Source organism: Vulpes lagopus, chromosome 7 (genome assembly GCF_018345385.1).
Source record: "Vulpes lagopus strain Blue_001 chromosome 7, ASM1834538v1, whole genome shotgun sequence".
NCBI classification, from domain to species: domain Eukaryota; kingdom Metazoa; phylum Chordata; class Mammalia; order Carnivora; family Canidae; genus Vulpes; species Vulpes lagopus.
In genome coordinates, this window is record NC_054830.1 from 66,064,324 (window position 1) to 66,352,681 (window position 288,358).

The following is a 288,358-nucleotide window of genomic DNA, read 5'->3' on the forward strand; positions in this document are numbered from 1 at the left end:
CAAGTCCCACCTTGTGTCAACTCTGTCAATGAATCTTCCAGGTGATGGGAGCCATAGACTCCAGCTCTGCTTTCGACATTTTGTTTGCTTGTTTTTAATATTTTTAAATATTTTATTCATTTGAGAGAGAGAGAGGGTGCACACAAGCAGGGGGAGGGGCAGAGGCAGAGGGTGAAGCAGACTCCCCACTGAGCAGGGAGCCCGACGTGGGGGTTGATCCCAGGACCCCTGAGAACATGACCTGAGCCCAAGATGGGCACTCAACCATCTGAGCCTCCCAGGCTTCCCTGCTTTCAACAATTTGGATCATTTTAAGTCACTTGGACTCAAAGTCTCCTAGATTGTATACAGAAGCCCTATGAAAGGGCCCTATGAAAGAGAGGGGCCCGGGAAAGAGGAACTGTGACAGCAGCTGGTGAGTTGGTAAGCGAGCCTGTTAGGGCAGGTGCAGCGGGTGCGGGTGCGATTTAGAAAGCATGTGACCACCTCCCGTGACATGTGAGGGTCTGAGATTTCTGGCCTGTCAGCCCAACATTGTGGCTGATATTGGCAAATTGAGTTTAAGAAGCAGCTACCACGATGAGAAGGAATAATTTGATTTGAAAATTACCTATGAGTGCATGGGGTTGATTCCAAAAACCTGCCAGGAAAAATCAAAGCAGAAGAAGTCTTTTGAACTGGCTAATACATGCTTTCTTTTCCATTACCCACTCTGGCACAGATTCAAGGTTTCTTGCTCATATCCATTTAAAAAACGACTGTACGAGCAAGTCAGTACAATGCGAGGTGTCAACAGAGTCCTGGAGACAGTTCGGGAGACAGCCACCTGGGGATATATCATCTAGGAACCATCGAGCCCTTGAATGAACAGGAAATTAGACATGTCGGGAGATGAGTAATCTGAAGCTTTTCCGCACTGGCTTGCTCCAAGGATGCGCAGCTGAGCGAATATTACACCCACTGGCAGCGGAGGACTGACAGTGATTGGCTGCACTCCTTCTTTCCTCCCTTCCCCAAATACGTGGAATACTTACTAGGTACCAGGAGTTTGCCAATGCAGGCCGAGCTGGTTAATGTGGTACTTGCCCTGCCCTTGAGCAACTTCAAGTCTAGTAGGGGGGCACCTGGGTGGCTCAGTGGGTTAAGCGTCTGCCTTCGGTTCAGGTCATGATCTCAGGGTCCTGGGATCAAGCCCTGCATCGGGCTCCTTGCTCAGTGGGGACCCTGTTTCTTCCTCTCCAACTCTGCCTGCTTGTGCTCTCTCTCTCTCTCAAATAAATAAGAAAATCTTTAAAAAAATGTCTAGTGGGAAAGACACACAAGAAAGTGCTAAAAGTAACTTAGAGGGGGACTTGAGAAGTAGAAATGTAAACTTAATATTTGTATATTTCAGTGAATGTCAGTTAAACTACAATTTTTTAAAGTGGGGGGAAAAGGGAATCGCTGAAAAACAGTACTGAAAATTCAGCCAGGGAGCTATCAGAGCACCAACATAGAGATGATTTCTGGAAGATATGAAGCACATGCGATCAGATTAATAAAAATGTAAAAGAGCCAATGCACCTGCAACCCCATGAAAGCAGAAAGAGAGGATCTCCAAAAAAAGTGAACTTTCTAATTAGAACTCCAGAATAACTCCAAGTGCAGAGACAGCAGGGACAGGGAGAAGGAACTGGTGTGATGATGAGGTGGTAATTAATTCATGAACTGCAAACATCTGCACACATTTTCTGCTTTAGAAATGGCTAGCTTTGAATTTTTTCCCCCAAGTGAAAATTTGAAGTAAAGCTTATTGCTTCCCAAATAAGATGAGAGTCATGATACAAGAGGCTCCCAGAGAAAGCACTGGAGCCAGAGAAGGTAGCCACTGCCTGGTTTCTCCCTCCCACCCCCAAGACCATGGGAGCTAAGACCACTGTAACCGAACCTCACTCACTGCTAAGAAAGCAGAGCTTCTCAGGGGCCCAGAGGGCTCAGTTGGTCAAGTCTGTGACTCTTGGTCTTTGGGTTGTGAGTTCAAGCCCCACATTGGATGTGGAGCCTAGTTAAAAAAACAAAAAAGATTTATTCATTTATTTTAGAGAGCGAGCTTGAGTGGGGGGAGGAACTAAGGGAGAAGGAGAGGAAGAGAATCTCAAGCAGACTCCCTGCTGAGTGTAGCGCCCAAAATGGGGCTCCATCCAACGACCCTGTGATCATGACCTGAGTAGAAGAGTCAGATGTTGAACTGATTGAGCCACTCAGGTGCTCCCCATTTCCTCCCACCCTGTCCCAAAATAAAGCTCTTAAGAAGAAAAAAAGAGGGGCACCTGGGTGGGTCAGTGGTTGAGTGTCTGCCTTTGGCTCAGGGCATGATCCCAGGGTCCTGGAATCGAGTCCCACATTGCACTCCCCACAGGGATCCTGCTTCTCTCTCTGCCTGTGTCTCTGTCTCTCTCTGTGTGTCTCTTGTGAATAAATAAGTAAAATCTTTGAAAGAAAGGAAGAAAGAAAGCAGAGATTCTCACCTAGGCAATGGAAATATATCCAAACTTCTAGTTCTAAATAGATAAGACTTCCATGGAAAAAAATAATGAAACATTTTTTCCAAATGTTTCAAATTTGAAAGTCAAAAATCATGAAACAGGGGCACCTGGGTGGCTCAGTTGGTGGAGTGCCTGACTTCTGATCTCAGGGTTGTGAGTTCGAGTCCCACACTGAGTGTGGAGCCTATTTTTTAAAAAATTTGACAGACGGACTGAAGAGTAGCATAGGTTTGGATGAAGGTCGCATTAGTGAACAGGGTGAATCAGGGTAGTCTCAGGTGGAATTAGTGAATTAGGGTGGTCTCCCACATTCAGTGGATAAACCTGAAGAAGAGGAAGAGAAGAAGATAAATACTGGGTCACGGAGGCTACAGGCACACTTTTAGAAATTACCTACCATAAATTCCAGAAGAGATAGACATAGAAAGAATTGAGAGGATGAGATAATCAAAGAATCAAAAAAATAACGTCTCTGTCAAAGAAAGGCTCAAATCTCCAAATTGAAAGGGTCCAATGAGTGCTGGGCAAGAATAATGGAAAACTATATCCTCATGAAATTTCTGAATTCCAAGGGGAAAGAGAAAATCCCCAAAGCTTGTGGTGGTACTGGTGGTGCTGGGGGTGGTGGTGGGGAGGCCAGGGAGACACACCACCTGGAAGGAGGTGATAACCAAATTAGCCTGCGGCTCTCCTCTGCAGCACTATCGCGAGAGGACTAAATTTCCAGGGAAAAATCCCAGACCCCGTTAAACTATCTTTTAACTGTTTTTTAGAATTTAGAATTCTAGGGATCCCTGGGTGGCCCAGCGGTTGAGTGCCTGCCTTCAGCTCAGGGTGGGATCCCGGGGTATCAGGATCGAGTCCCGCATTGGGGTCCCTGCACAGAGCCTGCTTCTCCCTCGGCCTGTGTCTCTGCCTCTCTCTGTATGTCTCTCACGAATAAATACATAAAATCTTTAAAAAGAAAAGAATTCAGAATACTACACCACTTAGATCTATAATCAAATTATGAAAGAAAATCAGGACCTGTTTACTTAGACACACAAAGATTCAGCAAGTTTACCATCCAGGCAAACTTTGTGAAAGAAATGCTCAATGGGGGGAAAAAGAAAGAAATACTCAAAAAAAAAAAAAAAAAAAAAGAAATACTCAAAGAAAAAATACTGAAAGAAAAAAAAAAGAAAGAAATACACAAAGGGGGGAAAAGAAAGAAGTACTCAAAAAAAAAAAAAAAGAAAAAGAAAGAAAGACTCAAAGGGGAAAAAAAGAAATACTCAAAGAAAAAATACCGAAAGAAAAAAAAAAGAAAGAAATACTCAAAGAAAAAAAAAAGAAAGAAAGAAACACCCAAAGGAAGAAAACAAGAAATGCTCAAAGATATTTTCCAGAAGGAGTTTCGGGAGGGGATGGTGGAGGGAAAAGAGGAAGACACAGGCCCGGAAGACAGCAGTGAGCAAGGAAACCGGCACGACTAGCAGCACAATAATCGACTGGAGTGTTCCTGCTTGGACGCTGGGCCTGTTGGCCAGGGTCAGGGCCTCGGGTGTGCGTCAGCTGGTCTTTATCACACAGTGTGCTGTGGTGGGGCGGCTGGGTGTGCCCGTTGTCCTCGGGCCTGTGGGCTGTGGGCGCTGTGTCCGGAAAGGGGCCGGCAGCAGGCTTCCTTTCAGAGTCTGTGGAACAAACAGACCCCCCGGCTGAGACTTCCTCTAGGGAGGCAGTGACTGTGTGTGTGTGTGTGTGTGTGTGTGTGTGTGTGTGTGACAGCCCCAGTCTCACTGGGGATTGCCTCACCTCTTGAGGTCAAGGGGGGCTGGACGGGCGGCCCTGTGCCAGCTGAAGCTCGGTCCCTCAGGTGTCTGGAGTGTGTATCCGAATCCACAGCTGCCCCTCCAGGTCCTGCTGGGGGGTGTCCCGGGGGTGTGGGTCCCACCAGGGTGCTCAGGCCAGGGGGACCTGAGGAGGAAGGGCCTGGCTGCGCTTGGGGCCTCCCCTGCTCTCGCCCATGTGGGTCTGGCCTCCCATCGTGGCCACTGGCCCCAGCACAGCCACGTGCTGTATTTGCTGCCCACGGTCCAGGGCTCACCTGTGCGCCTCAGGTGTGAGGGGAGGCAGGGGGATCCCACTGTGCCTCACAGGGCCACGGGGGTTCTGGGAGTCTCTGGGTGTCCAAGAGTGGGGAGTCGACCTCTGCCTGACTTAGAGCGTCAGCAGCAAGGCGTTGCTCCACAGACACGTGTCCCTGTTCCCAGTCTTGACAAATAGGCCTGGGATGACGCCGCTGCCCGGTGTGGCTCCTCGCAGGCCGATGTCGTGGCAGCCCGGGAGGGCTGGCTGTGTGTGAACACGCCGTGGGGGCTATGAAGGGACTCGTTTTTATCTGTTTCAGACACAGTTTTTCGTTCCGCGTAATTGTAAGTGTTAAAATACAACCAAGTAAATTTGAAGATTTAATTGGCCTCTTTAAAAAAAAGAGTATTTATTTATTTGACGGAGAGGGAGAGAGAGAGAGAGCACAAGCAGGGGGAGTAGCAGAGGGAGAAGCATGTTCTCCACTGAGCGTGGAGCCTGACACAGGGCTCGATCCCAAGACCCTGAGATCATGACCTGAGGCAAAGGCAGCCACTTCACCGACTGAGCCACCCAGGTGCCCCTGCCTTGAACCCTTTATCCTTCTGATCAAATGTTACCCAGGCGCCCCTTTATTTATTCATTTTTTATAAATATATTTTTTATTGGTGTTCAATTTGCCAACATATAGAATAACACCCAGTGCTCATCCCGTCAAGTGCCCACCTCAGTGCCCATCACCCAGTCACCCCCACCCCCCGCCCTCCTCCCCTTCCACCACCCCTAGTTCGTTTCCCAGAGTTAGGAGTCTTTATGTTCTGTCTCCCTTTCTGATATTTCCCACTCATTTTTTCTCCTTTCCCCAGGCGCCCCTTTAATTGGCTTTGTTAAAAGGTTCATGAATTGGGCGGCATCCCATTTGGCAAGTTGAGAAGAACTCTGAAGAGTTGCACAAAATGGGAGGATTTTATGGGAAGGAGAATGGGGCAAGAGGGGTATTAGCAGAAGGACAGGATTGTTCCAGGTCAAGGTAGCTTTCCCTTAGGGGGAAGGGCAAAGGGTCTTATCATGCAGATTATCTCACCTTCCTTTGGGGGTAGAGAGGGCTCAGGCGACAGACTTTGGCTTTTCTGGGGAAATTCTTGACTGTCTGGTTACCACTACATTGCTAGGGGAGTTTGAAACTGCAGTTAGATTCGGTATTAAGCCCCCATTTGGGAATTTGGCCTGAGTGACACCATTTTGGGCATTTGGTTTTCTTTTTAACAAAGTCTCCAATGGGACACCTGGGTGGCTCAACAGTTGAGCATCTGCCTTCAGCTCAGGGCTTGATCCCGGGGTCCAGGATCGAGTCCCACGTCGGGCTCCCTGTGAGGAGCCTACATCTCCCTCTGCCTATGTCTCTGCCTCTCTCATGAATAAATAAAATCTTTGAAAAGAACACCCCCCAAACAAAAAACAACAAAAAACCCCACAAAGTCTCCAAGCACGGGGTGTTATACTCTATGTTGGCAAATTGAATTTAAATACAGTAAAATTAAAAAAATATATTATTTATACTAAGTTGCTACCATAAACCTGCTAAGAGTATAGATCTTAAAACCGTTCATCACAAGAAAAACATGAACATTAAGTAGACTTATTGCAGTGATCATTTTGCTGATATGCACAAATACATTATATATCTGAAACTATTACAATGTTACATGTCAATTATACCTCAATAAAATGAAAACTCAAAAAAAAAAAAAAACAAGAGTCAGATGCTTAACTAAGTATTATTCAGGTGCCCCATCATTAACCTAAAAAAAAAAAAAGATTTTTAAATGTAGAGTTCAGTGGCATTAAGTACATTCACATTGTTGTGCAACCATCACTACCATCCGTCCACAGAACTTTTTTCATCTTGTAAAGGCAAAACTCTTTACCCAATAAATACTAACTCCCAGTACCCCTGTACCATCAACCCTTTTACTTTCAGTATCTATGAATTTGACTATCCTAACTACCTCATATGAACAGAATCATACAATATTTGTCCTTTTAAAAGTGGCCTATTTCACTTAGCGTAATGCCATCAAGGTTCATCCACATTGAGGCATAAGTCAGAATTGTCTTCCTTTTTATGGCTGAACAATATTCCCTTGTATGGATATACCACATTTTGTTTCTCCATTTGTGCTGTCATGGATATTTGGCTTGTTTCAACCCTTTGGCTATTGTGAATGATGATGCTATGAACTTGTAAGTTGTCAAATGTACAAGTTGTCGTTGAACGTTTCAATTGGACGGCAACATATATGAAGATAGACTTCAGTATTTCTTAATGTTGATAAAAGAGACAGGAACAAATCAGCAATCCTAGAACTATCAGAAACTTCTCTGTGCTTCCAAAAGGTAGGATGATTTTGTTGTGGAAGGGGTCACTTTGAGAAGCTCTTTTCATCTTGTATACCTGTTTGAGGTCCCTTAAGAACACTTGATATATTGGTCAGTAATCTCAATATTTTAGTTGTGATTTAAGCATTTTGTCCAGTTATACAAAGACCCTCTGATGACTAAATTGCTATAAAAAACTTAAAAAAAAAAGACTTTATTTATTTTGAGAGAGAGAAAGAGAGTGAGTGCGTGCCCATGTGTGTGGGAGTGAGTGGGAGGGGCAGAGGGAGACAATCTCAAGCATACTCCATGCCCACTGTGGAGCCCAACATAGGGCTTGATCTCAGGACCCTGGGATCACGACCTGAGCCAAAATCAAGAATTAGGATCTTCAACTGACTAAGCCATCAGGAGCCCCTATAAAAAACTTTTTAAAAAATGAAGCTTAAAATGATATTTTTTAGAGGCACCTGACTGGCTCAATCAGTAGAGCATGTGACTCTTGATCTCAGGGTTGTAAGTTCAAGCCCCACACTGGGAATAGAGATTACTTAAAATTTTTAGAAAATAAATAATAAAATGATTTTAAAATTTTTATTTTAATTTTATTTATTTATTTATTTTGAGAGAACGAGCAGGCACAAGCAGGGGCGAGGGCAGAGGGAGGGAGAGAGAGAGAGAATATTAAGCAGGCTCCATGCCCGGCTCAGAGTCCTACACAGGGCTTGATCTCACAACCCAGAGATCATGACCTGAGCCAAAATCAAAAGTTGGATGCTTTAAATGCCAGAGCCATCCAGATGCCCCCTAAAATGATCTAAAATATGTGGAAACTGACAGGCTTTTTGGAGAGCCGGAAACTGTTATTTGGGAAGCCTGAGGCCTGAAGAAGGAGCTGATGGCAATGCACAATATGTACACAGATGAGCAAAATAAAATACTTTGAATTGGTAAGAAGTGTACCTTGCATTTTTTTCAGTAATTCCTATATAGTGGTTCTGAATTACATTTTAAAACATGATAAAATCTGCACATTATATTAATATGTACAAATAATAACGAAGTACACATATAATTTTTAAAAAATTTAAATTGCATGTTTTTTATATTTTTTGCTCAACTTCCTGTCTCTTTTGGTGGATGTTTTTGTGGAGGACATGTGGCAAATGTAACCTAATACATTCCTCAAAGCTATCTGGTTCATTGATGTCATCCTTTCTGGTTTGAAAGCACTGTTGCATATTTAATTGTGTGTGTGTGTGTGTGTATGTGTGTGTATCTTTGGCCACTTTACTGAAAGAGAATTTTCAGGAGTTACAATGTCATCTTGAAACCAAAAGTCAAAAGTTTTTGATGAAGCCATTGAAATCTAGATATGGACAAAAAGAGCTCTAATTCTCTTTAAGAAGATGTTGCTGTATTGGCCACGCTCTCTTAAAAGAGGAACATTTTTCTTAAGCTAAAGATTTTCTCAGCAATAATCCCACTGCTGCAAATATAACACTGGTTTAATACTCTGTTTTAATTCTAGTGACATACCGACCAGGAGATAATTTTTCATTCTGTGATTCCATGAGCTCACCATTGGTAAGAAGTATTTTTACAAAAAAAAAAAAACAACCAACCAAACAAAAAATAACCCTATTTGTTTGAAAGCAACAAAATGAGCCAATAAAAAGAACTGATGAGAGTCACATGATCTAATGTAGAATATGAGTACATGGATTGTAACATAAAATTTTGAAAATAGGGATCCCTGGGTGGCGCAGCGGTTCAGCGCCTGCCTTTGGCCTGGGGCGCGATCCTGGAGATCCGGGATCGAGTCCCACGTCGGGCTCCCGGTGCATGGAGCCTGCTTCTCTCTCTGCCTCTCTCTCTCTCTCTGTGTGTGTGACTATCATAAATAAATAAAAAAATAAAAAAATTGAAAATATTAAAAACATGATTCATGCAAAGACAAAAAGAAAACCTAAGATTTTATTCAACTAATAAATTCATGAGAGACTCAGCAAGATGTTGACTTCAAAGGATACTAGTAAGATGTCAAGGTTCAAAGGAGAATTTGAGGAATATACTGTACATATACATATATTTCTGTTAGGTGTGATAAAATACATTTGCTAAATGCAAAATCGGTTGCCATCATATAAGACAAGATCTTATTATTAGATTTATCTTATTTTCGCCTGACAAGAATCTCTTCTAGCTCTACTGGAAAAATTAATTTGCATTGCTATGGACAAGAATCTTTTGCATTATCAGTTTTCTGCAAGTGAATTTCTATCCATACCTATAAGAGTTATCAAATAGTCTCGTCAATACAAAGTCTATCAAAGTGCACAACTCTGTAGAATTAGATAATCCCCAGGAGGGTTACCAGACAACACCCAGCACCCCACTGAAAAGACCTGGTATACTTGCCCATTTCCAAGTTTTAGACTATTTCCCCCTGTATCACCAGTTTTAAAAAAATACGTGTATATAGACGCACACGTGTACACAAATATATTTAAATTTATTTATTTACTCTGCAGGGGACACGATGGTGAAGGAGAAGTATAGGTTGGTTTAAAAATAACCTACATGAATGTATTTTGGGCCCTACACGAATGTATTTTTGTTGAAACAATTACATGGTTTCAAAGTTCAGGAAGAGTTGAGCTTAACAAAACCTTCGTCTAAATTATAGAGGATAGACCACTGTAACCCCACTGCCCATCTACTCCCCCCCGCCAAGCAGCCTCTTATCTTTGCTGAACAAAAATTAATTAGCAAGAAAGCCCGCTGCAAAAGACGCCAGGCAGTTTATTTTTAACTACGTCTTTTTAAGGCTGCACAACAAGTTTGGCCCTTATATGGGTGTGTTCACGGGTGGTTAGATTTAGAGCAGGCTCATGGTGGAAAGAGAAAGCAAAGTGAGGATATGGGTGAAGTAGTGGGGAGCCCTGCTCCTGGCCAGACCTGCGGAGGTCAAAGCCTTGAAACTGGAACTTCTTTTCTTCCCCCCTCCCCTCCCCTCCCTTGCAGCCTCTCCCTACCCCAACTTGCAGACGGTCCCTTGGGTCTGCATCTCAGTGACTCCCATCACCATCATCACCCACCGAGCTGCCCAAACCAGAAATTGAGGTGACGCCTGTAATTTCTCCTTCCTTTCCCCCACACTCTACTGGTCATAAACCCCAGCGGCTTCCACCCAACGCCACTCTCCTGCCAAGGCCCCGCTCCCGGACGTGTCCTCTCTTGCCCGGGTTCCTGCAGCCGCCCCAGCCGCAGTCCCACGGGGCGGGCCTGGAGCCCTTCTGGATGAGGTCACGCTGCTTATAGCCCTGTTGCAGCTTCTGAGCACCCCCTGCCCTCGGTTTATGAGGTCGACCTTAGCTGCACAGCTAATGGCTCTCTCCGGCCATCGGTCCCCCCCAAGGAGGTCCTCCCCATTTCTAGAAAGCGCTGGGGCTCCCGGGCCTCTGCAGAAGCCCTTCCCGCGGCCTGGGTTCCCCTCCCACATCCTTTCCAGGCCCCGGGGCTTAGCTCACTTCCTCAAGCAGCTCCCGACGCCCCAGGCCCCGCGTCCTCGGTGCACGGGGGCCCCGGTCAGCTGCGCCGCCCCGCGCCACCTGTCACCCGCTCCCGGGCGCCCTTGGCTTCTTGCCCTCCCCCTGCGGCCCTGGAGCCCCTTGCCTCCTCCGGGACTCCCGCTCCTCCTGTCCCCCCCCCCGGGGCGCCCCCCCGCCCCCCCAGCCCCAGGCGGGCTCCGATCCCGCGTTCGGGTCTCGAGCCTGCAGCGCGCGGACGTCGGTCCCCAGGAGGGGCCGGGCCCCGTGGCTGTGCCCGCCGCGTCCCCGGGGCGCGCAGCAGGTGCACCGGCCCCCGCCTCCCCGGGACCCCGCGCGGCGCCGGAAGCGGCCGGGCCGGCCCCCTCCCCGCGGAGCCCGCCGCCTTATCTCGGCGCCCGGGGCGGCGGGAGGAGGCGGGCGCGGCAGGACGCGGCGGCATGGGCCGGGGCCCCCGGGGTGCAGGCCGCCCGCCCCGCCGCCTGCTGCCGCTCGTGCTGCTGCTCGGCCTGGCGCGGGGCGCCCACGGTGAGTGCGGGCGGGGGCGGGGGCGAGGCGGGGGGCGCAGCCCGAGCCCCGGGGCGTGCAAGGGCGTGCAAGGGCGTGCAAGGGCGTGCAAGGGCGTGCAAGGGCGGTCCCGCCGCACTGTCACGCTTCCGGCCCTGCTGTGGCTTTTGCACCACCCGTTCTTGACCCGAAGCAATTTTCCTCCTACTTTTTAACTTTTCTTCCACCGAAACGAAGAGCCAGATGCTAACGTGGTGAGCGAGAAGTGCCCGGAAGATCCCGGGAGTGAACATCCCCGAATCCAGTCATTGGTTCAGCTGCTGCCCGGGCAGGCCGCGAGGTCGCCGCGCTGGCCCTCGTCCAGCTCGGGGTCTGGAGGCGACAAATCATCCTTTTCCAGGGAACTGGAGCGCTGTGTCACGTGTGGTGGGACAAAGTCAAACACGTAGGGCAAGTGGCGTTTGCCCATCTACCCAAGTAACTGGAGTCGAAGGCAGAAGGCCCCAAGTGCTCTGAGAAGGCCGCGGGGTCAGAGGAGGGCAGGATTCATTCTAGGTCGGTGCCTGGTGGCACGTGGATGAGGGACTCAGTGTGGATGAGGGACTCTTGAACTGAGCCGGTAGGTTTGGTGATACTGGGGATGGGAAGATGAGGAAAAGGCATCCCAGCCCAGGGCAGAGGGCAGAGGCACCTCCCCCTAACTGTGCGCAAAGCCCGAATGCCACATGGAAGGGACAATGTGAGGAAGCACACGGAGGTATAAAAGCATGGGGCCTGTGGCACCTAGGAGACAGGTGGCAAATGGAGTTGGAAGGGCACATTGGATTAACCAGAAGGCAGAAGGCCTTGGTTGGCAGAGCAAGGTGTCCGGCTGGTGAGAAGCCCCTGGAAGTCACCACAGGCTTTTGTACAAGGAGTGATATACAGAGCGGGCATAGGAACCCCCCCAGCTTTCTTAGTAAAACCATTCATCCTGAAGAGGGAGGGAACTTCCATGTAGGAAGATATGGGGGGGGGTTTCCTAGCTCAGACTCCTGTTCCCCCAAATTATTTTCATCTTTGGACTTTTGCCATCACTTTTGCCATCACTGGTGGGTGTTTCTCTTGATGGCTCAACCTTCTGGGGTGGCCATTTTTGTGCATCAGATGCTCTGGTAGGCTTCCTGACTTCCTTCCCTGACTTGGTCTCCCACGGCAGTGTGTATAAAAACCGGTAGATGTGTGGGGCCTATTTCAGAATCTGGGGTAAAGCTCTCTAGCCTAGGAAACGGTCACCATGGTCCCACTGAACTACTGGGATTAGATGGTGAAACAAAGGTAGCATTCCTTCTTCATTTACAACCTTAAAGTATCTGGTTCTATTAAGGGCAGATTTCCTTCCAGGGGATGATGTGGGAAATGAGTGGAGGCTTAGAACCATTGAGGAAGTTGAAACAGCAGGCCTAGAAGTTCTGAGGACTGGCTCCACCAGAAAGATAGCAGGAGAAGGGGATTGGATGTAGACAGTAAGGTAGAAACGGAACTGCGGGACTTGACAACAGACATTATGGTGGACAGAAGAGAAAGGGGACAAAGAGATTTGGGGACTGGGTGACTTGAATATACGGTTCTGTAGGAGGAGGAATAAGATTTGGGAAGAAGGAGAAGTTATTTTGGATATCCAGAATTTGAGGTGATGTTAGGGCTTCTTGAAGAGGTGAACTCAATGAGGAGTTAAGACTGTGGACAAGAGGTGTGTGACAGTGGTGGAGACTTGGTGGTACCTTGAAGCCTTGAGGTTGATGAGAAGAAGACCAAGGCCAGATTGGGGGGGAAGGCTCATTTTAGATGGCAGGTGCAAATGGAAGAGAAAGAGCAGGGGCCACACGGGTGGGAGGAAGACTGGGCTGGTCCAGTTCCAAGGAAACCAGCGGACAGGGAGCTATGGGAGAGGAGACTGGGAAAAAAAGCTTTGAATTTGGTGGCTCTGGTCTTTGTAGGCCAGGGCTAGCAGAGAGTGAGGGTGAGAGCCAGGTGCAGGGGCCCTAGGGAGTGCAGAGGTGTTGGTTGGCTCTTAAAGGGACTCTAAAGAAGTTAGAAGGAAAGGGAAGATCGTATTGAGCTGGGCTGGCCAGGTCAGTGCAAGAATTTTTTTTTTTTTTTTTTTTGGGGGTGGGGTGGTAGCAGACACAAGCATACTGTAGCATGAAGGGCATTATTCGGGAGAAGGAGACTTTGAAAATGCAGAAATAAATGAGGTATTTAATGGAGCATGTCCAAAAGCGAAATTGGCCTGCAAGGGGGAAAGCTTAGTCTCTGCGAGGGGAGGGAGGAAGAATGGAGAAGGACTGCTCTTCCCTCCCCCACTGATGTCCACTTAGTGAGGGCTCTTCATTTCTCTTTTTTTTAAAGATTTTATCTATGTATTCATGAGAGATACAGAGAGAGAGGCGGAGACACAGGCAGAGGGAGAAGCAGGCTCCCTACAGGGGGCCCCACGCGGGACTGGATCCTAGGACCCCGGGATCACGCCCTGAGCCGAAGGCAGACGCTCAACCGCTGGGCCACCCAGGCGTCCAAGGGCTATTCATATTTCAAAACCAGCCCCGTCATCCTCCCTCTCCCTCCTCCCTCCTCCCGGGAAGCTGTCCAGTTAGTTCCCTTGCAGCCCCAGGGATCCGGGGCCCGGGATCTTGTAGGGGCCCCACGTACTTGTATGGCACACTCACCCCACACACTTCCATGCCATGTCGCAGTGCAGTTGTTTACTGGGCCAAGAGCTTCACGTGGGTGGGGGCCGGTGGCTTGTATGAGGAATTGGGCGTGAGAGTAAGTGAAGGCCACCGAGGTGGGAGCAGGCAAGGGCTGGTGATACAGAGCCGGCTCTGGCGGGACAGCCCGTCAGCATCACCGACATTTATCCGGCTCAAAGGCAGGCAGACGAGTGTAAGAGCTGATAGTGGGTCACAGGGGAAGGCTTCCGGGGTGCCCTGGGCCCAGGCTGTGGGCAGGGAGAGGCTGGAGGTGGCTTACCCACTGCAGCCGTTCTACGGGATTGGCTGGGGAGTGTACTGGGCCTTCTCGGGTTTATCCTGAGTGTGAAAGTGAGGGCCACAATTAGGGAAGCCAGCTGCTGTTGGCCCGAGCCGTTGGGGTCTTACCACTACAGAGCTCGTGGTTTGGCTTCCTGGGCTGGTGGCTGGTGACCCACGGATCCACGTGGGTCAGCTATTTTCATACACGGCCTGGCCATTGTCTGTTTGTCCCTTCAGTGTCTCGCTGGTAACGTGCACTGAATTTCGTTGACCTGTCATCAAAGATGTTGCAGGGAGGAGAGAGTGGAGTTGCTGAGTGCGAGGGAAGTGTGAGACACATAGTTGATAGAGCGGGAGGGTGTTGAGAGGTGGGTGGGGTGCCCAGCCCAGGGGAATGGAAGCCTAGGAATGGGTGAGGAGGGGTGGAACCAGTCATTCCTGTTTCTTCACCTTCTCTGGCTTGGCAGCGGAGTTGGGAGTGGCCGGGGACTTGTTGGCTCAGGACTGGCTGGGTTGGGAAGGCCAGAGGACAGACAGAGGCCTTGAGAATCTTGGGGGCAGTGATGGTGGAGAGGCCTGGGGAGATTGTTGTGGCTGTAGAAAGCGTAGGCACGTCACAGTCATGTGTTTCACACAGGCCCACTCTTCACTCTTGCATCCTGAGTCAGGGTGGGAAGGAGGAGAAATGGCGGGGGGCTGGGGGGGGTGGGGGGGCTGGGGGGGTGAGTTATTTTGGAGTGAGTGACAGTTGCTCAAAGTAAGGGAGGGGGATTCAAGCAGATGAAGAAGATCGTCCCTTTGCCTGTCTTCGGCCTCTGGGGACTTGGCCCTGGGCACCTCCTCAGCCTTCTGGTCAGATCCTAAAATGGGTTCCTCCGTCTCTGAGGCCCCGGGTACCACGTGTGGCCTCTTGGCCTTCACTCTGTGGGGGAGACAGTGGGAATTAATTGCATGGATTACCTAGAGAAGTCTTCCCCCTGCTTGAGAGAACGCGTGAGTGAGTGACCTGCCAGACGTGAACCGAGGGTGTGGCCTACGTGAAAGGCTGCTCAACTCCAAACTCAAAAGCTTTGAAATTGGGGCACTTAGTGAGGCTTGGTTCCAGGTCTGGAGGCCATGTGTGCGGGTCCCCACTGTCCGCTGGTCTTGATTCAGCAGCAGCGTGGACACAGGAGGACAAAAGAAAGCCGAGGGCCCTATATAACCATTTTGCACCAAGGTCTCGGGTTCTTTTTTTTTTTTAAGATTTATTTATTTATTCATTCAGAGAGAGCAAGAGAGAGGCAGAGACACAGGCAGAGGAAGAAGCAGGCTCCATGCAGGAAGCCCGATGTGGGACTCGATCCCGGGTCTCCAAGATCACACCCTGGGCTGCAGGCAGTGCTAAACCACTGCGCCACCAGGGCTACCCAAGGTCTCAGGTTCTTGATGGGGAATGTTGGTCTTGGGTTGCTGTGGGGAAGAGAAATACATGGTGGATCCCACTACCCTGCAGGGATCATCTTGCCTGAAAGAGTAGAATGCTCTCTGTCTTGAGGGTTTGGGGAGGGGGTATTTTAAAGCAGGGGCTATGGTTCAGTTTTGTTTTGTTTGTCAGGGATGAGGAGAGGAGAGAATTTGAGGTTTCTCAAGTTCCTTCCATTTCTGGAATTTGATGCGATCCCTTAAGAGCAATACAGTTTTCTGGAAGGTGGGAGACTTGGGGATGCCTTCTCTTCCTGAGTTCTAGGCCCCCTTTCCTTATTCCCTCAGGTCATTCGCTCCCTTCCCACAAATCTGCACACAGTTTTCCCGAGAGACAAGGCTCTCGTGAAGGAAGTGCAGGGCATTTGCTTGGTCCACTGAGACTAGCTGGGGATCAGATTAAAATCCAAACGCAAACGCTCCATTTGTGCATTCAAACCACCTTCTTCCGTTGGCCGGGCTCGGACCTCTTCATTGTAGCGTCGAAGTCCACGTGCTGTCACTGCCCTTAAATTGCCACTTGCACATTGAACCGCCAGCTGGTGCTGAGATCCAGGCCCACCTGTGCGTGGAGGCGAGGAGGGGGCCGAGGCCAGGGCCGAGAGGGTGAGGGCTGAGGATGCTGAGCTCCAAGGTCTGAGTCAGGTGTTACTCAGAAAGCTGGGAGGCCTGTGGGGAAGGCAGGGGGTGATTATGTAAATTAGGGTGTCCTGGATCCTGGACTCTCAGCCCCACCAACAGGTAGGCATGTGTCTACACAGAGGTACTGCTTTGGGTGTTTGCACTTACGCAGCTCTCCATCACCCTCCTCATTAGTGTAACTGGGGGGCGGCCGGCTACCAGTACCTTCATTTATTCCCTAACGGGGTTGTCGCGTGGTTGTTACAGTGGCATCTGAGATATTCTAATTGCTTTATGTATATTAACTCATTTGTTCTGAATTCCTCACAGCAGCCTATGAGGTGGGTTTTTATTATCCTCATATTCAGATTCATAGGAAGCCGAGGCCCAGAGCCCGATCTAGGACTACGCAGCCAGCAAGTGGCGGAGCTAGGATGTACCCCTCATCCCTCTCACCCCTGCTCATAACCGCTGTGCCAAGTGGCAGGTGCTGCCTCTCGCACGACCTCTTTCCAGCTGTAATAACAATATCTATGGAGAGAGGCACAAATATTCACATAAATCACCCTTTGCCGAGTGCTTTCGAGCTCGGGCAGCGTTTCTATTTCTCCTTGAATCCTCACAACACGATTCCACCTCCCAGATGAACATTGGAGGACTGGCTGTGTCACTTGCCTAGGATCCCTAACCCAGGGAGCAAGAGAGAAGTCTCCCAGCCTGGGTGGACCACCAAGACCTGTGTCGCCCTCTCACCGTTGGATGTGGTTTTAGCTGGCTTGGTCGATACAGTGCCGAAGGGAAGTGAATCTAGGTCATCCTCGCCGGGGGTGCAATGAATAGTTACAAAGCGTCCTTAGCCATTTTGTCCGTCTAGACTTCGGAATGCCCACTGTCCTGTTTCTCTGCCAGTTGTTCTGGGTGGTGGGGGCCCCTCACATCTGCAGCAGTGCTCTCCGTCACTACATGGCGGCCGCCTCTCTGCTCTTCTCAACAGTCTGCTGATGACAAAATTAAGTCATCCTTGATCCAGATGTGAAGCTGCACCCCCACCCATGGGTTGTACAGCAAAGGTGTGGGGGTCATTCCATCCGCCCAGAGAATTTCCATTACTTGGGTTCTTACCTCTGTCACCGTGGTCCAGCCACGCTATGCATCAGTCTAGACTTGGTGACAAACATCCTCACTGTTCCCTTGTCTTTCGCCAGGATTCTGACCCAAGCCCTTGAGGTTGAACTAGACTTGCCCTGCTACTAGAAGTGGGGTCCACCTGGGAGCTTCCTTAGAAATGCATTCTCAGGCCTCACCCCACACCTACCGAGTCAGAATCTCTGGGGATTCTGTTTTAACAAGCACTCCAGGTCGGGGGACCAGCTGCTCGGTTTGTGCCATAGTGAGGGCTTTAGTGGGTCGAAGGACATTTAGTATTAAAACTGGGATGAGGTGGTCCCCCTCTCCTAGAGGTGATTCTTTTTTTTTTTTTTTCTAGAGGTGATTTTTAACTGAGCTAGGGGCTCGTGAACAGTGGAAACAGGGGTGTAGTTAGAAGCGACCCTCCCCACCCTGTCTCTTTTTGGTATTAGGGTTGTGCTTCCTGCCACTTCCCTTAGGATAACTTGTGTCCCCCCCCCCCCAAGAAGCTACTTAGTCCCTCAAGCAATTAGAACTCAGAAGCTGCCATATAAGGCCCTGCAGACGAGAATAATTATGACTGAATAAGAAGCTTTAGTTGAGGAGCTTCTTCCTCTGAAAATGGCTTTCCTTCTGCAGGTGGGCTCAGAAGCCTTTGGTGGCCTGGGAAACGTGTTGGCTTTTTCACCAATGTGGGGAACAGACATTTATTGAGCCAGACGTGCCAAGTACTGTCCTTTTGGGGTTACACTTTGCTAAATAATTCTTAGTGGGTCATTAAAACAGGTACCCTAAGGATGATGTATCAGCTGATTAGGGGACAAGGACTTTGGAGGCCACTTAATGCCTGCTGCTCAAAATGTGGTTCCCCTGGGAGCTTGTTAGAAATGCAAAATGTGCCCCCCCCAACCATCAGAGCCTGTGGTTTAGCGCTATCCCCAGGTGATTTGAATGCCCTTTGCATTTTTTAAAAAAAAAAAATGTATTTATTTATCTTAGAATATATGTTGGGAGGGGCAGAGAGAGGGAGACCAGCAGATTCCTGAGACCCTGAGATCAGGGCCCTGAGATCATGACCTGAGCCACGCAGGTGCCCCTGAATGCCCTTTAAAATGTGAGAAGCTCAAGACCCTTGTTTTATAGATGAAAAAACTGGGATCCAGAGAGGTTCAGTGATTTGTTAAGGGTCCTCCAGTGATTGAGACTCAGCTAGATTTAGGATCTAGTTCTGATACTCAGCTCCAGGGCACGCTTTCCCCCTGTATCTGGCTGCCTTCCTACAAGGCCTTATTTTGTTTGGATCTGTTTATTGAATGAACTTGGACTTAATTTGATTTATTTAAAAAAAAACAACTTCTTCTGTCCTTCACTAATTCAGACTGGACTTCTGTTAATCTACCTGAGTGGGTGGCATGACTTTATTTCTTGTGTGTGTTTATTTTGCGTGTGCGTTTATTAGATTCACCCAACAGTTGAATGAAATAATCCTTTTTTCCCATCTGATGTAAGTTTCTGGAACTGTAGGTACATAAATGCTGCCCTCTTTATAAAAACAAATATTCCATGTAAGAAAAAAAATTAAACATTTTACCATTTTGTTGATTTCATTACTGAAATTTATTTTTTGTTATTGCACTGTGTGCACACACTAGGGAGAGTGTTCATCGTTATCTGGTCGATCGATACTGGATTTAGGGGCTTGACCCAGGATCCGTTATTTAAAAGGTACTTCCAGGATTTTGGGTGCATGTGATTATGAATAGACAATGTCCTATGGCACCATTTAAAAATGTTGTGTGTTAAATTTACTCCACCCTGATGGACGTTTAGGTACAGGGACCCATTCTCACTTGCTTGTTGCCCCCATGAGCAAGAGCCTCTCTAGTCTTTCCTCCAGGTTGTAAATTCTATCTTTTGCCAGGGCTAGCGACGAGAACTGGGTGTCCACCTACTTCTTATCCATATTTGTACCTAGTTCCTTGAACTCTGAGTCCTGTCCCTTATACCTGCCTTCTGCAGCACTCAGTGGCCCCAATTTCTGAGCCTTTGGGACGGCCTTTTAGTTCCTCCTCTCAGGCCATTCGCCTATGTCCATCTCTTCCATCTTCTGAAATATTGTTGACATCCTCATCTGCTCTCATCTTGTCTGCCAGAGTTTATACCTTTCTGCCTTTGATCCCATTTGGGGGAGGAGGAGCTTTGAGAGTTTGCTAAATCTGCAATGTTTAACTGGATCTTTTAAAGTACAAAAACATGAAAAACTCAAATTTGCTGGAGTAGATACATCTTTGTATCTAGTATTAAATACTTCAATTTTTTAAAAAAATTTATTTATTTAAGTAATCTCCACACCCAACATGGGGCTAAAACTCAACCCTGAGATCAAGAGTTGCACGCTCTACTGACTGAGCCAGCCAGGTTCCCTTAAACATTTCAGTTTTGCTATCCTCTTTGTCCCAAGAATTATTTAGGAGAATGTTCTGAAGTTTCCAAGTAGGTTTCTTTTGGGGTCTTGTGTTTTATTTTGTAGTCTTACTACATTATTACGAGGTAGTCCTATAGTATGGCTTCTACAATTTCTACTTTTTTTGCACTTTGTTGCATTTTTTTTAATGGCTTGGGATATATTAAAATTTGTGAATATTCCATGGTTAATTTTGTATTACTTAGTGATAAAGCAGTGGTTTGTCTTATTTCTGTGTCATATTTGTTTTAAAAGAAAAAGCAGGCGTGGTTAATGATCAGTACTGATCCTCTGAATTTACCGATCCGGTTACATCAGAACTTGGAAATCTCCTAAGTCGAAAATGCATTTAATAGTCCTAACCTATTAACCATTGTAGCTTAGCCTAGCCTACTAAATGTGCATAAGACACTTCTGTTCACCTACAGTTGGGCAAACATCATCTCACACCCAGCCTATTTTATTTTTTTATTTTTTTTGCAGCCTATTTTATAATGAAGTATTGACTATCTCATGTCATGTATCGAGCACTATACTAAAAGCCATAAACAGAATGGTCGTGTAGGTGCAGACCGGTAGAGTTTATCGGTTGTTTGCCCTTCTGATCGCATGGCTGGCCGGAGCTGCGGCTGGCTGCCATGAGAGAGGATCACACTGCATATCCCTAGCCTGGAGGAAAGAACAAAATTAAAAATTTGAAGTATGCTTTCTACTGAACGTGTATTGCCTTTGTACCCCTGTAAAGTTGAAAGATTGTAAGTTGAACCATTGTAAGTCAGGGGCGGTCTGTATTTGGAAATCTCCCTGCGTCAGTTGCCTAGAGCAACCCCGAGGGCTAAGTCTTTATTACCTGGGAGGTAGTGGGGCCTAGACTAAGATGGAATTCCGTGCTGACTCTCCTGACCAGGCCACTCCTGAAATTACAGACCCCAAAAGGACAACATGATATCTCACATGGCCTCAGGTAGAAATTCTTGTTTGACCTTGGGCCATGTATCAATCACCATCTAGTAGGTTTGTGTGTGTCAGCCTCATGCCTTTTTGCTGCCTGTCTATGTGATTAGGATCTGGTCACCTGGCTGGGGACCCAGCTGTTCCTCTCACTGACATCTTAAGCACATTAAGTTTTTTCCCCCAAGCAAACTGGATAGGGTAATAGACAGATGGGTTCTTCTCCCTTCCACTTGCTTTTGAATTGTAGCAAGTAGGATTGGAAGTTCCTTTATCCAGTCAGTCAGTAAAAGTCTATTGAATGTTTCTACTGCACTGTGATGACATATGGGCGGATGACATAATAATCCGTGTCCTGGAGGAGAAGCTCATTCATGCTCCACAGCTTGGAAGACAGAGCTGGAACAGTATATAATGACACATTAACGTGGTTGATGTGGGAATGTGCAGGTGTTAGTGGAGCACAGAGGTAGATACATTTAATTTTTCACAAGAATAGAGGAATGGGGAAGATACCAGGGATAATGTGATATTCAAGGTGAGTCTAAAAGTAGGAATGGAAAAAAAAAAAAGTAGGAATGGGTGCTAGCTGGACAGGAGAGGAGGGATAGGCATTCTGCTTGGAGGGAACATGGTAAGTATGGCATGAAGTAGGATGGGATAACATATGTGGGAAAGAGTCGTCAGCCTCCTGCATAGAGAATATTATGTGTGGTTTGGGTTTCTGAACAGTGAGGCTTGGAGGGATGAGCTTAGAGTCGAAATGGTCAGAGCTTTGACTGCCAGGTAGAGGCATTTGCCCTTTACTCTGTGGAAAATGAGCAGCCACTGTAGGTTTCGAAGGATGGGATCAGATCTACCTTTTATAATTCTGCTGTTCAAATTTTGGTTCTCCATTTTAAATGTCCACTACCCAAAATGTGACTTGTCCAGAGGAGGTGATTGAATTTTTCTTTTCCTGTAATACACGATGTATGCTTCTGCTATAGATGTCTGTGCCACTTGCCATGAGCATGCTACCTGCAAGCAGATGGAAGGCATGAAGATGTGTGTTTGCAAATATGGATTTGTGGGCAACGGGAGGACTCACTGTGTTGGTAAGTTCTGAATCCTGGGTGAATTGGAAAGGTGAGTCAGTAACAAGATGCCCTAAAGTTAAAGAGCTAATGACCTTGTGGGGAAGACGTTTTGTTTTGTTCACATGCTTTTGTTACAAGAGGGGTTGTCCATGCCTTTGTTTCAGGGTTTGAATATAGCCTTTCTTTAATGTTTCCAGGCAAGTATCTTTCGTGTTAGAGGGTCACTGAACTTGAATCTCTGGAAAACTCACTGACCTCACACAAATTTGGAATCTGTTTCAGAGTCTTGAGTCTAATTTAACAACTTGAGTGAATTTTGCCTTCTTAATTTCTCCTGGTGGTTTTGATGCAAGATGATTTGCATTAGTGCCTGGAGGAAAAAGAAAACACAATTGCCTGTTGGACTTTTTTGGCTAACTGGTGAAATACTGTTGCTTTGGATTCTAGGCCTATCACAGTCCATCCTCCATTTTTTTGGAGTTGTAGCCCTTTGGGATCTTGGGTGGCTTAAAGGAATACAAAGACTACCAGGAACTCTCCAAGGTTGTTTTTTGCTTCAAAGCCTCCCCCGTGCCCTGAGGGTCGCCCAGTATCCAGTTCAAGCCCAATTCAGAGAGAAGGAGAATCTCACAGCCCGGTTATAACAATGAATGCTAGGAGAAGCAGTTTTCTCCCAGCAGCCTTGTGATGTGCAGGGCACACTTGATAGTCTGCCTTGGGGTTGTGCACTGGCACACGGTACACAACCTTGTGGTATCTTTGGGCTCTTTTCTTCCTTTTTTTTTTTTTTTTTGGCTCTTTTCTTCCTAAAGAAAAAATAACAATTCTAAATTCCTGGGACCCCTGGGTGGCTCAGTGGTTGAGCATCTGCCTTCGGTTCAGGTTGTGACCCCAGAGTCCTGGGATCAAGTCTGGCATTGGGCTCCCCGAGGGGATCCTGCTTCTCCCTCTACTTGTGTCTCTGCCTCTCTCTCTCTCTGTGTTTCTTATGAATCAATAAATAAAATCTTAAAAAAAAACAAACCCAAATAATTCCAAGTTCCCAAAATCATATTTCAACTTCACAGAGTCAGGCTCTTAGTCACACACCACTGCCTGTTCCTGCGGGCCGGACTTCTTTCTTCAGGACTCTGCCCCTGAGACTTGTGGCTGCCCGGCAGCCTGAGGCCCCTGAGGAATTTCTGGCCCCCCTTGTCCCCCTCACCCCCCACGGCTTGCTAGCAGGGGCTTGGAAATGAAGTTGGACTGGAGCAGACAAGCCTTTTGTGCTCCCTCCCCGAGTGCAGCTCCCTTCCCACGGAAGCGCCCCCATAACTCTGGATTGCTCTTTGGCTTGCCAATAGAAACTTCTCTTCCTGGGAGGAAGGCCTCATTAACTTAAGTGGACCTTGCTCTCAGACACTAGACGCAGCACATCCTAGCACTTGGCCTGTGCCCTAACGTGGCATCCAGGCCAGGGACCTCAGAAGTTTAGGATTTTCCCCAAACCCACTGTCCCTTCTGGTAAAGTCTGCAGGGGAAACCTGTCTCAGAAACAATAGCAAAGGACAGGAATGGGCCTTTTTATGGGTGGCAGGACATGGCCACCAGTGCAGGACTCCTGGGCTGGGCTGGACACGTGGCCAGGCCCAGGCCTGAGTGTTGTTTCTCTGGTCCCCCATGCAGATCTCACCATAGATGGTGTTAGCAAATGGACTGTGCTCCACGTTCAGGTACATTTTCAAAAAATATATTACCTGTAAGGAAAATGGGAGAAAAAAAAAAAAAGGAACACTGGATTTTGGAAAGGGTACTTTTGAGTTGGCAGTGCAATTGTGAGAGGCCATTGACGTGCTCTGAGGGAACCAGTGCTGTCACAAAACACGAAATAACAATCAGGAAAAACTCTGGTTCATCAATTGATGGCACTGCTCCCCCCGCCTCGCCAAACCAAGTCAAACCAAACCAAACCAAGTCAAACCAAACCAAGTCAAACCAAACCAAACCAAACCAAACCAAACCAAACCAAACCAAACCAAACCAAGCCAAGCCAAGCCAAGCCAAGCCAAACCAAACCAAACCAAACCAAACCAACCCAACCCAACCCAACCCAACCGAACCCAACCCAACCCAACCCAACCCAACTAGCAGGATAGATTGGCCTTGAAAGAATGCATAAGAAATTGGCCACAGAAGTTCTTCTGATGGTAGCAGCCAGGGCACAGTCAGCAAAGTCTGGCCTGCAGGCCAGATTTGGCCGCTGCCTGTTTTTGTAAACAGAGTTTTATTAGAACACAACGTTGCTCATTTGTTTGCTTATTGTCTGTGGCTGCATGGGTGAGCAGTTGCAACCAGGCACCTGTGGCTGGCCCTTCACAGAAAAAGTTTTCGAACCCCTGGGCTACAGGACAGAGACAGGAGAGAGATTTACTTTCATCTGACATCGTGACAAGTGGCTGAATTAAAAATACCCAGCGCAGGCTTGTGTGGACTCATCCAGTGTCCTATACTTCAGCTCCTTCTCCCTGGGTGACTAATATTATTCACATGGGTCATTGACGATTAGCAGGAGCTGTTCCTGCCACAATATTAGCTCTGCTCCCGGATGAGGCTTAAGCACTAATTCCATTGTGTTTCCTGGTAACTCAGAAGTAACAAATTTTCCAGTTAATCACTGGATGCAAAAATCATCCTCCTCTGCCTTTTATGAAGGAAGCAAGAGAGTGGCTCACTGAGCTGGAAAAAATGGGATGCTGCTGGATTTGTTTCTCTGACAAGGGCTTCTTGAGTATGGAGACATTGAAAAAGGATCCCCTTCTCCCAGTCCTCAAATAAGATGAATGTTCAGATCAAGATGTTGGGTTTCTCTTGTGGTTTTGTTTTTACGATTTTATTTATTGAGAGACAGAGAGAGAACATGCTCCGATGGGGCAAGGGGTGGCAGAGGGAGAGGGAGGGAGAGAATCACAAGCAGACTCTGCTCTGAGATCACGACCCAAGTTGAAGTCAAGACCCACCTTCTTAACCGACTGAGCCCCCCGGCCCCCCCCCTCGGGGTTATAGATACACCTAGCCCATGACCACAAGGGGCCTGTGCCTTGTAGTCTGAGAAGCACCCCGAGCAGAGGCTGGCCAAATAGACCATGGGGATGTTGTCACAGAATGGCAACTCCTGAGTCTGAAGCACAGGAGAACAGTCTGGGTTGTTGAACATGGTATGGACTGATAGCTCTTTCCTTGCCTCGTCTCAATGTATCAACAGATAAAAATGAGTGCCAGTTTGGAGCCACTGTGGTCTGTGGAAACCACACCTCTTGCCACAACACACTCGGGGGCTTTTACTGCATTTGCCTCGAAGGATATCGAGCCACGAACAACAACAAAACATTCATTCCCAATGATGGCACCTTTTGCACAGGTACTCAAGGGGGGGTGGCGGGGCAGGGGCGGCTGCGGTGATGGCAGGACAGTGTCTGGCGTGTGGAGGAGGGAGAGGGCAGGGCCGGGACAGGGTGTGATCGAAGGGAGGGACTCTCCTTTGAGAAGGCCTAGAGGAAAATTTGCACGTGGACTGAGTGTTAGTTAGTAAGAGGAAATTATTGTCAGCTTTGCTCGCCGGCGTAACAGCATCGTGATATTGGGCGTAATATTCTTATTTCCAGAGATGCATGCTGGAGTATCTAGGGGTATTATGAAGTACCTAGTGTTACTGTGATCTAGAAGATATCTTAAATGACAAACTGAACAGTTGTTGAATCTTGGGGGGGGGTGCGGTCTATGATGCGAGGTCACTGTAATATTCTTTCTCTAGAATATTCTGTGCGTTTGAACGTTTTTCTACCAAACAAGGAGGGACTCTCAGAGATGATGTGCCAGCTGCAGGCTTCTGTAACCCCAGGTGGGGTTCTTGGGGTGGCTCTGGCACCCACCACTGTGCACACTGCCCACTAGGACCCAGGGTGTGGACATGGTGATGATGGCTCCCGAGACGTCTCTAACAGCGAGGTGCCCTGTTAGAGATGGGATTTCCTCTCAGAGGACTGAGCTGGTGCATTGTTTTGGATCTCAGTAGCTTTGAAGCTTTGGGCATGTGGTAGTTGAATACAGGGGGTGGGCGAAATCCTAATTTTCAGTGGGCCCTGCAACTATTGGCTGGACTCTATGTTACAGCATGTCATGACATTATAGCTCTTTGGTTTTCTAAGAAAAACCTATAAACAATAAAGTAGAGGAAAGGCAGGAAAAGACTCCTGGTTCTACGATGGTTTTGCATAGACTTAATGACTCTGCTTAAAAGCTTTGTGATATTTAAAGGTTTTCGGGGAAAGGAAGGGAGAGAACATGTTTTATCTCCTTACCCGCAAGGAGGCACAGATTCTGATGCTCTGATTCATTCTCCCTCTTGACCTGTACCGAGGTAAAAATCCTGCAGGGGGTACATTTGATTTATTTTTGGCATGAATGAACTGCATTCCCTCAGAGAGAACATGTTATGATATACTGTTGTTTTAGGCAGCAAATTGCTTGTCGTATGGTTGCGGAAGTGCGGTGCTGCAGAATTAAATTAGATGTGTTAAAAAAAATAACATACCAATTTTGTAAAAAACCCTTACAAGATGATGAGATGGTGTTCATTCAATACACATTTCTCCTGTACCTACTGTGTGCCAAGGCTGTGCCAGTGGGAGGTGATGGCAGACAGCTAATTTCAGTGTAAAATATAAAGCAAAGGCCACTTAGGGCACCTGGAATCCATAAGGGCTCTTATCTTGGAAGCTGGGAAGGGATCAGGGAACTTTCTGGAGGACATGATACCCGAAATTGTGTTTTCAGAGGCTATGAGAGTTTGCTGGGAAAAACTTCTATAACTGCATATATCACTCTAGTTCCCAAGGATGTGTTTGACTTTAAAAAAATAAGAAGGAGGAGGAGAAGTGAGAAATATTTTATGCAAGAGCCAAATAGATGTCAGCCTAGTAAGAACCAGTCTTCCTGGAACAAAATCCTAATCTTGGCTCTGCTTCTATTTCTTCTACTTCTTGTAATTATTTAGTGACTTTTTTTAATGAGATATAATTCACATACCATCAAATTCGCTCTTTGAAGGTATACAATTCAGTGGTTTATAGTATACACAAAGTTGTGGAATAATCACCACTATCTAATTTTAGAATATCTCCGTCACCTCAAAAGAAGCCCCAACATCTGTTGTCAATCATCCTCATGACCTTTCCTTTTGAGGTTTCCAGTTATCACTTTGTAAAAGCTGATGGACTTCTCTCAAGGATACTGAGTTTCTATCAGCATTACAGTTGCCACAGAAACATCAGTGGACTTTTTAGCTGGGGCAGAGGCTTTAGCAAGTTTTGGGGTATCAGCAGTTATCCAGTGTTTGTCTGGAATCACAGGATATGAGTCCTAGTTCCATGAATTCCAAGCACTCCTGCAACCGGGTGTGGATTGTACTTTGCAGAGTTCAAGCCAAATTCAGGAACTGGTTGCACGTAGGCCTCTTTGGATGTCACCAACGAGAGATGAGGAATGAGTTTTAGGGGCAGATGTCCCGGCCCCCAGGGCTGTCCCCAAACAAATTCTGGAGATCACGGAAACTTTGCAGATGAAGAAGCTCTGTGGCACTTGCAGTGTGAGGGTGGTTGGGGAGAAAGGGAACTGATGTGGGACTAGGCCTGGGGCTGTCATCTCCCTACCAGTGTGGCCCCAAGGAGCATGGCCCTACCGTGTCTGCTGAAAACTGCAAAATTAAAAAAAAAAAAAAGAAAGAAAGAAAAAGACAGAAAAAAATAGAAAAAAAAAAAAAAAGAAAGGAAACTGCAAAATGCCTTTGAATTCCCCAAGTCTTGGGAATCCATCTCGACTCAGATGTCAGCTACAACCTTCTTTTTCGTCAGCTCATTTCCTGCATCAGGGGCCTGATGCCATTTCTTCTAGGGAAATGTAACGGTATTTCAGCCTTGACTAGGATATGGGGAAATGGGAAGGGGAAAAAAAAAAGAGGACCTAGAGGCAGTGAATGCCTTGCCATTCATCAGTTTCTGGAACCTTCTACTGAGAGCCTGCTTCACATAGATCTGTCTGCGGTGAAGTAAACACCTTCATTCCTAGGTGTGAATCCCTACCCCTGCCAAGACCGGCCTGTTGGTTTCTCTCCCAGGTCAGGAACCTGTTTTCCATGTGAGCCTTGGCTCACAAGCTTCTCAGCTGCCCAGTTTTTTCAGGTCCTGGAGCAGCCTGCTGTGGACTCCGACACGATGTGTGGTCCCACTGAGGTTCTGCCGGCTCTGTGTGGGGTATTGCTCAATGGGCTTGCAGCTGTCCTGAGGTTTCTCCAGTGGTCTCTCCATATGGGATTCTGTTCCCCAAATCCCGATCCTTTGTTTTAGCTGGGTTTTATTCCAAAGTGTCATGTTTTACTACTTTGAAGGAAGGAGGGAACAGGGAAAGATAAACCTAAGGAAGAGTGCACTGGGGAGTCCTTATTCTCCGCCTCTCCAGAGCTCTGCTCATAACCAGTGGCTTCTTGATTACTTTCCCTGTGGGATTCCCCTAACACCTGCTTAGGTCTCTCATGGTGGTGGGTGATGGCTTCAGGCCCTCGCTACTGCTCCAGTTCTTAGGAAGGAAAGAGAGGCCAAAGACTCCGAATTAGAAGATATTTAAAGCAAAGCACCCTTCCCTTAAATACTAGAGGCCTTGACTAAGGCACTGTTGTTTTTCTTGGGGAGTGGAGGAGCATGCCGCCCACACTTCACTCTTGCCTCTCGCTTCCCAAGGCCCTGTTGAGTGTAGTAAAATATGGACACATGGTTCTTTTTTGCTCCACTAATTTAAAGTTTTGGGAGGGGTAATTGGGACAAGAGCTTTGAAGCATTTATAAAACAGGTTTTCCTAAGCAACCTATCAATATTGGCAAGATTGTGAAGGAAGTGGGTAGCCCTTTGTCTTCAGGCTCTTTGCTCATGACCAGTGCCTCTATGAGCATGACCTTGGAAATGGCTCTCCATGTATTCAGCTATTGCTTTAGCAAAGGTTCTATGTCAAGGGACACCTGGGTGGCTCAGTGGTTGAGCATCTGCCTTTGGCTTGGGTGGTGATCCTGGGGTCCTGGGATCAGGTCCTGCATCAGGCTCCCCTTGGGGAGTCTGCTTCTCTCTCTGCCTGTGTCTCTGCACCTCTCTATGTGTCTCTCATGAATAAATAAATAAAATCTAAAAAATTTTTTAAAAGGTTATGTGTCAAGAAGAATAGAGTTGTTACCCTAGGATAGAGCTCTGGGATAGAGTAAAAATAATTGGGTCATAAAATTCTGATTGTGATGATCTATGATTGTTCTTCCTAAAACAAGACAGAAGAATAAGTCAGTGTTTTTCCCCCTAAGAGTATAGCTTTGTTTCTTCCATTTATTAAAAAAATCACATACTCACATAGAGTGGTCAAGCAGTTATGCAAAAGCATAAAGGACAAAAAAATCATATTAATTCAGAGGTTGCAATGCTTAATATTTTGGGAAAGTTCTTTTTTTTTTTTTTTTTAAGAGGGTTGGGGGAGGGCAGAGAGAGAGAGAGATAGAGGGAGAGAGAGAATCCTAAGCAGGCTCTGTGCCCAGCCCGAGCCCCTTGTGGGATTTGATCTCACAACCCTGAGATCATGACCTGACCAGAAATCAGGAGGCAGACACTTAATTGACTGAGCCACCCAGGTGCCCAGTAAATCTCTTTTAAGATGCCTCTATGCATATGTACTGCAATCATATTTATATTTTTATTTATTTATATATAGTTAAAGATTTTATTTATTTATTTTATATAGGGGCAGGGAGTGAGTGGAGGGGCAGAGGAGGAGGGAAAGGAACAAGCAGACTCCATGCTGAGCTTGGAGCCTGATGTGGAGCTTGATCCCACGACCCAGAGATCACAACCTGAGTCAAGATCAAGAGTCAGACCCTCAACTGGCTGAGCCTCCCAGGTGCCCCTGCAATCATAATTTTAGATTAATAACATGTAAACATACATTGTCCCACTATATGATATTTTATTTCCGTAACACGTGATACTGTTTTCTCTACATGTAACTCCATGAAGAGAAGACGGAAGTTATTTTAGTCACAGCACATGATCTTTCCATTTCAGTAAGAATAAATATAGGGGGCACTTGCCTGACTCCGTTGGTAGAGCATGTGACTCTTGATCTTAGGGTTGTGAGTTCAAGCCCTATGCTGGGAGTAGAGGTTACTTAAAATTAAAATCTTAAAGGGGCTCCTGAATGGCTCAGTTGGTTAAACATCCAACTCTTGGTTTTGGCCCAGGTCATGATCTCATGAGTTGTGAGACTGAGCCCTGCGTTGGGTTCCACACTCAGTGGGGAGTCTGCATGAAGATTCTTTCCCTCTGTCCCTCTTAGATCCACTCACTCTAGCTCTCTCACACAAATAAATAAGGAAATCTTTAAAAAATCTTTAAGAAAATCTATATAGCTCAAGAGAAATGAAAATATATGTTCACAAAGACTTGCACACAAATGTTCGTAGGAACACCTGGGTGGCTCAGCAGTTGAGTGTTTGCCTTCAGCTCAGGGCGTGATCCCAGGATCTGGGATTGAGTCCCATATCGGGCTCCCTGTGAGGAGCCTGCTTCTCCCTCTGCCTATGTCTCTGCCTCTCTCTCTCTCTGTCTCTCATTAATAAATAAATAAATCTTTAAAAAATAAAACAAAACAAAAACAATGTTCATAATATCTAAACTGGAAAGACCCCAAATGTCCAATCAACAGGAGGATGGATAAACAAGTTTGGTGCATTCCTGGAGTGGAGTACTACTCACCAAGGAGAGGAACTCTCTATTGATACACGCACAACAAGGAGGAATCTCAAAGACATTATGTTGTATAGAAGATGGTCTTCACAAAAATGTGCACTATGAGAGTCCATTTATATGAAATACAGGCAAAAATAAGTTATAGTGATAGAAATTAGAAGGTGTTTTTTTGGGGCACCTGGTTGGGTCAGTTGGTGGAGTGTGTGATGCTTAGAGTTGTGAGTTCGAGCCCCATGTTGGGTATAGAGGTTTTACTTAAAAGTAAAATCTTTCTTCCTTTTTTTTTTTTTTTTTTAAATAAAGGTGATTGTTTAAGGGGAGGGGAGGATTGGCTGGGAAGAAACGTGAGGAAACTTGCTGGATGATCGAAATGTTTTATCTCTTGTTTTGGATGTTGGCCCCATGGTTGTATGAGATTTTCACAACTCACGAACTATATACACTTAAGATCAGTACATTTTTGGGGGATGCATGGGTGGCTCAGTTGGTTAAGTGTCTGATTTGTGATTTCATAATTTTTAAAAAGATTTTATTTATTTATTCATGACAGACAGACAGACACACACACACACACAGAGGCAGAGGCACAGGCAGAGGGAGAAGTAGGCTCCATGCAGGGAGCCTGATGTGAGACTCGATCCTGGGTCCCCAGGATCACGCCCTGTGCTGAAGGCGGTGCTAAACCACTGAGCCACCCAGGGATCCCTGACTCGTGATTTCAGCTTAGGTCCTGATCTCATGGGCTGTGACATTGAGCCCTGAGTTGGGCTCCACACTCTGCAGGGATCTGACTGATTCTCTCCCTCTGCCCCTCCTCCCCATTCTCTCTCTCTCAAATAAATCAATCTTAAAAAAAAAAAAAATCAGTACATTTATTTATTTATTTATTTTTTAGATCAGTACTTTTAAAATATAAATTATAACACGTGAAAGTTAATATAGAGATTGATATATAATACCCTACCATTAACTACATGGAATTTATTATGTGGCTGTACTATGTTACTTAACTGATTATTTTTTCCCCTACCATGGTTTTTCTCTCTCTTTTTTTTTTTTTTTTGTTTTGGGCGTGTGTTTTTTTCTATCATAAGAAATGCTATAATGAACATCCTTTTACCTACGTCCTTATAGATAATTATCTCTTTGTTATAAATTCTGGAAAATAATTTCTGTGTCAAAGGTCTACCTTTGCATTGTTACTTTGCAGTACAGAATGTCTTCCAACAAGTTCACACCAGTATTCTCTCTCACTAATCATTTCATGAAGGTCTTTATTTCTTCACATCCTTGCCAGCACTGGATATGAGCAATGAATGATGTGAGTTTACCAGTCTTGATTTTATTTTATTTTATTTTATTTTATTTTATTTTATTTTATTTATTTATTTATTTATTTTTTAAAGATTTGATTTATTTATTCATGAGAGACAGAGAGAGAGGCAGAGACACAGGCAGAGGGAGAAGCAGGCCCCACGCAGGGAGCCCGATGCAGGACTCAATGCCAGGTCTCCAGGATCACGCCCTGGGCTGAAGGCAGTGCTAAACCGCTGAGTCACCTGGTTGCCCCAGTCTTGATTTTAAATGGGTGTTTGTGTCCCTCTAAATGTGGCTTCTTAAGAAGTAGGCTTCTTGGCTGAACTTGCCATTTGAGGAAGGCAAGATGGCAGGAAAAAACCCAGTGACGTGACTTTCCAAGATGTGAGGAAATAAGTTTCGTCTCACCTGCATGGAGTTGGAAGGAACTGATTCTTAGTTGGGTATATGGAGAAGCGCAGACTGTGAGAGCTTTTGAATAAATGTGAAATTTCTTCAGTGCACTTTTCTCACCGAGTCCATTCTGATTCTTCAGATTTTCAAGGCTTCTCCAGGCAAGGGCTTGCACGTTCTCAGACTTGCCTCTCTGGCTCGCCTGCCAAAGCCAAACTCTTGCCTCTTTGACACTCCTGTTCTAGCTCAGGGTCCTCCAGATGGGTCTTCTGATTCTGCCCTAGAGCATCACATCCAGTGGGGCAAACCAGGTGGCCACTCCCCAGACCGAAGCCAGGAAAGCCCTGAGAGTATATGTGTGTGTGTGTGTGTGTGTGTGTGTGTGTGAGAGAGAGAGAGAGAGAGAGAGAGAGAGCATTGCTCATGGTCACACTGAGGGGCAAGTGCAGGCTCTGGGGGAGTGGCTTGTGCTCCAGGGAGAACTGAGTCCATAGAAAGGCAAGGCCCATTCGTGTATTAGCCAACATGTATTGAAGACCTAATTAGCTTCATTTTACAAAAGGGCTTTAGAAAGGTTAAGGAACCTTAATATATCTAGCAAGTAGCCGAATCACTTCTCAAACCTGGGTCTGTTTGACTTTCAAACTGAGGCTGTTAGATGAAAGGAGTAAATACAGAACACCGGGGCTCTGGGATCAGGTCATCGTGTCCTGCTCAGTTTTGCTACTTTCTGGTAAGGAATTGTTCTGGCTGCGGATAAAGTTAAATAGTCCTGTGTATACAATAGGACAAAAGAGAATTTCCCCCTTGATTAGTTAAATATGTTAATCCGGTTGCTCAGTTGCTCAGAGTGTTTCTCGTTCACAAGCAAACATGTTATGACCTTGGAGCCCCCATGGAATCCACCACTTGGAGAAGTTATTCTAATGAACTAAACATGTTTACCCAGCCAAGATTCTAGAATAGGTTAGAAGAGTGATGGCTTGTGAACATTGAGAGGTAGCAGCTCATTAAAAGTAAAAAAATCATGTCATGCTCATCTCAGGGATAGGTGATAGGTACTTCCAGACTTCATTAAGACAATTGACATCTTCGACAATGCCTGTGGCCAGGATGGAATTATTGGTTGGATGATGGTCCAGTCCGATTGTAATGGGAGCCACAGTGTGGCTAGTGGTTAAGGGTATGGTCCTGGAGCCAGGTATCTGGTTTCAAGCTCTGACTTTCCCACCCCTTGACCTGGGTGACTTCAGTGCAGCTACTAACCCACTCTCTGCTTCACTTACTTCCTTTGTAAAATGGGAATAATAATAGCATCTTCCTCATGGGGTTATTGTGAGGAATGAGTTGAAAATAATTAGTAATAAGTGGTGAAGTGTTAGAACAGTGGCTGGCATGCACAGGATGTCATACAGGAGTCATTGTGATTAGCTCTCATTATAACAATCATTGTTATTAGGTTGTTGAATGACTGGACACAAAGCAAACTGATTAATGACTTCAGTGACTCATACAGAGCTGATAAGTATCTAGAAACTCTAAGTCTTTTCCATACCATCACTACCTAACCACATTTTTGCCCTGTAGGATTGGCACTGCCAGTACCAGAAGTCTACCGAAAAATCCATTTATTCACTCACTGTCTTTTGAGGAGTCTGAGGCAGATGGGCAGGCTAGGAGATGAATCTAAAAATATATTTTAAGAATCCTCTGTTAAACAATACCCCAAACTCCATGATTCTATTAGCAACAATTGTTTAACTGAGTTTTTGTTGGTTTCATTTCATTTTGTTGTGTTGTTGTTGTTGTTTTTTTAATTATGTTTCCCCCTTTCTTGACATGATTTATCCTGATGTTTTTCACTGGCTTGAATACTTTAAAAAATCTTTTTCAGAAAAGAAATGTCAGGGGTTGCCTGGGTGGCTCAGTTGGTTGATCATTCGACTCTTGATCTCGGCTCAGGTCTTGATCTCACTGTTCTGAGTTCAGGCCTTGCATTGGACTCCGTGCTGGCTGTGCAGCCAACTTAAAAAAAAAAAAAAAAAAAGATTAAGAAAACAGGTTAAAAAAAGATTAAAAAAAAAGAAATGTCAATAATATAATTTCTGAGATCCTTCATGTTCTAAAGTGTCATTCCTTGACTTAAATATAGTACTATGTCTTGCTTCCTTTTCCTTAGAACTCTGTAAATATTATTCCATTCCTATTTGGTGTTTCAGACAAAAAGTCCTAGGTCAGGTTGGTTTTCTCTTCATTATAGATTATCATTTCTTCCTCTCCTGTTTTCAGAGATTTTTCTTTTAATCCATGAAATTCAGAATGATTCTCACTTTTCAACATTAATGTCTGTTGCCTCAAAAGGCTGTTTTTTTTCTTTTTAAGATTTTATTTATTGATTCATGAGAGACAGAGAGAGAGAGGCAGAGACACAGGCAGAGGGAGAAGCAGGCTCCATGCAGGGAGCCCGATGCAGGACTTGATCCCAGGACCCCAGGATCACGCCCTGGGCTGAAGGCAGGTGCTAAACCACTAAGTCACCCTGAGATCCCCTCAAAAGGCTGTTTGGATGTGAATACATAAGCAGAGGAAATTTTTCCTTTGATATTAGCTTTTTAAAAGATTTATTTATTTATTTAAGAGATAGAGAGAGAGAGCATGAGCGGGAGGGGCAGAGCTAGAGAGAATTTCAAGCAGACTGTGCTGAGCACAGAGCCTGACTCAGGGCTCAGTCCCATGACCCTGAGATCATGACCTGAGCCAAAACCAAGAGTTGGACACTTACCTGACTGAGCTACCTAGGTACCCCCTACAATTCCGCTAAAAGGAATTTTACATCTTTTGGATCTGTTCTTATATTGTTTATTGTCCTATAGCTTCTGTCTCATATAATTTCTTTTTCTATATGTTTTTGGAGAATTTTTTTAAAGATTTTATTTATTTACCCATGAGAGATACAGAGAGAGAGGCAGAGACAGGCAGAGGGAGAAGCAGGCTCCCCTCAGGGAGCCCAATGTGGGACCTGATCCCAGGACCCTGGGAACACACCCTGAGCTGAAGGCAGATGCTCAACCACTGAGCCACCCAGGTGCTCTGGAGAGTTTGCCAAGTTGGAATTTGCAAATTTAGTTTTCAGCAGTGACCAACCTCTATTGGGTTCAATGCCTCTATTGGGTTTTTATTTTTGACATTCATATTTTATTTTTAATTTCCAGAATCTCATTGTTTCTTCAGGAGTTCCCCTCTTTTTGTATTGATTACAATATCTTCTTTTTTAAAAAAAAATTATTTTTAAGTAATCTCTATACCCAATATGGGACTTGAACTCACAACCCTGAGATCAAGAGTCACACTGTCCTGACTGAGCCAGCCAGGCACCTTGATTACAGTATCCTCTTAAACTCATTTGGACTTCCGCATCTCTTCATATGTCCAGAGCGTTTTGGTCATCTATTATAATGGTACTCCCTGCCCCACCCCCTGCTCGGCTCCACTGAATGGCTTAAAACAGCACTTTATTATTACTCACAGTTCCATGGCTAGGTGCTTGTCTCACTCATGTGGAAACATTCAGCTGGCGGCTGGGCTGGGCTGGTAGGTAAAAGAAGGCCGCTTCTACATCCCAGGGCTTTGATGCTGACTCTTGGCCAGGACACCTTAGTTTTCCATGTGGTGTCTCAATTTGAGGATGTCCCCTGAATGGCTTCTCTCCCAAGCATGATAGTGTGGATTTCCTTACAGCATGGCCACTGTGTTCCAACAGGGGGATAGAGGAAGCTACCAGTCATCTCCACGGTTAAGTTCAGAGCAGGCACAGGGTTAACTTTCACATTTTATTGTCTTAAGCAAGTCTCCAGACCAACCCAAGGGGAGAAGAGATGGATTCCACTATTGACTCCCTAAGAAGTGGCCATTATCTATAGTGATGATCTCTCAGATTTTCCCCCAAATTTGCTGCAGTAAGATGTAGGTTGATCAGAATTGGTAGCTTGTAGGGCCTCTTTCAGGATTTAAATGAATTACTGGCTCCTAAACAATGATTAGTGAGTGATGAGGAGTCCATTGGGCCATGACCACAAACAAACAAACAAACAAACAAACAGGAGAATATAGTGAATTTTAATAAAGGCAGAAACAAATTTAAAAGAGTTCTGATATTATATTCTTCCTTTTTTTGTAAAATTGTGGTGTTGGTGTAGGTTTTAGAAAATAAAAGACAAAACAAAACACTCTTTCCTGGCAAAATAGAATATTGGCCACTTTATACTGGTCCTTCCAAAATAACTGGCCTTTAAAATCCCAGAGCCTGGTAACCACCAGGTTTTCTTCAGTCTTGCTCATCTCTTGCTCCCCTGCCTCCTAACCCCCCACCATGGTTCTTGCAAGTGTCCTGGGATAAGTCCCATTTCACTTAAGGTATTTTTTCCTTTAGGTGAAATTCGTGTGTGTGTAGCTCTGATGGAGTTCCTGAAATTTTAGTGTTGTTCTCTAAGCCATTCCTGGGGGAAAAAAATCTGCTAACTGGCAGAGTGAGTAATCCAGTCTCTGAATTACTGTGTGGTTTTTACCCCTGTACCTAGTGCTTTTGGTAATCTTTAATTTAGGGGAAAAGTCTGCCAAGTGGCATAGTCTTTTTCTTATTGAAGTTTATCATAAATTCTTATAATCTCGGTAAAAATAATGAGACCCTTCTGGAGTTTCCTCTTATACTACCTGCCTCACCATTCCGTGCCCAGGAGCTAGAAAGAATTTTTCACTCTGGTTTAAATTGTTTTATATTTGGAGTTCTACTTCAGCTATTTTTTTTTTTTTTTAAGAGAAGGACAAAGGAGGGGCAGAGGGAGAGGGAGAGAGACAGAGAAAATCTTAACCAGGCTCCATGCCCAGCATGGAGCCCGAGGAGGGGCTTGATCTCACAACTCTGGGATCATGACCTGAGCTAAAACCAAGAGCCTGATGCTTGACAGGCTAAGCCACTGAGGCACCCCATCCTTCAGATATTTTAATATGAGGTGGAGGCCATCCTTACTTTGTAGTGATTGAAATTTTTTCAGCATTGTTTTTTTGGGCTCGTTTTGTTGGGTGTCAGAGAGTTGGTGATGGTCATTGGTTTTTGTAAATTTCCAAAATATCCTGGTAAGAATTTATTGAAAACCTTTTAGTGCCGATGGTATAAAGGGTACATGAAAAGAACCTTTGAGGAATGAAATAAAATTCATGATGCCGTTGCAAACAAATGCATCCATTTTTGTAAGGGTAGATTGAGAATGTGAGAACTGGCTGTTCCAATGCTCCCCCCTGCCCCTGTGTTTCCCCTTTTTCTGTTTTTCTCTCCCTTCTTATATCTGGGTCTCAAGACATAGATGAGTGTGAGGTTTCCGGCCTGTGCAGGCGTGGAGGACGGTGTGTGAATACTCATGGAAGCTTCAAATGCTACTGTATGGATGGATACCTGCCAAAGAATGGGCCCGAGCCTTTCCACCCGACCAGAGACGCCACATCATGCACAGGTGGGTTTATGCCAGAGAAGGAGGCTTTTTGAAACTGGGATTCTGGTCTCAGAGGACTTTCTCCTGCTCTGAGCCTGGGTCCACAGCGTCTGTGTTGGGGATGTGAGCGGAGATTATCTATTCCTTTGCGTGTCTGTACAACTTGTGAAATCCAATAACAAAGGTAGAAGGGGTTGGCTATCTTACTTTTTTTTTTTTTTGAAAGCTACAATTAGTAACCTTCAGGATTGTTAGCAGTTAATAGATAGTCTCCTATTAAAACGTGATTTTAGGTAGTAAACATAGCCGATCTGGTAAGGACCAGCCTCAGAAAAGTGACTCTGGAAATGACAAAGCCATATATAGGAAGGTATTTTGCAGTTCAAATTTTCTACTTTACTGGGCTAGACTTCTTTTTAACTAGTGTGAATTAGTGAAGGTTGATTGCCAAATTCCATCAGCTTTGTGCTTGTATGGATGCTATTCCCTATGGAAGGCCAGAAGATTGAATAGGGACAGTAGTTGGAAACATGCCCAGAAGTCAAATGGAAATGAATCAGTCTATGTAAAATACCTCTCAGGTGTGTGTAGGGGGGTAGGGGAATGATGGGGTAGAGGTAGAGAGAGAGGATGAATTTTGAAAATTCATATTCAAGTAGTAATGAATTTGACGTTAATTTATTTTCAGAAATAGACTGCGGCACCCCTCCTGAGGTCCCAGATGGCTTGATCATAGGAAATTATACTTCTAGGCTTGGCAGCCAGGTTCGTTATGCTTGCAAAGAAGGATTTTTCAGTGGTCCAGAAGATACAGTTTCAAGCTGCACAGCCTCGGGCACATGGGAGTCCCCAAAATTAAATTGTCAAGGTGAGTTTTCAAAAGGTTCAGGTTCCCAGCTTCTATCATTTTGAGATTGTTTTCATATTTCTCTCTGATTTTCTCTTTCGGGTACTGAATGCATTAAGGAGACCCGATGAGTTCCTTGTCTCTAGTATTCTCTTGGTATTTTTAGGAATAGTTATCCTCTGCAAATAATAATAACATCTTTTATTTTCCTATATTTATAAAAATCATGTTTCTCTTGATTGACCCACTTGGTTAGTATTTTCAGAGCAAAAATTTAAATAGTAGTAATGATTTTGAGTCTTCTTATTTCTGACTTTCATGGCAGTGGTTTTAGTTTTTCATTGTTCATTTGTGGTCTTGGCTCATTTGATGTTATGGATATCTACTTATATTCTTATGTACACTGATCCAGTTCTATGTGCCAAGTGCTCTTAAGCACTTTATATATCGATGCATTCTCTTAGACACGTGTTAAAGTGGCCATCTATGTTACTGCTTTAAATAAGTCATATGGTAGGTTATATTATTTGCAGATAATGGTCTTACATACTAGTATCTGGAATGGATTCTGGGTCTTTGGATTTTTTTATTCTTTTCATCTGGATTATTTTTGCTAAATTTTCTTTAGAAATTTTACATTGATATTCAGAAGCGAGATTGGTTTATTTTTTTCTTTTTTTTAATTTTTAATTAATTTTTATTGGTGTTCAATTTACCAACATACAGAAAAACACCCAGTGCTCATCCCATCAAGTGTCCACCTCAGTGCCCGTCACCCATTAACAAGGCAGGTTTATTTTTTTCTATGCCATCTTTGTTGGGTTTGGTGTCAGTATTATTCTAAATTTTAAAAAAAGGATGTGAAAGAATTTCTTTCTTCATTTTCTGGACTATAAATAGACTTTTAAAAGCTTTGGGAGATTTCACTTGCAAATTATCTGCATGTGGCTTTTTTGGAGAGGTAGTCCTTGGGTTATCTTTAAAAATCCTGTACTAACTGGTCTAAGTTTCCTATCCTTTTTTGGTATCCATTTTGGTAATTTACATATTCCTAGAAAATCATCCATTTTACCTAGATTTTTAAACTGTTTTGTAGAGAGAAGCAAAAAACACTCATCTTTATAATTTTTTGTAATTATAGTTGTTTGTAAGTGAAAAATTAGAAACAATCCCAAATATCTATCAATAGGAGGCTGGTTAAATAAATCATGACATATAATGAAATGGAATATTATGCAGCCAATAAAAATTACATTGGAAAATTATATTTATTGATATAAATTAGTCCTAACAGTCTATTATTGAGTTATCAACTATATGAATAACATGACATTAATTTTAAAAAACTCGGGGATCTCTGGGTGGCGCAGTGGTTTAGCGCCTGCCTTTGGCCCAGGGCGCGATCCTGGAGACCCAGGATCGAATCCCACGTCGGGCTCCCGGTGCATGGAGCCTGTTTCTCCCTCTTCCTGTGTCTCTGCCTCTCTCTCTCTCTCTCTGTGACTATCATAAATAAAAAAAAATTTTTTTAAAAAACTCATGTATGTATATGTTTACAGAAGTTTAGAAGGTTATACAGCAAAATATAAACAGTGGTAACTCCCTTGGGGGGGATCCTGGATGATTTTCAATTTTGATATTCTTTCTGTAGTCAAAGAATTTTAAATGTATTAGACAAAGAAACAAAGCTGTTTCCATTTTGGAAAAAAGAAAACAGTTTTCATTGAATTTACTGGGTAGCCGGGAAATCTCAGTGATATGCTTGGCTAAGTTAATTCTTAACGCTGTTCTGATTTGCGATTCAGGCTCTAAACACATTTTAATAGTTAATTATCATCCTGGGGGGCTAGGAAATTCTAAAAGTACATTTTAGTTCTAACATTATCTTTCAATGGATCAATTAAATGCAGAACTTCAATTAAAATGTGCCATAATGCATATCAAAGAACTCCCTAAGGATTTATATAGGAAAACCCCAATAATAGAGTTTGTGGGACTTTGAGAACTAGTAGTCATCTGGATTATTGGACTGAGAATGGGGAAAGTTAATTTAGAGAAGAGTACTTGTTACATTCCCCAAAGAACTGTTATTTGGAAGATCTTCACTTCCTTTTTCCCTCGTCTAATAACTGCTCCGTCTGCCTGCTGACACCCTCCACCTCCTCCCCACATGGCCACTGGCTCCTCCAGGCTGTGTCTGCTCCTCTGAGCACACCCCTTCTTATTTATCCTTCATCATCCCTCGGGCTTCAGAATCTGGGCTGCATGCCAGCCGGCACTGTATTTTCAGCTCAGAGGTATAAAGCCACAGGAATTGGGACTTCCACTAAAAACACTGGCAAACTGTGAACTTGGATGTTGCTGAGGAGCAGATACTCAGGGAGGGAGCAGCTGTGTGTTACAGATGCACCTTTGGTGGCCGAATTACCAGACTTCCCCATCAGAGAAGGTACCGTTGGTGGATCCCATTGTTTGCCTTCTTCCCATTACTGTGACCCTGGAGGCTCAGTTGCCGTGGCCAGGACCCTGTGACATGTGCCCCCATCTGAGCAGGCCTCAGGGGTGAGAGCCAGAAGTGAGGAGGAAAGCTTCTAATGCCAGGACTTCTGTGGCTCCCTCTTCTGACTTAGGTAGGGGCAGATGAAAGCATCAGTCCCACCCTTCCATCAGCTCTCTGGAAAAGTCAGAATCAACCTCGAGTTTGTGTTTCCTATTATTCTATTATGATTTTTTTTAATTTTCAGAAAAGGTGCACAATGTATGTGGAAGCTTAAAGAAAATTTTAAAAAAAATTTATTTTAAATTTTTAAAATTCAGCCGAGCCAGAAGCAAAGTGAAGGAAACACTTCCAACTGTGTTGTCATCAACAATAAATCCAGAGTCCAGGGCCGATGCTAGATATCCTGTAGATCTTGTGACTAAGAACAACTGGGGTCTGGGAGAAGAGAAAGCACAGGTACATCACGAACTCCTACATATTATGTGAGAAGAATGGATAAGAATGGATAAGATGGGAAATAGGGTGGTTTCCAGGGAAGAGGCTACTTGGGTGCTCTTCCCTTTGCAAGGTTTGCTTGCTGTGTGAGAGAGCGGTGAGGAGTGCTTTGTAGGATAGGTAGGCCGGGTAGAGGGTTCTGGGGAGAAAATAAATCTGTCTTTCAGGATAAAATCCAAACTTCTAACCATGGCCTCTGAAGCCAATAGGCCTTTTGGCTTTTCTGTAGGTTACATCTGCTATCATTCTCTCCCAACCAACATGTCAGGCTTTTGTCAGCTTCAGGGCCTTTGCATATGCTTCTCCCATTACTTACATTACTTGCCAACCAGCTTAAAATTTTTTTTTTATATTGTGGCAAAATATATGTAATATAAAATTTATCATTTTCACCAAGTACACAATTCAATGGCATTAAGTACATTCACAGTGTTGCCCAGTCATCACGCTTATCTAAGTCCAGAATATTTTCATCACCCCAAACAGAAACTCTGGAGCCATTAAACAATAACTCCCCGCTCCTGTGTCCCCCAGCCGCCCACCCTCATTCTACTTTCTGTCACTGAAAATTTGTGTTCTAGGTGCCTCATATGTGTGGGCTTGTATGATATTTGTCTTTATATGTCTGGCTTATTTCACTTGGCGTATGTAATGTCTTCAGGGCTCACCCATGTTGTAGCAAGAGTGAGAACTCCATTCTTTTTTAAGGCTGAGTAATATTCCATCCTGTGTATGCACCACATTTTGCTTATTCACTCATTTGTTGATGGAGTCTCCCTGTTTTGGGCATTGCAAGCTCCTTCTCATATTTCAAGTTTCAGCTTGAAAGTGTCAGGAGTGACAGTGTTCTCTTTCTTAGTACCCAATATGTAAGTACTTGATTTATGATTCTTTGTGTGGTTTATATCACTCCTACTGGACTGTGAATCTAGAAGCCCCGCAAGCATGGCGTCCTCCTCAGCATGATCTCTCACTCCCTGGCACAGTGCCTAGCATACCTGAGAGCATACTGAAGGCCTGTGGAAGCACCCTGAATCCCCTCCAAAAGGCGGCACAGACCATGGCAGGCATTATGGAGTTAGCTCCTCATCTGCCATCCCAACTTATCATGTGGCCAAGCCCTGCTGAAACCCTGGCCCCTCTTTTGTTTCAGCCCTCGAGCTTCATGTCTTTTCCTGATTCCACATCTTCTTACTTTGTCTTCTGTATCTCCACATTTGCTTCTCACTTGGCATGACATCTCTGTGCTTTAATGAACCAGGAGTGAGGCCTTGGGGCTGACTCCTGGTTTTCCCTATATCTGTACATATGGCCCTCAAAAGGTGGGTAGCCCAGCACTGTGGGCTGATTGCAGAGGCAGAGTTTCTCCTTTGAGTTGGTTGATAAGAATGAGACATGGTTTCTAAAGTCTAATAGTAGAGCCTGATTCTCTAAAGAGGGTCAACCCTTTAAGGTGGTTTTCTATAAACATTGTCTCATCTGATCTTTAGAAATGCCTTGTGAGGTGATTTATTAGCTTATTTCTCATTTCAGATATATTGTATTTACAGCTAATGGTGGGTATCATATCCCATTAAGAACCAGAGATAGGAAATGAATTAGCTAGTGTCGCTAGTTTATGTATTAAGATGAGAACCCAAGGCACTTTCTAGAAGGCAAATTCCATGTTGAAGCGACCCTTGTGAGTGCTGGAAATGGGAGGTGATGAGGAAAAGCAGAAGGGCGTGGAAGTACACGGTGTGGTACCGTGTTGGAGTCAACTCATCTTTTGAGATTCTCGTGGTAGAGCTCAATCTCATCTCTGCAAAGTTGGCAGCGTTTGAAAAAGTTTTGATGTAAGTTGGAACACAAATTCAGGTGAGCGGGCGGCAGACAAATTTTGTTGTGTTGCTTTCTCTGAAGTTTTGTCAGGGGTGTGGGGAGGGGGTGTGTGGAGAAGATTCACATCTAGACCTGGCCACAAAGAGTGCTGTGATTGACTTGTGCTATCTGCCGTGGGTGAGAGAGGACGACACAGTGGCAGCACACCTGTCTTGCGTTTTTATCTTTTGTGTTCCAGGTAATTATTTGAAATAGATTTTTTTTTTGGTACCACACCACATACTGATCTTTTAAAACATTAAGGAGAACCATATTGACTTCCTGGGTGCGTGCAACAAATCTCTTGTGTTATCCTTTTTGCCAAGTAAGTGCCATTACCACATGTCACTTACAAATGGTTGGAGTCGGGTTGCCTGGGTGGCTCAGTGGTTGATCATCTGCCTTCAGCTCAGGGCATAATCCTGGGGTCCAGGATCGAGTCCCACATCAGGCTTCCTGTGAGGAGCCCACTTCTCCCTCTGCCTGTGTCTCTGCCTCTTTCTCTGTGTCTCTCATGAATAAATAAATAAAATCTTTAAATAAAAAAAAATGGTTGGAGTCATTTGAGTGTGCAGAATGAATGAGGTTGCTGGTTATGAGACTACCACAGGGTGGTGAAGTGGGAGCTTGAGAATCAGCAAGAAACGTATTCACCATCATAATAAGAGGGTCATAATCTAGTGGGTAGTGGCAGGTAGTATTTCTGACAAAAATGTAAGATCTTTGTGAAACTTCCTACCATAGGGGGAGAAGGTCTAAAATTCTCCAGCTTTCATGTTACCTAATTTATTAGTTTTCATTTTAAATATTCTGTTTACAAGTAGAGCATTAAGATGAAGAGTTTTAATGTTATTTTTTGAGAAAAGAAAGATCCATGTGCAGCTCAAAGCGTCTCAACAACCATTATCACTTCTACAAATGGAAGATCCTTATGAGAGATAGACTGATAAACTCTTTCTTCCCAGCACTCATTTTTTTCCCCCTAGCCTGTCAGCCCTGCAGTTTCTGAAGTCTTCGGATTCTAGCTGTTTTCGTACTAGACACCAGTTGTTGGCAATAAGTGTTGTTATGTGAAATGGAAAGTTTTTTCTTCTTCCAGGTGAGCTTCCTCTATGAATACGATCTGAAGGAAATGTATTGTTCATCGAGGCTAAAGTTCATAGAAGACTCTAGACTACAAATACATCAAAAAGTTATTATTTTTTTTTTCTGCTGCCTTAAGGGCGAGTGGACTTTTTGGTACTAATGAGCTCATTAGCTTAGTTACAGCAGTTAATAAGCTACCCTTGAGAATGTGCTTCATGGATAGTATAACCCTCCTATTTTCCTTTGATGATCATAATAACATTTTCTAAATGCAAGTTGCCACATACCGAGATGCTGGATTCCAGCCCCCCACATTGATGATATGTGGAATTTAGGACTCAAATGATCCTGGAATGAGGCTCTAACTACATGTGGCCAAATTTAGGAGCATGCCAGAAAGTGTGTGAAACTGTCTTACGGTTACATTTTTCAGCCCATTCCTTAGGCTATAATTCTTATGTGTATACATCACAAGGACTCATGTTCATAATCATATTAATAACACATGATTGCAGGGGATATTCTCAAAATATGGGATGTAGATATAGTGCACGAAGAGCTTACCATTAAGAGGGAAAAGGGACATTTTTACAAATGAAGCAAATACAGGTCTACGTGCTGAATTATCTGATCTAGAACACACATATAGTGGAGACTCTGGTGTTAATCCACTAGACTGTTTGGACCCTTACAACCTGCCACAGCCCACTGATCTCTAGGTGATATGTAAATCTGCTTTGACTCTAAGGTGCAAGAGTGACATTTCTGTTATTGTTGTGTAGATGAAAGCTGATTTTAATATGATTTTCTTTAGTTTTCATACTTGTTTCTGCTCCTCTGCCAAAGCTCCCCGGCTAGTAGTTTATTTCTCTGGGAAGACTTTTTTTTGAGTCAATATCAGCATGTGGAATAGGTCTATCATTCATTCTCCTGGCAGTTGGCAAAACATCTGCCTCAATTTATGGACACTATTGGTCTGTTTTTTTCTTTCTCAGCTTGGTATTTATTGGTCTCTAAAACAGTTTTAGATGGAGCTTATATTATTCTGTTATTTCTGAAATCAATCACATTATTGTGCTGATGTTTATAATGAGAAGCAGCCAATGAGGATGACATTGGCCACACAGCCAGTTGTTGATTTAGATGCCACAGATTGCCAATACCTTTCATCAAATAGATTTCCTTCTGGAATATTTTCTTGGGTAGAATATTAAAGCTAGTAGTGTGGATAAACATTTTTACCTTCAAGATATGAAATAGAGTTATAGTCTGAATGTGGTCCTTGAAACTGGCACAGCACATCCCCCCTCCCCTAAGGAGACTTGTTTTGAAGCTGATTATTTGAATAAAATCACAGATAGTAGGATAGTAAAGACAAATTCCCAGTCATGGGGGCACCTGGGTAGCTTAGTCGGTTAAGTGTCTGACTCTCAGTTTTCAGCTCAGGTCATGTTCCCAGGGTCCTGAGATCAAGCCCTCCATGGGGCTCTGTGCTCATCAGGGAGTCCGCCTGGGGATTCTCTCCATCTTCCCCTCCCCCCACTTGTGTGCTTTCTCTCTTTCTCTCAAATAAATAAATAAATCTTAAAAAAATTTCCAGCCATGGTCATAATTAATTGACTGTATTGCTGATACATATCCAAATGTTGTTCCCTCATAATATAATTAACTAGAGAAATGTGTGCCTAAATGAACACCCCTAATGCATATCTAATGCAGATTTGTGCTCCTTATTTTTTCCTTTCCTTTGAATATAAACTGTTTTTAAATGGACTATTTCCTTGTGATATTGAGAACTTTGGGCATTTTGTGTAGAACCATATTTTTATTACCACCTATTGCAGCGTCTGTTGATTGGTTTTGAAGTATTTCTTAAGAGTAGTCACCTGCTTTCTTGGGTACCATTTGGTCTGAGTAGAAGTGGCAGTGGCTGCGATCTCTCTTAAGCATGATGGGAATATCTGTGACAGGGCCATGTGCTATGGGGTTATGTTATGGGGTTATGGGGTTAAACAACAGTACTAAGGCAGCTTTAGGGTATCTCACAGATGTAGGGGTAAGTCTATTTCCAGCAGCTGTCTTGCTCTGGGAAAGCTGTTGGAAACAAGATTTGGCAGAGGAAGTTGTTGTAGAACCATTCCATACTGATTTGAATGCTCCTTTATGCAACTTTTTCTCCTGAGCTAACTTCTAAGCTCAGTCCTAATCAGGGTCTACACTGAACCCCTTTATTGTGAGGCTCCTCAGATTTAATGGACCTGGACTTTGGGGCCATACATCCCACGGCTTGAATACTAGCTCTATCTTTCACTAGTGGTGTGACTTTTGAATGAGACTTAAGCCCTTACGAGCTCTTAGGGGCTCTTAAGCTCCATATTCATATCTATAAACGACATGAGAAAAAACCATCTACCTTGCAAGGTTTTTTGTGAGGAATAAATAAGATAATATCTATCTAATAGGCTTATGTTTAGGAGAATTTTGATGAATGCTATTATGATTAAAATGACTGAAGTCTGAACAACATTCCCAGGATTTCCTGGTAGAAAACTGAGATTAGTTTTTTGTGAGTCTATTACTCTGCTTTCATTTACTTGGCGTTTGGTAGGTGTGTGTTACTGCTGTTGGGTTACAAATCTAAAGGTAATGTATACTTGTTATTTGTACTTACAATTTACTGATGCCTCTTTCCTTCCTCAGGGGCTGTTATTCATTTCAAAGTAACATTTACTGCATCTTGAACAATGATAAAGCAGTAGCAAGCTATCAATGAACAATTATTTATTGAGTATTTACTATGCAAAACATACTATTTAAGCAGGCATGGGGGGGTACAAGAGATGATTAAATAAAGATTCTGTCCTTTACAAACTGGCCATATATTTGGGGAGACATAATATATTCATAGAAAGACATTAAGCCCTCAAGCATGTGATGATAAATGGTAGCTATTCATATTAGTATTTAATTTAGGTTCTGAGTTGAGTGTGTGCATAAAAATCAAACTTGGAACCTTGTAGAAATGTGGATGCCAAGAACCCAACTCAGTGCCACTGATTCAGAAGAATTATCTCTGGGTGAGGGGAGAGGCTGTGAGCCACCAGCATGGGTGTTTTTCCAAAGGTCCCTAGGCAATTCAGATGTACAGCAGCTGTTTAGAACCATGTGTTTAATCCAAGCCATGCTAGAATCTTCTCTAAATATCTCTCCGCAAGAGACTATCCAACTTGAGTAGCTATAGCATGGGATCTCAGAGAGTCCTCGTTGCCTGCCACTGGGCATCGCCTTGAGTTGCTGAACCTTAGTCCCTAGAGACCAAGCTACTACTCTCTCATCAACTCCCAAATTAATATTTGTGGTAATTAATCTTAAAAAATCTTGTATTTTTATGTGCCTTCCATTATTCTTGGTCATGTCCAAGGATGGAAGCCAATTTAGATATCTTCTGTACTCTTATACCTTTAGAATCTCTGCTTCTCCCTTAATCTGATTACCTATCACTGGGTTCCCAAACCTCTCCAATGTATTATTTAGAATTCTAGTTTCAAGGTCCATAAACCTACATAAACCTATACCCTCAATCTCTTCACTGCTGTTCCCTCTATTTCCTGCTATAACTGAACCCTGGCTTTAACTAGAAGATATTTTAGATGTCAACAATGACTGGGCAGCCTTATGAAACATTAACCACCTGTTCGGTTGGTTGCTTATGTACACACAAATATTCTCATGTCTTGCAGTGTTTTGGGACGGTTGATATGTCTAAAGGTTTGATGCTGGGAAAAGCCTAATGAGGGCCAAGAAGCCTGGTGTCTAGTAAATGTGTATGAAAAGAAAACAAATCCCTGTGAGCAATATGGGACTTGCAAGGCGGGCAGGGTTGGAGGATTTATGAAATGAGCACCTGGTTCTGGTCCCATAACTGCTCATGATGTCAGTCTGCACTGATCAGAGACTCACTCTTCTTTTAAAATCTCGGAGGCGAGTGACTGGTCAGGTGGGTTGAGCTGTTGTATTGATGTTCTCATGAGAGTGTTCATGACAACAGATGAAAGCCTGCTCTGGGAGGCCTCCCTCAGGGAAAGAACTCTGGGTTCTTCAACAGACCAGGCGTTCACACTGGGATGGAGGCATGTGCAGTTCCATTAAACCCACCAGTTCTGTACTGGTAATTCATTTAAGAGAAGCTATCTTTTTCTAAGGCCAAGAGTGGTTGATGGGGATTTGGGAAAATGATACCATTTTATCTATCTTGAATTCTTTATCTCAATAAATGCACTTATATTTTATTTTTTAAAAAGATAGTTATTTACTTGAAAGGGAGGGAAAAAGAGTGTGAGTGAGCATGAGCAGGAGGGGCAGAAGGGGAGGGAGAGAGAATCTCAAGCAGACTCCTTGCTAAGCCCAGAGCTAGAAAATATTCCAATTATAAGATTATTTACATTATGAAGAATTCCTCTCACGACCCTAAGATCACAGCCTGAGCTGAAACCAAGAGTCAAACGCTTAACCCACTGTACCACCTGGGCACCTCGCACTTACATTTTAAAAGCCTGCATGTCAAAAGTGCCTAATTTTCTTGCCTTTCTACAGACTTGGGAGAAAACTAAAAATCAGAATGAATATCAAATGTTATATATATTTTTTTCTCTGCATTTGGGTCTAACTGGGACTCTTGGCTACATTTGGAATGATTATGGCCTCCTTATTTTAGATTTATTATGCTTTCTTGAATAAAATTGTGTCTATGAACTTCCCACTACTGCAGGAGGAATTAGCATGTCTGTTTCTTCCCTTTGTTTCTTTCCCTCATTGCTCAGAGTTTTTGAAATAATTTGGAATTTTATTTTCAAATTATGGATTTTTTTTTTTTACATTGTTCAACTTTTCGTTGTAGGATCCTGTACTACTAGATGTATCTTATCTGCACATCATGCTGATTTCATTGCTTTGCTAGTGTTTCTTCTAAAACCTGTCCTCCACTTTTCTGAGGATATTTATTCTGGTTCATTTATTGTTGTTGTTGGGCAGGAGTTTTTTTTTTTTCCAGAAACAATACACATATGAATTTTTAAAAATTGTAAAATATCTGAAAAAGACTTTTAGTCTTATGTGAAATAGAATTTGGGTAAGTCTAAAATAGTAGCATCATACTCCAGTTCTTTCAGATAGTTTCTGTAAATATTCTAGTGTGTTCTAGTTGTCAGAGTTGCAGAGAAGAAATTTCATGTCAATTTTGTAATTCTAGGCTTGTCTTCCTCTATGCAATTGATTATTTTCTTTTATAGAAACATAAAGTGAAGGTTGAGACTGTATGTACTTTCCCTATTAATTTGCCTTAAAAAGTTCAAAGATTGGGATCCCTGGGTGGCGCAGCGGTTTGGCGCCTGCCTTTGGCCCAGGGCGCGATCCTGGAGACCCGGGATCGAATCCCACGTCAGGCTCCCGGTGCATGGAGCCTGCTTCTCCCTCTGCCTGTATCTCTGCCTCTCTCTCTCTCTCTGTGACTATCCTAAATAAATAAAAATTAAAAAAAAATTATAAAAAAAAGTTCAAAGATTTTGTATATATTTCATTTAATAATCAGTTGGCAACAAAACTACAATTGCGTTATCATCTACTTTAGGAGTTTGTGATCTCATGATACATAGTAAAAGGTACCTGAAAATCTTAATATTTAGAAGAACCCTGGGATGGATTATTTCATTGACCAAGGAATTCTTCATAATGTAAATAATCTTATAATTAGAATATTTTCTATGTGTGCGTGTTTGTAAATTTCATTGACGTCAGGCATATATCTCTTTACTTCTGAGCAGTCTTCTATATCTGCAACTGGATTTTTTTATGGGGTTCATGTTTTCTCTTTTCCCTTATGACTGGACTCTATCATTACTAAGTGTTTATTTCTATAATATGAATTATAAGGAAAGAAATGGGGGGTCATAACTAGTGCTGTGCTACTTCCCATTGCAGAAATCAACTGTGGCCATCCTCCGGAAGTGCAGCATGCGGTCCTGGTGGGGAATCACAGCTCCAGCCTGGGCAGTGTGGCTCACTATGTCTGTCAAGAGGGCTTTGAGAGCCTGGGAGGAAAGATCACTTCTGTTTGCACAGAGAAAGGCACTTGGAGAGAAAGTACTTTGACATGCACAGGTATGGACTCCATTTGGTGGGGCTTTTGTTTCCTGGAAGTGACACCCAGCAGGAGTGGTGGGACCTCCAGCTGCCCTGTTGCTCCCTCTGTGTACTCTGCCTGGCTGTGCCATTTACCTGACTGGGCACCTGGCTTGAGGTTTGCCAGCTAAATCCTGAAGATTTTGAGGATGGATTGGGAAAATAAAGTGCACAGAAAATTTCACACATATATCTTTGCAACTCACCTGAAATCACAGTGATTTCTATCTCCTCTACTTGGCTGGCTGAGAAATTTTTCTCCATTAAACATTTTCTTAGGGGGGTTGGCATACTCAAAAGTCCTAACTTAGCACACGTTGGCAGCTTTTCAGAGAAAAGGTGGTGTAATGGATAAAGAGGTTTTAGTGTTTATTTTTATTTAAAAATTTTTAATTAAAATTTTTTATTTTTTATGTTATGTTAAATACACACAACAAAATTTACCACCTTAACCATTTTTAAGTATTAAGTATACTCACATTATTGTGCAACCAATCTCCAGACCCTTGTCATATTGCAAAAATGAAACCGTGCACTCATTAAACGTTACCTCCCCATTTCCTCCTCCCGGCAGCACCACCATTCTACTTTCTGTTTCTGTGGATTTGACTAATTTAGATACCTCCTATAAACAGAATTATGTAGTTTTTGTCCTTCTGTGAATGGCTTACTTCACTTAGCATCATATTCTGCAGGCTCATCCATGTTGTTGCAGATGATGGGATTTCCTTCTTTTTAAACACTGAATAATATTCCATTATATGTATTTACCACATTTTGTTGATCCATTCATCTACTGGTGGGCACTTGTGTTGCATCCGCCTTTTGGCGATTGTGAATAGTGCTGCTGTGAGCATGGGCATACAAATATCTCTGAGAGCCTGCTTTCAATTCTTTTGGGTATATACCCCATAACGGAATTACTGGTGAAAGGGGTTTGGAGACATCCGTTCAAATTCTAACAGTGTCATGTATGAGTGGTGTGTCACCGGGTAAGGCATTATTTGCTTAGTTTCTTCATTTATAAAAGGGGGAAAAATAAAGGCTGCTTTTCTTTTTTTTTTTTTTTTTTATTTATGATAGTCACACACACACAGAGAGAGAGAGGGAGGCAGAGACACAGGCAGAGGGAGAAGCAGGCTCCATGCACCGGGAGCCTGATGTGGGATTCGATCCCGGGTCTCCAGGATCGCGCCCTGGGCCAAAGGCAGGCGCCAAACCGCTGCGCCACCCAGGGATCCCAAGGCTGCTTTTCTTATTTCAAAGGGTTATTGAGAAAAAATCAAATGAGATCATCTGTGGAGAACATTTTGAAAAGGTTAAAGCCTACGTACATGTTAGGTCTTTTACTGAAATTATTGGCCTATCTTGAAGAAGGTCTTCTCATGACTCACAAGTACGCACTTCTACATGTTTTATTTCACACCACTGCCTCCAAGTAACAAGGTGGGAGAAGGCAGTGACTCCGTTTATGATGGTTGGGCAGAAGGAGTGATAGGCAGTTGTCTCCTAGTATTGAATGTGTTGAATTCTAGATGTTGACTTGCTTGGCGCTAATGACAAATCTCTAAAGAGGGAAATCTCGACGTATCTTTGGTCTGGGTCTCTGATTTGACCTGAGGCAGGATTGTGGTAAGCATGTTTTGGGTCAAAGTTTCCCATAGAAAAGTCTAGCCAGAGCAAGCAAAACATGAGGACTGCTGGTGATTATTTGTCCAGAGAGCAGTGGTTCGTAACCATTTTGGGGCTAGGAATTTGGTGAAATCTATCAAATTGACTTAATAGATACCTATTTAGCTTACACTATGTGTAGAGGTACTTTGCTAGACACTACCTTCCTGGAATTTATGGGGCAACAGGGTAAACGGGCTTTTCTCCAAAGAAACCTACATACACATATACATATAATGTCTTACAAACTCAGGATGTCTACGGACTTCCGAAATTCTTGGGTAAAGCATCCCTGGAATAGACGAAGAATTCAGCTCTGCTGCTAGAGCCATCTGTGCCATGCAGTTCCCACATTCTCTCATCTCTACTAAGATTGGAAGAGGATGTAGGCTAGAGACTGCAAACGTAGGGACAAAGAAGGGTAGACGTGGGTGAGAACCCAGAGATCTAGTCCAGCCTGTTCATAGAGAGGTCTCGTTGACTTAACCCTACTCGCACAGAGAAACAAGGGCAGACCTGTAACTACCACCAAGGACTCCAGAGTCCCAGTCTAATTAGGGAAATCGAGAAGAGCTAATGCCATGTTGGACCAGAGTGATGGTCATTCCACCCTATTAGTGTATCTCTAGTGGCACTTCTAAGAACTGTTTGGAGGAAGTGAGGCAGCCGTCTCATGCGATGCTGAATAAAACATTTGGGGCAATGTTCCTGGCCCTGAGATACTCAGGGAGCGCTTGGTTAAGGGAGCTGGGCAGAGAGCTTCTGGACCCTCAGCCATTTGCTTCATTGCTCAAGCTGTTCTGCTTCCACCATTCAGAGTTCAGTGGGGGTACAGGGATTAGCCACTACATGAAAAACCAGTGGATCTGCATGGGGCATAGTAAGCTATTAATTAGCTGATGCTTGTAGAGCACTTTGAAGAACAAACATGTTATGTAACTGCTAATTATAATTACCGTCCTCAGCCTGCCACCTTTCACAAAGTCTGTGGTTCCAGCTGCAGCTGTTTCCTTGGGTTTATACAAGCTTTGATTTAAGGAGAGAAAAGGCATTTTCCCTGAGAGCTGTGATCTTTCTGGGAGGAGGCCTCTATGCCCTCAATCAAGATTGGCAGCTAAATTCAATTTCCGCAGATAAAGGGAGTGATTTGCATGCTGATTAATTCACCGTGCAGTGCACACGATCTGGGTGGGTAGGTAGGAGAGGCTTCTGGAAATGTAGTGAGAGATGCTGATTACCATGGCTCTTGCCCAGCTGAACCCCCTTCTGCCTTCTTTTCCCTGTTTTTCACCCATTTCTGCACGCCTCTCCTATACCACCTCCCTTTGGGTATTTTGTGTTTACCTTCTTTGATGTCCACTTCTGGATTTTCCTCCCATTTTCTGCTTTTCTGCCTAACGTCTGAATGCCTTCTACCTCTGCTCTGTGTTTTCATTGTTTACCCCTCTTTTTATACTTGAATGTTTAGTTCCAAATTGGGTAGAATAATTTATCTTCACGTTACTTGGATTGTTTTTCGTTAAGAATATTTTTGGAGGCCCTGCTTCTTTGGATTAGCAGCATGGATCTGTATATGTTTTTAATGGAGTGTGAACTCTGGCAGGGTGGAGGGACTCCCTGCCCCCCTCCTTTTTTTTTTTTCCTTTAAGGCCAGTTTGGACTGGAACCTCCAGACAGCTGAGAATTAGGCAACCATTTTAGTGTCTGGAAAAACCCCAGGTGGAAGCTTGATGTTTAGTGGGTTGGTTTACCTCAAGATCAAAGAGGCTGATTCATTCTTGATAAGACTGTCCCTGGCTTTCATTCTGCTCAGGTCATTTGGCTTTTCATGTTTAGAATCTGAGTTAATAATTATAAGGTTGATGCTCACTCATGCCACACTCGTAGAAGGGTAACATCTCTGTTGAAACACAGACTGTTGACCAGCTGGGAGCGATTCTGAGCTCCCTACCCTGACTCAGGCCATGAGTCCAAATGCCTCTGGGCCTCCTGTTAGCCTCTGGCCCTCCTGTTTTGTTGTTCATCTTCCTTTTCAGCCTGGTAAGCTTTCACTTGCAGTGATAATGCAATTCAGATGGGAAACAAAGGTCAGCTGGAATAAATGGACACATTTATATAAATAGCCACATGGCTGGGATTTGTTTGAATATGTGTATAATGTTTGGACTGTCAAGCATTGTAGCTACCGTGGACTGTGTACCGACTTATATGCCTAGGGCTCTGCTGGGGATCTTAATGCTTGGTTTCCTTTGTCCTCTGAAAAACCCTGTGAAGTGAGTATTGTTATTTTTCATTTCATAGATGAGTAACCTGAGACTCATAGAAGTTAGGCAAACTTTCACAGAGCCCTTCAGTAACTAGCAAATGGCAGGGATGGGATTTGAACTTCGGTCTGGAAGCCCAGAAAGCCCACGATCTCTCTCCTACCAGTGTTTCCCAAGCTCAAATTATTTGTATACTCCCCTGATAATGTTTGCCATAACAAAAGTATTTAATAATAATGCAATGTTAAGTTATTAAATTAATAATACATTTATTTAATAAGTTCCTTTTAATTTTAAATTTTAAATTATAATATAAATTCGTTGACCAAAGATACTCTGTAGTGTATGTGATATTATGAGCTGGATGAATTGTGTATTTTTTCTAATATACACAAAAGTCAATACAATCCAACATATATACATTTATTCATGTGCCATAAAAAAATCATCCTAAGGTGGATAATGCATTTTAGAAAAGCACTCCTCTAAGCCATGCTACTTCTACCTATTGTATGTGACTCTAAAGACTTAAAAAAGAAAGGAAAAGAAATATAGCAGAACTCTTATAGCTAAGCATGCACTTATTCAAAGTAGTCACTTTGATTTCAGTTGATGCTGCCATTATCAGAATGTGTCCGTTTTGTAATCTCTGTTTGGGAACGGGCTTTGGAAATAGTTTGTGGGTCCTAGTAGAAGATCAGTCATTTAACTTTTGAAATCAGATACTATTTTTGACTAGAAATGATGTTGAGCTTGACCATCTGCTTGGGTCACCTGAATTTATTCTCTATGATCTTTTACTGTTTCCAAAAATAGAGAAAATGGATATAAAATTGGAAACCAACAGAGTCTGCTGGATCAGTTCCTGCCCACAGTGGGACTTCTGAAGCCTCTCTTTCTCTTCCCAGCCTATGGAAGGAGAGTCAGGCATCCAGCGCCTTCGCTCCACGGTAGCTCTCTCCCAAGGTCCCTGCTGACCACCTGTCAAATTCATGTTCTAGTTTCAATCTTCATTCCTCTTCACCTTTCCATGACATTTAGCACTATTGATCACATATCCGTACGTTCATTCATTCATCCACTCAATCAACCAAATAATAAGTATTAAAATAACTAAGGTACTTTATTAGGTGCTGGGGATAGAAAGACAAACCTAGTCTTTGCTATCATAGAGCTTGCATCCAGGAGAGATAAGCACTAAATAACCAATTACAAAATTCTTTAGTTATAAATATGATAAATACTGCAGAGAAATACTGGATGCTGGTTGAATACTAAAATATATACCTATTATATACGTACATTTATATACATGTGTGTACCACATAAAGAATCCAAAGCAAAGCAGAGGTACTTTATTACCCACTGAAGCTTTGGTTCCCCAAATCTTTTTTTTAAATTTTATTTATTTATTCATTCATGAGAGAGAGAGAGAGAGAGAGAGAGGTAGAGACACAGGCAGAGGAAGAATCAGGCTCCCCGTAGGAGCCCAATGTGAGAATCAATCCCGGGATCCTGGGATCATGCCCTGAGCCACCCAGGCCTCCCTTTGATTCCCCAAATCTAATGGAGAGTTCAGTTGGATGGGGTTGGTGCCTCCTTTTTTTTTTTTTTTTTAAATCCAGTGAGGCCTAAGTGTCCTATAACTGGACAAGGCACAGCCCTGCTCTACCTATCTCTGGCTGAAGTCAAACTTGTCATGACATTTTGGACACTTTGTCAGGGGATAAAGGACTGTGTGAGAGAAGAAAGAGGTGGAGGCTTTCCTTGATACCATGATGACCTGCTCTTGTCCTTCTTGGATCGGAGGTGAGAAGGTTGTGGGGAATTGGTGGGAAGGAAAAGAAAACTTTTGAGAAATCAGACACTCTTTCACATCTTTCCTTGACTTCCAGGCATCCCACTAGCCACTCTCCTCCCTCTCTGCTGCTGTGTGTCTGCTAGTTTCTCCTTGGGTTCCATGTTTCCCATGTCCTGCCATTGGGCTGCTCTCCGTGTCCTACCTGGATGTTTTACCAGCACCCACAGCTTCCGTGACCATCCTTGCTGACTTTCAAGATCGTTTTTTCATCTGGATAGTCTGTAGATAACTCCTATCAAGCATGTTCTAAACACAGTTTATTAGTCTTTTCTCACCAACTTGGGGCGCTTCCTTCTCTGTTTCTCAGGAGAACAATAAAAGACAATCCACTGGACTCTCAAACTCAAGAGGCTGGCAGTCAGCCTACACTCCCGGCTGTTCCTTATCACTCACCTCCTAGTGTTTCTCCTTCAGAGTTGTCTCCTGGCTTTAATACCTGGCCGAGGTTACCTCCTCACTTCTTTGCTGAACAACTGCCACAATGCCCCAGTTCTTGGTCTTGGAGCCTGGCAATTCTAGTTTTGAATCCTGACTTGACTGCTTACAACCCGCATGACCTTGGGCGGGTTACGTAACTTCTCTAGGCCTCTGGTCTAGAAAATGGACACAATAATATCAAGCTCATGGGCTTATTTTGTTTTATTATTTATTTATTTATTTTTATAAATTTATTTTTTATTGGTTCAATTTGCCAACATATAGCATAACCCCCAGTGCTCATCCCATCAAGTGCCCCCTTCAGTGCCCATCACCCAGTCACCCCCACCCCCCACCCGCCTCCCCTTCCACCACCTCTAGTTCGTTTCCCAGTTAGGAGTCTTTCATGTTCTGTCTCCCTTTCTGATATTTCCCACTCATTTTTTCTCCTTTCCCCTTTATTCCCTTTCACTATTTTTTATATTCCCATGGGCTTATTTTAAATTAAATTGATTTTTAATATGTTTCCCCCTAGTTTTTTTGAGAAATAATTGACATACATCAACTGCATAAGTTGAAGGCATACAGCGTGATGGTCTTACATGTATCATGAAATGATTATCATGGGGTTATTTTGAAGACTAAGGTAATGACACTTTTGGAGTCCTGGGTGGTTTAGTTGGTTAGGCATCTGCCTTCGGCTTAGGTCATGATCCCTGGGTCCTGGGATTGAGTCCTGCATCAGGCTCCCTGCACAGCCAGGAGCTGCTTCTTCCTCTCCCTTTGCCCCTTCCCCAGCTCGTGCTCTCTCTTGTGCATGCTCTCTCTCTCAAATAAATAACTAAATAAACAAATAAATAAATAAAATCTTCAAAAAAGATAAATGACTTAAAATACTATAGTATTTTATATAGTATCAGTTCCCTAGTAATAACTCAATAAATGTTCACTGTTGCTTCTTATGACTGCTCTTCAGGAGAGATCTGGTCTTTAAGGATCTGTCAGTGTCTGAGATACTGTAGTTGCTGAGTAAAGCGTATTCTGCTCTTATGAGCTCCAATTCTGCTCCACTGTCTACTTCACAAAACACCAGAGTTATCTTCCTACAGAAAGAAAAATTGCCATTATTGCCATTATTTTCCTTTTAGTTACCCATAGGAGTAAGTGTGCACTTAGTGTGGCAAAGGAGGTTGTTCCCAGTCTGATCCCGTCTTGCCTCCTCCTCAGCACTCTGAATATGCCACAGCCTCTTATGATTCCAGGCATTAGACCTGCTGCCTATTTGCTCAAGTGTCTTCCCCACCCTTCAGCCATGCATCCATCAAGGTCATGCCCTCCACAAAGCCGGCTTCCCCAGGCCCTCCAGTAAGAGTGGATGGCTTCTTTCTCTAGACCCCACGGTACTTGTGTATAACTTTGTTCTAAAATTTATTGAGTTGTAATATACCTGCTTATATGTTTGCTCCGTTAGACAACATGTTCCTGAAGGAAGGACTTATGTTCTGATCATTGTCACAGCCCAGTGCCTGGCATGGGAGGATGCTTGGCACTCGGTAATCATTCAGTGAATGGTGCATAGAGTCTTGGAGTCAGTTCCAGAGAGAACTCTCAGAAATGTCTTCAGTAACCGATACCATTAGAATTAGGGTATCTCTTTTAAAAGGGCAGCATTTATGTGGATGTTTAATATCTGATGGGTTTATAAAGAAGTCTTTCCAGCTGATTTGGAGACAACTGGAGGGAAAAGCAACTGCATTTTGTTAAACTGCTCCTTGGGATGAGATATCTGACATCTCAGTAATCAGATCTTGGTCCCATCTGTGCAAGAGAGCATGGCACAGGCAGGAGGCAGATGGCAATTTTGAGATGTCATTTGCTGTTGTCATAGTGAATGAACAAAAAGGAAGGACAAGAAGGGAATCTTTCATGTCTCCTTTCTAATCTCTGCCTGGGTGGCAAAAGGGTCCCCAGTGAGAAGGAAATTTGCTTTACTGGCAGTCAGAGACAAAATGAGGAGTGGGCTGTTTCCTTTTCCTTCTAGACCAGGGGGTAAGTTAATATCAAAGGGATGTGTGAGTGAGCAGAGGAGTCCAAAGCTCTAGGGCCTTTGAAGGGTGATAGGGAGGGAAGGGGCCAGAGTATTTGAGGCTCGTACAAGCTGTTGAAAGACTGGCACCAATGTCATGTTCATGCTTCCCAAGGGGGTGAACAGATAGGATCTTTACATCTGTTAGGGTACCTATGTCCACAACTCGAGGATTTCTTTGATTTCATTTTGTCTGTGCTCTGGGAGAAGTATTAGTGTAGAGACCCGGGAATGCTTTAGAGACCCGGGAATGCTTTAGACAGCCACAGGGGATCCTCTGATGTCTGTCCAGGAATTTTCCTGTTTTCCAGTCTGTCTGTATTTGTTCTTACTTACTGACAGCGTGACCTGGGCTTACCCAAGACCCAGTAATGCTGCTGATGGATGATTTAGTAAAGGTGTAAAATCTTGGTAAAGAGATCATCAGTAGACCAGGGTCTCAGGGTAGCATTGGTTCTGGGTACAGGGGAGGTGAGTCAATACCACAGGTGCCTGAGGTACAAGCTCTCTTTCCCATGTTGGAGGCTGAGAAGGGAGAGAGGTGGCTGAGTTGAAAGGAGGCATCTTCTGAGATGGAGAATTATCTTTCCCATCCTTCTTAATGGGAGTCTTACCTTGGGTTTCCTGGAAAGCAGAGCCTGAGGCACAAAGCTTATCTCTATTACACAACGGGGAATGACACCCCAGGAAGCAGGAGTGAGGGGTACGGTGAGTAAAGCAGGGGAGGAGAGAGAGCCAACACAACTCATTGGAATCTGTGACCTCAGAACCAAGGCCCTAAGACAGTTTCCCATATTGCCAATTTTTTTTTTTACATGGAATTCACACAGAATATTTGAAAGAAGCAGGACAACTTGAAGAAATTATGACTTTCTGATAAATCAGAACTAATAGCTTCAGGTAGAGGAGCCCCAGAATATCCAGGGACCTTGTGGAGAATTTATTTAGTTGACTCCAAGCTGCTTCTGAAGAATAGTCCTGTGTGGTGATGCATGTCATTTCCCTCTTGGGAATAGCAGTGACCTGGAAATAAGAGTGTTTTGTCAGCCAGGTGGGATGAAGCCAGAAACAGATCTTACCTGGGCAGCTGCAGGGAAAATTCAGGGCTCAGCTCCGGACTTCGTTCCATCCCACATGAGTGGAACGCCAGTGGCATCCAGTGGCCTGCCAGGCCAATCACAGGTTGGAGTTCTTAGCCATTCTCAAGTGGGTATGTGTCTTTTCCCTCCTAGTCAGGTCATGGGCCGGGCTCATTTTTGATGAAGCTAAATTGGGTGTTTGGCCTGGGGCAGCTTGAATTGCCCGATTTCTGAATCAGAGCATAGAGTGATTAGCAGAGGTATCAGCCACACAGATAAACTAAGTCATGCCCTCTACTCTGGTTCCATTTTGGAAAAATCCTATTTTCTAAAGGCTATTGATGCATTTTGTGAGTGGATTCTCTTTTTCTGTTTTAGAAATAATTCCAGAAATTAGTGATGTATCGGTGTTTAATAACACCTGTGTGAAGTGGCAAATATACCCAGGAAGCATCATCTTCAAGATTGTCTATGTGGTAAGTAAAGTGATCCACTCTTTCCTGCTAGAGCAGAAGTGGTATCCTACAGGAACAAGACTTGGAGACACTTCCTTTCATAAGGGCTTCTCCATCTAATTGTCTGATTGTTCTTTTAAAAAGTGATCAGATTTTCAAAGATATACCTGGTTCATTTTATTTTACATTCTATGTTTAATATGTGTGTCATTCAGCAGGGTTGTATGTGTGGGGGATATGCTTCTATTTGGCATCATCGTGATCGCTTGTTTCCCAGCACTTGTATTTCACTTGCCCAGAGGAGGCCTGGAAGCATCTGCTGACTTGGTGACGGGATGCAGCGAGTGGTCCTCAGGTTGTGACTGCCTCCATTGTTGGCTGTCATTTGTGTGCAGGCTAGCCCTCCCTAGAGGGACTCCTCATTTTATGTCACTTCCTAGGGTTTATTGTTTACTGGGCTGATAGGCCTTCATCATCAGACACCTGATTGCGGAGGCTTACCTTATTCATCTCTCCTGGGTGCACAGTGTGGTAGAAGAGGGAATAGTAGGAAAATGGGATTCAGCACCACAAAGTCTCTCTCAGCTGCTTTAACCAGAGTCATGGTGAGTTCTTTTTTCTTTTCCCCTCCTGAAGATCTACATAAAAGGACAACGGTTGCACCCCGTGGAATCAGTTCATGAGGAGACAGTCAATGTGACCTCAGACAGCAGGACCCCAGAAGTGTGCCTCGATCTGTACCAAGGCACCAACTACACCGTGAGCATTTCCACCGCCCCTCCCACACGCTCTGTGCCAGCCATCATTGGGTTCCAGACAGCTGGTAGGTGGAGGTGAAGTCTCATTGCCTCCTAGAAAATGCTAAGCACAGGATGTGGGGAAACGTACTTCAGAATCAGCTGGGCACGAGAGTTCATAGTTGCTTTCCGAGTTCTGTAGCCAGGAGGATGCAGTTACTCCAGAGGTCAGAGCCAGAGTAGGTCTAGTAGGAGATATTCCTGTCCTGTTGATGCCAGGCTGAATGAGTACCTGATGTACTATTTCTCAGCTGGGTCCTTGGTTGAAATGGGAGGTAATAAGGCATTTAAAAGAGAACATTAGGTGATGAGGCAGTCAGTTCTCAATTATCCAAGGCACTAGAGGGTAGCCATGCAACTTATTACTGGTAGGGAACACAACAGTCCCTTTTTACTCTTGGCTTTGAGAGAGGAGAAGCCAGGGAGGTGACCCAGTGGCTTTACATCTGGGTTGGAAACTGACCTCGGAACTCGTTGGGGGTTCGAATCAAGTTGACAGCGAGTGAGCAGATGGGGAGAGGCAGCCCTGGATGCAGAAAGGGAGATGTTGGGTGAAAAGAGAAGTGTACAGGAAGGAGTTTCAACAAGTAGTAATAAACCTCATTACACATAGGTATCTCATAGACTTTTATAATATTGTGAAAATTCTAATATTTTTTTCATAATTCTGGTTATGGGGTGTCAGGACTAATTAAATACCTTATAAGCAAATTTTGAGAAGCCATTTGTGTCATTTATTATTTTGGATGAATTGAGGTAGTTCTTACCTAGCTGCTTGATGTCCCACTTAAAATGTGTCCCAGCCTCCAGGTACTGCTGACACCAGGAGCTGGGAAGTGACATGGATTTGTCAGAAATAATTAAATAGTCTGCCAATCTTCACAATGGAAAGCCAACCACAAAATTATACAAATTAGGTCCCCGGGGTACTTGTATATAAATAAAACATTTCTAAGTAAATAATATGTAGGGAAAGATATTGTAGAATTAATATAACTAGAGGGTCTTGTTCAGAATTAACGATAAACTGCTATGGATTTGTCAGGAATATGTCATCTTCTTCCTCTTTTGCTTACAAGTTTTTAATTTTAATTCCAGTACAGTTAACATACAGTATTATATGAGTTTCAGGTGTACAATAGATCAACCATTCTCTACATTACTCAGTGCTTATCATAATAAGTGTACTCCTCAATCCCCATCAGCTATTTCAGCCGCCCCCCCCGGCACCTCCCCTCTGATAACCATCAGTTATTTCTCTAATTTAGAGACTGTTTCTTGGCTTGTATCCATTTCTCTCTTTTTTTCCCCTTTGCTCATGTTTTGTTTCTTAAATTTCACATATAAGTGAAATCATATGGCATTTCTCTTTCTCTGACTGACTTATTTCACTTAGCATTATACTCTCTAGCTCCATCCATGTCATGGCAAAGGGCAAGATTTCATTCTTTTTTATGACTAATATTCCAGTGTGTGTGTGTGTGTGTGTGTGCACATGCACACCACATCTTCTTTATCCATTCATCAATTGATGGACACTTAGACTGCTTCCATAGTTCAGCTATTGTAAATAATAGCTGCAATAAACATAGGGATGCATGTATCTCTTTGAATTAGTGTTCTTGTATTCTTTGGGTAAGAACTTAGTAGTATGATTACTAAATCATAGGAGAGTTCCATTTTTTATTTTTTGAGGAACCTCCATACTGTTTTCCACAGTGGTTGTACTAGTGTGTATTCCCAACAACAGTGCATGAGAGTCCCTTTTACTCCACATCCTCAGTAACACTTGTTGTTTCTTGTGTTGTTCATTTTAGTGTTCTGACAGGTGTGAGGTGATATGTCATTGTGGTTTTCATTTGCATTTCCTGATGATGAGTGATGTTGAACATCTTTCAGTGTGTTTTTTGCCCATCTGGATGTCTTCTCTGGAGCAATACCTGTTCATGTCCTTTGCTCTTTTTTAAAAAAATATTTTATTTATTTATTCATGAGAGACACAGAGAGAGAGGCAGAGACACAGGCAGAGGGAGAAGCAGGCTCCCTGCAGGGAGTCGGACGCGGGACTCGATCCTGAGACTCCAGGATCACACCCCGGGCTAAAGGCAGCGCTAAACCGCTGAGCCACCTGGGCTGCCCTCTTTTGCTCATTTTAAAATCGAGTTATTTGTTTTTTGAGTGTTGAGTTCTTTATATATTTTGTTACTAATGCTTTATTAGATATATTATTTGCAAGTATCTTCTCCTGTAGGTTACCTTTTAGTTTTGTTGATGGTTTCCTTCACTGTGCAAAAGCTTTTCATTTTGATGTAGTCCAACAGCATATTTTTTGCTTTTGTTTCCCTTGCCTTAAGAAACATGCCTAGAAAAATGTTTCTATCCAATGTCAGAGAAATTACTATCTTTGCTCTCTTCTAGGATTTTTATGGTTTCAGGCCTCACATTCAGGTCTTTAATCCATTTTGAGTTTATTTTTGTGTTTGATGAGAGAGAGTGGTCTAGTTTCATTCTTTTGCATGTTGCTGTCCAGTTTTCCCAACACTATTTGTTGCATAGACTATCTTTTCCTCATAGCATATTGTTTCCTGCTTTGTTGAAGATTAATTGACCGCATAATTGTGGGTTTATTTCTGGGTTTTCTCTTCTGTTCCATTGATCTTTGTGTCTGTTTTTGCACTAGTGCCATACTATTTTGATTGTTACAGCTTTGTAATAAAACTTGAAGTCTGGAATCATGATGCCTCCAGTTTTGTTTTATTTTTCAAGATTGCTTTGGCTATTTGAGGTCTTTTGTGGTGCCATACAAATTTTAGGATCATTTGCTGTAATCCTCTGAGAAATGCTGTTGGCATTTTGATAGGGGTTACACTTAATCTGTACATCGCTTTGGGTGGTATGGACTTTTAACAATATTCTTCCAATCCATGAGCATGGAATGTCTTTCCATTTCTTTGTGTTGTCTTCATTTTCTTACATGAGTATTTTATAGCTTTCAGGGTACAAGTCTTTCACCTCTTTGGTTAGATTTATTCCTAGGTATTTTATTGGTTTTGATACAGTTATAAATGGGATAGTTTTAATTTCTCTTTCTGCTGCTTCATTATTAGCATATAGAAATGCAATAGATTTTTGTATGTTGATTTTGTATCCTGTGACCTTACTGAATTCATTTATCAGTTTTAGTAGTGGTTTGGTGGAGTCTTCAGGATTTTCTATATATAGTGTCATGTCATCTGCAAATAGTAAAATCTGCCTATCTTCTTTACCAATTTGGATGCCTTTTATTTCTTTTTGTTGTCTGATTGCTGTGGCCAGGACTTCCAGTATCCTAATTTTTGTCATGAATGGATGTTGTATTTGTCATATGCTTTTTCTGTATTGATTGAAGTGATCATATGGTTCTTATCCTTTCTCTTATTGATGTGATGTATCACATTGATTGATTTGTGAATATTGAGCCATGCTTGCATCCTGGGAATAAATCCCAGTTAATTGTAGTGAATCTTTTTTTTATGTATTGTTGGATTCAGTTTGCAGTATTTCGTTGAAGATTTTTGCATCCATATTCATCAGAGATATTGGCCTAGAGTTTCTCTTTCTTTTGTGGCATCTTTATCTTGCTTTGGTATCAGGATGATACTGGCCTCATAGAATGAATTTGAAAGTTTTCCTTCCTCTTCTGTTTTTGGAGTAGTTTGAGAAGAATAGATATTAATTCTTTAAACGTTTGGTGGAATTTGCCTGTGAAGCCATCTGGTCCTGGACTTTTGTTTGTTGGGAGCTTTTTGATTACTGGTTCAATTTCTTGGGTGGTTATTGGTCTATTCACATTTCCTATTTCTTCCTATTTCAGTTTTCGTAGATTATATGTTTCTAGAAATTTACCGATTTTTTTCTAGGTTGTCTATTTGTTGGCATATATTTTCTTCCAACTGTTTGTATTTCTGTGATATTGGTTGCTATCCCTCTTCTTTCATTTTTGTTTGATTTTGTTTATTTGAGTTTCATTTTGATTTTTTTTTTAATTTGAGTCCTCTCTCTCTCTCTCTCTCTTTTTTTTCCTGAGTCTGGCTAGAGGTTTATCAATTTTGTTAATCTTTTCAAAGAACCAGTTCCTGGTTTCATTGATCTGTTCTATTGTTGTTTGGTTTCCATATCATTTATTTCTACTCTAATCTTTATTATTTCCTTCCTTTAGCTGGGTTTAGGTTTTGTTTCTTGTTCTTTTTCTATAGCTTCTATAGGTGTAAGGTTAGGTTTTTATGTGAGATTTATTTGCTTCTTGAGGTAGGCCTGTACTATCATAAACTTACCTCTTAGAATCATTTTTGCTGCATCCCAAAAGATTTTGGATTGTTGTGTTGGATTGTTGTGTTTTCATTCTCATGTAATTTTTAGTTTCTACTTTGATTTCTTGGTTGACCCACTCATTGTTTAGTAGTATGTTACTTAACCTCCACGTATTTGTGGTCTTTCCAGATTTTTTTCTTGTGATTCACTTCTAGTTTTATTCCATTGTGGTCAGAAAAGCAGCATAGTATGACTTTGATCTTTTTGAATTTGTTGAGATTTGTTTCATGGCCTAATATGTGGTCCATTCTGGAGACTATTCCATGTGCATTTGCAAAGCATATATATTCTGCTGTTTTAGGATGGAATGTTCTGAATATATCTGTTAAATCCTTCTGTTCCAGTGTGTCATTCAAAGCCACTGTTTCCTTGTTGATTTTCTGCATAGATGATCCGTCCATTGATGTAAGGGATGTTAAAATTCCCTACTATTGGGATCCCTGGGTGGTGCAGTGGTTTGCCTTTGGCCCAGGGCGCGATCCTGAAGACCCGGGATTGAATCCCACGTTGGGCTCCCGTGCATGGAAAGATTAACAAAAATCTGCTTCTCCCTCTGCCTATGTCTCTGCCTCTCTCTCTCTCTGTGTGACTATCATAAATAAAGATTTTTAAAAAAATTCCCTACTGTTATTGTAAAACTATTGATTAGTTCCTTTATGTTTGTTATTAGTTGCTTTCTGTATTGGGTGATCTCAAGTTGGGTACGTAAATATTTAAACTTTTTAAATTGTCTTGTTGGATTGTCCCTTTTATTATTCTATAGTGTCCTTCTTTGTCTCTTATTACAGTCTTTGTTTTAAAGTCTCTTTTGTCCCAGGGCACCTACACGGCTCAGTCAGTTGAGCATCTGACTCTTGATTCCAGCTCAGGTCATGGGACAGAGACCTGCATGGGGCTTCACACTCAGCAGGAGTCTACTTGGGATTCTCTGCCTGTCCCCCCACACCCTGTTCATGTGTTCTCTCACCCTCTCTCTCTCTCTAAAATAAATAAATCAATTTTTAAAAATAGTCTATTCTGTCCCACGTAAGTATTGCTACTTCAGCTTTCTTTTTACATCCATTTGCATGATAGATGTTTCTCCATCCCCCCACTTTCAGTCTGCAGGTGTCCATAGGTCTGAAATCTACTTGTAGGTAGCATATAGATGGGTCTTTTTTTTTTTTTAAGATTTTATTTATTTATTCATGAGAGAGAGAGAGAGAGATAGAGACACAAGGAGAGGGAGAGAAACAGGCTCCATGCAGGGAGCCCAATGTGGGACTCGATCCCGGGTCTCCAGGATCACACCCTGGGCGGAAGGCAGCACTAAACTGCTGGGCCACCAGGGCTGCCCATCGGTCTTGTTTTTTAATCCATTTTGACCCCCTGTCTTTTGATTGGGAGGTTTAGTCCATTTACATTCAGAGTAATTATTGAGGGGCACCTGGATGGCTCAATTGGTTAAGCACCTGCCTTTGGCTCAGGTCATGATCCCAGAGTCCTGGGATTGAGCCCTGTGTTAGGCTTCCTGCTCAGTGGGGAGCCTGCTTCTCCCTTTCCCTCTGCCTGCTGCTCCCCCTACTTGTGTTCTCTCTCTAATAAACAAATAAAATCTTTAAAAAAAAGTAATTATTGATGGGTATGTATTTATTGCCATCTTGTTACTTGTTTTATGGTTCTTTTTTAGTTTTTCTGGGAATACGTCTTTTTTTTTTTTTTTTAAAGATTTTATTTATTCATGAGAGACACAGAAAGAGAAGCAGAGACATAGACAAAGGGAGAAGCAGAGTCCCCACAGGTGAGCCTGATGCGGGCCTCCATCCCTGGACCTGGGATCACGCCCTGAGCCTAAGGCAGATGCTCAACCACTGAGCCACTCAGGCCTCCCGAAATATGTCTTTTTAAGACTTTAAACTCATATGCCATTATTTAGTCAGAATGACAGTTTGCTATTCAGTGTCAGCTGTTTTTACTAATATCCAGTTATCTCTGCAAGGTATTTTCCTCTGGGAAAAGGATTATCTTTAGGGTCAGACAGACCTGGTTTTGCATCTTAACTTTGCATTGAAGAGTTAAGTGACCATGGCTGAGTTTTTAAATGTCTCCAGAGCTTTCCTCTTTCTGAAATTTTAAGTGGAATTGGATTCAATTTAGAAGTTAATTTAGTGAGAACTGGGGTTTATATGGAACCGTCCCAATTGGGAGTAAAGCACTTTTCTACATTTACTCAGTATGTACGTAAGTTTTATCTTTTCTGTTTATATATGCACTGTGGTAAAAATTTACTATTCTCTTCTTCTAGAGTCTGCATGTTTGGTGATCTGATATCATTTAAGCTTTATACTAGTTCTCTTAAAATGAATTGGAAAATTTTCCGTAATTAATTTTACATTAATTAATTAATTAATTAATTTCCATATTTTTTATGCTCTGGAAAAGTTTGTATCGCTTTGGAATTATTGCCTTCCTTTTAAAGTTGGACACATTTGTTCATAAGATCATTAAGTTTCACCCCTTTTGGGAGATAGTTCTTTGATAACTTTGTTAACATCCTTTGTGATTTTCTTTTGATCTGTTTATGTTTCCTACAATTTCTTCAGTCAATTTTTATAATTATATTTTCCTAAAAAAGTGTCCTATTGGTTGGGATTTTAAATATTTCAGCTGAATGTCCTATGGAATATTTGCTTACAACTACCGTGGGGTTACAGGTTATATAACCCCAGGTTATTCTGATTCCTAATTTTGGTTTTATTTCTTTTAAAAATTGATTAGCTTAGCTTGAGTTTTCTGTTTTATTACTGTTTCTTTCCCCAAAGAATAAACTCTGGGGTTTTTAAGTGTTTTTCTTTTTCTATCTCATTAATTTGTCCCCTTAGTTTTATTACTTTTTTCCTCCTCCATTCCCTTAAATTGGTTATATTATTCTATTACTAAATTCTCGAGTTGATAATAAGTCTTTAATGCTTCTGGACTTGTCTATTGGCGGAATGCCTTAGGCATTGATACATATTCTCTTTATCCCTACTTTCAAGGCATGATATAACTGCTCTTATTTTCTCTCCGATGGAAGAACTACTTATGCGTGTGTTCATATATGTTCTCTTTCTGTTTAATTTCAAAGCATTACATAATTGCTATTTGATTTCCCCATTGAATTAATTACAAGTAAATTATACAAATGGCAGGTTTCCTTTTTTTGACATTTAACTTTGTGGTTAATTTCTAGATTTATTACATTTTAGCATATTTCTGGGGGCTTATTATTTGGGAAAGTTTTGTGATAATGTAGTACGTTTGCTTGTGAGTAGGGTAAGATCTAGTCTTCAGTCAATTTTCCTAATAAAGGTATTCAGGACTTCTGGTTTTTGTTGTTGTTATTGTTGCTTTTTAGTTACATGGATTGCCATTTTTCTCAATTTCTCTCAGAAATTCCAGTTGTTTGGGTTCACACATTTTGCGTTATGATGTTTATGTTCATGACTGATGTCTTAATGGTAGCTTCTCACTTTCATTGGTAACAAATGGCTCACTTTGTTCTGTTGAATGTTTTTTGCCTTATAGTTTGATAGCAATATTGGTTTTCTTGATTTCTTGGTACATCTATTTGGATAATATGCCTTTGCCTACTTTTGTTCTTTTTTAAATTAAAAAAAATTAATTTCAGTGTAGTTAACGTGCAGTGTTATATCAGTTTCAGGTGTACAAGATAGTGTACAGCACTTCCGTATATTACTCAGTGCTCATCACGATTAGTGTACCTAATCCCTTTCCCCTGTTCCCCCCACCTCCCCCAAACACTTTTTTTCTTCTTAAAAGCTACCTGAATAACAATGCTTTGGAGGTAGCATGTTGTGAACCCTTTTGAGAGAAGTTTTGTTTTTAAGTAAATAAGCAATTTACATTTAGTGTTCTTTGTAATATGACTTTCTTCTGTCATCTTATTTTTTTTCTTTTTCATGTTGTTTTGCTATATCATTGTTTTCTTTTTGCTACACAGATTTTTCTTTTTCAGTAATTCAGACAGTATAGATTTTGTTTTTATTCTATGTTACAGATTAAAAAGCAAACAAAACCCTATTTGAATGTATATTTCTCTGATTACCGGTGTTAAGACTGAAATAATGTTTATGTCTTCCTGAATAAGACAAGGAAGTTACCATTCTCCACTTCCTTTTTTTCCTTCCTCTCTTGCTTCCTTTATGTTATTGGTTTAATACAGCATTTTATTGCCAGCTTCTTACTTTAACTTATTTTTAACATGTATTGCATCTTTAAAGAATTCATTTTTATATTTATAGCAATACTTATAACACTTATTTTAAAAGGTATGCGTTTTAACAGTTTCAGTGCTTACTACCAGCCATTTCATACAGCCATTCTCTGTTTTTTTCTGTTTTTATTTCATTGCACAATGATTTCTATCTTCTCCTTACCAAGGAATGGGATACTTTCTGAGCCCATGATTATGTGAGAGTGTCTTTTTGCTGTCTTCACGAGTAAATGAGAGGTCGATTGAAGATAAAATTCTTTTTTTTTTAATTTAAAGATTTTATTTATTTATTCATGAGAGACACACAGAGAGAGAAGAGAGGGAGGGAGGCAGAGACACAGGCAGAGGGAGAAGCAGGCTCCAGGCAGGGAGCCCGACGTGGGACTGGATCCCGGGTCTCCAGGACAACACCGTGGGCCAAAGGCAAGCACTAAGCTGCTGAGCCACCTAGGGATCCTGAAGATAAAATTCTTGGTCCATAACTTCTGTTGGTAGAATTCTTGAGGCATTTCACATTGATTTGGGGAATTTAAAGTTTTGAAAGAGAAAGTTGAAGATATGTTTTTTTAGAAAAAAATCCTATTGTAGATAATCTAATTTTTAAGTCTTGATATCAGAAGCTTTTTTTATGTGTGAAATTCAAGACTAATTATTCATGCACATAGTAAGTGTTTATTGACCACCTACTGTGTGTTTGACATTATTTTAGGCATTGGGAATTCAGTAGTGAATGAGGCATAAATCCCTTCCCTCCTGACAACTGGCCAGGCATGATATAAATGTTATTGTTTTTCACTAAGTTTTCCTAGTACTCTGAGGGTTTTTGGACCTTCAAATTTTGGTCCATTTGATGTAGTTTGAAGTGGTGGTGGGGTTCAGAGCCGACAGTAGTTTTTTTTCTTTTTTTTTTTTAAGATTTTAAAAAATTTATTCATGAGAGACAGAGAGAGGCAGAGACACAGGCAGAGGGAGAAGCAGGCTCCATGCAGGGAGCCCAACGTGGGACTCGATCCCGGGTCTCCAGAATCACACCCTGGGCTGAAGGCAGGGGCTAAACCGTTGAGCCACCGGGGCTGCCCCATCGAAGGTTTTATTAAAGCATGAGAACAGGACCTGTGGGCACAAAGAGCTGCATTAGGATTGTGACAGGTGATTAATTATATACTTTCAAGTTGGGAGGGGGTAGGGATCGAACAGGCCTCCAAGGTATTTTGGAAACAAGGTTCCCAGGATCCTGAGGGGACTAATAATTGTTAGGAGAAGGTTATTTATTATTATCTGGTAAACTCTAAGTCATGAGACCCTTCAGATGTTTATCAGTGGGCCATATGCTTGGAGCATGATTGCTAACATGTGTCTTGGTGGGGTCGAGTTAGAAGAAGTTTCCAAAGGAATTTATATGTTAAAGTAGATACATAGGATGTGGGGAGGGGGAAGGGTCAGGCTAAAATTGTCTTTTGCCCTTAGCAAAGTGTCAGCATCCAGGCAGCTAGCCTCTCAGAGGAAGGTCACTCTGCCTGTTTCAAGGATTTGTCAGTGGCTCTAGGCAGTAAGGAAATTTATTTATGTATTTATTTATTTTCGTTTTTTTTTAAATTTTCTTATTGGAGTTTGATTTGCCAACATATAGTATAATACCCAATGCTCATCCCATCAAGTGTCCCACTCAGTGCCTGTCACACAGTCACCCTATCCCCCCACCCACCTCCCCTTCCACTACCCCCTGTTCGTTTCCCAGAGTTACAAGTCTCTCATGCTGTGTCACCCTCTCTGATTTTTCCCACTCATTTTCTCTCCTTTCCCCTATAATCCCTTTCACTATTTTTTATATTCCCCATATGAGTGAAACCATATAATGATTGTGGCAGTAAGGAAATTTAATTCTTTCTTTTGCCTTTGTTTCCCACATCACATTTACACATTAGAAATAGTTTCTTTCATGCAATCTCTGATTATTGCTTTTTTATTTCATTTGGTGTTTTGGCTCATCAAATACTCCTACGTAGAATTCCTTGTTTGTCGGCGCTGGTTTTCACTCTCTCCCTTTTTATATACCTGCCTTTTCCCTCTGCCTTCTGTGAGAGTGGAGCAGGTTTGTTCATACAGGCATTTATTCATATGTTCATCAACCTTTCTGACCTTCACTATTTCTAATACATGTTATATTTTGTTGTTGCACTTACATTTCCTTTTGTTTTCTTGTCTCATCTAGTTCCTTTTTTTTTTTTTTTTTAAGTAAGCTCTAGGCCCAGTGTGGGGCTTGAACTCATGACCCCAAGATCAAGAGTCACATGCTCAACGAATTAAGCCAGCCAGTCACCCCTCATCTAGTTCCCTTTTTATTTCTGCCCTTCTCAACTAGTTTCCTCTCTGCTCTTGCATTCTCTTATTAACTCATCCTTTATCTGTTTTAATCCATCTTTAAATTTTTTTACTGAAAGTACAAAACAGATGTTGCCTAATTTTACTATTACTTTGCTCAATATTTTTTTTTCAAAAGAAAATCATTCTTTGCCTCTTAAGCAGTCTTCTTGGTAGAATCATTTCATAGGCTCGCTCTTCCTTTTCTTTTCTTTCTTTCTTTCTTTCTTTCTTTCTTTCTTTTCTTTTTTGCTTTTAGGTTACTTATTGTTAGAAGTTAGAAGTTTTATTTAGGTCTGATATTTCTCTCATAATGAATAGATGACATTCTCTTTGATATTACTTTTTATTGGATGTTGGATGATATTAGTGTGCTTATCTCAGATCTCATCTTGAAGGATTTACTGTTTATTGGATAATCCAGCATCCTTCTGTCCTTTCTTTTCCTGTCTTTCCAGGGGCAGCTAGTGGTAGGAAAGCTTACTGCTGTGAGTTTTATTTCTGAACGCTTTTTTTTTAAAAGTAGGCTCCACACCCAGTGTGGAGCCCAACATGGGGCATGAACTCACAACCCTGAGATCAAGACCTGAGCCAGTATCAAGAGTCAGACACTTAACTGACTGAGCCGCCCAGGTGGCCCCTATTTCTGAGTACTTGGCTATCTTTTTATTTTTTAAGATTTATTTATTTATTTATGATAGAGGGGGGCCGGGCAGAGACACAGGCAGAGGGAGAAGCAGGCTCCATGCCTGGAGCCCGATGCGGGACTCGATCCAGGGACTCCAGGATCGTGCCCTGGGCCAAAGGCAGGCGCCAAACCGCTGAGCCACACAGGGATCCCTTGGCTATCTTTTTTAAAAAATGATTCATTTATTTAAAAGAGAGAGAAAGAACAAGAGAGAGTGGGGGGGAGGGGCAGTGGGGGAGAATCTTCAAGCAGACTCCTGCTGAGCACAGTGCCCATCTCAGAGCTGGATCTCACCATCCATGAGATCGTGATCTGAGTAGAAACCAAAAGTCTGATGCTTAACCAACTGAGCCACGCAGGCACCCCTGAGCACTTTACTATCTTGATTAATGGAACTGTTGCTCTTGGACAGCATTTTGTTGTCTGACTTCATTATGATGCTATGGTCTATAGGGGCAGGAGAGAACCAAGTCCCTCCTACTATCCCAGGCTCTCTGTCAGGTGGAACCTCTAGGTCCCTAAGCCTCCCCATAGAAGTCCCTCCATGTTACTGATCTCCAGTGTGCTAAGGAGGGACTAGGGACTATTATTACTAGTAGTAGTAGTAGTAGTAGTAGTAGTAGTAGTAGGAGTAGTAATTAGTGGTATATATACTTTTTGCCTATCAGCATTGCCTAGTGAATTAAAACAAAATACGGATGTGTATTTGTTCCTCAGCTGATATGCAGATAGGATTGAGAACTACCAGGCTAAATTGTTCCAGACGGCAAATTCATAACTTATTTGTCCTGTTCCCACCCTTACTTTTAGCCCCCACCTCTGTGGGCATCAGTCCTTCCCTTCCTTGAAGGGTTTGAGACCGTGCTCCTTTGCTTGAGGGCATGTTGTACCTAGTACCTCTCAGAGTCTTTCTGCTGTCTGGTCTTGTCCACCTGGTGCTGAGCAGAAACATCTTCATGTCTATGTCTTGTGTATGTCAAGCACAACCCTCCCTTCCAGCCTAGATGCAAATTTTGACCCATTTTTACTATACTCAGTCACTGCTATCAGGATTGGGGGTGGGACGTGGGAACCAGATGCTTTTGTTCACATTGCCATCTTCCCCTTAGTTCAGACTATCATGGCTGTGAGTGAGAAAATCGTACTGAGATGGGAGCTGTGTTCTGCTTTATGTCTGTTTGTGAACAGACGTGCTGTTTGTGATATTTCTTACATACATGTACTTTGTGTGCCTCAAAATCATATGCAGACACCTAGCAATTTTTGTCTCCGGTGTCCTTATGAAATCTTTAAAAGTTGTGAAGATAAAGGGGAGTACATGTGATAGGTCTTCAAGTTCTCTCTCATAACCATATTTTTACATTTTTCCAATTATAGCCAAGAATATTTTCTCCTGGCAAATTGCCTTATATTGCATGTGTGAGAGAGATTTAATATGCTGGGTAGTTTTGATTTTGAATAGAATAGTTAGTTGTCATTCTTACTTCTAGGATAGCAGAGACTCCCATGGGAGAAATGTAGTTTTCTAGGTAGTTATAAGAAGTTTCTCTCTGATAGACATTTAAACTTTTTCTCATTTGTGGAAAATGTACCAGCTTGTTGGGAAATTTGCTCTTCCTTGAAAATTAGCCATGGTATTCCTGGACACTCTGTGAGTTTTTTTTTTTTTTTTTCTCTGTGAGTTTTTTACTCATTAGTGACAAACCTCTTCTTTCTTTATGACTGCGTGAAGAAAATAGAACATTGAAGGAATAAATTTGACTGCAGGAGGTATGAAATGACTTTTTAAAAAAAACTCTAGTGGTTGAAATAAATCTACTCCTTGATTATTTTACTGCCTTTGTCCTTATCTGAATAGCTCTTGAAGTACTATCTGCTGTGAAGCAAACATCTTGCCTGGCCATCTCGTTTCTGTTCATCTTCTAGGTTGGAAACACCAACTCTGAGAGTTCTCACCCATGGTTTTTGACTTTTATTCACCTTTTCCTTATTTTCAGACTTTCTAGCTATTGACATGTTTACCTTCAGGACATTTAACCTATGGAGTCTCCAAGTACAAGAGATAGGATGAACTTTCTAAAAATCTTAAAGCTCTATTAGTTTATGGTGATTTTTAAATATGAATTATTTCATCTGATTCTCTCAATAACCCGTGAGGTAAGAAAAGCAAACCAGATTACTTGATTTCACAAAGAAGGACACTGAGGTTCGTAATGGTTAAGTGACTTGTTTAAGGTCATGCAATTAACAAGTCGTAAAGCCCAGACTTGAAGCCAAATGAGATGCTCTTGCATCTTAAACACCCGTTGGCTCTTGTAAGATGTCAGAGTTTCAATTGTACTTAGCCAAGATATGTTTTGCTAAGATATGCAACCTTTCTGTATGTTTTATCTTTTAGAAGATGATCTCCTAGAAGATTATGGAATTTTCAATATTTCAGTATTCAGTGAAGCTTGTTTGAAACTGAACAGGCACCCCCGGAAAGTTGGATCAGAACAAATGTATCAAGTAAGAAGATCTCTCATGTTATCTGTCAAAGTCTTGTGTCACTTAAAAATTTGAGTGCTCTCCAAGTGAGGATCCAAAGTATTTAAAAACACTAATGGAATGAACTTCTAGGCAGCTTGACTTTCATCTCTAGAGATGGATGTGTGGTGGATGGTCAGTGGGGGACTAAGTTGGAGGAAGGTATTCTAGAGAGTAACTTGCTATTAGTTTCCCTGTCTGATACTTCACATATGTGGATTATATTTTATTTAGTGCATTTTATAATGCACTATTGACTTATTTTGTCATCAACTTTACATTTGCTTCTAGATTTTTCAGAAACTCATTGCATGGCTACTTGTCCTCATTTAACAACTTCTTAAAAGTCACACATCTCAAGTAAAATTACTAGTAAATTCAGGCAGGAACTGAAATTCATCATTTTTTGTCACTTTTAGTGCCTAGCAAACATTTGGCAAAGTAGATTAAGCATTAAATTAAAGTTCATTCATTCATTAGCCATTTACCAAAAGAATATCGTGTATTAGGATGTGTAACTTTCAATTCCCACTAATATAAACACACAAGTAAATGACAATGTGGTATGAGTGCTTTAATGAAAGGTAAATAAATGGGGGATTGTGTATATGTCCAGGGAGGCTTTTTTGTTGTTTTTGTTTTTGTTTTAGCAAGAAGCAAGGACTTCTATATCATATAGAATCCTATATCATAGAGAATGAATAGGAATCAACCAGATAAAAGATGTGGGGTGATGGTAAAGAAGGGCCCTGTGGACAAGGAAAGGAGCATATTGAATATTAGGAAATGTGGTTCTCTGAGGGAAAAAGGAAGGATGGGAGAAGAGGAAGAGATGAGGCAAAAACCTAAGTAGTGACTAGATCGTGAAAAGCCCTGTAATTGTGAGTTTGCCTCTTATTTTGATATTTCTGTGGAGCCCCTGAAGGATTTTAAGCAGATGAGCAAAATATTCAAATTTTCATATTTAGAAGGAACACAGGAGCTAGAAACATGTTCCAGTACCCAAATAAAGTTAATATTAATATAAGATACAGATGATTATAAATAATGAGTATGGAAATAAATGGCCCTGGGACAGTTGGTTAGCTACTTGGTTAAGAAAATGATTCTTAGCATTTACACTAAAATGATTAAAGAGTTAAGCTGGAAAAAAAGTTTTAAATATGCTAAACAAAGATTTATTTGTTAAAAAAAAGATTTTTTTTTTTTAAATTTTTTTATTTATTTATGATAGTCACAGAGAGAGAGAGAGAGGCAGAGACACAGGCGGAGGGAGAAGCAGGCTCCATGCACCGGGAGCCTGATGTGGGATTCGATCCCGGGTCTCCAGGATCGCGCCCTGGGCCAAAGGCAGGCGCCAAACCACTGCGCCACCCAGGGATCCCAAAAAAAAGATTTTTAAAATATGTTAAATGATATTCATTTAAGTAAAAGATTAAAGAAAGATTTAAAAAGGATTTTAAAATTTTTTAAATATGTTAAACAAAGATTCATTTAAGTAACATGTAAAACACTTAACAAATTCATGGAAAACATTAACATTCAAGGCAGTTTGCAAAGGAGGAGATATATATGTATATATGTATATATATATATATATACATATATATATGGCCTAAACACATATGAACATGTTATACCTCACTGGTAAGAAAAAATTATATGACGAGATACCATGATTCTTCTATAAACATAGAGTACTGTTTTTTTAGAGAGTGCATGTGCGAGGTTGGGGGGAAGGGCAGAGGAGGAGAGAGAGAGAGAATCTTAGGCAGACTCTATGCATAGTATGGAGCCCAACGCAGGACTCGATCTCACCACCCTGAGATGGTGACCTGAGCCGAAATCAAGAGTCAGACACGTAACTGCCTGAGCCACCCAGGTGCCCCAAGCATAGAGTACTGTTACACAGGCTGCTGGCCACTTAAACTAGCAAGACTTTTGTGGAAGAGTTCTATCTTAGCCTCTATCAGTAAGTTTTTGGACATGGGCTGTCATTAACTAAGCAGGTGTATACAGAAAGGTTACCCTGTTCTCTGAAGCTTCGTTTATGGTAGGGGGAATTGGGAACAACTGAAACGTTCAACAGCAGACATCTGGCTAAATAAACAGTTAAACATAGATTGGAGAGAACCCCACACGGATGTGAAGTACGTTCTATATCACACTGAATAGTGTTTGCTACCGTTGGCCAATATTCCCATTGAAATGGTCTCTGTTTCTCCTATTATTTTGACCCCTCTCTGTCTCTGCTTCCTAGGGCTCCCTTCCTCTGCCTGTCCCTTAAATCTGATTACCCTCAGGTTGTGTGTTGCGCATTCTTTCGTCATTCTGTACCCTTCTCTGGGCCATCTTATCCAGTCTCTTTACTTCCTTCACTGTCTCCAAGCTGGTAAGTCCTAAATCTGTTTCTCCAGGCCTACCCTCTTCTATAAGCTCTCGGCCCCATACTCTCTGATTAACTTCTTGTGTTCTCTTTTGCACTGGGTCTTCACATATGTGACTCTCCTACCAGCAGCACCCTTCCTTCCCTTACCCTACTCTGTATATATATCTATTTGATAAAATGAATTAATGACAGAGAAAAAAACTTCACAATGTATTATTAAATAAAATGACTTTACTATAAAATCATGCATACAGGGTGATTTCCAGTTTGTAACCAGAAAGTTATTTTTTGTTTGTAGTCTAAATCACGTGGAGTTTAGCATGAGACTGAATTTGTAGAAATGCAGCCTGTGAGGTTTTAAAAACATTTTTATTATTTTTTAATTATTATTATTATTTTTAAAATATTTTATTTATTCATGAGAGATGGAGAGAGAGAGAGAGAGAGAGAGAGAGAGAGAGGCAGGCACAGACACAGGCAGAGGGAGAAGCAGGCTCCATTCCATGCTGTGAGCCCGATGCAGGACTCGATCCTGGGTCCCCAGGACCACACCCTGGGCTGAAGTGGCGCTAAACCGCTGAGCCACCTGGGCTGCCCCAAAATTTTTATTATTAATATTTTATTTATTTATTTATGAGAGACATACAGAGTGAGGCAGAAACACAAGCAGAGGGAAAAGCAGGCTCCCTGAAGTTGCCCAATGTGGGACTCGATCCTACGACCTTGTTTGGGATCACAACCTGAGCCAAAGGCAGATGCTCAACCATTGAGCCACCCAGGTGCCCCCAAAGAGATCTCCATTTTGCTTTAGATCTGCTAACCAACAGAAAATTTAATGCCCCATTTCTTTTAATCTCATGACAGTTTACAGTTCTGGGTCAAAGGTGGTATCTGAGTAATTTTTATCATGCCGCATCATTTAACTTCACAACGAGGGAACAAGCTCCAGTGGTGTGTTTAGACCTGTACCCGGCAACTGATTACACAGTGAATGTCACTCTCCTGGGATCTTCTGAGCACCACTCAGTGCAAATAATGATGGCAACCGCACCAGCAGGTGGGTGTATGTGTCTCTCTGTTTTGTCTCTCAGGACAAGTGAAGTACATGAATTGCACAATGTGGGGGAGCATAAAGAATGCTCATCCGGGAGTCAAGAGACTTGTGTTCTCATTCTAACGACTACCAACTTTTTTCTGGGCTTCAGGGTGCCTGAATCTAACTGCCTATCTCCTTCCCCACAAGAGTTCTGGTCATGGAGGGTATAGACCAAGGATGGAGTGTTTTATTCAGGGCTTCCTGATAGTGACGATTGAAAAATGCTCTAGCCCCAGCTTTAAGATAGCTGAGCCCCAAGGGTGGGCATTTTGGACAACTAGAACCAAGTTCCTGGAGATCAGTCAGTCATGTGAGCCACACTGTGCTGGCAGTGGTGAGAGAAAGAGGCCTTATGACTGGGCCACGTTTGAGCACATAACCCTGACATAGAGACCCAGGCACCTAATGAAGATCAGGCTTCCTAGAAAGGGCCTGAGGTCCTGTGAGCAAGCCAGATAGATGCCAAGCTGTGCCAACTCTACAGCTCTCTCTAGGAGAAAGGGACACAGGGTTTTGTCGTTGTTGTTCTTTAATCCATTGGATTTAACAGACAAATTTATGGGCAACTGGGTGGAGGGGTTGCCACCTTTAAAGAAAGGCAGTTGGATAGGTTGGGTCCTGCTCCTGTCTTCCTGATGCTTCTCTCCTATATTCACCATTGTTCTGGGAAAAGAAAAGCAGAATCATGTGATGGTTGCCCAACACTGTGAGCTTACGAAATGTCACTAAATTGTACACTCGAAAGTGGTTTATTTGATGTTGTGTGAACTTCACCTCCGTTTTTAAAAACAGCCAATGAATTAGCTATGTTCTTCTTGCTCCCGGGCCTCAGGTACCTTGTGACTGATCTTACATGACATAATACAAGTGAAATGTTTAGAATGGTTCCCAGCACATAATAATGATGACAATAATAGCTCTGTTTATCAAGTACTAATCAAGTGCCAGGCACGGTTTAAAGTGCCCTCCTTGGGTTAGTATCCGAAATACATAAAGAACCTATAAAACGCAACACCCAAACCCCAAACAATCCAATTAAAAATGACAGAAGAAAAAAAAATGACAGAAGACACAAACAGACATTTTTCCAAAGAAGACATACAGATGGCCAACAGACACATGGAAGGAGGCTCAACATCATTCATCATCAGGGAGATGCAAATCAGAACCACAATGAGATACCACCTCATACTGTCAGAATGGCTAAAACCAACAACACAAAAAACAAGTGTTGGAGAGGATGTAGAGAAAGGGGAACCTTCTTGCACTGTTGGTGGGAATACAAACTAGTGCAGCCAGTTTGGAAAACAGCCTGGAAGTCCTCACAAAGTTAAAAATGGAACTACCCTACAATCCAGAAATTGCACTACTAGGTATTTACCCCAAGAATACAGAAACCCTAATTCAAAGGGATTACATGGACCCTGATGTTTTTTAGCATTATTTACAATAGTCAAATTATGAAAGTAGCCCAAGTGTCCATCGATTTGAGGAATAGATAAGATATGGCATATATATATATGACGGGGTACCCCCAGCTGAAACTAATATTATACTGTATGTTAACTAACTGGAATTCAAATAAACTTTAAAAAAGAAAAAAAAATTGGAGTGAGCAAGAAACAAAACAAAAGGGATGCCTGGGTGGCTCAGTGGTTAGGTGTCTGCCTTCAGCTCAGGGCATGATCCTGGAGTCCTGGGATCGGGTCCTGCATCAGGCTCCCTGCGAGGAGCCTGCCCCTCCCTCTGCCTCACTGTGTCTCTGCCTTTCTTTCTGTGCCTCTCATGAATAAAATAAAATCTTTAAAACAAAACAAAAAACACGGCAAAAAACACAACAGTGTGTCCTCTTTGAATCAACTCAAACCTACCAAACCTTCTGAGGAAGGCGTTGTCATTATTACCATTTTATAGACAAAGATCATGAGGCACAGAGAAATTAAACAGTTTGCCTAGGATCACACACACCTAGTGATTTAAACACAGGCTGATTTGATCCCAGCTCCACGGCCCTCATTCTTAATGTACTTCTGCTGCTTCTCACTAGTTAGTTATTCAAAAGAAAGAAGCAAAATTATGTTCTCAGAATCCAGTGCATAATCTGTCCAGACCCACCTTGCTTTTGTCAACCTTGCACCCTGAGCAAAAAAGCCAAATGCCATGGATGCATAAATGCATGTTTATTTCTTTCCTACTCTGTGTCAAGCAGGGTTTGATAGCTGACATTGTGGCAGCAATAAAATAGTCCCAGCTGTCATGGAGTTGGAAGTTGTTGGGGGGGTCATGGTGGAGAGAGTTAAACAAGTAAGAAAATAAATCACATCTTAGGTGGGGAATAAAGCAAGGCAAAATGGGGTGACAATTGACGGTCAGGCAAGGGCTTTATTTTATATATATATTTATTACATATAAATATATATGTATTTTTATATTTATTTATTTTTATTAAAATTCATTTAATTAACATATAGTATATTATTAGTTTCAGAGGTGGAATTTAGTGATTCATCAGTTGCATATAACACCCAGTGCTTATCACATCACGTGCCCTCCTTAATGCCCATCACCCAGTTGCCCCATCCCACCACTCATCTTCCCTCCAGTAACCCTTAGTTTTCTATAGTTAAGAGTCTCTTACATTTTGTCTCCCTTCTGATTTCTTTGTTTTCATGTACTTTTATTTTTTTACTTTTTATTCTTTATTATTTAAAAAATATTTTATTGAAATCAATTTGCCAACATATAGTATAACACTCAGTGCTCATCTCACCATGTGCCCTCCTTAATGCCCATTACCCAGTTACTCCATCCCCCATCCACCTCCCCTTCCACAACCCTTTGTTTCCCAGAGTTAGGAATCTCTCATGGTTTGTCTTCCTCTCTAATTTTTTCCCACTCAGTTCCCCTCCTTTCCCTTATAGTTCCTTTCCCTATTTCACATATGGGTGAAACCATATGATTATCCTTCTCCGATTGACTTTTTTCACTCAGCATAATACCCTCCAGTTCCATCCACGTCAAAGCAAATGGTGGGTGTTTGTCCTTTCTGGTGGCTGAGTAATATTCCATTATATACACACCACATCTTTATCCATTCGTTTGTCAAAGGACATCATGGCTTCTTCCCACAGTTTGGCTATTGTGGACATTGCTGTCATGAATTGGAGCATAAGTGTCCTGTCATGTCACTACCTCTGTATCTTTGGGGGTAAATACCCAGTAGTGTAATTGCTGGGTCATAGGGTAGCTCTATTTTTAACCTCTTAAGGAACCTCCACACTGTTTTCCAGAGTGGCTGCACCAGCTTGCATTCCCACCAACAGTGCAAGAGGGTTCCCCTTTCTCCACATCCTCTCCAACATTTGTTGTTTCCTGTCTTGTTAATTTTCCCCATTCTCACTGGTGTGAGGTGGCATCTCTTTGTGGTTTTGATTTGTATTTCCCTGATGGCAAGTGATGCGGAGCATTTTTTCATGTGTCTGTTGACCATGTGTATGGTGTCTTTGGAGAAATGTCTGTTCACGTCTTCTGCCCATTTAATGACTGGATTGTTTGTTTCTTGGGTGTTGGGTTTGATAAGTTCTTTATAGATCTTGGATACTAGCCCTTTATCTGATATGTCATTTGCAAATATCTTCTCCCATTCTGTAGGTTGTCTTTTACTCTTGTCAACTGTTTCCTTTGTTGTGCAGAAGCTTTCTATCTTGATAAAGTCCCAGTAGTTCATTTTTGATTTTGCTTCCTTTGCCTTCATAGATGTGTCTTACAAGAAGTTGCTGTGATCAAGTTCAAAAAGGTTGTTGCCTGTGTTTTCCTCTAACATTTTGATGGCTTCTTGTCTCATATTTAGATCTTACAATCATTTTGAGTTTATCTTTGTGTCTGGTGTAAGAGAATGGTCCAGTTTCATTCTTCTGCATGTGGCTGTCTAATTTTCCCAACACCATTTATTGAAGACTTTTTTCCAGCGGATATTCTTTCCTGCTTTGTCAAAGATGACCATATAGAGTTGAGAATCCATTTCTGGGTTCTCCATTCTGTTCCATTGATCTATGCGTCTGTTTTTGTGCCAGTACCATATTGTCTTGATGATCACAAGTTTATAATACAGCTTGAAGTCAGGAATTATGATGCCACAGCTTTGTTTTTCTTTTTCAACATTCCTCTGGATATGTGGGGTCTTTTCTAGTTCCATACAAATCTTAGGATTATTTGTTCCAACTCTGTGAAGAAAGTCCATGGTATTTTGATAGGGATTGCATTGAATGTGTAAATTGATCTGGGTAGCTAGACATTTTCACAATATTTATTCTTCCAATCCATGAGCATGGAATGTTTTTCCATCTCTTTGTGTCTTCCTTGATTTCTTTCATAAGTGTCCTGTAGTTTTTAGAGTACAGATACTTTACCCCTTTGGTTAGATTTATTCCTAAGTATCTTATGGTTTTGGGTGCAATTGTAAATGGGGTTGATTCCTTGATTTCTCTTTCTTCAGCCTCATTGTTAGTGTATAGAAATACAGCTGATTCCTGTGCATTGATTTTTGGATCCTGCCACAATGCTGAATTCCTGTATGAGTTCTGGCAATTTTGGGGTGGAGTGTTTTGGGTTTTCCCTATACAGTATCATGTCATCTGCAAAGAGGGAGAGCTTGACTTCTTCTTTGTCAATTTGAATGCCTTTTATTTCTTTTTGTTATCTGATTAGTGAGGCTAGGGATTCTAGTACTATGTTGAACAAAAGTGGTGAGAGTGGGCATCCCTGTCATGCTTCTGATCTTAGGGGAAAAGCTCTCAGTTTTTCCCCAGTGAGGATGATATTCACTGTGGGCTTTTCATAGCTGGCTTTTATGGTACTGAGATAGGTTCCCTCTATCCTTACACTTTGAAGAGTTTTCATCAGGATTGGATGCTGTATTTTGTCTAATGCTTTCTCTGCATCTGTTGAGAGGATCATATGGTTCTTGTCTTTTCTTTTATTGATGTGATCCATCATGTCGATTGTTTTATGAATGTTGAACCACTCTTGCATCCCAGGGATAAATCCCATTTGGTCATGGTGAATAATCTTCTTAATGTATTATTGGATCTTATTGGCTAGTTATCTTGTTGAGAATTTTTGCATCCATGTTCATCAGGGATATCAGTAATTTTCCTTTTTGGTGGGGCCTTTGGTTTTGGGATCAAGGTAATGCTGGCCTCACAGAGTTTGGATGTATTCCTTCCATTTTTATCCTTTGAAACAGCTTTAGTAGAATAAGTATTATTTCTTCTCTAAATGTTTGGTAGAATTCCCCTGGGAAGCCATTTGGCCCTGGACTTTTGTTTGTTGGGAGGTTTTTGAGGACTGCTTCAATTTCCTTGCTGGTTATTGGCCTGTTCAGGTTTTCTATTTCTTTCTGTTTGGTTTTGGTATTTTGTAGGTTTCCAGGAATGCATCCATTTCTTCCAGATTGCCTAATTTGTTGGCATATGGTTGCTCATAATATGTTTTTATTTTTTATTTTTAATTTTTTTGAAGATTTTATTTATTCATGAGAGACACAGAGACAGAGACAGAGACAGAGACACAGAAGCAGGTTCCTCGCAGGGAGCCTGATGCAGAACTCTATCCCTGGATCTGGGATCACATCCTGAGCTGAAGCCAGACGCTCAACTGCTGAGTTACCCAGGCGTCCCTCATAATTTGTTTTTGAAATTGTTTGTATTTCCTTGGTATTGGTTGTAATCTCTCTTTTCTCATGATTTTATTAATTTGAGTCATTTTTCTTTTTAATAAGTCTGGATAGGGATTTATCTGTCTTATTAATTTTTTCAAAGAACCAGCTCCTGGTTTCGTTGATCTGTTCCACAGTTCTTCTGGTCTCTATTTCATTGAGTTGTGCTCTAATCTTTATTATTTCTCTTCTGCTGCTTGGCTTAGGCTTTATTTGCTGTTCTTTCTCCAATTCCTTTAGATGTAAGGTTAGCTTGTATATTTGAGATTTTTCCAATTTTTTGAGAGAGGCTTGTGTTGAGATGTAGTTCCCTCTTAGGGCTGCCTTTGCTGTATCCCAAAGATTTTGAACAGTGTGGTTTCATTTTCATTTATTTATTTTGTTATTTGCCATGAATCTTTTTAATTATTCTCTAATTTCCTGGTTGACCCATTCATCTTTTCATAGGATGCTCTTTAACCTCCAAGTGTTTGAGTTCCTTCCAAATTTCTTCTTGTGATTGAGTTCTAGTTTCAAAGCATTGTGGTCTGAAAATATGCGGGGGATAATCCTGTCTTTGGTATCAGTTGAGACCTGATTTGTGACCCAGTGTGTGGTCTATTCTGGAAGAAGTTCTGTGTGCACTTGAGAAGAATGTGTATTCAGTTGCATAAGGATAGAATGTTCTGTATATATCTGTGAAATCTATTTGGTCCAGTGTGTCATTCAAGGCCCTTGTTTCTTTGGTAATCTGCTTAGAAGATCTGCCCTTTGCTGAGAGTGCCATATTGAAGTCTCCTATTAATGTATACAATCTATGTATCTCTTTGATTATTTTTTTCTTTGATTATTAATTGATTGATATAATTGGCTGCTCCCACATAAACAAATATTCATAATTGAATACTTATTCAATTAAAATATTCATAAATATTCATAATTGTTAGATATTCTTGTTGGATAAACCCTTTAAGTATGATATAGTGTCCCTCTTCATCTCTTATTACAGTCTTTGGTTTAAAATCTAATTTGTCGGATATGAGGATTGCTACCCCAGCTTTCTTTTGAGGACCATTTGCATGGTAAATGGTTCCCCAACCCCTTATTTTCAGTCTGAAAGGGTCCTTAGGTCTAAAATGAGTCTGTTATAGACAGCATATCGGTGGGTCTTGCTTTTTTACCCAGTCTGATACCCTTTGTCTTTTGATTGGATCATTTAGCCCATTCACATTCAGAGTAACTATTGAAAGATAGGAATTTAGTGTCATACATAGTATTACCTATACAGTCTCCATTTCTGCAGATTGTTTCTTTGGACTCCCTCTTCACTTACAGGGTCCCCCTTAATGTGTTTTGCAGAACTGGTTTGGTGGTCACATAGTCTTTCAGTTTCTATCTATCCTGGAAGCTCTTTATCTCTCCTTCTATGCTGAATGACAGCCTTGCTGGATGAACTTTTCTTGGCTGCATGTTTTTCTTGTTTAGTACTCTGAATATATCATTCCATTCATTTCTGGCCTGCCAGGTCTCTGTGGATAGGTCTGCTGTTAATCTGATATTTCTCCCCATATAAGTTAGGAATCTCTTGTCTTGAGCTGCTTTTAGGATTTTCTCTTTATCTCTGAAATTTGCAAGCTTCACTATATTATTATTATTTTTTAAAAATATTTTATTTATTTATTTATGAGAGAGAGAGAGAGAGAGAGAGAGAGAGAGGCAGAGACACAAGCAGAGGGAGAAGCAGGCTCCATGCAGGGAGCCTGACATGGGACTTGACCCCGGGTCTCCAGGATCACACCATGGGCTAAAGGCGGCGCTAAACTGCTGAGCCACTGGGGCTGCCTGCAAGCTTCACTATTATATGTCAGGGTGTTGATTGTTTTTTGTTGATTTTGGGGGGCTATTGTCTCTATCTCATGGATATGAATGCCTGTTTCCTTCCCCAGAGTAGGGAAGTTCTCAGCTATGATTTGTTCAAATATATTTTCTGGTCCATTCTCTCTCCATACCCTCTGGAATCCCAATAAGACAAATATTATTCTTTCTCAAACTATCACTTAATTCCCAGAGTCTCTCCTCATGGGCTCTTGTTTTTCTCTTTTTCCTCAGCTACCTTCCTTTCCATCAACTTGTCTTCTATGTCACTCACTCTCTCTTCTGCTTCATTAACCCTTGCAGTTAGCATATCCAGTTTAGACTGCATCTCGGTTAAAATATTTTTAATTTTGGCCTGATTAGATCTCAATTCTGCAGTAAAAGAATCTCTAGAGTCTTTTATGCTTTTTTTCAAGAGCCACCAATAATTTTATAATCGTACCCCTGACTTGTATCTTTGACATCTTACTTAAATCTGTATCCATTAGATCTGTGGCAGAGCATTACTTCTGGTTCTTCTTCTTTTTTTTTTTTTTTTTTGGTAAATTCTGCCTTCTAGCCATTTTGCCCAGTGCAGAATGGCTTTGTGTGAGCAGAGTCAAAAATATCAACCACGACCTAAGTAAAATATACCCTAGACAATTCCGAAGAGGTCAGGGACCAGAAAATAAAAGAAAAAGAAAAAGACCACAAAAGTGAAAAACAAATTTTAAAAACAGTAAAAATTTTTAAAAGTGGTGGGGGATAGAGAATATAGTCTCACAGAGTAGACTAAGATGTTGATCCTCTTGGTTCACCTCTTGTATTTTGGTCTGTATGTTGGAAAGTGCTAAATTCCAAATTTATATAAACAAGGAAAACTTATATAGAGAAACAATAGCAACAACAACAACAACAAAAACCCACGAAGACAAAAGAGGCAGGCAGAATGGGAAGGAAGAGAGAATATAATCTCACAGAGTGGACCAACATGGTGCTCCACTTGGTTCTGAATGTATTTTGGTTCATATGTTAGAAGGTACTAAATTTCAAAATTACAAAAACAAAATAAAACAAAGAACAAAAAACCCTCCAAAACTTATATATCTACAAAAATTAAATTGAATACACCGAGAGGAAGCAAAAAATGAATATATTTATGACATGTAATTGTCATTTTAGTCTGTCCTCAAAAATAGTCCGTTTGTTCTTCTGTTTGATGGTTTTGAGTCACTTTCCCTGAATTAGTAAATATCCCTATTTTTTCTAGGTCCTTTAGAGTAGTTACATTTGGATGTATTTCCTTTTCCTTATATTTTTCTCACTGGACAAATAGGATTTCAAAATTTCTTCTCCTTGGTATGATTCCCCTCACTTCATTTCATTCTCTCCTAAACTTGTCCAATGTGCAGCTCCCAGAAAGCAAGAATCTGCATCATTTTTGGGGCAGTGATCTACAATATGTGAACTCTACCCACTAGGAAATGTGACCTAAGAAATGGTAGTCTCCTTCCAGTCAGATTATATATTTACTGTTCCTTCCTTGAGGATTAGTGAGTAGGCAGTAGAGAGAGGCCACAATTGTGTTTTCCTTTGTGGAAATGGGAAGACAGGTAAATAGCAACCTTTAACACACTTGAGCAAGGTTAATTAGCCTCTGCAGTGTTAGGGGGTTGAACAGGAAAGTTCTATTATAGTTCTAGGAGTCTATATTAGGAAAGCAATTTTAGGTTCCTTCAAACGCATTTATTTCAACATCGAAATTTCTTGACCAATATATTTACCATCATTATTTCATCTATCCAATTTTGTATTCTTATTGATAAATGCAACTTATTCATATAGTAAGAGTTTCACTATTTATGTGAAATATTTTGTCTTCATTAATAGTTTCTTTTAATTTTGTTTAGGGTATTTTTGACATATAAAAGTTTAAGATATTATGCAGTCAATACTATTGATCTTTTCCTTTGTGATTTTACATTACTATGAAATATAGGATTTTTTTTGTTTTTTAAAAACAAAAGAGTATTTATTTCAAAAAAAATTCTATAAATTTTTTTAAAAACAAAAGAGTATTTATTTATATCCCATCTTTTTTTTTTCTAGGAAAAACTTTAAGTGACCTGCATGGGTATAGAAAATAAAATAGGAAAAAAAAAAAAAAGAAAAGAAAATAGGTTAGATATGTGAGCTGAAGAAGAACAAAAACAAAGTCAGGGATGTTAAAAAAAAAAAAAGATGTAGAAGTAAGGTTAAGAATAATCCAATTCTTATTACTTACTTATTTTTTTTATCAGTGGCTCACAAATTTGGGTTTAGTTTTTGACCCGTCTAGGCATCATTACATTGTACTTATTTTTTTTTAAGATTTATTTATTTGAGAGAGAGCATGTGTGTGAGAGCATGGGGAGAGAGTCAGAGGGAGAGACTCTCAAGCCGACTCCCTGCTGAGCAGGGAGCTGGATGTGGGTCTCAATCCCAGGACCCTAGGATCATGACCTGAGCCAAAGGTGGATGCTTTAACTGACTGAGCCACTCAGATGCCCTATATTGTCTTTAATGTTACAACAAAGCAGTTCTTTCCAGGGGAAGTACAATTTTTTTTTCCCCACAGTGTGGTTAGATAGGAATTTTTTTATTCCAGGGGTGTTTCATAGAGAGTACAATGTATGAGCAGCATTTTACGAGAATTTTATGTGGCTGTTTCTTTTATTGCCCCTCAGTGTGACTTATTGCATTATAGGAAAGCACAATTCAGTGTACGGTAGACAAGGAAAGATGCTTTAAAAATACCTGTACTCTGCTGATTGGGCTTGATTCAGGGTTAGATTATTTGGAGGAATGACTGGAGTCCATGTTTCCTAAATACTGTTTCTCTCAACCCAGATATGTTAAGTGGTATATGTCACTGAGCTTGAGATTATCCTCTCTCACCAGTACCCAGGGAGCAGCTGTTCTGGGTTGAATACAAGGACTTGTGCCTTAATAGAAGGCTGCCCACCTCTGTTAGAAGGTTGAGCCTGTGGATCTAAACCAAGGAAATTGTTTGAATTTGCCCTGCACAGTTGAATGAGTGATTGAACCCCACCCCCGCCCTGAATTTCTCTCCATATAATATGATCACATACTTTTAGCAAGCAAATTTCATGACAGTTATAACCAGATACCAAATCTTCTTAAGAAAAATTTCAACAAAGCAACAGTAAAACTCTCAACTTTGAGCAGTGTTATATCTTCTTGTTCCTTCTAAGATCAACTGTTTGCCAGGTGTACATCAAGGACAACTAAAGGATAATAAAATGATACCACTGTTTATAGAAAAGTTATAAAAATAGTGACTTTGTTTTCAAAATAGTTGATTCTTAGCCATTTTTTCTGACACTGTTTCCCTTGCAAAGTCAACTGTCTACTTAGACTGCTCCTAATTAGAGTTTTAAAAATCCTGTCATTTATGAATATGAGATTTCTAATTTCTTTGTTAATCTTTAGCAGAGGATTATGTGCATTTACTTCTAAAATAGTGTTGGTACATTTTTTTTTTTTAATCAAAAGAAAAGGGAAACAGAGTAGTCGTCCTTCTGTTGCCTGGTAGAAAACTGACTGTTAAGGTGGTTTATGATGCAAGTTTTCTGGCAGCAGCATAATTTGAGATCTGTGTTGACCTTATAAAACTCCTCCTCCTAACTGATTCCTGTTTACAGAAATGAAGTCCAAAGAAAAGATAGTAAAGACAGTAAAAAAATTTAACATTGTGCCTGATAGTTTCCTACAAAATGATAAATATTATAACAGTATTCTGTGGTGGAAGAGTTACATCTGAAGTCTTTCTGCTTCTTTTATAAACCATCAGCCTGAGAAACTCATACTTGGGGTTGGTCAAGCCAAAAAAAAGACATTTATTTTTCATGGAATATCTGAGCATTTGCAATATGCTAAAAATGGGGGGTGGAGGAGCAGTAAATGGTTGTTTCTTTTTAAGATAACGTAATGATATTGTAGATCCAGGGAGGTAATATTGTGCTTGTGGGGTAAATAAATATGAATAAGTTATTTAGAATTGGACCTTAAATGGGTTTGGAGGCAGTAGATTCATCTTATTCTTTTCAGGACTACCCCATATTCTAGTCATGTGTACCCAAAGAGACAAAGGTCACCAACCTTTTTTCTATAAAGAGTCAGAGAGTAGCTATTTTAGGATCCCCTAACTCCTTAGTCAAAAATGTCCATTAACATGTGCAAAGGAAAACTAGCTACAGTATATTCTTTTTTATTTCATTCCCTTGTATCTTTAAAATTTTGATATTTCAAATTTCTCTCTCTCATATTCCACTTCTCCCCCATTCTCTCTCTCTCTTCCTGAAATACATCCCACTTGGCTATGGGGTATTTGTTTCTTCTATGGTTTTGGGTTCTGTTCACTAATATTTTCTTTCATATTTTGTATTAATATTCATAAATGATATTGGTTTATAGTTTTCTATTTTGTATCATCTTTATCAGGCTTAGGCATTAATATTTTCCTTGTTTTATAAAAATAATCTGAAAGGTTTCCTTCATCATTAAGTGCTTCATTATCTGAAAGGTTTCATTCATTATTATAATTCACATAGCATTTGGACTATCTGGTCTCCAGCAGTGAGGTAGAATTTCCTCACAAAACACCCTGGGCAGGCAGCTTTTCCGCAGGGTAGTTCCTTGGTAACTTTTTAACCACCCCCCTTTTTCTCCCCATGGACAATGGTCTGTTGAAACTTTTTATGTTTAATGGGGTCAATTTTAGCAAGCTTTTTCCTTGGAATTACACATTTTCTCTGTGTTTTCAAATTTATCTACAGAGTGGTCTGCAGAGTACATTTCTTTAGCTTTTTGAATTTTCCTCTATTTCAATGATTATTTCTCCCTTTATTTGTATTTTCTTCCTTTCTCCCAGATTAAGTTAGCCAGCAGTTCATCTGTTTTATTATTACTTTCAAAAAGTCAAGGTTTTGTTCTCTTAATTGGATCTACTGTTTCCTTCCCCCTTTGCATCGGGGCCACATCTGGTCTGTTGCCTGTTTCTATAATAAAGTTTTATTGGACACTAAAAGCTAAGCTGTTTATTTATATAATGTCTGTGACTGTTTTTGTGCTACAAAGATGGAGTCGAGTAGTTGTGACTGACCTGGCCCAGAAAATTTTTACTAAAATAGTTACTCTCTGACTCTTTATAGAAAAAGTTGGCAAAAAAAAAAAAAAAAAAAAAAAAAAAAAGAAAGAAAGAAAGAAAAGAAAAGAAAAGAAAAGAAAAGAAAAGAAAAGAAAAAGTTGGTGACTCTTCTTCAACTCTATCATTAATTTCTGCTTTCATATTTATTATATTCCTTTTTTTAAAAAAGATTTTATCTATTTATTAGAGAATGAGAACACAAGCAGGGGGAGGGGCAGAGAGAGAGGGGGAAGCAGACTCCCTGCTGAGCAGGGATCCCAAAGTGGGGCTAGACCCCAGGACCCTGAGATCATGATCTGAGCCAAAGACAAACACTTAACCAACTGAGCTACGCTGGTACTCCTCTTAAATTCCTTTTTATTTTTTTCTTTTACTTTATAAAGGTGGTTGCATTTTATCTTCATTGTGAATTATGGCTTTTTGTATTAAAAAGTGTTCTTTGTCATATTTAAAGCTTTCTGGCTTGACTTCTACTTATGTGAGGATTACAACCCCTGCTTTCTTATGGTTTCCATTTGTCTGCTGTCCATCACTTTATATTTAGTCTCTCTGAAGCACTTTATTTTAGGTGTCCCTCTAGCACACAGAACACAGTTAGATCTTGCATATGCTGAGTAGCATACATATATAAATTTTTAAAAGTCTCCATGGCCTTGATACTTGAAAGATAATCTTAGCTGGATATGCAAGTCTTGGTTCACATTTCTTGATTTGAGTTTTCTTAAAATTCCATTCTTTTGTTGCCTTGCTTTATTTTTTAGCTTTGGAGAATCTGATGCCACTTAATTCTTTTGCTTTTGGATCTTATTTATTTCTTTGAGTGGAGATGCTGAGATTTTTTTTTTCTTTATCTTTACAGTATAGTAGTTTTACTTGGCCAAGTCTTAGGTTTGACTGTGCTGGATGGGTTTTCTCAGGTATACAGTGGGCCCTTTCAGTATTTATATTCAGATATTTTTATTTTTGTTAAGTTACCCTGGATTATAGTTTTAAATATTAATTCTGTTTTAATGTTTTTCTTCCTTAGAGACTTTTATTATACATATGTTGGATCTTTGCTTTTATTCCATTTCAGCCATTTGACTTTTGCTCCTTTTTACTTCTTTTTAATATCATTTTTATTCTTTTGGGATGCTTTCCTGCATTTCTTCAATTTTCCTCATTAATTTTTTATTCTAACTTATTCTTTGGGTACTATGACATTTTGACTTTATTTCTGATATGAGTTTGTCTTTTCCTTTTGTTTGTTTCCTGAATTCAGTCCCTTTTGTTTCATTTCCTTTCACCTCTGCTTTGTGTCCATTTCTGTTATTAGGGTTTGAATTTCTGACTCAAGGTGTTTTCCTCATACCCCACAATGCTTTTTTTAAGGATATTTACTTCAGGTTATTATGTTACAGAGTTATCATTTGTTTTGTATTATTAAAAAATCCTTGTTTGGATGTTATTTAAAAAATGTGGAGTTTTTTCACAAAATGACATATTTTGATGATCAGCTTCTGGATGGCTTTCTTTCTTTTTAAAGATGTTTATTTTATTTATTTGAGAGAGAGAATGAATAGCGGGGAGAGGGAGAAGCAGACTCTCCACTGAACAGGGAGCCTGATACTGGGCTGTATCCTCAGGACCCTGGGATCATGCCCTGAGCTGAAGGCAGCCACTTAATTTACTGAATCACCCAGGTGCTCCTCTTTTTTTTTAGTGAACACTGCTTTTGTATATTCTGTAGAATTGGTAGTTTACAATGGTTAATAATATTTCTAGGTCAAGAGTGCCCTCTTCTGTCATTTGATGAAGTGCAATTCCTTTCAAGGATATTTTTGTTTTTTGGTGTGAGTGGGGATGAATGGTATATTCTTTTATTTGGGTGTTCTCTTTTGCCTTGTAGGATCTTGCATTCCCCCCCTTGCCTCTTTTTCCCACCACTACTTAGTCTCCACCGAACACCAGTTCTTTCCATTTAGTTATCTTCTTTCGCAGAAGCAATGCCTTTCTCATATGACTACCAGAAGCCTCCTGGACTTTCATCCTTTGCTGTAGTCTGAACTCTGATACACCAGGTCTTCTTTATAGCATTTTCACACTGAAGGTGGCATGTCTCTTTCTGGGAGTTAATTTGGCTCATGTGCAGACCTTTGTTTTCCTCTTCTCTTTCCCATGCTCTTCTCAAGACCTCTCACTCTTCTGCAGTAACTTGTGGGAGGTTGAGAAACAGCTTTGCTAGAATTTGGTATTTATTCTTCTATTAAAAGGAGATTTAAAATTTCATATCTTCTCTGTCTTCTGGATATGATGACAGCATTGGTGTACTTGTTCTACTTGTTGATCTGAAGAGTATTTTGGGAAATGTGTTCAGAGATTTGGATTTAACTGGCCACTATTATCCTTGAACAAATTGCAACACTCATTTAGAATAACTTTGCAAGTGCTAACTTTCCCACCCCCCTATCTTTGCACATGCAGTGTCTTCTACCTGGAATCCCCTCCCCATTTTTCTTTAGTTCCTTTTCTTTAGTTCATCCCTTCTTTTACAATCTCCCCAACAGAAAGTGTGTCTTCTTTCTGAATGCCTATACTCTGCTTCAGGAGGAAGTATAGGTAATAGCTTGGCACAGTTACTCTGGAGTCAGGCTATCTGATTCAAATCTCAGATCTCTTACTATCTGCATGCCTTTGGGCAAATTACTTAACCCTTATGTGCCTGAGTTGCTTTAACTGTTAAAATGGGAATAGAAATACCTGTATCATGGGTTTATTGTGAAACTAAGCAGGTTATGAGGAATCAGAACAATACCTGATGCACAATTAGCATCTATGAAATGCTGTTATTTAAATTTACTTTATGATGTTATATATGCCCTTGTATTTTTGTTTTATTGATATTAGGTGTAACTCCTCTTCTAGGTTAGATACATACTAAGGGCAGAAACCATGCCTCATACAGAGGCTGTATTTCATTGGCTTAATATGATATCAGTTGCTTAGCTTTCTCCTTACTGCTGATTGTTTACACTTAAGCAACCAGGAATGCTGGGCCTGCCACTGTCTGGGGCATAAGGAGTTCAAAGATGAAGGAGACTTAATCTCTCCCCTCAAGGAGCTCTTGGTTCAGTGGGGTGATAGGATCAATAATAATACAGTGCATAACGTGTAATTGAAGTATTTGAAGGTATTATGGGAACACCGAGGAAGTAATGATGGACTTTACTCCGAGGTGCTCCCTCACACGAGTGAAGCAGAAACCAAGTTTCACAGAAGCTGATGAACTAAGAGCCAGCTTTTCTCTTCTTTGAGATATTCTTGCAGGGCTGGTTTTTCACCTTCAGGATTCTAGATTTGATCGGCCTGCTGGGTGGGGAAAGGAAAGACAGAGAAGGCAGAGTGGCCACTAAAAATGAGCCAGGGAAGGAATATTTGTATGAGGGACAGGGCATGTACTTTCCGTAGCCAAGGGCCAGAGAGCAGGGTAGGAAGGGATTCAGGACTAGCTCTGCCGGGGATCCTTTTCTCCCCTGTGAACACATCAGGGGTTCAACCTGCCTGTGGTCCAAACCATAAGCCTCCTGAGTGGAGGGAAGGAGACCTAGGGTGAGAGTCGCTCTCTGACTGAGAACAAACTGAATTTAACCAGTGAGACAGTTTTATTTAATTGCTCTAGCATATTCTCAGCGGGGTTGGTGTCACCCCGGGAGGCAGGATCACTCACAAAGGGGCAAAAATTGGTTCTTGAGGGGCAAGAAAATACTACTCTTTTTCATATATGAACCTTAGATAAGGATACAGTACATAAGAAACATATAGCATATTGAGGGTATTAAGATTGTATAGAAGGTGAGAGATTGGGGGGAAATTTTTTAAAAGTCTCCTTGTGGGACTGTAATGATAAAAGGTTTGAGAAACACTGTTGGGCAGCCCTGGTGGCTCAGTGGTTTAGCGCCACCTTCAGCCCAGGGCATGATCCTGGAGACCGGGGATCAAGTCCCACGTTGGGCTCCCTGCATGGAGCCTGCTTCTCCCTCTGCCTGTGTCTCTGCCTCTCTCTCTCTCTCTCTGTCTCTAATAAATAAATAAAATCTTTAAAAAAAGAAACACTGTTGTACCTTTATAATAGGTACTGATACTTGCTTATGGCTTCTTCCAATATTTTTAATTCAGTTTTTTTAAATGCTATTCTCTTTCATCTTTTAGAAGAATTTTAGCAGTAATTGCTTTCTGTTCTGTGGTATGCCAAGCTGATTCCTACATCTGGGATGTTGACCTTGGGCCTCCTTCTGACCCCTCTTCCTCCATTCCTGGTGACTCACTCACAACCCTCAGTACTCTACTCCCAAACAATCTGCACAGAAGGCCTTCCCTGGCCATGCTTTCTTTCCTCCTGCCATGCCTTTCTCCAGTCTTTACTGGCACATATGATTATATTTTTTATTTATTTGTTTACTTCTTTCTTTTCTGCCATTTTCACTGGAATGAATTCCCTGAGATGCAGGGACGTTTCCCCCCACTGAATCCTTAGCACCTAAAGCATGCCTGTACATGGTAAGAACTTCCTAAATAGTCGTTGAATAAATGTGCAAACTTAACACATTCCAAGAAGGTTTACTCTTCAGTCTTTCCATTCAGGGATGTGGTATTTCTCTGTTGTTTTCCTTTCTGTCGTTCAGGAAGAAAAAAATCTTCTTAAGTCTTAGACATTTCTAGGTAGATTTATTTTCTAAGAGATCTATTTCTATTCTAGTCATTTGAAGTTTGTGGTTTCTTCTTTTGTGGATAGGGATCTTTTAATTATTTTATTTCATTTTTTTAAAGTTTGATTTTAATTCAGCATACCATATAATATTATTTCAGGTGTACAGTATAGTGATCCAACACTTCCATACAATAGCTGGTGCTCATCACGACAAGTGCTCTCCTTGATCCCCATCACTTATTTCACCCTTCCTCCACCCACCTCCCCTCTGATGACCATCAGTTTGTTCTATCTAGTTAAGAGTTTGTTTCTTCATTTGTCTCTTTCTCTCTTTTTTTTGTCCCCCTTGCTCGTTTGTTCTGTTCCTTAAATTCCACATATGAGTGAAATCATGGTATTTGTCTTTCTCTGACTGACTTATTTCACTTAGCATTATAATCTCTAGCTCTATCCATGTCTTTGCAAATGGCAAGATTTCATTCTTTGTATGGCTGAGTAATATTCCATTGTAAATATATGCCACATATTCTTTTTTTTTTTTTTTTTTGGCTTTTATTTATTTATTTGAGAGAGAGAGCGTGCACGCACACAAGCTGGGGAAGAGGCAGAGGAAGAGGGAGAAGCAGACTCTCTGCTGAACAAGGAGCTTGATGTGGGGCTCAATCCCAGGACCCTGGGATCATAACCTGAGCTGAAGGCAGACTCTTAAGTAACTGAGCCACTCAGGATCCTCATGCCATATCTTCTTTATCTAGTCATCAGTGGATGGACACTTGGGCTGCTTCCATAATTTGGCTATTGTAGATAATGCTGCTATAAACATACAGTGATCAACCATTCTCTGCATTACTCAGTGCTTATCATAAGAAGTGCACTCTTCAATCCCCATCAGCTATTTCAGCCTCCCTCCCCCACCCTGGCACCTCCCCTCTGATAACCATCAGTTTGTTCTGTATAGTTACGAGTCTGTTTCTTGGTTTGTATCCCTTTTTCTCTCTCCCCCCCCCCTTTGCTCATGTTTTGTTTCTTAAATTCCACATATGAGTGAAATCATATGGTATTTGTCTTTCTCTGACTGACCTATTTCACTTAGCATTATACTCTCTAGCTCCATCCAAGTCGTGACAAATGGCAAGATTTCATTCTTTTTTATGGCCGAGTAATATTCCAGTGTGTGTGTGTGTGTGTGTGTGTGTGTGTGTTTGTGTGTGTGTGCACATGCACACCACATCTTCTTTATCCATTCATCAGTTGATGGACACTTAGGCTGCTTCCATAGTTCGGCTATTATAAATAATGCAATAAACATAGGGATGCATGTATCCCTTTGAATTAGTGTTTTTGTATTCTTTGGGTAAATACCCAGTAGTATGATTACTGGATCATGAGTAGTCCATTTTTTACTTTTTGAGGAACCTCCATATTGTTTTCCATAGTAGCTGCACCAGTGTGCATTCCTTTTTCTTCACATCCTCACCGACACCTGTTATTTCTTGTGTTGTTGATTTTAGTCAATCTGACAGATGTGATGTGATATCTCATTGTAGTTTTGATTTGCATTTCCCTGATGATAAGTGATGATGCACATCTTTTTATGTGTCTGTTGGCCATCTGTATGTCTTCTTTGTAGAAATGTCTGTTTGTGTCTTCTGCCCATTTTTTATTTGGATTATTTGGTTTTGGGGTGTTAAGTTTTATAAGGTCTTTACATATTTTGGATACTAACCTTTTACTGGATATGTCATTTGCAAAGGTTGCCTTTTAGTTTTGTTGATTGTTTCCTTCTCTGTGAAGAGGCTTTTAATTTTGATGTTGTCTCAGTAGTTTATTTTTTGCTTTTGTTTCTCTTGTGTCTGGAAAGATATTTAGAAAAAAAAGTTGCTACAGCCAATGTCAAAAAGGTTGCTGCCTGTGTTCTCCTGTGGGATTTTGATGGTTTCATGTCTCATATTTAGGTCTTTTATCCATTTTGTAAGAGTATATTCATTTATTCATGAGAGATACAGAGAGAGGAAGAGACATAGGCAGAGGGAGAGGCAGACTCCCTGAGGGGAGCCCAATGTGGGACTCGATCCCAGAACCCTGGGATCATGCCCTGAACCAAAGGCAGATGCTCAACCACTGAGCATCTGGTGCCTGCCCCCTTTCATCATTTTGAATTTATATTTGTGTGTGGTGTAATAAAGTGGTCCAGTTTTTTTTCTTTTACATGTTGCTGTCCAGTTTTTCCAACACAGTTTATTGAAAAGACTGTCCTTTTCCCATTGTATATTCTTTCCACCTTTGTCAAAGATTAATTGACCACATAATTGCAGGTTTAATTCTGAGTTTTCTATTCTGTTACATTGATCTCTGTGTCCACTTTTGGCCAATACCATAGTGTTTTGATTACTACAGTTTTGTAATAAAACTTGAAGTCTGGAATTTTGATGTCTCCAGCTTTGCTTTTCTTTTTCAAGACTGCTTTGGCTATTCAGAGTCTTTTTTGTGGTTCCACACCAAATTTTAGAACTGTTTGTCCTAGTTCTGTGAAAACTGCTGTTGGTATTTTGATAGGGGTTACATTAAATCTGTAGTTTGCTTTGGGTGGTGTGGACATTTTAACAATATTTGTTCTTCCAATTCATGAGCATGGAATGTTTTTTCATTTCTTCGTGTCATCTTCCATTTTTTTCATCAGTGTTTTATAGTTTTCAGAGTATAAGTCTTTCACTACTTTGGCTAGATTTATTCCTAGGTATCTGGTTATTTTTGGTGCAATTATAAATAGGACTGGTTTCTTAATTTCTCTTTCTGCTGCTTCATTATTGGTGTATAAAAGTGAAACTGATTTCCGAATGTTGATTTTGAATCCTGCAACTTTACTGATTCATTTATCAGTTCTAGCAGTTTGTCTGTGAAGTCTTTAGGATTTTATATATATAGTATTATGCCATCTGCAGATAGCGAAAGTTTTATTTCTTTTCTACCAGTTTGGACACCTTAAAAATATTTCTTTTTGTTGTCTGATTGCTGTGGCTAGGACTTCCAGCATTTTGTTGAATAAAAGTGTTGAGAGTAGATTGTCCTTGTCCTGTTCCTAACCTCAGTAGATAGGCTCTCAATGTTTCCCTGTTAAGGGTAGTATTAGCTGTGAGTTTTTCATATAAGGCCTTTATTATGTTGAGGTATGTTCCCTCTAGACCATTGTTGAGGATTTTTATCATGAATGGATGTTGTATTTGTCATATGCTTTTCCTACATCTGTTGAAATGATCATATGATTCTTATCCTTTCTCTTTTTTTTTTTTAAAAGATATTCTTTCTTTTTTTTTATTTTTTATTTATTTATGATAGTCACAGAGAGAGAGAAAGAGAGGCAGAGACACAAGCAGAGGGAGAAGCAGGCTCCATGCACCGGGAGCCTGACGTGGGATTCGATCCCGGGTCTCCAGGATCGCGCCCTGGGCCAAAGGCAGGCACCAAACCGCTGCGCCACCCAGGGATCCCTCCTTTCTCTTTTTAATGTGATGTATCTCATTGATTGATTTGTGAATATTGAACCACGCTTGTACCCTGGGAATAAATCCCACTTAATCGTGATGAATTATTTTTTTAATGAACTGTTGGATTCAGTTTGCTAGTATTTGGTTGAGGATTTTTGCATCCATGTTCATCAGAGATATTGGCCTATATTTTTCTTTTTTTAGTAGTATCTTTATCCAGTTTTGGTATCAGGATAATGCTAGCCTCATAGAATGAATTTAGAACTTTTCCTTCCTTTTCTACTTTTTGGAAGAGTTAGAAAAGAATAGGCATTACTTTGTCTTTAAATGTTTGGTACAAGTAAAAAAATAAATAAATGTTTGGTAGAATTTGTCTATAAAGCCATCTGGTCCAGGACTTTTGTTTTTTGGGAACTTTTTGATTACTGATTCAATTTTTTGGGGTGGTTATTGGTCTGTTCAAATTTTCTTTTTATTCTTGCTTCAAGTTGTGGTAGTTTACATATTTCTAGGAATTTATAATTTCTTTTAAGTTGTCCAGTTTATTGGTGTATAGTTTTTCATGATATTCTCTTCCAACTATTTGTGTTTCTGTAGTGTTGGTTGATATTTCTCCTCTCTCATTTGTGATTTTATTTAAGTCATCTCTCTCTTTTTTATGTTGAGAAATCTGGCTAGAGGTTTATCAGTTTTGTTTTGTTTTCAGAGAATCAGCTCCTGGTTTCATTGATCTGTCCTATTTTTTTTAAAGATTTTATTTATTTATTCATGAGAGACAGAGAGAGAGGCAGAGACACAGGCAGAGGGAGAAGCAGGCTCCATGTAGGAAGCCTGACGTGGTACTCGATCCCGGGTCTCCAGGATCACACCCTGGGACGAAGGCAAGTGCTAAACCGCTGAACCACCCAGGGATCCCCTGTCCTATTGTTTTTATTTTCATTTCTATATCATTTATCTCCGCTCTCATCTTTATTGCTTTAATTTAAAAAGTATTTTTTAGAGAGATAGAGCAAGAGAGTGAGAGAGAGAGAGAAAGAGAGAGAGAGAGAGAGAGAGAGAGAAAGAGCAAGCATGAGCAGCAGGAGGGGCAGAGGAAGAGGAGGAGAGAGAATCTTAAGCAGGATCCACGCTGAGCATGGAGCCCAACAAGGGTTTCAGTCTCACACCTTAAGATCATGATCTGAGTCAAAAGCAAGAGTCAGACACTTCACCAACTGAGCCACCCAGGCGCCATGTGCGCTCATCTTTACTTCATTCCTTCTGCTGGTTTCAAGTTTCATTTTTCTTTTTCTAGCTCTTTTAGATGTAAGGTTACGTTGTTTATGTGAGGTTTTTCTTGCTTTTTGAAGTAGGTCTGTATTGCTATAAACTCTCAGAATTGCTTTGGCTGCATCCCAAAGGTTTTGGACCTTTGTGTTTTTATTTTCACTTGTTTCCATGTACTATTTAATTTTTCTTTTATTTCTTCGTTGGCCCATTTATTGTTTAGCAGCATGTTATTTAACCTCCATGCATTTATGGTCTTTCCAGATTTTTTCTTATGATTGGCTTCTAGTTTCATTGCATTGTGGTCAGAAAAGATGCATGGTATGACTTCAATGTTTTTAAATTTGTTGAGGCAGGTTATGTGGCCTAATATGTCATTTATTCTGGAGAATGTTACTGTGCACTTGCAAAGAATGTGTATTCTGTTGTTTTTAGGATGGAATGTTCTGAATATATCTGTCAAATACTTCTGTTCCATTGAGTCAATCAAAACCACTCTTTCCTTGTTGATTTTCTGGATAGAGGATCTGTCCATTGATGTAATGGGATGTTAAAGTTCTTTACTATTATTGTATTATTATTGACTAGTTCTTTTATGTCTGTTAGTAACTGTTTCATGTATTTGGGTGCTCTTATGTTGGGTTCATAAATATAATTTTTAATTGTCTTGTTGGATTGTCCCTTTTATTATTATATAGTGTCCTTCTTTGTCTCATATTATAATCTTTGTTTTAAAAGTCCATTTTGTCTGATATAAGTCTGTCTGATATAATCTTTGTTTTAAAAGTCCATTTTGTCTGATATACTCTGGCTTTCTTTTGACATCCATTTGCATGATGTTTCTCCATCCTTTTGCTTTCAATCTGCAGGTGTCTTTAGGTCTGAAATGAATATCTTGTAGGCAGCATATAGATGGGATTTTTTTTAAAATCATTCTGTCACCCTGTATCTTTTGATTGGATTGTGTAGTTCATTTACATTCAAAGAAATTATTGATAGATATGTATTTATTGCCATTTTATTATTTTTGTTGTTTCTGAAGTTTTTCTTTGATAACTTTCTTCTCTCTCTCTCTCTGCTGGTTTTCTTTAGTAATATATTTGGATTTCTTACTCTGTATTCTTTGCATGTTTATTATGGTTTTTTGATATATGGTTACCATTCAGTTTGTACATAATGTCTTCTGCATATAACAGTCTATATTAACTTGATGGTTGCTTAAGTTTGAGCCCAGTCTTCTTTCCTCCCGTGTTTTAGATATATGTTATTATATATCATATTCTTTATTTTGTGAGTTCCTTGACTGATTTTTTAATAGAAATATTCATTTTTACTGCTTTTATGTTTCCTACCTTTATACTATCACTTTTGGTCTCCTTTCCACTCGGAGAATCCCCTTTAATATTTCTTGCAGGGCTGGCTTAGTGTTCACAAACTCCTTTAGTTTTGTTTGTCTGGGAACCTCTTTATCTCTCTTTCTGTTTTGAATGATAGCCTTGCTGGGTAGAGTGTTTTTTGCTGCAGACTTTTCTCACTCAGAATTTTGAATATATCATGCCATTTTCTGCTGCCTTTTAAAATTTCTGTTGAAAAATCTCCTTCAGCCTTATGAGTTTTCCCTTCTAAGTTACTGTCTTCTTTTTTCTTGCTGCTTTACATTTTTTTTTCTTTTTCACTATATTTTGTCTTTTAATTACAATATGTCTTGGTGTGGGTCTGCCTTTGTTGGTGTCAGCTGGAGTTCTCTGTGCCTCCTGGATCTGGATATTTGTTTCCTTCCCCAGTTTAGGGAATTTTTCAGTTATTAGTTCTTTTCTTTTCTTTTTTCTTTCCTCTTCCCTTTTCTTTTTCTTAAAAGATTTTAACATTTATTTATGTGAGAGAAGTAGAGTAAGCAAGAGAGAGAGCATAAGGGACAGAAGGAGAAGCAGACTCCCTGCTGAGCAGGGAGCTCAATGCAGGACTCAGTCCCAGGACCCTGGGATCATGACCCGAGCCAAAGGCAGACACTTGACTGAGTGAGCCACCCAGGCACCCCCAGTTATTATTTCTTCAAATAAATTCTCTGTCCTCTTTTCTTTTTTCTTTTCTTGGAACTTCTATAACATAAATGTCATTATGTATGATGGAGTTACTGAGTTCCCTAAGTCTGTTCCCGTTTTGCATAATTCTTTTTTCTATCTTTTGTTCAGTTTGATTACTTCCCATTACTCTGTCTTCTAGGTCACTAATTCATCCCTTTGTTTCTTCCATTCTGCTCCTCATTTCAAGTGTGTCTCTCATTTTGTTTATTGAGCCCTTTATCTCTGCTATGTTATTCCTTATCTCCATCTTAGCATCTCACTCATGTCTTCCACTCTTCTCAGGTCCAGTGAGTATCCTTATGATCATTGCTTTAAATTCTCTATAAGGCATGTTACTTATATCTGTTTTGCTTAGATATCTGGCTGTGGCCTTGTCCTGTCCTTTGTTGGGGGTAAATTTCTCTATCTCCTCATTTTGTCTGCCTCTCTGTGTTTGTATCTTTGTTTTAAGAAAGTCAGCTGTGTCATCTATTCTTGAAAATAGTGACTTTATGAAGAAGTCTTGGAGTACCCTACAGTGCCATGTCCCCTGTTCACCAAGACCTGGCACTACAGGAGAGTATCCTATGTGTGTTGCTATGTGTGTAGATTGCTGTTGTGTCTGAGTCACTTTTCCTTTTAGTGCAGTTGTCTACACTGACTCTCTGCCTGTTGTGGGCTGTGTTTGTTCTCTGTAGTGTTAGAGGGACCCAGGCAGGGTAAGCATGCCTGCCAGGGAACTTGAAAGTGGGTGGTGGTGGTGGTAGCAAATTTGTTATGCATTGTTATCCTATACTGGATTTTCTGAAGTGCTGTGGTAGCTGGGGGCACGAGGCTGGGTGCAGCATGCATCAGTGGTTGGGTGGAGCATGTGAAGGCAGCTGTGCATGGTGCTCTGTAGTAGTTGGGCCATGCATGGCAGCTGGGTGCTGCACCTTTTTATTGTAATTTATTTGTTGTTTTAGTTTCCTATTGCTAGTATGACAAATTACTGCAAATTTAGTGACTTAAAAATAATGTGAATTCATTATATTTCTGGAGGTCAGAAATCTGAATCAGTTCTGTTGTGTTAAAAGTATGGTGGCAGCAGGCCTGTATTTATTCCGGAGGCTAGAGAAGGGAATCCATTGTCCTTTCCAATTTCTAGATCTTACCTACATTTCTTGGCTTGTGGGACCTATCCTCCATTTCTGAAGCTCCTTGACTTAATTGCCCCTTTTGTCCTTAAATCGCTCTCTAACTCTGATCTTTTTGTCTCTTATAAGGAGTATGATCTCTACATTAGGCTCATCTAGATAATTCTGGATAATCTCCCTGCCTTCATCACACTACAAAGTCCTTCTGCCATATAAGGTAACATGGTCACAGATGGATATGGACATTTTGGGGGGTCTGTTTTCAGTATACCGTACTTGTTCTTGCAGATACATCAACAAGTACTAATTTTTCTATGTTCTTGTATTTGGGTATACTTTGCCAAAGTCCTAGTATTTGTATTTGTTTTTCTGTTGTTTACAAACTATTTTTTTTTCCAGTAGATTCCATTAGATTTACTGACAGTGGCATCATTTGTTCCCTTTCTTCCTGGTACTTATAGTTCTTTTGTTCTTGTCTCTTTCCATGTTGTCTAGAATCTTCTAGTTAATGCTAAATAATAGCTATGAGACCATGCATCATTGTATTGTTCTCAACTTTATTAGAAATTGCCTCATTGTTTTACTACCCATGATTAGTTTGGCATAGTGTATTTAGTAATTGCTCATTCTGTTCTTGCATAGTTTGGGCATTGTGGTTTATCTAGTCATCTTGAATAAATTGGGCAATTCTCTACCTTTTCATATGGTCTGTAACTGTTTATTTTATTTATCTATCTGCTTATCTATCTATCTATTTATTTATTTTCCACCACCCCTCCCCTGGAACTATTTAAATAGTATTGAGGTTATTGGTTTTTGAAAATTTCATAAACATAAGGGTCTTTGGACCACTGCTACTTATCTCTAAAACCTTCTATATCCAATAGTGAGTTGCATTCTTCTGAATCACCTGTACTTTCTTATCTACTCTGTCTTACAGCATTTGAAGTTATAGCTTGTGACCTGTGGAACAGGTTTCCTCTGGCAAAGCTGCCCAATCCATAAAGAAAGGTCACGTCTACCAATGTGGCTTCATTCACAGGAACCTGTCAGGCCAGGGGCTTACACAATAAAGGCTTGGCTCCTATGAGACTTTCTTTTTTCATGTGCTTTGGGAGTTGTCTTTTTCACTTATTAATCATTGCCATGTTGCTATGAAACTCTTTTTTTTTTTTTGAAAGATTTTATTTATTTATTTACTTACTTATTGGAGAGAGAGAGAGAAGTTGAGTGGGAGGAGGAGCAGAAGGAGAGAATTTCTAGCAGCCTCTCTACTGAGTGTGGAGCCTGATGTGGGGCTTGATCTCACAACCCTGAAATCATAACCTGAGTGGAAATCAAGAGTCAGATGCTCAACTGACTGACCTACCCAGGCACCCCTCCTGTGAAACTCTGAGAAGCAAATCTTTTTCAGTTCTTCAAAGAGCACTTCTCAATTCTCTGCTGAGGTATTACTCCCAGCTCAGAATTTGAAACTGATACTTATTTGTATAAATGAGGCCCAAAGCCAAGCTGCAGTTTTAGGTTAATAAACTAGGGGAGTTTGCAGTGATTGAATTTAAGATGGATCCTCTGAGCATCTTTTAATTTAATCATGGTTGAGTTTACATAAATATAAAAGTGCTGCTACCACTAATTTCTAAATTAAAGTAATGCTGAAATCATCCTAATATATAACTTGATTAAAACATAATATTTTGGGGCAGCATCTGGGTGGCATAGTTGGTTAAGCATCCAACTCTTGGTTTTGGCTCAGGTCATGATCTCAGGGGCCTGGGATCTAGCCCCTTATTGGGCTCTGTGCTCAGTGTGGAGTCTGCCTAAAAGACTCTCTCTCCCTCTCCTTCTGCCCACCCTCCCCCCACACAAGTGCTCTCTCCCTCTTTCAAATAAATAAATTTTATTTAAGGTAGTATTTTTTCTTTTTTTTAATTGAAGTTCAATTTGCCAACATATAGTATAACACCCAGTGCTCATCCCATCAAGTGTCCTCCTCAGTGCCCACCACCCAGTTATCCCATCCCCCTGCCCACCTCCCTTTCCACTACCCTTTTCTTAAAAAATATTTTATTTTTAAAGTAATCCCTATACCCAACATGGGCCTCTGACTCACAATCCCCAAATCAAGAATTGCATGCTCTATAGATGGTAATATTTTCATGTAGAGTGTAAGTTGATTTCTCTTTCTTTCCCCCCTGCAGTAAAACAGATCATCAGTAACATTTCAATATTTAATGAAACCTGCTTGAGATGGAGAAGTACAAAGACAGCTGATATAGAGGAGATGTATTCAGTAAGTTACTAAGTTACTCTATGTATAGATGTTGTCTAGTGTGGGAGGTTTAAAAATACATCAGCAAACCTAAACATCTACTTACATAGCTGTTATTATCAATGGCAGATTGATAGCAAGAATTGCAAGACAAAGCAAGAGAATGGACACTCGTCCTACATATTTGAAGAAAGACCTTGGGGATGGCTGAGTAAGCTGTGAGAGTTTCTTTGTGCACATGGCCTATGCAGAGTTGATGCTCACACAGTAGCCATGGGAGGAACCCATGGCTTTTGCCTGTGTGTGTCTCCTCACACCAGTGTCTCTGACCAGGGTCTGGACATGTTGTCTAGAGAGTCAAGGAGAACTTTTGTAGCTATTGTGGTTGTAAGAAAGGAAAAGACCATGGGATGAGCTGGTATTAGAAAAAATTAAGTGGGCAGAAAAGTATGTCTATTGGCCCAGGTGCTGGGATGTTACAGGGAAGTGTCGGGAATGTCAGACGGGAGCAGCAGAGGAGAAAAGCCCTGCCGAGATTCTACCAGGCCAGCTCGGAGTGCCCTCATTCAGGTCCTGCTTTGGAGAAGCCTTAGTTCAGATTCTTTGTCTTCTCTCTAGGAAAATGTTCTGTGGCCTTGTGCTCTTGCAGCTTTGCCAAGAGACTTTGATATTGTTAATTGTACATGTGAGAACAAGAAGGAGAAAATTGTTTGTACTGGGGCCTCAGCCTTTTGGACATTTTGATTTAAAGACATTTTTATTATCCTGATAGATCGTAATGACAGTGTGGATGGTATTACAACTCTAATATTTGCTCACTGTTCTTTTTTCACTTTTCGAAGGAACTTGAGAGTTGAGAGCAAGTTTGCTCATGAGAAAGCTCCTTCCGAGCCAGCCATTCACCTAGTGAACTTTCCTGTGTTTCAGTTCCACATTCAAGGCCAGAGATGGTATCAGAAGGAATTTGCCCAGGAAATGACCTTTAATATCACTGCCAGCAGCCAGACTCCTGAGATGTGCTTGGACCTATGTCCGGGCACCAACTACAGTGTCAGCATCCAGGCTTTGTCTTCCGAACGTCCTGTGGTCCTGTTTCTGACAACCCAGATTTCAGGTAAATCTTGAATGGCAGCATTTGTATGAACAAAGTCACCAGAGAGCCATAGACGGGCCCGGATCAAGAGGAACAGGATTGCTTCCTATGGTTATAGAGTGGACTTTAAGAGCAAGAGAAGAAGGTCATGGAACTGGGGAAGGACCCTAAAGGTGCTGTAGTTATGACTGGCATGTTTTCCTTTCTAAAAAGATAGTTTTTTTGTTTTTGCCTTTTTTTTTTTAAAGATTTTATTTATGAGAGACACAGAGAGAGAGGCAGAGACATATGTAGAGAGAGAAACAGGCTTCCCGTGGCAAGCCCAATGTGGGACTCAGTCCCAGGACCCTGGGATCATGACCTGAGCCAAAGGCAGATGCTCAACCACTGAGCCGCCACCCAGGTGCCCCCACTAAAAAGATAGTTGAGACAAAATATTAACACGAATTAAATCTGGCTAGCGTGTACAGGAGCGCTGGTTACAGTCCTTTGGGATCTTTGAAATATTTCATACCTGAAAGGAATTTTTCCACATTACTGTTTGACAGTCTTGTGTCATTGGCATTTTGTCACAGGGGCCTCAAGAGTCGGTTATTCTCAGGGAAGAGTGATTGGCAGTCGTGCTTCGGTCCCCCAGTGAATTCACCCTCCACTCATTTTCTGTCTCTCCTCACATCTGGGATATTCCCCCCACCCTGACCCTCCCCCCACACTCTGAGCTAATACTCTGAGTATTAGCTTCTTGTTTCTCACTTCACGGAACAATTAGAAGTAATGGGGGGGGGGATTTGCCTCTCCCACGTCTCCCAAGGCTACCCACACACAGGGCTGCGTCTTCTGTCTTTGCTCCTGTCCCCACTTCTAAGGTGACCACCACCCTCAGGGGCATTGGATCCCATCCTTTCCTCCCTATTCATCGTGCCCCCCCCCAATGGAGAAAGGGTCCCAACACTGCATGAGCATGTTGTAGTCTCCTTTTTTAAAATGAAAACAAAGAAACCAGAAACTTCCTTTGATCCCACATTCCCTCCAGCTACTTCCATGGCATCCCTTTTACAGTAAAACTTCTTAAAAGAAGCGTCTGTTATGTAGGCTCCACATGCCAACTTCCTGCTTCCCCTTTCACTGGTTCCAATCCGGAGGCAGTTGTCCTGTCCACACTGCTCTCCTGAAAGTGTCTCAGTGTATCTGAGTTTTCCCCCCACATCATCTGACATCCCCTCCTTCGCCAGACACTTTTTCTCTTGGCTTTTGGGCCTCCTGCCTTGCTACTCCTTCTCAGGCCTCTTTGCTGGCTCCATCCACTTTTAGTAATGCCCTCTCTGCCTGCTTCTGTTCCTTTATCGTTATGTACCCCTTCCTCCTGTACCACTCTCGTGGCTGTAAACATTGCCTTTCTGCTGAGGATTCCCAACGATGGATCCTGGTCCCAGACTCTCCCCTGAGTTCCATGCTCATAGATGCGGTCATCTTTTAAACATCTCTTAATCATCTCTTGACCACTCAATAGTCAAGTCCAAGAGGATTTTGATTTCTCAACTCCTCTGTCACCTCCAAAGCCATTTCCCACCCAGGCTTCTCTGCCCTGGTTATTGGCATTCCTCTTCACTAGTTGCCCAGGCCAGAAAGAGTCTACCCCTCCCCACCGACTCCTAATCCATCAATAAGCCCCATTGGCTGCTTTCTAAAATGTATCCTGAACTCAGCTACTCCCCACCCTCACCTTCACCACAAAGCAGCCTTATCCAAGCCAGCCACCTCTGGCTTGGACTTCTACAGTAGCTTTCTTACTGGTCTTTCTGCTTTCACGAGTGCCTGTCGGTCTCCTGCTCCGCATCCCCACCTCTATATTACGATGAAGACCATAACTTTAAAAAGATCACTCAGGACTCAGAGTGATTTTTTATTTCATTATTTTTAAAAAAGATTTATTTATTTATTCATCAGAGACACAGAGAGAGAGAAGCAGAGACGCAGGCAGAGGAAGAAACAGGCTCCCTGCGGGGAGCCCAATGCAAGACTCGATCCCTGATCCCAGGATCAGGCCCTGAGCCGAAGGCAGACACTCAACCCCTGAGCCACCCAGGTGTCCCCTCAGAGTGATTTTTTAAAAATGCATTGGAGAACATGTCATCCCCAGCTGAAAACTGTCCAGTGAGTCTGCATTGGTCTTAGAATAGGATTCAGTTTCCTCACCCCCACCTTCCTCACTGACTTCATCTCTACTCTCCTCTTTTCTCGCTAAGCATCTGTCCTCTGTACCCTCCTTGCTGTTCCTCAGAGGGGTCAAACCTGTTTGCGCATCGATGCCTTTCCATCCACCCTTTACCTTTTCTGGGGAATATCATGCACATGGCTTCTTAATAATCATCCAGGTCTCTGCTCAGATGTCATTACCTTGGAGGAGCTCTCCCTGCCAGTCCTTTCAAATAACCTCCATCTCCCACCACCACTCTCTATCCACTTATCCTGCCTGGATTTCATCACAGAACTTGCTTTCAGAACTTGTTTTTTTTTTTTACTTTACTTGTTTATTTTCTTTCACCCCTGTGAAAATAGGAGGTTCTCAAAGGCAGAGATGTAAAGACAGTGCTGGCACGTAGCACAACAAACCCTGAATGGCCCCCGGGTGGTATTGGTATTGAGGGGATGCCTGGTTAGTTAAGGAAAGCTTTCAAACGAAAAAAATTCAACTTTCGGCTGGAAAGAGAAGTAATGTTCGATTGGGTGTTCCTCCCTCTGGTGCGACTTATTCAGATGAAAAGCTGTTTAGTTTCCTGCCCTTTGGTCCTTGCTGTATCTTGGATGGTCTGCATTGCTGATTCAAATTAGTATATCGTATTTCTTGAGTTGGGGAGGGGAATTTCTTCTTGAGACACAAATTTCTACCTTGTTTTGCAGGCTAAATGTAGCCTAGTAGCCCAAGAGCCGTGTGCTCGTGGCCACCAGGGGGCACTGTTGAGCCGTTTAAGTCCATTGAGACCCTTAGCTAAGGTCTTTGAGACCAACTCAACTCTACTTTAAAGATTTTGAAATTTTAAAAAAGTGTGAAAATTCAAGTTGAAAGATCAAGCGGGTCTTCCAAAAGGGTAAAAACCAACCAACTAATCAACAAAACCACCCAAGCCCTCTCTTTCATTAAGAGGGGAGAAAAAGAGAGCCTTGAGTGTTGATAGAAGGAGGTATTCATTTGAGGAATATAAAAAATAGTGAAAGGGATTAAAGGGCAAAGGAGAGAAAATGAGTGGGAAATATCAGAGAGGGTGACAGCACATGAGAGACTCCCAACTCTGGGAAACGAACAAGGGGTGGTGGAAAGGGAGGTGGGAGGGGGGTTGGGGGTGACTGGATGACTGGCACTGATGGGGGGGGCGCCTTGCAGGATGAGCACTGGGTGATCTGCTATATGTTGGCAAATCGAACTCCAATAAAAAAGAAAAAAAGAAGGAGGCATGCCTGATTGCCTAAGAAATGGCTTTGTTTCAGTAAAATCATGAACTTTTGAATTTTACCAGAAATGTGAGGCAAGGGATTTGGGTCTGGAAAACACAGCAGCTGATTTCCCAGAAGAAATGTGAATGGAATTTCCCTCCCGAATGTCTTAACATTAAACTAAAACTTACTGATGGGAACAGGATGAAGGCAAGTGCTTTAAATATGTCGCTGACCTCAGAGGAGGACGCAAGTTCGAGGCATGTTGAAGGACAGAGGCAAGTGTTGCAGTGAGATGGGGAGCCGAGCAGCTCAGAGGCGAGGGGGAGGCCAGATCCTTCTCCCAGAATTTCTACCCCAGGGCTGACAGGCTTCCTCAGGTAGGGCCCAGGGAGCTGACTTCTGACTCCTTCCAAAGAAGGCCACCACTTCTACGCCCTCGAGGGCAGAGGGAAGAGCAGACTTTCATCCTTGGTGTAGATCCAGGGTCAGAAGAGCTTTCACACGTGGGCTTACTGCCATTTCCTAGCCAAGGCAGGAAGCTGGTTGGCAAAATTGTCTTCCTACAGGGAGCAGGAGAGGACCAGGGAGGGGAAAGTGTGTGTGTGTGTGTGTTTGGGGGGTGCAGAGAGACAAAGCAAATGTGTGCAGAACTGTCAAGCTAAACCGCTTGTGCACACAACACAGTGATCATTCGTGGTTGGGTATTTACGATAGAGCCAAGAATGCCGGAGGGGAAGAGGGAAGAAAAAATATCAAGGAAACCAGTCCTTCCCCACGTTCACCTTCCACGCCGAGCCCTGGCTGCTGCCGCGGGGCACCTCCCCTTCTCTGCCCCCATTCTCCAGAAGGGAAGGAGAATGTACTTTTTCAGATGCTCAGGAGAGCGGTTGAAAACACACGTGTGTCCCGAGCCTCCTAGTGGAGATGGGCCCAGTCAGGTGCCTGCGATTCCCCCCAGAACCGGGAGCCACAGCCTCCCCCTGAGGACCCCCTTGCCGTTGGATGCCCCCCACCCCCCGGAAGGACCGTGCAGGCCCACATCTGTTGAGATCTTCTGCAGGAGGCTTCCCCTCCGGGGCTGGCGGCCCGCACACCATCCAAAGATCGTGCCCTCATGTGTCCTCCCAGCCCCCGTCTCCTTAGGCTGGTCGCAGGGAGTCCCTGACTCCCAGGGGCAGAAGCTGCGGTAGAGTTGGGACAGGGACTGACCTTCTCGTCCCAGCTGTTCCCTCTTCCTCGGGACTCTCTCAGAGTCTTTCAGGGTCACAGGTTTTTTGACACCTGCATAGGCCAGCAGGGAGGCACACACGCCCTTCCAAGCCTCCATGGGCCACCTGGTGCTCTGATCCTCAGCGATCTCCCAACGGCTTTCTAGCAGCAAATCGAACCCCAAACCCCCAAGTGAATGGCTCTCGGGGATTGGATGGATGGATGGATCCCAGCTCCCCTCCCCGAAAGCAGCCACATCTGGGCCTGGGCCCCAGGAGACGAGATGATGCACCACAGGAGAAAATGGGCTGGATACTGTTATTTGCTTGTATTAGGGTTGGTTTGCCAAAATATGAATGGGACCGTTTCTTTACATCATAAGCCTGAGAGCCAGAGTTTCTGTGTGTGTTGGGATTGGGAGGGGCATGACGTAATAACTTAACCCAGCAAATATTTATTGACTGGCTACGCACAAAGACCCGTGCTAAGTGCTGAAGAGGGGACTTAAAGATGAAAGGAACATTGCCCCTTCTCCTTGGGAAGGCCGAGTCCATAACTTTGGTGACAGGGGAGACGTGGCCAGCCTTGTGATAGCTGATGATGACCCCCCTTTATGGGGTCAGCTGCCATTTTTTTTCTACTGCTGTCAATTTCGACTGGCCATGCCTTCAGCGTGTGGCATGGTCCCTCTGGGGCGGTGCCAGGGATTAGAAAAGAAACATCACAGTGTCTTTACGTGTATTTTTGTGTGGGGGTTAATTCCTTGCATTTAACTCGAAGTTGATAGTAAAATTGGGACTTCTGTTAGTTTTAGTGCAGATACGATTTTCTACTTTGGGTTCTCTTTTGTTCATTTTGGTACGTTTTAGGGGATTTTAGCATGTTTTCATTTGTATTACCTCCTTTCTCTTATTGATTTTAATAGTTTGCCTACACTAATGATATTAATCTTTGGCTGTACCTATTATAATCCCCCCCCCAGGCTATTTACTGTTTAGTTTCCTTGCCGATATTCTTCTTACATTTAGACATTTTAAATTTTCATGTAATCAATTCTATTGATTGTTTTATAGTTTCTGCCTCTGGTCATGCTAAGAAAAGCCTTCCCCACCCTGAAATTAGATCAATTCTTATTCTTTCATATTTTCTAATGCTTCTTCTTCTTCTTCTTCTTCTTCTTCTTCTTCTTCTTCTTCTTTTAATGTTAGCTCTGTGCCCAATGTGGGGCTTGAACTCAGGTCCCCCAAATCAAGAGTCACACACTCTACTGACTGAGCTAGCCATGTGCCCCTCTAATGCTTCCTCATAATTTTGCTTTTCACCTTTAAATTTAGACCCATTTGGAATTCATCTTGATGTATGGTATAAATTTACATGGTAATTTTTTCCCCCCTACATGATAAGCCAGTTTCCCACCACATTTGGAACGACTGTCCATGTCATACACTATCTTCTCATTTGTTTGTTTGGGTCTCTTTCTAGGCTCTCTAGCTTTTTCCATTGCTTTGCCTGTCCTGTGCTCGCACCTTACCATTTCAATTATTGTAACTTTATACTATGTATTTTTTTAACTTCATACTCTATTAAAATATTTTGTAGGGCACGTTCTCCTTCAGTGCTTTTCTCCTTACTCTGCAGGGTTTTCACACTTGGCAGCCCCTATATATTCCTTTGTCATTTGCTTCTAGTAGAGGAATGGTAATGAGAGTCTCCCTTCTGCATCTTCCCCACTTCGAATATCCAGGGTGGAAGAGCTTCACTCTCCAGCTCAGACACAACCCATTTCTGGCCTTGGGTCTGATCTGGTTTAAGTCAGTAATGAGGCTAATGGAAAGGAGAGCGCATCCACCCAGGATACCATTTTGGGGAATGAGGAACACAACCTTGGAAAGAGATGGCTGGAAGTTAAAGTTATTTAACCTTGAAATGTGTTTAAGAACCAGCCTGCTGAAGTTCAGGCTTTTACATGAGAGAGAAAAAGGTGCCCTGTTTAAAATATAAGGTGGGGGGAGGTCCGAAAGCAGAAAGCAGTCTGGAAGTCACATGTTGATGGCATCGGCTGGATGGCAGTGGCACATTTAGGACGGCAGGCATGACACTAGCCACAGGCCGGGGTGGCCTTCCTGCCCGCCCCCCTCCATGGGCCTGCCTTCTGCATGCTGAGGGGAGCACTTTGTTCTGCTTATACCAAGGGCAGTGAGAAGCGGGGTGGTTTTAAAAGGTTAGCCAAGAGATTAGAGGAACTAGAATTATTCATCTCGGAGAAGAGCAAAGAAAGGAAAAATTTAAAAAGCACCCGAGGAGGGGTTATCACACACACAGTGAACAGTGAATCTCCCTCTGGGCTGAAAACAGGAAGCGTGTGATAAAAACCACTTACTTTACTGCCACAGCAAAACATCACAAGCGAGAAGGCATTTCAGTGTTAGCGCGGAGGGCTGGGGGCAGAAATTCTCCGACTAGAAGGGAGGGGCCTGTCCCCCTGGGGGACCTGGTAGGGGCTTTTCAAACTTCACTGCCCTGTCCCCCTCACCGCTGCAGGAACCCAGGGGCTTCCTCTTGGGAACCACACCTCTCGGGAACAGCCTAGACCTCCAGCACCTCTTGTAAGATGTGGACTGCAAGCAGGGCCATTCCGCCACCTCTGGGGGTCCCTGGCAACCCCACAGGCCTATGGAGGCCAGAATTTATGTGACCCGATCTGGCTGACTTTGGAAGAAATTCTAGACTTGGTACCATTTGAGAAAGCTACTGGGGGTTGTCTCTCTTCCATCCGGTATTAGATGCCTGGGCTTCCAGTGGTTGGCCCCGAGCCCTCCGCTCAGCTTGGGGACATTTGTGCGGTCCCCCTGGGCAGCGGTGCCTCTCCTGCTGGGGACTGACTCCATGTCACCGCCAGTTGGCTCCTGCGTGGACCCGTCTCCTGCTGCCTGCCGGATAATTCCACAAGCATGTCGAACATAATCAGGCCTAGAAGTGAGCTGCTTCTGAACTTCTCCCCCAAACCTTGATGACTGATGTCACGACTGAGCCACCAACACCAAAGCCCAGATTCTTCCCCCTTCCTTGTCTGCCACCACATCCTGTTCTCTCTCCCCCCACGTGTCTCTCCCATCTGGCGACCTCTGCTCCATTCTCAATGCCATCACTTGCTTCAGACCTCAGGTACCTAGACTTTGGGCAACCTGTCCTCTTGTTCTTAGTCGGTCCTCCAACCAGCTGTCTGAACTGTATTTCTACAATACACGTCAGCTGAGAATCCGTAAATGACTTAGTTCCAGGACGTCCGATCCGACCTGTACCCACACTTTCCAGTTTGGTGCGTGCCTCTCCCAGGCTGGGACTCCACCTTTCAGCCAGGTATGGCCGCAGTTCTGTCTCTGCTGGCCCTCCACCTCCTGGCCCTGCATACGTGTATCTCTGCATTCAATGGTCTCACCAGCCCCTGCCCTTGGTCAGGTGTTCTTCCTCTGCGCTCCCACGACGCCCTGTGTTTAACTTGATCATAGCTCTAAGCGCCACGTGTTTATAAAACCGTCTCCACTATGAGACTTTGAACTCCTGGAAAGCAGAAACTGTGCCTTCCGTGGCTGCTTCTCCCAGCCTGCCATGGTACATGGTGTATAAAGGTGGCTAATAAATGTTGTTGCTTGGTGATGTATGATTAACATATTCGATAGAGCTTTCTCATTGAAGAATAATTGACATACAAATTGTATTAGTTTTAGGTATATGACATGATAATTTGATATTTATATACATTATGAAATGGGCACACGATAAGTCCAGTTACCATCTGTCACCACGCAGAGTTGTTAAAATACTATTGACTGTATTCTCTATGCTGTGTGTTATATCCCCGTGTCTTATTTATTTTGTAACGAGATTTAGCTCTTAATCCCTTTCTCTTATTTTGCCTACCGCCCTTCCCTTTGACAAGCATCATATTCGATAGTGTTTTAAAAACTATCTAGGCAAATAAATAAATAAATAAATAAACTAGGCCATTAGGGGTGGCTCAGTCGGTTAAGTGTCTGACTTTTGATTTCAGCTCATGTCGTGAGATTGAGCCCTGCGTCAGGCTCTGTACTGGGCCTGGAGCCTGCTTAAGATTTTCTCTTTCCTTCTCCCTCTGTCCCTCCTCCCACCAACCGCCCCCAAAAAACTATCTAGGAAGGTATAGGTTTTTATTTATTATAATTTGGATTGGGAATTTCTACCCCAAGTCTATTTTCTTATTTTTCAAAAATTTAAAAAACATTTTTATTTGAGAGAGAGAGAGAGAGAGAGAGAGAAGGAAGGAAGAGCACAAGCAGGGGGAGGGGCAGAGGGAGAGGGAGAAGTAGGTTCTCCACTGAGCAGGGAGCCTGAAGTGTGGAGCTCCTTCCCAGGACTTATGGGATCATGTCCTGAGCCAAAGGCAGATGCTTAACCAACTAAGCCACCTAGGTGCCCCCCACAAGCTAAAGTACTGAGTGTTTCTTTTGGTCTCCTAGTCCTTAATTTTACTGTAGCAGATTTCAAGGCTACGGTTGGGTCGGGTGGGGGGGGGTTCATTCTTATTTATTTACTTATTTATTTAATTTAAATTCAATGAACATATAGTATATTATTAGTTTCAGAGGTAGAGCTCAGTGATTTATCAGTCTTATATAATACCCGAGGGGAGGGCATTCATATTATATTGTCTTTTTCTCTTCCTTTCTCCCTCTGTAGATCTCATTCACTTGATAGCAACATTGAAAAGATTATATGAGATGAGGCCCATGCAAGACACAGCTAGTGCATTTGGTTAGTGCCACCACCAACCAGAATGCCAGCCTGTGCATTCATACCATGAATGTAACTACCAGTTGCATTCATACAAAGTTGCACTAGAACACTTGGTGTCAACCAGTCACCTCCCAGTGGAGAGTCTATGTGGGAGATCTGGGTGCTGGGGAGAACAAAAGGAGGACAGAACAGTCTATGATGGGAAAAGATCTAGAAGTCTGATATGCTGGTCTTCCCCACCAAATAGGAACATGTCCAGCAAGTTAGCTGTAAGGCTTGCTCTGTGTACCCTCTGTCAGCATAGGGGCATCCCTTACTTTTCTTACAAAAAGTTTATTGTGGTCCAATATATAACGTAAAATGTACATTTTAACCATTTCCTGGCACCAAATTTATTGGCATGAAGTCCATTCACAATGTTGTAAACCATCATCACTGTCTATTTCTGGAAACTTTTCATCACACCAAACAGAAACTCTGTTGATCATTAAGCAACTAACTCCCCCTTGCCTACCCACCCCTCAGTCCTGAGAAACCTCTAACCTACTTCGGTTTCCATGAATTTGTCTATTCTAGATATTGCATATCAGAGGGGTCATACAATATTTGTCCTTTTAAGTCTGGCCTATTTCACTTAGCGTAATGTTTTCAAGATTCATCCATGTGGTAGCACAGTCAGAAAATGCTCATCGCGTCTTACACGAACACTTCCTCTTGATGGCCCCATGAGGACCACTTTCATTATGCTTCCATTGTTTCTAATCACACCCTTTTCCTCTTTTCAACCTGTTTTCAGAGCCTCCACTTCCGGAAGTAGACTTTGTCACGGTGCATGGAGGGCCTCTACCACAGCTGAGACTGAGGAAGGCCAAGGAGAAGAATGGACCTATCAGGTGGGTAGTGGCCCCTTTTCCGTGGATGTCCAGTGGTCCTCATGGAGAGTTTTGGGAACTTTGGTTTGATCGAGGAGGGGACTTCTCCCTAGATGCTGCGCCTTTTTTTTTTTTAAGATGTTATTTATTTATTCATGAGAGACACAGAAGGGGGAGAGAGAGAGAGAGAGAGAGAGAGGCAAAGGGAGAAGCAGGCTCCATGCAGGGAGCCCGACGTGGGACTTGATCCCGGGTCTCCAAGATCACGCCCTGGGCGAAGGCAGCGCTAAATCGCTGAGCCACCCGGGCTGCCCTCAGACTGGGCCTTTAATTCCAACCAGCATCCTTCCAAATGATAGAGAGACTTCTCAGGGGTAAAGACAAGCATTTAGGCAGCTTAGCTCAATAAATTAAATCTATTCCTTTGGTCACCAGACAAGTGTTGATTGCATGTGACTTGTCAAGTATCATCCTTTGCGCTAACATCTTCATGTACATCTCTCAGTGATGGTGGATTGGAAACATCATTTCATTTACCAAAGGCAGAATATCTTTTTCTTTCTTTAAAAGATGGTCTTTGGGCAGCTGTAGTGGCTTCCAAAAGGGCCATTTGGATAATTCTCTTAATTTGATCACATATTGAGCTATGGGCAAGATACTGTGTAGTTAATGACTGCTTCTGGGATTCCAGATAGTGTTAGGATGGAATTAATTCACCTGAGTTGAAGAACTACACTGTGTTCCCTTAAGCATTTTTATTTACAGGGTCATGCTTGGATTAGGAAAGCAGAATTACCCCCTTTTTTAGAAAGGAACATGGAAGTTTCCCTGGAGAGATAAGCAACTTGCTCACAGGAATAAAGCAAGGACACGACAATAACCTTGCCTTCCTTGTCCTGACCTTCATTGCCTTACGTCATTCTTGACCTGTCAGTCTAATGACCCTTCAGTACATTCAGGGTGAAAATAAATGTGAGATATTACAAAATTATAAAAAAGAAAGTCTGGCTATATTATCTGTGGGTCCCCACCCACCTGCCCTCCCCTTTAAAAAAATTTTTAAGTAGGCTCCATGCCTGCATAGAGCCCAACATGGGGCTTGAGCCTATGACTGTGAGATCAAGACCTGAGCTAAGATCAGGGTCAGACACTTAACCATCCGAGCCACCCAAGCATCCCTATGTGTCCCTTTATAATGAAACTTAGGCTTTTCCTGTCTTTCCATTAGTTTAAGTGCAGTAAGTCCTCAAAGGTCTTTCCAGGCATGGACATTGCCTACATTGTTCTGCTTCTCGATTCCTGACCAGTTACTGGAAGGTGCTGTAATTCTGTTGCTATGAGGAGAACAGAAGGTATGATATCACCGCCCGAGAGAATTTGCAAGAGCAAATGTGATATGTAGGCCACATCATTACGTAAGGCAAAAAGAAAAGCCAAATGACAATCTATCCTTGTGGCTAATGTGCCCTCTGGTGCCACCAAAACAGGAAGTGGAGATCTGTGAGTCATTCGAGGGAGGGTGGCGGTGAGAAAGAGGGGAGAAGTCTTTCCAGAACACTCATGTTCCAAACAGCCACAACTGCTTCCCTAACGTCATCAGGGTTAATTGCCAACAGGCACACGGGGCGGTTTCCTCTCCCTGACTACCTGGTTTGAGCTGAGGGAGCAGCTTTGCTGCCGTGTAAGACAGGCCTGAGTCTTTGTTGCGCATTGTTGGGGGTGAGGCAGTGGCTTGGGGCCCATGGTGGGATGGGGCCCTGGGACCAAAGCTCCCATCCTTAGCCTGGTGATCTCGGGTGAATGATGCAACCTGATCCCGGGCTGTCTTAATGCTAGTGTCTCCCATACTTGCCAACTTCTAGAAATCATCCAGAGTGCCTCATCAGTGGTACAAATTCTTCAACTCAGCTCCTGGAGATTTTGGTTCAGTAGGTCTGCGATGGGGGCTGGAAGTCTGTATAATTATCAAGCAACTCAGGTGATTATGATCACACTAACTGGGGGAGACTGCTTTATGCCCCAAGAATGGTGCCCCTAAATGTCCAGAACCAAAGCTGGGCCTTGATCTTGCACTGGAACACCACCGTCTACGTGGAAAGGCGAGATGGCTTTGAAGAGGAGCTTGTGGACAGCATTTACTCTCTTCCCTGCAGCCATGATTCACGGAGATGTCCTCACGTCGCCAGGAAAGCGTGTTGTCACAGGTGTTCCCTTGTAGGCAGTGGACGCTTAGTAAACGTCTCCTGGTGGCAGCGGCGGCAGCTCACCACCTGCAGGCTTTACCTTGTACCTTTTGTAGAAAGCTCTTTGCTCAAAAGTGAGCCCAGACTTTGTGGAAACCAGGGCCCTGGGGACACACAGGATGTTTGGGATGGAGACTTTCCAAGTCCGATACCTACTGTGGTGGGGGGCTCCCTTTTCTGCACCTAGTGACTCGTGGACTTTTAGGAAGCAGGAGATGGGGGCACCCTGAGTGGCTCAGTGGTTTAGTGCTGCCTTTGGCCTGGGGTGTGATCCTGGAGACCTGGGTTCAAGTCCCACATCAGACTTCTGGATGGAGCCTGCTTCTCCCTCTGCCTCTCTCTCTCTCTCTCTCTCTCTCTCTCTGCCTCTTGTGGATAAATAAATAAAATCTTAAAAAAAAAAAAAAAAAGAAGCAGGAGATGGGGCATTCGGAACCTGGAACAGGAAGTGTATATTTACTAGTAAAATAGATTATGTGGCCTCCTGGTTTGGAAATTACCCTAATCATATTTGATACTGATGCATGTTTTTCCCTCTTCACTGAAATGTCAACTCAAAAAACATTAGTGGGGAGGCCGTCACAGCCAGAGAACTGGGTAAGGATTTGCAAGGATACAAGAGTAAGTCACTTAAATCCCTGCTATCAAGCCTGATAGAGAAAGCAGATGTTCAGACACGTGCTGTTCCAGAGGCAGGAGGGAAAGGATGGAAGGGAGGGGTTGAAAAAAGAAGGCATGGGTCATCCTCTGCGGGGGGGGAGGGGGGGGATTGTTGTTTTTGTTTGTTTGTTTGTTTTTTGTTTTTTGCTCTTACAGCTCCTTTCACTGCCAGTCTTTGTATTTGGCAGGATAAACAATAACCCAGCACGTGCACAAAGGGCTACTTGATGGCTGGTGTGCTTCTCCGTCCACGTTTAGGCAAGAGTTTCACCTCATCCCCATGACATTTTACCCCCCTGGCTATTTTAGGATATCGTCAGACTGGATTAATGCATGGTGACTTGGCACTCCTTGCTTCTCATTTATTTCACATGAACTTTGATGTGTGAACTGGAGGGCGATCACATGAGTTCTGTTTCAGGTTACCATGTGATTGGAGCCTTTTTTTTTTTTTTCAGACTTAGGACATTAATGCTTCTCAGCAGCAGCCTCCATGTGACTGCTAAACCCTTTCCCCAGCTGGGCTTTATTCGCCCACGTGAAAACCAGTGATGAGTTCGGCTTTAGGCCATGGACACCCAGGGCAGCCATACGTGTAACAACTTCTCCCAGATAAAGAGGATTTGCTTGGCATCCGCAGCAGCTGGAAGTTGAGATCCCTCACGTCGTGTCATGGGGCATTAGCACCGTAGGTCCAAACTGGAGTTCCAGAAGCTGTTGGAGCTGTCAGACTGTAAATCCCCTGGGGGGGGGGCAGGACTTTTTCTTGTCCAGTGTTATATATCTCCAGTGTCCAGAAAAGTGTTTATCTTATAGCAGGTGCTCAGTAAATATGAATAATTGAATGAACGAATCTCCCAAGCAAGGGTCTGATAGACATTTTCTTTTCTTTTTTCTAGTTCATATCAAGTGTTGGTGCTTCCCCTGGCCCTCCAAAGTACATTTTTTTGTGATTCTGAAGGGGCCACCTCATTCTTTAGCAACACTTCTGATGCTGAGGGATATGTGGCTGCAGAACTACTGGCCAAAGATGTTCCAGATGATGCCATGGAGATACCTATTGGAGACAGGCTATACTATGGGAAGTACTATAACGCACCTTTGAGAAAAGGGAAAGATTACTGCATTATATTACGAATCACAAGTGAATGGAATAAGGTATTCTTCTTTAAGAAGTCGTGAATTCTCTATTTCCTTCTTCGTGTGAAATGTAAATGTTTGAACATGTGTTTCCCTGGTATTTGAGACGGACACTGCATGGGCTAACCACTAAAATGTGTCACACACCATTGCCTTTCTAAACATTGGGCAGGTGAGACCTTTAAGGAGGTTGATGGTCTGAACTTCCCATGGAACCTGCTTGGATCTGTGCTTGGACTGACCTAGCGTTGGTTCTTCCTCTTAAGCTTCACAAACGCCCTCATCCTATTGCCCTGCTGACGTGTGAGTTGGAGAGGAACGTCTAGATGTCGCTCCTGCCAGCATGCTGCCTCCCCTCACTCTCTCGGAAGCAGGAAGGGGAGGCAGATGAACGTCAGCACTGCCCTATTTTCGGCTTCTGTGTCTTGCTCGGCCACACCCACCTCTCCTGATCCTTAGAAGCCTACATTATCCCAGTGGTTCTTTCATGAGACATAGGACCATATATTCATTGCATAATGAATAGATATAGTGAGCCGGACAGGCAGAATGGCAAGAGCTGAATCAGTGAGTCAGGGGTGGAAGATCTGGAAGGACCGTTGTGATGGTTGCCCCAGGAGAACTCAGAGTATGAGATAAATTCGTATGGATTGGTAATGGAAACTAGAAACAGATTATATTACTTTTTTTTAACTTTTTATTTTATTTATTTATTCATGAGAGAGAGAGAGAACGAGAAAGAGAGAGAGACAGAGACAGGCAGAGACATAGGCAGAGGGAGAAGCAGGCCCCATGCAGGGAGCCCGACGTGGGACTCGATCCTGGCACTCCAGGATCAGGCCCTGGGCTGAAGGCAGTGCTAAACCACTGAGCCACCCGGGCTGCCCCCAGATTATATTACTAATAATAGAAACATCTTTTGACTGATGAATTTGAGCCATCTTTAGTGTAAATTTGCTTGCTTGTTTATTTATTTATTTATGTTTATTTTTTTTAGCGTGGGCTCCACACTGGGTGAGGAGCCCAGCACAGGGCTTGACCTCACAACCCTAAGATCAAGACCCGACTGAGCTGAGATTAAGAGTCAGATGCTTAGCTGACTGAGCCAGCCAGGCGCCTGCCTCACATATTTAAAACTGAGACGTACTCTATTAAATTCTGAGTAGGACACAAATCTAATGTACCTCTATCATGCTTGATATTAAACCAGCGATTACTTTTTTTCTCTTAAGATTTTATTTATTTGACAGAAAGAGAGCACAAACACGAGCAGGGGAGGGAGAGGGAGAAGCAGGCTCCCCACTGAGCAGGGAGCCTGACGTGGGGCTCAGTTCCAGAACCCGCGATCATGACCTGAGCTGAATGAAGGCAGATGCTCAACCGACTGAGCCACCCAGGTGCCCCAGCAGTGGTTACTTTTAAGAGTATGTACAAGTGGCAAAGAGATTCGGTAGCATTTTGTGACAATAATGTAGGAATTAAGAATTGGCAGGCTAAAGCCCAGACTATATTTCCCTGAACTTGTTTAAAAGGTGTTTATGATGTAGACAGGCCTCCTTGCTAGAAGATTGCCTGGAGAGCCTGCCTTGGCATTTCTCGCCACAGACATAGCACTAGCAGTACTATGTGACTGCAGTTTAGAGCCTGCTCACAGAGCTGCTGTCCCAGATTGAGACTTTGGCCTAAGAGGAACATTAGTACACATGGGCTGCCATGATACAATGCCGTAGGCTGGGTGGTCTCAATCACAGAAATGCATTTCTCACAGCTTTGGAAATCGGGAAGTCCAAGATTAAGGTCCCAGCTGACCTGGTTCCTTGGTAAGGGCCCTCCTCTTGGCTTTCAGACAGCTGCCTTCTTGCTGTGTCCTCACCTGGTAGAAAGCATGCAATCTAGCCCTGGGCCGTCATCTTCATCTTAGGGGAACACTAATCCCATCATGGAGTCCCCACCTTCATGACCTCATCTAAACCTAATTACCTTCCAAAGGCCCTAATCTCAAGTCCCACCATCTGTGGGGCTAGAGCTTCAAGATGTGAACTTTAGGTGACCCAGACATTCAAGCCATAACACAGGCAGTGAAGTGAGAGCTTAGGATAAGAATCCTAGTTTATAGTATAGGGAACTTTTCTGTAATGTCATTGATATCTCTTTTCTCATATAGCTTAGCAGAACACGTGCTTGGGCTTTGGGATGGTTAAGGAGACGAAGGGGTTTTGAAAACATTTATATTGGGACTTGCATTTTTGAATTGCAATTACTTCCCCTAAGGGGTTCCAAATCTGTTAGTGTTACAGTCCTATTCAGATGAGTAGTGATCTATTTATTTTTCTTTTTTAAACAGCTTCACGGAGAGATAATTCACATACCACATTAATCATCCATTTAAAGTATATCGTTTATAGCATAAGGAACATAGTGATATGGTAATAGTGATATTTATATTTTTAAAGATTTTATTTATTCATGAGAGACAGAGGCAGAGGGAGAAGCAGGCTCCCTGCGGAGCCCCATGTGGGATTCAGGACTCGATCCCAGGACCCCGGGATCACAACTGGAGCCAAAGACAGACGCTCAGCCACTGAGCCACCCAGGTGCCCCAGTAATAGTGATGTAATGGCACAGATGATAGTTACATTAGTGGCGAACATGGCATCTTATAAACTTGTCAAATTACTAAGCTGTACACCTGAAACAAATACAACATTATGTGTCAACTATACTCAAATAAGAAATTCTTAAAGGTAAAAATAGTTAAGATGGTGAAAAAAATAAAAAAAATAAATAAAGCATACAATTCAGTGATCTTTAGTGTATTCACAAGGTGGTACAAACCATTACCACCATTTAATTCCAGAACATTTAGTAGTGGTGTATGTTGAATATTTATTTTTTCATGGTGGGAAAATACATATAACAAAACTTACCATGTAAATATTTTTTAAGTGCACAGTTTATTAGTATTAAGTTCACTTAAGTTGTTATGCATCCAGTCTCCAGAACTCTTTTCATCTTGCCAAACTGAAAGACTGTCCCCATCAAACAGAAACTTTCTCCTTCCTGCCTTCCCCAAACCCTGGCAACTACTCTGCTACTTTCTGTTTCTATGAATTTGGCCACTCCTGGTAACTCATATGAGTAGAATCATACATTATTTGTCTTATTTCACTTAGCCACATGTCCTTAAAGTTCACTCATGGTGTAGCATTGTGTCAGAATTTCTTCCCTTTGGCATATTCCATTGTATGTACGCACCACATTTTGTTTAGCCATTTATCTGTGGATGGACACTTGGGTTGCTTTCATCTTTGGGCTATTCTGAATAAGACTGCTATGAACATGGGTGTATAAATATTTCTTTGAGTCCCTGCCCGCAGTTCTTTGGGGGCATTTACCAAGAGTTGGAATTGTTGGATCATATGTTCATTCTCTTTGTATTTTTTTGAAGAACTGTAACACTATTTTCCACAGTGGCGGCACCATATTACATTCTCACTGACAGTGCACAAAGGTTCCATTTTCTCCACATCCTCCCCAAGACCTGCTGTTTTCTGTGTTGGTAATGGCCCTCCCTAATGGATGTGAGATGGAATCTCATTGTGGTTTTGGCTTCCATTTCTCTAATGATTAGCGATGTTGAGCATCTTTTCATATGCTTTTGACAACTTGTGTGTCCTCTTTGGGGAAACGGTGATTCAAGTCCTTTGCCCACTTTTGAATTGAGTTATTTATTTCTTTGTTGTTGGGTATTAGGAGTTCTGTATATATTCTGGATATTAATGCTTTATGAGATTTGCAATGTGCAAATATTTTCATTCCATGAGTTGCCTTTTTTGCTCTGTCATTAAGTGTCCTTTGATGTACAAAAGTTAATTTTTTTAACATTCCATCTTTCTTTGTTTTTAACTCCAGTATAATTAATATACAATGTTATATTAGTTTCAAGTGTACAATAGAGGGATTTAACAATTCTATGTATTACTCAGTGCTCATTGTGATACATGTCCCTTTAATCTCCTTCATTTATTTCGCCCATCTCCCACCCAGCTCCCCTCTGGCAACCACCAATTTGTTCTCTATATTTAGGAATCTGGTTTTTTGTTTGTCTCTATTTATAATTTGTTTTGTTTCTTAAATTCCACATATGAGTGAAGTCATATGGTATTTGTCTTTCTCTGGCTGACTTACTTCACTTAGTGTTATACCCTCTAGTTCCATCCATGTTGTTGCAGTGGCACGATGTCATTCTTTTTAATGGCTGAGTGATATTCCATTTTTGTGTGTGTGTATCACATCTTCTCTATCTTCTCTATCCATTCATCTCTCCATGGACCCTTGATTCCGTATCTTGGCTATTGAAAATAATGCTGCAGTAAACATAGGGGTGCATGTATCTCTTCTTTGGGTAAGCACCCAGTAGTGGCATTATTGGATCCTGGTTAGTTCTATTTTTAATTTTTTGAGGGCCCTCCATACTGTTTCCACAGTGGCTGTACCAGTTTGCATCCCACTAACAGTGCACAAGGGTTCTTTTTTCTTCACATCCTCAAAAGTTCTTAATTTTGAGGAAGTCAAGTTTGTCCATTTTTTCTTTTGCTGTCTATGCCTTTGATGTCATATCCAAGAAATCATTGCTAAATCCAATCTGCTGAAGCTTACTCTCTATGTTTTCTTTTTTTCTGGGTCCTACATTTGGATGATCCATTCTGAGTTAATTTTTGTATGTGGTGTTAGGTCAGGGTCCCACTTCATTCTTTGGCATGTGAATATCTAGTTTTCCTGGCATCATTTATTGAAAAGATTTCCTTTACCCATTGAATGTTCTTGGCAACCCTTGTCAAAAATTATTTGACATATATGCAAGAGTTTAATCTCTGGGCTCTCTATTCCACTGTATTGGTCTATATATCTGTCTCTATGCCAGCACCACATTGTTTTGATTACTGTAGCTGTGCAGTAAAATTTGACACCAGGAAGTTTGTTTTCCAATTCTTCCAGTTTGTTTTTCCTTCTGTGTATCCGTTCCAGTAAATAGCATAACCATGCTCCCATTTGCTAAGACAGAAATCAAGGAATAATTCCTGTCTTCTTCCTCTTTATCTTTTTGTCTAGTACATCATCAAATTCTGTCAGTTCTTTCACATTAAAGCTGTATAAAATCATCCTTTCCTCTGCTCCCTTAACAATGTTTAGCCTTTGGCATCTCTTGCCTAAACACCAAATGTCTTTTTTTCCCTTTTTTAAAGATTTTATTTATTTGAGAGAGAGAGAGAGAGCGAGCGAGCACAGCAGCGGGGAAGGGCAGAAGCCGACTCCACGCAGAGCAGGGAGCTCAATGTGGAGCTCGATCCCAGGACCCTGGGGTCATGACCTGAGCCAAAGGCAGATGCTTAACCCACTCAGCCTCCTAGGCGCCCCTGAACATCAATTTTCTAATTCATCTTCTTATCTCTTTGCTCCAAACAACTGCCAGAATGAAGTTTATAAATTGTAAATCTGGCCATGACACTCTATTTTAATGAGCTCCCTTCTTCCCTTGGCCCCACCCATTTCTCTCCTTTAATACACTCAATTCCCTAGTACCTGCCTTACTACTTGAGGTCCCTTTCACTGGTTATTCTTGAATATGATTTTCCACTCGATGCCCTTGATACACTTAGCATCAATGCAAAGTTTAGTCACATTCAAGAACTTAGGGCCATTTCAAGCATTCACCAGCATTTTTCAGTACAAATATATATATATATATATATATATATATATATATATATATATATATATATTTAAATTTTTCAATAAAACCAGACTGCCCATTTTGTCACTTGAAAGAGAATCTCCTTTTGAAGTTGGAGGGATCTTTCTCCAACCCCTGCTATTTAGTTTCCTCTGGGGAACATTTTGCTGAGTAATCCCAGTATTCCTAACAGACAAATATGCATGTAATAACTGGAAGAGAAGAGAAGGTATCTCATTCCAGTGTGTTTGTGGGTCTTGGCCAGATAAGTATCATCTAGACCAGTGAGGTGTTATTACTTACCAAGAGTTCTCATAGTCTTGCCTGTCCCATGTATCACTGTCACTGTCCTATCACTGTCAAATGGATGGGACCTCAGAATCTTTTTCAGCAGTTGGTGCCAGTTGCTCATTGCTGGGAAGGAGAATGAAACTCATTGCCATTTCTGTTGTTTACCCATAGGGCATGCTTTTTGAGATCTATTGAGAAGCCACAGAACTGATCCCTAGGGTTCCATGCCAGTCCCTCAAATACTTAGTGATCATATGGCTAAATTATTAGATGTTCAAGCTAGATGAGGATATTTTAATCCAGATTAAGAAGAAAAAAAAACCCACTAAACTTTTTGGGCCAAAATGTATTCTTTAAATTGATGTTATGTGCTGCCTCATTAAATGTGTTGCTGCATTTCTCTTTATAGGTGAGAAGATGCTCCTGTGCAGTTTGGGCTCAAGTGAAAGGTAAAAACCATTTTCTGCCTAAGCCTCCGGTCCTCCTTTCTCCTCTCCAGTCTGCAGCATCAAGTTTATATTGATGAGATTTCTTTTACAATTGCCACAGGGGACAGAAACCCATCTCATACTAGTTTAAGCAAAAAGCCACAGCTGCAAAGGATGGGGTGGGGAGCTTATGGACCACGACCCAAAGGGGCATCACGAGGATTCCAGGAACTGACACTTGGGACTTGACTCCATGAGAGGGACAGTCTGTCTTTGTCTCTGCTCTCTGTTTCTGAGTTGGCTTCTTTTTCTTCTATAATAAGCCATGTGATGGAGAGGGCTGGGCACCAGCTGTGCAGTTTAGCAACTTCAGTGGGAACAGAAGGTTTTTCAGTTCCGGGAAAGAATCTTTTCTCCTAGATTAAGGGACTGGCTATGGGATGACTAGTGCCCCTCCTAGGGAACTATGCGCTATGAACAGCCGCCCTGGGATTTGGGGCTTACTCATATGGCTGGTTGGGGGTAGATCAGTGTCATTGATAGCCACACCAGGATTGTACCGAGAGGCGGACCTGATCCCCATCAGGAAAAGAGGCACAGAAAAACATGTTGGCAGATCAGTACAAAGAGCTGCAGCATTTTGGCCATTTAGCTGCTTTGCATGTGCACACACACACACGTACACTTTTTTAAAAAAAGATTTTATTTATTTATTTTAGGGAGAGGGAAGAGAGCAAGAGAGCGTGGGGGGCGGGGCAGAGGAAGAGAGAGTCCTAAGCAGACTCCACACTGAGCTGAGAGCCTGACGTGGGGCTCTATCCCCTGACCCCAAGATCACAACCCCAGCCGAAACCAAGAGTCAGATGCCAAACCGACTGCACCACCCAGGCGCCCCAGGTGTACTTTTAAGAAAAACATCCTCCATTATGGAAGAATAATACTCTATACAGCCAAAAGTGGAGCTCGAGTGGAAGACAGCTCGAGGGTGGGTCTGTTATTGCATCCAGCTCCAAGACCGGGCTCCCTGGGGACGGTCCATGCCTCTTGATCAAATCCAGGTGGACTTCTCATGGTCCCTTAGCAGTCTGTGACTGAATGCAGAATGTAAGTAGGCATCTTCAAAACACAGCATTTAACATGAAAGGGGAGCCTGGGTAAGCTCAGTAAGCACTTTCACTTAGAAAGGAAGAAAAGATAGAGTGCTGTGCCGTGGACAGGGGGCCCATGACAATGACCACATCCTGCTGGATGGGAAAAGCAAGCTTCCCTTGGCCTGGAAGCAGAGGGAGTCACATTGTCACTTAGTTGGGCCGCCTCAGTCTTTTCCTGGCTCTGCCTGATGGGAAAGTACCCTCGGCCGTTTCCTCCAGAGCTGTTTGTACATAAGATGCAGCAGGAAGGAGCTCTACCGAGGGCTGTATAGCTTCACATGCCTTCCTCGGGCGGGCAGCTGTCCAGGTGGGAGACTGGCCTCGGGCATTGAGCAATCGCAGCTCGGTGTTTGCCAGACGTGGGATTTCCCTGGCAGTACATCTCTTTAAACCAACAGGCAGCCAGCCAGTGGATTTGATTCCCAGGAATTCCATTAGTTTGTAGCTAATACCAGAAACCTTGTCAAGTTTATGACCTTTGAATCTGGACCTTTTCTTTGTGGTCTAGGAGTCCTAGCAACAGCCTGAGGAATTTTGCTCTTAGCTTGGAGTATCAGTTTAACCCCTTACATCCTGCCCCTTACCTCAGAGCAGCGTGAAACAATAGGCTGCGGTGGTGAGGAAGTGCCCATATAACCCTGCTTCCAGAAGGATTCCAGCTAGGGGCACTTTGCAATGGGGGATCTGGTACCTTGTCAGTAGAAGGTGCTTAACAGGAAATGATTGGGAGGGACCTGGAGAATTAGGCTTCCTTCATTTGTCTGCTTATCTTCTAATGTTATTTCCCATCTTTTTTTATCTCTATTCACACCTACTTCAACGAGAGCAAGAGGACATGGCCTTTCTCCTGGGCAAAGCACATTACCTGACCATCTGCTATCTTGGATTGTGTTTGCCAGGCAGCAAGGGTCTCCCCCACACCCCTCCACTTTCTTGAGATATAATTTATGCAGCATTGAGTTTAAGGTGTACAATGTGATGATTGGATCTCTATTGCAAAATGATTACCAAAATAGGGTTACCAGCCCCATCGCCCACATAATTACCATGTGTATATATTTGTGTATGTGTGAACATTTAATATTTACTCTCCTAGCAACTTTCAAGCATATAATACAGTATTAATTATAGTTACCATGTTGTACATTATTAGGTGCCCGGTACTTACTCATTTTATAGCTGGAAGTTTGTGCCCTTTGGCCAACACCTCCCCATTTCTCCCTACCCCCCAACCCCAGACTCTGGCAACTACCAGTCTTCTATTTCAATGAGTTTAGCCTTTGTAGATTCCACATATAAATGGGATCATATAGTATTTGTCTCTGACTTATTTTACTTAGCATAATTAGTGAGTCTCCCTTCACAGGGATGGGTGCTGTTGCACTAATGCGTGTAGATAGGCTAAGCTTCCTGTCCTAGAATTTCAGTGAAGGCCACAAGAAACAACCACATGCTCCAACAAATGGAAGTTTTTCAGCCAGTCCATTCCCTGAGGCTCTGGGGGTGCGAATGCAGTTCACTCAAAGAAAATAGGTGCTTTATCAAAAGAATGGAGATGTGCAATCATCCTGGACAAGCACAGAAGCTCCCAGAATCCACAGCCTTCAGCAGTTGTTTGATATGGTTAGCAGACACTCAAACTGGGTGGCAGAAATGGCCAAGGAGCTGGCTACAGTCATTCTACTGTGATTAAGCTCATGGGAAGGATTTTGCTTTGGAAATATCTAAGTGGTTTGGTAGTACCTTTTTTTCCCCCCTCAACTTAAGAACCAGTGTTGAGAGTTCAAACCTTGAAAATAAAACTATTAGAAGGCTCTAGTGATGATAGAAGAACCCACTGTTATATTGAAATGCTGAAGGCAATTCTGAATCTGTGTATAAACTTGACCTGTGTAAAGTACCTCTGATAGTCTCCTTTTGCAAAAATGTGGACGACTGCCATCTCAGAAAGTAATTTGGAGAGACCTAGGATCCAGATTAGTCCTGAACTTGTTCTAGTTCACTGTGCCAATCAATAGCCCCATTCTGACCTTTGCCCAGTGACAAAGTATGCTATTTACCTTATGCAGATCACCCCTAAAAGAGTTTTGTGATGATTACCAGGGAACCAGCAGTTGGTTTGAGGGGGAAATGCAGAGGCCTGGGCTTCCTTGCTTGAGCCTTGCTACTCATCAGCTGAGTGTCTTTGAAATTATATTTAACTTGGCTGCTTCTCAATTTCCTCTTACCGAGATCTCTCAGATCTCTCCCAGCCACAAAGTAGTGACTCTTTGATTTCTTGAGTCACAAAACAAGTCATTTGATATATGTGAGATGTTCACAAACGGTATTCATAGAACATTCTTGAGTGATAGGAGTAACCCCTGAGTCATTAGTGACCACTCCCCTTTGCCTTTCAGCCCACATTTTATTCGTAGGGCATGCCCATCTCATGTCTGGGTTCACCACACCCTCTATTCCCCCAGCGTAGGCCTTTATATCTGCAGCATAGACAACTGGCAAAGCCTCTTTTTTTCCTCGCCCACCATGGTGTTCAGGGGTTCCTTCTTCACTGCAGCCTACATGCCTGACTCATATTTCTAAACTGCGGTGCCAATTTGACTATTTCCCCTTCCAGAGTTCTCTATTATGTTTTAGACTGATTTCCAAGACATCAGTTTGACAGTGGCATACCCTTCTAGTGACCTCTCTCCTTCTCCGTTTGAAGTGATGTACTAGCTCTTTTCTGGCTATGGCCCTTGCCTACTTTCCTTAATGTCTTTACTCATACGATTACTTGCTTATTTCCACCTGGATTGCCCTATAACCTTCCTGTAATCTCTGTTTATTAGCTTACTACAATCCCATCTGTTCGTCAAGATTACAATCAAATGCTATGTCCTTCCTGAAGCTTTATTTCCTCAATGGGGTAGGACCTACCTCTCTCCCCCCCCATCTCCCTCTCTCCCCATCCCCCTTGCTCCCTCCCCACTCCCTCCACATAGGCTTTCTGCCACACTTTTTTTTTTTTAAAGATTTCATTTATTCATGAGACACACACACAGGCAGAGACACAGGCAGAGACACAGGCAGAGGGAGAAGCAGGCTCCATGCAGGGAGCCCAATGTGGGACTCCATCCTGAGACTCCAGGATCACGCCCTGGGCTGAAGGCAGGCACTAAACTGCCACCCAAGGATTCCCCGCCCCCCCTTTTAAAGATATCTGCCACACTTTAGAGCAACCGGTGCATTTGTCTTTTCTTACTAGATTTAATACCCCTGGGGAAGAGCATTTGAAGAACTGGAGCAGTGCCTGGTACACATTGGTGCCTCATCAGAATTTAGTGAATTGGGTTAGATCATTACGGTCAACCAGCAGTAGAGCCTGATGAAAAGCATAGCACAGTAGGCACAAAACTTAAGCCAGAGAAGATTTACATCAATATATAAGCCTAGTGTGTACATATGTGTTTGTATATGCTGTGCACATGTATGTATACACACACACAAACACACACAAGCATACCTTCCACCTTCCTCACTGCGGTTGGCAGAGTTATTCTACAGCCTCACAGATTCCTGGTGTACACGCACCATCTCTCAGTTACTCAATCAAAGGCTATTCTGAGTGTTGCTGAGAAGGATTTGAAGATGTAATTAAGGTCCCGAATAGGGAGATTATCCAGATGCACCTGACCTTCACATGAACCCTTTAAATCTGGATCTTGAAGTCAGAAATGGGAGATTGGAGATTCAAAGGGAGAGATGGATCTGACATCAATCAGGGTTTCTCCTGCTGCCTTTGGAGATGGAAGGAACCACATGGCAGCAATGTGGGTGGCCAGTGGCTGACAGCCAGTAAGCATATGGGAACCTTAGTCCTACAACTGCTATGAACTTGGAAGCAGATTCTTCCCCAGAGGCTCCAGAGGGAAATACAGCCCACCTGACACATTGATTTCAGCCTTAGAAGACACTGAGCAGAGGACCCAGTCACAATGCACCTCAACTTCTGGTTCCCAGAACCGCGAGCTATGAATGGGGGCTGGCTGCTAAGTTTATGGTGATTTGTTAAGCTGCAATAGAAAACGAGTTCAAAAATGTTGCCGATTCATCAGGTGATACTTATCTCTAAATTAATCTACTTTGATCTCCTTTGTCCTCTGCATGGGATTCAAGTAAGGAGACCCTAAAATAGCAGAGAGGAGTTTAACACACTAAGTAGAAGTCACAGTGGTAATTTTGTGTACCTTTTGGAGAGTGGACTTGTTGCTTTCAGGAAGTGGCCCTGCTCGTGTAAATTCATGAAAAAATGTCCACAGCCACAGGAAGTCCTCAAGCTGTGACAGAGCTTGAGAGTAGGCATAGAGTCTTTCTAACTTGTTCTTCAGCACCTGTGATATTTGCATTAGTGGAAGAGTTAAAAGATACGCCCAGAGAAGCCCTGTCACGCCTCCTGAGCACTCTACCTCCTCAGGGAGCCACCCTGAAGAGAATGACAGTATTTTAACCTAATGGTTTTACTCTCTCCAAGAATGAGTCACTGCAAATCTGTGCTATAACACATGATTCACTCCAGTTTCTGAAAAAAATATTCTACAAGTAATTCGGAGGAAAAGGAAGCATGATTTTATAGCATAAAACCGTGAAAGGGAGGGAAACCAGAAGACGGCAAAGCTCTAAAAAATGTAATTCGAATTAGCCAGCTGTAAATTTTCTCAGCGAGGAATTAATTGGGAAAGTCCCTACAGAAATCTTGTGCGGCTACACTGTGAGTGCTCTGGGTGGATGGACCCAGATTCTCACAGAGTACATACACAAGGTAGACCAAGAGACATGTACCAGCAAGAACCATGCCTGGAGCCAAACCCCAAGTCATGTTTTGCAGAATAATTAAAAAAAAAAAAAAAAAGATGATTTTCCAATATTTACATCCAGAGTAAGGAATAGCTGGGTGGGCCTGTTGCTTAGGGTAAATGATGTTCTGCTGGTGGGTGGTCAAGAGAAAGTCCAGTCTATCAACTCCTACTTTGCCTCTGTCCTGTTTGTGAGGGGACATTTAAAAGCAAGAGAAGAGCTCACTGCTTCACATAAATTAAAGCCTTTTGACCCAGATGTAGCACATTCTAGCAGCTTCATACAATTTGCAAATGAGATGGTGAGCCACAGCAGCTGATCTTTAAGATATCTTGAAGAGCAAACCTAAGTAGACCAGAGAGGAGCAAAGAACATGGAACTTTGGGTGAGGAAGATAAGAGTTTGCAAAGCGTAGTTGAGGATAACTTGAGGTCAAGGCCAGGCAAGATCTTTTAAGAGGTGGCTCTGTGGTAGAAGCAGCAGCAGATCCCAGCTGTGAGCATCATGGTTTCTGCATTAATAAATATGCTTAAGGCAGTTCTTACCTGTTTGAGATAAATATTTTAGATAAGTATTCACTTACCCTTTGATCTAATTCTTTTAGGTTTCAATTTAATCTGTCTGGATTTTATTTTGGCATATACAGTTTAAGCTCTAATGGTCAACATCACTTTATTCTAAATGGTCAGTTTTCTCAACATGAATTATGAAAAATATATCATTTCTCCTAATGGCTTGAAGCAGTAGCAAAGCAACAATAATGAACCATACATAGCCAGCACTTGCCAGCTGCCTGCTGTGTCCTGGGCACAGTCCTGACACAACTTACCTCATTTATTTCTCACAATAACCCTATAAAGTGGGGACTATTATTATCATTCCCGTGTTGCTAAATCAGTCCTCAATGAGGAAACTGAGGCACAGAATGGCTGAATCACTTGTCCAGAGTTCACAGTCAGGGTGTTCAAATACAGACTTGGACCACCTGACTTCAATATTTAAGCTTGGAAGTTATTTGATATACATGGGTTTGTTCCTATGCTATTTTGTTCCCATGTATTCATCCCTATGCTGATTCTACACTGTTTTAATATGCGGTAATTTAAGTCACTCCTCTAATTTTTTTCTCTGCTAATTTCTAGTTTACCCACAGCTGCTCCTTCCATCTTGTAGTGTGGCTTCTTTCTTCTGGTTACTAAAGGTAGCCAAACAATACAAGCCATGTTTTTTCTAGAAAGTCTCTTGACAACACTTTCTGAGGTAATGGGTTTTGCAGAGGTTTTTAGCAAGAACTGTGTTCCATGGCTGCTTTTGCTGGTGCCAGCTACCCTGTTGGAGAATAGAACCAAACTGCTCCTACCCCCGTCGTGGAGATGGAGCAGTGCCAATCAATACAACTTTCTGCAACGATGGAAAGATTTTAAAGCTGTGTTGTCCAGAATGGTAGCAACAAGCCACATGTGGCTACTGGGCATTTGAAATGTGGACTTGAAATCGAGCACTTGAACTGGTATGATTGAGAAACTGAATTTTTAATTTAATTGGAACTGATTTATTTTTAATTTTTTTAAAAAAGATTTTATTTATTTATTCATGAGAGACACACAGAGACACAGGCAGAGGGAGAAGCAGGCTCCTCACAGGGAGCCCGATGTGGGACTTGATGCCAGGACCCCAGGATCACACCCTGAGCTGAAGACAGACACGCAACCACTGAGCCACCCAGGCGCCCTAACTGGAACTGATTTAGATTTAACAGCCACACTGTGGCTAGTGGCTACTGTGTTAGTGCAGATTGGGTGATGAAAGACTTAGGTAGCAGCAGGCTCCCCTGCCAGCCCCCTTCTCAGATGTGCCTCGGCAGCCAGGGATGAGAGTCAACTGTGTTTCAAGGCTCTCAAGCCCAGGGGCTACTATTTTTTCTCTCAAGCCCCTCCTCCTTACCTAACAGATCTTTGCTCATTTACTGTTTCAGCTCTTCCCAGGCAGTACTGGATGGCCCAGAGGGCAGACTAACGTGTGCCTGGGGCATCAGTAAAAGGAGGGCACCGAAAAATGAAATGATTTGATATTCCGACAGTGACTATCACAACAAATCATCTGGCAAAATTTGGACTTTGTTGCACTTCCTTACCATTCTTCCATGGCTTGGCGGTATTTTGTTTTTGTTTTTAATTCTATATGTGCAGCATCAGCCCCCACGGTCTTTGCAGGGTCTGATGGCACCACTGCACACAGACTTTTGTTCTTTTAAAGAGGAGCTTGAACAGCTACGGTCCGAGCTCCATCATCATTGGCCTATGCAGGAAAGGGCAGGGCCTGCCCCCCTAACTTCTGATGACCTGCTCTGCTGGAGACAGAACTGGGCTCAGATCTGCCCTGGGAAAGCATGGTGTTGTGGTTAAAAGCAAAGATGCTGGAACCAGACAACATGGGTTTGGATCCTGACTCTCTTGGTTCTCAGCTTGTGACCTTGGATAAGTTGCTGAACCACTCCATGCCTCGGTCCCTCATATGTAAAATGGGAATAATAGCAGCACTCAGTGTATTGTTATTACGCTGGGCACTATGATTGTAATACCTGGTTCTATTCTTATAGTACTCACTAGGTGGCTAGGAGAAGTCACGAGAACAGAGTTTGGCATATTGTAAGTGCTAAATAAGTTGATTGCAAATTAAAACGAGACCTTTGGTAGAGAACATGATGCTCTGATTCAGTCACTTGGCTATTTTTTGGTTTATAGCAACTCAAGTGTGGGTGTTTTTTGGTTTATAACAAAGGATCTCCCTGGGGTTGGCCTATGATACACCCCAAATTAGAACACGTGTATTTTAGAGAGCTTCTCCATCAGTTTTCTTACTTCATCCTCATGGCAACCTGCCAAGCGGAGTAGGGAGGTCCCCTCCTTGTTGGTGTGTCGGGAAAATGACATATCCTATCCGTCAGAGAGGATCTGTTTGCTGTGTTTGACCACTGGCGCTCCCTAATCATTTTCAGAGCAAAAATCCAAATGTTGTCAGGAGTTCTTCCTCAATGCAAAAGAAAGCTTCCCATAAACACTTTGAGGAGCAGTTAACTGGGAGAGGACCAGTACAAGCAGCACAGTCTGCTGTACTTACATGCACAACAAGATGAGCTATTTTATCCCTTGTAACTTGAGTGTGGCCTGGTTTTCCATTTCCTTTTCAGAAATACCTGGGACTGTGCTTTCCTTACGCCCTGCACCCTCAGGGCCGACTCGGAGGACACAGAGGCACTCTGGGCATTCTTGGGATGGTTTGTGAAATGGGGCCAAGCCTTGGGTTAAAATGGAGTGAGCACAGGTGCACGTGTGCTGTGATTGGTGCCGTGGGCTCAGTGTGTGGTTTTGTCCCGCAGACTCGTCATTCTTGCTGCAGCAGATGGTGGGCGTCGGGCTGGGATCCATGGCTGTTGTGATTATTCTCGCATTCCTCTCCTTCTCAGCCGTGTGGTATGTGAGACTGACATTTTTGAGAAATGAGTGGAACGGTGGAAGGAAGGGGTTAGAGTCCTGAAGAACAGCTGGGATTGAGGAGGGTCAAGGGGGAGGTGAGGGGAGGTGGTCCTGGGCCCAGCCCTCAGCAGGTGAAAGGCCTGGGCAGTTCTACACCTCAGGGCGGGGGGGCGGGGGGTGCAGAAAACAAGCAGGATCAGTAATAGGTGCTCTGATGGCCCATGCTGTTTCCCATGAAGGTACGTGAGCTGCACGTACAGAGGCACCAAGGCAAAACCAAAGTGTGTCAATGATCTCTTTTCCTCCCCCACGTCTAGATCACAGACGGGCGCTACATGAGCAGGATGCGCTGCTGCTGGGGCAGATGTTATGACAGCTTCTCAGGTGCCCGCCTACACAGAGGCCCCACGTGGCTTCCATCCAGGTGTGCGTGGGTCTGCAACTTTTTCCATTCCTAGCCTGGCTCCAGTTCTGGATTCAAGATGCTGACTATCCCTGTGGAACCACCCCTCTCAAGAGGAGGAAACTCTGGAATCGCTGACATCTTCTCTGCCTGCTACACAAGCAGTTCTGTGTCTGTGAACTTGGGACCCTTGAGACACAACATAACATTGACCCCAGGCTACGGATCATATGGGCGGGAGCTTTGTCTTCCTCTGAGTGGGTCCTGATTGTCTGCTCTTGTGGACTTTTGAGTGCAAGAGAGTCTCTGCAACTTCCTTTACAGCATCTCTGAGCTAATTTGGAATCCATCCTTTTACGATGAGCAATGAGATGGACTTAAGTTTGAGCTAGAATTTGCCTTTATAAAGGAGGTCATTGAAAAAGGATAGAGATCATTGACGTAGGCACCTTGCCCAACGTTTTAGAAGCAACCCCTTTCCTACAATTAATTGACATCCTAACAGACAGTATGCTAAGCTGGCCACTCCGGTAAGTTCCCTGCAATGCCTGTTAGGCAGCATGGCTTTGATACGGATCCTTTGGTCTGACAGGTATTCAAAAGCCGTAAGTTTTCATTCCAATAAAAATATTCTGTTAATTTAGGTGGTTTCTCTCTTCCACACCACCGTTTATAGCAGTCTTGGCTAACTTTTTTTTATAACCCTCTCTTAAAAACGCCCCGTGTCTTCCCTTTAGATGGGATGTTCATGTTACGGTGGATTGAAACACCGTCAAGCCCAAGGCCAGAGTCTGTGTGTTCACAGGGAAGGGGGAAGAATGTGAGTGACCTGATCTCCCCCTTTACCTACAACCGCAGTAACAATGACTGTTACTTTTTCAGGAACCATGACATGTTAGATGTAAGGAGCCCTGGGGCCACTGTCAACTTGCTCAATTTACAGATGGAGTGAATTAGATTTGATTTTTAAAGCCTCAGTCAGTGTTCTTTACCTTTCTTCCCTAACTGATGGCATAACTCCAAGGCCCAGTAAAAAACGAATGGAGCAGAGGCATGTGGCTTTCCTAAGTGACAATGGTATTCTCCTCCCTTCCCTCTTTTTCTAGGCCTGGAGAATGAAAAGCACGGGGGAGGAGAATGGGGCACAGTTATATTTTACAGCCTTGGGGCCCAGTATATGTGAACGTGGCTCTGGAATTATGTAGGGTTGCGGTCCCAAGGGAAAGGGGTGATGTTCCTGACGGGTTGGGCTGGTGTGTCCTCTCTCCCCTAAATTCCTGGGTGTCACATCCGAGTGATCTGGGCAGATATGGAAAGAAGAGGAATTATGGAAACTGGTGGGAACTATGAGGCTGCCTTGCCCTGGGAGACCAGGCTCAAAGTCTATCCCCTCAACTGGGAAGAGTGAGAGAGAGGGAAGTGATGTCCTGCCACTTGGGTGTCAGTGACAGCTGCCGGCCCTGGTCCTGTCAGCACTAAGCAGTATTAGGAATAATTGTCCTTTGTCCTCTGAAGTACTACCTTGGACTACAACCTAGGATCAGCATTTAGAACCTTTCGGGCTCTCATCTGAGGTGGCTGACAGAGAAGAGCTGTCGAAAGACTAATACAAATAGTTTTCCACTTCTAATTTTTACGTGCAACTATTCAAACTGTTTCACAGACTTTGAATGACATTTGGCATCATTACAAATTACCGTGGTTAGTGTAGGGTAAGGGTCCCTGATGAGCAAGGATTTCCCCGAAAGCCTCCTCTATGCAAAGAGAGAATCTGAACTCCCATTATTATTCTTATTTTCCTGGTTCTGTAAACACAAGATGTTTCTGCAGCCCCCTTAATTTCCAGCTCCAGACCGAGCTGCCAAAGAAGTGACTGTGGTCCACAGGGGAGCCCGGCAAAAATTGTCACTCAAAGGAAGAAATCCCACTTGCTTAGTATCAGAAGTTTCTGGTTAAAACAACTGACTAAATATTAAGTAAAATATTACGTAAAATGTACTTCTGGGTACAGTGCAGAAGTGTAAAACAGTTTATGAAAGAAGAATAAAATAACCAAAAAACACCCATGGACTTTTTCCCTGCCTCTAAATGTTCCAGACAATAGGCCAGAGTTGCTCGGAGTATTAACGGAAGCAGGCGCTGAGCATTGGCGGAAAGGATGTACCATCTGCCTGCGGCTCTCATCATTTTCTGATAAGCATGAGGGCAGCTAGAAGTTCTCTAAGTTCCCCTAGTAGCTTTGCCACCATACTGTTCTTTGTGTCCCAAGCAGACTCTGGTTAAGGTGGGGAGGGCATCTCAGGAGGCCGGTAGTGGGCCTTCCGGGGGGACGCAGGGTCTGGCTGTCCAAGGACCGGTCAGGTCGACTCAGAGTTGGGTCTGAGTGTCACTAAAGAAATCTGGGTCCAGGCTGGGGATGGAGGAAGGATCTTTCTCTTATTAACTGTCTTGGAGACAGTGTGTAGAGGTGAGCACTGCGACCCAGTTGTGAGTCCCCTTCTAGATAAGGAATCAAAATTGGGCTTGCCCAGCTATGGAGCAGACTGTTCTGTGGCTGGAGTGTGTGTGTGTGTGTGTGTGTGTGTGTGTGTGTGCCCACGCGCACTCCTGTAGTTTTGATTTATCTCCACTGGAGTTTTTGTTTATATACATTCTTCCATTCCATCCTCAAAATACTTGTGTATGGTAGGGAAGGTCAGGGGTTACCATTTTTTTCCGCTTTAGAATGGAGAAATGGGTTCAGACAGCTGTGTGACCTGAACTGTGGGGCTGAGCCTTCTCGCTGCAGTCTAGTCCATTCCTGGAATTGGACAGGCCTTGAGCTAACCTTTGGACAACAGCTCTTTTGGTTTTGGGGAGAGTCAGGTCTTTGCATTTCCAAATATATATATATATATATATATATATATATATATATATATATATATATATATATTTTATATATATTTTAACCAAATATATATATATTATATATATTTTAACCTTAACTACTAACTATAACTTAGCTACTATAGCACAGGCCTTTTTATATCTATCTTTTCACTATAAGGTATCTCCCCACTCACCCCACCCCCATCACTTTTAGAAGGAGACACAAACCACCAAACAGACAGAGGTTAATTAGGGGAAATAGGTAGTAGTCGGTCTCTGACTCAAGACCTGAAATTGTAGCCGGGCACTTAACCAAGACCAGAGCAAAAGTGACTATCCTGCAGTTCCACATTAGCTTGGGATCAAGTTAATGTTTAAATTGATTTTAAAGGAAGTAAAAAAGAATCCTCAGAGCCCCCTTTTTATTGCTGACCTCACATTCGGATTTTCTTTTTTTCTTTTTAAATATTTATTTATTTATCCATGAGAGATACAGAGAGAGAGGCAGAGACACAGGCAGAGGGAGGGAGAAGCAGGCTCCATGCAGGGAGCCTGATGCAGGACTCGATCCCGGATCCCAGGATCATGCCCTGAGCCAAAGGCAGACGCTCAACTGCTGAGCCACCCAGATGTCCCACATTCGGATTTTCTAAGCCTTCTATTTTTCCATTCTTTTCATCTAGGAGAAAACCAGTATTAGTAGCAGTAGTCAATCAAATAGTGTTCTAGGGGCCTTTTGCCTACCACGACCATTGTCGCTGAACTGAAGTGCAGGATTTGGGAAAGGAGAGGGGGTGTGGCTTTTTCTGTACCCAGGTTCGTGGGCGGGTGATTCATTGAAGCAAGTCAATTAAAAAAACAGTGTGCTCATTGTCGGAGAGAGAGGAAGAGAATGAATGAATCATTTTGGTGATGCGTTTGCATGCACCTGTATCCATACCCATACTTTTTGGGCACCACTCAGGGTTACCAAAAGGGGGTCAAACTACACATGTCATTTTGTAAATGATTGTTTCTTTCCTTCCTGGGCACATTTTTTTTTTTTTTTATGTCAGTAGTGACTAAATTACAAGTTTGTGCCATAGATTTTTTTTAACCAGTACTCTTCTGGGCATTGCACATTTAGAATATTTCCAGATGTTTGCTATCCTTATGTAATGTGTGTAATTGTATGTAATTGTCATTTAGACTAAATTCCTAGGAGTGAAATTGAAAATGATATACATTTTGTGTTTACTACCTATCGTCAGAGGAACCTCAACAGGAGGTTTACACCAGTTTACACTCTCCCCAGCGGAAAGCCTCAGCACTGCTGGGCACTGTTGCCGTGTTTCATCTTGACTAATCTGATGGGTGAAAAATGAGGATTCAGTGTTTTATCTGCATATCTCTATTTTTGCACGTGGATTGACCATTTGTAATTCTGTCTTGGCAAACTGCCTTTTTTCTCAGTACTTGGCTTGTCTTTTACAAATATGAAAAGCTCTTTGTTTCATAGTAATTTTTTTTTCCTAGCTGTGGTATATTTTGTAAACAAATTTTCCAGTTTATCATTTCCCTTTTGACCTTGTTTGTGTTCATACATTGCCACAGAAAAACTTTATATAGTCAAATTTATCCATCTTTTCCGTATATATTTTGCCTTTGGTGCCATGCTTAGAGGGACCTTCCAATCTCAAGGTAACATAATTCAGCAATTTAAAAAAACATTCGAATCTTTAATCCATCTGAAATTTATTTTAGTATAAGGTGTGGGGTTCAGGGAATTTTTTTTTTGTAAGTTGCTAAATCGGTTAGCCAGTTTTCCTATTAATATTCATTGACTTACCCCCCCTGTGATTTGAATTATATACTGAATCATATACCAAAGTCTATTTCTGAACATTCTCCTTTGTTCTACTGATCTATTTCTGTGCCAATACCACCTGCTTTAACTTTAAAATAGGGTTTTTCCTAACAAGTAAAAGTAAGTTACCACTCTTTCTGTTAATTTTGATTATTCTCAGCTTTTATTATATACTTATTCATGGATACTTATTTATTGTACATAAGCTAAAGAATTATTTGATCAGTCTCCCCCTCAGATCTTAATATTTTGGGGTGAGGGTGGAGGATCTGTTAAACAAAGAGTGCTCCCATCCCGCAATACAGTATGCATCTCCATTTCATTTTTTTGTGTATGTCCCTCTCAGAATATTCTAGTTTTCAACTTACAAGGTAGCATATGCTTATTTTTATTATGTCTAGGTATTTTTTTAGATTTTATTTATTTATTCACGAGAGACACAGAGAGAGGCAGAGACATAGGCAGAGGGAGAAGCAGGCTCCCCGTGGGAGCCGTGGGGTCACGACCTGAGCTGAAGGGGGATGCTCAACCACTGAGCCACCCAGGAACCCCATGTCTAGGTATTTTATATTTTATTCTCCTGGACTCTTGAGTCACGACCCCAGCTCCTACCCCTGAAAGTGCCTCCCACTGCTGGCATTACTGGAGTCCTCTTGCCCTGGATATCTGTCCTTTTTTGGGAAAAGTCACATCAAGGTGGTTCCTCCAACATAATTACTTTCCAAGGTCTCTACTGGACTTGTGGAAACTCACAGATCCTTGCCATGCCAAATGGAGGACTGCCTGGCCTCACAGCTAGCTCCAGCCACAGACTCTCTTTCTTACTCATTTGACCCTCTCCTCCCGCCAGTGAAAACGTAGCTTGCTTCCAGCATGGCTCCCACTCTTGTCCTGCTGTCTGGCCCAACAGCCTCAGCTTCTGGACTCTTGAGTTTCTTCTCCTTGGAATCAACTGCCAGGCCAGTCTTCCCAAAGCTTTAGTACGCAAGTCAGATTCTCTGAGTGTGGGGTTCCCTTGAAGCTTCTCTTTCCACGCTTGCCCCTAGGAAAGCCCCCTCACTCCCTGCCACTGTGGTGGGGGATAGAAAATGCTCAGCGCACCAATGGCTTTCTCCAAAGAATTTCTTTCTTTTGACCTTTCCCACTTTATATCCTGGATATGGGGCTAAGGGCCACAAGACTATTGGAAAAACCTCATTTTTAGAAGATGGAAGTCCTTGCAACCTACTATTTTCAGGTGTTTGGAACTTTGGTCAAAACAGAACGGTTTGGGGTCAAGGGATATGAAAATGTAGCTCATAGAGAAAGAAATGCAAATGGCTCTTCCACATTGAAAAAAAGATGCTCAACCTCACTTTTAAGAAAAATGCAAATTAGTAAGGTATCATTTCTCACCTGTCAATTTGAGGGAAATCCAGAGGTTTAACAACACACTCTCTTATGAGGCTGGGGGGAAGTGGGCACCCAAGCCTGCTAGTGAGGGCACAGAATAGTACAATCTCTGTGGAAAGGAAGAGAACCTGACGATACTTACATTGCCTTTGCCTGGGTGCCCTTGGGCTACAACCCCAGCTGTCCTGTTCCCGTGGGTTCACCTGCATGTGTTCAAAATGACCCAGGTACAGGGTTATCCACCGTGGCATAGTTTTATAGTCACAAAAGCTGAGAAACGACCCAAATGCCCCTCAGGAGGAAACTAAATGAACTATGATAACTTCTATGTAACCGCGGAATACCATGCAGCCATGAAAAAGGAATGAGGAAGTGCTCTGGGCACCGATGTGGAGAGATCCTAAGATGTGTTGTTTTGGGTAGATGATATTCTATATTTTGTGTAAGAAAGAGGGGGAATGAAAATACATATTCAATTTTACGTGAAGAAACACTGGAATAATAATGAATTAATGCAAATGGTTACAAATAGAGCAAGGGAGAATGGGGTGGGGGTGGACATGGTGAAGGTGAGTCTTTCGGATGTTCAGCTTCTCATTTTTTTATTTTAAACCTGTGAGTGTATTCAAAGGCATAAAAATAAAGTTTCATAAGAAAAAGTGTTCTCTTTAATATCCTGTTACACGTGTCAAGGCAAAACCTGATGGGTACGGCCTGGCTTCCTTCTCAGCCTAATCCAAGACACTTAGAGTTTGGGTAGGATTAATTTAGCTCCTTATTCCAAAATTGGTAGAGCATCCAGTGCTGTCTTTTACAATTTCTGCAAATTCTGTGAGGGAGGAACAGCACATGGGTTATATTCCTGGGACCCTAGGGCCTAGAAACTAGAATCCTAGTTTCTGCTTCCTCTGAACTGGTTCGGTGGATGGATCATCTCACTCTCCTGTATGGGGTCCCTGTTCCACCCCCACTCACCCACCTGTAGAACTTGGCTCCTTTCCATGATTCCCACTCAAAGTCTCGGTAAGGAATTTGGGCGTTTAGATAATGTGAATAGAGAGTGTATCACTTTCCAGTTGATGTTATAACCAACCTCCACAAACTTGGTGGCTTACAGCCACACACATTTATTATTTTACAGTTCTGGGAGTCACAAGTCTGTCATGAGTCTCTCTGGGCTAACGTCAACATATTGGCAGAACTGTGATGCTTCTGGAAGCTCTTGAGAGAATACATTTCTTTGCCTTTTCCAGCTCCTAGAAGCTGCCTACATTCCTTAGATGTGGCCTCTCTGTCATCTTAAAAGCCGGTGGCATCTTCCCATCACGTTCTGACTCTGTCTACCCATCCATTCTTTCACATATAAAGATCCTTGTGATTATATTGGGCCTGCCTGGAAAATCCAGGACTATCTCCTGACCTCAAGATTTTTTTTTTAATTTTTACTTATTTTATTTGACAGAGAAAGAGAGAAACAGCTAGTACAAGTAGGGGAAGCCACAGAAGGAGAGGGAGCCTGATGCAGGGTTTGATCCCAGGACCCCGGGATCATGACCTGAGCCAAAGGCAGATGATGTTTAATCGACTGAGCCACCCAGGCACCCCTCCCTACCTCAAGATTCTTAATTGCATCTATAATGTTTCTTTTGCTGTGGAAGGTACCATAGTCACAGCTTCTGGTATGTGGACATCTTTGGAAACCCTTATTCTTTCCACAACAGAGAGTATTATATTTCAGATATGCAGACAATTACAAGTGGATATTAGTTATCCCTGTTCTTCAGAGTTCTCTTCCTTTCCCATCTTCACTCTTTATTGAACTTCCTAAATTCCTGAAATACAGAACAATTTACCTGTGTCTTTTTTTTTTTTTTTTTTGGCTCATCTATGCTGTAAGCATAGAAAAGGTGGATACCTTTACCCAAATAGTTTACCAAAGTGTTGTTGTTGCCAAAGTATTATTTAATTTTTTAAAGATTGATTTATTTATTTTAGAGAGAATGTTGAGGGGGAGGGGCAAAGAGAGAGGGAGAGAACCTCAATCAGACTCCTACTGACCACGGAGCCCAATGTGGGGCTTGAGCTCACGATCCTCAGATCATGACTGGAGGCAAAACCAAGAGTTGGGCTTAACCAACTGAGTCACCCAGGTGCCCCACCAGAGTATTATTTTTTTAAAAAATATTTTTTCCTACTTCATTCTGTTGCAAGCTGTTAACTAAATTTGATATTTTTGGCCTCCTGGAAATTTCACAAAGCTTCTTATTACTGAGTGTATTTTTCCTTGTTACACAGTAGGGATGCAGTGATTTTTTCTTACAAGTTTTTTTTGTGACTCTTTGATCGCGTGATTGTGGGAGACAACTAGGAACTAGATGGTGAACTATTTGTGAGAGAAGTATAACAAAGACCACATACGCCTTTAGCCATGTATGAGTTTTCTATTTTCTCTGTAACAAATGACCACAAACGTAGTGGCTTAAAACAGTCCACATTTATTCCCTCCTTGTTTCTTTCTTTTTTTAAAAAAGATTTTATTTATTTATTCATGAGAAACAGAGACAGAGACACAGGCAGAGGGAGAAGCAGGCTCCATGCAGGGAGCCCGACGTGGGACTCGATCCCGGGTCTCCAGGATCACGCCCTGAGCCAAAGGTGGCTCTAAACCACTGAGCCACCCGGGCTGCCCTCCCGCCCCCCGGTTTCTATGGGTCAGGATCTGGGGTTAGTTTAGTTGGATTCTCTGCTCAGGGTATCCCAAGTCCACAGTGGAGCTATTGGCTAGGGTGCATTTTCATCTGGAGTTTCGACTAAGGAGGATTTCTCTTCTGTGCTTATTTAGATTGTTGGCAGTGTTCATTTCCTTGGGGTTGTATGGCAGGGGGTCCCAACACTTTGCTGGCTGGTGGCTCAGGTCCTGGATGCCAGCTACAGTTCCTCCAGGCCAACTGCATTTGTCTACCTTGTGGGCTTCCTGGACACACTGCCTAATTCGTCAAGCCAGCAAGGAGCATCTATGACTGCAGGGAGGGCACAGTCTCTCTTTTAAAGGGCTTTCATCTAAGGGAGGCCAACCCAGGACAACTGAAAATCAACTGAAAATCAACTAATTGGGAACCTTAATTACATCTGCAAAATCCTTTCACCTTTGCTGTGTTCTACCGTTTAGAAAGAAGTCCCATGGGGTGGAGGAGGTGGGGGTAGAGGAGGGGAAGATTGTAGAGGCTGTGAACACTAGGGGGCAGGGATTACCTGCCATCTTGGAATTCTGCGAACCGCTAGTTGCTAACAAAAAAGATCAATTATGAACTTTAAACTTCACCACAGTATTTCCTGGGACCTTCTGATGAGGCTATTTGGCTTTATGGCAAAACCTTGGGGCACAATTCTGTTTTCTCTAGGTGGAGGTGCCAAGGCTGCCAGTAGTAGAAAGGACCAATGGCCCAGGGGAAGAAAGCAGCTGGGTCTATACGGCTGCTCTCACCTGTGCCTGAATGCACTCACTTGAGTGAAGCACAGAGCTCTGGCAGAGGGAAAGGGCACCATTTCTCTGGGCCCATGGGCAGGTGTCGCATCTCCTAGCCTTTGGGTTAGCAGGATTCAGGGTTTGTGAGCTTGGCCTGAAAAAGTCTATTTCTGCCAAACTTGAGAGAGGTAGTGTGTGGCCCGAGCGTTAGGCCTCTCCTATAGTCCCTGGAAGTGGCCATCCTGAGTCTTGGTGGGCAGGCAAGGTAAGGCAACACTGACCAGACCCAAGCCTTCCAGAGGGTGGTGAGAGCTCTAGGGAGCAGAGCTGGAGGGCACAAGGGTGATCCCCAGCGCCCAGCCCTTCCCCTGGCCAAGGACTTGGCAGTAGGAGTGTGCGGCCCAGAGTGGCTGGGGCCGAGGGGAAAGCAGTGACAGCTATTAGCCACCAGCCGTGACTCCCTGTGTTCAAAGTGCCTCCCAGGGAAGAGTGGACCCAAGAACCTGAAAGAGTCCCAGGTTCTAGGAGCCAAGGGAACTTAGCATCCTTGCAGGGCGGGGGAGGGGAATAACTGTGGCTTGGGGTCTTGCAGAGATGAGCACCGGGGCATCCAGGGCCCTCCATGGGCAGGGGCTCTGGCGTGTGGGTGGCGGTCAGGGATGCCGGGAGGCTCGCCACCGGGCGCCTTCTGGTTTAGGAGGGCAGCGTCGGGCCAGGGTGGTTGTTACACAGCCTGGGAAGGGGCAGTGGCCGGGCGGTTGCGAGCCCCGAACCATGAAAACTGCGTGTCGCGGGGGGGGGGGGGGCACCCCTCCAGCGTGGCCCAGGGCCGAGGCCGGGCTCTGTCCGTGTGGCCGCCTGGGACCTGCCTTCATCCACGTCCTCGCTGGATTGCTCTTGGAAGGTTAATATGTCGCCATCTGGGCTGCCTAGGCGTCTGAGTTTGGTGCATCTGCAGCAGTTTGCTGGCACCTGGAGGTGCAGCGGTGGAGCGTTTGCCTTTAGCTCAGGGCGTGACCCCGGGGTCCTGGGATCGAGTCCTGCATCAGGTTCCCCACGGGGAGCCTGCTTCTCCCTCTGCCTGTGTCTCTGTGTCTCTTAGGAATAAATAAATAAAATCTTTAAAAAAGAGAAAAGAAGAAAGAAAGAAAGAAAGAAAGAAAGAAAGAAAGAAAGAAAGAAAGAAAGAAGAAAGAAAGAAAAAGAAAAGGAAAGAAAGAAAAAGAAAGAGAAAGAGAAAGAAAGAAGAAAGAAAGAAAGAAAGAAAGAAAGAAAGAAAGAAAGAAAGAAAGAAAGAAAGAAAGAAAGAAAGAAACCATTTGCTGGATCACATGGGGACTGCAGGACCTCGGCGGAGGTAAAGGACCTGCCAACGTTGATGTCCTGAGACTGCGTGTCCGCCTCTGGCGGTAACAGCCACTTGCCTCCATCCCCCCGCATTTCTGCAGCCCCATTTCTGGGGCTCCCTCACCCTCCGCCTGCAGGCTGCTGCTGCTCACCCCTGCAGCTCCCGGGGGCACTCCTTGAGGCGCCTGGGGTGGGCCGCGGAGCTGGAGCCCACAGTGGAGAGACGGGTGGGTGGGACGGTCCCCATGAGAGCCGAGCCCAGAAAGGACAAGGCCTATCACAGAGAGAGAGGACTGAGCCCCACTTTTGGAGGGCAGGAAGCAGTCTGCCTTCCTGAAGGCCGCCCACAGCTGAACAGCCTCGGGGCTTGGCCTGGAGTGCGGCCGTATGCAGCAGTCTGTGTGCAGCGGTCTGTATGTACCGGTCTGTATGTACCGGTCTGTATGCAGCGGTCTGTATGCAGCGGCCTGTATGCAGCAGGTCTGTATGCACCGTACCGCTGGCTTGGCTCTCTAAGGTTGACCAGATCCCCCATCGTGGGGCGCCAGCTGGCCCCTCGTTCCCCGTGCAGCTGGCATCAGCTTGGTCACCCCGGCCATCGCCCTTAATCCCTGGGACTTGACTGGTTTCCCAAGAACACAGGGCTCATAGTACCTCTTGTCTCCACTGCGAGTGAGCCTGCATTTTAGGAACCTCTGATAACGTTTCCAAACGGACTTTTTTGTTTGTTTTTTCCTGTAGGGCTTCTGCTTTGCATAATCACTTGCTTGGTCAAGCACCATGCTGCATGGGAATAAACCCGAAGTAAAGAAAGTTGTTTGAAACGAACAGCAGGGACAAGAACTCGTCTTGAGCAGAAGCTTAGCGAGTGAGATGAGAGCCTGAGACTTGAGTCAGAAGGAGAGGGTGACCAGCTCTGCCCCTTCCAAGCGTTTCACCAGAGAAGCTCCAAAATTCCCTGATCTCGGTGAATTCCCAGCTAATCCTGAGGAGGCTCCTTGCCCGACATTCTAAGGGAGTGGTGATAGGTCCCTGGAGTCATTTATATCTATTTTTATAAGACTTACAGGGAATGCTTATTGTGAAAAGAAACTTTTTAAACTTTTTTAAAAACCATTACACAAAGGGATGGGGTTTGGTGCACAGTGAAAGAAATCATAGCTTAAGTTAGTCTAAGCCTGTATTTTGGGAATGCTCCAAATAGTAAGGCCACATACTCTAAGACCAAAGTGTGGAGATTATGATAAATTTTTTTTTTTTTATTCCCAGGAATAAACTTGCTGAGTCACCATAGGTTTTTGGTTGGTTGGTTGGTTGGTTGGTTGGTTTTTAGCTTCCTGAATGTCATTGTCCAGTTGGCTTGGAGTGCTCTGGGTCCACCCTCAAGCCCACCTTTACAGCCCGTGTGGCATTTGGAGGCATGCATACTGGCGATCTCCTCCCTGCTAAGTATAAAGCTGTGGTGGCTGTTTCAAATTACTGGGGAGTGATGGGTTATTAGGGAAGGGGGGGAAATAAATGTCTAACCATGTGGGCAAAACTTGTGTGCATTAAACATGGCTAACAAACGACTTAAGAGGCCTACTATGTGAAGGTCTTAATCATCAGTAAGAAAACCTGCAAGCTCCTCCTACAAGGGGAAAAATGATCAGATGGTTCATAAGCCTGCTGATGTTTTTCTCTGGAGGTCATACATGTATTTTAGTTTTTCTCGCACTTCCAAAAACAGAGCCACCAATGAAGAACCTGAGAACACTGGAATAGGAAGCCAGGTGAACATCAGACGGCTGACCGAGCTTTTCACTATCTAAAGGTGAGGTGTGGTTTCTATCCTGGCTCACACAGTGTGTATCTTCAATTTGTATATTCCCTGATATTATTATTATTTTTTAAAGATTTTATTTATTTATTCATGAGAGACACAGAGACACAGGCAGAGGGAGAAGCATGCTCCCTGCAGGGAACCCAATGAGGGACTCAGTCCCAGGACCCCGGCATCACGACCTGAGCTGAAGGCAGACACTCAATCACTGAGTCACCGAGGTGCCCCTAATACTACTATTATTTTCTTACCTGCTACTAGTCTTCTCTAATTGATGGCTTCCAATTGATCATATAACTCAACTTTCTTAAACCCGAAAGAGGACTTGATGGGTGTCCCTCATATGGAGTGTGCCTGGGAAGCTTCCCCATACAGATGCAAAGGCATGAGACTGGGAGTGCAAAATTCAGTCCCATCTGTTGTTAATTGATTATTCATTCTGTGCAAAATGGATGTTAGCCCAACTGAAAGTGATGTGGTTTCTTCCCCCCTTTCATTTTGACCCTGAACCTTCCTTGTGGTTAAGAAATCGGTCCAATCTTCGTTTCACAACACCCAGCAGATACCTGACTGAGTGCCACCCGATGGAAACCCTCCACTACACAGTGGTTCAGAGTGACAAGCAGAACGGCAGGGAGCAAAGCAGGAGGCCAGCAAGTCTATACTCAGGTGGATTTGGGGCTGGACCTTGAAGGACTCGGAGGGTTTTGTCAGGGGGAACCTCCAGTAATGGGGGCACGTGAATAAATAAATGGGGGCATGACATTTCAGCAAGAGAGATGTTACACATCACAGTGGAGGAGCCAGAGGGGAAGGTCCAATGTAAGGGAGACCTTAGGAAAGAAAAAATGAAGGAAGTGGTGGTGCGCTGGATTGGCTGGTGCTGGAGGATGCAGGGAGGTACGTGTAGGAAGGGGAAGAGCTGCTTATCAAGCCTTTCAAAATAACATTTAGAAAGCAGAGAATATCAGCTAGATAAATTATCTAGCTAAGTCTCTAACGTGGCTCTTCCCCCACAAAACAAACCAGATATTCATGGTTTTCCCCCAAAACAAATCAGATTATTTACTTGTGATGCTACTAGTGTTTAAAGAAGGCCTTAGAAATCCCCTTCGGGAATTAATTGCCTTCAGAATGTGTTACTGACCTACAGCAGAGCATCAACTAGTCTTGCTACCTTACGGGTTTCTCTGTCTCTGTGTGCCTCTATCTATGATGGAAACGTTCCGTATGCATATGATACAGATTGTTAGAACTTAACCAGCTGCACATTCTTTTATAAATTGGAGAGTGTGGCAAGTGGCTTTTGCCTATTTCCAAAAACCGAATGCAATGCACAAAGGATTTCACTTGTGGGCTCAGAAGACCAGAAGAATGTGCTGCAGGCTCTGATGGCAATCCCCGAGGAGAGACTGGCAATATGTTGGAGCAGCCACCGCCCTGGAGTCCGTGCTGGCTTCCACAGTGTCTGCTGACCCACGGACCGTGTTCTGTGGGATTTTTGTTGCTGTGAGTAGACAAGTCATTATGTGCCAGTTTATGGTCCATGGTGGCCTCTAATGCAGTCACTCACAATTAGAACCTCTTGCTAAATCACCCCTGAAGACTGACACAACTGGGGAAGGTGAGGGGTTTCCTAGTACCATCAAAACCGAAGACAGACAACCTACTGGTGGAATCAGCTCATTGCACACTCGGGCTTTGTTTCACAAAAACGGTGCAAAGGGAAGAAAGTCCTTCCCATGACTTGAACCAGGAAATGGGCAGCGATGCTTCTCTGTGCAGTGATTCCACTTCGGAGGGGAGGCTGAACGTGTCTCCTCCACAAGCACATTCATAGGCAGTATTCTGGATTCAGAAAGAACAAAAAGCTTAGAAAGAGCTGAACAGTACACTAAGCAGGAACACACTACAGGGGCACAGGTGTGATTCCTCAATGAACTGCCCAAGGTGTGCGTGCGTGTGTGTTACATATGTGTGTTGCATGTGTGCATGGTGTGTATGTTGCATGTGTGCATATGTGGTGTGTGTGCATATGTGGTGTGTGTGTGTATGTGTGTGATGGGCGTTTGGGAGGTGTGTGATAGGAGTGAGTGGTAAGAACTGCCATTGGTTGTATTTCCTCCCTTCTTCAGAGGTCAGTAGAGACAGGAGAAAAAATTTTATCAGCTGCAGAACCTATACTTTGTTTGCTTTGTTCATTCATTTTGTTTCTTAAACCCCACATCGTATTTGTTTTTCTCTTATTTCACTTAGTGCAATACTCACTAGTTCCAGGTATATCGTTGCAGATGGCAAGATTTCATTCTTCTTTTTATGGCAGTAATATTTCACTGTGTGTCTACACCACATCTTCTTTATCCAGTCATCTGGGAACGGACACTTGAGCAGCTTCCATAGCTTGACTAGTGTAAATAATCCTGCCATAAACATAGGGGTCTGTGTGTGTTTTTGAGTCACCACATTCGTTTTCTTTCTTTTGAAGAAACTATTGGTTCTTTGTTTTATTTGGAAGGAGGAGTGATTTATTCTTAACTGCCCAGCTCTTTATATTAGGGTAGCAGCAGGTTGTCTGTCATTCATATTACACACATTTCCCCACATTTGTTCTTTGTCTTTCAGCTTTATTTTTAGGCTATTGTTTGTTTTTGCCATTGGAAACTTTTCGTTGTCACAGTCAAGTTTATCAATCTTGTGATTGCTGGTTTTTAGGATGTATTTAGAAATATCTTCCACCCAAGATTACAGAAATACTTGTGCAGTCTTTGTTCTAGGTTTTATATATACAATTTTAGTTTTTACTTTACAATGTTTGTTGTATTTGGAATTTACTTTGAGTAATGAATGAAACAAGAACCCACATTTTACTTAAAACACTTCATACCAAACCTGTATTTGTCTCTCCTACTATTCATCATAGTTATAATAGCACAATTATTGATGTGATTATCTTTTGCCAATCATGGTTTTGAAATATCACCATTTTATTATGCAGTTGGGATACTTTTTAAAATGCTCTCTCCCACAAGTAGCATGCTGGGATTTTGACCAGAAATAAGATGATTTTCTAGATTATTTTGGAAGAATTTGTATTTTTACAACCATACTGAATATTATTCCAGGGTATGCCTTTTCACTTAGTCACCTATTATTTTATATTTCTTGGTCATTTTCTGCTTCTTCATATAATTCAAGTTTATTTGTGTAGTTTTATGTTTTTATATTTTTATAAATGATTGATTTGGGATTATATTTTAATACACTATAAGATTTGTGATTTTTGAATATCAAGATATCATGAAAACTTTTTGGACTCTCTTTTGCTTTTATTTTTCAATAATTTTCTGCTGAATCTTTGTATTATCTGCAAATAATGATAATTCTGTCTTCTTCATTCTAATATTTAAAACTCTTATTTTATTCTCTTGTCTAATTGCAATATCTATCACATAAAAGTAATGTCATAGACATTATCACCAAGGATGATATCGGCTCTTGGTTTAAGATATGTCTTGATATTAAGGAAATCATTCACTGAATCCCATTTCACAAAGAGCAATGATCAGGGGTGGATACTAAATGTTATGTTAATATCTACCTTAGGATCATATATTTTTTCCCCCTTTGGTCAATATTGGTGTAGATTTCCTAATATTTAGCTATTTTTGCATTATTGGAATACACACTCATACTCATGGTACATTGCTATTTAAGTCTACTCCTAGATTTTATTTACTAGTACTTTATTTAGAACTTTTTAGTTTTTTAATTTTTAGAAAGACTTATTCATCTATTTTAGAGAGGGGGGGGGAGCACAAGCAGGAAGGGCAGAAGGAGGAGAGAGAATCCAAACCAGACTCTGCACTGAGCATAGAGCCCAATGTGGGTCTTGATCCCACAACCCCAAGATCACAATCTGAGCACTCAACCGACTGCATTACCCAGGTGCCCCTAGAATACTTTAAAAATCAGTTCTGATATCTCTAGTTTTCTCTTGTGCATTATCTGTTTAGAACAGGAGTATATTGGTATTTGTTAACTGACAAGAATTTCTTCTTTCTCTAACCTAGAACATTTTAGATCACATAGGAATCTCTTTCCGTCTAGCTTCCAGTTATGTCATACAGGATTATTCAGGGTTCTCTGTGATTGTGAAGTAGGCTTCGCCTCCAGACATTGCCCCAATGTGATAGGAAACAATGAAGAAATGGAGTGTTTGACAGGGCAGTCTCTCTTGCAACACCACATACCTTAGCAATCAGTGGTGGGCCAATGTGCTTGTGGGGGAGTGTTTTCTTATGCTTCCAGAAGTTTGTCCATGCCTCCAGAACTCACACTGGTGGGAACCTATGGAATTTCCTTCACTTGTGACCTCAGTACTGCCCTGAGGTCATGAGCTAGAGACTGGTGGTAGATCATGGAATTCTTGATTACTTCCAGATGGCATTCTATCTGGCTGCGTTCCTCAGAGTGAGTTGATGTGCCAATGGGAGATGGTTAGATTTCCAAGGGAATCTAGAAAACTTAAAAATAAGCCGATAGTTTGTACTATGTTTACTCAGTGTATTTTTAGTTTCTCACTTGGAGAGGGCACTGGGGTAGCTAAGAGACAGGAGGACTACTTCAGAAGGGAGAGTGGTCCCAGCTGAGGGACCAGAATCAAGAATTCAGATTCAGAATAGTGCATCTCTAAATGAAACCATGTGTCCCTTATTAAGGCCAGAACATTTCAGCTATTTCTATGTGATCTTTACATTTCAGATAATGACAGACAGGGACACTTCTCAGTCTTTTAGTTTTTAAATAGAATATGACTAGAATGATCAAGACCTATCAAATGCTTACCCCGTGCTGGGCATGGAGCTAAGCTCTTTGTAAACAGCTTATGCTGTAGGTGTCCAACTGTCTCATCATCATCATCATGATCCCTATTTTAAAGATGACAAAACTGAGACTTAATGTGGTTAAAGTCATTATCCAAGGTCACCTAGGATCCAGAGCTGGGGTTCTCACCAGGGCTCTGTACTCTCAACTTGAGCTTGGAAATTTTTTTGAATATAAAGTTACATAAGTGCAGACATTTGTCTCATGCTGAGAGGAATTTCTGGATGATAAACTCAACTTCCTGTTCCCCAGTTAAGAGACCACAAACAGACGACCCCTGGGAATAAAAATCAAACACTAGCAAATACTTCTTTTTGCTTCTCAGATGTCAGGGTGACACTCTAGTGTGTTCTACTTTCTAAATTTCAATACAATTCCTTTTGTTTCCCAGTTAATATATTTTTAGTTTTGCTCTGATCTTAGGGTGGGTGTGAATATGTGTTTGTTCTAGGTGCTTGTATGTCAGAACAATTTATAGTACAGGTAATTTTTAAATTCCTCTGGGCCATCGGTTTAAACAGCATGCCAGCCGGCTGGAGAGTTGACAAAGAAATGAGTTTACCTCCTAGAAAACTCAGTGAACGACTCTTTTCTTGCTCTTAGGAATTAAATTCTCACATTCAACTTCATCTCAGGAGTAGCTTCTCTTTCATTTCCTGTGATATTTTAACCTTCCCCACCCCCGCACACTGACCAAAGCACCCCAATATGCAAATACTGTTGTGCCTTTCTGAGTCTTGCCTATGTTAGAAATACCCTGGAAAGCACCCCAATTCAGGGTATCACCAGCATTCTCCTTGAAGGACAGCCTGAGTAAAGCGGTGTGCCCTGTCACACGAGGGAGTGTTCGTTGTCTGTCTCTACTATTTTTTCACACTGGACCCTGCCAAGTCTCACATGTACTGGTTTCAGAAAACAGCATTGCCTTGTCGGCCGATTCAGAAACTTCAGATCAGTGGGTCACAATCTTTGCTATACATTGAAATCATCTGGGAAGCTTTAAAAAATACTTATGCTCAGGAGCTCCTGGGGGGCTCAATTAGTTAAGCATCTGCCTTTAGCTCAGGTCATGATCCCAGGAGACCCTGGGGTCCTGGGATAGAGCCCCATGTTGGGCTCCCTGCTCAGCAGGGAGCCTGCTTCTCCTTCTCCCTCTGTACCCTCCCACCACTCCTGCATGCTCCCTCTCTCTCAGATAAATAAATAAATCTTTAAAATAAAATACTCATGCTCAGGTCTCACATGATGGATTTAATTGGCCTAGGGTGCCACTTGGGCATTGACTTTATTTTAAAGCTCCTCAGCTAATTCTACTGCGCAGCTGTGTTTGGAGAATTTTGCCCTCGGGTGTAGGAGCACAGCTTTAGCTATTTCCTTGTTTGGAGCAGAAGAAAAACCAGGTAAAAACCACTGCTGCTACTTTAGTTATGAGGAAGCAGAGTCCCTGTGATGCCTCAGAATCCAGTGCCTTCCATTGGCCTCCTCCCCTAGCATCTGTCTCAGAATTGTATTTTACAGAGGAAAAAATGAACTTCATCTGTTTTCACCAATAGGGAGGATATAGCTGATATTTATTATCTATTTATCTATCTATTTATTATTGAAGTGTAGTTGACATGAAATATTACATTAGTTTCAGGGTGCAGCATAGTGATTTGACATTTATATGCATTACTAAATACCACACTAAGTGTAGCTACCACCTGTCACCATACAAAATTACTACAATATTGTTGGATTGTATTCCCCATGCTGTACTTTTCACCCCCATTACTTCTTTTTTTTTCCCCATTACTTCTTGTAACAGGAAGTTTGTCCCGCTTAATCTCCTCCATCTGTTTTTTTTCACCTGTTTTTAAATATAACACTTAATGTTGGATTGAGAGTCCAGGAAGCCTTCGTGGCAATACATATTATACAGAGCCTGAAACTAATTCACACTGTTTTATGATAATCAAGGTATCAAGGTATTTTAGTTCTTGGGGAAGAAGTTTATGGATGATTATAACTCTTTGGTAGATGTGTATCCCCTTCAGTGGCACTTTCATTCTGGTCACAAACGTGCAAATCTTCCCTGGGCTTTAAAACATTTCCCTTTTCCTTGCTTCTTTTTCAATCCACCATACCACTTTCTCGCATCCTCTCACTGCTGAATTCTTCAAGAGCACAACCTATACTTTCCACTCTTTTCCAAACATCAGTAAACCTAGCATGGAACTGCACTCAGAAAGGTGATCAAGGTTTGGGGACTCAAATCCAAATCCAGTAGCTTCTCATTCTTCATTTTGCTTGATTTATAGTGTCTTAACACATCTTAGCTTTAATTTTTATTTTTTTAAAATTTATTTTGAGAGAGAGAGAGATAACTTGAGCAGGAGGAGGGGCAGGAGGAGAGAGAGAGAATCTCAAGCAGATTGTGCTGAGCTCGGAGCTGGACAGAGCTTGACCCTGTGATCATGACCTCAGCCAAAATCAAGAGTCAGAAGCTCAACTGACTGAGCCATCCAGGTGCCCCTACTTAACACTTTTTAAAATTCTAAGAAGCAATGGTGATGAAAATACTGAACTTGACACAAAAATCTATACATGGATCAGAGAAACGTACTTGAGTCCAGAAATAAACTTGAGAGCGTGTGGATAGTAAATATAGGACAAAGCTGGACATCAAATTAAGCAAAAAGAGAATCCATCTATTTCGTTAGTGGTCTGGCTGTGCATCATGAGGAAAGAGGGTGGACATATTCCTCATGTATCACATATAAAAAGTGTATCTTGGATTAGTTTTACATGTGATAAAAAGCAAATTTAGGAGAATATAGCGTAAACCAGAAGAAGGGAGCATTCTTAAGCAAATCAGAATACTCAGAATTTATAAAGGAAAACATAGATATGGTTGGCTACATTAAAATTTTTTTTTATGAGGTCAAAGTCAAAAGACTCATGGCAGATTGGGAAAAATACTAGTAATACACGTGATAGAGATTTAATGTCCCCATATATAAAGAGCGCCTACAGATTGATAGAAAAGAACCAAGTCAAATTTTAGATGGGAAAGGACACAACGAGGCAATTCATAGAAGAGGCAATGAAATATCCAATAAATGTGGAAGATAGAGTAACACAAATTAATGCAATTAGGAGATAACCATTATTCACTGAGATTGGCTTTTCTTACTGAAAATGAGGAATTCAGAAAACACCCGATTCCTCCTGTTCTCGACAGAGCACTCGAAGTGCTGCAATTCTGGGTGCATCTGGTATGTAGGGGTGTCCTCATGTTTATACAATGCAGGTGTTTCTTATTAACCAGGAGCTGAAAGGAGTCAGGAAATTAGGCTATTTAGCCTCAGGCTCTCTCATTCCAGGAAGGACCTTCTCTCCTGCTTTTAGTGTGTGTGGGGGGGGGTTCTCTCTACTGGCAGTTGGGCTGGTAGATCAAGGGCTCTGCCAAGGGAGGTGGGTCAAGTAAGGTTTAGAGGCTTGAGCTCTGGGGTCTCTCTACCCACTTGCTGGCTGGCTGGCCTTGGATGATTAACTTATATTTAATTCCCTCATCCGAAAGATAAAAGGTAGGGGGATGGCAACAGCAGAGCTCCAAAGGGTGGTTTTGAGGATTAAATCATACAATCCCTACTTCTGGCATATACTAAATGCTCATGAAATGCCAGATACTGTATTAATTTTTCATCATCATCATCATCATCCATGAAAGAGGACTGATGAACTTTCAGGATCATTTCTGCCAGCACTCAACAAAGTAGCATAACAATGGTTGCTCTCTCCTTCTTGAGAACTTTCTGCTCATGATTTTCCTACAGACCAAACACATGCTGGCTCATAAGGGGGTAATCACAGATCTATTAATAAAGAGTAGATTTGCTGTCACAGAGGACGAACTGAGACTTTCTTCAGCTGACTCATTCCTCTTATATAACATAAGGGGCAAGTCCTTACCACCTCCACAAAGAAGGTCTTCCACACAGAGTCCTCCTTTCCTTAAAGAACGCTCTGTTCTTCCTCCTTCCCTCTATAGTCTCTGTGAGGTCCCCACAGTTCCTAGTCCCCATTCAGTTTTCTTGGAAAATTCAACCTCGTTTCAGGAGAGATAGAAGTCATAGCCCTGAGGATCTTCAAAGTGCCCCTGTGGCATCACCTAGATGCTAGGGCGGGCATCCTCTGCTCATGCTTTGCCGGCTTCTAAGGGAGGAGGGGGTCTGGCCTATCAGGGCAGTGGATGGTGATCTCCCATCTTCTTGGATTAACTTCCCTCCAACAAGAGCCACGGCTCATTCGGAGTCGCAGTTCTCTAAGCAGCAAAGGTACTTCATTCATCTAGCCCAAGGGTTAGCAAACTTTTTAATTAAAAAAATCATGATCTGTTTCTGGGCTAATTCTTTCTCTCTCCCTTGAGTATATCCCTGATGATATTCCTGTAGCTTTATAATATATATCAGTAGAGAATAGAGCTAGTTTCCTCTTCAGTGCTTTTGTTTTTCCAAATTGTGCAGCTATTTATGGGAGAATTTCAGCTTAACCCTTCCTATACTTATCTAGATCCTTCTTCTCTGCATGAGACTCTAGAGAGGCAAAGCACTCAGGTTCCCAACCTGCTTTGTTGCTCCGGGTGGACAGAGCAAACAGTTCTAGTTAATCAGGCTGAAATGAGGTCTCCTATGGGACTCTCTGGGAAATCTTTTACTTTGCTGATAAAGGGTACAACTGGGACCATTGCCTCTCCTTTCCCTTTCTTCTTCTCTTGAGAGTAGATGTGTGGCAGCCATTTTGACTGTAAGCATCATTTTGTCAAGAAGTACAGTTAAGCAAGGCCTTTGTACAGCTCTGTGGAAGGAGAGGGCTATTTCTTTTTAAAAGATTTTTTATCTTTAAGTAATCTCTACACCCACTGTAGGGCTTGGACTCACAACCCCGAGATCAAGAGTCACATGCTCTATCAAATGAGCCAGCCAGGCACCCCTGAGATATTTTAGATTTTTTTTCTCTAGAGGTGTGGGGGAGGATTAGGCAAAATGTGGCCAAACTCCAAAGAGTGAGTTTCATTAACTCATCCACTTTACAAGGCTTGGTTGAGTCTTTCTTGCGTGGTGTTTGTGGGTACAAAAAATGATGTATTTAGGGTGACTGGCTGGCTTGGTCAGAAGAACATGTGACTGTTGATCTCACAGTCATGAGTTCGAGCCCTACATTGGGTATAGAGATTACTCACATAAATAACTTTTAAAAAGTGATCTTATTGTCTAAGGTTGATGGGTGCAGTGCACAGAAAGGAGCCAGAAATCAACCCGTATGATGGTCTCTATTTTCCACTTGAGCGAATAAATCTGGGCAATAGACACTTGCCTCCCATGGACTCTATAAGAGCAATTTCCCAGCACAATTGTGTCCACCCAATCTCTACCTTCCCAGGATGACTTTTCCTATCTCAAATTGCCTTGTGTAGAGAACATTCTCTTCCAGTAAGCCTGGACAACCTACTGGGGAGCAGGTGGCACAGGAACCATGCTTGAAGCCAGTGCTAAACGGGGGCCCGAGATAGGCCAAGGGTACAACGATGACATGAATAGCAGGCACTGTTGAGTGTATGCTTTGAATTCAGGAGGGATGAGGCCTTTTGAGGCTGGATTGGAGACAAGTTCACAACTAAAGTGGCATCTGTTCTCCCATTCTAGGAGTTACGGCTCACGGTCCACAGACTTAAGCAATTCACCCAAAGCAGAAGCAAAACAGGCTTTTTTGGGGAAAGTGGAAAGTGGCTGGTAGGTGTTCTTCATACCACAGATATGCTGGGAGTCCTCCTGGAGTGGCAGCTGGTAGGGAACAGTGGTTTGTCAAAGTGATTAGCAAAGTTGCTTACAAGCCAAGACTGTGAGTCATCCTCATTGGAGCCTGGTGTCCCAGAAAAGACTGAATCATGTACTTCCCTTCCTTGTCACCAGAACTCTGACCTCCCTTTGGAGGTTTTCTGAGGACATCCGACACCAGGACCCATTGAGGTGTGAAGGGACAGTCTGAACTCGTAAGTTTGGAATGTTGAAGCCTGAACTTGCTCTGGGGTAGAAAGTTCTGGTACTGGACAAGATAATCTATTGAAGGAAGTGGTTGTCTTTGTTTTCCTTGTATATTACTCAGCATTCCAGCAGGTGGCCAAGTCTTCAAGCTCCCTTGCCCCAGGGCCTAGAGAAGAAGGGCAGGCCATCTCCCTTCCTGACTTTCTCCCCTTTCTCCTGGGGGATTTGAGTATATATGATTTGAGGGAAAGGAACTGAGAGTGGGTTTGAGGGGTAAAGTTTCTAGGAGTGAAAGAGCAAAGATTTTTCCCCAAGAGAAGGAACAGATGTCTGCAGTTTTTGTAAGTACAGGTTCCCCCGCTATCCAAAAGTAGGGCGTTCCCATGAAAACTTTCCAAAGCTGAAATGGGGTAAAGGGAAGAAGTATTACCGTGAATTTATAGGAAAACACTTTTGAGCATTCCTGGACCCCCAAAATAATCACTCTTAGGCTTTTCTGATACCTGAGGCCCCTCTTGCTAATGGATGCACAGAGTAAATGGAGACCAAGAACAGTTGCTCCCAGCCGCAGCCCAGAGCTCTGCCCACCCCCCCCATGCTGAGATCCTGCACGTTCCTCCCGGGGAAGGAGCTTGGCCAGGCCGCTCACTGCTCAGAGTGTGCGCTGCCTCTATACAGGCTCCCCTGCAACACAAACACTGAACACTATTTTTGCTTTTTGCCTTTTTGCGCGAAATTTGAAGGTCCTGCTTTAGATAAAAAGGTACTAAGGGAGGTCTTTCATAAAAGCAAAATGGCCTAATATGACCTTTCAAAAAGCAGGGGATACCTGTCACGGTGCTCTGGGGTCCATCCTCCACAGAACCTCAGGAAGATGACAGGCCGCCCAGAGGTACCAACTCCATGGTAAGTACAGGAAAGTCCTCCTGGATTCTGGGGACCAGGGCTCTCAGCCCTGGCAAAGAGCCACCCAACTTCAAGGACCTACGTAAGGTCGGCCTATGGGGATCTTGCTGGACATCATGTTGATAAGGGGCTTGGCCCAGGCATCTAAATCTGGCCCACCATCTGTTTTTGTGTGACCTGTTAGCTAAGAATGGTTGCCTATTATTGTCTGCGGCTTTCAAGCAATAATGGTGGAATTGAGTAGTTGTGACAGAGACCCATCGGGCCCACCAAACCTGAAATATTTACTACCTGGTCCTTTGCAGAAAAAAAGGTTGCTGGCCCTCGATGACAGAGATGCCTCCTGAGTGTTTGGCTTCACATCCCAACTCCCTATCATTAACTCTTGGAGTGGCGAAGGCAGTGGGAGGTGAGAGGCGAAGAGAACCCTCTCAATCTTTGAAATTAAATTAAATCCTAAAAAACAAACAAACAAACAAAAAACAACAACAACAACAAAAAAATTAAATCCTGCCAGCTAAAGGGAACGGGGGCTCAGCGTCATACATACCCTGATTTTATATAAAGCAAATACAGCAATGTTGCCCTTTCTTGCACATCCAGGTTTGAGTTACAGATTCATTCCTATCATGCTTCAGCTTCTAGGCCTTCTGTTTGATAATTGTAGCTTTTGTTTTATCGAATCTGTTCTGGAAGTAACATCCCTGGGTCTCCCCTATCTCTGCATATCCAAAGCTTCCCATTAGGTCCCAACCTATATATTTGACTTCCCCTCCACTCCTGGAAGTCTTACTTTGTTTTTTCAACTTACAAATCTACCTGAAAAGATTTTTCAAAACAAATTTGCTTCCAGGTATCCTGATTGGTTTCTCCTTAGACAGTTGGACCATATTTCTTAGATTAAAAAGTTAAGATTGTGGTTTTCTCCATTCTCTCAATTCCTACGGCATAATTCTTCTTTTCTTTCTTCTTTCTTTCTTTCTTTCTTTCTTTCTTTCTTTCTTTCTTTCTTTCTTTCTTTCTTTCTTTCTTTCTCCTCCTCCTCCTCCTCCTCCTCCTCCTCCTCCTCCTTCTTCTAGATTTTATTTATTTGAGAGAAAGAGAGACAAAGAGAGAGAGAGCACATGAGCAGGGAAGAGGGGCAGAGGGAGAGGGAGAAGCAGACTCCCAGATGAACAGGAAACCTAATGTGGGCCTTGATCCCAAGACCTGGAAACCATGGCCTGAGCTGAAGGCAGACACTTAACCATCTGAGCCACCCAGAACCCCTCCCTACTGGGTTCTGATGCACAATCACATCATGGTAATTTGCCTACATTCCTTGTTCGTTTCCTTGAGTCCAGGGGCTGAGTCTTAGGCAGCTAAACCAGATCGGACAGGAATCAGCTTGATCTGGGTTCAAATTCTGACTCCTCCACTAGCCTGTACAACCACAGACATATCATCATCATCATCCAAAATATTCTAGTAATCCCGTCTGTGCCTCCAGAGATGTGAGGATTAAATATGATCATGCCATAAAAGTGCTTTTTAGGAATCCGTGCTCTCAGTACCCTCTGCAGTCCAACTCTGAGCCTGGAGTGCAGGAGGTGAAATCACTGACTTGCATTATCTGTGGCGATCACCCTGGGGGCAAGATAAGGCCCTGGTTTAGGAAACAGGCACTTGACACCAACATTTCCTCTTTCTTCAGGAGAGTTGTGACTCATCCTGAGAATCGGTAGTATTCCTTTGATCCCCACCTCACCCCTCACATGATCATTGTTGTGCTGGGAATGCCCAGGAGGGGAGGAGAGGAGAGCAGGAGAGCTTGGATTGGATTTGATGTGTGGGACCGGAATGCCAGGGTGAGGTGGAGGGCAGAGCCCCCCCCCCCCCCCCCGCAATGCTTCCCTGGTGCTACAGGCTGATGTGCAGCTCAATCCTTGGGGCTTTCTGGAGGAGGGGTTTCTGGCCTCGGATGCCTGGTCCGAGGTGCCTGGTCACCAGTGCCATGGATGATCATGTGACTTCGCAGGAGACTTCTCTGCTCCAGTTGGGCCCTGGCTTTTGGGGCTTTTGTAATCTCATTGGAAATGGAGCCAACTGTCCCGGAGAGGACAAACAAATCTCAGGATGTACATCCTGCAGAGATAGGATAATTAAAGATTCCAAATCCTCTTGATTTATTTATTTTAAATAACCAAGATATTGTTTGTACTTCTTCCTGTGAAATATGCTCTGTGTACTTATTTTGATCATTTCCTTCAACCATGTGGTTGGTCTACTCCTCAGAGCCTGCTCCAGCTAAGGGGCATTGCATCTGTCAAAAGGGGGTGGGAATCAGAGTTTGGGGAATCAGGAATCCTGTTCTCTGGCTCCTGCTCTAATCCACCTTTTCCACTCATTACTATCCCTTTACACAATGAAGGACTCTCAAATAGAGGCTTTGTCTGCCTGTGGGACAGCTGGGAGGGAGTCCTGAGGGAGGTATGTTGACAGGAGCCAGGCCGGCTCGGCACCAGTTCCTGGTCTAAGACCACTTATGGGAAGTCATTTTGATGTGAGGACAGACCAGTCCAGGGAGGAGCCTTCCATTTTCTGTGCCCGCACTGTCACTACCCGGGTCTCCCTGCTTCTTACGTGTTTGACAGACTGTGTGCCTGGTGGTCTTCTGCCCAGACTCTCATGGCTGAGGCAAATCTACTCTCAGGAAAACTTTGTTCTGCTCCATCCTCTGCCTTCTGAAGGACCATAATACGTGGTTGTCCCCCCTCCAGCCCATCAAATCTCTCCTTGATGGGAGACTCCCTATCAGCCTTAAAATATGCTCTTTTTCTCCATGCCCCAAAACAAACCCCCCAAACAACCCTCCTAAGACCCCATGGCCTTCTTTAGAATCAACCCACTTCTCTTATCTTCTTTTAACTGGACTTCTTGACATTGAGTACCCTCATGTCTCCACCCCCTCACCTCCATTCCATTCTACCTGCAACCCCCAGCAACCTAGCCTCCCCTGGAGCTGCTCTCGTGAAGCTGGCCTATTCACACTCAGCTTGTTTGATCTCTGTTGGCGCCTCTCCTTTTCTTGAAACATGCTTTCACTGGCCTCTGTGATGTCTCACAATCCTGGGTTTTTTCTTAAGTTTCTGATCACTTTTTCTTAGCCTTCTTGTCAATGACTCCTCCATCCAGTCGGTTCTGTTGGAGTTCTTTAGAGCTCTGTCCTATAACCTTTTCTCATCTAATACTCATTTCTCAAGAAGTTGCATCTACTTCTTTGGCTTCAAATAGCCTCAGAGAGGAGCCCTTGGGTGGTGAAGTGAAGCATCTGCTTTCAGGTCAGGTCATGATACTGGGGTCCTGGGATGGAGCCTCATGTTGGGCCTCCTGCTCAGTGGATTGGCTTCTCTTTCTGTCCCCACCACCTGGTGCTCTCTTGTGCACACTATCTCGCTCTCTCAAATAAATAATTAATAAATAAAAACTTTATTTAAAAAATAGCATAAGAGAGCTCAGTCCTTATAGCAGAATGGCCCCACCACAGTATTGGAGCTTTTGGCTTTAATGTGCAAGACCAAGTTGGGTCAGGATAGGCCCAGAGAAGAGGGAAGATGGAATTTCAACCCATAGAATCACTAAAAAATCAGCCTAGTCAAATATCTTTCCTCATCTAAGAAAGTCACTCATTGGGTTGGTCAAGGTGAATCAGACCTCAATGCATCAGTGAGCCTGGGGAATCTCTGATTGGCCTGAAGGCCTCCCAGTCTAGTACCCCTCAGTCTGCTAGGTTAGCCTTAGCTCTTAAAGATACATTATCTGTATAATTCCATTTCTATGATATCCAGAATAGGTAAATCCATGAAGTCAGAAAGTAGATTGGTGGTTGCCAGTCTAGGAGGAGGGGAGAATGAGGAGTGGCTGCTTAATGGATTTGAAGTTTCCTATTGGGATGGTAAAAATATTCAACAACTAGACAGTAGTGGAGGTTGCACAACACTGCAAGTGTACTACTGTCATTAATGGTCTTAAAAATATATATATATATCTGGGTTTTTCTCCAGAAGAGGAAGCACTGCTACTGAGCCGAGCCACGTAGGCCACAGATGCTTTCATGGTCAGTTGTGACTACTAGATAAGGAACTGTAAAATGGAAAGGACTCTTCCCACCAAAGTGACTGGAAACCACCCAGGCCTCTAAGATAGTGTACAGAATGTGCTATTTCGCAAGATAACCAGAAGATTTCTAAACTGTGTGAGCTAACGGTACCCTGCAGCACACATACCGCTAGAGTATAACATAGGAAACTAAATGATACATTTCCCCCCCTTCAAATCCATTTCTCTGTGACTGTGATGAAGTCAGATTGGATGTTTTGGTGGAGCATTCTGGTAGCTTGAACTGAGGCTGCGGAAGGAGGCTGACTTGGCAATATTTAAGGCTTTGAGCTAGCAGGACCCTGTAACCATTTGGATCGTCTAGAATTACCCTTGGCAAGAGAAGTGAGTGAACATGACCCTCCAGATGTTGTCTTATTGTATTTCTCACAACAACCCTATGAGGGGACCCAGTGGAACCAAGGTTTGAACCTGTAGAGTCTGCTAAATCCTACTGCGCCTGTGAGCCCATGGGAGCCCTTGAATCAGAAAGGGAGGGGCTGGCTGGCTGGGGCAGGAAGCTGCTGGTGCCCCAGGGGTTCTGCTTACCATAGCTCAGCCAACATCTGTGATTTGTCTCACTGTGCCTACAGTCTGTGCGGGAGACGTGGCCTACGCCCTCAGCGAGCAACCTTCTTCAGCCTTGACATTTCATCTTTCCTGCAGATAACAAAACGAGAGAACCATGCTGCTGAGGGAAAGCTCTAGAGTTGGCTGGCTTGTCAAGTTTCTCCTCACATTTGCCATCCCCACTTCATTTCCTGACTTGTAAACAGGCGGGATGAGAGCAGGTGACTGATGAGTTTGATAACCAGCGAGCTCTGCTGTGCTCAGCGTATCCTGTTATTGTGAATCTCAAGTCCTGCTTTGGCATCGGCTGTCCTGTTTTCCCTCTTTTTTTTTTTTTTTCTGGCTGACTCAGAAGATCCTGAACCTTGGAATAAGCACTGGATTCAAATTCTAGTTCTAACAACTGAACTTCAGTTTCCATTTTGCCTGAAAATAAATAGAAATATTAAGCTCAGAGTCTTTTTCTTTTTGGGTCTTTTTTGGATGTGGGTCTTGAACTCATGACCCCAAGATCAAGACCTGAGTGTCAAGATGAAGAACCTGACGTTTAACTGACAGGGGCCACCCAGGGACCCCTCAGAGTCATTTTTGAAGGTTATATGAGATCACAGGAAAGGGCCCAGCTCTTTTTCCTGACTTTTAGTAAGCATTCAAGGAATTATCTTGCTTCTCTTCCCCACACCCCCCCTTGCCCCCTATTGCACCCCCAACTGTTTTAGTTTTAGCACAGGACCCAGCCTAAGCATTAGACCATGGGACGGTCTCTGTATGTCACGGTGCTCAGAGTGGAGGGAGCAGGATAAGCATGGTAAGTTTCGTAAGTCATGAAGAACACAACTCAGCTGGACACGGAGGAGGCAGCCCCCCACCCCCACCCCAGCTCTCCCTCACTGATTGGAGCAGGAAGGTTGCAGAGCTCAAAGCACATTCCGCCTTTTCTTTCCTCTCCTCCAAAGTGCGCTCCCTGCCCAGGATCAGGCCTCAGCTTGGGCCTCAGTTAGCACAAGTTACTCTACAGGCTTTGCCTTACTCTTTCTCTCCTCCCTCCAGTGTTAAGACTGAGGGCAGGTGGGGCCCAGACTTGGGGGAGATGATAAAACATGTACTTAGTTCCTAGGGCAGCCAATATCCTGAATTTGGTCCTTTCTCTCCTTAAGGTTGGCTTTCATTGCAGTGCCCGGATGTCTCCATCTTCCCCTAAACACACACACACACACACACACGCACACACACACACACACACACACACATCTACCCCCAAACCTCAACTTCCAGAAAGTATGTGGGTCAAGTCAGCCCCAGCCCAGTCCCGTCACAGCATGTTAGGACATAGTTGCCCAAGAAGTGCCCAACAGAGCAGCCAGCAGTAGAGTCAACAGATGACTCCTTGCCTTCATTTATTAACCTGATAGAAGAAGTAAAGTTGGGGCTTGGATCACAATACTTCTCTATTTCTTCCTTTTCCTTCCTTCTATATCAGCCACTTGAGCAAGAACACCCAGAATAATAATATCAGCTAACATATATAAGTGTATGATTCGTTTTCAAAAACGATTCTAAGATATTTATGTGTATTAACTTACTAGCGACAACTCTATGAGTTAGGAACAGCTATTATTCCCATTTCTGGATAAAGAAATAGAGGCATGGGAAAGTTAAGTCCCTCATCCAAGGTCATACAATTAGTAGTAAATGAAGAATCAAGCCCAGGAAATCTAATTCTACATCCTGGGCTTTTAACATTACACGAATGCAGAGTAGGATCTAACATGACTTTAAGTCAAGTGTTGAGGTCTGAATTTGGGGTCAGGACATAGGCGTCAGTAGTTACTGGGACACAATCAGTATCTTTTGAATGAAACTAGTTATTTGGACTTTTCTTTATAATCAGAGAATGTGAGTTGGGGTATATATCGAAGTAGCCATCTTTGGAAAATATAATTTGCCCCAACATATTTGAGGATGTTATAAAAATTAAGACCTTTACATAAAATATTAAAATGTCTTCTACTAATAAAAAGTAAAACCCACAAAATTTCCTTCTTATTCTGGGTTCTACTTACTTACCTTCAAAGCATTACCTATCTAAAGGGTGGGGGTGACCCCAAAGCCATAGTCCTTATATATGGAGAAATTTAAAAGACCGTATCAAAAGACCACATAAACTTAAGTGTTCAAGTGAAGGATGTATTCCAATCCTTAATTGATACCTAAAAACCAAGAGGGGAAAAGTCTTTCAACCGTAAGGTTTATAGAGAGAGGTCAAAGCCTTTGGATTTCCCCACGTGTAGGTGTGGTAGCAATAATGAGTGAGCACGGCCATGTGGTTGTCCTCACGCTGTCTCAGATTTTGCTGGGCGAGGCCTGCGCTCTCTGAACACGACTGTCACCTGCTTCTGGATACTGCTGCCTGGCAAGCTGCCAAGAGCATTCCTGGTGACACTCTTCTGCAACATACAAACACTTCTTACGGCATAGGCTCTGTTATGACCAGGACCCTAACAAAAGTGGGGGCGCCAGTGGTTTTTTTTTTCCCATTGAGATATGTATGGTGGAGCACACATCCCTGTCTGTTGACTGGAGAAACAGTCTGATCAAGGGGCATGAATGTTGAAACGTGAAACTTAATGCTCCTATTAGAGAATAATCAGTTCCAACCATGAAGATAGTGAAAGTCAATTTAAAAGCATAACGCAGGGATCTCTGGATGGCACAGCGGTTTGGCGCCTGCCTTTGGCCCAGGGCGCGATCCTGGAGACCCGGGATCGAATCCCACATCAGGCTCCCGGTGCATGGAGCCTGCTTCTCCCTCTGCCTGTCTCTGCCTCTCTCTCTCTCTCTCTCTCTCTCTCTCTCTCTCTGTGACTATAATAAATAAATAAAAATTTAAAAAATAAAATAAAAGCATAATGCAGTGAGCTTGAAAGAAGAATATAATAATATTAGACATATTGAGCACCCTGTACAGTGCACTTTATTTAACTTTCACAAGGAGCCCTGGAAACTGGGTGTTAAAATAAGCTCCATTTTTGTGGGATGGAGCGGGTGAGGTTCTGAAGGTGGAAATAACTTGCCCAGTCATACAACTGGTCAGTGGTGGAGCTGGATTTCCAATCCAGACCGTCTAAATCTGATGTTCACAGTCTTCACTGCTAAGCAGTGCTCTGGCTGTTACTCTTCTAAAGCCTGATTGAGTTGATGGTATCACCTCCCCATTGGTCACCAAGCTCCGGAGTCATCTTTCGCAAGAGCTTTCCCTCCGTTTCCCTCACCTCTGCTATTTGTTTAACACATGGACTTGGGCTCTCCCATGTGCCAGGGAGTGTGGATAGAATGGGGAACAAGGCGGTCAAGATTCCTGCCTGAGTTAAGTTCATCTTCTCTGGGATTTTAAAATTTGGAACCAGACGGAGTAAATATCAGTCTCATCTTGTAGAGAAAGAGGCTGGGGAGCCAGCCTGGGCCAGGGTGGGGAGCCTCCTGCAGCCATGTCTCCCGTTGTGTGGAAAAATCTGGAGGGAAATAAACTGACGTTCAGAGAGGACTGGAAGTGAGAGATGGTTCTGGCAATGTGTCCAAGATTCTGTTTCTGGCTGTTCTTGAGCCAGAATAGGTACCATTTGTACCCTATTAGGTACCATTTGTACCCTATTCTCACTGCACTTATGTTAGCCTTTTCATGATTTTTCACTTTCTCCCTCAGAAGGTTAGAGTTGTGTTTCTATTTCTTTTTTAAAGATTTTATTTATTTACTCATGAGAGACACAAAGAGAGGCAGAGACAGGCAGAGGGAGAAGTAGGCTCCCTGTGGGGAGCCCAATGCGGGACTCGATCCCAGGACCCCGGGATCACCACTGGGCCACCCAGGTGCCCCTTGTGTTTCTATTTCTTGCAGCTAACCCATCCTTGAATGATACAAATTGAAACTAAAAGACACCCACAATCTCACCCCCAGAGATACGCTGTTTTCACATTGTGGTGTGCATTCTCGTGGCAGCTCCTCTTGTAGCACCTGCCCAGCTCGCAAAGCGTCTCTTCCTGGCCATAGCCCGATTCACAAGACCTCTAGTTATTATGTCAATACTACTTGGCTGTACCCACTTGGCCATAGTTTATTAATCCAAACAGTCATTTCTGCCCCAAGTTGGGCCAGTCAGAAACTCTTAAAATTTTTCATTTGGACTATTAAGATGTATATTACTGTCTATTTCAGGAATTTCTATCTTCCAAGTGCAGTCTCTGATCTTGCTACTCACAACACCAGACTCAAGGTCTCTTTGCACTCTTTCCTAAAGAAGATCCATTTAACAAAACATTCATGATCAATGTGGATTTTACTAAATATTTGCTAGGAAAGACAGAGGAGTGTGTTTCCATCACACACCCACATACAGACCAATCAAAGAGCCCCTAGTCCCATTTGGGCTGAGCCATCTCCAATGGCCTCATCTACTCTATGTTTCTCCACATGGGTCTGGGTCCTGGTGGGGTTTTCAAATACTTATTTCACAGTGAAAAGTCAGTTCTCTAGATCTGTACTCCCACTCTAGCTCTTACCCAAAGGCCTTGGTGATCAAGAAATTTGGGTGCTTAAGAGGAGGAGATAGGGTCTAGGGTTGCCCTAACCCTGGTGGGACTACTGGGGTCTGAAAGCATGCTACTTCCCCTCCTTGGCTGGGGCAGCTGGACCTTCTGACTTATAAAGGGTCTTTAACCTCATAGCAGCCCACTGGCAGCTCCAAGCGGGTTGGAAGACACCAAGGCAGACAGCTGCATTTGAAAGCTGACTGTCACGACCGCCCTAGAACAGATTCGAAGTGTGTGTTGTCCTCTCTCATCCCTTACTGAGCAGTGAAACTCCTCTCCATGCACTATCATCATATCAAGTATTGTTCTTTGCAAAGTACTTCTGCATATGCAGCCTTATTCCTTCTAACAATTCTGTGAGAGAAGTGATTACATCCAATTTACAGAAAAGACAACATCAGACATTTATACAACTAAACCAGAAAAGATGGGGCTAGGTAAGGCATTGAACTAAAAAGCCTGGTGCAAAATTGTTTAACTTTTTCCCACGGAATATTTATGATCTTCCCAACCCCCACCCCACCCCCATTTGCTTTAACAGTCTTTAGTTCAGTATTTTCCAAGTCAAACAGTGGACTCTATGCCCTTTAGTCTCCAGGATCTCCCAGCTTATTTTGTAGTCAGGCTTTTTTGCAATGCTAACCAGGGGGCTGTGGGTCAGCCTGCAAAGAGACAAGGTCAACACTACTTGAAAGGAATGGGTGTGGTGCCTTGAGCTTTCTAATGTGACTCAATTGTTTTGCATTATTGGAGAAAGGGGTTGGAAAGTCTTGCCAAGCCTTAAGGGCCAATGACCTTGTTCTAAGGAAACTCCACTGCTTCAGGGCTGTTGAAGTGAGGAGTGAGGCCTTGGGGTGTGATGGGGTGCAGGGGGTGGCAGGGAGCTTGGCAGAGTGTGGATTATGTATTTCACTGGGGTCTTCATATTCATCAGCACACAGAAATTTAGGGCATTCGTTGATGATTTCTAAATCTTCATGTCACTAAACAAATCCTCTTTAAAATTCAGGGTAAATCTTATTATTTGTGTTGCCTTAGTATTATTTTTAAATAACTAGATAACCCAAAGAAACAGCTCAAGGATTTACTCATCTGTTCTGTCCAATTTTGTTTCTTAATTAGTTTCCACCTTGATCTTTATTATTTTGATCGTCTTGATTTCTTTGGGGTGGGTTTTATTTAAATCTCTGTCATTAAACATTAACACATTATTATTATTCTTTGTTTATAAAAAGTATTATTGGGCAGCCTGGGTGGCTCAGCAGTTTAGCGCCGCCTTCGGCCCAGGGCATGATCCTGGAGACCCGGGATCGAGTCCCCATCGGGCTCCCTGCATTGGAGCCTGTTTCTCCCTCTCCCTCTGCCTGTGTCTGTGCCTCTCTCTCTGTGTGTGTCTCTCATGAATAAATAAATAAAATCTTTAAAATAATAAAATAAATAAAATTAAATTTAAAAGTATTATTAAATGAAAGCATCTCTTTTATACAAGATATATTTTAATTTAATAGAATCATCATCCTTACATAACAAGGTACCAAGTGGCATTTTTCTGATTGTTTTAGGAACTCTGGCTAATAAGGAGAATAAATGGAGCTAAACACCATGTATTCAAAGTTCAAAAGCATCCAGAAGTTGGGGTCAGACACCTCACAGATGACTTTCTGACCCGAACCACAGTTTCCCAACCCCAGGTCAGTACAAGGGGAGGACTGAGAAGTACAAGGTTGACACCTTTTTGAGAAAGGAGTGCTCCTCTACTTCCTCTATCCTCACACCCCTTTGAGGAAGAAGGAACCACTGATTCTTTCAACAGCAAGGTACCCTACCAATAGGGCATCACCCAGACAAGGAATCCCAGGAGATGGGAGCTGTCCTAGGGGGGTTAGGGAATGGTAGAAGAGGTCACACCCAGGCCAGAAGGCTCACGTCACAGAACAAGCAGGGGGACAACTTTTTGTAGGGCTTTCAAAAGACCTGCCCTGCAGAAGAGCTAGCATTTTTAATGATGCCTTAGTTTCCTGGTTGCCTTAATGAAGTCCCACAAATTAGCTCAAACAACAGGAATTTATGATCTCACGGTCCTGGAGGCTAGAAGTCCAATATCAAGGTGTCCATTTCTTGATTGGATTGTTTATTTTTTGAATGCTGAGTTTCAGAACTTCATTATAGATTTCGAATACTAGCCCTTTACCTGGTAAGACATTTGCAACTATTGCTTTGTGGGCTGTGAGAGAGAATCTGCTCCATGCTCCTCTCCTAACTTCTGGTGGTTTGCCAGCAAATTTTAGAATTTTAGAATTCTTTGGCTTGGAGATACATCACTTCAATAGCCGTCTTCGCTTTCACATGGCATTCTCCCTGTCTTCACATCATCTTCCCTCTGTGCAGGTCTGGCTCTATGTCCAAATGGCTCCTTTTTATAAGGACACTCATCATGTTGGATTAGAAACCACCCCAATGATCTTATTTTAATTTAGTTGTCTCTCTAAAGGCCTATTTTTTTCTTCCAAGATTTTATTTAAATTCAACTTATTTGACATACACTGTAGTATTGGCTTTAAGAAGAGAATTTAGTGATTCATCACTTACATATAACACCAGTGCTCATCACAAGAGCCCTCCTTAATGCCCATCGCCCATCTAGCACATCCCCTCTGCCCACCTCCCTTCCAGCAACCCTCAGTCTGTTGTCTATAGTTAAGAGTCTCGTATGGTTTGCCTCCCTCTCTGCTTTTATCTTATTTTATTTTTCGTTCCCTTCCCCTATATTCATCAGTTTTGTTTCTTAAATTCCATATATGAGTGAAGTCATATGGTATATGTTTTTCTCTGACTCTTTTATTTCACTTAGCATAATATCCTCTAGTTCCATCCACGTCATTGCAAATGGCAAGATTTCATTCTTTTTGATGGCTGAGTAATATTCCAGTGTGTGTGTGCGCGCACACACGTGCACCGTATCTTCTTTATCCAGTCATCAGTTGATGGACTTTGGGGTTCTTTCCATAATTTGACTATTGTTAATAAGTGCTATAAACATTTCGGTGCATGTGCCCCTTCAATCACTATATTTGTATTCTTTGGATAAATACCCAGTAATGCACTTGCTAGGTTGTAGGGTAGTTCTATTTTTTAACTTTTTGAAGAATCTCCATACTCCTTTTCCAGAGTGGTTGCCCCAGTTTGGATTGCTACCAACAATGCAAAGGGGTTCCTTTTATTCCACATCTTCACCAACATATTGTTTCCTAAGTTGTTCATTTTAGCCATTCTGACCGGTGTGAGGTGGTATCTCATTGTGGTTTTGATTTGTATTTCACTGATGATGAGTGATGTTGAGCATTTTTTCATGTGTCTACTAGCCATGTATATTTTGTCTTTGTAGAAATGTCTGTTCATGTCTTGTGCCCATTTCTTGATTGGATTGTTTATTTTTTGAATGCTGAGTTTCAGAACTTCATTATAGATTTCGAATACTAGCCCTTTACCTGGTAAGACATTTGCAACTATCTTCTCCCATTATGCAGGTTGCCTTTTAGTTTTGTTGACTGCTTCCTTCACCGTGCAGAATATTTTTATCTTGATGAAGTCCCAACAGTTCATTTTTTGGGAAGCATCTCATTTTATAAGTTCTATTTTATAAATAGTTTGTAATAGTATTTTAATGTTGGGCAGCACAGAAGTCTTTTCTAGTTTCCAATTGGTAGATATTAAAAATCAAAATGGAATGTTAGTGAAACTTACCAGTAATATTTATATCTAGGATTGCAGAAATGCATAAATCATCCTCATCCCGTCACTCTGTACTTCTCCTTAGAGATTCCTGCAGAGCTTTATACAAGAAACATGAATCAAATGGGAATCAAAGCACCATTTTATTAATAGCTGAGCCAGGCCAGTTCATAATAACATTCATCGAGAAGCTCTGGAGAAGCTAGAATGGAGCACAGAACTTAGGGTCAAGCCCAACAGAGACCCTGCTCTAAATCCTGGGAGCAAATACTCAGGTATCATGCTGGGAGAGCTGGCTGGGCTCTGAGAGGTGTTCTGATGGTCCCCATCTGGACATCAGTGTTCCCCAGGCATGCAGAACTAGAAAGGGACAAAGAAGTGGGCAGAGCTCTGAAGCCACCTGGCTTAGGGGAAGAGTGTGAGAGAGGAAGAGGGTGGGCAGAGAAGCATGTGGCTTGGGGAGAACTAAAATTTCCCTTCCTCTGTAGTAGAGGTTTTATTTTTGTGTTGTAGTTTTGTTATTAATGTTGCCTTATGCTCTGTGGTCAAAGAATATGATCTGAAAAAGTTCTTTGTTTCAGAACCTGAGATTTTCTTCCTGGGCTGTTTTTCTGTGCAAATTTTTCTTGGGTATTTAAAAAAGAAACTATTTTATACATATTTAATGTATCTATGTGTTAAGCTTGTATGTACATTTTAATAAATTTATTCGTTGTCCGTTTGATTGGAAGAGACCAGTGGGGACAGATACAATAGTGTATTTAGGAACAAAATCGAACATGATTAGCTTTAATATTTCTTCCCTGAATCTTTTAACTTTTATTCATATAAAATGATTCCCTTTGTCTCGCTGAAGCCTTAGCCCTTGAACTCCACTTTTCTGCTATGAATATTGTCAGGGTTTTCTGTGTTTGCTTGATATACCTTCACCCACATCTTATTTAAGCTTTTCTGAGTATTTTGTATTAATTGTGTCTGAATCTGAAACTATTGTGTTACTTCTGTCCCATTGTTTTATACTTTTTTGTCTTAAAAAATATTTCTTTCTGTTTCAATTCTTTTCTTCTTCTTTCCCTCCTACCCTCCTCTGGCACTCCCCTTCCATTTCACTAACTTAAATATACACTTCGGTAATTTTTAGTACATTCATAGAGCTGTGCAACCGTCACCACAGTCCAATTTTAGAACTTTCTCATCATTCTCCTTTTCTGTGAAATTCACACAAGTGAAATCATAAAATATGTAGTCTTTTGTCTCTGGCTTTTTTTTGCACTTAGCATTATGTTTTTGAAGTATTTTGTGTATGTCTTTTCACAGAGCATTATTTTGTTCCTGTAATTGCTGAAGAGTATTCCATTATGTGGATACACCACATTTTACTGTTCAACTCACCACTGGGTGCACCAGTTTTTGGCTATCATCAATAATGCAACTGTGACTATTCTCGTACAATTACTTGTGTGACCATATTTTCATTTCCCTTGGGTACATTCCCAAGAGTGGAATCTATGGTACGATTTATGGTCAGATTCTATCTGACCTTATTTTTTGCTTATGAAAATACAAGTAGATCAACAGATCATTTTTATCAGACACAACTGGTCTTCTTATTTCTCTCCATCCCCCCCCCCCTTTTTTTTTCTAAGTTGCAAAAGCTATCCTTTATGTGATGGAATATATCCATATGAAGTTGTTGCTTTAATTCAGACCTTTGGAATGTGGGACCCCAATGTTTTTAGTTTTAATTTATTTTACCTGAAATGTAATTCATATAACATAAAATTTACCATTTTGAAGTATACAGTTGTGTGGTTTTGGGTATATTCACTATGTTGTGCAACCATCACCATTATCTAATTCCAGAAGATTTCCATCATCCCCCAAAAGAGACCCCATACCTATTAGCAGTCAGTCCCAATTCCTCCCTTCCCCTGTCCCTTGAAAACCATACTAACCTACTTTCGAGCTCTACAGATTTGCCTATCCTGGAAATGTCAGAAATATGGAATCATACAGTACGTGGCCTTTGCGTCTGGCGTCTTTCACTTAGCATGGCATGTTCAATGTTTTAAGAAATAACGTGTACCAGTTTACTTTCCCATCAGCAGTATATGAGGGTTCCAGTTCCTTTAGATAGTATTTTAATGATTGCAATTCTTGTTATTCCCGTGAAATCAAAACAGAAGAGATGTGCCTGACTCAGCAGTAAACACCTCCCTTTAACTTATGTCAATATGGCAGGAGCAGGAGCAAAGAGATGGGAGAAGGAGACTTAGCTTAATCTCATGTGGATGGTGACTTTGTTTCGGGCCTTCTAATGAGGTGGGAACACTCTGGTCTCATTTCCTTACAGCGCTTCCTTGGGCATTGAGGAAAGTCTTTCTAGCCCTTTCCACATTCCAGGTCTGGATTGAAGTGAGGAGAGAAATGGTTACACTGGCTGATTTAGGAAATTTAAAAAGGCAGTATGAAATAGCATCACTCTTGGGGATGACTTTCTCTAGCTTTTCTTTTTTTCCTGGAAGGAATGAACGGTGCTTTCCAACTGAGCTTGCAAGAGTAATCTTTGTGATTTATTTGATTATATGAGTTAGCCCAAAAAGAGAACACTTGCAATTCTGATAACCACCACTCATCTCTGCTTCATGGCTGTCCCAGAGTCAGTCCTGTGGTTTACTGAGGCAGCACACTGTTGCAGAACGAATTCTTTTAGAGGCCAGATTTGGTTTTGGGGCTGGCTTTGTCAGGCATCTTTTTTTTACACTCAATGTCATTGCTACTGAGGTTAGTTATGACAGGTGTTAGAAGAACAAATATAATTCCTCAGAGAGGAAGGGGGTTAAAACTGTGGTTCCCTGAAGGGAAACAAACAAACAAAATGAAAGTTAGGCCAAAATTTATTTCTTAAGTCTTCTGTTTCGGGCCCTAGGGAAATTAGTAAAGACAAGTTGAATGGATTTCCTTACGAGTTGGAAGGATAACTAACTATCTCTGCGGCAAAAATATAGTGACAGTGTCCTTGAATATACTTGAGGTGATTTTTCCAAAAACTCTATTGCCTATCAGTTCTATCGGTTGCTCAGAGGTGTCTTCCTGGGAGAGAGACCAGGCCCTGCTTATCCTGAAGGTGTGGATAAGAAAGAGCAGTTTTCGAATATGCTCAGTAACCCAGTGCAAATAACAATATATGGTGGCATGAAAAATAATTACATATTCAGAAGGCTACTTTCTCAGTGGAAAACACTGAGTTTGGAAGGGGGCTGGGCCTTCTCCAGTAACTGCATTTTAAATTCAAATCAACTCGCATGTATCTAAGTAAATTTATAAATGCATTTTTAAAAATTTGCATCTCTCCAGCAATTTTGTGGGGCCTTTCTTCCTACGGCTATTATTATACATAATGATTTGCAGAAATATTTATTTATAAGGAAGAAAAGGTCGGTTTTAGAGCTGTAAGTCAGGCAGCTCTAAATTGTGTTCTAGGGGATCCCTGGGTGGCTCAGCGGTTTGGCGCCTGCCTTTGGCCCAGGGCGCGATCCTGGAGTCCCGGGATCGGGTCCCGCGTCGGGCTCCCGGCATGGAGCCTGCTTCTCCCTCTGCCTGTGTCTCTGCCTCTCTCTCTCTCTGTCTATGATAAATAAATAAATAAATCTTTAAAAAAAAATAAATAAATAAATAAATAAATTGTGTTCTATTAGCTTGCTGTCTTGAACATCAGTGCTTTAACATTTTCCAAGTGACGTTTCTGGGGATTCATACCATTAAAGGTGGCTAATGGCATCTGGTTCAATTTCTGTTTTTTTAAGCAATATTTGTCCCCGTGATTTGGAACATTTGGGAGCCTCTAGGTGCACATGGAGTGAGCATATACAATACTTAATGGGAGTCAGACAAATGTTCTGGAGAATGAATTATCTAGAGGTTGTATTGCTTGGTTAAACAGCTGTTTTTATTACTTATCACTTATATTATTTGATTTATCTTCACAATTGATTGTGATAAATGCCACAAAGTCTTGAAGGATATGTAGGAATAATTCTATAAATTGGCCTCAAACTAATCTTCATTCTATCGTATGTTGCACTTATCCAAATCAGATTCTCATATAGCCTAATAAAGAGCGTCTAATACTTAAAAAATTAATATAAAAAAAGAAACTATGGTAACATGTGTTTTCCATTACCTTTTTTTCTTATTGGGAATAAAAATTATCTATACCTAGATTCTTTCATTTGCAGAGAAAGCCTCCTGTTAGCTGCCTGGAACTTTCTAATCTTATTAGTCAGAAGTAAAATGCAAAAATCAAAACAGTGAATCAATTGATTTTTTTCCTTTTAAAAAAATATATTTTAAAATTTAAATTCGATTAATTAACATATAATGTATTATTAGTTTCAGAGGTAGAGGTCAGTGATTCATCAGTTTTATGTAACACCCAGTGCTCATTACATCACATGACCTCCCTAATGTCCATCACCCAGTTACCCCATCCTCCCACCTCTTCCCTTCCAGCAACCCCGTTTGTTTCCTATGATTAAGAGTCGCTTATGATTTGTCTCCCTCTCTGATTTTGTCTTGTTTTATTTTTTCCTTTCTTCCCCTATGATCCTCTGTGTTGTTTCTTAAGTTTTCAATTAATTTTTTAATATTCAAAAATGTCAAAGTTATGAACAATGGGTTTTGTCTATTGGTGTTTTAGTTCTTCATTTTCGTATATGCTTGATCCTCAACTAAACTCAACATAACATGTCATTTAAATTTTTTATTTAAAATTGTGATTTTGGGGGGTGCCTGGGCAGTTGAGCATCTTACTCTTGACTTCACCTCAGGTCATGATCTCAGGGTCATGGGATTGAGCCCCACCTTGGGTTCCACACTAAGCATGGAGCTTGCTTGGGATTCTCTCTCTCTCTCTCTTTCTCTCTCTCTCTGTGCCTCCCCCTTCCCCCACTTGTGCACACACACACACTCTCTCTCTCTCTTAAAAATGATTATTTCTATTTTTAATCAAAGAACATCAGAGTACGTTATTTGTCAAATAAGAGAAAGCTTTTACATATTATCAGACTATATTAAAATGAACTTGTAGTACACTGATAAGATATCGCTCTAAAATAAATCATTTTAAAATTAAACTTGCTTCTGTATTATATACCATGCAAAAATGCTGGTTTTCAATTTCTAAAAAATGACGGGGAAATATATAAGTAGTTAATAGAATGCATTAAATGAACTTTATATATAAGGAGCTCTAAATATATAAATAACTACACATATATGTATACAGATAGATAGATGGTGATAGATACATAGATAGGTAGACCGATGGATGATGGGTATAGATCTAAGGAAATACCTTTTACTGAAAATCACTCGTGAATACATAGTCTATGTTTGATGAGGAGAAATGACAGAGAGGGGAGGAGTGAAATGCTGGTGGAAATAAATACGTAGTTTATATTACAAACCATTGTCCTATACACCTCCTTTTACTAAATCCGTGTGATCCCACATAGAAAATTTACTTAATCTCTACTGCCTTTCCCAAGAGTATGGGATATGAGGCTCTGCCCCAAATACCTCACCTTTTCTTTTCTAGGACTAACTCCTATTTGAGAAGTTAAGGGTTTGGTGGCAGTTAATAACTTCTCTAGACCTTTCAAGGATCTCTAGAGTAGGCCTGGATATTGGGTGGTTTATCCTCTTTCTCACACCAGCTTCTTTTCTCTTCTACCACCATCAGGAGGCTGACCCACATGGACAAGAGGCAGAATGTTCCCAGGGTCAGAAAGACCACGAATATGCATTGAATAACCAAAGAGAAAGCAGCTGTCTTTGACATATGAGCAAGGGCGCACAATGTTGGCATGGAACTTGGGCTGGTTTCCTGACATGAATCTCTTGACATGCTCTCTTGACTCTCAGACTAATTTTGTTTCCCCAGTCTCTGGGTTCTACAGTTTCAGAGTTACCTCCTGCTTATATTTGTCTAGATTAAGTATCTGTTCATAAAAGCAGTCATTATGCAAGTGGCTAGTCCTTTCCCTTACCCACCAGCCTGTGGCAGGTCCCAGATGTTTGGTATGAAAGAGAAAACAAGTGCCATCTCAATCTGGACTCTGTGGGATCAGAGCCCACATTTCATTTCAGTTCCTTTCTGGTTTCCTGACTTCTCCATGCTACTGTTACCAGACATACCTCAACTTTTGCATGGCTAAATATGAGCTCTCATTACGAGTACAGTGAACCTTGAAATGGTCATTGTTCCTTGAGCGATAAATGCATAAAGGCTACTCAAGTTCTGAAAGTCTTAGAAAAATGTCTTTCAAAACTGAGCAGGGGGTCTCTGGAACTTTGCCAGGAAGTTTTCCTTTTTTTTTTTTTTTCTAGTTTTATTTTTTCTACTGCAGGCTTACCTCATGTATCATGGTCCCCTGATGGTGAAAAATCATGAATGTGTCAATTTTTCATGGTATTGAGTGCCCTTTGCCCTTTGCTGGCTGGCTTTTGAAGGGCCCATAAAGGAATCCCTTTACCTAGATACTTGAATGACATGTTATAGCCAACAGGAGATAAATAAAGCACCTGATAATAGGACCATCATGGTAGCCTAATAAATCACTTACTATATATAATAAAGGTAAACTCAGTTCCGAAGGGACTACAAAAACCAAAGCTCATTCTTGCAATTGATCATATAGTTAAACATGTATAACAATAATCTGGCTGTAAAACCTGTATCTGGCCTTATTTTACTTTTTTTATGTTATGTTCAGTCTTCTTTGCTAAAGTATAGGCTCTGTGAGGGAAGAGGTTGTTTCTTTACCATTGTGCCATCTGTGTCTTCTGCATATTAGGTGGTCAGGAACCAATACTGAATAGTCAGGAAAAGAAAGTGGTCTAGTCAAAATTTAAAAAAATGTTCATCATGCAAAGATATAAAGATAAGTATGAATAGAATTAGAAACATTGATTAATTTTCCAAAACACTATCAAAGATCTGTCATAAAAACTTTAAGCTGGGATGCCTGGGTGGCTCAGTGGTTGAGCGTCTGTCTTTGGCTCAGGGCGTGATCCCAGGGTCCCGGGATCAAGTCCCACATCAGGCTCCCTGCATGGAACCTGCTTCTCCCTCTGCCTGTGTCTCTGCCTCTCTCTGTGTGTCTCTCATGAATAAATAAATAAAATCTTTAAAAAACAAAACCAAAAAACTTTAAGCTAAATATCGGAGGACAGAAAACAAAGGGGAACAAGAGGAAGCATAAGAAAAAATGCAAAACATAAAATTCAAGACAAGAGGCCAAATTTATCAGTTATGACAAGAAATGTAAATGAGTAAAACTATCCTATTAAAAGACAAAAACATCTGTAATAATTTTTTAAAATTCTATTAACTTATACTTAATATCACATAAATACATTTTATTTTTGTAAAACAGGCCATTCAAAGAGAGCTACTGTTTAAAGATCACAAGCCATGAACACAGAGTGAAGTTTTAGTCTTTGTGAATAACGAATCATTTAAATTGCATCCAAAAAGAACAGAGGCGATAAGATTGAAAGTACGAAGATAGAAAAGTGTCACGGTGATACATTTTTGGAAACAGGACCTTCACCTCTAAGCACCTTTCAGGTGATAGCTATTTTATAGGCACCAGAAGTTCATAATCAAAATTAAATCACCCAGAAGGCATAGATGAAGCATTCACATAAATACACAAACAATTTTGTATAAAGTTAAAAACTTATTTTAAAATGCTTCTAAATATGTAGAACTATACATTAATCTGTCAAACTGTCTGGGTTGAGGGTGGAAATATAAGCAGAGGTAAGGTCATGAATGGACTTGTAAACTATGTTAGGTCTTTCCTTTTATTTATTTTTATTGTTTTTAGATCTTTCCTTTTAAAAGCAATGGGAGCTATATAAAAGTTTTAAGTACAGGAAGAAACATAATTAAATTTGCTTTTTAAAAGGGTCATGTTATCAGTCATACAGAGAATAAAGGAGATCCAGAAGGACTGTGGAAGCCAGTTAGGAAGCTAAGATGGGTCCAGGAAGGAAAAGATGGTGGCTTGGGTAAGGTGGTGGAAATGGAAAGAAGTGACTGCATTTGAGAGGCAGTTGGAAAGTAGAGTTTGAAAGTGGAACAAATAAGATCTGGTGATTGGTTGTATGGGTAATCATGATAGACTGTATTTCCAGAGATGGTCACAACGGTATTTCCCATCCATATCAAGAGATGGAGCCTTTCTCCACCCTCTTAGCTCTGGGTGTGTCCTGAGACTACTCTGATCAATACAATGTAGGAGACGTAACCCTGTGTCAGTTCCAAGTCAGTGCCCGGCCAGCCTGGTACCTTCCACTTCCTGTCTCTTAGAACCTCTGGGTGGGAAATATGACTACCCAGAGAACAAGCTGTGAAAAGCCCAAGGCTTCAGAGAGATCCTGGAGAATGAGATGCCATGTGAAGAGAAAGAGATGGATTCCTGAGGTGTCACAGCATGTGAGTGAAGAAGACGTCTTGGCAGTAGACCTTCCACCCCGAGATGTTTCAGCAGATACCACATAGATCAGGGATGAATTGCCTAGCCAAGCCCTTCATGAATTCTGACTCACAAAATCATGAGTAAAATAAATACCCGTTTTTAATCACGATGCTTTGGGAGTAATTTTTTACACAGCAATGGATAACAGAAACAGGGAGGGAGAGGGGGAAATGGGATAGGAATGCCGGGCTTATGGTGGTGCCTTTTTCTGAGCTAGAAGACAGTTAGGAAGATGATAAACTCATTTGAGTGTAATTCATCAATGAGAAAGCCTTGTGGAGTTTCCAGTAGATTCTAGCAAGAGTTGGTACAGCGGCTAGAGTGAATCAAGAACAATATAGGATCCCCAGGAAACCAACATAAAGGAGTGGAAAAGGAGGAGCGAGTTAGGAAGGTCATGAAGGAGAAACCAGACTTTAAAAGAGTATGAAGATTCAGAAACCAAGGGCAGAAAATAATCTTAAGAAGGAGAGAAAGAGGGGCACCTGAGTGACTCAATGGTTGAGCATCTCTCTTTGGCTCAGGTCATGATCCTGGGGTCCTGGGATCGAGTCCTGCACTGGGCTTCCTGCAGAGAACCTGCTTCTCCCTCTGCCTGTGTCTCTGCCTCTCTATGTCTCTCATAATAAAAAGATAAAAAAAAAAATTTTAAAGAGAGAGAAAGATGAACAACATCACCTTAACACTGAAGAGATCTCAAATCTTATAAGGACACCAAAGTGCCCATTGGGCTTTAGGCAGAGTGATGGGAGAGAAAGCAGATGGAAGTTCCTGAAGGAATGGGACAGAGGGGAGGACACGAGGACAGGGAAAGAAGACAATATTGAACATTGGTATGACTACAGAAGAGAAGGAAAAGAGGGATGTATCTTAATGAGGACAGGGTTTGGGTGAAGGATGCTTTTTTTTCCTCCCTTAAGTTGAGGGAGGCAACTGGTTTTTTTTTTGTTCTTTAAAAAAAGTGATATTTGTTGCAGTCAGGGCTGTTCTTGTTTAATTGTCTCCTGGCTTCTTATGTTGCTGTGAGACATACTGGTCTTAAGTCCAAGCCCGAAGCCTTTCCTGAGTGGGGGCCATCTTGCTTCTTCCTGGTTTCCTCTGACAGGCTCCCTACTCTCCTCCCATCTTTTATCTCTTCCATCTGCTCTCAATTTTACAAAAGTAGTTCTGACACCTGAGTCGACTATTATTTCCTCTCCAATTCTCTTTGTCGGTTTTATGGCTGTTGAAAATCACTCCTTTTACTGTCCCTTGAGTGGGTTTTTAATGTGTTCACTTTGCCTTGTTTAATTGGAATCCCTTGCTCATGGAATCCTAACACCACTTATTTGGTCAGACAGGCAACGATCATACGTTCCTCAAAGCAAAAATCTTATAGGTCATATTGACTCATGGCAGTGGAAAAGGAGAGGTAAAAGTAGGGGTAACAGGACTTAGCTGGGACCCAGAAATGATGTGCAGTGGACTTGGTGTTGCCAAATGGTCACTGCCAAATGTGGGCACATTTGGTGGCAATGAGGAAGTAGGCCTGAGTCAGATGGCCCTTCCATCATGGTCTTGTGTTGGTCTCCCCCCGAATGTCCCAGAACTTTGTGGTGGGTGGAGAGGTGTCATGTGGTGGCCTTATGCTTCCTTCTCTTGGGGGTATAACACTCCTTCACGCCCAATGCCTTCAAGAATGCAATTACCCTTGGGTGGTGAGGCACCCTCGCCTGGCAGACATGGTTTTAGTTCGTGGCCTCATTTTTGTGGGTGACAATATAGGTTTTTAGACCTTTTCACAAGATTTCCCTGCTGTGACTTTGCTTCTGGTAGACAGTGGCTCCCCTTCTCTAGGCTGGATCTAGACAGAGACCAGACTTACAGTCCCCCCCTCGGGCACAGACAGGGTGTGCTCACCTCAGCTCCGTGCCATCCATCTTTCTGGCGTATCCTCTGGCAGCCTCCTTGTGACCTTTCTCCTCACCAACTCAACCTATACTTCTCCATTCTGCGTGGGAGGAGAATTATTCTCCCTGAATACGACCTCGTACCTTTCTTAGGATTAAATTCCTGAATATCGGAACAGCCAAGATATTTCAACAATTAAAGTTCACCGTTGAGCTCTACACTAGAAGGTGTGTCAAACGCCGCCCTTGGCGCTCTGTGAGGAGTGACCCCTTTCATCCCAACCACACTGAATCAACCATGTTTCATTGGTTCTGGGAATTCATTTTCACATTTTAACGTCTCTAAAACCCAGATGCATCTTATAACAAATACAATGCTTGGTGTAGCTGATAACATTTTTTTTTTTCCTTTCTCAGTGGTACATAAAATCGTGCTGCATTCACGTTAATGATGTCTTGGATTTGATTCCAACAGCTCAAAACATGCTACCTTTGTGAACCCCAGTCTGGGGACCATTGAGATAGAGAAGGTCTGATGTCCCATTGTGGGGGATTCTTTTATATTTTGGGGCTTCAGCAGGAATAGACGGTCACCCTATTACTGTGCCCCTGTTTTTCCTTTGGTGAGAGGTCAAACTCTCCATCAAGACTTCTTTTGCCATCAACAGCTCCTGGGAAGGCTGGGCAGTTAACTTTACAGACGGCATAACAGAAAAAAGAGAAGATTCTCAAGAAGGCCTCATTTACAAATTTCAAAGTCTGCTCTTTTGGCAGTCATCCTGTCAAAGGCTCTGTCTCGTGTAACCTCGTTAGAAATTAAAAATTAAATCCCTTCTAGTACAATACAGACGCAAATTCAAGACTTGGCTTCCGTTTAAAAATCCTTTTAGCTTGTGGACTGTGCTTTTTCATACCTATGAGCCCATCCTCAAAGCACCAGGACCACAAGCTCTCCCGCGTGAAGGTCAATAGGAAACATCTCATGAGACCCTTCACATTCGTCCCACTGCTGGGGACAAGTCCCAGTGGAGTAATGTGCTGAGGCCAAGATCGCCCCTCCTGTGCATACAGGGCTCCTTGACCAGAAATTGGACACCTCTTCCAGTTGCTGAGCAGTCTGGTGGCTCCTCCAGGCTTCCAGGTGCTGGCTTCCAGCCTGGGGTGGCCCCTGAGATGTTGGGATTGCTTCTGTCTTCATAGGGAGGTGGAGCAGCCCACCTGCTGAAATGGAGCAGACAAGTTCTTTTTAGAACCGAGTCCATAGTCCAAAATCATTCCAGTCTTGTGCCTAAGAGCCAGAGCCACATGGCAAAAAGAGAACTGAAAAAAGCTCGAAACTGCGGCTTAAAATAGTGGCTATCTTTATGCTCGATAAGGCCATTGACTAGGCATCTTGGGCTCCAGAACCAGAAGGAACTTTGAGCAGTGGCTTGCCTGGTCAGAGAAGTACCATCCTTCTCCCACCTTACCTGCTAAGAGTTAGATGAGGAAGGGGGCTCACGCTACCTGTAAGTCTGTAGCCTGTCTGCTGGAAAAGGAATCTCTGGGGGAGGGGGTTGGAGGTGTGTGTGAGGGTTTTAGTGGAGTGAGTGGGTCCTGTGTTTTGTTTTGCGAGTCCGTGTAGTACAGAGGTTAAATCACCAACTTTGGAACCAGACTTCTTGGGCTTAAAGCCTGGGGCTTTGCTCCTTACTGGCTCTGTGACCTTGGGCTAGTTATTTAATCTCTCTGTGCCCATCTCCTTACCCACAAAATAATAATAATAATAATAATAATAATGATGATGCCTCTTTTGGTGGATGGATGTGAATTTTAAATTACCAATCTCTGTAGAATACATTAAACTGTGCCAAGGAAAACAAAATTTTTTTAAATAAATAAATAAAGTGTGCCAAGGAACAGTGTTTGCAATTGCTCGGCGCCCTCGGCTGTAGTTGCATCACTGCCACTAGGGGGAGCTGCTAACCTTAGGGGCACCATAGTTCCCCTTGAGGGGAACAGGATTTCCTGGCGCAGGAACTCAGCAATGAAAAAGCTCCTGCTCTCTCTGTCATTTGAGTAAGAAGAGGAATTAGTGATTGTTGAAGAATCAACTGACCATGGGGCACGATAATGGCCGGGTGAGGCCAGGCCACAGAAGGCCCAGCAAGCAGGAGGTGTCCTATTAAGCCGGAGCTGGGGACTGGGATAAATGTGGACCCCCCCAGGGCAACGAGGGTGACTGTTGAACTTTGGCTTTGGGGAGAGTAGCGCCCATGGATTCGCACCTATGCTCCCCGAAGCAGCCAGGGCAACTGAGTCAGTAGGAAGGACTCGCAGCTTCAGAGTGAGGAAAGAGAATCACGAATGAATCCTGCTTGAATCCTGCGTTGAAGTGGAGAACTGACAGGGAGCCTGGGTGGCTCAGTGGGTTAAGCATCTGCCTTGGGCTCAGGTCATGATCCCGGGATCCTGGGATCGAGTCCCGCATCAGGCTCCCTGATCAGCGACGAGCCTGATTCTCCCTCTTCCTCTGCCTGCGGCTCCCCCTGCTCACTCTCTCTCTCTCTCTCTCTCTCTCTCTCTCTCTTTCTCTCCAAAAAAAAAAAATAATAGAGTGGAGAACTGAAACCAGATACAGAGCCAAGGTCCGAAGGGGAGAGATCACAGGCAAGACAAGAGCCAGTGGGTTGAGGCGGACTGTCTGAGAAGTACACAGCAGAAGGGAACACTCTGGAGAGGGCTGCCTCCAGAGCCCCATCGGGAGGGGCCCTCTTCGGGCCACTGAGGCCATGGGGAGTCCCCCGGGCATGCCTCCTCCCGCCTGCTGTGCGACCCAACGCTTAGGCCTGCAGCTTCCTGGGCCCACTCAGATTGCCTGTGGGCAAAAGCATCCTGCAGCACAACGGGCCCTTCTTGCCACGCCGTTTGCTGTACCCCTTGCGGAAATCAGACCGGCCCCCCCCCCCCCGGGGGCCCTGAGATGTTTCGCAGTTTCCACAGCCAGTGGCTCCCATCTCATGGGCTTCCTCGATGCACCTCTCCCGGACCAACTTGCCTCCCACCCCCGGCCTTCGCTCACAGGCCATCTCAGGACTTTCGCAGCATGTTCTGCGTGTAGGTGCGAGTGTGTGGCGGGGGGTGCTGAGAGGGGCCGTGTGAACTGGGACCGACGTGGGCTACCCCTCGGCGGGTGTGTGCGGGCCCTGAGGAAGTCCGTCGTCGTGTTTATAGGAACAAAGAAACGTGCCATTTCTCACGTCTGAGTGTGAGGCTGTGAGAGTCCCAGGAGCTATCCTGACTTCCTCAAACTGCCCGTGTTCAGAAGGGGGCACTTTGTGGCCGAGTTTGCCAGGAGGGTCCCCGCTGCCCCGGAGTAGCCTCCCGGCCACCTCATCTGGGCCTGGCATTTTAGGCATTAGCATTACTCCTGTCGCAGAGGTATTTCTGCAGCAAGAGGACGGCGGGACCACCGGCTGCCCCACGGACAGAGCGGCCTGCAGAGAGCAGGCCCAGGCAGGCCTAACGGGGGAGCCTGGCTCCGTGTCGTTTCCCATCTGGCGTCACAGCTCCACCGGGGCGCAGTTCTCCTGTGTGTCTTCTCCTTGGCTCAACGGCCACTCGAGGCACACGGGGCTCGGCCTCCTCCCTGGGGCCCCTGCCTCCTCTCGCTGCCCGGAGTCTTCTCGGAGACGCTGCGCCGACCGTGGCTGGTCCCACAGAGCCCGGTTGACAGAAACACCGGGGGGCCCCCCGCCCCACGGCCAGCCTTGCTCCCTCCTCCCCTGGTGCCCCCCAACCAGAGCGTCATCGTGGTGGTAGGGAATGGAGCCCCAGGATGAGGCAGGGATGCAGAAGGAGCAGCATCCCAGAGGCCTAAGTCGGCTTAGACTCTGCCCCCATCCCAGCCCGCAGAGCACCAGAAAGAGAAAAGCTCAAACTTCCCCAAAAATCATGGTGAAAGAAAATCAACCGCAGGAAGTGGACCGAGGCTGGAGAAAATGAACTTTTTGCTCAAAGAGAGCAAAGAGAGATGGACCCCCTGCTCCATCTCAGAGGACGGGACGCGCTTCCCAAAGGTCTTCACGCTGGCTTGGCTCGAGCACCCCCGTTCCAGAGAGCGGGACTGCGAGTGGCCTACTGGAAGCTTCCTGCCCTTACCCTCTACGGCCACGCGCTCAGGCCAGAAATCTCAGCCTCGGTCCAGATTCCTCTCTTTCTCGGACCCCCCCCCCAGCCCCTCAGCAAGGCCCTGCAGTTCTCGTCTTCCTGAGGCCCCTCAGGCGGCAGCGGACATATTTCGCTTCTGTGAGGAGAAAAAAATAAACATGTGGGTGTGGGCCCGGAGCTGATTATGGGCGGTTTTCTGTGAACAAGGGCCAGAGAGGGCAGGGGGTGGAGGTCCAGGGTTTGACAGAGTGAGAACAACAGCTGAGGTTTGGAGAAAGGATGGAAAAAGCTGAGGGATAAATACTGTCCCTCCTCCTCTGCCACAGGGAAGCTCCTGAGAGCGTGTGGTCCCCGCGGGACGCACTTCCCGTGTTTATTGCTGAAGATTTGGCCGCAGCTGGGTCAGGGCTCCCAGAGGCCCGGAAGTGGCGGGCTCGGGCTATTCCCGGGGATGCTGGCAGTTTCCCTGGAGACAGGGTAGTGCCAGGGGCCGCCCAGGCCTGCCGTGCTCCGTGTCTGAGGCTCCCTCAGGCAGGGACTCTTCCAGGCCAGGCCCAGGAGGCGGCCTTTCCGGAGGAGGGCAGGGAACACCGGCCGTGTGTTGGCTCCATGGGACCATGAGCCCCCGGAGCTGGTCAGAGGCTGCCTCACTAGAGGGTCCAGTGAGAAGGGTCTTCTTTCTGGTCTGAAGGCTGAGGTAATCTTTTTTTTTTTTTAATTTTTTAAACTTTTTTAAATTTTTTAAAATTTATTCACTCATGAGAGACCCACAGAGAGAGGCAGAGACACAGGCAGAGGGACAAGCAGGTTCCCTGAGGGGAGCCCGACGTAGGACTCGATCCCAGGACCCCGGGGTCACACCCTGAGCCAAAGGCAGATGCTCAACCGCCGAGTCACCCAGGCGTCCTGAAGACTGGGGTGTATCCAGCAGCACGAAGAGGTGCCCTGAGAGCATGCCTGCCAGGTGCCAGATTCTAACGGGCACCAACATACTCCCCACCGGCTGGGAACTGGGGAGACCAGAGAGCTGCTTCAAGTTCCTCACAGATGTTTCCACCCCTAGAGATTTGCTTACTAGCTGCCCTGAAGGAAACCCTCGTGAGGAGGACCTTCCCTCCTCCCTCCACCCCTCCGCCCTGTGAGAGGATATGGAACCGGTGGCAAGACATAAGACTTTAGAGCCTCACTTCCTGGGTTCAAATTTGCGGCTCTACCACTCATTGGTGGGTGAGTTTAGGCAAATTACATCCTCTCTCTAAGCCTGTTTTTTCATTTGAAGAATGAAGGAAATAATGTCACATGCCTTGTAGATTTGTTATGAACATCAGATGCGATAAAGGGCTTGGCCTAATACCTGGTCAAACAAAATAAATTTTAGGTGTGATTATCACCGTCACAAGGAGGTGGGTAAGGCAAGAGCATCTGTAACAAATGAAAGGGAAGAGTTCTCTTTTTTTTAATTTTTGATTTTTAAAATTAAAAAAAAAATTAAGTAGGCTCCTTGCCCAACGTGGGGCTCAAACTCACAACCCCAAGATCCAGAGCTGCATGCTCCATCGACTGAGCCAGCCAGGTGCCCCGAGACGGAAGAGTTCCAAGGTAGGATAGTGGTACATATGCTGCACGGGGCCTCCCCTGGTGTCCCCCAACCAGAGCGTCATCGTGGTGGTAGGGAATGGTGCCCCAGGATGAGGCAGGGATGCAGAAGGAGCAGCATCCCAGAGGCCTAAGTCTGCTTAGACTCTGCCCCCATCCCAGCCCGCAGAGCACCCCCAGGTTTGCTGTGCACCAGAAAGAGAAAAGCTCAAACTTCCCCAAAAATCATGGTGAAAGAAAATCAACCCCAGGAAGTGGACCGAGGCTGGAGAAAATGAACTTTTTGCTCAAAGAGAGAGATACGTGGCCAGAAGAAAGAGAAGTAGCGATTCGCCATCCAGGACGAGGGGCCTGGTTCTTTCACCCTGGCTCCCACTGCCCAAAGGGGTCCATGGCTCATCCCTGGGGACAAATGGGCAGGTGGGGGCAGGGGAGCAGAAGGTGGAGAGTCCACATCTGGGCTCACGATGCTGGGACCGCTCCGAGGGAAGGGGAGCTGCTTCATCGGTCTGGGGCTTGGTAAACCCAAGCGGCCTCAGCTCTCCCCTTAGCACAGAAAACAGGCAGGAAGAGAAGCAGAACAGGGAAATGGGGCGGGGGGGGGGAGGCCATGTGCTGTGGTGGTGATGCTGTTGGTTCTACGTCATCAGGCTACTACCCAGCTGCCTTTATGGGGTCCCTGTGTGTTGATAACCCTAGAACAGACCCCCCAGTGGACTCACCCCTAGCTGGAGTGAGGACCTTGCATAAGGTCGGTAGCAAATCAGGGTTGGGGTTTGTGGAGCAGGTGTTTCAGGAGTGGTGCCCACAGGAGAAAACTCCCAGCAGGCCTCTGTCCTGCTCGGCCCTCGGTGCCTTCTCAGCCCCCAGCTGGCTCTCCAAGCTGTCTGGCCTTCCTGTGCTGCGGCTGCTTCCCTCACTCCCTTCCCCTTTCCCTCCCAGCTCATTTAGAGGTCACCACCACTGACCCTGTGCTCTATTTAAGGGCTGGACCGCAGCGGAGAAGGGTATCTCCTTGCCTCTTCCCCTAGAAGAACAGCACACAGACTGTCTTCCCTTTGCTGATTTTATCCCTACTCACGAAAGAGAAATAAGCAGCACTGCAAAGCCAACCCATCGAGGAGAGTTACAGAATGCATAAGGTTTTTACCACTCAGGCCTCTGATCCGTTTCATACACTCCTTCATTCATTTGGCTTTTAAGTTATTTATCCATTCCACAAGCATTTACTGAGCACCTGCTGTGTACCAGGGACTGGCCTAGGCATTGGGGTTACAGCATGTCCCTGCTCTCATGCATGGATGTCCTCACTCCGCTGAGAGTCACAGGAGCCTATGCCTCTGTGTCCTCTGCTGTCTAGAATTCCCACTGGGAGGCACTGCCTCAAAGAGCCCGCATTTTAGGCCAGAGGCAGGCAGCCTGAGCTGTTGATCTGAAACAGCTAGAAGCAGGGCCACCAAGGGACGCCTGGGTAGCTCAGTGGTTGAGTGTCTGCCTTCGGCCCAGGGCATGATCTCAGGGTCCCGGGAACGAGTCCCACGTCGGGCTCCCTGCAGGGAGCCTGCTTCTCCCTCTGCCTGTGTCTCTGCCTCTCTCTGTGTCTCTCACGAATAAATAAATAACATCTTTAAAAAAAAAATAGAAGCAGTGCAACCAGGGATAGATGTGCTAGTGGTGGAGGAGGAAAGGCAGAAATCAGGGCCCAAGCGGTAGTGCCATGGTGGGTCTACGGGGTGGGTGCAGGGCTGCCAAGTGAGTCCAGGCTTTTGGGAGAGGTCAGGAGACAGAAGCCAGGGGAGGTGGCTGTTAAAAGGCACGGGTATTAGGAACTCGCCTTGCTGGGAGCTGGCTAAGTGGCAGGAAATCAAGTGTTTAATCATGGTAACAACAAAAGCGATAACACTCGCCGTTAAGTGTGTACGGAGTGCTCAGAGCATCTGCGCCAGCCACCAGGCTAGGCAGGCTACACACAGTCTCACGTGAAGACGTGAAGGGCTGGGCAGGAATTCTGCTCTGAGGCATAGAAAGGAATTCACGAAACCTCCCCTTTCTAGACCCTGGCCAAGAGTGAAGGCCGAGCTGAGCTTTCCCTCCCGACACCCCCACTCCCCACTTTCAGCTCTTACTATCATCTATATGTTGCAGTGGGTATTAAGGTAAAATTAAGTAGGGGGGCACCGGGTGGCTCGGTGGTTAAGCGCCTGCCTTCAGCTCAGGGCCTGATCCTGGAGACCCGGGATCAAGTCCCACATCGGGGTCCCTGCAGGGAGCCTGCTCCTCCCTCTGCCTGTGTCTCTGCCTCTCTCTCTGTCTCTCATGAATAAATAATTAAAATCTATTAAAAAAATAAAATAATAAAATAAAATAAAGGCAGAATAAAAGTGGCCTCACCCCAAGTGGACAATGATCATCTCTGAGCAACTCAGCTCTTTCCTAAACCGTTGTCAATCCCAGGAATGATTCCCTTTGGGCATCACCCTTTACAGGAGCACAGGTTCCAGCGGGTCAGGGGCCAGGCAGGAGATGGAAATTAATGTGGGCGGAGAAAATGGACCCTAGTCTTCAGAGCCAGAGAAGATCTGTGGCCATCTGGGGGGTGCTTGCCCTTCAAGGCGTGAAGCCCAACAGTCAGACCTTTTGTTTTTGTTTTTGTTTTCAAGAGAAGAAATCCAGATTATAATATGAAACCTCTACCTTGACAAATGTTGCCAATACCTCTCTGGAACTTCTAGAATAGGCATCAAATGAAACACAGCAGAGAGCTGTCCATTAGCCACTGTGCCTGGCAGCATCTCAGCAATGTCAAAACTGAGTCAGTCCTTGGAACCCCTTCCCATGACATGTTCAATCCTTCCACGGATAGAGTAATACCTTTAGGATGGTGATACTGCTTTTGCCAAATTCTAAAGTGGCTTTGAATTTCCATTATCCATGGACTTTGGGAGAAGTGGGAGGGGTAAGAAAAGCCACAGAGGGGGAGGGGAAAGGAGAAGAAGGCCACCACTGTACTCTGGGCCTATTTTATTGATACTTTATCTCATTTAATCTCATAGCATGGATACTTTTCCTGTTTTCCAGAGGAGAAACCTTTCCTGAGGTCACTCAGAGCCAGAGCTTTTGCTCTTTCCAGTATATTCTGTAGAACTCACTGGAGGGACATCTGGGCCCATGGCCTCAGGGGAGCTGACACAGCCAAGCTCTCACTCTGTGTCTCTCTGGACTCAGGGTTGGGGCGCTGAGCACACACTGAGCACCAGGCCGCTGGGGCCGAAGGGATGGAAAGAACACCAGGCCTGTCCACACTCTCTGTGGCAGCCTTGCTTTGCACACTAGCATCCTTCACACATACTTCTCAGGCGCTTGCTCTCTGCTCACACTGCTCTCAGAGTGCTGAGACCATGTAGAAGCAGCCCAGGACCCAATTCTCCCCGCAGAGAGCTTGCTGTCTGATAAAGGGGACCCAGGACCACCACAGGACATTGGGTTGAGGACGGGAAAAGCCACCTGTTTCCAAGTGCAAACGAGGTGCTCAGATTTGCTGTCCCACGGAGACAACCTGGGGAGAAGGGTACTCAGAGCTGGGGTTGCGGGGGGCCTGTGGGTGGGTCTCCAGGAAAGAGGCTCAGGGGAAGGAGCCAATGGCCAGAGCTGCTCGTTCAGTCCCATTCAAATCACACATCTGGAATCGTATTCACTACTAAGAAGGGACAAAATCGATGCACACTACAACAGAGACCAAGCTCAGAATCATCACACTCCCCGAAAGAAGCCAGACACACAACTGAATGATTCTATCAACATAAAATGTCCAGGAAAGGCCCATCCATAGAGACAGTAGATTAGTGGTGGCCCGGGGTTGTGGGTAGAAATGGGGATTAACTGTAAATGGGGAAGAGAGATCTTAGTGGATGATGGGAGTGTTTATCACTGGGTTGTGGTGCTAGTTACACAAGTCGGTAAAATTACTGGTGAATTTTATGGTATCCAAACTTGTCTATTTTGTTTTTTTAAAGATTTTATTTATTTGTCAGAAAGAAAGACAGAGAGGTAGAGGGAGAGAGTACAAGTAGGGGCGGTGTCAGCCAGAAGCTCAAGTACAGATAGGATCTGTGTCCCGGAGCTGCTACTATCTCATCAAACCTGATTGGACAGTTGGACAGTTCGCAGCCTCGAAGGAAGATGAGGGTAAACTCTACGTGATTATAGGCCGGACTTGCACGAAGGAGGCCGCCCCAACCTCAGCCAGATAGGGGAGAACCGCCCCATCCATGAATGGGGCACACCAGAGCCTTCTGGACGTGCAAAACCTACTGATGGCCATGCTTGTAATTAAGGAAAGGATTGGCATTTTGCTGTTTCCTCAATAATGGTTCGGTGGAGAAGGCCCGAGTGACTTTGGGAATAGAGTTAAATCTTTCCTTGGAAGAGAGAAATGAGGAACCCAAAGCCCAAGTGGTAGCAGTAGAGGTAATGACATCGGTTACTGGATTCTGGAAGATTTTAGCCTTCTTTCACTCACTAGCTACGTGACCTTATGCCACATGAAGTGCAATTGCCTCTTAACGCCCCTCAGCCCACTTCCTTATCTGTACGACTGTAGTTAAAATCACGCATGTACAGCACTTCGCAAGGTATCTCATCGGCAAGTGCTCCATTCGTGTACTTTATTCACGTAATGATGTATCGTGGGCTTATACTACGTGTCAGGGACTGGAGAGACATCGGCAAATACAGAGCAGCATCATTTCATCCTGAGGAGTGTTTGAAAAGAAGTAAAACAGGAGCACCTGGGGGGCTCAGTGGTTGAGCGTCTGCTTTCGGCTCAGGGTGTGATCCCGGGGTCCTGGGATCGAGTCCCACATCAGGCTCCCGGAAGGGAGCCTGCATCTCCCTCTGCCTGTGTCTCTGCCTCTCCCTGTGTGTCTCTCATGAATAAGTAAATAAAGTCTAAAAAAAAAAAAAGGCAAAATAGTAGTGGAATAGAGAATATGACTGTGCAGGGGTGGTGGTGGGATAGGGTGGGTGATTTGACAGCAAAGTCAGGGAAGACAGGGCCTTTCCGAGGAGATGACACTAGAGCAAAATCCTAAATGTCGAGAAGAAGCCAGTTCTGCGAGGATTTAGGAAGAATATTCTAGACAGAGAAAGCAAGTACAAAAGCCCTAAAACGAGTATGGGTTTGGTTGGAGCCACGACCACAGGTGGGGTGAACCCGATGCTCGCCTCTAGGGTTGAGCAAGAACAGGATTAGATCTTTCTTTAAAGTATTTTGGTCTTGTTTTGGTTTTGGTTGTTTTATTGAAATATAATTAACACAGTGTTATATTAGTTTCAGGTGTACGATATAGTGATTCGACAGTTCTCTACATGGCTCGCTGCTGATGGCCATAAACGTACTCTTTTTTAAAATGTAAATTCAATTTAGTTAGAATGTACTGTATTATTAGTTTCAGGGGGTAGAATTTAGTGATTCACCAGTTGCATAGAGCACCCAGTGCTCTTTCCATCAGTGCCCTTCCTTAATACCCATCACCCAGGCACCCCACCCTCCCCACCTCCCCTCCAGCACCCCTCGGTTTGTTTCCTATGATTAAGAGTCTCTTATGGTTTCCCCTCTCTGTTTTCATCTTGTTTTTCCCTCCCTTCCCCTACGCTCCTCTGTTTTGTTTCTTAAATTCCATATATGAGTGAAATCATATTGTATTTGCCTTTCTCTAAAATTTTGCCCTTTTGTTCATCATGGACTTTCTTGCATTAGGGCATTAACATATTATTTACTGTGATTACTGAGTTTTGGGGCACCCCTTACATTTTGCACCAAGGCTAGTGCCCTACTCCTCTTCCCCTAATCCTGACCCTGTGGGAGAAAGAGTGGAATAAAAATGGTAGCTGCTCTTGACATTGTTGGGAGGAATATTTTCTATAAATGTTGGGATGGGGGGGATCCCTGCGTGGCTCAACGGTTTAGCTCCTGCCTTTGATCCAGGGCATGATCCTGGAGACCCGGGATTGAGTCTCACATCAGGTTCCCTGCATGGAGCCTGCTTCTCCCTCTGCCTGTGTCTCTGCCCGTCTCTGCCCGTCTCTCTCTCTCTCTCTTTCTCTCTCTCTCTCTGTCTATCATGAATAGATAAATAACATCTTTAAAAAATAAAAATAAATGTTGGGATGGGCCTCTGGACAACGCCTCTTATTCTGTGATTTTTTAAAAATTTTATTTATTTATTTAGAGAAAGAGTGTGCGAGCAGGGGGCGGGGGGTGGAGAGGGAGAGGAGAGATCTCAGACAGACTCCTCGCTGAGTGTAGGGCCTGATGTGGGGCTCAATCTCACGACCCTGAGATTGTGACCTGAGCTGAAATCAAGAGTTGGATGCTTAAGCCACTGAGCCCCCCAGGCGCCCCTGATTCCGTGATTCTGTGATCTGAGCGTGAGGTCAGGATTACCGCAAAAATAATCTAATGATAACCACTTCTCTGTTTTCCTCTTTTCAGAAAAATTAAGACCCTGGTTGATGCTCCAACGACGTGTTTGCCAGATTATTCTCAGACCCCCTGATTCCAAGTCCACCCACGTGCCTTCTCCCTCCTCTGCCACATTTGTCAAAAGGGCACACCAGAGCCTTCCCCAGATCACTCCAGGCAGGTGGTGAGTTCTGGGGCTGCCAGCTGTGGGGCCCTTCCCGGGTTGTCCCAGGCCCAGCCCCATGCTAACGCCAGCATTCTTCTCCAGGCCCCCCTAGTCCCCCCAGTGCCCTCCCCAGTCTGCAGCATTCCTTTCAGATTTAGAAAATGCACATAATGACAAAGCTCTGGCAAAGTCTCTTCTGCTGGCTCTTGCAAGGCCTTGGGCCTCTCCAGTGCCATTGGAAGAAACCCTTCCCACCCTCTGCTCTGCCAAAGCCCTGCAGGGCCCGCTTGGGGTATTCACGAAACCCTGGCCCCCACAGGTAGCTTTGCTTCTTTCACGTTTCCAGAGCCTCACGTTGGAGATCTGGGCCACGGCTTGGTTTTGCATCTGGCCTCATTTATTTTCCCTTGCCTCGGGATTGGAGAGAAGCAGCTTCCTTCTGTCCCGGCTTAGGCAATTTTTAGGGCTCGAGGCAACCTTTATGCAAACAGGCACCCAGGGGCCTGCTGGGGTAGCTCACCCTCCCTCCCTCCTTCCTCTCTCTAACCCAACAGATGCATTTTCTGATTGCCTGTCCCCGTGCCCTTGTAGTGAGGACACAAGAATAAGTAAGACAGACATGGCCCTGGCATAGTGAGCTCTCAGTCTGGTCAGGGAGACAGAAAAGGCAATTGCAATAGAGTTGCCATGATGAGGGAGGTATGGGGTGCCTCCCACGTCCACAACAGGGAGGGGGAGAAATCTAGACTCTCATTCTTTTAAAATATGGAAATGAGGCTCAGAGGAAGAAAAAGTAGTGTGCTTGGTCACATGGTCCCAAAGCTCTGGTCTTCTCATGGTCTGACTCATGCTCTTTCTTCTCCTTTTACTTCCCAAGAAAGATCTCTCTGGGGGACCAGAAAACCTCTAAAGGGAAAGGAAAGCAGGTGTGTGACATCAAAGGAGAGGGATTTGCTGGGGGGTGTTGGGCGGATGGCACTCTGAGGAGGTGTGCTGCCTAAAAGCCAAGGCCAGAGCAACAACTCCTGCCAGCCCTGGCCTCACCCCTAGTCTACTGCCCTGGGGTGGTTGGGCTGCAGAAGGGACAAGTCTGGACCTGGCTGGGACCAGCGTGAGCTTTCTGACTTTCTCTTTGTGTGCTTCCTGCGCCAACTCTCCTTTTATGTGTAAAGCTTGGTCTGCACAGCATTGGTTTTCTAACATTGCTCCAGAAGCCGGGATGGGCACTGGAAGCGTGGGCTGTGTCCACCCCGAGCAGTCAAATACTTCTGTAAGCCCATCCATCTGGGGGATCCCTGGGTGGCTCAGCAGTTTAGCGCCTGCCTTTGGCTCAGGGAGTGATCCCGGGCCCCTGGGATCGAGTCCCGCATTGGGCTCCCTACCTGGAGCCTGCTTCTCCCTCTGCCTGTGTCTCTGCTCCCCCCCAACCCAGGTCTATCATGAATAAATAAATAAAATCTTTAAAAAAATAAAAATAAATAAACCCATCCATCAAACCATTCCCATTTGCAACTTGCCTTCACCTCCCAAAGGACAGGTTTCCAGAAAGAGCTGACATGTGTTGTAATTTCTGGCTCAGTAGCGCATTTGTGTGTGTCACTGCACCGCGAGCATCATAGATGGCAGAGCGACTCTAGCAGCTGATCCTGCTCAACCTTAACTTTGGTGACCTAATCTCAAGCTGCCCCTCTACCCCCGCAGCAGTGGTTAACAGGTCTCCTTCAGCAGGAGCTCGGGCGGTGAGGCCTGGAAAAAGATCGTGACCAGGAAAAGATAAAGGGCTTTCTTCTCCTCCCCCGCCCAGAAGATGGTCATGCCTGACAGGGGAATGAGGCCAAGAGACGTCCTCTCCCTCGGCAAGGTTACTTCAAGTTTCCCAGAAACTTTTTGGCCCAGAATAATCTTTTTCCTTCCTTAAATTGTTTAGTTCTTGGTGGAAGCTAAAAGCAGGTGGCTGGCTGCTTGGAAACCAGGAGGAAGGCCTGGAGATACAGCAGAGCTTTCTGACTTTAGAAAGACTTTTGGTTTCCTCATTACCTCGGGCTCTACAGGGCGGCCTGGTGATTTCTCGGTGCTGTGAAGTGGCTCAATCCTGCATTTTTTGTGGTGCACAAGTCTGGCAGTTAAACAGGATCACTGGGGCACCTGGGGGGGCTCAGTCATTTAAGCATCTGGTGATGATCCCAGAGTCCTGGGATCGAGTCCCTCCTCTGGCTCCCAGCTCAGCAGGGAGCCTGCTTCTCCCTCTCTCCCTCTGCCTGAAGCTCCCCCTGCTTGTGCTCTCTCTGTCAAATAAATAAACAAAATCTTTTTTAAAAAGAAATAAGTAAACAGGCCGACTTGCATTGCTGGTTTTGGGGGTGCTATCCAAATAGACGTAGAGGTCAGAGTTCAACCGTGCTGTACAGATTCTTCTCTCTCTCATATGGGGAAAAGTAAAAATTCCATTCTGTTATGATAGCTCAAGCAATTAACATTCCCGAAGGAAAATCTAAATGCAGAGTGTACCTGCCAACTAGGATCCCCCGAGGGGAGGAATGCGGGAATCTCTTAACAAACAGCTTGTGTGAACTTTTGTTCCTAGGAAATTAACCTTTAATATGTCATTTTGGTAAAATAATACCCTGTAAAGTAGTGATTATTAATCCTGACCGCATGCTAGAATCATCTGGGAGAGTCTGAAAAATGCTGATGTATGGGCCCTCTTCCAGGGATGATTTAAAGGCACAGGGTGGGGCCCGGGGTGCAGGGCGCCTGCTAGGCACCAGGGCTGAGAGCAGTGTCCTAAGTGGACTCTTTCCACCCGATTCCCAGCTCGGCCAGATACTCTAATTCAGAAAAGAAGAGAAAAAGCAATACTAGTGGCATTAAATTAAACCAGCTCACTGACCCACCGGGGATAGGCAGGATGGCTCAATTAGCCCCACACGTCTGCAGAAGGAATGGAGAAGCTTTGTTGACTTCAGCTTTGGTTTCTTCCCCAGAGTAGCCGCGCATTTTACCCCAATGGTGAGATGAAAGAGACACACTTTCCCCACTGGTTCCACATTCTTATTACCTATTAATATCCCAGTATAATGGGGACTTCTCTGACGTCTCCAATCTAGTTCATTGATCTACCTATTTCTGCATCAGTATCACCTAGATATTACATATCACTCTGTATATAGTAATTTATTCCCAATTTATTAATCTTCCTTGATTACTAAAGTAAGAACGGGGTAATAGTCTCCAGAAATGGCCATTTTTAACAACCAAAGTAACTAATGCTTAGTAAGCAGTTGCCCTTGGTGGGCCACCCTTCCATGTAGCGACTGGTTTCATCAGTACAGCCCTGAGTTAAGTATCAGTATTAGCCGCATTTTACAGGAAGGGAGAGGGCAAGGGGAGATTAAATCTTGCCAGAGGCCCCCCTGTGTGTAAATGGTAGAGCTGGGATCCAATATATGTGATGTGACTCCAAAGCTCTTCCCAGGCTATTCAATCTCTCTCTGTCTCTCTCTTTGTCTCTGTTTCCCCCTCTCTATATGTAATATATAACTTTCTTATGTACTTATTCTAAATATTATATTAAAAAATAAATGTCCATACAATAAATATAAATTAATATGAATAAAATACTATTATTGTGTATCATACGATAACATGTGTGCATATGTATTAGTGTATGTTATGTTTTTGAAGGAAATATTTTACATACTATTTTTGGAGCCAAATTCTCTCCTCCACCTAACAGTGTGTCTTGAGCAAATTTTTTTAAAGATTTTATTTTTTATTCACAAGACACACATAGAGAGAGGCAGAGACACAGGCAGAGGGAGAAGCAGGCTCCCTGCGGGCAGCCCGAAGTGGGACTCGATCCCAGGACCCCGGGGTCACGACCTGAGCCCAAGGCAGATGCTCAACCACTGAGCCCCCCAGGCGCCCTGTCTTGAGCAATTTCAAAAGGAGTCTATAGAGAGCTTCTTCTGATCTCACTGATGAGAGACATGTTAGTGGTCACATGCTTCGGCTCTTAGAGGAAGATTAATTGGATTCAAGTACCTGCTCCATCACTTGCTGCCTCTGTGACCTTGGGAAAATTAATGAACCCTCCCTAAGTCAGATTCCTCAATTTTAAAAAAATAGATATAATGGGGATGCGTGGGTGGCTCAGTCACAGCAGAGCCTGCTTGGGATTCTCTCTCTCTTTCTCCCTCTCTGTGCTCCTCCCCCCTCACATGCACACACATGCATGGGTGCTTTCTCTCTCTCTCAAAACATAATAGGTATAACGATGATAATATTCCCTCTCATATTCTAATATGTAGTTTATTTTAATTGCTTTCTTATGGCACACTTAGAAGTTGGGTAACCTTGAGCAAGATACTTAAGTTTTCCATGCCTCAGTTTCCTTTCCTGTAAAATGGGGGATAATAGTGGCACTTAGCTCATAGAGTTGTTTTAAAGATGGGGTGAGGGGCACCTGGGTTGGCTCAGGGTGTGATCCCTGGGTCCTGGGATCGAGTGCCGCATCGGGCTCCCCACAGGGAGTCTGCTTCTCCCTCTGCTTGTGCCTCTACCTCTCTCTCTGTGTCTCTGATGAATAAAAAATAAAATCTTAAAAAAAAAAAAAAGATGGGGTGAGATGGGATGCCATGTGAAAGAGTGCTTGGCACCCAGTGGTTGCTGACTGAATATTAGTTCTAAGAATTGAAGGAGATGAGTTAGCGTTAGCCCGAGTCTAGATCGATTTTCCATATTTCTGTCAGAGTCTCATTCTTGTTTAGCCAACTGTCCTAGAATTTTATCTCTTTCAATGCAGCTAAATTTTTAAACTTTTAGACTCGCTTTAATTTTTCTGATCCTATAAATTTCCCTTATCACCACCAATTTCATGAATTAGTACTGTCTTTCCCAACAAGACTTCCTGCTTTTAAGAATCACTGCTATCGTGGGCCCCTTCCTTCAGATGGGCCGAGAAAAAATATGTAGCTGAGTCCTGGTTTAAAAATGTCCAATCCTCTATTAATTAAATCTTCTCTACTGCAGTTAATTTTTAAAATCTGTGTGATCTAACAGTTTCTGAGTAAGTAAGAAGAAGTGTTAAAACTTCTTCTAAAAATGGTGGCTTTATCGGTTTCTCCCTAGTTTCCTTTATCTATTTTAAGGCTAAATAGTCGGATGTACACATGCTCATAATCATTATGTCTTTTGGGGTCTACTATACTTGTACCATTACATGACATCATTATTTTTCCCCACAGTCTGTTTTTGGGGGGGCAGGGTGGAAAAGGAATGAAGAGTTTGAAATCTGTTTTGCCTCAAATTAAACCTCGATTCCAGCTTTCTCCAGCTCTTCTCTTCTGATGTGTTATTCCTTCTCACCTTGTCTTATACCTCTTAAAATTCTCTGTGTCTTCTCCCCAAATGAGTCAAGTCTCTCAGCGCAATTTCACGACCCTGTGACGCGGCCTTCTCTCCCAGAATGTTGGAATTCCTCATGGTCATGAACACACATTTTTGTCTTTTAATTTTTGCCATTATTTTAAGTGGCAATAAAGTCAAAGTGATTTACTTACCTTATGTCTCCCATGACATTGCTCCTTCCTCATCACACCCAGTATTCTTTCTGTACTGTCCCATTTCTAATTCCTCCCCTGCGTTTCCGAGGACATCTGTAATTTTTATTTGATATTTATTTTGCTGGGCCTTTAACTCTGCTTCCTCTGCTGTCAGCTTTTCAATTTGTCATCTTTATTTTATGGTGTTTGTGTTCCTCAGATGTCTCATTGTTTTTTTTCCTCGTGAGCTCATATTCCCTGTGCCTGCTGTGGCCATGTGTGCTCTGGCTGCCCAGGTGCCTCCTGGGGAGGGATGAAGACATGAAGACACAAGTGCTGTCTTCCTTTCCAGATGAGTGGGCCGGGGAGGGGGGCCGGGGAGGCCCAACCACTCCACCTTAGCACACCCCCAAGGACCCCAGGCAATCCCACTCTTTGGGCAATCTCTAAACCAGTTTATCCAGGCAGAGGTCTTTTGCAGGGTGACATCCTCGTTTATCATTTCCTAGTCACAGATTGGGGGGGTGAAGCAAGGTGATGATTGGGGGCCAAACACCTGCCCCACCTGTCATTACCAGAAGATGCTGTGTTGGACAGAGGGGCCCTCTCCAATTGACCTCCTGTGGGCATTGCCATTCTCCTGCCATTCACCCAGGGACGGTGGTATGGGGGGGGAGTGTGCTCTTTCAGCTATTCTCTCACCCGTGGCTCTTGCCACCCTGCCTCAGTTTGCTCATCTGTAAAATGGAGATAGGAATTCCTACCTCCCAGAATTGTTCAGGGGATTAAATGAGCTAATAATATGTATATGGGACTTAGAAGAGCACCTGGCAAACAATAAACACTTTATATTACTTGTATTACTATCAGGCTTCCAAAGCCCATTTCCCTCCCTCACCCAGACAAGAAATTGCCTCATTATTTATTATGAGCTACAGAACTGCTTTATATATTCTGGATATGGCTGCTTTGGCAAATAGACAAACTGTGAATATTTTCTCCCAATCCATTGCTTTCTTAACAGCATCTTTAGAAGAATAGAGTTTTACATTTCAATGAAGTCTAATTTATCTCTCTCTCTTTTTATGGCTCATGCTTTTGATGTTTTATCTCAGAAATCTTTGCCTAGGGGGCACCTGGCTCACTCAGTCATTGGAGCATGCAATTTTTGATCTGGGGTTTGTGGGTTTGAGCCCCATATTTGGGCCCAAAGATTACTTGAAAATAAAATCTTTAAAAAAAATTTTTTTTTTTGTCTAGGCAAAGATTGCAAAAATTTTCTCCTATGTTTTCTTTCAGAAGATTTATAGTTTTGGCTTTTACATTTAAGTCTGTGATCTCTTTTGTGTTCATTTTTGTGTATAGTGAGACATCAATGTTGATGTATATAATAATGTGAAGTAGGGATTTCAACAACACAATTTATTGAAAAAGCCTATTCTTTCCTTATTTGCTTTACCTTGGCACCTTTATCAAGATCAATTGACTAGATATATGTAAAATTCTACTTCTGGACTCTCTTTTGTAGTCCATTATTTTATTTATTGTTCGGGGTTTTTTTGTTTTTTGTTTTTTGTGGGGTTTTTTTGTTTTTTTGTTTTTTTGTTTTTTTTTTGGTAATCTGCTGGGAAGCCACATTTCCTTTCAAGAGTTGTTAAAAATCCCATAACTGTGAGCAACTTCACTGTTGTTCACTGATTTCGGATCTTGTCTTTCTGGTGGGGGAACAGTGGGGAGGGTCTCCGTACCTCTGTCTGATCCTGACTTTGGGGAAAGGCAGCCAGTTTGATGGAGATCTGTCTAGGGAGATGCTAGTGCTTGGCTTTGGTGGTTGGCATATCTTCACCCACACTCTACCCAGTCACTCCTGTTCTGCAGCTCCCCTAAAGACCTAACCTGTTCAGGAGTGTCAAGTCAACAAGAAGAGCTACTTATCCAGTGTTCTCTGTAACTTTATTAATATCTTACAGAGGAATGGGTCTCGAATGTACGATCCACAACCCACCCTCTCTGTTGGGTAGTAATGGTGAAATTCTCAGAATTTCGTCCTCTTCCCGTACCACCAATGCTCACCAACTCAAATGTTAATGCTTTCTTTACCAGCACCAGTTTTCAATTTGGTATGAATTGAATCATAGCTAGCTAATTTGCCTAATATGTATGACTTTGGGTCCTTCTCTATTTGGGGATATTTTTTGCTTATTTTCATGAGTCTAGGCTGGAAAGGAATTTGCAAGTTTGCATTGAAATGACCACTTTCCCAGAAATGTTCATCCGATAGATTTTCAATGAGTTATCTCTCAACTTTCTTGTACATTCTATTTTCAATATGAACTGAGATCATCGCTTAAATGTAGTTTTGGCTTTTTATTTATTTAGTTTTGATTGGCACGATTTCTTTAACCCCAAATTCAATGAGAAGTCCAATGTCCTTGTTACTTATGTTTGCAGATTCCCGGTGAGTTTATTGACCCCCAGTCATTTCTGGTTTTAAGTTGCAATTCCCTCACACTCTTGGTTTTATTTATATCCCACTTCCTGAAGCCATTCTCTCTTCCCTGCTCCATGACTCAGCTACTTTTCTGTGATCCTTTGCCCCACAACTGTACCCCCGACCGAAACTTCACACAGGTATTTGGTTTTTGTATACGATCCACTTGTTTGAGGTGAAGGGGTGAACTGGGAGCAGGCACTCCTCTCCCTGCTCCTGAAGACTCCAGCACCTTTCCTCTTAGAAGCCCTCCATCTCAATTCCCCTTATTCTAATAAGCATGATAATGACAGCTATATTTGTAGTCTTAATAGTAAACATATGCAGAATTTACTGTGTGCCAGACACTTCCAAAGCACTATACTCACAGCATTAATCAGGTAATCATAGGAAGAAGCTATTATGATTAGCCACGTTTTGAAAAAAAAAATCATATACAATCTGCGCTGCTTAAAAAATGGACCATTAGAAAAGCTAATAAAGCTAATAAAGGGACACCCAGGTGGCTTGGTGGTTGAGCCCTTTGGCTCAGGGCACGATCCTGGAGTCCTGGGATCGAGTCCTACATCGGTATCCCCGCAGAGAGCCTGCTTCTCTCTCTGCCGGTGTCTGCCTCTCTCACGAATAAATAAATAAAATCTTTAAAAAAGAAAAACTAACAGAGGTTTTGAAATTTTGTTTATTTCTTCTCTCTCCTCACTTGTTTCTAGGAGGTAAACTGAGCCATACAGCAATGCATTTTCCCAAATCGCTGAGTGATGCCAGTTCTTTTGCATAGTCAGTGAACTTTTGGATAACTGCAAGACGTCAGCTGAGATCACCCTGCTTTGCAAGATCTAGTGTAACCTGAAGTCTTCATTTTATAATGTATAGAAATCAATGATCTTTCCCAAGTTTTAACAATAGTTTGAGGAACTGACCTGCTCACGATTACCTCTGTTCTGGTTCATGTTTCTGCTAAATAAGTTTAGATTATGGACCATCCATGACAGCACATAGACCCAGATATGGATGCAGCTACTGCCCTCTACTCCCCTCCCCATCCCCACTACCAGGCTTTTCATTTGAGGAGTGAAGGATGCAGAGAACTTGGAGAGATGGCGAATGTCAAAACAATACCAACAGGGCCATCTGGGTGGCTTTTGAGGTAAAGCATTTGCCTTCAGCTCAGGTCATGATCTCAGAGTCCTGGGATCGAGCCTCATGTGGGGCTCCCTGCTCAGCAGGGAGTCTGCTTCTCCTTTTCCCTCTTCCCTCCACCCCCCTAACACCCCCTCCCCCACTTGCTCGTGCACTCTTTCTCAAATAAATAAGTAAAATCCTAAAAAAACAATACCAACAACTCAACTCTGAATATTGGGTATCCTCCTAAAAGTCTGTTTAGCTCTCTCAGCCCTGGGGATTTCACTGTATCACTGGCTTTTGCTTTTTCTGTCTGCCTTCCTTGTTTCTGTCATCGCCTCATGGAATTCTAAAATAATTCCTTTCGTTCTCATAAGGCATTGAACTCCCTTTTTACACCTTATGACTAGGCTTTTTGACCTGAGAACCAACTTTGTGTGTCTAAGAGGACTATGAAATGTTTTGTATACAGAGTGCTCTCTCCCTAAGATAAATCTTCGGGCCACTTGTTTTGATCATTTGAAAAATAAGACTTGCCCTGTCCATTATATGAAAATAAAAGGTTTGATAACTTCAGACAAATTTCTCACTGTTGAGTCACAGCATGGGCCTTGCTCTAGCAGCCTCACCCACAGGCAATAAAGGTCATCCCTAAATTCTCTTGTTTAGGGCATATCTCTTGTGTTCTAATCTAGTCTAATCAGTGCGATGACTAGACCTTGCCCATGGGGTCTAAGTACAAGATGAGAGCAGTGCAAGCTTTAATTTATGCAACTCTCAAGTTCCTGTATTATAAGCCTAAAATTTCATATATATTCTGTATAAAATATAATACAGTGCAATATAACATGTTTATGAATATACATTTGTGTTCCGAAAATAGCTAAGTGGAAGAGCTACATTAGCAAGGCTGAAAGAAAAGCCCAGAAAAGTCCTATGTCTTTACATTGTGCAGGATATTATATATACACTATGTGTATAAACACTGTCCAGCAAATTACAGAGGTAGGACAGATTTGGATAATTTCAAAAATGGTATTGGAAAAGTTGGCTAGCCATTTGGAAAAAATAGCAAGAAATATACTTCCAGAGATGGATGAACATTTACGTAATCTTGAAGTAAGAAAATCTTTCCTAATGATGACAATAAAGCCACTGCAGTAGATTTGACTGCCACATCAAAGGAATGCTCAAGGGGCCTTCAGAAATCTGCAAAGGGAATGAGCTTCACCTCAGATTGGGAACAGTCTGAAGATTTAAGGTAGGCCCACATGACGGGCCCTGACAGGGTCACGAAAGAGCTGAGACAAAATGCGTAAATGCATGCATGCATGCACAGATTGCTGAAAGGCCAAACAAGAGGGTATCAATGTGCATTTTTAAGTCCCAGGGGCAGAATGCACAGGGAATCCAAAGACACAAAGGAGAGGAGTAAAGGAGAAAGCCTCCCACTATTGACAGTCAAACAGGAGACTTGGAGAATATATCCCAAGGAACAGCAGAGGCTTTCAGATAACACATGCCTTGCACTCTCCACAGAAAAGATAGAGCATGTGACCTCTGTGGAAAACAAGAGATAAAAGATAGAGTAATAAATCAACTGAATGAGATAAAAGAAGGAAGCCAGAAGAGCTAAGAAAAGTAAGCAAGGACATCATAGCATTTTTCAATGACTACACATCATAGAAATAGCAGACAGAGCATGGTTTATGCAGGAGCCAACTTGATGTATGAAGAAAAAGTCTTAGAAAATCACATGAACTTTAGGCAAAAACACAAAGTGATAAAAGCAATAAGAAGGAGGAGGAAGAGAGGCGGTGACCAGCCGGCATAGCCTTTTGAGGGACGCCATTGGCTGTTGATTCAAATGGCCATTCCCAACCTCTTCTCTCTTGCTATACACAGGCGATGAGGAAGCTAACTACTCAGTATCTCAGCCTCCTCAGGAAGATACACAATCTTCTGATTTGGAAACGTGTTGAAATTACTTTAAGTGAAGAAAAAACAAGTTGCAGAACTGTTCAGGACAAGAAAAATCGTACATGGGTGTTGTGAAGCTGAGTTCATACGTAACCCCCCAATTCATATGCTAGAGCCTTAATCCTGGGTATTTCAGGATGTGACTGTATTTAGAGAAAAGCTCTTTAAAGAGGTAATTGAAGCTAAATGAGGTCTTTAGGATGGATTCTACTCCAATATGACTAGTGTCCTTATAAGAAAAGGAAGTTAGGACACAGACACGCACTGAGTAAGACCATGTGAAGACAGAGGTAGAAGGTGGCCAGCTTCAAGCCAAGGAGAGAGGTCTCAGGAGAAACCCAACCCTGGGGATCCCCGGGTGGCTCAGCGGTTGAGCCCCTGCCTTTGGCCCAGGGCCTGATCCCGGAGACCAGGGATCAAGTCCCACATCGGGCTCCCTGCATGGAGCCTGCTTCTCTCTCCGCCTCTCTCTCTCCCTCTCTCTGTGTCTCTCATGAATGAATAAATAAAATCTTTAAAAAAAAAAAAAAGGAAACCCAACCCTGCTGACCCCTTTATCTCAGACGTCTAGCTTCCAAAACTGTGAGAAGATTAATTTCTGTTGTTTAAGTCACCCAGTCTGTGGTACTTTGTTCTGGCAGCCCTAGCCTAGCAAACTAATACAGGGTGTGATTTTTGTGTATAAAATAAACCCGGAAAAAAAACTATCAAACTCTTGCTAAGGTTATCCCTGAAGAGGTGGTTCTATAAGGGATTTTATTTTATTTATTTTTAAAAGATTTTATTTATTTATTCATGAGAAGCAGAGAGAGAGAGACAGAGACATAGGCAGAGAGAGGAACAGGGTTCCTACAGTGAGTCTGATGCGAGACTCGATCCCAGGATCCCAGGATCATGACCCGAGCCGAAGGCAGATGTTCAACTACCAAGCCACCCAGGTGCCCCTAAGTATACATTTTACTCTATACACTTTTATTGGAACATATTACACGAAGCACAATTTCTTTCTTAATGGAAATAAGGAATTTTTTAAAAAATTAGGGATGCCTGGGTAGCTCAGTCAGTTGAGCATCTGCCTTCAGGACATGATCTAGGGTCCTGGAATTGAGCCCCATGGGTGGGGGGGGGTCCCTGCTCAGCATTGAGTTTGCTTCTCCCTCTCCCCTACTGCTGTTCATACTCTCTCTTGCTCTCTCTTTCTTTCTCTAGAAGAAATAATAAAGTCTAAATAAGTAAATAAATAAACAAACAAATAAATAATTAAAAATTAGGCAGGATAAAAGAAAAAAAACTCTAAAATGCACAGTAACCAGCACACCTCTGTGTGCAGCCACAAGTTCTCCTCTGAGCTGTCAGTAATGCAATTCCTACAAGTACAGATGGTTGGGTACAGTTCACTATGTCTAGGAGATAAAGCTCAGGTCAGTGGTCACAGGTACCCACCTAATGTTGATAGTGTTATCAGTCAAGAATTGACTCACGGGCCTCACAAAGGTGACATTGTAAGCATTCTTATAATTCAAATTATGGCTTGTTCCCCAGTGGCTAGCTACTAGCCCTCAGTACCGCCGGGAGTGAAGCAAAGGCAATTTTATGAGGCCAGGAACAAATTGTACTCTCCAATTTGTCACACATCTCACCTGGCCTGTTGTACTTGTTTATATACCTGTCTGTTCTCTGTGGATATTTCAAATTGCAGCCCCAGTGTAAACAGAGAGAGTAGGGTTAGAAGCGGGGCTTGTGGAATTAGACCCTCTTCTTCATCTCCCTGAGCCATGCTTTGAGCAAAACCAAGGGAGTGATGCCTATGACCAGCTGTGGAAAACTCAATATCGACTACCTAGTTGTTTGGTCTGGGCACAAGAATTGGAGGTAGGAGGTGTTTATTCCAGGGTGTAGATAAAGAGGACTGTACTTTGCTCCCCAACACGTCCTGAACACTTGCTCTGTGTGAGTCAGTTATGTTAAGCGTGTATCATTTTTTATTTCATTTAAGCCTTACAACAACCCTCAGAGATAGATTATATTACCGTCTCCATCTTGATAAAGGGGACAGCTGGGCCTGAAAGAGGTTAAAGTAGTCACATCTCTCAGCTAGGAGAGGAGGCAGGATTTGATTGTGTGTGTGTGGCTCTGAGGCTGGCGTTCTCTCAATCGCCACACCTAGTATAAGAAGGCCTGGTGTCAAGTTCTAATGCAGCTACTTGCTAAATGAATGACTTTGGCAAATCCTTTCCTGTCTTTAAGTCTAATTTTCCTCCTTGTAGAGAGAGATCTTCACTTAGGTACCCTCCAGGAGCCTTTAAGCTTAGCCATGCCATCTTTTTTGGTGAGTGGTCTAGATGGAAGACAACAGATGAGGCCTTGGCTTGGCTTTGAGAAGGCACCTACCTATCTCCAAAGAAAGGAAGCTGTTGCCAGGGAAGATGTGATATCTTTTTTGCAAGACCTACCCGGGGATATGACTCACTCAGAGCCAGGCTATGCTGTAAGATCTTGGGGAGCTTTTAGGATCCTGTGTGCCTCCTCTTCCTTTCCTATCCCTATTTTTGCCTCCATTCTAACTCTCTATGGCTATCTTCTCAGCACGGCCCTGCCCCTCAGAGGAGACAGCTGATGCCCAAATATTGACAGCTGCACTTCCAGACCAATCGGATACATCTTCCCAAGCCAACCTGCAACTCTAGGTATCAGGGCTGAAGAATCTGAAGTCTAGAACCCCTCTTAATGGGCTATTTTCCAGTGCTACTCCCCATCTAAGACCTGACTATCATCCCAACCCTACATGACGCTTCACAATTTTGCATGACCTCTTTAACTCTATTGAGCCATGCTTTTCCTAAAAGCCACTTTCTCACAGTACTCTGGTGCAGGCCTTCCTTGGAGGAAGGGTTGTAACTGGTTTTCTTCAGGGCGAGGAAACATCTCTCCAATGCACACCAAAACCTTCACTTTGAAATTGTTTGTACTTTTCAAGGGACGCAGCTTGAAAGTCCCTTTTCCTTGAAGTCTGTCTTCAAGTTGGAGGTGACCTATTGCCCACTTAAGGGCTCCCACTGAACCTTATCAGTTCTTTTCTTTTAAAAAAATATTTTATTTATTTATTCATGAGAGACACAGAGAGAGAGAAAGAGAGAGAAGCAGAGGGAGAAGCAGGCTCCATGCAGGGAGCCCGATGTGGGATTTAATCCTGGGACTCCAGGATCATGTCCTGAGCTAAAGGCAGGCGCTAAACCACTGAGCCACCCAGAGATCCCCTATCAATTCTTTTCTTAGAGCACACAGCACTTCCTACCTCACAGCATAGTTGTCTGATAATGTTTCAACTACAAGGCAGGATTTGAGTCACACGGAGCATCTTTTGTGTCCCACAGCATCTAGGACATATTAATTATTGATGAACTCAGGGTACTTGAGTACAGAGCATGAGCAATAAACTCATCAAACACAGTTCCAGAGACTCTAGAGCATGAAATGTAAGGTTGGGCCACAGAGATAAAAGAGAACAGAGTTACTCAAGGGAACATTCATGGTAGTGTAGAAATCAATTGCCTTAGGCTAGAGACTCAGTGGAGGGCACATCGGTAAGGGAGGATAAAAAGGGAGAACAGGGGCAGCCGGGGTGGCTCAGCAGTTTAGTGCAGCCTTCAGCCCAGGGCGTGATCCTGGGGTCCCGGGATCGAGTCCCACATCAGGCTCCCTGCATGGAGCCTGCTTCTCCCTCTGCCTGTGTCTCTGTCTCCCTCTCTGTGTCTCTCATAAATAAATAAATAAAATCTTAAAAAGGGGGGGAGAATATATAAGAACCTTGGTTGTGGGAAAGAATTGCATCCTGCCCACCCAGCTGAAGGGAAGTCAAGGGCAAGATATCCTTAATACATGAGCTCTCCACCCTCTCCTGAAAATCTCATTCATATAAGACCCAAATGTGGGGTCATCCAATTAGATGAGGGGTCCACCAAATATGGGGTGGGGGCTGGTAGCTCAGGCAGTGAAAGAATTCATACAAAGCAGAACAAAAGAGATATGAGTTTATTGAATACATCGCAGGGGAGACACGGGCAGGACAGCAAAGGAAAGGCTGTGTGCCATGAGGTGGTGTTGAGGGGCCACAGCTACAGGGTAGAGTGAGGGATTATAGGAACATAGGGAGTTTTCCCATTTGGAGTAATCTTAGGAACTGTGCCCAGTTGTAATTGGTCAGTTAGGGTCTCTGGCTATGCCAGGTGGCCTGTTTGCATTCAGCCTGGTGGTCCCTTTGGGCCCTTCTACCTTCCTCAAGTTTCCATTGCTCAAGCCTCCTGCTTAAAAGTGGCCCCTAACAATAGCCAAACTGTGGAAGGAGCCTCGGTGTCCATCGAAAGATGAATGGATAAAGAAGATGTGGTTTATGTATACAATGGAATATTACTCAGCAATTAGAAACGACAAATACCCACCATTTGCTTCAACGTGGATGGAACTGGAGGGTATTATGCTGAGTGAAATAAGTCAATCGGAGAAGGACAAACAGTGTATGTTCTCATTCATTTGGGGAATATGAATAATAGTGAAAGGGAATATAAAGGAAGGGAAAAGAAATGTTGGGAAATATCAGGAAGGGAGACAGAACATAAAGACTCCTAACTCGGGGAAACGAACTAGGGGTGGTGGAAGGGGAGGAGGGCGGGTGTTGGAGGGGAATGGGTGACGGGCACTGAGGTGGACACTTGACGGGATGAGCACTGAGTGTTTTTCTGTATGTTGGTAAATTGAACTCCAATAAAAGTTAATTAAAAAAAAAAAAAAGTGGCCCCTACACCAAAAATGTGGCCAAGTTCTTGCTTTGCTTTCCTAATGGTTTCATGTGCAGAGGAAATGGAAGTGGGGGTGGGGATGGGGGACAAATCTGTCAAGAAGCAAAGGTAGAGAAGCAATACTGATCAAAAAGTGAAGTCAAATTTATGAGAATCACAAGACCGTGAACACATGGATTCCTCAGAGGGATTAGGAAGCGACGATACCCTTTGACTGTATTAAAGTTCTTATCCTCTAAAAAAAAAATAACACTTGTGATTCAGAATGGAGCCAGCCCCAGGAGATGCAGGAGATGCAGGACTCAGATCCCACAACCCGGAGATCATGACATGAGCCAAAATCAAGATTCAGATGCTTAACAGACCGAGCAACCCAGGTGCCCCTCGTGTATGAGTTTTCTATGGCTGCTGTGGTAAGTTTACCACAAAGTGGGGAGTTTAAAAACACAAAGTTATTGTCTTACAATTCTGGAGGTCAGAGTCCAGCATGGGTCTCACGAGACTGAAATCAAAGAGTAGGCAGGGCGGTTTTCCTTCTGGAAGCTGTAAAGAAGAATCCATTTCCTGCCTTTGCCAGTTCTAAGGGCCACCTGCATCCTCCGGCTCATGGCCCCTTCCTCCATCTTTAAAGCCCACAGTGTAGCGTCTTTAAATCTTTTCTGCCTCTCTCGTCCATATTTTAAAAACTTTGGTAATTACACTGGGATCATCTGGTTAATCTAGAATAATCTTCTCATTTTAAGATCTGCTGCTTGGCAAGCCTCATTCCAGGCACAACATTAATTGCTCTTTGCAAAAACAAAATAAAATTAAAAACAACAACATGTTCACATGTAAGATAACATATCCTTCCTGATCCAGGGATTAGGACAACTTGGGGATGGGGAGTTTAGCAAAGATTATCTGTCACAAAAACATGGAGAAAGGATCCTTTTCCTTATTTTCCTTTTATCATTCTCATCAAATAGAAAGGTCTTTGGATCCAAAAGCGAAGAATAAACATTGATCGGAACCAAAGCTCAAGGTGGGTGAAGAGGCAGTATGTGCTCTGGGCTCTCAGATTGGAATGGAATTCACTCCAAGATTCTGAGAATTTAGGGATGAGATTTCCAAATTGCTCAGGGAGAATTTGAAGGACTCATGGAGAATAGTCAACATGTTAAAAGATTAGAAATGCTCTAGTTTTTAAAAGAGAGAAGATAGATTCCTTAAACTATAGATAAATAAGTCCAACGTTGCTTCTGGAAGTAACTTCAGATGAAACATTTAGGTCCACAAGCGCCTAAAAGATTCCACTGCAATTATGAAACGACATGGGTTCCCTGAGAGCAAATCACATCAGCTAAATCTTAATTCCTCCACTGACATGGTTTCTCCATGGCACATCTAGAGGGAAGACTGCCATTGAGCATCACCAGACTAAAAGAACCTCTTGGAGCTTTCCTATGGGAACCTGGGTGGCTCAGTCAGTTAAGCATCCAACTCTTGATTTTGGCTCAGGTCATGAGCTCACCATCTACAACCAGCCTTGCCCTCAGTGTGCAGTCTGCTTGGGATTCTCTCTCTCCCTCTCCCTCTGCCCCTCCCACTGTGCTCTCTCTCTCTTTCTTTCTCTCAAAATAAATAAATAAAGTCTTAAAAAAAAGAAAGAAACCATCTATGGTTCATGGGTACATCATCATTGCTGTGCTGGAGTTGACTCATGCTGGCTCACGAGAGCTGATTGTACACATATCCTCTCAGCTCCATGTTTTGTGACATCACATTAATAGTTAGAAATCTGCCATTTGGGAGGTACTTATGTCATGGAAATCAGCAAATGCTACAAACCAGGGATTTTTTTTGGCGGGGTCAATGTTAAACATTTTCCAGCACAATGCTGCCTATACTCTGGGTACCTACTACTTCCAAGACCCAGCAGGTGCCCAATACTGTTGTGTGAAGGAATAAATAACTTGAACAAGAAACTCAACAAAGTCTCCCATAGTTAGGTTGTGGTCAATAAAGAGACATCTTAACTGGATGCTAGTACAACAAATACCAAAAGGGAAATAGAAGAAAGGAAGGAAGGAAGGAAGGAAGGAAGGAAGGAAGGAAGGAAGGAAGAAGAAGAAGAAGAAGAAGAAGAAGAAGAAGAAGAAGAAGAAGAAAAAGAAAGAAAGAAAGAAAGAAAGAAAGAAAGAAAGAAAGAAAGAAAGAAAAAGAAAGAAAAAAAGAAAGAAAGAATTTATGTCAGGTTGGAGGAAATTTTCTTAAGAGTGGAATAAAGAGCTCTGCCCTTTGTTCTGAGTCTTGAGTAATCTTTGTACCAATATGAGAGAATGAGTATGTGCATGATACAAAGATGTCTTCATCATCTGGAATGGTGAGCTGTGCCTAGCAGGATAAAATTTCGCAGGGCAAGCATAAGGATTAAATGAGAACTAAAATAATAAAACAGGTCATGCCAGTCAGGATGGAGTAGTGGGAGAACATAGCTTAGCAGCACGAAATGTGAAAAGTGGATCTCATTTCTCCCAACATCATCTGCAGATGATGACTGGAGCATTGTGCCCAGATCTGGGCAGAACATGGTTGAGCACTGGGAGAAGTGACTAAAGCGATGAGAGATACAAAATTTTTCATGTGAGACATGACAGGAGGAATTTGGAAGTTTTGGTTGGAGAAGAAAAGACTCAAAGGAATAGGAGATTGACACCAAATATTTAGATGACTGTTCCCTAGACAGGGGCACCACCCCGCCCGACTCCTTACGTTGTGGTCTATGTGAACAGCAATGAGTCTGCACAGCCAGAAGTGCTACTCTTGCACGTGGGCAATGGGTTGCTATTCCAAATAGTTGAAGCCCCTGACAGGGGTATTTCAGCTCAATTTCAGCAAGAACCTCAACATTCCTAGAGTATTGTCTCTTGCCTTGGAGAGACTCAAAGCAGAGGCTGGATGGCCACATGTCTTGGGGGTCAATGGAATAGCAGAAGGAGGGTTTTAATGGGTGACCTTTAACATTTTTCCAATTCTGAGACTCACTAATCCAGAGATGAAAATTATAATTCATCAGGGCGCCTGGGTGTAGTGGGTTGAGTGTCCGACTCTTGGTTTTAGTTCATGTTGTGATCTCAGGGTAGTGAATCGAGCCTTGTGTTGGGCTCTGAACTCAGCACACAGTCTGCTTGGGATTCTCTGCCTCTGCCTCTACCCCTCCTGCTGGAGCATGCTCTCTCTCTAAGATAAATATATAAATAAAACTTCTAAAAAATAAAAATAAGGGTGGCTCAGTCGGTTAAGCATCTGCCTTCGGGTCAGGTCACGATCTCAGGTTCCTGGGATTGAACCTTGTGCTGGGGAGTCTGCTTCTCCGTCTCCCTCTGCCTCCCCTTGCTACTCATGAATTCTGTCTCTCTCTTTCATAAATAAATAAATAAATAAATAAATAAATAAATAATAAATCTTAAAATATATATATAAATAAATAAGAAAACTACCATTTATGGAGCTTCTACTTGTGGTAGGCATTGTGTTAGGTACTTTATACACCTGATTTGATTTGATCTTCATAACCACCCTACAAAATAGATGTGTTATTGTTGGTTTTTTTTTTTTTCAAAATAGATGTTATTGTTTTTAAGATACAGATGAAGAAATTGAGACTCAGGTTATTTGTCCTTGGTCATCCAGTTATTAAGTAGCTTAGCCAGGGATCATCCCTGGGAGTGTATGACTCCTTGGTTCTTCCTGCAGCCCTGAGGATTGGAAGGAGAGCTAACCATCCCACCCACTCCGTGACTACTGGGTAGCAGGGCGACCAGTGTTGATATCAGTCTTATAGTCAGGGGACTTGTGGGAGGAAGCTCACTGGAGAGACTATAGAACCACAACTGTGGGTGCTATTGACTGGCCAGTGGGGTTGTGTCTTGTAGGTAAGATTTCATACCTGCAAGAGCTGACTTTGCTGTACCCGACTCTTCCTTTCTCCCTGCTCTTGCACTGTCAACATAAATTCACAAGGCCTTGATGAAAATGAAGATGCTCACAGAAACATGATCTCTGACCAAAAGCTCCCTCTTTGGATCAAGGATGTGAGTCAGGAGTATTTTGCTTCAGTGCTCAAGACACTGAAATTTGAGTCTTGATGGTGACTCTTTGGGCTCATCATAATCAGCCCCGGGATTGCTTGCATGGATGGAGCCACTCGAAGTCTGGAGCAAGTTTCTGGGAACTACCAAGTAGTTGACAAACTCGGAAACATGATCTTTGACTCATCCACCCATTACACAACTAATCAGCATACAGAGTTTGGGTGTTCACCATGTGTCACCACACACCGGAGCCACACCTCTCCATTGCTGGAATAGCTTGCCTGGCTAGCCTTTGAAGCATCAGAAGATGTTTGTTGACTTGGAAGAATCAGTACCTTTTCTATTACCTAATGAGCCGCATCAAGACTGGCATTCCGACTTGCCAGTAGTTTTTCAGTGTGAGAGTTTGGTTGCGGGCTCATGTTGTGTCTTAGGCAATTACTGTGGATTTCTCTGGAACCACCCCTGTTGACATGACTTGTACTCACACCTAGGTTTAAAGTCTGCTTATTATCAGAGGGCAAACACCTGTCCTCACAATGAACACGGCCTACATTACAGGCAGGGTTTATTTGGGGTCTTGCTCTTTTTCTGTCTGAAGTAACTCCCTGCCATCCAGACACTCTAGATCCCACCATTATTCTGTTCAACTCCCTCCCCATTCTTTCCATGTCAGAAAATTTACCTCAGGATTGTAGAAGCTAATGCTGCAGATAAGGAAATAAAGCACAGGAAGGCTTGTTCTACATAAAGTAGCAAGTGAAACGGTCTTTCCACCCAATTATCATGCCCCCTCAAATGAAGAACCATTGTAATGTGTGACAGAATGATAGGAAGGGTGATACATATCCTAATTTTTCTAGAGGACTCTGGTGTTGCCTTGGAATTCACCAAGCTCAGAGCTTTATGGAAATGGCAAAGTGAAATGTTAAGGACAACTGAAGTGGGGCTATAGTACATGGGGGTAACAGCCCATGGTGAGTTCTGAACCCCAGGTCTGGCTCCTCTTTGGATAGTTCTGGTGATGACCCTAAAGCAGAGGGGCAGGTTGGGTCTAATTCTCTGTAGGCAGCTGCTATGTCCCCATCACACAGTGTGCCCTGCTGGGAGGTCTGCCTTTTTCTTTCTTTCTTCCTTCCTTCCCTTCTTTCTTTCTTAAAGATTGTATTTATTTATTTATTTATTTATTTATTTATTTATTTATTTATGAGAGAGAGAGCATGCAAGCAGGACACAGAGAGAGAATCTCAAGCAGACTCTGGTGCTGAGTGTGGAGCCTGATGCAGGCCTTGAGCTCACCACCCCGAGATCATGACCTGAGCAGAAACCAAGAGTCAGACCCTGAACCGCCTGAGCCACCCAGGTGTCCCAAGGTCTGCCTCTTTTCGTAGGATCCAACTGCTCTACATCATCTTTCTGCACAGGCTTGAAGGTACAGTGGATGACTAGTCTGGGAATAGCTGAGTGAAGCTGGTGCTCTCTCATCCCCAAGGACACCGAGCGTACGCTCTGCTGGGACTCTTCTTTTCTGGTGGCTGTACTCATCATATATTGTGGTGGCAACCAGGGGTTTTAAAGGCTCTCTGGCCAGAGGAGTCTCTTCCTGCTTGAGGTCAGAACTGAAAGATGACTTCCCCATTTACACAGCACTCTGGCCTTTCCTATGCAACAGTGTCGTCGTTTTTTGCCCCGTATTTCCTATTACATAGTCACAACCCTCTTGTGCTCTTTCATTCATCAGAAAGGGAGAAGAGTTGGTGAATAGTCTTTCTTCAGCTGCAATCTGTCAGAGATGAGCGAAGTGCTCTCTGTGTCATTTTACTGGAAAAATCGGGCAAGGCTTGATGGAAGGAGATGCCACCTACCTATCTCCATTCTTAATCCAGACAAACTGCTCTACCACGGTGCTCACCCCATATCACAGGCTGCAGAGACTTCCAAAGATTGCTTCTTCCTCATTGGAGCCATCCTTTTCTTTTCTTTTTTTTTTTTTTTTTTTAAGATTTTTTTTATTTATTCATGAGAGACACACAGAGAGAGGCAGAGACACAGGCAGAGGGAGAAGCAGGCTCCCTGCAGGGACCCCGATGTGGGACTCGATCCTGGGTCTCCAGGATCAAGCCCTGGGCTGAAGGCAGCGCTAAACTGCTGAGCCCCCCAGGCTGCCCTGCTGTGTGTATATCTTTAGAATAAACTCCTAGAAGTGGAACTATTAGGTCAAAAGGCATGTGATCTGTAATTTTCATACTGAGAATTGTGCCAATTTATATACCTACCAGAGATGTGTGAGAGTGCTTGTTATCCTACACCTTTGTAAATAAAGTGAGCTTTTAAACTCTCTCAATTTTATGGGTGAGACAATAAAATAAAGTTTGCATCCAGTTGTGAAAAATCCATGCTTTTATCACTGGAGACTCTTTGGCAGAAGGAGACCTGGATTCTGTAGCAGCTTCTTTAAGATTTACTCATATCACCGCAGGGTCCTATAGACAGGTTGGGGAAAGGAGTAGAGAAGAGTGATACAGAGCCCCCCCCCCCCAAAAAAAAAAGACTGAAGAGGGTGAGGGAATCAAGTAGGAGTAGGTTGGGGCATAGCCAAGCGAAGCTAGAGATGACAATTCCTCGCTATCAGGTGCATTCCTCTTCTCTCCCCACCTGACTTACCTCCCTCCGTCCAATACACACATTCAACACATACACTCATACTCAGCTGCTCCATGTCCATGAATAGGTAGTCATGCTCTAGGGACCTAGTCATCCTGACTGCTCACGCCATTCTTGGACCTCAGGACGGACACTCGGCATGGAGGTACCTACTGCCCAAGGAGTCACTGCTCAGTGTGCCAGGAAAAAAGGAGTCATTTAGGTTGTGCCAGGAGGTTTTTAAGGCTGTACTGGTGATTATTTGGGATGGGGGAAATGATCACAGGTGAGTTCTGGGCTAATTAAAGACCTTAGGTCCTCCTGCCAGGGAAGATAAGACATTGGATCAAAACTTTTCATACTAAGGTGTACGGTTTGTTCAGGTGCAGTCACCAGGGGAAAAGCTAATGTGTTCGCCTGTTTGGGTTGTAGCATACAAAGAGGCCTAGCCAGTTTACCATGAGTGTTGGTGGCTTATGAAGCTACATGTTTTAAGAAAGAATGACATCGGGACTCCTGGGTGGCTCAGCAGTTGAGCGTCTGTCTTTGGCTCAGGATGTGATCCCAGAGTTCCGGGATTGAGTCCCACATCAGGCTCCCCGTGAGGCACCTGCTTTTTTCTCTCTCCCTATGTCTCTGCCTTCTCTCTGTGTCTCTCATAAATAAATAAATAAATAAATAAATAAATAAATAAAATATATATAAAAAAAAGAATGAAAAAAAAAAAAAAAGAATGACATCTTGGCCTCATAACCAGGTCCCTGGTGACTATAAATAGCTCAATAGCTAACCTCCACAGGGCCTAGGACATAGTTTGACAATTGGAAGGTAGTACAGGGTCCAACGTGGGTCTGGTAACTGGGTGATGTCTACACCTCCCTCAGCAGCAGGACGAGCTAATTGCTGCCCTAGAGCTTCACCTGCCCCTCTATCCTTTCTTCTGCTGTCCACATCTCCTCCATGAAATGGTCTTTACTGCACCTGACCTCACACTCTGCTCACTCATAGTTTCAGCTCATGTCTTCCTACGGCCTGTGTTCTGTTGCTTTTGTTCTTTCTATCAGTTGCTCAATGCCCAATGTCTCATATTCAAAAATCCTCAAAAGACAGAATCTGGTGGGTTCAATTAGTCATTGGAATCCCTTCTGCCCAGTTTATAGACCAGCATCTAGGTTGGCTGCTGTTCCATCAGATGCCCATGCTGTAGGGATCAACAGGGGCAGCCTAGGACCTAAGGGGAGAAAGCCTTCCTTAGAAGGGGGTCATGAGCATGGGGCTGAGGTTAGTAGACTTCTTCAGGACAACCAGACTAAATGTCTGGACTCACATCCCAGCCCAGTGAATTCCCATATGACCTTGACAAACAAGCCGTCAAGTAGGGAAGGATTTGTTGTACATGATCTCCAAGGTTCTTTACAGCCCTGACAATCTAATTTGGTGGTTATACCAGTCCACAAATAACACATCTGCTTTTCCTGGTTACCAGTCCTTCCTCCTATATGATTGTCCCATTTACCTACCATTTGAGATAAGACATCAAAGACCATTGTCTTTCTTTCTTCATCACAATGGATTACATTTTGCATCTGCTGATGGTCCCTCGTAGACTCAGGATGTTGCAATATGGGAAGAACAGTGTTGAGAGGAAGGAATGCTTGTTCCCCTTTCCTGACACTGCCCAGAAATCATGGGCAGACACGTTCAGCCTGTCTCTCCTTCATACAGTGCTCTCCAAGGGAGGAGGAGTGAGCAACTGGAAAATTCTCTTTTGGAGCATCCTACTCTCTGAAAACTCAAGTTCTCTGCTTCTCCATGAAGTGGACTTACCAGAACACATTCTGCTCCTCAGAGAGAAAAGACTGTTATTTGGCAGATAAATAGTAGGAAGTCTGGGGAGGTGAAGCCATGGTCTCCTTTGCAGCCATAAAGCTAGTATTTTTTATCTTTGTCTTTGTAAAATCTTATAATTATGTCTCAGTCACTTTGGAAGGTGGCTTAGGAGGGAGGAGGAGGGTTACTGAGCACCTTGTTTCCCAATATATGGTCATCTTTGGGCCTGGGTGCTAGAGAAAGCATGCCACGCCAGCATTGATACAGCACTGAGTGATTTGCCTCAAGGGTCCCAAAGGAACCTGAGGAAAGAAGCACACCCTGCAGGGATGCTGGCCTCCTACCAGGGAACCCCAGGCCCCTGGCTCGATCCAGAAAGATGCCCCATCCTTCATATTCTTCTGTGGCTCGACGCAGTGGACAATGTGGTGGGTTTGGTGTCAGAGGATTTGAACTCAAACCTCAGCTCTGCTCGTTACTAATTGCACAATTATACATACATGTAGGTCTACTCGTGTAGGTCTACTCCGTTTCTCCATCTTTAAGATGAACCTCATGATGCCTACTCAGTCCTTGTGAAGATCTCAGACAGTAAGGAAATCAGTGGGAACACGTTTGTCAACTCTGTGGATGGGAGTGGTTGCCAACAACCCCGCTGAGAATGAGTGCACTGTGCTCTTCTCACCCACCCACCTCCCTCTGCTTTTCCTATTGAGTTCTGGTGGCCCCAAGCTGGAAATGAAAAAGATGCAGTAGTTTTCTGATGACTGTAGCATTGCTGAGTTCTCTGTGAGCCCCTTCATATGGTGCAAAAGGAGAACTGAGGCCTTAGCCTAAATTAGTCTGGCAGGTGGGAATTCTGAAAACAGTGGGATATTCATTTGCCAGAACCCTTGGTTACTCTTATCATCTGTAAAGTGAATATAATCATTCCAGCCTCATAAAGTTCTTGGGAGGGGGGGACAAATAGGCTCAGAGATCTGGTGCGTGATGAGATAATCAAATGTTACTTCTCTTCTTTCCATTAAACACGGAGTAAGTTGCTACTCCTGAGAAATGTTTCTAATAGATATAACTTGCTTTGCCGAAATGTGACTTTTGAGGACCACACAACAAAGAAAGCTCACAGAATGTCAAGTTTAAACTTGAATCCAAAAAAAAAAAAAAAACAACAACAACAAAACAAAAACTTGAATCCATACAGACATCTGGACATACTAATTTTTTCAAGCATCCAGAAAAATGATTAGTAGTGACTTTTATTTTTTTTTTTAAGGTTTTAATTTGGGATGCCTGGGCAGCTCAGTGCTTGAGCATCTGCCTTTGGCCCAGGTGATCCTGGGGTCCTGGGATTGAGTCCCGCATTAGGTTCCCTACTTGGCATCCTTCCAGAGCTCACCTGTTGTGTCTCTTCTCTCAGCTGTTCATCTGTATTCTTTATCATATCCTTTAATAAACTGGTAAACTATGAGTAAAGGTTTCTCTGAGTTCTGAGAGCCATTCTAGCAAATTAATTGAACCGGAGGAGGGGGGCCATGGGAACCTCAGATTTATTTATAGCTGATGGATCAGAAGCACAGGTGACAAGCTGGACAAGTTTTCCTTGCTCTGGATCCTGCTCAATCCTAGAAGGATTGGTCACAGTAAAACGGTCAAAACGGCGTGCTTAAATGTGGTCTACAGTGTCCCCCAAATCTAAAGAGGTCTGCTGAGCGCTGTGCCTCTTCCTTAATGGTAGAGGTTGCAAGGCCCACCTACCTCTTCCTTCGAAAGTGGTATCCCAAGCCTTGGGTGCCTGGGTGGCTCACTCGGTTAGGCATCTGCCTTCAGCTCAGATCATGACCCCGGGGTCTTGGGGCCTGGGGTCCCCACATCAGACACCCTCTTAGCGGGGAGTCTGCTTCTCCCTGTCCCTCTGCAGCTCTCTCTGCTGTGCTCTCTTGTGCTTTCTCTCTCAAATAAATAATAAAATATCTTAAAGAAAAGAGAGTGGTTATCCCGTCTTGTACTCTACAAGAGCTTTATACTTAACGGGGGGGGGGGGGGCAGCCCCCTATATTTTCATGGCATGCATCTCTCACTTTAGTCCTATCTATATCTTCCCCAAGGTCCCAAAAGCACCTGCCGCATCCTGGCCTCTAGTTTCTATTAGCTTGATGCCATCCACGGGATGGGCCAGCATCACGTCCAGCATCACGTCCTGTGGAACAGGGAGAAAGGCCAGGCTACATAGTGGCACAGAGGCAGCCCCTGTAATCCCGGGACAGGGTGGCAGGTGCGCAGGTGCCTGCAGGTGAAAGCAAAGCGCAACTACTGCCTTCTTATCTGGATGGACAGAACCGGGCACCACGCCCATCGTTGGGTGCCCTTCGTTGCACCCCAGATTGTTCGGAACTGCGCTTGTTTGCTCTGGTGAGGAGAGCACATCTGGAACAGCAGAGACGATCTGAGTCACTACCTAATTAAGTCTAGAAGAACACGGAATGTGTCTTTGAGTTTATCTGACAGCAGCGCAGGTAAAACAGGCATGTTAAAAAGGGATATGGAGGGAGCCATTCCCAAACAACCACAACCACAATGAAATTTTTTTTTGCATTGCATATGCATTTCTGAGAATCTTCCAGGAATGTGTCGTTGCTTCTGGCTTGCTCTCAGAGTAGGAGGGAGAAGCTCTAGAGCTGGGCCAGCCGATACCATAGCCACTGGCCGCATGGGCACTCGGCATGCGTTTAGTCCGTAATAAGATGTCCTGTAAGTGTAGCTTCAGACAAAAATAAGTGTATTAATAAGTTGTGTATTGATTATATGTTGAAATGATACTATTTTGAATGTAGTGGCATAAATAAAATAAATTACTAAAAGTAAGGTTACCTGTTTCTCTTTACCTTTTTAAATTATGGCCACTTGAAACTTAAAATTAGATGCACGCTCACATTATGTTTCTAGTGGACGGTACTCCCTGGAGGCTTAAATTTGCTTCTCTTACCACAATAGCCCTCATGTCAGGGGTCAGGAAGCAGACTTGAAAATTATGTTCGTTTCTAAATTTATCTGTTCCAGCTACGCTCAACCACAAGATAGGTAGGTGCAGGGTTTCACAGGGCCCAACGTGAGGCTGATTAGAATAAAATATTTAGAATTCGATCATTATGAAGCTGCCACTCACTGGGAATCCACGGAGGCATTCTAGTTTGCCATGATTTCAAAGCCAAAGGTTTGGAGATTTTTCTTTCCCTAAGTATACATTGATGCTGATAAATAGCTGTCTCTTTGGAGAAAATGAGGAGAAAGAGGCACAGTATAAACCTGACATGTTATCACAGATGCTTTTTTTGTCAGGGATATGCACCCTTCCTTTCATTCAAGGGCTCAGAGTTTCTTAAATAAATCAGGCCTGCGAATTGAGTGAGGACATGGGGTTGTCCATTGAAGTGGCTTGAGTGAGATCTCTTTCCACCAGACTGGAGGGTTTTTGTTCCAGAAATCAGGTACAACCTTGTAGGAGGCTTCCCATTGGTTTCTGGATCTTTTACTTATTAATTAGGTACCATCAAAGAGTCAGGCCATTCCGATTACCACTGTAGTACCTTTGCCAATTACATTAATTATAGATACCGGGCCTCTGGTGGTTAAGTGCAATGTTTGGCCTTGCTCAAGAGGCCATCATCCTTCCCTGATCCTACCATCCCTCCTGACATCAGGAAGACTATTGTAGCCGCCTGTTCCTCCTATCGGCCTCTTTGTCCAAATACCTTCACAAAGATCCTTGCTCTCCCTGAACAAATGTGTTTCTCAATGGTTTGACGATAGGAGGACATTCTTGATCTTTACTGGGAGATAAACTGAATCATGCATGATAAATGCATTCCAAAATCCCTGTCTTCCTAAGTCTCTCTATTTCTTCTTTGCTCTTGGCCCAGGCTAACGTTTTGGCTTCATTTGATGTGGTCCATCTCTGACGGTTTCCAGCCAGCCTATTGAGAAAAGCAGTCAGATGTCTTCCCAGCTACTGGAACTAGTATTTTCCCCCAAGATCCCTGGAAAGAATACCATATCAATAAATGTAGCCTAGGGGTGCCTGGGTGGCTCAATCAGTTAAGCATCTACCTTTGGATCAGGTCATGATCTCAGGGTCCTGAGATGTAGCCCCACATCGGGCTCCCTGGTCAGTGAGGGGTCTGCTTCTCCCTCTCCCTCTGCTGCTCCTCCTTCTTGTGTTCTCTCTTTCTCTGTCAAATAACTAAATAAAATCTTTATAAAAAAAAAACAAAGAAAAGAAAAATGCTGCCTAATTTTTATTCATGTCCCTCTCTCCTTGGTCAAGCCCCTAATCTCACACATTCGCCAGGATTTTGCTGATAAAAATTAGCAAAGATTTACAAGTCCTTTGATGTTGGGGCACCTGGGTGGCTCAGTGGCTGAGCATCTGCCTTCAGCTCAGGCCATGATCCTGGAGTCCTGGGATTGAGCCCCACATCCGGCTCCCTGCTCAATGGGGAGTCTGCTTCTCCTTCTGCCTGTCCCCACCACTCATGCTTTTACTCTCTCTCTCTCAAATAAATAAATAAATAAATAAATAAATAAATAAATAAAATCTTTAAAAAAAAGTGCACAGCCTTCTAATGGTGGCTGGACTATATATTATATATTATCTAATGGTGGGTGGACTATATATATAATATAAATAATATAACATATATTGTAACCATCATCACAAGGTTTCTGCTAGTTCTTTTTATTTTTAAGGGAGAAATTCTTCCTTTTGTCCAACTGGACATCCTGATGGGCATCCTGATGGGCATTGAGCAGGTGGGCCAGGAGCTAAGTTTGCAATCTGTTGCTAACCTGCCCGGTGTAAAGAGTAAGATGAACATGGGCAGGAACAAGAACGGGTGGGGGGAACTGAGAGGGCAAAGAAAGGACACCACTGGTTGAGAGAAAGAGAGAGACACACACACAGGCAGAGAGAGAGAGAGACAGAGAGAGAGAGATTGAAGGGATATTACTACTACCATTAAGATTTCCTCAGTGGAAGAACGGAACCAAAGACTTTTCATGTCTAGGAGGCAACTTGAAGTTGTTGGTTGCGTGCCATGAAATGGCTCTGCGGCCCTTCCCTGTGCCTTGGTGGACCTCAACAAAGCTTAAAACCACTTTTCCTTCCCCATTTGCTTTCACGTCCTTACACCTAGGTTTTGAGATAAGTTCTAATTTTAGCCAAGGCTATTGAAATTCCCCCTCTAAAAAGTCTTATCTGATTCAAAAACTCTCATTTTTCCATGCCACACTAGCGTCATCCATTCAGACCATGACTCACACAAGGTCCCTTATTCACCACTGTTTCCTTGAATTCTTTCAATTCTCTCATGTGGAGATTTCCGATGGGGGTTATTTTCTGGAGTTTTCTTGACCCCTTTCTTCAGACAGAACACGTGGCTGGTGTACTCTCTGAGGCCCTGCATGTCCAAAAATGTCTTCCCCCCACCCCTCCTCTAATAATGTTTTGACTGGAAGCAAGATTTCCTGGTCATAACCCACCTTTCCTCCTACTAGCCTGTAGATATCCATGTGCCTTCCAGAGCCTTCAGTATTGTTGATAGTTCATTGCTGGATGGCCTCACTCTCTTTCCTTTGTCAGTAACTCATTCCTTCTGGCTAATGAGGGTAAAGTTCATCCTTGAAGCTCAGAACTTTCACCAGGATGCTTCTCTGTGGGTGTGTCTTTTCAATAAACTCACCTGGGCCCTTTAAATAGAAATCATGTCTTCAGATTTCTTCTCTCATACCCCTTTCTCCCAGGACTCCAACTGCTAGACTGTTAAGTCTCCCCTCCGTCCTTTATGTCTTGGATCTGTTCATTTTCACATTTAGTATGCTTTAGTATGCTTGTTTTATGTTGTTTGGCTCTGGATTACTGAGACACCCCCCCCCCCCAACACAGATTTGGTTTTTAGACGGAATCACTCTGTTTCTACAGCAAAGTACTAAATTTAGAAATCTTGCCTTTTACTTCTATAATTTCATTTGTTATGCTCTAATTCCGTCTTCTTGAAAGTTCTCGTTATGTTTTCCCACTCATTATGTTTTTTAATTGAATTTCCCCTCTGTTTCCCCCATTATATTCCACCTCCACTTACCCACATCTTCTGTCCCGTTTGGTCTCTTTCCTGCAAATGACATGTTCTCTTCGTTGGCAATTTCTCTCGCCTGACAATTTGGCAAGTGGGTTGTGGGAATCCCTCAAGCCATGGTGGACTGACTGCCCCTGTACTATGGGCAGCTGTGACAGGGAGAGGAAGCCTGACATTTCTGCTGAGGCTTGGCAGGAGGGTGGGGGTGGGGGGCTCTGTTCTCAGGTGGAAGAAAGCTCAATCTTCTTTTGAGCTCCCCTGCTGTGGATGGAATCACACCAGTTTCTCCCAGACAAGATCACAGCAAGGACGTAGAGCAGCTAGAGTGGGATCCTAGGGCCCAGATGTCAAACGAGTTCTTAGCTGTGTCTGGACTCTTCATTCTGTGGCCAGGCTGGAAAGGACAGAGACCAGAGAGAAGTGACTATGACAGGTTGTCCTTTTCCCAGAATTCCCTAGTACAGCAACTGCTGGTCCTCATCACTGGGACCCTGCAGGACAGATGCTTCCCACCATCACTCAGCACCTTTGGTCCAATGTCTTCAGACGCACCAATGGAGCCCCTTCCACACCATTTTCCCCTTTGCGCTGCTCTGTGAAAACAAAGTAAAAATTTAAAATTCCAGCTACCCTGGTCACAAAGTTCAAAATTACAGTTTCTTCTTCTTCTTCTTTTTTTTTTTTTTAATGTTTATTGTATTTATTTGAGAGAGAGAGAGAGAGAGAGCACAGAGGGAGAAGGAGAAGCAGACTTTACTGAGCAGGGAGCCCGATGTGGGGCTCAATCCCAGGACCCTGAGATCATGACCTGAGCTGAAGGAAGATGCTTCACCTACTGAGCCACCCAGGGGCCCCAAAATTACAGTTCCTAAGAAGCAAATGTTTGAAAACTTCGTTAACTTTTCATGGTGTTTTCCTCTCCAAGAGATCCCAGACCTCTTGTTTGCCAGTCAACATCTGCCATTCAGATGATCCGCCTCGTGGAGTCCCGAGCGTGGCGGGCCCTCCGGTGATTACGCTTCCACTGGGCCACCATGTGCCCCAGGCACAGCCCCCACGTGCGGTGGGGAGGCTCCCCGTCCGCCGAGCAGTGCTCAGGACACCAGCCGGGTGTCTCCAGGTTTAGCTCCGCTGTGACACTCTGTACCCAGGTCTCACAGGCCGAGGCCTCAGTTCTAGAGGACTGTTCCCCAACCTGCCCCTGCCACTTCAGAAGCCTGTCCAGGTTGTCACCTGTGCTTCTGACCAACCGCCTCTAGATTGGAGTTTCCACGCCCCCCCCCACCCTCCCACCCCCCAACCCCCGACCCCGGCCTTGGGTTCCACTGACTTGCTAGAGCGGCTCAGGAACATTTCACTTACGAGATTAGCTGGTCACCGCAGGGAACAACTCTGGGACAGCCAGAGGGAGAGGACGCGGAGGCCGTGGCATGAGGAAAGGCTTGCAGCTTCCGTGGCACATGGATCGCCCACCAATCTGCACATGTTCACCACCCTGGAAGTCCTCTGAACCCCATCCTTTGGGTTTTTAGGGAGGCTTCATTACATAGGCACGATTGATTAAATCATCGGCCTCTGGTCATTGATTCAACTTCTGGCCTCTCTCCCTTCCCTGAGTGTTGGGGTTGGGGGGCTGGTGGGACTGCATGTTCCACCCTCCAGTCCCAGGTTGGGTTCTCCCGGCAACCAGGCAACCATGCCAGCCCCAGGAGCAGCCCCAAAGTCACCTCATTAACACAACAAAAGACCTCCTGTCACACAGGAAAATTACATAAGGGTTTTAGGAGTTCTGTGCCAGAAATGGGAATGAAGATCAAATATATATTTAATATTATTTTTTTAAAAGTAGGCTCCACGCCCAGTGCAGAGCCCAGCTCAGGGCTCTAACTTACAACCCTGAGATCAAGACCTGAGCCAAGACCAAGAGTCAGATGCTCAACCGATTGAGCCACCCCTATGTTTCTTATTATAAACCACAGTATCTCAGCCACTTCGCTCAGAGATCAAAATAAGTATGTCCTAGGGGCTGAGCCTCGACTCTTCTGGCCACAAGGCCGTCACCCTCACCGCACCGTCCTTGCGTAAGATGCATTCCCGCGGAAAGCTAGATCTACTGGAATGTTCCTTGAAGGGTCCTGGCAAGGCCCGCAGCAGAATCTGAAGAAAGCTTATAAAGGTGCAGGGTTTTTGGCTTTCGGACGTGGGAGTGGAGCACTGCAGTTGGCACTTGAAGCTGTCCTTTGGGAACCTGGTGGCTGTCACGCCGCGTGGCAGGGAATCTGATGGCCGGGTCTGGGGGCTCGGAGTCCCAGAGCACCCAGGAAACTCTCGGGATTACACGGGGCCAGCTGTCCTTCTACAAGGAGAGGAGCTGGCGACATTCCAGCCAGGTTCAATTCCTTGAATGCCGCCCGGGCCCGGGAGCACCTCCCTCCACGCAGCGTGTGGCCACGCCGGGCCGTGAGCACCTGCCTCTCGGCCTCCAGGTTCCGCGCGCTCTCGCTGCAGGGAGCAGGTCTGCGCGGCGACTCTTGGGGTTTTCTGCCGGGCCTCGCAGCTCCAGCCACTGACTCTGACATTCGGGACAGGATCATGCGGGCGACACAGCATTGTTTGTAATAGCTTAAATAAACCCGATGGATTTTCATCTGGAATGCTAGGATACGTCCCCTGAACCAGCCGGGCTGAGGGGTCAGTCGCCCTACAAAAAGATCCAGCAACTCTCTCCCATCAGATTGTGAACAATCCTTTCCCTCGAGCCCTGGAGTTAGAAGAGCTACTTTGTCGACTGTGTAACTAAGCTTTCATTTTCACTTAGTGGCTTGAGATCCTTATCGGAACACCAGCCTTTACGGAGAATGTGGCTCGTCAAATGCAGCTACTTCCTTTCATTCTCACACCGACCCCTGCGAAGGAGATCGCGCTGGTGTCCACTGAGGCACAGAGAGGGCGTGTGGGAAGCACATGGTAACGCTGGAGAGTGGATCCGGTCTGGCTCCACAGACTGCATTCCTGGGGTGTGATTAGCTAGAGGCACCAGATTAGTGGCACAGGCATGCTTATCTTTATTTGTTCATTCATTCATTCAGCAGAATGGACTTTGTATCAGGTCCCTAAGCCAGGAGCTTGGGACACAAAGTCCAGCTAAGTTACTGGCCCTCCCTGCCCTTGGTATATCCAATTTAATGATGAACACGAACAACTATAGGGCCAATTAAAATAACCAGTGGTAGGTGCTAGGGCAGAAGTGTAGGGTGAGGCTAGAGGCACAGGCACAGGACACAGAACTCGGGAAGGTAAGTCATGGAGAAGCTGGCCCCTGAGTAGAGTCCCACTGTGGAGGTTGGAGGAATTGTTTGAGGAAGCAACACACACAAAGGCCCAGAGCAGGAAAGAGCAGCCGTCAGGGAAACTGCAGGAAGTTTACGATGAGGTTAACGTGAGTGGGTTTGGCAAAAAAAAAAAAAAAAAAAAGGCAAGAGGGGAGTCTGGAGGTGCCCTCAGGATGTGATCTCAAATAGCCTTTCTGCCAAGAGTAGAGCTTGGGCTTTATCCTGAAGGTAAAGTCAAGCCATTAAAGTGTTTTAAGGAGTAATGGGGCCAGGTTTTCTTTTTCCTTTTAAGATTGTATTCATTTATTCATGAGAGACACAGAGAGAGGCAGAGACCCAGGCAGAGGGAGAAGCAGGCTCCGATGCTGTGGGACTCGATCCCAGGACCCTGGGATCACATCCTGAGCCAAAGGCAGATGCTCAACCACTGAGCCACCCAGGCCGCCCGGGTGAAGAGGGTATCGGTGGCCTCGGGAGGGATGGCCTTGCCTGCGGCTGTTCTCAGACCAGAGGTCCAAGTTCAATCCGCACAGGGGCTGCAAGCCTCCCGCCCAACAGCTTATGTAGCTAGCAAAAGTTTGAAGGGAATTTGTCAAACGCTGTCAAAATCTCGATGGTTTAAGTGACTAAAATTGATTTAAAAAGACATAGAAAATGTGAACTATTATCAACAAAATAAGCTGGAAAAGGTTATTGAAGTGCCAGGCCCATAACGTTTTATGGATAAATTCTTTCAAACTTTCAAAGAACAGATCATTTCCTGGCTAAATAAATAATTGCTGGAGTACAAAAGGAGGAAAGCCCAACTGACTTTGCAGTTAGCATATCCTCGCTCTAAAGCCTAGAAAATATTTCTCTAAATACTAGCAAATAAAGTTCAGAAACGTATTGAAAAAACTGTACCCAAAGGCCAATAAGCTTCATGTCAGAAATGGGAATACACAGACTGTGAAAATATTGTCACTTCAATGCTGAAAATGGTTCTAAGACAGGGAGGGAAACCACATTTGGGAACACTGGTCTTTTTTCAGGATACTGGTACGGGCCATTCAGCTGCACAAACATTCATCAATTATTTCCATGCCCTCCCCACCTTGCCTTGGGAAAACATTATCCTAAATGCAAAGACTTTAGCAGTGTTCTGTCTGGTAAACTGTTTATTATGGTAAAGAAGAAGAGACACATGGAATACACATTAATGAAACATTAAGACCCTCATTTAAATAAGATCAAGAAATGGAAGAAATTCCAGTGGTTATAAATCATATGTATAAAAATACACAATCTTGTTAGCCATTAAAAAAATTCATATGTTGAGGGGTGCCTAGATGGCTCAGTGGGTTGGGCATCTGATTCTTGATCTCAGGGCTGTGAGTTCAAGCCCTGTGCTCAGCTCCACGCTGGGTGTGGAGCCTACTTAAAGGAAAAAAAAAAAAAAAGATCCATCTTTAAACTATGAGCTCCAATATTTTCATCTGTCAAATCGAGAAAGATTTCGAAAATGGCCAAACAAGCAGTTCTATGTGTTCTCTCAAACCCATTTCAGTAACGGGTGTCAGAAGACTGGAAGGAAATGATACGTTAACGGTGATTTTAATATTTCCTTTATTTAAAAAAATCCAGGTATAATAATTAACAGACCATAAAATTTGCCTTTTAAAGGGTACAATTCAGAGCGGTTTTTAATATATTCACAAGATTGTGCAACCATCACTACTATTTAACAGTAAAACATTTTCATCACTTCAAATTCTTTTTAGACCCTTCCTCCCCTGGGATCTACTCTCCAGTTAAAAGTTTTCTTCCCTCACAGGCTGATGGTGAAATACACGTGGAGAGGCCTCCAGCGTGGGAGGAGCCTGGCCCTGGCCAGTGTGTGGGCCACTGGGTCTAGCTGGTCTCTGCATGGGAGGCCTAGAGCCATTCCTTTCCTCTCCTTGGTTGGGCCTTGCCCGCCACTGGAGTGATACCACCTAAGAAGCCAAGTGAGGCTGGGAGCCGGGGTGGGAGGGAGCCCAAGGGGCCAATGGGTCTCTTCTCCAGGTGATGACAGGCCACTGCTTCACAGGTCTGCCTGCACAGAACCAGCAGAGCTCAGGCCGCGTCCCAGAGTACCCGAACCAGAATCTCTGTGGGCAGGGCACAGGCATGTGTTATTTCTTCTTTTGAAGCTCTCTCGGTGTTTCTAATGTGCAACCAATGTAGAAAAGCCCAATGTTAAGCCGTAAGCCTGACTATAGCACAGTTTTGTAAAAAGGAAGATGTCAAAATTAACGCTTGAGAGAATTCTCCCAGTAATTCTGATGTGATCGGCACAACATGTGACTTATAAAAAGATAAAAAAAGGAAAAGGCAGTAAACAAAAATACATTATTGTTAATGTTTTGATTGTATTCAAATTTTTATTTTCAACAAAAAACTTGATACAATGATTTTAAATAATAAAATGTGGTATATTCTAGACACTTTTTTTTTAATGGTTTATTAAATTTGGACTCCTACAGTTCTGTTGTGATGCTTTCTTCAACATTTATATTATTTCTTACCATATTATCACCACTCTAAACTTGCTAAACAAAGAATCACTCTGCTTAAATGAAGTTTCACTTGAAGGAAATACTCCGTTACCACATAAAACACACATACAGAACAGTCATTTTTTTATATTTACAAAACACAAGAAGTCTGTCCAGCCATTTGGATTTGTTGTTACATTGCCCACACTGAGATTAGCAAAAAGCTAAGTAATAAGCAAAATTTCACTTCAGCGGTGCAAAGGATGGCGTCAACCAAACTTCATTAAACAAACCAACAAATTACAAACATATTCGCAAAATTCAACTTTTGTAATCGAGATTAAAAAAAAAAAACAAACACAAAGTGGGTCACAACTAGACTGGTTTTCACTGTGCAACTTTCCTCAGGGAGCAATACTACCCATTTCACATGGAAAGGAATATGCATCAAAGCCTTTGTTCATGAAGAAAATGCCCTTCAAACAAATTCGTCATAAGGCGCAAAAAAAAAGAAAAAAGAAAAAAAATGTTTTTGATTGAAGCAGTTTGGCCCAGAGAAAAGCTTATACATAATGTGTATCCATAGTATATACACATTAATAGGTATATTACACTTGAAACCATGTATGTTAGTCATTAGACAATTAAATGAATTGGCTCAGTGAGGTGAAAATGTGTCCGTTTTCTATAAATATGTAATTATTGCTGATATGCTACACATTATGCTCTGACATGGAAACTGTAGTAACTTAGAATTGAAAGCTGCCATATTGCCAGCGTCAGCCCTGCAGCAGGCGTTCATGTAGACAACATGCCATCCAATCCCAGAGAAAAAGCAAAAATTCCACTACAGGGGGAAAAAAAGGCTTATGCACTATCCCTTACATTTTGCCTATTTTTTTTTTTTTTAAACAAAAACAAGTCCAGTTCACCACAAGTTAAGCATAACGTGACAAGCAAGTCTAGCGGCAGGACGGGAGAGAAGAGTGAAAGACAGCATGCATTTACAACTAGCACTGATCTAGTCTACTCTGTCATACAAACTGGAATACAAAAATCCAATTTAAATAAGACTAGACTAACTGTAAGAGTAAAAAAAAAAAAAACACACACACAGTAGACTTAGTTTGATACTGATTGATTTTAAGAGTAAAACTCATCCTGTCCTCACTTAATACTCTACTGCAATTTATTTGATGGCTAGAATATTTACTTACTTAAAAAAGATATTAAATACCTGTATCATGAAATTACATTCTTTTTAACAATAAGACATACTGAGTAAGAAAATAGCTCATGTGTGAAATGTGTCTGAAATGCATTTTTCCTCACAACTATCAAAACATCCACTCACACTAAAACAAAACCACCCCCAATCCCCCCCCACCCCCGAAAAAAAAGTTAAGGAAAGATGGGGTGGGGTCGGGTAAGGGAGCAGGGAAGGAAAGGTTTACCAGCACAGTGATTAACAATGGTTCAAGACAGAACCAACAAGAGTTGGTCAAAAGGATGCCTTCAATACATGGCTACAATTAAAAACCAAACTCAACCACTTTTGGTTCATTGCAGTGAGACCAAAAAAAATATCTCTCACAGATTCATATAAATACTAGACTCCAGCTCTTTTACTATTATTATTTTTAAAGTTTTTCCATTTGTTTTTGCAAGGCCTAGCTACCTTATTTCAATTTATATTGGCTCTGCAACAACTACAAGAGGTAGGCATAGAGCATGAAAAAGTTTCTTAGTTAGTACCTCAGTGTGGGTTGTTCACCATACAATACCATTCACTTTAGATGTGTAAAGTGATTCCTTTCTAGTCTTTCCTAAACTCCAAAACAAAGCTGCTGCCATCCCATAAATGTTGTAAGAGTGTACTCACAGATAAGAAACTTTCTCTACTGAAGGATACTGTCATAGTGTTTGTTGCAGAGCATTCATATATTTATATATATATATATTTATTTTTAAAAAATAAACAAACAACGAAAACCAAACCCAGGTTCCTAGAACCAATTCTCTTGATTCACTACTTCCACAAAATAAAGTGTACCATTTGGCCAAGACTACAGATGTGTTTTTTTTTTTTTCTTCACAGATGCAAGTGCCATGCAAAATAAATTAAAGAACAGATATCAAACATACATGTGATAAAACTACTGAAGGTAGATCTTTAAAAGCATTTATACAAACATAATTTATAATACTTCTCTTTTTTCCTTTATGTACAGTCACAAAGCTGTAGTTATACATCTAGAATTTCCTCTGCTGTGCCTCCACAGCGCAATCTGTAGCGACCAGTTCTCCAGCTTATAGTAGGGTCCCATAATGCCGATAAAAAAATGTATATTGTCATGGATTCACGGATGAACCAGGCTACTGCATAATCAAGTTTTGAAAAACACAGTGTGCCGCCCTAGGAATTAAAAAACAAAAAAGACGGATTTACTGGCTGTTGAACTAAACATAGTTAAAAAATGAAATTCTTCAATATCACCCTTTTAAATACACTATATAAAATCAAGCCTGTTTCTTTATATAACTGAACTGCTGTGCTGTATCAGTTTAAAAAATGTTAATTATGAATAGAAAAAGCATTAAAATAATGGCTAATCCTAACATATTTTAGTTTGAATACTTGATTTGCTTAACATAATTTTTTTTTGGAGCCTTAATAAAAGTCCTAGTCTAGCTACCAACTGAAAGTTGAAAATCAAGTTAAGTTTTGCATCCACATTCTATTAAAGAAAGTAATGTTTAAACCTGATATTAACCTTCAAAAGGAAGCTAAAGAATGGCTCAGATAGATTTCATCAACCCTTTCTAAAATAAAAATAGTTTTAGTTCCACCAAATGACTGCCAATCTTTTCATGCCTATCCACATACCTGGACACCCCTGAGTTGAATGTAGTCAAATATAAACCATGCCAGGCAATGACACATGAAAAATACCATAATATCCCATCTGAATACATGGTGAGCTGCCCATCCAATAATTAAACTGGCAACAAAGCATTCTGAAATTGGCTCACAAATTATTGTAGCAGGAAGCATGTTAATTCGTAATTTGGTCCACCTAAAAGAAAAAAGACCTTTTTTATTTTTATTTATTTATTTATTTTTTTAAATACCTTTTTTAAACAACAGCCTGACTACAAGACTAACCAATCTTTCCACCAAATGACCAGCTCTTTATTCTGTGATATGAAGGCCCTCCTCTTTAAAGAGTATTTAATGAACCTCTTTTCTATTTTTATTTAGTATATCAAAGAAAAAAGTCTATAAATTCATTTGTATGGCCTACACTCTAACGAATAAAGATTATAAAATTCAAAGTATAGAAAGTTAAGAAAACAGAGATAAGCATATTAAAGAAATCAAAGTCTCAACATCTTTCTTTTTAAAAATTAGTCAAATTCAATTTAGTTAACATATACTGTATCACTGGTTTCAGGGGCAGAATTTAGTGATTCATCAGCTGCAGAGAACACCCAGAGCTCATTCATCATGTGCCCAGTTATGCCATCCCACCCTCCCCCACTTCAGCATCTCATATTTATTGAATGCTTTCAGGGCTACACAGCAAAGAAAATATGTTTAAACGTTAAATTTATTTTAGTAAGAGGTGTGGGGGATAGGGTAACTGGTGATGGGCATTAAGGAGGGCACGCGATGGAGGGAGCACTGGGTGGCATATGAGACTGGCAAATCACTGACCTCTGAAACCAACAGCATGTTATATATTAATTAATTGACTTTACGCTTTAAAAAATTTAAAAATCTATTTTAATAAGGTCGCTAACCTCTCTTTTCTGGAACTAAGCAAGACTTGACTTTTCAGTATTTTGAATACCACATTAGACCATGTAAAAATTACTCCCCTCAACCTTTCTCTTTTCATCCAGTATAAAAAGAAGAACAGCTGGCTTACCTGATCATTCTGGATTGAAACTGGGAAATTGAGTAAGAGCCAGAGTTCTGCATTGCAACCTGAGTGGACATTGCAAACCTCCAGCCTCTGAAAATTAAGACAATTATAAAATGAACTATGATGATGATGAACACATGCAGGCACGACTGATTATACGTTTACTCATCACTATACAGAGTAAGCAACTGCTGGTGTTCAGGGTGAGCCTCGTTCTCAGGATCAGCACCCTACTTGGGGTATATCAGACTCTTGGATCTTTGAGCAATACACAGGCCCATGAAGTACCATCTATAGTTGAGAGAGACTGCAACCCTTCAGTTTACAGTTTAAGACACTTAAAATGCAGACATTTTGAAAGTACTAAGTGCAGCGGGTTCTGTATTACAGTTTAGTCCCTGATCACTAATAAGCAAAACCAAAACTAAAACCAAAAAAACCACTAACTCAAATGGGAGGAGGTTGGATGTAGAGGAGGGATGTGTGATTTGTGTGTGGATATTCACAAGAAATGCAAACAAAAAGCATTATGTATCTCATGGGAACTATGGAACTATGAGTACATGAATACCATCATGAAAGAGTTTTAAAAATCTTCGTCAATTTTTAAAATCCTATCTTTAGTAAATTATCACAAAGGGGCAATGAACCCCTTTAAAAGCAAACACATGTTTTGACAGAGAAATGTGAATTCATTCTGTGAACCGTTAGGTGGCTTCTTAGCAGGCATCAAATAATCTGAGAAATCCCAAAATGTGCAATCATATTCTTTAAATTTTCACCTGCTGGCTTAAGACTGCACTAATATTTCTAATCTTCTGAAACACACAGAAATTTACATCCATAATAATGTAAATTTATAATCACAGAGAAGCTTCCTTTTAATGCCAAACTATGTTATAGAATGTAAAAGAATCAGAACACTTATTTTCTTCATTTATTTCTTTTATAACATATCTATAAATAATAGGAATTACTTTAAAGAAATATTAATCTATCCTGTACTCACTAGCAAGAAATAAAATAAAATAGCTCCTTAACCCATGGGCTTAACAAATACAATATACCAACAGAAGTCAGGTACTACAAGTACTATAAGCCTCATGTAATTTAGTTTGCTTACCGGTCAGCTATTGCTTTGGCCATAAAATAATCTTCAGCAATGTACTGAGCAAAAGCTATAAGCCCTCCTGCTTGATCTAACACATCCTTTCTCATTAAACAAGACATTCCTGTCACACATTTGAAGCCAGTGACATTGGCAGAGATATAAGACCTTGGATGGGAAGTTCCAAAATATACCTGTCCCCAAAAAAAGCAAAAACATATATGTATAATTAGAATGTTATGTTAAAAGTATGGTATCTAAAACATTTTTTTCTTAATGAACTTTAAGTATAACTGAGTGAATATCTTCTTATTCTTACATAAACTACCAGAATAAAAATCATTACAAAACACTGTTTACATGTGGCAGGCAATCAGTAGTTTATTTGACTATTCTTTTTTTTTTTTTTTTTAAGAATTATTTATTTTAGAGAGAGAGAGAAAAAGAGAGCATGTGAGTGAGAGCAGGAGGAGCGGCAAAGGGAGAGGGAGAGGGAATCTCAAGCAGACTCCTTGCTGAGTGAGGAGTCCCATATAGGGCTCAATCCCATGATGCTGATTATCATGACCTAAGCCAAAATCAAGAGTTAGACACTCAATCAACCGCACCATCCAGGTGCCCCTAGATTGACTATTTTTGTTATCACCATTACAAAGAAAAATATACTTCTAGGAAAAAATAATTCTATTTTCAAATAAATACTGTCTTCCCTAAAGCTACAAGATTCAAAGATTTATCCAAATAAAACTTAATTTGGATATAAAATAAGTCAGGTAAAAATATCACTCACTGATGTCAAATATTAACAAATATGTTATATAGCCTACTTTCAAAATGTTTGTGTAACTACATCTACACATACAGGCGTACGTATGTGAATGCATGTTACATGTGTATGTACGTTGTGTATATATTTCCACATACAAACAGCACTTATAGGTATATCAACCTATAGGACAATCCTATTTTAACTCCTTTTGTGCATCCTTTCATAGCTAGTTGCTTCCTGCCCCTGAGTCTCTGAGCTTCTTCCCTATTTCCCCAATGTTATTTTTCTTTATTTTTAAAATATTTTATTTACTTATCTGAGAGAGATTGAATGAGCATGCACATATGCATGAACAGGGGGGAGGGGGAGAGAGAGAAGCAGACTCCTAGTGAGCAGGGAGCCCAATGTGGGGCTCAATCCCAGGACCCTGGGATCATGACTTGAGCCAGAGGCAGATGCCTAACTGACTGAGCCACCTAGATGCCCCACAACTTGAATGTTTCTAAAACAAAAATACAAGGTGGTATATAGGAATAAAAAAGTATTTTCTTGGGGATCCCTGAGTGGCTCCGCAGTTTAGCGCACCTGCCTTCGGCCCAGGGAGTGATCCTGGGGTCCTGGGATCGAGTCCCGCATCAGGCTTCCCACAGGGAGCCTGCTTCTTCCTCTGCTTATGTCTCTGCCTCTCTCTTTGTATCTATCATGAATAAATAAATAAAATCTTAAAAAAAAAAAAGTATTTTCTTTTCAAGTAACTACTCAGAGTTTCTCTTACTAAACAAAAACTCTGATATTTAAAGACTTAATGATTTCTTGAAATCGGACAAATATATTCATGGGCAATAGTAAGAGTTCATGGCTCAAACTGCCAAAGGTTAAATTCCACTCACAACATACCTTTACCCCCTCAGATCTGTGGTAATCCCAAGACTGCAATTCAAAATAATGTAAGTGCAGATATGCTTAAAAGCAAGTTGATATGTTTAAAAGACTACAAGTGTATATCCTTCCCTGATGACATTAAAGCAAGTTTTTCTTCCTTAATGTTTAATAGCACAGAAATGGTTAAATCAGGTATAGAACATGCATGTGATAGACTGTGATATAGCCAATAAAAATCACTTTTATAAAAAAAAATCACTTTTATATAAAGTTAAAAATATGGAGAAAAGATAATGAAGTGACAAAAATCAGATACAAATTGTTTTTAGAGTACCATCTCAGCTTTTTAAAAAGGCACATGGGAAAAAAAAAATACAAACTTTCTCTCATTGGTAGGGTTATTCTCTCCTCACAAATATAATAAAAAAATCTTTAAAAAAAGGAAAGTCAAATGGATTTTATAATGACTTGTATAAATAATTTTCCATTTTATGTATTTAAATACTCTGATATTTTAAAAAGATTCTTTTCAGATTAGGTATCTGAAAGAACTATATGCCATGTGCTTTTATGTTAAGTCTATAGTCTAGAACCTAACTCTAGAACTGAAAGCGAGGGTTATAAGGATAAAGACTATGGTGTGTTCAGCTGGTAATGAGATCGCAAGGTGTTTCCTCCGTAAATCCATTCACTGCTGGAGTGTAGTAAGTTCAGCTGTCAGTGACTGCAGGGGCCCAAAAATGTCTTCACTCATAAAACACTAATCTCATGTTGGACACCAGTACTTAGCATGTTAAAACAGACTTAATTACAGTTCACATTGGGTAGTTCATCCCAACTCTCAAGTTTCTGGCGGATCAGGGATGTGACTGACAGTAAGAACATTATTTATGACCACCATACTTACCTGTTCTAATGTGGCAGCAAAGCCCTGTCTGTCTGCTACATAAGGCAGACCATGAACCAGGCCTACTTTCTCTGTCATTTGGTTAACCATGTCAGTGAGTGTGTCTGGAATTACTACAATAAAAAAGACAAAAAGGTGGCAAGGGAGAGAGGAAAAGAAAATCTTTTTAGTAAAATGCCCATTAATGCAAAATACATTTTGTGAACTATCATTAAATTCTTTTTTTTTTTTTTTTACATTTGGATCTAATAAAATTCTCAATCACTTTTCTAAGTAGAATACAAAATCTCCAAAAAAGGCATAATTTATGATAAGCTAATTTATGCTATACATTTTCAGGCTAATATACACCTACTATGTACCAGAAACAAGATATACCTTGAAAATGTTACTCCTCCTATTTCAGAACCTCCAAGCTGTCCTAAAGACAATATGGCCTAACTGACATGGTACAGGAGCAGAGATCAAAGGACCTCAGTCCTTATGCTGGCTTCTGCATTCTCTAACCATAGGAAAATGAGCCTCCTCTTTCTTAGAGGGTCTTAGAGGGTCTCTCTCATAAAACTGCTGAGAATTGAATGAGATGATACTCGACAGAGATGTGTACATGTGTTACAAAAACATAACAAATATATGATAGAAAATAAGACAGAAAACACGAAGAATGAACATAATCTCTGACCACAAACTAATAGATCTGTAATGATCCTGATTAATTAGGCCTGCCACACTTCTCTTAATTTTCCAATCTGCATTTTAGGCTAATAAAAAAATTTAAATCATTGTCCCCTCTTCAAATAGCAAACACCTCCTATCATTTTACATGACCTTATTTTTATTTCCTTCAAGTCTTTATGAACGAAATCTGCTCTATGAGTGTATTTGGGTCTTAAATACACATATTCGAGAGCAGTGGTTCTCAACTGCTGCTCTGCAAGGGACATTTAACAATGTCTAGAGACAGTTTTCAGTTGTCACAATGGAGAAAGAGGTGCTACTGGCATGGAGTGTGTAGCAGGGATCCTCGCTAATCATCCCTCAGGGCAGCCTCAACAACAAAGAATGATCCAGCCCAAAATGCTGAAGTCGAGAAACTTGTGGTAATTGGAATATAAATGTTTAAAAATGCCAAATGTGAATTATAATTCCAGTATATAAATGCCTTCTTCCTAAAATAATCTAAAAGCCATATATATACTTTGGTAAGATACTAACCTATTCATTTTTGTCCCTTTGTGTGAGATAGTCTATTATTGGTGCCACAAACAGACTCAAGTTAAAAGATAAGCTTACATGAACAAAGGAAAATTTACAACTATGAAAAATCCTATATAACGGACCATGACTATTTTATTAATAGTTGGAATTTTCTGTTCAATGTAATAATATTTTTATACATGTAACATTCTAGGTTAGCATTAAAAAATTCCAAATCTTACTAAGTATAACTTGACATTTTACCATGAAAAAATGAAATAAATTACTTTATTAAGCAAACAAAAAGGATTGATAAATATATTTTCAGATTGCTTTTGGCATTTTATCATCCAATGAATAGTTTTGTAAAATAAATAAAAAGAAGCTCACCTCTTATTCCACTATCACAAATCCATATCAGATCATACTTTGCAACTTCATATCCTGGCATTAAATTATTAATTTTAGGATTAATGCCAACTTTTTTGCCACCTAAAAATGTAAAGGTGCAACAGTCAAAGATTCGTGTAACATTGGAAGTATTTTCTAAAATTCAGATATAGGGTAGAGAGAAGTGAAAAGTACTTTCATATGTAATAATTTAAGCAAACATACTTTAACATTATGCTTCACATTCCTTAGTATTCATAATATATTCAGGAAAAAACTGTTCATTCTCAAAGATAATTTCTTTGAAAATGTGTTAGTTTCACTTTTTTAATTCTTAAGTTAATGCATCAATAGTTAACTATGAATCAATGTTTAATGGCAAATATCTCTCTACAAGTCTTCAGACTAAGCCCCTAGGCTTTTGAAAAACATTCATTTTTTTAAAAATATATTATTTTTGAAATATCATAAAAGCAAATTTTATTGCTCAACTCCCAATTACAGTGAATGAGATATAGGAAATCCCAGAGACTGAAAATATTAAAGAAACAAAAACAAAAACAAAAACAAAAAAAACAAACAAAAAAAAGAAACAAAAACAACAAACTCTTATGTCTGACTGAGAAAAACATGATAGGGTAATGGGGAGGGAGTAGGGGTTTTTTGGTTATTTTGTTAATCCCAGATAGGAAAAAAACATGTGTTTTTAGAACTTAAGTTTTCTTGAAAGGATACAAACATACCCTATCACTATTCCAACATGACAAAGCAAACATCCTAATAACTTCACTATAGTTTAATACAAAGATTACTGATACTTAATACTATTAAAGCAAAAAGGATTATTGGAGAATTAATTTGTTACCTACCAATAAACAATCTAGCATCAACATTTGGATATTTTCCAAGAAGCTTCTTACATACATCAATGGCTGGATCATCATGATCTTGTACACAAAGGAGTACTTCATACTAGTCAAAGAACACATTTTATGTAAATTAATCTCTTATAAAAATAAGCACATTATTAGTATTTACTGATAAAAAGGCATTAAGAAAAACAAGCAATTGTACACACACAGTTTAAAAGTTAAGAGAGTACTCATAATGGATGCAAACACTTATGATATCAAGTGTTGCTTTAATCGAGAACAGCTTCTCCCAGAACAGGGGGCCTATTTGCAAGCAGAAGAGATAATGAAGACACTGGCAGCCCTCACTGCTGATGTCTTGCCATTCCCAGATAGGCATGGCCTGGTAATTAAATGGGATCTCAAGCTTCTCTAGGGCCTTCCTCACTGAAGATTTACTAAATACAGGGTGCCCAGCAGTGTAAAAGCAACACAGAAAGCAAGCAAAATAAGCACCCACTCTGCTCTCTAGAAGCTCTCTCTGAATTTATTATTTCACGAAGGTGCTATAAATTATATGTCAAATTCTATAATGATCTATTTAAAGGGTGTTCCCAAATTCTTTACATGAAAAGGACAAAATGAGATTAGACTTTTGCTGTATAATAGTTTTTGAAATAAAATTTGATTAGGGATCCCTGGGTGGCGCAGCGGTTTGGCGCCTGCCTTTGGCCCAGGGCGCGATCCTGGAGACCCGGGATCGAATCCCACGTCGGGCTCCCGGTGCATGGAGCCTGCTTCTCCCTCTGCCTATGTCTCTGCCTCTCTCTCTCTCTCTCTCACTCTCTGTGACTATCATAAATAAAAAAAAAAATTAAAAAAAATTGAAAATCTATCATCCTGAAAAGCATGGTTAGCCTTTTAACATTGAAAATACCCAGGGCTTTATTTTGCTCAGTAGGTTAAGGATGTCATTTCATTGCATTTGACTGGCTGTGTCCATTACCCTGGGACATTTATTTAAAGAAGAGAATCGTGGCCCCACTCTTACTTTTGAATTAGAAATCTGGGGGTGATTCTGACATATAACCAGATTTATAAAATCTTGAGCTAAATCTTTAAGTTATCATTGAGTAAATGACTAAATTTTTAAAAAGTATTTGCTTTCACATACAAAAATGCTACTATATTATTTTATAGGGTAAGTATTCTTAGTTTTTTGTTGTTGTTGTTGTTGTTGTTGTTGTTGTTTTCAAAAATGCTGTTCAATTCATGCTGACTCAGTGACAAATTTCCTACCAATCCTTTCTAAAATGGGGTGGGCATGTTTAAGCAAAAGAGGGAGGTTAATTATGTTCACGAAAAAAACCCCCAAATCTATGGGTCCTAAAAAATAAAAAGAGCTAAGGATATAACTTTATAAGTATCTGAGCTACAGGGACTAGCACAGGTAAAGGGGAAATTCAGCAAAAACTAGCAACATGGGAACTAGTGGTTGAATATGAAAAGAGCCAGGATTAAAGCCAAAGAAGAAAGTAACATGATTTTTTTAGGTGAAAAATAAAAAAAGTTTTCTCAATACTTAGGCAGAGGGGGAAACGATGCATACTTTCCTCATACTTTCTACCTACTATTCTTATACATTCTATCATCTACTTCCAATGATAACTGACCAAAATTGCCACTCAGGAGGTATCGAAACCAACTTTACAGCTGCCTCGTCTCCAGGGACCAGATAAAAAAATCTGAGAATGGGAAGGACACCACTCTAGCCCACACCCTTGAACTTCCCAAAGGGTTGACTCCTACATCCTATAAAGCATCAGTCATCCTCCCAAATGGCTCTCAAAACAATGTTTGGTTGAACCAGCTAAAAGGAATTGACCTTCGCAATGAAGATCAGAAAGATTAAGTGACCTTCCAAAGGGTAAAGGTAACAACTGGCTTCCCTACTAGAGCATGCTGCTCAGCCAGGCTTGCGGTAAAAAATTCCTCATTCTTCCAAACACCACAGAGTTTCTTTAATGCTTTTAGAATTCAGGTTGTTTTACAGGTATAAGCAAGAACAGTGAAAGGAAATGTTCATAAGTGATAGAATTCCATAAAATATAATCAAAAAGTTAGTCTTAGCTTTTTTCCCTAGCAAGAGAAATCTTTGCAAAATATAGTTCTAGAAATGCACTCAGAGAACGTAGAGTTTACCTTTCTTCAAATGCAAGATTTAAAGTTTTTATTTTCGGCGCCTGGGTGGCTCAGTTGGCTAAGTGTTCAACTCTTGATTTTGGCTCAGTGCATGATCTTAGGGTCCTGAGATGGAGCTCCACATGGGACTCTGTGCTCAGTGGGGAGTTCACTTGAGTTCTCCTCTCCTCCTTTCCCTCTGCCCCTCACCCCTTTGCACCCTCTCTCTCTAAAATAAATAAATCTTTTTAAAAAATTAAAGTTTTTTTTTTTTACTGATTATATCCCTTAAACTTAATTTCAAAGGAAAATTAAAAACATCCTGATTACCCAGAGTGTGAACAAAACTCAAGTCACATTAAAAAATGTTCAGATTCTAATTAAACACATAACTTTTACTTGTTTTGGATATTGAAAATCATACCAAATAGGAGGTAAGCATTCCAAGTATTCTCTGAACTATTAGATTTTAACCAGTAGTCTTCGTTTTCAGCTATGATAATGACCCACGTCCTTCAGTTTGATCAAGCATTTTATTTGCTAGAAACCTCTGTATTAGAATAGTTAAATCACTTCCAACTACCCTGAAACTGGCAAAATACAACACACCAAACTGGTTAAAGACTCTCTTAGCTAATACAAAAAAATTCTCTGGATTCTTTTTAAAAAAAGATTTTATTTATTTATTGGAGAGAGAGTGAGTATGTGCGTGAGTGACAGGGGTGCAGGGAGGAAGAGCAGAGGGAGAGGGACAAGCAGACTCCACGCAGAACCCAATGTGGGCTTGATCTCACAACCTGCATTGAAATCAAGAGGCGGAGGGCTTAACGGACTGAGCCACCCAAGCACCCCTGGATATTTTTATACTATCTAAAGGATTAGGCATAAGAATATATGTTCAAAAACATAGTGTCTATTAAAAATATTACACTTTAAAAATATTTCAAGAAAACATTTAATAATTCAGAAAGGGCTTTAAGATATAGTGAATTTCATTATAAAGTGATATAGTATGAATACATAAAATCCAGAAATAAACCCCAGAGTAGTTCATATGAGAAGGTTAGTCTTTAGTAAGGTTACATACTAATAGCTAGAACTGGCTAATTTTCCCTTTTCCTTTTCAAACAGTGCAATGGCTAAAAGGCTGAGAACAAGGGGTGTGTGTGTGTGTGTGTGTGTGTGTGTGTGTGTGTGTCAGAAATCCACAAAATGGGATTCAGCCTTTGATATTTAAAAACAGAATATCTGAAATCGCAATAATCATGAATGCTACTTTTTAGCTTTTATAAATAAATTCAGATGCATATAAAATATTAGATTTAGGGATGTGAATAGCATTAGAAAAACTTTGCTGATTTGGCCCTGTAGATATTAGGAATATAAACTTTGCACTATAGCAAACAAGATAAAACATCCTCTCAAAATAGAAAACTGTTTTAATGATATTATCAGTTATATGGCATATCAAATAGGAATATCTTGGTCTATAAATAACTATACATCATCTCTACAGAAAATTTTATGATGATACTGGATGACAACAGAATAGAAATTTTCTATGACAGAATAGATTTAGACCCCAAATACCTAGAACATTCTTGCAGCATGGAGATTAATAACACTTATTAAGTTAATGCATTTGTCCTTAGGATAACTTTTGAGTGAAAGAAAGATGCCAGGAAGGAAATGTTTCATAAGAACACAGCTCTGAATTCGAAGTCTGGACAGCTCTGCTTCTCTATTTTCAAGAAACTGTTTATACGGTTTTCTAAATTTACGTGGCAAATTCCTAGTCTTGCAGATTTAGTAGTTTCACCACATATGTTGTGCTTGGTCTTTTGGTAATGGATTCAGTTTTCTGTCTTCTCTAATTCTTTGTTTAGAAGACCATTCAGTAAGAAAACAAGTCCTGTTACGGATAACTACACCACTGGCAAGAAAGAATCCACATGTGGCACCGGACTTGTAACATCTTACACCAATTCTCTATTTGCAAAAAAGGGAAAAAAAAAAAAACCACCAATATTACCACAGCTTCATGCTCCAATCATTTAAGCTATTTTTTTTTTAAGATTTTTACTTCTTTATTCATGAGACAGAGAGACAGAGACAGAGACAGAGAGAGACAGAGACACAGGCAGAGGGAGAAGCAGGCTCCATGCAGGGAGCCCGACGTGGGCCACCAGGATCACGCCCTGGGCCGAAGGCAGGCACTAAATCCCTGAGCCACCCAGGGATCCCCTCCAGTCATTTAATTTAAAATCTCTTCATATGGCCAGGATTTACTAACGTAAAGCTGTCAAACCATTTGAAACTGATTACTGCATCTTCCTTCTGCGGCTAGATCTCTCCCTAAAGGGCTGTCTATGCTGACGCCAAGCTGAGTGCTCAATTTTGCAGAAAATGAATTGTATGGCTTTTTCATTCTTATGTGTTTTTTTCCCCTCAAGGAATAAATAATAAAATAAGTGGACTGGGGCTCCTGGGTGCCATAGTCAGTTAAGTTTCTGACTCTTGGCTTCGGCTCAGGTCATGATCTTGGGGTCCTGGCACCAGTCCCCACCTCAGGCTCAGCACAGAATCTGCTTAAGACTCTTTCTTCCTCTCCCTCTGCCCCTCCCAATGCCATGTGTTCTCTCTCTCAAATAAATAAAATCTTTTAAAAAACAAAAACCAAAACCAAGTGGATTGACAAGATATGTAAAGCACCGAAATATTTCAGGGCAATTAGTATAGTAACAATTCTCACCAAAGTTTAAACCCAGAAATTCAGAACAAGTACGTAGTAAATCTTCTTGCACGTGTCCAAAATTAAGTAAAATTTCTGAATTTCAACATGTTCTTTTTCCAGAATGGTCTATAATGTTCCAAATCAAATGAGGAGGAAAAACATAAGTCCGGAATGAAATAAGACATATTTCTAGAAAACAATCTTCAAGTCGACAAAAAGCCAATAGTAAAGTTTGCTGGGCCTGGCAGTCACACAAATGTTCGTTTCAGGACTACGGGTCTCCTTGGTGACACAAGCAAGTTGTCTGTTCATTCTCAGATTTGTGGGATTTCAGTGGTTTAACTTTAGTTTCTTGGGGAACATTTGTCATCGGGCTTGGTTTTTTTAAAAAGTCAATAAAATTTTTTTAAAAAGTCAATAAAATGTGGCAAGGTCCAAATTTTCCTTTAGATTGCAGATCCTTAGACTTTCCCTCTGCTTTCTGTATTTTCTATTTACACAGCTAACAAACAGTACTTTTAGTACTGTACAAAGTTTTAGTAAATAACACTTTGAAAAAAGAATAAAAACAATCTCTTATATATGCAGTTCCTCATTTTATAATAAGTATAAAAACAGCTTTCTCCACAACCAATTTAAAGACCCCAATGGCATAAGTGGAAAAAGAAGCAAAAACTAGAGCTCTTAAGATAATCTCAAATTGTAATTAAAAAAATCTTCATTCAGAAGGAGAAATCAATCATGGACTTATCCCAAATGTTCAGAATTAATGGATACATATGTTCTTGGGTTATTTTTAAAAACCCTTTCTGCAACTAAAACCCAAACTAACTTCCGCAACCAATTCAATTCCATGACTATCATTTCCTGAGGACCCAACATAAAAGTTCCATAAGTAAGCTCTGAGAGTGAGTGATGGCAAAAGGGCAAGATGATGATGAAACAACTGAAATGTGACATTAAATTTCAACAAGGATAAATGCATGATTCTAAGCTATTCTGAGATTTAATATCAATGAAAATATTCTTCATTAAAAAAATTCTTTGCATTTACCTACATAATGTAGGACTTGAAAACCTTCCATTTTTCTTATTGCAAAGCTTATTTTACAGTTAATTTTACTTGTATCATTCTTTCTAAATTACAAAAGAATACTTCTTACACTTTCACATTTGAAGAAAATCAAGTGATTTTTTTAAAAATTACATATTACATTTATTGGATAGATATTGCATGCACGCTTCACATCTCTAAAATTATTAAACACACACATAAACTAGAAGAAAAACACATAATTGTTTTGCTTCATCTTAGCTTCAAATACCTAGACTTCCAAACTTTAAAAGCACTAATATAAAAACAACACTAAAAAATAACTGAATTATACTTGTGTCTACATACTTAATAAGAGCTGCATTAAGGCTATCACATCTGTGTCTTCTCTATTCTTTTCATTGATGCTACAAAGAAAAATAAGAGCTAAAAGAAAAGAAATAAGAGTGTGAAAAACAGTCACCATGAGAAGTGTGGTGGATATATTATCTTCCTCCTCACTAGTTGGGATACACTGTTCTAAGAAAATAGGGCAAGAGTCTCCAAAGGGCAAAAACTATGGAGAAACTGAGACAGTAAGAGTAAAACGTGACACAAGTGAACGGGGACCTTGGAGGAAAATTCAAATCAAGCAGCTAGAAATGTAAAGACACATTCAAAAGCAGTGTTTCAAAAAGGCAGCTTAAAAAGCGGCAATCAAGCTGCCTACATAAATCAAGAAACAGTCAATTCTCCTAAGAAACTACAGGTGGAATATCAAAGGGAAGAGATAAAAAGAATACTGTCACCTCAAGAAAACTGGGAGTTCGCCAATGAAGGAATATGTTGAGTTCACAGATCTACAGATTGTATAGATGAATGATACAAACAACACAACAAACAGTAGACTACTACTCAGCCATCAAAAGGAATGAAATCTTGCCATTTGCAAGACATGCATGGAACTAGTGGATATTATGCTGAGCGAAATAAGTCAATCAGAGAAAAACAATTATCATATGATCTCATTCATATGTGGAATTTAAGAAACAAAACAGAGGATCATAGGGGAAAAAAGGAAAGGAAAAAAAAAGATGAGATGAACCATAAGAGACTCTTAATTATAGGAAACAAACTGAGGTTTGCTAGAGGGGAGGGCATGGGGGGAAAGGTAACTGGGTGATGCGCATTTAAGAGGGCACAACATGTAACGAGCACTGGGGTATTATATAAGACTGACAGATCACTGACTTCTATCTCTGAAACCAATAATACATTATATGTTAATTGAATTTAAATAAAAATAATTTTTTAAAAACAACAAACAATACATATGGCATTAAAACCCAGAAAGATAAAGAAATTAGAAATTAGGTATGAGGAAGCCCCATCTTACCGCTAATCGTAACCTGTTCTTGGCTCAAAAGGCAGATTCTCAAGGGAATTTACGTTTACTACTAGCTATCTTGCATCCCATCTCAGATCACTAAATGCTGCTTTTTCTCTCTCACTGCCTCTTCTTCTCGTCATTCACATATGCCTCTCATGGAACAAGATTTTTTTATTCAAACTGCCAAGCACTTAACAATGTCTGAGTTCCAGGAGGTCTACTCTGGGATTTCTAATTCAGATGGACATGCAGGTGGTTACAAGATTACAAAAGGAAATCTGTCTCCTTCCTCAACTCCATTTCTGTCCTGTGACTACTGCTATCACAGCATAAATTGTATGAGACTGACATTGTCGTGCATTTTTAATACCTTCACCTTTTACAGTCAACATGGCTCTTTACGAGAGAGACATGAGAGAAAAGCACAAGGGGGTATCTCACCCATTTCTAATGAGTTCAAGGTTGTACTTACTTTGGGGTAATCCAATTCGAAGAATGTCTCCAAGTTGTTGATTAAGTTAGGATCTACGCCTTTCAGTGGCTTCAGAAGAGACACACCCGGGAGCTTGCTATATGGCTGTTTGTCCGTTGCCTTCTTGTTGAGGTGTAATCGGCTAAAAAGCAAATGATATATACATTATTTCTGGATAAAGTATGTGTGAGGCTATTGAGAAATTACTAAATTCTGGGATCCCTGGGTGGCGCAGCGGTTTAGCGCCTGTCATTGGCCCAGGGCGCGATCCTGGAGACCCAGGATCGAATCCCACATCGGGCTCCCGGTGCATGGAGCCTGCTTCTCCCTCTGCCTGTGTCTCTGCCTCTCTCTCTCTCTCTCTCTCTATCATAAAAAAAATTTTTTAAAATTTAAAAAAAAAGAGAAATTACTAAATTCTAAGTTTTATTTGTTTACTTGTTTTTTTTAACTTTTATTTTTTAATTTTTATTTAAATCCAATTTGCCAACATAGAGTACAACACTCAGATATCTAAAAATGAGCAAAGTAACCAGAGAAGTGCCCAGTTTAGGAAAACCAGAACGAAGCAGATTGAATGTTCCAATGAAGGCTGGAGTTTAAGACTGTTGTTTATGGTTGTACTCTCAGTGCTTAGAGAACTATGCCTAGCAGAGAGTAGGCATTCAATAAATACATGGTGAAGAAATGAATTATAGTGTTAGCCCACATATTAACTGCCCTTCCTCCCAAACTGCCATCAAAGTGGACCAAGAACTATATAAACAGTGGGGGGTGGGGGGGTGGGGAGAGGAGTTCCTATCTTCCCCAGAAAACCAGAGAAGTATAACCAGAAAAATCTGAGAAATTTCTATAACAAGCAGCCTACATAACACACAACTGAAAGAAGTATTATGCTATTGGCACAGCAAGCAAGAAAATGGGTAAGTAGCAGAACTTCTAATATTCACAAGCTCAGAATGGCAGGGGTGGAACAGAGGGAATTTGAAAGTATGAAAAAAAATCTCTGTGATGAAAAAAAATGTCTATTAATGACATTGGAAAATATACCAGTGCCACCACTACACAGATAAGTTGGCCAAGGTTCTCAGCGCTGGTCCATCCCAAGGGTGCCACAGCAAAAGGCTCCTAAGGAGGGAAACCATGCGAATTAATGAAAGAATTTGCCCCAGTTAATGCTCATGGTGTGACAACAAAGAGAAGAGATGCCTTTCAGCAGAGTGGTGATGTTTCTAAAGGAAGTCACTGAAATCCTTCCTCCTCCTCATAAGCAAGTCTCCAAGCACTCAACAGTAATTAGAGGTTAGAACGATCACGGGACCATGTGCAAGATATTTTAAGACACACGTTCTTCCACATTTTAACATCTCTGAAATCGATGGCATCTTAACAATTGGTGGCAGCCAGATGGCAGTCCTAAATTAGTAGCATAAAAACCAGCCAATGAAACCTTCTAGAAGATCAAGAAAACACCATAATCAATGCATCTTTGATTTGATGAAATACACCATTAATCTATGAATGACTTCTGAAAGTACACCACTAACATCATCCACAGCAGTTAGCCCTGGGCTCATGCTCAGTTAATTAAAGGCCATAGCGAATATCCAACATTTCAGATAAGGCCATAAAACATTTTACAGAAAGAAAAATGGGTTACCTACAATGGAAAAAAAAATTTAAACCAGTAAGAGATTTTTTAGAAAATAAGATAGTATCAATTTCTGATATACAACTTCCAAATGCCAGAAAAATAATAGGGTATCATTTCCAGCAGTGCTGCTCATTGTGGTTTGCGGATAAGTTGCATTTTTACCGGTCTGCGATGAGAAGAAATGAAGAGAAAGCATTTAGAAACATTTACAGCAATTTGACATTTCCATGCCATCCAAGCACGTGATCAGTATTTATTTTTATTGTAGTTTACCAAAGTATCAGTCTATGCCAGACTGGAAAAATTTTAAAGAGCTGATCTTCTGCCATAGATAGTTAGGAAAATATTCATCTAGCAAGTTCATCTAGAGGATGGACAGAGGTAAAACCATGATCTGAAACTTATACAACCACTGGGGTGCCTGGGTGGCTCAGTTGGTTAAGCATTCGACTCTTGATTTTGGCTCAGGTCATGATCTCAGGGTCATGGGATCGAGCCCTCAATAAGTGTGGAGTCTGCTTAGGATTTTCTCTCTCCCTCAATCCCTCCCTGCCCCGTGGGTACACCAAGCTTTCTCTCTCAAAAAAATAAAATAAGGGGTGCCTAAATGGCTCAGTCACATAAGAGAAGTCTGTCACCCCTGTCCCTCATTCTCAGCATTATTAGTTTCTTGCCCATCTTTCCAGAGACTTTTAAAAAATGCATATACAAGCCAACACACACACGTACAAATCTAACATAATATTTATAATGTTTAATAGAGATGCATTAAAAGCATGTTTTAAAATACAGGAGTGAACTGTTAGGAAAATAGAGAAAACCTCCCAGGTCAGAAATGTGGAGAAATCTATGAGGGACTGCTGGATGCTTGCCCCAGGGCCATCTGTTAGTCCCTGATGATCTAGAGATGGAGACAAGCCTGAGACAAGAATGATGGGACCTCTGTTCTGTCCATCTTGTATAAATACAGAATCCCTGAAAGGCAAAATAGAAAAATGCTGGCCCAGAGAGCAAAGATGGGGATGCTGCCTTCTTGGATTCACTCCTGAATGAAGTAAATAAAAGGAAAAAGTCTTCCAAGAGAACACCCAACACATGGGTTTGGAACCCATAGCACAAATTACCTGTGCTGCTTGAACAAAACCCAAGAGAAAGGATAAGAGACCATCCTAGGTGAAGAAAACACTCAATGTCTAGAAATAAAAAATATAATCATTCACATTTGAAATGCAATAGACAGAAGAATGCATGCACAGCTTAAAAGAGAACTAGACAACTGGAATCTAGATTTGAAGAAATTATCCAGAATATGGCAGAGAGAATGGGAGGCAAGGCACTGAAATCCTGGAACAGTTTGAGACATGGAAGACAAAATAAGAAGGCCTGGAATCCCAGGAATTTTTTCATATTTTCCCACTGCATGATCATTAAGTGCTATTAAACTTATTGAATCACGCACAAGGTCGACCAATACAGAGAAACCCAGCCCACTAGCTCACTGAATTTGGCAAATCTTTAAATTAAAAACAAGGATAACTTAAACAGTGTTAAATAGTCCAGGACTGATCCTACGCCCCCCTCTTCCCTTCCTCTTTATTAAGACATTTTACTTTAAATGCTAATAGAGATATACCTCCTGTCCTTCGGAAAGCTTTTTGTATCAAGAATGTAGTATTTTATCAGACTCATTTCTGACTCACCAAACAACAATGAAGTCCTTTCTGGTTAATACTAAATCTGAAATTTCTACTCAAAATAATTATAACCAAACTATGTCACAGGATCTTAAAAAAAAAAAAATCCCATCTGTCTTTCTCCCATCTCTCTCTCTCCCCCCCTCAACCTCCCAAATTTCCATTCCATACCCCCTAAGGAGTCATCTTGTGAAGTACCCCCTAGGATACAAGAATCCTACTTTGGAGCATATTGTTTTGATTTATGTAACATAACTGACAAAGCCCCTTGTTACAAATTATGTGAAATGTTTATCAAAAACAGTAAAACATCCATTACATCACACACCAAATCACATGGCACTACAGTGAGCACACAGTGGTGCTCCACGACTACTTGCCATTCCCTCCCTGAACAATCATTTCTGAACCCCAGATGTACACTAGGCATCATCCTGCACACTGGAGATAAAATGAACAGGGGGATTCCCTACTGCCACGGAGCTGCAGTCTAATGGAAGAGTTACACGTGTACAGAAGCTCTTCTCTACACAAAACTTTTATAGTCAACCAAACTATGTTCTAAAGCGAGAGCTTTAATATAACTTTGCCCGCCACACAGAGAAAGGATGCTGGCGGATGCCTTGGCCATGGCTAGTGTTTTGTAAGCCAATCTATATTTTTCAAAATATGATCAACAGCCCATTTGCCCAGAGTCTCAAAAATGGCCTGAGTGAGTCCTCCAAGTGAGGTGGCTCTGACAGGGTCTACAGGGTTTACTGGTTTCAAACCGGTTTACCTCTGGTATCTCAGAGCAGGGGATCTGTAGGACTAAGAACTGAACTTGAGCCCACTGCATCCACCCATTGCACTGGATTTATCATGGGTGCCCATTTCCACCCTTGACTTAGAGCAGGTGACTCACTTTCTGTCAGGATCCTTTGTACAGTCCTTTCTCAGTTGGAGGTTCTACACCAGAAATCCAGTTCTACCTTCCCATCATGCATCTGGCTTGCAGGGCCTTGTCTTTCTTTTAGAGGGCAGGGAAGAGTACTTTTTATTGATATGTAACACATAAAGTCACATGTGTGCATACAGCTCAGTGAATCTTCTCAGAGTGAAACACCCATAAGCAGGACCCATATCGAGAAGCAGAATATTACTGGAATCCCACAAGCCCTTGTGGATCCCCATCTGCTAACTACCCTCCTCCTCAAGGGTAATGACTTCCAACACACCAATTCTGCCAACATTAGAATTTTATCTCAAGGGAATCCCATAGGATGTACTCAATTATATCTGGTTTCTTTGACTTCATGTGTTTGTGAGATTCATCTTTGCTGTTACATTTAGTTATAGTTCATTCATTTCTTTAAAAGAGTCATTTATTTTGAGAGAGAGAGAGAGTGAAAGAGCAAGTGGACATGCACAAGCAGGAGTGGCAAAGGGGGTGGAAGAGAGAACCTCAAGCAGACTCTGCACTGATCCAATGCAGGGCTGGATCTCGCGACCCTGAGATCATGATGAGCCCAAACCAACCGACTGTCCCATCCAGCTGCGCCTAGTTCTTCATTCTTATTGCAGCCTACATTCCTTGTATTAATACACCACACTTTATTTAGCTACTTTCTGTTGATGGGCATTTGGGTTATTTCCAATTTGCGGCTAATACATTTAGTCTGCAGCCTTGTCTCTGTCCTTACAAAAGTATCAAAAACCCTGGCCTAAACCCCCCCCCACACCCCCCCCGGACTTACACTTTCAGACAAGATGAAGAGATAGAGGTTGGATCTGCTTGTCTACCTGAAGCAATTTTTTAAAAAATCAGACAAGATGTGGGAAACAAATGGGAAACGGTGGCTTTTAAGATACTGGACATGAGATAAAGGAGGACAGTGACTCCTGCGACATGGAAAACAGATGAAGTCAGTGCTCCAATTGCCCCAGCTCACCGCTCTGAGACAATTTCCAGACCAGGAGACCAGTGTTTCTCAACACTTATATACACGATGCCCACAGGTAAAAATCACAACGTAATGGATCAGTTGCAGAGCGTATGAAGCTGTATTTTTACAAGCATCTCAAATGATTCTGATGCAGGCTTGCAGTGAACCACACTACCGTAGACTATAAATTCTCCAGGCTCCAGCAAAATAATGATAAATAGTACATTTATCTCAATTTAAAAAAAAAAAAACATTGACTAAATAAGAGTAAATAAACACATACAGAACTCAGAAGGTAAGGTTAGTCTAGAGGTAAAAATACGGAGCCATCCAGCGTTTGTTAAATACATAAGCTCTACCTGGGAGCTGACGGTCGTACAGGGCCAGTAGTGCACGAATAGGACTATGTGTGAGTCGCCCAAGAAGCAGAAAGAAAGGCAGGAAGAAAGGATTTACTAAAAAAGGCTTTATCTGGTGAAGCTGTTTTCTTTTTGAAAGTGGTCAAGGAAGAGCAACACTGAATGCAGCTGAGAGGTCAAGAAAAGAAATGAAAAAAAAAAAAAAAAAAAGAAAAGAAAAGAAATGAAATGCCCACCTGATTGTGTGGACTTGACGCCCTTGAACTCTGCGGGCAGGGGTAAAGGAAAACAGGCTAAGAAGGAAATGAATGAGAAGTGCAACGGGATAACAGGGACATCTGACCTGAATAAAAGTTACTCTGGCCTGAACAACTAAGATGGGGAAAGGTTTTTCAGTGTAATTTTGGAGGGGGGATTTTTTTTTTTAATACTTGAGTATATAGAGTGAGAGAGAGAAAAGTTAAAATAATTAATGGCATGATAGGGCCCAGTGTGAAGCAGGAATTAGGAAAATCTGACAAGACCAAAGGTAAGAAGGGTGAAGGGTTGGAAAGAGGTTCTGCCAATAATGGGTGACGGAGGCTAAAAAAAGAAACAAAAGCACTGCCAGGCGGCACCGAGGCTCGGCGGAGACCTGAGACCATGAATGTGTAGTAGTACTAACCCACATGGCTGAGTGGTCACCCTCTGCGCGACGTGGAAAGTTGAGACGCTATAAATTATGAGATGGGTTCCGGATAACAAGGCAGACTGATAGGAGGGAAGGCGAGGGACAAGATGAGGCAGCGATGAACTCTGAGTTCTGGCTAGATGGCCGGTTCCAAGAAACCAAGAGATAACAGGTGGATGGATGCCACAACTGTGGATACACAGCCTAGGGCAGTTATTCTCAACCTTGACTGCACAAGAAAATCACCTGGGGAGTTTAAAAAATCCTGACGCTCAGACCAATTAAACCAGAATGTCTAGGGCTGAGACACAGGCAAGGAGTTTTTGTTTTTTTGTTTTTTCTTTTAAGGACTCCCATGGTGACTCCGAAGTGCAGTCAAAGCTGAGAACCATGGACCTAAGGAAGACTAGATCACTGTAAGAAGAGAAGAATGTGAGAAGAGGTGGAAGCTCAGGAGGATCGCAGTTCTGGGATGGCTAAAAACAAGAAGGCCGAGAAGGGGCAGGTCAAGTGGTATGAGAATGGGGGAGAGGTGCAGACAAGAAGTAGGGGCTCCCTCCACAGTACTCTCAGTGTTGCCAGTTATCAGAAACGAAAGAGTCACAGCAACTGGAGAAAGTCCCATACAGATACTCTATCCCTGGGGACTACTTCCGGGGTTATTTTTAGGTTATCACTGGCTGTACAGAGCCACATGCTGGTTTAAGAGCCTGGGCTGGAGCAGATCACCTGGATTTTTATACCAGCTTCACAGTGAACTGAGTATCCTTGGGTAAATTACTTCTTTAACTCTCTTTTTTTAAAAAAGGGGGGATGATTAGTACCTACCTCATAAAGCAGTGAGAAACAGATGAGATTGAGCCACAAAGTTAACATTCAATGACAGCTGTTATTGATAATTTTTTAAAAACTAATTTTAAGGACATTTTCCACTTCTCCAAATTACTATAGTTCTAGTAAGAGATTTAGAAATGGCAAATGTTGATAAGGCTTATACACCAGAATGGAAGAACTAGAAATTCATATGCTTAAAGATTCTTTCATAAATATTTAAATATCAAACCATTATGATGGGTCTTTTTATTTTTTAAAGATTTTTTTTTTAAGATTTTGTTTTTGATTAATCTCTTTACCCAATGTGGGGCTCAAACTCACAAACCCAAGATCAAGAGTCACATGCTCCACTGACTGAGCCAGCCAGGCGCCCATGTTGTTGTTTTGGGGTGGTTTTTTTTGGACAGCGCAAGAGTATGAGCACTTGGGGTGCGGGTGGGTGGGGGGCAGATGGAGAGAGGGAGAGACAGTCTTAAGCAGGCTCCATGCTCAGCACAGAGCCCGACATGGGGCTCAATCTTGCAGCCCTGAGATCATGACCTGAGCTGAAATCAAGAGTTAGATGCTTAACCAACTGAGCCACCCAAGCACTCGGGATTTTTTTTTAAACATAAAACCACCCTGGTGTATTAAGAAAGATTAAAAGGGGAAAGAGGAATCATCAAAAGTCCCAAATCATGATCAAAACAGGAAGTCAAAACACGGCATAAAAGATATTTAGTGCCAAATTTAAATTATATGCAAAGTTAAAACTACGCCCAATATTTAGGAACTATTTTATAGTTGTAAGAGCTCATCTAAAAACATAGAGGCAACAGAAGCATGACAGTGAGGAACATTAAATATCACCAGTGATCCACTGAAAGTGGCTTGAGCTCTCCTTTTAAATCACTGGAGAGGTTCTCAGTTGGGCAGAGGTGCTGCATACTCCTGGCTTCTCTGAATTCCTCTACCCTCAGCCTCACTCAAAATGTGGGATTCTACTGCCACAAAACCCTTCCTTCCTTTGGCCCCGCTACCGGGAGAGCTCCCACACTCAGAGCTGAGAGCCGAGGGCAGACACAATGAGCAAAGTAACTCCCAGTTACTATGTAATCCAAGCACACTGCCTTCTAGGATGGAGATGTGTTGAGGGATTCCAGAAGAGACTGTTTTGTTGACCATTAAATCACCATTCCCAGTGCAGTCCCCAGAGTAAATGCTACAAAGCAGCCTCTCACCCCAGTCCAGGCCAGGAGGAGGCCGGGAAGGGGGACTCTCTGAACAACCCGTACCACCTGGAAAGCCCCAATCCAGTGGCAGCACGCCTCAGGCCTTGAGCCCAGCAGAACCATCATTTGGGATTTTAATAATCACCTTAGTTCTCTATGAACGGGCTCCCTGCATGGAGCCTGCTTCTCCCTCTGCCCATGTCTGCCTTTCTCTCTCTCTCTCTCTCTCTCTCTCATGAATAAATAAAATCTTAAAAGAAAGAAAGAAAGAAAGAAAGAAAGAAAGAAAGAAAGAAAGAAAGAAAGAAGGAAAGAAAGAAAGAATCTCCCCCTTCTAACACCTACATCCATTTGATTTTCAGAATTTGATTTTATGACACTTTCAGGAACACACTGGATACAAAAGGAATGTACCTCCGCTATGTCCGGTCGATGGTTTTGATTAGTTTCATTTTTAAAGAATAAAATGATCCTGGAACGTGAGTAACCAATGTTGGAGAGACAGAAAGCACAGGACAACTTCCATGTGTGATTCCCGAGGAACGATTTCTAAGTTAAATTCTCAATCAGAAGCTAGTCACTCTCTGTTGCAAAGCTCGAAATCACAGAATGGAGCCCAGTGCCCGCGGGGCAGCGGGGAGGAGGCGCTGGCGCACCTGCGGGGCTGGACCTGCCAGCGGCGGGATGGGGAGCAGGGGAGAGACAGGCCTTCAGGGTCCTGCTTTCCACTGGGGCCTAGAAGGACATCTATTCAGGGAACATTTCAAAGAGCCCCAAGCGTCTGGTAAGAACTATTCAGGGGCCCTGCTGGACTTTATAGCAGCTTTAGCTTGACGGGTCCTAATCGGCTCTTGGCACAAGGGTTTGCAACTTCTGAGCTGATGGAAGTTTCATCATGGGTGATTTTTATTTCCTGATAGCTCAGTCTCTAGAATTGTTGACTCTTCTTCATCGTTTTGGCTTAGGGTTTTCTTCTAATCTTGTAGTTCCTCTCCCTGCTTTCTCTCTGCCTTTCTCACAAGTTGTTGATTTGATGGTGTGTGCCACTTTAAATGACTTATTTTACTGGTTCACACATTCTTTTTTTTAGATTTATTTATTCACGAGACACACACACACACACACACACACACACACACACAGAGGCAGAGACACAGGCAGAGAAAGAAGCAATCCCCCCGACGTGGGACTCAATCTCAGAACCCTGGGATCTTTACCTGAGCCAAATGCAAACGCTCAATCACTGACCCACCCAGGTGTGGCTACCGGTTCATATTCTAATTTCATTCTGAGCAGGAGGGAAGCTGGTATGAAGGGAAACCTCGACTGAAGGGGGGCTGGCAGCAGCTCTGCAGCAATCTTAATGCAAAGCCATACCTCCCAGAAGTGCAGCACAAGAACCTCACACAAAGCCCCGAAGGGAGAATAAAGATTCCAGGCCGGCAAAGGTCACCTTGCTTAACGTTAAGCCCCAGATAGTGCGCTTTTTTACAGTTCTGCTACGGGGCTCAGTTGAACCAATTTATCTGACTCTTGGAATTTATCTCCTCTGCTCTATGCCACCAAGCTTGTTAATACATCGTGTAAAATTAGGCTGAGTGTTATATCAGCAGGCCCCTGCTTCACAGAGTCCATGCCTGCCATTTCCCATGATAAAAGGCTTCTGTTGTTATTACTTGTGACTCTGCCCTGGAAGGCTGTTGCTGTGTGTTTATGATCGGAGTATGTCATGATTAATGCCACTTCCATGTTGCACTTATCTTTTCAAAAACAGTAGGGCTCCTTCAGCAACAGAAAGGAACACCTTCTGGTACAACCTGAACTCTGCAGACACAAGATTCCCCACAGAACACATAATAGCCAATAGTGACTTAGCCTTATGGGAAAACAACAACTATTTCCACTGGGCAGTGGACTTACACACTACAGAGTACAAAAGATTCCACTGCCACTGAAAACAAGTTGGAGATCTTTATTAATTTTACCCCCCCCCCCCAATCCCAATTCACTGACCCTTTGATGACAACAGAGCTGGACCTAGTGTATGGGATATGGATAGAGCATGGTGTTTGGCTAACAGCAACAGGCACTCAGCAGAAGACATGGACTGAGCACATAGTGCTCAAAAACACAGGAGACCCTCAAACATAACCACACGCTCAAACTCTTTTCAAATCAAAAGGAACTAATGGGACTATCCTAATGTTCTGCTATAAAATTCCCTACAGCAGAATGTGACATTTCAACTATTCTGTGTATAAAATAAAATTCTGTGGATTTGCATCTCAACCAACTCAGGAGAACACTGGGCTTTGCATCCCCTGCCAAGTCAGATCTTAGTGTAAAAATTATTTATGACAAGACAGGCATTCCCATAGGGAAACCTTGGGGAGGGGATTCAGACTTGTAGGTAAGCATGTTATTAATTAAAAAAAAAAAAAAAGCATGTTATTAATAGAACTCTGTTTCTATTTTAGTCTGCAATGAATTAGAAATAGTGAAATAAAGATTCCATTTGGTCCAATAAATTTCATTAAAGTCCATCACCACTGAAAGCATCCCCAAATCGGATCATCTACCTCAGATCACAATGGCCAAATGACGCTGAACTAATGACACTGAAAAAAATCCACCATTACTACTGGAAAAAACTCAAAGTTCATTCATTCAGCCAGCAACAACTGAGTGCCTAGTACACACTGGAGATAGAACAGTAAATAAGACACTATCCAACCCTCAAAAGCTTACAATCTAATTGGGAAAAGAGACAGCTGAGCACACATTTATAATTCAGAAGGGTAAATTCAAGGCACTAAATTATAAGAAGGGCTTTATATAGCAAAAAGCTAAAGTCTAAATAGACCTGGGTGAGTAGAAGTTAAAGAAAAATGAAGAGAGGGAGGAGGGAGAAAAAAGGAAGGAAAGATAATTCTAAAGAAAATACACAGCATATTCAGAGGAATGTCAGTAATTCAATGCTGCTGAAGAATTAGGTACAACGGCTCAGCTCCTGAAGAACTGTGCATGTCTTGTTGAGGAGCTTGCATGTTAACCTGAAGGCACTGGGGGAACCATGGTAAAATTATAAGCACATGATCTAAGATTAGTGCTCCAGGAGGGTAAGGCTACAGTTAGAAAAATAAAGAAGAAAGGGAGCAAGGCTGTTGGTAGAGATACCAGTGAGTGGAGATAGTTTCGATAATCTAGAGTACAGAGAAGATCATGATGTAGGAAAAGGGTGGGATGAGGAGTTCACAGGCATCACCGAATGTTAACGCTAGATTACAATGGTCAGTTCGCTTTTTAAAGCTATCACACTAACATCCAGTTAATTTGGTATCTTCCAGGTTCAGGTTAAAGGGGCTCAACTGCCTCATTCATTCACCCAAAAAGTGGTCCAGGCAGCAATAACCCTGACTGATCAACAGGTGACCACAGTCCAGAAGATCCTCAGAACTGAACCCAGAAAAGCAGCTCTCAATTTACGTTCTGCTATAGCTCAGAACACCAAAGTATTAATGAATTTAAGGCAAAGATCATACTTGCTAAAAATAACATATGAAATACTAAAATTTACATTAAAAACAATTCGTTTCTGACAGGATGTTCACAGACCTCCAGATACGGTATTACTTTTCACTCAAAAGCCATGCAGCAGGTATACATGTGGCTGTGCCAAAAAGGTTAGAAAAAGTAGAATGAACTTAAAATTCCAGGGAAAGACCTCTGCTTTACTAGAGGGCAGTTAATATTTACAGATACAAGAAGTATTTCCACACTAGCCTGGCACCTCCAGTCAATTAAAAGATAAAAGCCTAGCACTGAACACTACAAACAGAGGGCAAAAAACAATAATCCAAGGAGAGGGAGAAATGAGAGGAAAGCGAAGAAAAAGAAGGGAGATGGAGGGAAAGAAGGCAAGGTGCGTGGCTCAGATACCCTTATCATCCAGTAATATGGCTGCCAAGACCTAAAAAGAGAAGAAAATGACTGGTTCTAGACTTCTGCAGGATTTCACCACAGCTCCCAAGCTACCAAACTACACTAGCTCTCAAAAAGGAAAAACTCATGAAGATCACTTAACCAATTCTGCCCACTGAGGTTAGAACCAGTAGTTATTTTTAGGAGATTACAAAAAAAAAAAAAAAACTTGAGAATTAAGAGCTCTGAATTTCAATACTCTAATCTGAATATGATCTTGAGAACATTATAGGCAGTAATCTCACAAACGTCCGCCATCTAGAATATATTACAAAATGACTAAACATCACTTCAATATTAAAATTGGAAACTGGGGTGCTTCGGTGGCTAAGTCGATTGGGTGTCCCAGTCTTGATTTTGGCTCAGGTCATGATCTCAGGGTAGTGGGGTCAAGCCCCACATCAGGCTCTCTGCTCAGCAGGGACTCTGCTTCTCTCTCTCTCTGCCCCTCTCCCCTCATGCTTGCTCTGTCTCTCAGAAAAATAAAATATTTTTTAAAAAAAGAAATGGCTTTCTAGTTTATAAATTATCTAATAATATAATCTATCTAATAATATAATATAATTATTATTATAAATAATAATTTATAAATTATTATGGTTTATAAATTATCTCAATTTTTTTTTTAAATTGTAGACTTATAGGAATTGTGAGACACTTGTGAAATCTGAATAATTTGAGAAAGAACTGTTCATTGTATTAATCACACTGAGCTACCTTTTTTTTAAAGTTTATTTATTTTTTTTTAGTAATCTTTACATCCTACATGAGGCTCAACTTCACAACCCTGACATCAAGAGCTGCATGCTCAGCCAACTGAGCCAGCCAGGCGCCCCTGAGCTCCCTTTTTTAATACAGGCCAATACTTAGCTCTGTCTCTTTCTAAGGGGACACAATTCAGTAGAACATTGAATCTAACTGGATGTCATTACACACTCTATTTAATTTTAAACAATAACCAATTGGTTTTTAAAAGTTTTATAGCTTTTCTTAACCATTTACTATAATATTTGCATGACTAACCTGTTTTTAACAATTAGATGTCTAAGACTCATCTCTTTAATGTGACAACCAGATAATGGAGCCATATGAGTTTTAGAAATAGGCTCCATTTCTTCCAGTTGCAAGCACAAAGTTTTAGAAGGAGAGTTTCAATATCTGCTTATTTTATGTATACTTTACCTTATTTCAAAAAAAGATTCGAGGACACAGAACATGTGTTTAGAAAAAAAAAAACATCTTCAATAAAATACAGAATGTTAGCACACTATTTTAACTAAAATATTGTTGCCAGTGTCCTTTAGCTTTCCTCGTCAAAATGCTGAGATATCAAGTTTGCAATTTCATTTATACAGTGAGGGGGAGAGGCACAAACCCCAGTTCTCTGCTGAAAATAACTCATTAAACTGAGAAATATCTTTATTTTGGGATGCTTAGGTGGCTCAGTGGTTGAGAATCTGCCTTTGGCCCAGGGCATGATCCTGGGGTCCCACAGGAGGGTCCCGATGGATCCTTAAGTGCCACATCAGGCTCCTTGCATGGAGCCTGCTTCTCTGTCTGCCTATGTCTCTGCCTCTCTCTGTCTCTCATAAATAAATAAATAAAATCTTAAAAAAAAAATACAAAGCCTCTCCATTGTACTTCAACTAAGCTAAATGTTTGCACTATTCTCAAACACTAAAAAGTATTTAGAGAAAATTTTGCTGTTCATCATTAAACACAAAATAAATAACCTAAAACAACTGTGGAGTTGTCTCAAGTCTAACAGCACAGGTTACTTGGAATATTAGGCCACATCGCTACAATTATATATTATACTATATTACATATAATATACACACAATTACATATATTTATATATAATTGTAGCAATGCAGCCTAATATATATTAATATAATATATATATAATGATAAAGTCACAAGTGTGACTTTATATAATTGAGGGGATATATCATAGTCCTATGTTGAAAGAAGTCAAATTTCTCCTGTAAATTTAATAAATCCAATTTAAAAACAAGATTTAAAAATTACAATTAAAGAGACATCCGGGTGGCTCAGCGGTTGAGCGTCTGCCTTTGGCTCAGGGCGTGATTCTAGGGTCCTGGGACCAAGTCCCTGGTTCCCAAGATCAAGTCCCACATCGGGCTCCCTGCACGGACCCTGCTTCTTCCTCTGCCTGAGTCTCTGCCTCTCTCATTAATAAATTAAATCTTTAAAAGAAAATGTGTAAAGGCAATAAAGTTTGCAAAAGAATGAGGGGCTTTCCTTACCAATAATAAGGTCATAAAACTTCATTAATTAAAACAGTGAATACTAGTACAAGAATAGATCAATGAAACAGCACTGGGAATCTTTAAACATATACAAGTATACAGAAGAATGTAGTCCATTATAAAGACAGTATTTCAGAAATGTGGAATAATCAAATAATAATTTACAAAGTGATTCAGGGACAAGGGGCTAAATATTTAGGTGAATCTAAAATTAAGGCTCTACCTAGCTCTCATCACATAACAAGGTAAGATAATGAGTACATTAAAGGATAAAAGGTTAAAAAAAAAAAAAGAAAATTCAAATTACTAAAGGAAAACAGACATTAACTATATGTGTATACAAGTTAGAAACATTAAAAACAAAAAAGTCCTGACAACCCAAAACACAGGCACATATACTTTTCTCCAAGTTAAATATATGAACATAGTTGAAAAACAAAACAAAACAAGAAAACACACTGTGGGGAAAAAAACTGCAACCTATCACAGAAAAACAATTTCATATCAAAGATGATTAACAGAGCAATAAACTGCAGCACAAAAGATTATGAGTATGTAATTTACAACTAGATAAAACTAGCATATCCATATACAAAAAAATGTTCAATGGAACCAGTAATTAAAGGAATGAAAATAAAAAACAGAACAGCGAAGAGCCCAATACTTAGTAAGGGGAAGTGGGCACCATCAAACAGTGTTACCAGGACTATAAATAGATACAACTTTTTATAGGGCAATATGTATCAAAGTTGGTGGGTTGTTTTTTTTTATGGTTTTTATTTTTTTATTTGAGAGAGAGCGATCACAAAAGCAGGGATGGGAGGGGCAGGGGCAGAGAAGAGGACTCCCTGTTCAGCAGGGACGCTGAGCTCCATCCCATGACCCCTAGATCATGACCCGAGCTGAAGGCAGACACTCAACCTTAACTGAGCCACCCAGGCGCCCCTGTATCAAAGTTTAAAATGTGCAGGCTTCTGGCCCAATAATTCTTCTTTCAGGAATGTAAACTAAGGAAATCCTCTCTCAAAGATGTACCCGGATGAATTCACCACAGTATTGTTTGTAATCTTGATGAAGTGAACACCTAAATGCCAATTAATAACAATATATATTAGTACCTCATAAATGAAAATGCCATGCATCTATTTTAAATGATGCAGAGATCATATGTTTATTGACATGGGGAAAAACGGTCATGACACTTTACATGGAAACTCCGTGTGAGTGGATTGGGCAAACCCTGGACATCTTGTTCTCCAACCTTATTTCCAGCACTTAGAATAGTGCCTTGTACAAAAGAGCTTCCCAGAAAGCACTTACTAAATAGATTAATTTTAAAAGCAGGCTACAGAATAACCATAATGTCCAACCCCCTTCCGTCTCTCTCTCCCTTCTCTCTTCTATCTCTCTCTACACATCCACATACACACACACACACACAACTGCAAAGACAGTCACAAAAGGTTAACAAGGTAAAGGAGTTTTAATGTATATTTAACTTTCTTTAGTTCTCTCTGTGCTAAATTCCTTATATAGGAAGCATTTTCTAAAAAATTTTATGATTGGAAAAGAAAGTAACAAAATTGATTTTTAAGAACTCATATATTTAAAATGAACTTCAGAAAGTGTTCGGCGATGACAGCTCACAAACTACAAAAACTAAGATCAGCAATCCCCAAGTGGCATGTTTTCTTTCATCTGCAAAGAAATATCAGTATGTCTTCTACAATGTAGCATCATTCTCCAGTGCCAGGAAACTGCCACCCTATACTAATAAAATGCAGAATTTCCAAGAGGGAAAACAGTTTTTCCGTAGTAAAGGGGGGGGGGGGGGAGAGCAGCAACGAATTTCTTAAAAGTCCTCCCCTCCCATCTCTAGTTGGTGATAAAGATTAGTATGTATAGTCATTTTTCTTTCAGGCTAAAATGCCAGTGAGTCCGTATGAGAAATGTGCTCTATTGCAATTCTTTCATTTCTTTAAAAAGGTAGATCCTATTTTAAAGATATTTAAAAAAATTGCAGTCTCAGAACCAGCCACATACCTTCTGTCATGATTCATCCCACCACCCTGTTTTATGTCATCCATAGGTTTTATCACTATCTGAGACAGCCCTATTCGAATTTTTATTATGTCTCTCCCTTCCAGAATGTAAGCTCTCTGAGGACAGGAATCCCACCCTCCTCGGCACTGTGTCCCCCCTGAATGGCATCCAGCAGGCCTCAAGAAGTATTTGTTGAATTCATAATGAAAAAAAAAAAAAAAAGAGGTGTGTGGAGGGGACAAATCAAAATGAGACTATATACATCAGGAACTGGGGGGGGGGGGGGGGGGAGGAAAGGAAAGCAAACCACAATGAAATGTGGTAGCTGACATGACTCAAGGCTCTAACGTCAGCCCGGAGGGTTGGTGGACAGGTGCTCCACACCTAGGTAAAAGCACAGAGCTTGTTCCAGGAAGGAGCAAATCCACAGGGAGGTCTCCGGGTGGCTGTGTGCAGCTCCCGGGAGGGTGCAAACCATCATCATCATCACAGAAATGTCGTCCAGGTCGAGAGAGCAGCAGCAGCAGCAGCAACACACTACATGCATCTTGGCCCAGACGAAAAGCCAGAGGAATGCCCGACACAATGAAAGCAAGCAAGCGCCTTCCGCCCGACAGCAGGGAGGGCACCGTCGCCTCCCCGGGCCGAGCAGCCGCCCGCGCCCCCACCGCCCCCACCGCCCCCACTCGCCCCCTCCCCCGCCCAAGGACCCCCGCCCCAGCCGGCCCGGGGGGAGCGGGGACGGCGCGAGCCGGACGGGCAGCGCCTCCTCCACCCCCACCCGAGCCCGCTCGTCTCCAAAGCGCACGGCCTCGCGCCCTCCCGCCCTCCCGGCCGAGGCCCCGAGGCCCCGAGGCCCGACCCCGCGCCCGCAGCCCCTCACTCACGTGTAGATGATGGCCATGAAGTGCATCAGCCACAGCACCACGAAGAGCACGAACCCGAAGACGGCCATTCCCTCCAGGGCCAGGTCCAGCAGCGCCATCCCCCGGCCCGGCCCGGCCCGGCCCGCTCCGGCCGCCGCCGCGGACCGCGCTCCCGCAGCAGCACAGGGTGGGCGCCCGGCGCGGGGGCGCGGGAGCCGGAGGAAGGTGGGGAGAGGAAGGGGCGGGGGGGTGGGGACGGAAGGGGCGGGCAGGGCCTGCGCGCCCCGCCCGCGCGCTCGTCCTCGTCCGCGCTCCGGCCCGGGCGCGCTCGCGGTGCGGGCGCTGCGGGGTGCGGGCCCCGCGCTCGGGCTCCCCGCGCCGCCCCCGCCCCGCCGCCGCCGCCGCCGCCGCCGCCGCCGCCGCCGCCGCCGCCGCCCCGCCGCCCGGCCCGGCCCGGCCGCTCCACTCCGCAGCCTGCTCCGCCGCCGCGGCTCCGCGCACTAATCGAAACCGGCGGCCGCGCTGCGAGTCCCCGGCGCGCCCCGCCCCGCCCTCCGGAACCGCGGCGCCCGCCCTGCGAGGGGCGGGGCGCGCCGCTGCCGCCCGCCCCCCCCGTCCCCGTCCCCGTCCCCGTCCCCGTCCCCGTCCCCGTCCCCCGACCCCCCCGCCGGCCTGGCGCCCGCTGCGTCACCCTGGCGGGCGGGAGCGCGCCCCCCGGAGGCTCGGCCGGGCCGCGCCGGACCCTCGCAGCGAGACGCGCAGGTCCAGGCGGCCCCGAGAGGCCCGGCCCCCCCCCCCCCCGCCGCCTTCACCGCGGTACCGTCCTGGGTCGCACCCCGCCCGATCCTCCCGGGATCCGTGGGCGCCGAGGCAGCCTGCAATAGGCAAGAAACTCAACCTCGGGACCTAAGAGGTCAATGAGTCTGAAGACCCTGAGACTCCTCGTCTGCGGCGATGGAGCTACTCCGATGTGGCCCACAGGCATCGTGGAAGACCAGCTCCTTGATGAACTTGATTCTGATTACGTGTCAAGACAATGTTTGTGATACGTTGGGTTACATGGAAAATTATTTAATGCCACTGTTTTTTGGCTGTTTTACTTCTCAAATGTGGCCAGCTATACCAGAAAGTGTTGCATTACACATGTGGATAGCAATGCTCTCAGATGTAAGGGGGTGGCGCACCTTGGGGAGTCAGGTAATTTAGCCTTTATCTTAATTTTAAATCAGTTCAGGGAGATGTTTTAAGCCAATACTAAATGTTTGTTTCTTTAGCCTAGATGAGTTTATATTGTTTCTCGATTGTTTCACCTTTAGACAATGTTTATTATTTCAAGTGATTTCCTTTTAAATAATCCGCGACCTCCCTTGAGAGATTTCAGAATTGAATTCAGTTTTGGAAAGAAGCTGGTTATTTTGTCGTTGGCGATTTATTATGTTTGATATTGATTAAATGAACTACCTTAGTCTACAATTAAATGGTAAACTACAATCAAAGAGTTTAATGTCTGACAACCAATTCTGCATTCACTATGGGAAATGGGATAAAGTGAGTAAGAACCATGTTTACAAATGAAACTTCCATTGTTCAGTCGCTGGTTAATGAATTAAAGTTATAGCGGGATAGTGTACTACCAGCAAAATATAAATGGGAATTTTAGAACATCACTGTTGTAGTTAATTAATTCCAGGATTCACCTTTTTTAAAAAAAGATACTTTATTATTTATTTGAAGTAGAGTGTGCCCAGGCAGTGGGGCAGGGACTGAGGGGGGGAGAGAGAATCTCCAGCAGATGCCATGCTGACCTAAGAGTCCCACCTGGGGCCTTGATCTCACTAAGATCATGACCTGAGCCAGAGCCAAGAATCCTGTGCTTAACCCACTGAGCCACCCAGGACCCCTAGGACTCACTTTTAAAAATACTTTAACATGGGGCACCTGCGTGGTTCATTGGGTTGAGTCCCACTCTTGGTTTTAGCTCAGCTCCTGATCTTAGGGTTGTGGGGACTGAGCTCCACCTCCTTAAGATTCTCTCACTTCCTCTGCCTCTCACCCCTCTTAAAAAAAAAAAAAAAAAACTTTCACACGTTTTAAACTTTCTGAGATGGAAACGCATCTCACAGTCAGTACCATCATTTTTTTTTTTAAAGATTTTTATTTATTTATTCACGACAGAGAGAGAGACAGAGAGAGGCAGAGACACAGGCAGAGGGAGAAGCAGGTTCCATACAGGGAGCCTGACGTGGGACTCAATCCCCAGTCTCCAGGATCATGCCCTGGGTCGAAGGCAGCGCTAAACAGTGAAGCCACTGGGGCTGCCCCAGTTAGTACCACCTTAACACTACCTGGTAGATTTTTTGTTAATCATATGTAAATAGAAGTGCATCTTACAATTCATGTCCTCTTAGATTTAGTAAACTATATCAATTGGTCAGTTAAAGCATTGTGTTATATTCTGCTTTTCTCTAAAATGTGTTTTTTTTGGGGGGGGGGTGGAACTTACCATGAAAGCTTTTATATAGTATGATCAATAACATGGAAATAAGGCCAAGAAAGATGAAAGAAGCACATATTAAAAATTAACAGAATTGGTATAATTGAATATAATCAGTAGATTAAAGATCAGCTATGTTGTACTTAAGCCTAGTTAAACTTGGTTTTGTCCAAACCATTCTGTAGTACCTATAAAATATTAGGATTACATATTCTAAAATGAATACGGGTGAATATGCAATCCTAACACTAGAATACATAATCCTAACATTCTATAGATACTGTAAAAGTGTCCATTTCTTCCATGTAGCAAGCAGCATAAGAGTCTAGCAAAGACCCTGCCCACTGATCTTACTTTTTGGCAGTTAACATTTTTTTGGTTGTCTAAAAGGCCTTCTCTTTTAGAAAACCAATTTCACTGAGGTCAGGGCTTCTGAATCTTTCCAGGGACAATCCAGTAGTATTAGTATATATTAGAATTCATACAGTTTAAGGAGTAATATTTTCAGAGACAAACAAAATCCAAATATGACTGTCATTTAATGGTCCTAGATATTTTAGATTATAAAACTTTAGCAAGAAAAGAATTAAAAAATAGCTGGTTCAAACCAAGTAGTTAGAACACATTTTTGCCTTAAACCAAACCCAAACCAAAATATTTAGCTGACTTGAAACTGAAACTGAAATGAAATTATATTGGTTCTAGCCGCATGTCCCAGAAAAGACAGGTCAGAAGGCTGGGAAAACACAGGTACATAAGTTACTAAAGAGAAACAAAATAATTTATCTTTGGAAAGTTGATAACTCTTGGTTACATTATGCCCCCAACTGCCTATATTTAAAAAGTTGGTGTTACATTTTTTAAAGTTACATTTTCAACAATCAGAATTCCTGATTTGGGTTGTATCTATGAAAAACATTATCTTTGGTGAGATTCTAGATAAATCAAGCTTAAAATGTGGCACTGAAAGGCTATGCACAGAAAAAAAGACAAAGAAATTACACTAGACAATTGTAGGTACTTGTCTTTCTTTTTAAGTATTTGTCTTTGAAGAATGAAATGTGCTGATATTATTTACCTGCCTTTTTATGTTGTTGATTTACTGTAATGAGCATTACAGTTTTTATGGTGGAAAATGGTCATTTTTCTATTACAAAGAAGTTGATAAAAACCAAATAGAAATTTTTCATAATTTATTTTCTCAAATTATGAGTGGTATAGTCACTTTGGAAGATAGTTTGGCAGTTACTTACAAAACTAAACATACTCTTACCATATGATCCAGCAATTGCATCCTTGTTATTTACCCAAAGAGTTAAAAACATGTCCACACAAAAACCTGCACACAGATGTTTATAACAACTTTAATCATAATTGACAAAACTTGGAAGCAACCAGGTCCTTCAGCAGATGAATGGATAAATGAACTGTGGTACATCTGAACAATGGAATATTATTTAGCACCAAGAAGAAACGAGCTTATCAAGCCATGGAAGACATGGAGGAAGCTTAAATGTGTAGGATTAAGTGAAAAAAAATCTTTCCAACTATATGACCTTCTGGGAAAGGCAAAACTATGGAGATGGTAAAAAGATCAGTGGTTGTCAGAGGGAGAAGTGAGGGATGAATAGGCAAATCACAGAGGATTTTTAGAGCAGTGAAACTATTCTGTACAATACAATAATGGTAGATACATGTATTCTACATTTGTCAAAACCCATAGAATCTACACCACCAAGAGTCAATTCTAATATAAACTGTGGACTTTGGGTGATAATGATGTGTCAGTGGAGGTTCATCAGCTGTAACAAATGCACCATTCTGGTGATATTGATAGTAGGGGAGACTGTGCATGTATTAGGGCAGGGAGTATATGAGAACTGTGAGTAATTTCTGCTCAATTTTGCTTCAAGCCTAAAACTGCTCCAGAAAATAAAGTCTATTTTTTAAAAATTAATAATACTCCACTCAAAAAAATATATACGTTGAAAATGTGTCTGAATAAGTGAGATAAACTAGTTTGTCATCAGATACTAGGGCTTTGCACCTTCTAGGCACTCAAATATTTGTTGAATGAATGAATAATCTACATTGAGAGAAGTCACTGGAAAAATTGCTCACCCTTCTCCTTTGTTGGCAAATACTTTAAAAATACTTTTTCTTGGGGCATCTGGGTGGCTCAGTGGTTGAGCATCTGCCTTTGGCTCAGGGCGTGATCCTGGGGTCCTGGGATTGAGCCCAGCATCGGGCTTTCTGTGGGGAGCCTGCTTCTCCCTCTGCCTATGCCTCTGCCTCTCTCTGTCTCTCATGAATAAATAAATAAAATCTTTAAAAAATGTATTTTTTCTTTGTGGAAAAAGATACACATTAACTATCATAACCCCTCCTTCATATTATACAATTAGATCACAGACTGAGAGTAACTACATATTAGTTTGCCTAATCACAACCTGAAGACCTGCTCCAACGCCCATACTTGACCGTCAACAGCATGGTTTTTATGTCCGCATTGGATATATTTTCCATCTTTGTCATTATTATAAAAAGTCTTTCATATAAACATTTTAAAAATCACAATTCAGTTCCCTATGGTTAATGTGTTATTTTTAAAAGATAGGTTTACTGTAAATTTTCAGCCCTCTTGAAAGATTTTTTTTTTTTAAAGGTGATCCTCCAGAAACTGGGTAAATCTGAAATTTTAAAAACAAAGAATCAATTGATCTGAAATTTGTGGTGCTAATGCCAAAAGAAACAATTCAATTCTTCTCTTTTTTTCCCCCCTAAGCATGTTTGCAATTAGTTAGAAAAATGCCTTATCTACTTATTAGCTCAGGTGCTTAACTTTCGCTGGTTTTGTTACCCATAAAATGGATAGGAATAAATCCTAAGATACTATATATTACAGTGAATAGCCTTCAAATGCACAAAGGTTCTGGGCAAATTGTCAGTTCAGGGCCTGATCCTGACAATCCACAGGTAGAGTATGTTTGTACCTGTGGGTGTGGTCCAGTGAAGTGCCTGGAGTTCACTAGAGTTCATTTCATTCACAGCTGTTGTGCTCATATCCAAACAACTAATTAAAAAGATTTACTTCATACTCATTTTTCTTTTCAAATTTCATATTTGGTTTTACTTTAATCCACAGTGTGCTAGTGGGAAGTACTAATGTTTATTCTTAAAGGAAGCTAAATTTAAACTATTTCCAAATATGTCTCATGTAAATGTCAACTATTTTCTTTTTCAAATATTTTTTAAATTGCTTTAAAATTTTTAAAAATCTTATAAAATTATTTATTTTCCTTAGACTTTTTTTTTTATTAAGTGATCTCTACCCCCAATGTGAGACTTGAACTCACAACACTGAGATCAAGAATTGGATGCTCCACTGGCTAAGCCAGCCAGGTGCCCTGAAAATGGCTTTCTTTTTAGATAGACTCAACTCTATTTATTTATTAAAGCTTACAATATTAAAAACTTCACCTAAGTTGTGTATGTGTATAAACAAACTTGGTAGTATATTGAAAGAAAGAGACAAAGACAGAGAGAGGCTGAGACTTTAATATTTACTGAACATAAGAACATAAGTTATATACCAGCAAGTTTTTGAAATACTAACTTGATTTTCACAAAAGTCATGAAATGTATAACTAGAAGTCAAAAGATTAAGTTAGCTATCCAGGTGACACACCTGATAAGTGAGAGAGCTGGAGTTTGGACCTCAGTCTGTCAGACTGATTGTCAAAGCCAATACTCTTCATATAAGTAAAATATTAAGTTTTTTAAACAATATATGGTAGATGATCAATCCTCACAGTTGAGATTGCAAAGCAGATTTTTGTTTAGTATTATTTAGTTTGGAAACAAATGTTCTATATAAGTCAATTTCACCATCAGAGATGTTAGGAAAATATATTAAGAATAAATCATATATTTTATGCTGATATACTGGCAATTTAAAAATCTTGTTATTTTAACACATCTTTTGCTTCAGTTAAGAGGAATTTCATAAAGCTGTCATTTTAGAACAATTCATCTAAGAGAGTAAACACAAGTAGAAGAATTAAAAAGAACTGTCTTTTTCATAAGTGCTTTCTTCCTGTAAAATAATTCAAGGAAATGCCAATAAAATCTGCTTATTCTGGTATTATTTCATAGTATTAAAAATTTAATTCAAATGTGAATTTAACTTTGACTAAGGAGCAAAGGCTGTTGAGAGAAGCTGTACCACCTGAGTTTAGGATCTCTATAAAATACCTTTTATCTTAAGAATGCTTTGTTTTAGGATTCAGGGTAGACTATCAGTTAAGCACGTCCACTGTGAATGTCAAAATGACTGGGTTTGAATCCCAGTTCTACCATTTACTAGCTATATGGACCTGTGTTGTGGGGATTAAAGTTAACATATTTTAAGGATGCCTGGGTGGCTCAGCAGTTGAGCGTCTGTCTTTGGCTCAGGGCATGATCCTGGGGTTCCGGGATTGAGTCCCACATTGGGCCCCCCATGTGGAGCCTGCTTCTTCCTCTGCTTATGTCTCTGCCTCTCTCATGAATAAATAAATAAAATCTTAAAAAAAAAGTTAACATTTTAAATATTTAGAACAGTTCCAAGCACATGTAAATTCTATGAAAGTTTTAGTATTATTCCTTAATGAGTTCATTCATTCTAATTTCATCTAGATCACTTTCTCCATTTCTCCCTCTACTGTTTTTACCTATAAAAAAATAAAATTAACTATACTTATAAGGATTTTTTTTTAGCAAATCAGTCTATCTATAATAAAAGCATGTAACATTCCACAATTCTTGCTTTTTACACAAATAAGGATATCTTATAAATCTCATTTTCTTGCCAACATAACTGGTTTAGTCAATCAGAAACAAGGGCAATTAGATGACAATTGTATGGAATAGGAAAAAATATAATTAAATAGTTAAGAGCAAACAAAGATATTTTTATTTGATGAATAAATTCATTTCAGGCCTTGAAATATAATATTATGCCAAACAAAGAATAAGATTTAAAAAGTATTTAGATACATATGGGGCCTTCTAACATGTAAGAAACAGTGATATTGAATAAGTGTTAATATTCTTTGGGGCTGGGGTACCTGGGTGGCTTCCTTGGTTAAGCATCTGGTTTCAGCTCAGGTCATGATCCCAGGGTCCAGGCTCCCTGATGAGTGGGGAGTCTGCTTCTCCCTTCCCCACTCCTTTTGCCCCGCCCACCTCATATTCTCGCTCTGTCTTAAGTAAATAAAATAATCTTTAAAAATGTTATTTGGGGTAATAAGTACCTTAAAAATACTCAAAATAAAATGCATAAGGCGATCAGGTTTAACAGAAGGCAAAGACTTCAGAGTCTACTTTGCATGACAATATATACACTTGGGGGGTTTTCTTAGCTCAGATTTGAGATTTTTAAAAAAGGATTACATTTGCATAGCACCAAACTAAGAATGAATTTGTGAAGATGAGCCCTCCACCTAGTCTAGCAATCTTATGATTCAAAAACCCTATCAGATTATTTTTAAACCTTTATTTTATTTTTAAAAGATTTTATTTATGTATTTGAGAGAGAGAGATAGTGAGAGAGCACAAGCAGGGTGGGTGGGGAGAAGAGGAAGAGGGAGGAAGTGGGCTCCCCGTTGAGCAGGGAGCCTGCTGCGGGACTCCATCCCAGGACCCAGGATCATGACCTAAGCCAAAGGCAGACACCCAACCAATTGAGCCACCCAGGTGCCCCTAGAGCTTTATTTTTATTGCGGGCATAAATTTGAAGTGTTATCTCAAGTGTGAAGAAGCATGAAACAGCCCATTGGGGCCTTTTCTACACTAAGCTCCTCCCTAGAATTCAACTGCCCATTGTAATTAATTGTATTTTGTAATCATTTGGGTTTGAGGGACATCATTAAGGGCTAGTCGCTGTACAGTGGAAAATATTGAGCAAAATTATATGAACAAGACTGTTAGGATAACAAGGTAAACAAATGGCTTTCCTATTCAGTTATATCTTTTCCTATATTCCTCAACAAATTTCAAAAGAAACTATGTTCCAGGAGTACATTGTTCTCATGCTTTAGATACAAAGTTAAAATTGATGTAACAGTTTTTTTCATAAGTTCCCAGTTGACTATGGAAGATAAACATGAAAACAGATCATTGTAATGCAATGTTTTAAGTGTTGATAAAGAGGTATGAGGAGAATTGTATGGGATTGGGAATGATTTCTTTTATTCAGTAAAGTCTAGAAAGACTTCCTGGAGAAGTCCTGGGTCCTAATGAAAGAGTAAGGGAGTACCAGGTAAGTGAGAGGAAAGCAAGATGTCTTGCTTGTGTTTCCTTTGGGACTCCAAGTCTTCTAAAACAACTGACTAATCGAAGGGAGCATGCTGAGAGTTAGCCAGAAAACAGTCTGAATGGACACAATCTGAGAAACAGCTGACCTTGGTTAACTAATAATTGATATGCAATTGAAAATCTAGTTATGGGGAATGTGACCATATAAATGATTGTCTAAATCAGGACCCTTTTGAGAAAGCAAGGGGGCACTATTATCAATCAGGCTAGGAGAACTGGTGTAAACTGAGACTGTTTAAGGCAAATTAGTCATGTGGCCACACACAATTTAAAAGACACAGAAGTCAGCCAAGGCTCCATTAGGGCTCTTGTTCCATTTTTCTGTGATAGTCTTGGCTTTCTCCTTATTGTCTCAGTTTTATCTGCCAGCTGACTTCTCTCATGGTTAAGATGGCTGCTAACGGATACCTGTACCTCATAGTTTTCCCTTCATATGAAAGAAGAAAGAAAATGTGTGAGTTATTCATATCCACCTAACAAAACCCCTTGATGCCACTTGTTAACTGACTTAGGCTATGGCAGGAAGCCTAGAACGGTCAAATCAGGACCCACTGAAGCTGGTAGTAGGGATAATCACACCCAAACTACATAGCAGCTATGTAATGAATGGGGGGAAATATAATTGGACAGATAACCACCATACCCACTATACTGAGTTTTTGTAAAACAATGGAAAATTTCTAGAAAGTTCTAAATATGAAAGATTCCATTTAACCTCTTTCAGCTTTTGTTATTTGTTATACCTTTTTGAGATATAGTCACATACCATAAAATTCACTTTCAAAGATTATAGCATTATTCATAAGCCAAAAAGAAAAAAGAAAAGCATTATTCAAAACCAAATCCAACTCAACTGATAAAAGGATAAATAAAATGTAGTATATCCACACAATGGAATATTATGTAAGCTATAAAAAGGAACAAATTACTTTTAAATACTACAACGTGGATAAACCTTGAAAATATGCTGTTAAAGAAGGTAGTCACAAACTGCATACTTTTATTTTAATGAAATAGCCAGAATAGGAAAATCTATGGAGATGGAAATTAAATTAGTGGTTACCATGGGCTAGAGGGAGGGGAAAGGAGGAGCGACTTCTAACGGGCTTGGGGTTTCTTTTTGCAGTGATGAAAATGTCCTGAAGTTAGGTAATGATGGCTGTGAATCATTATGATTCCATAATGATGGCTCTGTGAATACACTAAAAATCACTGAATTGAAAATACATTCAGACCACAGAAACAATTAGCCATTAAGGAGATGCAAATCAGAACTATAATGAAACACCATTTCACACTTACTAATATGGCTGGCTATAACAAGTTTTGGTGAAGGTTTGGGAAAATGGAAACCCACATATATTGCTGGTGAGATTGTAAAATGGTAGAGCCACTTTAGAAACAAGTATCAGTTCCTTAAAAAGTTAGTTACCACACAACTCAGTACTCCTAAGTTTGTATCCAAGAGAAATAAAAATGTCTACACGAAAAATCTTTTAACCTGAATGTGACCCCCTAAAATTCATATGTTGAAATCCTAGTCCCCAAAGATGATGTAACTAAGAAGTGGAGCCTTTGGGAGGTGAATAGGGCATGAAGATGAAGCCTTCATGAATAGGATTACTGCTCTTATTAAAGAGATCCTACAATGGTCCCCAACCTCTTCCACCATGTGAGGGCACACTCCAAAGATGTTGGCTATGAACCATAAAGAGGGTTCTCAAAAGAACAAGACCATGCTGGCATTGTGAACTTGGACTTCCTAGCCTCCAGAACGATGAGGAATAATTTTCTGTTGTGTATAAGTCACCCAGTCTGTGTATTTTGTTTTGGCGGCCTGAATGGACTAAGATGGTGAAAATGTTTTCATGTGTTTATTGGCTATTTATATATTTTCTTGGAAGAATATCTATTAAAATCCCTTGGTGATTCTTAATTGGGTCTGTTTCATTTTATTATTGAGTTGTAAGAATCCTTTATATATATATAGAATCCTTTATATATTCTGGATACAAATCCCTTATCAGATACATGATTTGTAAACATTTATGGCATTTTGTGGGTTGTCTTTTTTCTTTTTTTTTTTTTTAAGATTTTATGTATTTAGTCATAAGAGACACAGAGAGAGAAGGCAGAGACATAGGCAGAGGGAGAAGCAGGCTCCAGGCAAGGAGCCGATGTGGGACTCAATCCCAGATCCCAAGATCACACCCTGAGCCAAAGGCAGACACTCAATCACTGCGCCACCCAGGTGTCTCTTTCCTTTCTTGATGACATCCTTTGAAACACAAAGTTTTTCATTTTAATGGTCCAATTCATCTGTTTTTTCTTTTGTCACTTGTGCTTTAGTATCATATCAAAGATAACATTTCCTAATTCAAGGTCACAAAATTTATACTCCTATTTTCTTTTAAGAGTTTTATAGCCTCAGCTCTTATTTTTAGGCCTTTGATCTAATTTTATTTAGTTTTTTAAAGTTAATTTTTATATGTTGTGACATAGAAGTCTAACTTCATTCTTTTGTACATGGACATCTAGTTGTCCTGGCACCAATTATTTAAAAGATGATTTCCCCCCTTGAATGGTCTTGGCATGCATATTGAAAATCAGTTGACCATCAATGTGTGGATTTATTTTTAGACTCTCAATTCTATTGCTAATACCATATGGTCTTCATCACTGTAGATTTGCAGGAAGTTTAAATTTGGGATGTGTGAGTTCTCCAAATTTGTTCCTTTTGAAGATTGCTTTGGCTCATGAGTTTCAATATGAATTTTAGGATGAGCCTGTCAATTTCTGCAAAGAAGACAGCTGAGATATTGATAGGGGTTGCACTGCTCTATAGAGCAATTTGGGTAGTATTGCCATCTTGATAATAGTAAGTCTTCTGATCCATGAATATGGGATGACTTTCTATTTACTTAGGTCTTCTTTAATTTCATTCAACAGTGTTTTCTACTTTTAATTTTATTTTTAAATATTTTTTAGTTTTAGTTTTCTACTTTTTAGTGCACAGATCTTACATATTCTTTCTGAAATTTATTTCCCAAGTATTTTATTCTCTTTGATGCTATTGTAAATGGAATTGTTTTCATTTGCGGATTGCTCATCGCCAGTGTACAGAAATAGAGTTGATTTTTATATATTGATCTTATATCTTGAAGCCTTACTGAACTTATTAGTTTTAATGGCTTTTTTATGGGTTCATAAGATTTTCTATCTTATGATAGATCATGTTCTTCTAATAGAAATACCTTTACTTCAAAAGAAAAATATTTTTACTTAATTCTTTTCAGTCTGAGTGCCTTTTATTTCTTCTCCTTGCCTAAGTGCCGGTTAGAACCTCTAGTATAATATGAATAGAAACGGCAAAATCAGAAATCTTTATTTGTTCCCGATTATGGGGGGGAGGGAGCTTTCAGTACTTCACCACTAATTATGATGTTGGCTGTGGGTTTTATCATAATGAGGAAGCTCCTTTATATTCCCAGATTGTTAAATAATTTTATTGTAAAAGGGTGCTGAATTTTGTAACATATATTGTTTGCATCTACACTGATTTTCTGATATTTTTGTTTGTTTAAGATTTTGTTTTATTTATTCATGAGAGACACACAGAGAGAGGCAGAGACATAGGCAGAGGGAGAAGTAGGCTCCCCATAGGGAGCTCGGGATAAGGGGCTGAACCGAACATTCAACCACTGAGCCACTCCCTGATTTTCAGATGTTAAACCAACCTTGTATTCGTGGAACAAATCCCACTTGGTCACGTTGTATAACCCTTTCTGTATATTGCTGGATTCAGTTTGTTAGTATTTTGTTGAAGATTTTTATGCCTATATTCATAAGGGATATTGGTCTGTATTTTCTTACAATGTCTTTGGTTGATAATACTGCCCTCATGGAATAGCTGGGAAGTATTCCCTTCTCTCTAAGTTTTGGAAAGTTTTTGAGGGATTTGTGTTAATTCTTCCTTAAATGTTTGGTAGAATCACTAGTGAAGTCATCTGGGCTTGGGTTTTTCTTTTGTTCTTGTTTTTTAATTATTATAATTTTGACGTCTTTATTTGTTGTAGGTCTATTCAGATATTCTATTTCTTCTTGAATCAGTTTCAATAGTTTGTGTCTTTCTAGGAATTTTTCTATTTTATCTAGGTTATCTGCTTTGTTGACAAACAGTTGTTCATGTTATTCCCCTGTAATCCTTATTTTATTCTGTAAACTCGGTAGTAAAATCCCCTCTTTCACAGCTGACTTTAGTAATTGACTCCTCTTCCTTTTCTCTCGGCCAGTCTAGCTAAATGTTGTCTATTTTATTAATCTTTTCCAAGTACTAACTTCTCATTCCATGGGTTTTCTCTATTGTTTTCTTTTTCTCTATTTCATTTATTTCCACTTTGATGTTTATTATTTTCCTACTTCTGTTTACATTGAGTTTAATTTTTTTTTTCCAGTTTCTTAAGGTGGAAGTTTAGATTTTTGATTTGAGATCTTTCTTTTTTAATATAAGTGTTTATTGCTATAAATTTCTCTCTGCAGTGGCTTAGCTGTATCCCATAAGTTTTGGGATACTGTAGTTTTGTTTCCATTCACTTCAAAGTATGCAAATAGGGCACATGAAAATGTCAAAAAACCAACTGTTCTTACTCAGATTCAGCCATTTTTCTTAAATAAAGTCTCCTCAGATGATTGTAGCTAGGGTTAATTTAGGGAGTTCTGAAAAAATTTTGACACTTTCTGCTAGTATTTACATTGCTTTTAGTGTTTCAAAAAGATAGAATTTAATATTTTTATGTTAATTGGGATATTTCACCACTTAGCATATAGGGTAAAATGGAAGTTAGATTATCTTTTAAGAAGGTTAGGAAAGGGAAATTTTTACTAGCATTTATAATCTCCTATATTATAATAACTCTCCCAATCTCTTCTTATGTTTATGTCTTCCTATCACCTTGACCAGCTCATCTTGTACAGGACCTTGATGATTTGTTCCATGGTGTATATTAGCAACTAACCTCAGCTAGGGTACATAGATTTATCAGTAGAAGTGGAATCTTGTCAGAGGACTATAAAATGTATAGGCTGGAAAGAGACAGGATATAATCTAATATTCTAAAGAAAGAATAAAAGGAAAGTACTGTGTCAAGGTTGGCAATTCATAATTCTTCTAATGGGGACTATTGTTAGATCTCTAAAGAGAATGAAGAGAAGCAGATTCACAAATTTTATACCTTTCTTAGATTTGAAATGAAATCTCCTCATTATTAATTTTAGGAGAAGTGCTGCTCCACACTGAGCCAAATTACTCCCAAGATTTTACTGAACATCCTTTTCTGCCTCCAAGTGTTGGATCACTCAACAAGCAGACTATGCAAATCTATCTATTTTCTCATTTAACAAATATTTATTGAGCACCTATTATATAATAGACACTGTCCTGAGTGATGAGGAAATAGCAATGAACAAAACTAAGTTCCTGTTCTCATGGAGTCTGAATCCTAATAGAGCATGCAGGCAATACAAATATATGCATAGTATATAGTGTCATAGAGGGAACAGAGTAAATATCTCTGCAGTAGTAGAAAGTCTTCTCTGATGACATTTGAGTAAAGAGTTGAACAAAGAGGGGGAGTAAGCCATGTAAATATGTAGGTAGGGAGAGTTCCATTTAGTGCAAAGTTTAAGTGCAAAGGCCCCCAGAGGAGCACATTTGGCTTCTTGAAGGGAGAGCACATAAGCCAGGGGGTGGAGTATAGTGAGGAAAAGGAAGGAAAGTAGGAAATGGGTCAAAGTAAGGGCCAGGGTCTAGAAAATATAAAGCTCTGATGGTCATAGTAAAGATTTTGGATTTTACTTTGAGATTTAAAGCCACTGGAACATTATGAGCAAGCACATGGGTGGCATGATTTTGTTTGTTTTTGTTGTTTTTTTGTTTTTTTTTTGTGGCATGATTTTGATATGACTTTAATAGGATCTCTCTGACTGTTGCATAGTGAAGAGTCCATGAGAACAAGAGTGGAAGCTTATAATCCAGTTAGGAGACTATTAAAGTAGGAAAAGGATGATGTGGATTGTACATATAAATATGTATATATTTTATTGTCTGCTCCATTAAAATATAGATTCCATGAGAACAGAAACAATGGAAGTGAAGAGAGTAATAAACTTTGAAGGTAGTATCAGCAGGATTTGCTAATAAATAGGATACAGAATATGAAAGAAAGAGGGCAGTCATAGATAGCTCTAAGAGATGGAGCCTGAGTGGGTGAACACTGGTCCAATTTACTGGGACGGTGATCACCTAAAGGAATAGATTTGGAGAGGAAATTAAGAGTCTTGTTTGAATGTATTACAAGTGAGATACCTATTAGGCATCTGTGGTAGATTAAAGATGGCCATGGATTCTCTGCTTCCCTTCCCTTTGAGTGCAGTCTAATTCCCCTCCTATTGAATCCAGGCTGCAATAGAGACTTGCTTGACCCACAAACAGTGGTGAAAGTGACATTTTGGAACACCCAGGGTTAGGCCATGAAAAGTCTTGCAATTTCTAGTGAGGACTGTTGGAATGTACTCTAGGGTGCCCTGATCCTCCACGTAAAAAAAAATCTTACCACTTAGACCACCATGCTACAGAAGACACAGTAGTATTTCAGTCAATGATCCCACATAGGCTCAGCTTTCTAGCCCTCACTATCAAAGTGAAGCAGTTTTGACTCTCCAGACCTGGCCATCTGCCAGTTGAATGCTAATGAGTGATCCCAGTCAATGCCAAATTCCTCACCTATAAAATACTGAAATATAATAGAGCAGTTGTTGTTTTATGCCACTACGATTTTTGGCAATTTGTTACACAGCAGTAAATAACTGGGATAAAGGATTAAAAATATAAATATGAGGGTTATCTACATGCAAATAAACTTTAAGGGCATGAGTGCAATTATTATGTAGGTATTCTTAGCCTTTTGTATGCCATAGAACACTTTGGTAATCTAGAGATTTCTATGGATCCTTCCACAAAAATAATTTTTTAAGATGTAAAATATAAAATCTATAGTATTACAAAGAAGCCAATTATCCTGAAATAGATTGACAAAGTCATCAGCACTGATAAAGAAGAGGTCTAAGAACTGAACTCCAAGACACTCAGGCTCAGATGTTTAGAAGTTTGCAAACTGAATTTATCCAACACAGAAAGGTGAGACAGAATAACCATGAAGTGGGAGGAAAATTAGAAGATTTCAGTGTCATAGGAGCCAAATGTAAAAGGGATGAAAGGGAGAACATGATTAATTAGTAAGCTGAGGAAATTAGGTGAGAGGTCCTGAATACTTCAGGGTGTGGCACATGGAAGTCCTGAGTTTGAGTCCACGTTCTAAAAAGGGCTTGGTGTTAGCATAAGAGGATGTAGAATGTGTGGATGGCCTCATCTAAGGTCATGTCCCTTTCCCAGGGCAACCCATAGCCAAATGGATGATCAATATGTGGATATAAAGACCTACCCCTCTCATTTCAACTTGGGACAATTCTGATGGGTCATCCCAGCTTTAGATGGAGACATACTGGTAACTGAGGTCTCTAATGTGACCACATCACAGGCTAACTTCCTCCTCTATCCAATCTTAATTCTCTCCTTCTCCTTCATAGATGTGGCACGACATGCAAGAGGACTCCCTAATAAAACTCCTGCATGCTAATCTCTGAGTCAGCTTCCTGGGGGAACCCAACCCACAACAGTCTTTCAGCCTGCTTTGAAATTTAAAGACTGTATAAGTCAGGTTAGGAGTCTGGACATTATTCTGAGGATAAAGTGGAATCATTGAAGGATTTTAACAAGGGGTAATGTGATCAGCTGTGGTTATTAAATCCCGAGGCTACAGTGTGGAGAATGGACTCAAAAGGGCTTGATTGGAGATAGGGACACAGAAACATGATAATGCCATGAATTTGGAAATGTGACGATGGAGATGGAAATAAGCTGACAAATTCTAGGAATATTTAGAAGGCTCAAAGAAAAGGACTAATTTATTATATATGATGACGTGAAATAGTGGAAAGAGTCAGAAATGATGTCCAGGTTTCTGGATTGAACAACTAGTGTTCAATGCCAACTAGTCACAGCTTTCTTTAAAAAAAGAAGCCCACATAAGAAAACTGCCCCATCTGCAAGTGGCTCTTTATTGTCCTTATGCCTTTTCTCCTCCCTCTTAGGCCAACAGCTAAGACAAGATGCCTACAGTTGCCATCTTGAATCATGAGATACCTTAAGGATGGCAAACATGTGCTAATATGGCAGACAGAAGAAATACAGTAGCTTGAAGCCCATATGTTATCAGATTGCCGCTGCGCCAACCCCACGAACGTTTACCTCCAGATCTCTTCTGCAGGAGAAATACATTTGTGTGTTTTTGAGTCATCATTGTTTTAGGGCATTTAGTTACATGCTGCCCAACTAATCCTAATTAAAGACACTTGTCAAATTTATATTTTAAACTATAGTAATAAGGCCAATTATTCAATCTCTGAGTCATGTACAAGAATCTTCAACAGCATTATAGTAGGAGAAAGATGGGAGATCAGAGAAGGAATGGACAAGAATAAAGACACCTCTTGTAGTGCTTAAGGGTTACTTTTTTATACCATGCATTACAGGGAGAAGATGATTGCTTCACAGAGTTAGAAATGGTTGCAGAATAAGATTTTGAAAACCAATTAACAAAAGGCACAGTAATATCTGATAAAGTGGTCTGAGTGGACCATTTTACCCTTTGGACTTTTTATATGAATTTAACAGGAGACACTTTGTCCATAGTAAGAAGAAAGGGAAATCTATATATATTTAATACCTATAATGAGTTAACTTCTTCCA

At 42.3% G+C, this 288,358-nt stretch overlaps 2 protein-coding genes across 2 annotated transcripts; one reads left to right on the top strand and one right to left on the bottom strand.

Annotated features, from left to right (window-relative positions):
* Positions 1–10,077: 10,077 nt before the first annotated feature.
* On the top strand, positions 10,078–139,108 carry SUSD1 (sushi domain containing 1). The gene is made up of 17 exons (XM_041762146.1): positions 10,078–11,053; positions 21,664–21,771; positions 24,995–25,150; positions 37,628–37,780; positions 38,448–38,627; positions 50,524–50,703; positions 60,481–60,578; positions 61,194–61,380; positions 75,407–75,516; positions 78,788–78,980; positions 106,616–106,707; positions 107,614–107,800; positions 117,993–118,089; positions 121,871–122,129; positions 128,546–128,585; positions 137,931–138,024; positions 138,345–139,108. Coding segments are annotated over exons 1-17 (2,223 nt in total). The 5' UTR covers positions 10,078–10,965; the 3' UTR covers positions 138,346–139,108.
* Positions 139,109–235,142: 96,034 nt separating this feature from the next.
* UGCG (UDP-glucose ceramide glucosyltransferase) lies at positions 235,143–271,569 on the bottom strand. The gene is made up of 9 exons (XM_041762555.1): positions 270,663–271,569; positions 253,132–253,273; positions 245,340–245,442; positions 244,471–244,572; positions 242,884–242,996; positions 240,341–240,519; positions 239,221–239,307; positions 238,176–238,365; positions 235,143–237,704 (listed from the first exon to the last, which is right to left on the bottom strand). Exons 1-9 carry the CDS (start codon positions 270,758–270,760, stop codon positions 237,534–237,536), a joined length of 1,185 nt encoding a protein of 394 aa, XP_041618489.1. The 5' UTR covers positions 270,761–271,569; the 3' UTR covers positions 235,143–237,533.
* Between the last annotated feature and the right edge of the window lie 16,789 nt (positions 271,570–288,358).

Excerpts from the sequence above, each read along its gene's own strand:
- SUSD1 (XM_041762146.1), top strand. The coding sequence starts at position 10,966 with ATGGGCCGGGGCCCCCGGGGTGCAGGCCGCCCGCCCCGCCGCCTGCTG. Across the intron at positions 21,772-24,994 it reads CGGGAGGACTCACTGTGTTG|ATAAAAATGAGTGCCAGTTT; the intron begins GTAAGTTCTGAA and ends ATGTATCAACAG. Across the intron at positions 128,586-137,930 it reads AGTTTGGGCTCAAGTGAAAG|ACTCGTCATTCTTGCTGCAG; the intron begins GTAAAAACCATT and ends TTTGTCCCGCAG.
- UGCG (XM_041762555.1), bottom strand. The coding sequence starts at position 270,760 with ATGGCGCTGCTGGACCTGGCCCTGGAGGGAATGGCCGTCTTCGGGTTC. Across the intron at positions 240,520-242,883 it reads TTGCTGCCACATTAGAACAG|GTATATTTTGGAACTTCCCA; the intron begins GTAAGTATGGTG and ends TTTTGGGGACAG. Across the intron at positions 239,308-240,340 it reads GCCAAAGCAATAGCTGACCG|AGGCTGGAGGTTTGCAATGT; the intron begins GTAAGCAAACTA and ends CTTAATTTTCAG.